General features: G+C 46.1%; 5 protein-coding genes across 5 annotated transcripts; all 5 read left to right on the top strand.

Moving 5' to 3' along the window:
• The first annotated feature begins 19,080 nt into the window (after window positions 1-19,080).
• LOC116989947 (zinc-binding protein A33-like) lies at window positions 19,081-47,811 on the top strand. The gene is made up of 8 exons (XM_033047502.1): window positions 19,081-19,645; window positions 19,736-19,831; window positions 21,114-21,347; window positions 27,274-27,296; window positions 43,254-43,372; window positions 44,504-44,859; window positions 45,835-46,016; window positions 47,736-47,811. The coding sequence occupies exons 1-8, from the start codon at window positions 19,235-19,237 to the stop codon at window positions 47,809-47,811; spliced, it is 1,497 nt and encodes a 498-aa protein (XP_032903393.1). The 5' UTR covers window positions 19,081-19,234.
• Window positions 47,812-48,960: 1,149 nt separating this feature from the next.
• Window positions 48,961-82,911, top strand: LOC116989946 (E3 ubiquitin-protein ligase TRIM39-like). Its single transcript, XM_033047500.1, has 7 exons — window positions 48,961-49,324; window positions 49,415-49,510; window positions 58,200-58,433; window positions 79,084-79,106; window positions 79,205-79,323; window positions 81,413-81,633; window positions 82,753-82,911. The coding sequence occupies exons 1-7, from the start codon at window positions 49,292-49,294 to the stop codon at window positions 82,909-82,911; spliced, it is 885 nt and encodes a 294-aa protein (XP_032903391.1). The 5' UTR covers window positions 48,961-49,291.
• Window positions 82,912-85,703: 2,792 nt separating this feature from the next.
• Window positions 85,704-144,319, top strand: LOC116989864 (E3 ubiquitin-protein ligase TRIM69-like; the record flags this gene model as incomplete). Its single annotated transcript, XM_033047438.1, has 7 exons — window positions 85,704-86,028; window positions 86,114-86,209; window positions 102,467-102,673; window positions 120,916-120,942; window positions 140,338-140,360; window positions 140,453-140,589; window positions 144,273-144,319. Coding segments are annotated over exons 1-7 (570 nt in total), but the record flags the coding sequence as incomplete, so codon positions are not given.
• A 10,590-nt stretch (window positions 144,320-154,909) lies between these two features.
• On the top strand, window positions 154,910-203,960 carry LOC116989945 (golgin subfamily B member 1-like). The gene is made up of 28 exons (XM_033047499.1): window positions 154,910-155,208; window positions 156,862-156,978; window positions 157,751-157,773; window positions 157,873-157,991; window positions 159,114-159,225; window positions 160,445-160,622; window positions 163,519-163,938; window positions 164,029-164,124; window positions 165,004-165,237; window positions 165,636-165,666; window positions 165,886-165,928; window positions 166,007-166,125; window positions 180,020-180,081; window positions 181,856-181,878; window positions 181,977-182,095; window positions 186,548-186,609; window positions 187,877-187,993; window positions 189,772-189,794; window positions 189,893-190,011; window positions 191,161-191,272; window positions 194,046-194,223; window positions 196,260-196,427; window positions 196,518-196,613; window positions 197,094-197,327; window positions 197,979-198,001; window positions 198,099-198,217; window positions 202,888-203,243; window positions 203,952-203,960. The coding sequence occupies exons 1-28, from the start codon at window positions 155,014-155,016 to the stop codon at window positions 203,958-203,960; spliced, it is 3,507 nt and encodes a 1,168-aa protein (XP_032903390.1). The 5' UTR covers window positions 154,910-155,013.
• LOC116989861 (E3 ubiquitin-protein ligase TRIM39-like) lies at window positions 157,760-168,805 on the top strand. Its single transcript, XM_033047430.1, has 3 exons — window positions 157,760-157,991; window positions 159,114-159,667; window positions 168,795-168,805. The coding sequence occupies exons 1-2, from the start codon at window positions 157,781-157,783 to the stop codon at window positions 159,644-159,646; spliced, it is 744 nt and encodes a 247-aa protein (XP_032903321.1). The 5' UTR covers window positions 157,760-157,780; the 3' UTR covers window positions 159,647-159,667; window positions 168,795-168,805.
• Window positions 203,961-245,593: the final 41,633 nt, after the last annotated feature.

The raw sequence follows: 245,593 nt of genomic DNA, 5'->3' as shown, positions 1-245,593 counted from the left end.
ATGAACAGTTGCCTATCCAAAAATCTCTTCACCGCCTGTCTCGTATCAGCCTCCACCACCATCCCTGGCAGCGCGTTGCAGAAACTCACCATCATTGGGGTAGAAAACGCCGCGAAACTGCACAATTCTTCTGCCCGCTCGACATCTTCTGCCCGCTCGACATGGAAACCAGCACCACAATTAACGGATTTTCATCACATGCCTCAGTTGGAATGGTGGAGGCCCTAATGCGTCAATAAAAACAAACTTCTAGTCCAAAGATAGACACAAAATGCTGCAGTAACTCAGCGGGACAGGCAGCATCTCCCGAGAGAGGGAATGGGTGACATTTCGGGTCGAGACCAGTCTTCAGAAACCTCGACCCGAAACGTCACCCATTCCTTCTCTCCAGAATTGCTGCCCGTCCCTCTGAGTTACTCCAGCATTTTGTGTTTATCTTCGGTTTAAACTAGCATCTGCAGTTCCTTCCTAAAAGGTTCTAGTCCAATTGGGTGGCACGGCGGCGTAGCGGTAGAGTTCCCGCCTTACAGCACCAGACACGCGGGTGTGATGCTGACTGCGGCTGCTGTCTGTACGGAGTTGATACGTTCTCAATGTGGCCGCGTGGGTTTTCTCCGGGAGCTGCGGTTTCCGCCCACATTCCAAAGACGTAGAGGTTTGTGGGTTATTTGTCTCTATAATGTCCCTCATGAGTTGGGTACAACTAGTGTATGGATGATCGCAGTGTAAGAAGGAACTGCAGATGCTGGTTTAAACCGAAGATAGACACAAAATGCTGCAGTAACTCAGCGGGCCGGGCAGCATCTCTGGAGAGAAGAAAGGGGTGACGTTTCGGGTCCAGAAGGTCTCGACCCGAAACGTCAGCCGTTCCTTATCTCTGATTTTGGCTGTCCCGCTGAGTTACTTCAGCTTGTTGCGTCTATCTATGGACGATCACTGTTCGGCATGGACTAGGTGGGCCGAAGGGTCTGGTTCCACGCTGTTTCTTTAAAACAACTTAATGGGTCACGCAATATCTGTGGACCTTAAAGAAAGATACAACTGGCACAGATACACAGGGAGAATGGAAAGGGAATTTGACGGGAAGCAGGTTGGGAGGAAGCGCAGTCAACGCAGCATCTCTGGAGTCCGCTGGCTGGGAATGGACTCTGGCCACTCGCCTTTTCCCTGACATGGATTCAGAGAAGCGGAGAAAGGGAAGAGAAGAGTCGGAGCTCAAGCGGTGAAAGTGGGAGCCGGTTAGAAACTGGCTGTGAGGTAGATGAGACATTAAAGTGGGGAACGAGAGCAGGAAGCAGCGCTGATACAGACATGATGTTGCCGAGAGAGAGAGGCGAGGGAGCGGTCTGGCTGCGACTGGAATAAGCAATGCTACACTTATCCTACAGAAAGGAAGGCGGAGCCTGATTCCTGCGGGATTTCACCTGGAACCTGGAATTTCTAACGCACCCATTCTTTGAAACATCCGTTCCAAGGAAAATGTATCTGGTGTTGAAAGTGGAAATGCCGCAGACACGATGTAAACGAGTTAGGTCGACGACCTCTAGGACCCGGGGGAGCCCGGAGCTCAGGACCCGCCGCCCGCGGATGCTGCTGAACCCTCGGGAAGGGCGATTGTTTCAATCTTTATATTTTCACAAAATTAATTTATGTTCCGTTGCCTGACGCGGTTAACGCGTTAAAATTAACAGATCGACAGACAGACAGCTCTGATTTCAGTTGTTGTTTATTTCACTCTTCCAACATTTACATTCCCCCTGGTTTTATTTCCGCGCTCACTGGGGTTTCACGACGCGGAATTTGGGGATTAAATGGGAGCCGTTCGTTCAGCGCTGACCTGTTGACCACCGGGTTTCTGCCCCACAGCCCCTGAACCCCGCTCCTGACGCCGGTCCCGGGACCCGACCCTTTTACACACCCGGAGCGGAACCGGAGCAGATTCTCAGACAATGGTTTTCTTTCCAAGTACTGAAGAAAGGATAAAGTTTCTCCGTGAATTTATTCCCAGTGAAGGTGTGGAGATGGGACTTGGTGTCCGCGTCGTAAAATGAAACTGTCCCGGACTCGTAACTGAGATAAACTCCCACCCTCCCGGGGATGGGACGGGCGGGGAGACGGGATCGAGGAGAGGCGAGTGCTTCAAACACGTCACCCTGCCGCCAGATGCTCCAGAATCCAGTCTTCGGGGTCAGTGGGTCCCGTATCTTCCTCTCCACAGACTCTGCGGCGACTCCCAGACTCCACCACTCACTCCCCGCCACCTCCACCACCCAGTAATGTTTCCCCGATGTGAATCCCTCCGATCCCAGCACACAATTCCGGTATTTAAACCTCTTCTCGGAGTCAGGGAGACTCCTCCAGGTCGCGGTACATCTCACCCTCTTCCGATCCTCAGACACATTCAGCCGCCGATGCGCTGTTTCCACATCCAGGGTGACGGGGACTGGGGGGAGAAGCAGAGAATCAGAGAGTCCCCGGGGGTCGGGGAGAGACTCGGGCTGCGCGGCCCCGGGACCGGGGGAGAAACCGCTCGGCCACATGCACCAGATGGAAAAAAAAAGCTGGAGCAAGTCAGCGGGTCAGGCCGCATCTCCGGAGAAAAGAAATAGGTAACAGACCCTTCTTTAAATTGAGAGTGATAGGGGAGAGGGAAACGAGAGATATAGACTGCGATATAGAGAGATACAGAAAAAATGAATCAAATATATGCAAAAAATAAAGATGATAAAGGAATGAGGCCATTGTTAGTTGTGGGAAAACGAGTTGCAGTCAATGAGACTCAACAATACGACTTTGAAACTTGTACAATGATTGGAGTTGGGGAATGGCGGAGAGAGGGGGAATGCAAGGGTTACTTGATGTTGGAGAAATATATATTCATACCGTTAGGTTGTAGGCTGCCCAGACGAAATATGACGTGCTGTTCCTCCAATTTGTGGGGCATTGGATAAGTTCCCTCGTGGTGGGCGAGTGGGGAAGAACGTGCAGGTGATCCCAGGTAAGCTGGCTAATTGGATCTTAAATCGGCTTGTTGATAGGAGGCAGAGGGCATTGATGCAAGTATACTTTTCTGATTGTGAAGATATTTGTGAACAGCGTTGTTCTGCAGGGATCTGAGCTGAGATCATATATATGCTCTTGAAAAGGAGGCGCAGTCGTCTTTCTTACAGTTTGGCTTTCTTCCCAACCAATTGTTCAAGCGCTTTTGATTGCAACATGCGCCTTAATTTAGTTCAACAAAGAAACTGACAAGTTACTAAAGAACCTTGGTGAAGGTTCTTTAGTAACTTGTCAGTTTCTTTGTTGAACTAAATTAAGGCGCATGTTGCAATCAAAAGCGCTTGAACAATTGGTTGGGAAGAAAGCCAAACTGTAAGAAAGACGACTGCGCCTCCTTTTCAAGGGCATATATATGATCTCAGCTCAGATCATATATATATATACATATATACGACATGACATCGTTTACGGTATATATTAATAACTCCATTTTCTGTGCAACAGGCATGAGAAGGACGACACAACCTTTCACAGGCACAAGGACAACACAAACCTTTCATACACATACTCGTACTGACATGGAAACTAATGGTGCTCCGGGTACTGTGGAAGGCTATCTAAGACCGCCGCATGCTCCGAGTCAGATAGAAAGCAAGCAGAGCATGTGCAGATGTTATTTAATATTGATAAGTGCAGGGTGATACATGAGAGTCAAATAGTGACAGGACATGTGGACACTGAGGCATGTTGATAAACAGAGTGGCCTCGGGGTCTGAGGCCATAGTTCCATGAAAGTTGCAACAACTGCATAAAGTTAGGAAGGCGCATGACTTGAATATGGGGGTGTAAAATTTAAGAGTTGGTACATAATGATGCAACTTTACAAAATGCTGGCCAGCCTCACTTGGTACATTGTGTGTAGGTCGACACACTCTGGGAAAGATGTGTTTGTGCTGGAGAGGGAACTGAGGAGATTTGTTGGGATGTTGCTTGTGTTGGTAGACTTTCGTTATGGGGAGAGGTCCGGCGCAAAATCTCATGTTTTCAGCTGTATGTGTGTAAGTAGCTGATTGTTTTCCACCCAGACAAAGGCCTAGACTGCGGTGAATGTTGGTTTCTCTGACGAATCTAATTCATACGGGATTAACATGATGGAATGTTAATAGCAATGAACCTCGCGATTCCAATGTCACTAATGTCACTGCAACCTAGTCAACAGAAACTCCAGTCACTGACAGGTCCGACAGATCAGACACAAAAAGCTGCACTAACTCAGCGGGACAGGCAGCGTCTCAGGAAAGAAGGAACTGGTGACGTTTCGGGTCAAGACACTTCTTCAGATTGGTTAGGGATAAGGGAAACAAGAGATTCAAACTATGATGTAGAGAGATAAGGAACAATGAATGAAATTTATGCAGTCCTATCCTTTTTCAATATCTCTGGTCAAGTTTACTTTGCTGGTTACCTGGTAGAATTCAAACCCGTATCGTGACATGTTTCTGCGGTGCGGATGGGGTTAAGATGCTTTAGTTCATCTAGCAGTCTGTGTCTTGGTTGTATTGTGCTCCCTGTGTTGGATGTGTTCAGGGATCAGACATCTCCAGCTGACCACTTGACTGTGAAGCTTCCCAACAGGTGAGATTGGTGCTGGAATAAAACTTTAGTTCCCCTTGAGTTCATCATTACGATCAATATTTACATCTATTTACAACTTAAATAAGTCACCCACATAAGAAGTGAGGATTCCAAATATTTTACCTTGGTTAATCACAACACTGGGTTCTCCCAACACTGCGTTCAACCAGAATGGGTGATAGGATCTTTCAGCCAGTAACAATACCTGGGTATCATCACTAATCCTGCAGAAATTAAACAGCCTGTTATAACCTGCGCATCGACATTTTTAGAATATGTTACTTTACAGATTTGTGCAGAGTTTAACTGAAGAGCATGTCCTACCTCATCTTGCGACCAGCTTCCTCCTGAAATAAATAAAGCAGAAATTGACTGAGGGAACAGCAATTCACCCAAGTTATTTAACAGAGTTGCAAATTCCCATTTACTGACCCCCTCACCTATTCACACGCAGAGAACACCACAGTAAGGTAACCAGAGGAGGTATGATAAATGTTAGTGAAAATGATGCTATAACTCAAAGGAGGCAATGTGCAGGAAAGTCTGGACGTGTTGTAAACTTTCTGCTGAATAATGTAATCGGGACATAAGTGAGGGGAGCAGAATTAGGCCATTCGGCCCATCAAGTCTACACCGCCGTTTAATCACGGCGAATCTATCTCTCCCTGCTAACCCCATTCTCCTGCCTTCTCCCCATAACCTTTGACACCCGTACTAATCAAGAATCTATCCATCTCTGCCTTAAAAATATCCACTGACTTGGCCTCTTTGGCAAAGAAATGCCCAGATTCGCCGCCCCCTGACTAAAATTCCTCTACATCTCCGTCCTAAAGGAACGTCCTTTAATTCTGACGCTGTGACATGTAGTCCTAGACCCTCTCGCTAGTGGAAACACGCTCTCCACTTCCACTCTATCCAAGCCTTTCACTATTCAGTAAGTTTCAATGAGCCCCCCCCCCCTATTTTTTGTAAACCCCAGCGAGTACAGGCCCAGTGTCGAAAATCGCTTAGCATATATTAACCCACAAGGAGATGGTAATCATGATTGGTTGGGGGGGGGTCCATTTGTGTTTTGGAGAACTGGAGATACATTTTCCATCCACACCCAATCCTCAAGAATCCGGTGCAGTTCAGCAAACTGAGATATGATGTGAGATTCAAGGCTTTGTGACTGTTCCTGTCGAATTTGGTGAAGATTGCCCGAATCCCCTTTCCATGAAATATATTCGTCCTCACGTTTGCATTAACTCCCACCGGTGGCAGATTGCAAACTTCACGTGGTCCACTCTGTATCGACTAATGCAATCAACCCGACACGCACAAACAAATAGATCAAATAGAACAAGTTGACCCACAACTTAAGGCTGTGCACGCCACACGCAAGAAGAACCGATCCCCAGATCCCGCCTTCAATGGGTTAATTACAGCAGACAATTAAATCGACAAATGCTGGAGTAACTCAGCGGGACAGACAGCATCTCTGGAGAGAAGGAATGGGTGATGTTTCGAGTCGAGACCCTTCTTCAGCCTGAGTTTCTCCAGTATTTTGGTTCTACCTTCGATTTAAACCAGCATCTGCATTTCTTTCCTACACAAATTAAATGGACGTGTTATGTAGATGAGGGCGGAGCCCATCCTCGTCACAGCGAGAACATGGCGGTCTCACGCAGAGAGTACCAGAGCTCAAGGTCGAACCACGGTGGAACAGCGCAACTAACTGCTGCCACGCTACGCTGTAGTGCATTAACCAAAATACAAAACTACACAATACGATCAGAATTGCCACACAGCAAGGCCTCACCCGCACTTGGGAAATCTTCTGCTTCTGTTGCACTTCCATTTCCTGGATGGCTGATTTATTTGTAGTCAGAGATTGTATGGATGATTTAACCTGATCCTGGGAATCAGAGAGAAAGGGGGTTAGACAATAAACATTCAACTACACATTCAAGCAAGTGATCGTAGTCGGTTTTCTTTTACCTTGTAGATTACAACAGCTTCTTTAATCGGTATGAAGCTGTGAGACTTGTGTTCCCGCGTATCTCGAGAAACCAGCTTCAGTTCTTCCTGATCATCCTCGCAGTGAAGTTTACTTTCCTTCTCTTCCGTATTCAGGCTCAGTGTTCGAGCTTTCTCAGACAGTCTAACCAAGGCTCGATTCACCCTGAGGTTGCGGTCTGTAAACTCCTCTCTACATTCCGGGCAAGAGTTTCTCGCATCCCTGTCCCAACTCTGTGTGATACAGGAGCGGCAGAAGCTGTGCCGACACTCCAGTGTCACCGGATCGGCGAAGAAATCCAGGCAGATGGGACAACGCGTCTCCTCAGTCCAACTCTCGACCTGGCGTTCAGAAAGCCATGTTAAACAAAGATCTTATAGCGGAGCAAGATAGGCTACTCCTGCGAAATGCAATGGGCTGACGTGTAGTAGCTATGGAGGGGATCATTAGTAACCTGAGCCTACCTGACACGACCCGACTCGCAGTGTAATCAATGTTGCGGGGCAACAGTTTGTGTGGGTTAGATTCATAAATCTGTCAGTTCATACTTCTTGTCAACAATAACATTTGACTCTGGAAATTGTCTTTTTTAATGTTTTTAAAATCATTTCTTTTTAAATGGTTCACAAGCAGTATTTGAGTTGATTTTGTAGTAACCGGAACCGACCCGACTCGCAGGGTAATTGACATTGCGGGGGAACTTTTTGTGTGTGATATAGGGTTAGATTCATAATCCTGTTAGTTCATAATTCTGTTAATTCTTGTTAAAGAATAAAATGTTTATAAACACAAATACATGAAAATTATATAAATGTATATAATCATATAACACACATAATTATATTTCTTCTGATCCAATTATGAACTTTATTTCAGACTAGACAAGGGACATTAAATAAGAAACATTGTAAATAAGAAACATTGTAAACCTCCCCGCAACTTCACACACACTAGGCCTTATCCCCCCCCCGCCCGGCACTCCCTCGCCTGCCCCCTCACTACAATGTCTCCCCCCCCCTCCTATGCCCCTCTCCACGCTGCCCCGCACTCCCTCTCCCGCTGCCCCGGACCCCACACTCCCTCTCCCGCTGCCCCGGGCCCCACACTCCCTCTCCCCGCTGCCCCGGGCCCCACACTCCCCTCTCCCCGCTGCCCCCGGGCCCCACCACTCCCTCTCCCCGCTGCCCCGGGCCCCCACACTCCCTTTCCCCGCTGCCCCGGGCCCCACACTCCCTCTCCCTCTCCCGGGCCCCACATTCCCTCTCCCCGCTGCCCCGGGCCCAACACTCTCTCTCCCCGCTGCCCCGGGCCCCACACTCTCTCTCCCCGCTGCCCCGGGCCGCGCACTCCCTCTCCCGCTGCCCCGGGCCCCACACTCCCTCTCCCCACTGCCCCGGGCCCCACACTCCCTCTCCCGCTGCCCCGGGCCGCACACCCCCTGTCCCCGCTGCCCCGGGCCCCACACTCCCTCTCCCCACTGCCCCGGGCCCCACACTCCCTCTCCCGCTGCCCCGGGCCCCACACTCCCTCTCCCCCGGGCCCCCCGCTCCTTCTCCCCGCTGCCCCGGGCCCCGCACTCCTTCTCCCCGCTGCGGATCCAATCTTTGGCCGGAAGCAAGATGGCGGCGGCTGGTTGCTAAAATGAGTCATACAATCGCCCATGAATCCGCCCATGAGCGGACAACACGTTTCCGTGAGAGTAACCCATCTTGCTTCGCTATAAATGTGAGGTGTTACACCTTGGCAGGACAAATCAAAATAGGACGTACATGATAAATGGTAGGGAATTGAAGAATACTGTTGAACAGAGGGATCTGGGAATAACCGTGCATAGTTCCTTGAAGGTGGAATCTCATATAGATAGGGTGGTAAAGAAAGCTTTTGGTATGCTAGCCTTTATAAATCAGAGCATTGAGTATAGAAACTGGGATGTAATGTTAAAATTGTACAAGGCATTGGTGAGACCAAATCTGGAGTATGGTGTACAATTTTGGTCGCCCAATTATAGGAAGGATGTCAACAAAATAGAGAGAGTACAGAGGAGATTTACTAGAATGTTGCCTGGGTTCCAACAACTAAGTTACAGAGATAGGTTGAATAAGTTAGGTCTTTATTCTCTGGAGCGCAGAAGGTTAAGGGGGGACTTGATAGAGGTCTTTAAAATGATGAGAGGGATAGACAGAGTTGATGCGATCAAGCTTTTCCCTTTGAGAATAGGGAAGATTCAAACAAGAGGACATGACTTCAGAATTAAGGGACAGAAGTTTAGGGGTAACATGAGGGGGAACTTCTTTACTCAGAGAGTGGTAGCGGTGTGGAATGAGCTTCCAGTGGAAGTGGTGGCGGCAGGTTCGTTGGTATCAATTAAAAGTAAATTAGATAGGCATATGGATGAGAAGGGAATGGAGGGTTATGGTATGAGTGCAGGCAGGTGGGACTAAGGGAAAAAAGTTGTTCGGCACGGACTTGTAGGGCCGAGATGGCCTGTTTCCGTGCTGTAATTGTTATATGGTTATATGGTTAAGATCTTTGGTCCAGACTTTTACCTTGCTTGCCCGCCCCTCCCCTCCCCTCCCCACACTGACCCAGCCCCACGCCCCCTCCCCACACTGACCCAGCCCCACGCCCCCTCCCCACACTGGCCCAGCCCCACGCCCCACTCCCCATCTTGCTTCGCTATAAGATCTTTGGTCTGGAGGAGAAAGGGAGTGGGGTGTGGCCAGCAGTTGAGTGACTAGGAGTCTGATTGGTTGTGATCTTAGTGGGGTGTGGTTAGAATTTGAGTGTCGGTGAGTCTGACTAATCAGGAGCTGAATCAATGTCCAGGAATCTGACTGACAGGGGGTTAGACTATCCTACTTTAACTTTTAAAAAGAAAGATAATTATAACTTGTGTTCTGAAACTTTAAAATGTGTGGGAAATTGTTTAATTTCTTTGAAGTAAGAATGGAATGAATGCGAGTTTATGAAAAAACCGTTTTTTGAATGAATTAAGAAGTTCATATATGAGTTTGGGTTCTTTGTGTGTTAGAAGCCATATGTTATAAGGGGAGGTGTGAATGTCCTTTAAGAAACGAAGCGGGGGAGGTGGATTAGTGCATAAGTACTTTTCTGTAAGGGGTGTTTATTGCCTTCTTTCTTCTTAATTGAAAAGGGGAAAGTTGTTTTTTTGTGTTTGTTTTTTTTCTGATGTTTCTTTTATATTTCTTTTCAGTGAGTTAATTTGGAAACTTGTTACTCGTATGCATTTTAAACTAGGAATTGGAATTTGGAAATAGTAGGGAGAAGCTGAACCCCTGCAATACCACGACTGTCCACTGCGCACGCTACTGTCTAAGGGAAGTCTGAAGAAGGGTTTCGGCCCGAAACGTCGCCTATTTCCTTCGCTCCATAGATGCTGCTGCACCCGCTGAGTTTCTCCAGCATTTTTGTGTACCTACTGTCTAAGGGAATTCCGCTGCTAGTATTCAGCGATGAGGTGGACTGGCCTCAAATACTACAGTGGGGTGAGTGAGAGATTAAACAGACCGGAATGTAAATGGGACCGCAGAGAATGCGTTGAAGACAGTCTGAAGCGGGGCGAAGAAGGACCAGACCTAAAAGGAGACTGGCTGGGGTGTAAAATGATGGTTAAAACTGGTCTTAATGACTTCAGGCCTGTCGCACTGTAGTCATGAAGACCCTTGTGCTGGCCAAGCTGAAAAATTACACAATCCCCCTGCTGGACCCAATGCAGTTTGCACATCGGGCCAATAGATCGGTGGATGATGCAGTCAACCTGGGCCTGCATTTCATCCTACAGCACCTAGACCGCCAGGGGACCTATGCGAGGATCCTGTTTGTTGATTTCAGCTCTGCATTCAACACCATTGTGCCAGAACTACACTCCAAACTTTCCGAGTTGGCTGTGCCTGAACCCCTCTGTCGTTGGTTCACCAGCTTCCTGACAGACAGGAAGCAGCATGTGAGGCTGGGAAAGCACATCTCGGACCCGCAAACACTCAGCATTGGAGCAATGCAAGGCTGCGTACTCTCTCCTCTCCTCCACTCTCTTTACACCAACGACTGCACCTCCACAGACACCTCTGTCAAGCGTCTCAAGTTTGCGGATGACACAACCCTGATTGGACTGATCGAGGATGGGGAGGAATCTGCCTACAGACAGGAAGTGTCACAGCTGACGTCCTTGTGCCATCGCAACAACCTAGAGCGCAATGCTCTTAACAGTGGAATTGATTGTAGACTTTAGTAACAAGACGAGTAACAAGATTGTAGAGCTCACCCCACTCACCATCAACAACACCACAGTCACATCTGTGGAGTATTTTAAGTTCCTGGGAACCATTATCTCCAAGGACCTTAAGTTGGGGGCTACCATCGACTCTGCAGTCAAAAAGGCACAACAGAGGATGTACTTCATACGGCAGCTGAGGAAGCACAATCTGCCACAGGCAATGATGGTCCAAATCTACACGGCCATCGTAGAGTCTGTTCTCACCTTCTCCATCATGGTCTGGTTTGGCTCAGCCACCAAGCACGACACCTGGAGGCTGCAGCGAATCGTCCGATCAGCAGAGAAGATAATTGGCTGCAACCTTCCCTCCACTGATGAACTGTACACTGCAAGGGCCAGGAAGCGAGCGGGTAAGATCATCTCTGACCCCTCTCACCCTGGCCACAAACTCTTTGAATCACCTCCCTCTGGAAGGTGACTCCGGACTGTCAGAGCTGCCACAGCCAGACATAAAAACAGTTTTTATCCACGAGTAGTTGCTCTACTCAACAGCCAAAAATCTGTAGCCTCCCTTTGATCTGGTATTTTGTTGGTTCACATGCTTGATCAATGGTGTTTTATCATTCATGTTTTATTATTATTAATGTTTAGTGTTTTCTGAGTCATTCGTAACTGTCACTGTATGTCGTGTTGTTACATGTGGGCGGAGCACCAAGGCAAATTCCTTGTATGTGAATACTTGGCCAATAAACTTACTTACTTGTAGTACTTGTAAAAATACAGTTAGATATAAGCCAAGTCGAATTAATTGTCAATTGCACAAGGATTGCAAGGAATAGCTGCGATTAGAAACCTTGCACTCAACAACATCACGCAGGTCGGTTCAGAGCCGCTATAGCTCTTGGAATAAAGCTGTTTCTGAGTCTGGAGGTTCGGGCGTAGAAGGCCTTGTAACGTCTGCCGGAGGGAAGTAGTTCAAACAGTCCATTACAAGGGTGTGAGGAGTCTTTATGGATGCTGACGGCCTTCCTGAGGCACCGTGTGTGGTAGATGCCCTCCAAGGCTGGTAGCTGTGTCCCAATGATCCTCTGCGCTCTGTGGACGACGCGCTGAAGAGCTCTCCTCTCCGCCTCCATGCAGCTGAGATACCACACAGAGATGCCATACGTTAATATGCTCTCTGTGGTGCAGCGGTAGAACGTTGTCAGCAGCTGTTGGGGCAGACGAGTCTTTTTTAATGTCCTCAGGAAGAACAGTCGTTGCTGTGCCTTCTTGACCAGCGCAGCGATGTTTGTGGACCATGTGAGGTCCTCTGAAATGTGAGTGCCCAGAAACGTAAAGCTGGACATTCTCTCCACACTTTCCCCGTAGATTGAGATTGGGGCGTATTCTCCATTATGGGACCTCCTGAAGTCAATAATCAGCTCCTTGGTCTTGGAGGTGTTTAGTGACAAGTTGTTACGTGTGCACCAGTCCGCCAGGTTCTGCACCTCCGCTTTGTATTTTGTTTCATCACCGTTGGTGATCAGCCCAATCACTGTTGTGTCGTCTGCAAACTTCACGATGGCGTTGGAGTCGAATGCAAGAACACAGTCGTGAGTGAAGAAGGAGTAGAGCATGGGGCTTAGTACACAGCCCTGTGGTGTGCCGGTGCTCAGGGTGATAGTGGAGGACAAGTGCGGGCCCAGTCTCACTGCCTGCGGTCGCTCCGTGCGATTGTGTGATTGTGCGATTGTGGAAAAATCTGCTCCCCCTTGGGTATTTTTGATGGAAGTTGTGGAAACCTGACCAGTGAATGTGTATTTACACATTGGGCATTATTGAACTTATTTATCTGGGCAATGCAGTTATAGTCATCTATTCCGAATCCAACCTTTCTGTCCTGGGCCTCCTCCATGGCTAGAGTGAGGACCACCGGAAATTAGAGGAGCAGCACCTCATATTACACTTGGGCAGTTTGTACCCCAGCGGTATAAACATTGACTTCTCTAATTTCAGGTAGTCCTTACTGTCTCCTTCCCTTCTCAGCTCTCCCTCAGCCCTCTGGCTCCACCTCTTCCTTTCTTCTTCCCGCCCCCACCCTCACATCAGTCTGAAACAAAGATCCTCTGCTCTAGGATCTTTGGTCTGAAGAAGGGGTTCGGCCCGAAACGTTGCCTTTTTCCTTGGCTCCATAGACGCTGCTGCACCCACCGTGTTTCCCCAGCATTTGTGTCCACCTCATCACATGATGTAGTGTCTTTTACCATCCGCGACTAATAGCCACATTCATTGTCGTGTCCAGACAGCACCATTTCGATAAGCCTTTGCGATTAAAAAAAAAACGATTAAAAAAAAAAACGAACTCAAAGTAAGAGCAATTTGAGTGCAATATTGTTGGGTTATTATTTTGGGGTGACTGAGCGCTCAGAACCAAATGCTCTGGTATCTTTGCTCTGAGCCCGAGCACCAAGTTGTAAGCGGCCGAAGAATCGCATCTCCCCTCCCCCCCCCCCCCCCCCCCCACCTCCCCACTATACCTCCACTCAGTTCGCAATAACCAAACTGATCTCCCGGTGGCGCAACTCCCCCTCCCATTCCGAAACCGACCTTTCTGTCCTGGGCCTCCTCCATGGCCAGAGTGAGTCCCAGCGCATATTGGAGGAGCAGCACCTCATATTTCGCTTGGGTAGTTTACGCCCCAGCGGTATGAACATTGGCTTCTCTAATTTCAGGTAGTCGTTGCTTTCTCCCTCCTTCCCCTCCCATTCCCAGCTCTCCCAGAGCCTATTGGCTCTGCCTCTTCCTTTCTTTTTCGTGTTCCCCCCCCCCCCCCCCCCCCCCACATCAATCTGAAGAAGGGTCCCGACCCGAAACGTCACCTATTCCTTCGTTCCATTGATGCTGCCTTACCCGCTGATTTTCTCCAGCTTTTTTTGTCTACCAATGGGATCCCACCACTGGCCACATCATCCCATCTCCTCCCCTGTTGGCTTTCCGCAGAGACCGCTCCCTCCGCAACTCCCTGGTCAATTTGTCCCTTCCCACCCAAACCACCCCCTCTCTCCTGGCACTTTCTCTTGCAACCGCATGAAATGCTACACTTGTTGCTTTACCTCCCCCTTGACTCTATTCAAGGACCCAAGCCGTCTTTCCAGGTGCGGCAGAGGTTCACCTGCACCTCCTCCAACCTCATCTACTGCATCCACTGCTCTAGGTGTCAGCTGCTCCACATTGGTGAGACTAAGCGTAGGCTTGGCGATCGCTTCGCCCAACACCTCCGCTCTGTTCGCAATAACCAACGTGATCGCCCGGTGGCTCAGCACTTCAACTCCCCCTCCCATTCCCAATCCAACCTTTCTGTCCAATTTATGGCGGGCCTCCTCCATGGCCAGTGTGAGGCCCACCATAAATTAGAGGAGCAGCACCTCATATTTCGCTTGGGCAGTTTTCACCCCAGCGGTATGAAAATTGACTTCTTCAATTTCAGGTAGTCCCTGCTTTCTCCTCCCCTTCCCAGCTCTTCCTCAGCCCACTGTCTCCGCATCTTCCTTTCTTCTTCCCATCCCCCACCCTCACATTAGGTTGGAGACGGGCCTCGACCCCAAACATCGCCTGTTTCCTTCACTCCATAGATGCTGCCTCACCTGCTGCATTTCTCCAGCATTTTTGTCTACCCATTCACACAAGTTCTGTTATCCCACTTTCTTCACCCACTGAACCTGAATTTGGTGGCCTTGCACCCTGCTTGAAATGGTAGGGAAATGGATTTGAATTTGGTGGCCTTGCACTCTGCTTGAAATGGAATTTCAAGGAATAGCCGTGAGTCAACTGCCAGCCCACCAGCCGTGAGTGATTGCCAGCACATCAGGCTTGAGGGACTGAGCTGCCACCCCAAGAATCCATTTGGCCCACAATGTCCATACTAGCCCTCTGGAGACCAGTAGTCCCTGCAGCCAACAACACCCGTACCAGCGCTCCCCCCCCCCCCCCCCCACTGGCCACCAATATTGGATTTGGTGGAGAGGTGGAATATTACGACGGGGGACCAGCCCTCCCGTGTGAACACTTAGTCTAGTATTCATATATACATATACACCGTTTTGTTTTCTCGTTTATAACATTGTTTACTTATTCTGTTGTGCTGCTGCAAGTAAGGATTTCATTGTTCTAACTGCGACGTGAGAGAATAAAACACTCTTGACTCTTGACTTACTCCGCTAATGTGTGGGATAGAACTAGTGTACAGGTGATCGGTGGTCGGCGTAGACTCGGTGGGCCGAAGGGCCTGTTTCCACGCTGTATCTTTAAATAAAACTAAAAACACTAAAACCAGAGGAAGTCTAAAGAAGGGTCTCTACCTGAAACGTCACCCAATTTCTTCTATCCAGAGTTGCTGGCTGCTCCATGGAGTCCGCCCCCCCCCCCCCCTCGCACACACACACACAATTAAAGCATGGAATAGTCTTCACCCTACCATAGTTACCCAACCAGACGCAACTAAATTTAAGGTAGCTCTTTTTTCTCCCAAGGACCCAGTTTTGCTTAAGTCCAAGTCAAGATTCAAGAGTTTTATTGTTATGTGTCCCAGATAGAACAATGAAATTCTTGCTTGCTGCAGCACAACATAATATATAAACATACAGAACAGGAGATAAAAGGTCAGTGTGTTTATATACCATAGACCATATATACACAATAAATAAACAGATAAAATGCAATAGGCTGGCATAAGGAGCTGACAGTTGAATCTTGTATTCAGCATTGTTGCCAATAATGTGTTCTCCTGACCTATTCGACACTTAAAGCAGAGTTTTCTGTTAATTCACTTTGTACTATTCAGTCCTCCATCACCTCCAGTTGAAATTCCGTTTAGAATGTTTATGGAGGACCAGGAAACCAGAAGCAAGAGTTACTCCAAGGAGTTACTCCAGCTCCATGGTCAGGGAGTGATTCTGCGTTTGTTTTCAGCGGTTGCGGCGAGGTAGCGCCAGACAGCAATGGCGGCCAGATCTCCCACAATTCAAAGCGAGCGAGAAAGTGCCCAGCGTCGACCAGTTGCCGTGGCAGTGCGCATGTGCAGGGCGGCCGATTATGTGCTGGCCGTGGTTGTGCGCATGTGCAGGGGAGGATGTACTGGCCGTAGTAGTGCGCATGTGCAAGGCGGCCGGCCGTGCCGGCGGATGATGAGCGAGTGGAGCCCGGCGGCCCCGACATGGATACGGATGGCGGAGACGGAGAGTGACAAAGAGAGAGAGATAGAGAGGGGGGCCCGCCCAGAGTTGAAATGCAGGTGTCCTGCCTTGGCCGGAGGCCCCCTAGATCTCGAGGCCATAGGCTTGAGCCTATAATAATAATAATAATAATAATAATAAATTTTATTTATGGGCGCCTTTCAAGAGTCTCAAGGACACCTTGCAAAAATTTAGCAGGTAGAGGAAAAACATGTAAGGGGAATGAAATAAATAGTAGAGACATGACTAGTACACAAAGTAAAGACAGAATTCAATACAAAACACAATATGAGGCAATTAATGCACAGATGAAAAGGGAGGGGGACGTGGGGCCAAGGATAGGCAGAGGTGAAGAGATGGGTCTTGAGGCGGGACTGGAAGATGGTGAAGGACACGGAATTGCGGATCAGTTGGGGGAGGGAGTTCCAGAGACTGGGAGCTGCCCTGGAGAAGGCTCTGTCCCCAAAACTGCGGACGTTGGACTTGTGGGTGGAGAGGAGACCGGCTGATGTGGATCTGAGGGACCGTGAGGGTTGGTAGGGGGAGAGGAGGTCAGTGAGATAGGGGGGGGGGGCAGATGGTGGAGGGCTTTGTAGGTGAGGATCGGGATTTTGTAGGTGATCCGGTGGGAGATGGGAAGCCAGTGAAATTGTTTGAGGACTGGAGTGATGTGATGCCAGGATTAGGTGTGGGTGATGAGTCGGGCGGCTGCGTTCTGGACCAGTTGTAGTCGGTTGATGTAGGTGGAGCTGATGCCAAGGAGAAGTGAGTTACAATAGTCCAGTCGGGAGGAGATGAAGGCATGGACGAGTGCCTTCTATGAAGCCTAGTGGTAAATCCGGCCCTGGGCTGAGGGGCCTGTTGGCACGCTGTGGACTCTGTCTGAAGAGCAATGCCCTCTCTAGCCACACCCCGAGGAAGTGTCAGCCCGGGTTCAAGTTTGGGAGCAGAGGTTGAACTTACAATCTTCTAACATGCTTGCTCTGCCCAGTGGAAAGGTCAGATGCAATAATATGAAAGGGAGTCTTACAAGCAACGTACATGAGTTCGTACGTGATAGGAGCAGAATTAGGCCATTCACCCCATTAATTCCACTCCGCCATTCATTCATGGCTGATCTATCTCTCCTCCTCAACCCCATTCTCCTGCCTTCTCCCCATAACCCCTGACACCCACGCTGGTCAAGAATCTACCTATCGCCACTTTACAAACGATGTCCATTGACTCGGCCACCACAGCCTTCCGTGGCAACGAATTCCACAGATTCACCAACTTTCTTTGCGGTAGTGCCAGAGTACCAGAGAGCAGTGCTGTGCTGAACTACTATCTACCTCTCTGGTGACCCTCGGACTATCCTTTTTTTTTTGTTTTTGTTTTTTTTTTGTTTATTTTATTAGAAGTTAATACAATACAAAACAATACAGTGGCACCTAATTTTAGGTGCCAACTATGTCATACCGTAATCCATTCTATGTACAACCTTCTAGTTTTATGTTATGAGAAGGAAGTAAGCAAGACAAGAAAAAGAAAACAATATAAAGGGGAAAGAGTGGAAAAATAGATGGTAGAGAGTAGAAAAAATGTGAAGTGTGGATATAAAAAATAAAAATAAAAAAATAAAATAAAAAAGAAAAGGTGGAAAGTAGAAATAGAAGAGAAGGCCCCTTAAAAGAGAATTTTTCAAATCTATATTCGGGGATGTAGATCTATCCACGTCATGAACTGAAATCACCAATCCTTATGGTACCGCTGCATCACATGATTCCAAAAAGTCGATGAAAGGAGACTAACTCCTTAAGAATTGGTCATATTTATCTATTAGTCGGAGTCTCATTTCTTCAAGGCGTGCTATGTCCATCATATTCCTAATCCACATTTTAACAGTTGGTATGGTTGTATTTTTCCAAAATTTAAGTATCAATTTCTTTCCAATTATTAACCCATAATTTTAAAAAAACATTTTGGTCTTTATTTAAATTGGTATCTTCTCCTATTATTCCAAATATAATCCATTCCATTTTGGGTTCTATTCTTGACTTGAAGAGCTTTGTAAATATATCAAATATATCACTCCAAAATTTATTCAACTTTGTACATCCTACAAATGAATGTGTTATATTAGCGTTTTGAAACAAACATTTATCGCATCTGGGAGAGACGTTTGGATAAAATTTATTCAACCTCGTTTTTGAATAATATAGTCTATGTAATAATTTGAATTGAATTAAATTATGTCTTGTATTAACAGAACAGTTATGTGTATTCATCAAATACTTTTCCCATCTATCCTTCGAGATCTTTATCATTAGCTCATGTTCCCAATCTTCCCTTAGTGCTTCTGTTGAGGGTGATTCTCTATATAATATATTATTATAAAAGTATGATATTAATTTTTGTGAATCAGCCTTAATATTCATTGCTTCTTCTCGGACTATCCTTGATCGCTGGCTTTACATTGCGCTCAATGTTATTCACTTATCATGTATGCATAGTGTACATGTATTGTGTACATGCATTGACAGCACGCAACAAAAGCTTTTCATTGTACGCCGGTCCACATGACAATAAACTAAACTGCACTGAACTGAACTGCCGTCTCTCACACAATCCCTCGCAACCAATACTAATCGGATCCTGAGAGATAACTGTTAGACAATCCCAGCCCATTTCCTGACAGTCGTAAATTCACAACACAATGGTAGCCTGAAATACGGCAAAATTGTCTGCAATTTGGTCATTACACGCTGAGAAGCTGTGATACAAAAAATGGGAATAGATAACATTGCATCAATAAATTCGGTAACGTATTGACATTAAGGCGTCGGAAGGAACTGCAGATGTTGGTTTAAACCGAAGATAGACACAAAAAGCTGGAGCAACTCAGCGGGTCAGAAATCGTCTCTGGAGATAGGGAACAGGTGACGTTTCGGGTCGAGGCCCTTCTTCTGACCTGTGAGTTACTCCAGCTCTAAGATCTTTGGTTGGAAGTGGCCAGGACACCTTCACACTGAACACTTGCAAATAGCATTCATTGCCCGGACCGGCAGCGTGAGCAGTGAGCAATCGCGGTACTGCGCGGGGTTCAGCAGCTCGACGTGAATGAAAACAACTTGAACCAGGAAGCAAACTCCTTGATTATGTTCCGGAGTGAAAATGGCTGCGAAATGCCCGGTCGAGAGTTGGACCGAGGAGGTAGTTTGTCCCATCTGCCAGGATTTCTTCACCAATCCGGTGGCGCTGGACTGCGGGCACAACTTCTGCCGCTCCTGTATCACACAGAGTTGGGGCAGCGAGGGGAGAAACTCCTGCCCAGAATGTAGAGAGGAATTTACAGACCGCACCCTCAGGGTGAATCGGGCCTTGGTTAGACTGTCTGTTAAAGCTCGAGCACTGAGCCTGAAACTCAAAGCGAAGAAAAGTAAATTTCAGTGCGAGGAACATCAGGAAGAACTGAAGCTGTTTTGTAAAACGGACAAGAAACTGATCTGTTTGAATTGTGCAACTGCGCGGGAACACAAGTCTCACGGCTTAACGCTGATAGAAGAAGCAATTGAATTCTACATGGTAAAACCAAATCACTTTTGATCACATCATTGTCTAATCTTTTCTGTATTGTCTGACATTTTTATTCTCTGATCTGAAACCCAACCCCAGGAACAGGTGAAATCTTCTTTCGAATCTCTCACAGAAAAGGAATCAGAGATCCAGAAAACGGAGCAGAAACAGAAAGAGAGGATTTCTGGAGTTCGGGTGAGGCTTTGTACTATCGATTTAATGTTTTAGTGTAGATTTAATCCCTGTGAAGTGTGCAATAATTTGGCACCTCTATAGAGCTCAGTAGGCAAGGACCCGAACTCTTGGGAGGGGTTGAGCAGCCAAGGACTTTACTCCATGGAGCGCAGCAGTCTGAAGAATGGTCTGTGGCAGGTGTATAATATCATGAAACGGAATGATACGTTGGATGGTCAGTCTTTTACCATAAGTAGGGTGATCGAGAATGTGAGGGTTAGGTTGTTAGGTGAGAGGGAAAAGATTTAAAACGAGCATGAAGGACAACTTTGGTAGTGGGTACATGGAACGAGCTGCCAGATGAGGTAGTTGAGTCAGGTACCGTCACAACATTTAAAAGATATTCAAACAAATTCGTGGACAGATAAGTTTTAGAAATGTCTTGGCTAAACGTGGACAAGTGGAAATAGCGCAGATGGGGCGTGTTGGTCAGTATCTAACAACCGTTGCTGTATGACTCTATGAATTCTGTCACCCTAAGTGGTTGAGGCTGTCTACTAGTTCTGGTTACCTGGTTCTGTCCACTGAGGGTTAATGGACACATGAAATAGAATAGGTTCAAGAAGGAACTGCAGATGCTGTAAAAATCGAAGGTAGACAAAAGAGCTGGAGAAACTCAGCGGGTGCAGCAGCATCTATGGAGCGAAGGAAATAGTCAATGTTTCGGGCCAAAACCCTTCTTCAGACTGATGTAGAGCGGGAAGAAGAAAGGAAGAGGAGGAGCCAGAGGGCTGATTGAGAGCTAAGAAGGGGGGAAGACAGCAAGGGCTACCGGAAATTGGAGAAGTCAATGTTCACACCGCTGGGGTGTAAACTGCCCAAGCGGATATGAGGTGCTGCTCCTCCAATTTACGGTGGGACTCACTCTGGCCATGGAGGAGGCCCAGGACAGGAAGGTGGGATTCGGAATGGGAGGGGGAGTTGAAGTGCTGAGCCACAGGGAGATCAGGTTGGTTAATGCGGACCGAGCCTAGGCTTGGTCTCACCATAGAATAGAATAGGTTGCAGGGAATTGTACTGGGGAAAGGGGAATGATGTGCTTGTACATTACTTTCACATAATATTTCAGAACTATCATGATGAACTCTTGAATTGCCAAGGTAATGAAAGCTATGGATTATATACATGTAAATGGGATTAGTGTAGATACGTACAGAGCCCAGCATGGACATGTTGGGCCGAATGGCATATTTCTGCACTCAAGAGCGACATAATATATTGATTCTCATCTTTCATCTGACAGGAAGAGTCACACAACCTTCAGTCACTGATCACATCCCAGTTTGCTGAACTGCACCAGATTCTCACTGAGAAAGAGCAGCGTTTACTCGGAGATATGCGGGAAGAAGAGGAGAAGATTGTAAAAACAATGGAGAAAAATCTTCAAGAGATACAAAATAATTTAAATTCCATTCAGCAGGAACTCTCAAAGTTACATGAACAGATAGACCACAAGGACGGTGTGATATTTCTGAAGGTGAGGGGTTACACCACAGTTTGGTGAAGTGAAAGTGCACAGTCACAAAGTGATGGGTTAAATTTCTGAAATAAATGCTGCATTTACCAGTAATTCAGTACTGGGTCAATGTTCCGTCTGTTCCATCTACTCACCACATCCGACAATAATGCCCCAAATTCCAGGAATCCTCGTGCATTTATCCCACTTCAACTTAAATTTACCTGCAATAGTGTCTTCAGGCCACCCTGTGAGTTCCACGTTCTGTTTACTGCATTTCTTGTGGAACTTATTACAGGCCATCATACATTTCAGATTTTATTTTTGGTCTCCCCACAAGTAGTGATAATATTTCCAACCCCCACCCATTTAAATCCGCCACTGAACTTAAAATATTCCATCCTATTATCTCTGACATTTTACAATAATAGACAATAGGTGCAGGAGTAGGCCATTCAGCACTTCGAACCAGCACCGCCATTCAATGTGATCATGGCTGATCATCCCCAATCAGTACCCCTGTTCCTGCCTTCTCCCCATATCCCCTGACTCCGCTATCTTTAAGAGCCCTATCTAGCTCTCTCTTGATAGTATCCAGAGAACCGGCCTCCATCGCCCTCTGAGGCAGAGAATTCCACGGACTCACAACTCTCAGTGTTTACTCGTCTCCATTCTAAATGGCTTATCCCTTATTCTTAAACTGTGGCCCCTGGTTCTGGACTACCCCAACATCGGGAACATGTTTCCTGCCTCTAGCGTGTCCAAACCCTTAATAATCTAAAATGTTTCAATAAGGTCTCCTCTCATCCTTCCAAATTCCAGGGTGTACAAGCCCAGCCGCTGCATTATCTCAACATATGACAGTCCCGCCATAGTGGGAATTAACCTCGTGAACCTATGCTGCACTCCCTCAATAGTAAGAATGTCCTTCCTCAAATTTGGAGACCAAAACTGCACACAATACTCCAGGTGTCATCCCACTTGGGAACCTGTACAACTGCAAAAGGACCTCTTTGCTCCTATAGGGGGGTTGCACGTAAGGTCACCGGGTCATAGGTCTTGGCGCACGGAGCCGCTCAATCCATCTGGAGGACATCGCAGCTTCCGGTATATGTTGTTAATCCACGAAACACGCACTTTCCTACCTGTTAAAAACCGCCAAAATGGCGAATTTTTGCGCTGTAAAAAAGTCGGAGTAACCGTGAGAGACATCTATCCTACTTCAGAATTCCAAAAGTGAAGCGAAATGAATGTAAAGAGAAGCGAGAGCTGAAGGGACAACAGCTAAAATGCTTGACGAATATTTCGCATTTGCTCACTGCAATTCATCAACAGTAAGGCATTATTTGTGTTTTTTCTTGATTGGTATTTAAAAGGTTTCGGAAGTGATAAATCTGGCTGTAAAATGTTAAAATCGCCCATGGTTCAGAAGTGGGTTTTACATGCAAAAAGAAAACGCTTCTGAAGCTAAATTTATAATTAAAACATTCTCCAGACTTACTAGTGGGGTGTGGAAAAGTAAGTTTTCTATCATTATGTTATTGAGATGTATATTTTGGCAAATAATAAAATGTCCTGAACACCCACTCCCTTTCAATAGGATATTGTCAATTTGTTGAGGTTGATTATGTCCAATTAACAGCTAAAAATTATGCCATTCCTTGGCTTGCATCTGAGTAAAATGTAATTCAAAACCCACGTATGGTTTGCGATTCTTTTTAAATGATAAATTTTGCTTCCGAGGTGTTTTCATTTTGTATGTAAAAACCCACTTGAGAACCATGTGCGATTTTAAAATTTTACAGCCAGATTTATCACTTCTGAAACTTTTTAAATGCCAAAGGAATCAAGAAAAAACACAAATAATGCCTTACTGTTGATGAAATGCAGTGAGCAAACACGATAATCCCCAATATTTTCAATTCGATATCAATGTTCGCCAAGCACTCTGGCTGTTGTTGTCCCTTCAGCTCTCGCTTCTAGCTACCATTATTTCTCCTCACTTTTGGAATTCTGAAGTAGGATAAATGTCTCACACGCTTATCCCGATTTCCATACTTATTAACAGCGCAAAAATTGACCATTTCGGCGGGTTTTAACGGGCCCGCTACGCTGGAAACAATGGTAAGTGCCTACCTGCAGTTCATCGCGTATACTCCAGTTGGTGTAGCATAGCAACAGTACGGGTCATGGGTCGTGACCCGACTGCCGTGCAACCTCCCTATACTCAACTCCTCTTGTTATGAAGGCCAACATGCTATTCCCTTTCTTCACTGCCTGTTGTACCTGCATGCTTACTTTCAGTGACTGATTAAGAATTACCCCCAGATCCCGTTGAACTTAGAAACATAGAAATTAGGTGCAGGAGTAGGCCATTCGGCCCTTCGAGCCTGCACCGCCATTCAATATGATCATGGCTGATCATCCAACTCAGTATCCCGTACCTGCCTTCTCTCCATACCCTCTGATCCCCTTAGCCACAAGGGCCACATCTAACTCCCTCTTAAATATAGCCAATGAACTGGCCTCGACTACCCTCTGTGGCAGAGAGTTCCAGAGATTCACCACTCTCTGTGTGAAAAAAGTTCTTCTCATCTCGGTTTTAAAGGATTTCCCCCTTATCCTTAAGCTGTGACCCCTTGTCCTGGACTCCCCCAACATCGGGAGCAATCTTCCTGCATCTAGCCTGTCCAACCCCTTAAGAATTTTATAAGTTTCTATAAGATCCCCTCTCAATCTCCTAAATTCTAGAGAGTATAAACCAAGTCTATCCAGTCTTTCTTCATAAGACAGTCCTGACATCCCAGGAATCAGTCTGGTGAACCTTCTCTGCACTCCCTCTATGGCAATAATGTCCTTCCTCAGATTTGGAGACCAAAACTGTATGCAATACTCCAGGTGTAGTCTCACTTCCCCTTTTCCCAACTTGACGCTATTTAGATAATAATCTGCCTTCCTGTTTTTGCCACCAAAGTGAATAACCTCACATTTATCCACATTAAACTGCATCTGCCATGCATCTGCCCACTTACCCAACCTGTCCAAGTCACCCTGCATCCTCATAGCATCCTTCTCACAATTCACACTGCCACCCTGCTTTGTGTCATCGGCAAATTTGCAAATGTTATTTTGAATCCCTTCATCCAAATCATTAATGTATATTGTAAATAGCTGCGATCCCAGTGTAGCGGCAGATTTGAATATCTTTCAGGTAATTAGCACTCTAGCCACTAAATGGATGAGAATGGTTGAAGGGGGTGTCTTTGAAACGCATGCGAGCTCACTCACAGAGACCTTCAGAACTTCTTCACAGATATGGCTTCAAAACACAGTCTTTTGATGAATAAATGCTTTATTGATGATAGAAAACAGTAAGATACATCCAAGTTTCTTACGACTCGTTACTACAATCTTCATCGAACTCCAGCTTATTACTTTAGACATTAGAAAACTCCTCGCGTCTCCGTAACACTGGAATGATCTTGTTTAGATCTCGCATGGACCCCGCATGGACCCCGCATGATCCTGCATGATGGAAGGGTGCATCCTGCACCTTCCCCATCATCTCTCCAAACTAATCTAAAAACTAAACTTCTGCGCAAGCATCCAAGCTCCAAACACGCCCAAAAACACGTCATAAATCCCACCCACATTATAACGGGCAGTCTAAAATTTAAAGACACATGCCATCATCAATGACATGCAAAACAGACCAAATGACCACTACACCCAGCACCGAGCCTTGCGGTACCCCATTAGTCACTGTCTGCCATTCTGAAAGGTATGCGTTAATCCCTACTCCTTGTTTCCTGTCTGCCAACTAATGTTCTATCCATGTCAGTACCCTACCCCCAATACCATGTGCTCTAATTTTGCCCACTAATCACCTATGTGGGACCTTATCAAATGCTTTCTGGTCCAGGTCCAGGTAGACTACATCCACTGGCTCTCCCTTTTCCATTTTCCTAGTTACATCCTCAAATAATTCCAGAAAATTAGTCAAGCATGATTTCCCCTTCGTGAATCCAAGCTGACTCGGACCGATCCTGTTACTGCTATCCAAATGTGCCGCTATTTCATCTTTTATGATTGACTCCAACATCTTCCCCACCACCGATGTCAGGCTAACTGGTCTATAATTCCCTGTTTTCTCTCTCCCGCCTTTCTTAAAAAGCGGGATAACATTAGCTACCCTCCAATCCACAGGAACATTCTGAATCGATAGAACATTGGAAAATTATCACCAATGCGTCCACAATTTCCAGAGCCACTTCCTTAGGTACCCTGGGATGCAGACCATCCGGCCCTGGGGATTTGTCAGCCTTCAGTCCCATCAGTCTATCCAACACCATTTCCTACCCAATGTGAATTTCCTTCAGTTCCTCCATCACCCTAGGTGTTCTGGCCACTAGTACATCAAAGAGATTGTTTGTGTCTTCCTTAGACAAGACGTATCCAAAGTACCTGTTCAACTCATCTGCCATTTCCTTGTTCCCCATTATAAATTCACCCGTTTCAGTCTGCATTCTACCTTACCTTTGGATCTCATCTTTCCCCCTCCCCCCCCCCCCCCCCCCCCCCCCCCCCGTATTACCTTTCTAGTTATCTTCTGTTGCCCTTTAAATGTTTCCCAATCCTCTTGCTTCCCGCTCATCTTTGCTACATTGTACTTCTTCTCTTTTATTTTTATAGTGTCCCTTGTCAGCCACGGTCGCCCCTTACTCCCTTTGGAATCTTTCTTCCTCCTTGGAATGAACTGATCCTGTACCTTCTGTATTATTCCCAGAAATACCTGCCATTGTTGTTCCACTGTCATCCCTGCTAGGGTATCTTTCCAGTCAACTTTGGCCAGCTCCTCCCTCATGGCTCCATAGTCCCGTTTGTTCAACTGTAATACCGACACTCCAAATTTTCCCTTCTCACTCTCAAATTGTAGATTAAAACTTATCATATTATGGTCAGTATCTCCTAATGGCTCCTTTGCCTCAAGTTCCCTTATCAAATCCGGTTCGTTACACAACATTAAATCCAGAATTGCCTTCTCCCAGGTAGGCTCCAGTACAAGATGCTCTAAGAATCCATCACAGAGGCACTACACAAATTCCCTTTCTTGGGGTCCAGTACCAACCTGATTTTCACAGTCTACCTGCATGTTGAAATCTCCCATAACAATCGTAGCATTACCTTTGCCTCATGCCAATTTTAAGTCCTGATTCATCTTGCGCCCTATATCCAGGCTACTGTTTGGGGGCCTGGAGATAACTCCCATTAGGGTGTTTTTACCTTTACAGTTCCTTAGTTCTATCCATACTGACTATACATCTCCTGATTCTATATCACTTCTCACCAGGGACTGAATTTCATTCCTCGCCAACAGAGCCTCCCCACCCCCTTTGCCCACGTGACTGTCTTTTCGATAGGACGTATACCCTTGAATATTCAGTTCCCAGCCCTGGTCCTCTTGCAGCTATGTCTCTATAATTCCCACAACATCATACTTGCCAGTTTCTAACCTTAAGCTCATCCACTTTACTTCTTATACTTCGTGCATTCATATATATTACTTTTAATCCATTACTCCCCTCACCTTTCACATTGATACCCATTTCACATGGCCTGTGCATTCTGCCCCGTTTTAACTTTTCTTATACTCTCTTTCCCTTATATCTCCATTTTGTCTCCTCCCTGCTCCAGATAAAATCCCACGACCTGCCCAGTCTACTCGTAAGTTGCATACTCGCAGTTATTTTCATCGACATTCCTAATGCTTCCCCCCGTGTTCGATGTCTCTACGACAATATCCACTTTCTGTCTGTGTGACAGCGGCAAAGAGTTGGGAAATGGGAATTATCAGAGGGTTTTTTTGTGGCAATTTGGTGAAATACCCGACGTCGGGATCATGACGATCCATCTCAGTCTATTGAGATTTGTGTTTTATTTATTTCAGGAGGAAGCTGGTCGCAAGAGCAGGTAGGACATGCTTTTGACTAAAACGATGTTTGTTTTTATAGTACAGCTCAAAATAAACAGCTAATGCTCAGTTTATAACCAGCTGTTAAATATTTGCAGGGTTAGTGGTGAAACCAAAACAATGTTGGTGGTAGGTGGCTCGTTGCCCACTGGAAAATATGATCGCACCTTTTTCCACAACATGGCATTGAGAGAAACATCTGATATCATCAACCGAGGTAAAACTAATACCTTTTCCATTGTTCTTTTTTTAAGTCATCTTTATGCAACACTTAATGTGAAGATTAATGGTATTAATGGACTCTGGGGGAAGCATCACAGAGACGGAGAGCGGAGTTTGTTTGCACTTGAACAAATCCTTGCTCCTGGGAGAATGGATTTACTATGCTGGGTGAAATTGAGTAGACTCAGCCAGTGTACTCGAGAGTTCAGGTGTATTAAAGGACAATAGACAATAGGTGCAGGAGTAGGCCGTTTGGCCTTTCGAGCCAGCACCGCCATTCAATGTGATCATGGCTGATAATCCCCAATCAGTACCCCGTTCCTGCCTTCTCCCCATATCCCCTGACTCCGCAATTTTTAAGAACCCTATCTAGCTCTCTCTAGAAAGCATCGATGAAATTCTCTGCCTCCACCGCCCTCTGAGGCAGAGAATTCCACAGACTCACCACTCTCTGTGAGAAAAAGTGTTTCCTCGTCTCCGTTCTAAATGGCTTACCCCTTATTCTGAAACTGTGTGTGGCCCCTGGTTCTGGACTCCCCCAACATTGGGAACATGTTTCCTGCCTCTAGCGTGTCCAAGCCCTTAACAATCTTATATGTTTCAAATCAAGGAGATCGCAGTGAAACACAAAGTCCTTACAGGGCTCAGTTGGCTGGATTCGGGGAGAATGTTTCCCCTGTCTGAGGGGTCTGGAGTCAGCGGAAACCCTCTCAGAATGTGGGCTGGACCATTTAGGACAGAGACAAGGAGACATGACTGCACGCAGAGACTGGGCAACCTTTGGAATTCCCTGCACCCATGGCAGTGAATAATCAGTCATTCACTGCTCTTGGAGCCAGAGGGCCATGGTTGTACATTACAGAGACAGGCCCTTCGACCCATCGCGTCCATGTCCACCTTTTTTCCCAGCCACACAAATCCCATTTGCCCACATTAGAACCGTATTATTCTACACCCTATTTGTTAAATTGCAATGCCTCTTAGATGTGGTGATTACATCTGATTCCACCACCTTCTCTGGCAAAATATTCCAGATATCAAGCACTATCTGTGTGGGGAAGAAAACTCACCACTCAGATCCACTTTACATAGAAACATAGAAATTAGGTGCAGGAGTAGGCCATTCGGCCCTTCGAGCCCGCACCGCCATTCAATATGATCATGGCTGATCATCCAACTCAGTATCCCGTACCTGCCCTCTCTCCATACCCTCTGATCCCCTTAGCCACAAGGACCACATCTAACTCCCTCTTAAATATAGCCAATGAACTGGCCTCGACTACCCTCTGTGGCAGAGAGTTCCAGAGATTCACCACTCTCTGCGTGAAAAAAGTTCTTCTCATCTCGGTTTTAAAGGATTTCCCCCTTATCCTTAAACTGTGACCCCTTGTCCTGGACTTCCCCAACATCGGGAGCAAACTTCCTGCATCTAGCCTGTCCAACCCCTTAAGAATTTTATAAGTTTCTATAAGATCAATCTCCTAAATTCTAGAGAGTATAACCAAGTCTATCCAGTCTTTCTTCATAAGACAGTCCTGACATCCCAGGAATCAGTCTGGTGAACCTTCTCTGCACTCCCTCTATGGCAATAATGTCCTTCCTCAGATTTGGAGACCAAAACTGTATGCAATACTCCAGGTGTGGTCTCACCAAGACCCTGTACAACTGCAGTAGAACCTCCCTGCTCCTATACTCAAATCCTTTTGCTATGAAAGCTAACATACCATTCGCTTTCTTCACTGCCTGCTGCACCTGCATGCCTACTTTCAATGACTGGTGTACCATGACACCCAGGTCTCGCTGCATCTCCCCTTTTCCTAGTCGGCCACCATTTAGATAATAGTCTGCTTTCCTGTTTTTGCCACCAAAATGGATAACCTCACATTTATTCACATTATACTGCATCTGCCAAACATTTGCCCACTCACCCAGCCTATCCAAGTCACCTTGCAGTCTCCTAGCATCCTCCTCACAGCTAACACTGCCCCCCAGCTTAGTGTCATCCGCAAACTTGGAGATATTGCCTTCAATTCCCTCATCCAGATCATTAATATATATTGTAAATAGCTGGGGTCCCAGCACTGAGCATTGCGGTACCCCACTAGTCACTGCCTGCCATTGTGAAAAGGACCCGTTTACTCCTGCTCTTTGCTTCCTGTTTGCCAGCCAGTTCTCTATCCACATCAATACTGAACCCCCAATGCCGTGTGCTTTAAGTTTGTATACTAATCTCTTATGTGGGACCTGATCAAAAGCCTTCTGGAAGTCCAGATACACCACATCCACTGGTTCTCCCCTATCCACGCTACTAGTTACATCCTCGAAAAATTCTATAAGATTCGTCAGACATGATTCACCTTTTGTAAATCCATGCTGACTTTGTCCAATGATTTCACCACTTTCCAAATGTGCTGCTATCCCATCTTTAATAACTGACTCTAGCAGTTTCCCCACCACCGATGTTAGACTAACTGGTCTATAATTCCCCGTTTTCTCTCTCCCTCCCTTCTTAAAAAGTGGGGTTACGTTTGCTACCCGCCAATCCTCAGGAACTACTCCAGAATCTAAAGAGTTTTGAAAGATTATTACTAATGCATTCACTATTTCTGGAGCTACTTCCTTAAGTACTCTGGGATGCAGCCTATCTGGCCCTGGGGATTTATCGGCCTTTAATCCATTCAATTTACCCAACACCACTTCCCGGCTAACCTGGATTTCACTCAATTCCTCCAACTCCTTTGACCCGCGGTCCCCTGCTATTTCCGGCAGATTATTTATGTCTTCCTTAGTGAAGACGGAACCAAAGTAGTTATTCAATTGGTCCGCCATATCCTTGTTCCCCATGATCAACTCACCTGTTTCTGACTGCAAGGGACCTACAGTTGTTTTAACTAATCTCTTTCTTTTCACATATCTATAAAAACGTTTGCTGTCAGTTTTTATGTTCCCTGCCAGTTTTCTTTCATAATCTATTTTTCCTTTCCTAATTAAGCCCTTTGTCCTCCTCTGCTGGTCTCTGAATTTCTCCCAGTCCTCCGGAATGCTGTTTTTCTGGCTAATTTGTACGCATCATCCTTCGCTTTGATACTATCCCTGATTTCCCTTGTTATCCACGGATGCACTACCTTCCCTGATTTATTCTTTTGCCAAACTGGGGTGAACAATTTTTGTAGTTCATCCATGCAGTCTTTAAATGTCTTCCGTTGCATATCCACCGTCAACCCTTTTAGAATTAATTGCCAGTCAATCTTGGCCAATTCACGTCTCATACCCTCAAAGTTACCTTTCTTTAAGTTCAGAACCATTGTTTCTGAATTAACAATGTCACTCTCCATCCTAATGAAGAACTCAACCATATTATGGTCACTCTTGCCCAAGGGGGCACATACAACAAGACTGCTAACTAACCCTTCCTCATTACTCAATACCCAGTCTAAAATAGCCTGCTCTCTCGTTGGTTCCTCTACATGTTGATTTAGATAACTATCCCGCATACATTCCAAGAAATCCTCTTCCTCAGCACCCCTGCCAATTTGATTCACCCAATCTATATGTAGATTGAAGTCACCCATTATAACGGTTTTGCCTTTGTCGCACGCATTTCTAATTTCCTGTTTGATACCATCTCCAACTTCACTACTACTGTTAGGTGGCCTGTACACAACACCCACCAGCGTTTTCTGCCCCTTAGTGTTTCGCAGCTCTACCCATACCGATTCCACATCCTCCAAACTAATGTCCTTCCTTTCCATTGCGTTAATCTCCTCTCTAATCAGCAACGCTACCCCACCTCCTTTTCCTTTCTCTCTATCCCTCCTGAATATTGAATATCCCTGGATGTTCAGCTCCCAGCCTTGGTCACCCTGGAGCCATGTCTCCGTGATCCCAACTATATCATAGTCATTAATAGCTATCTGCACATTCAACTCATCCACCTTATTACGAATGCTCCTTGCATTGAGACACAAAGCCTTCAGGCTTGTTTTTACAACACTCTTACCCCTTATACAATTATGTTGAAAAGTGGCCCTTTTTGATTTTTGCCCTGGTTTTGTCTGCCTGCCACTTTTACTTTTCACCTTGCTACCTATTGCTTCTACCCTCATTTTACACCCCTCTGTCTCTACGCTCACACATTTAAGAAACCCTTTCCCTTTAACTCCATCCTCCACTATCCCATTCGACACCCCACCCCCCTTATTCAGTTTAAAAGCACCCGTGTAGCAGTGGCAAACCTGCCTGCCAGAATGCTGGTCCCACACCTGTTAAGATGCAATCCGTCCCTTTTGTACAGTTCCCCCTTACCCCAAAACAGATCCCAGTGATCTAAGTATCTAAATCCCTGCCCCATGCACCAGTTCCTCAGCCACGCGTTCAGGTCCTGTATCTCCCTGTTCCTGCTCTCGCCAGCACGAGGAACTGGAAGCAAACCGGAGATAACAACCCTGGAGGTCCTGCTTTTCAGCATTTTTCCGAGCTCTCTAAAGTCACGCTGCAGAATATTCATCCCCTTCTTTCCGACATCGTTTGTGCCGACATGCACTACCACGTCCGGATGTTCACCTTCGCCCTTGAGGATTTTCTGCACTCTGTCCGTGACATCCTGGATCCTGGCACCAGGAAGGCAGCACACCATCCTCGCATCCCGTCTGTTGCCGCAGAAACCCCTGTCCGCACCTCTCACAATGGAGTCTCCCACTACAATGGCGTTGCCTGCCTTAGGCCTTTTTGGTTTTGGCTCAACAGCCCTATTCGCATCACATGCCAGTCCGCCGCCCATTTAAAACTCCATCCTCTTGTGTTAAACCCACGCCCTCCAGTTTTCATATCCCAGCATGATCATAAGGTTCCCAAGATCTTTCAGGGGCGGAAATCGCTGTCAAAACATGAGGGGGGGACACAATTTCTTGGTGGGCGCGCACCCACACACACAACGCGAGGCTTCAGAGGCTTCGGCCGTGGGGCCTGTGGACGGTAACATCGGGATCTGACCTGGTTGATGACCGACTCTGAACTCCAGTAACTGCAGCTTCGTCCACCCCGACTCGTGGGGCTTGAATCGGCCCCTTCGCGGGGCCTTTCATCGCCCGGCACGGCTTAAAATCGGCCGGTGGGGTCTTCAACATCGGGAGCCTTGATCGCCTCAACGCAGCAGATTGATTTTAAGCCGCGCCGGGCGATGAAAGGCCCAGCAAACGGGCCGTTATGCCCTTCGAAAGTGTCTGATACCCGCATGAATCTTTCAAAAGCTACAATGTGATAAATAACACTTAACCATATAACCATATAACAATTACAGCACGGAAACAGGCCATCTCGACCCTTCTAGTCCGTGCCGAACACGTATTCTCCCCTAGTCCCATATACCTGCGCTCAGACCATAACCCTCCATTCCTTTCCCGTCCATATAACTATCCAATTTATTTTTAAATGATACCAATGAACCTGCCTCCACCACCTTACCTGGAAGCTCATTCCACACAGCCACCACTCTCTGAGTAAAGAAGTTCCCCCTCATGTTACCCCTAAACTTCTGTCCCTTAATTCTCAAGTCATGTCCCCTTGTTTGAATCTTCCCTACTCTCAGTGGGAAAAGCTTATCCACGTCAACTCTGTCTATCCCTCTCATCATTTTAAAGACCTCTATCAAGTCCCCCCTTAACCTTCTGCGCTCCAAAGAATAAAGCCCTAACTTAAACAAATAAAACTGAAGCAAATAAAGGCAAACAGAAGAACCAACCTTGGAGGGCAGAGAGAGAGAGATGAGAAAAACATACTAAATAATGTGAGTGACCGTGAATGAGGGACTTACCTGCAAGCCAGCCAGGAAACCCGTTTAAATCCGATACCCGTTAAATCTTTCCCATCCACCAATACATCCAATTCGTTCAAATGGTAACTGTACCCACATCAGACAGTTTTAAGAAATTCTCTGTGAATACCTTCAGTAATACTTGAAGGTCAAAACACAATTGGTGACACATCGTGTTAATACGATGTTAATAGAGACATTTTAAAAGCGCTTAACAGTGACACCCCCACGGTCTCGTGGAAAGTGGAGATTTTAATCGTTTTCTTTAACCGAATTTCAAATTCTAGATTACGAAACATGGGTGGGATTATCCCCCACCTCACAGAACATGGGAGGAATGTGCTCCCCCCCCCCTCCAGGATAATGCTGCAGACTTCCTCGATATAGCAAGATATAGCTTCCTCGATATAGTGTAGAAATAGCAGGGGCTATGGCAGAAATATTTCAAATCTCATTAGAAACGGGAATAGTGCCGGAGGATTGGCGTACTGCGCATGTTGTTCCATTGTTTAAAAAGGGGTCTAAGAGTAAACCTAGCAATTATAGACCTGTTAGTTTGACGTCAGTGGTGGGCAAATTAATGGAAAGAATACTTAGAGATAATATATATAAGCATCTGGATAAACAGGGTCTTATTAGGAACAGTCAACATGGATTTGTGCCTGGAAGGTCATGTTTAACTAATCTTCTTGAATTTTTTGAAGATGTTACTCGGCAAATTGATGAGGGTAAAGCAGTGGATGTTGTGTATATGGACTTCAGTAAGGCCTTTGACAAGGTTCCTCATGGAAGGTTGGTTAAGAAGGTTCAATGGTTGGGTATTAATGGTGGAGTAGCAAGATGGATTCAACAGTGGCTGAATGGGAGATGCCAGAGAGTAATGGTGGATGGTTGTTTGTCAGGTTGGAGGCCAGTGACGAGTGGGGTGCCACAGGGATCTGTGTTGGGTCCACTGTTGTTTGTCATGTACATCAATGATCTGGACGATGGTGTGGTAAATTGGATTAGTAAGTATGCAGATGATACTAAGATAGGTGGGGTTGCGGGTAATGAAGTAGAGTTTCAAAGTCTACAGAGAGATTTATGCCAGTTGGAAGAGTGGGCTGAAAGATGGCAGATGGAGTTTAATGCTGATAAGTGTGAGGTGCTACATCTTGGCAGGACAAATCAAAATAGGACGTACATGGTAAATGGTAGGGAATTGAAGAATGTAGGTGAACAGAGGGATCTGGGAATAACTGTGCACAGTTCCCTGAAAGTGGAATCTCATGTAGATAGGGTGGTAAAGAAAGCTTTTGGTGTGCTGGCCTTTATAAATCAGAGCATTGAGTATAGAAGTTGGGATGTAATGTTAAAATTGTACAAGGCAGTGGTGAGGCCAATTCTGGAGTATGGTGTACAATTTTGGTCGCCTAATTATAGGAAGGATGTCAACAAAATAGAGAGAGTACAGAGGAGATTTACTAGAATGTTGCCTGGGTTTCAGCAACTAAGTTACAGAGAAAGGTTGAACAAGTTAGGGCTTTATTCTTTGGAGCGCAGAAGGTTAAGGGGGGACTTGATAGAGGTTTTTAAAATGATGAGAGGGATAGACAGAGTTGACGTGGAGAAGCTTTTCCCACTGAGTGTAGGGAAGATTCAAACAAGGGAACATGACTTGATAATTAAGGGACTGAAGTTTAGGGTAACATGAGGGGGAACTTCTTTACTCAGAGAGTGGTAGCTGTGTGGAATGAGCTTCCAGTGAAGGTGGTGGAGGCAGGTTCGTTTTTATCATTTAAAAATAAATTGGATAGTTATATGGATGGGAAAGGAATGGAGGGTTATGGTCTGAGCGCAGGTATATGGGACTAGGGGAGATTATGTGTTCGGCACGGACTAGAAGGGTCGAGATGGCCTGTTTCCGTGCTGTAATTGTTATATGGTTATATGGTTATATGATATCCATAACATATCCCGTATTCCACAACTTATAGATAATAGGTGCAGGAGTAGGCCATTCGGCCCTTCGATCCAGCACCGCCATGCAATGGGATCATGGCTGATCATCCCCAATCAGTACCTCGTTTCTGCCTTCTCCCCATATCCCCTGACTCCGCTATCTTTAAGAGCCCTATCTAGTTCTCTCTTGAAAGTATCCAGAGAACCGGCCTCCACTGCCCTCTGAGGCAGAGAATTCCGCAGACTCACAACTTTCTGTGAGAAAAAGTGTTTCTTCGTCACCGTTCTAAATGGCTTACCCCTTATTCTTAAACTGTGGCCCCTGGTTCTGGACTCCCCCAACATCGGGAACATGTTACCTGCCTCTCACGTGTCCAAACCCTTAACAATCATATATGTTTAAATAAGAATTCCTCTCATCCTTCTAAACTCCAGAGTGTACAAGCCGAGCCGCTCCATTCTCTGGTCATATGATAGTCCCGCCATCCCGGGAATTAACCTTGTAAACACTCCCTCAATAGCAAGAATGTCCTTCCTCAAATTAGGGGACCAAAACTGCACGCAATACTCCAGGTGTGGTCTCACTAGGGCCCTGTACAACTGCAGAAGGACCTCTTTGCTCCTATACTCGACCCCTCTTGTTATACATGCCATTCGCTTTCTTCACTGCCTGCTGTACCTGCATGCTTACTTTCATAGACTGATGAACAAGTATACCCAGATCACGTTGTACTTCCCCTTTTCCCAACTTGACGCCATTTAGATAGTAATCTGCCGTCCTGTTTTTGATACCAGTGTCGATAACCTCACATTTATCCACATTAAACTTCATCTGCCATGCATCTGCCCACTCCCCCAACCTGTCCAAGTCACTCTGCATTATCATAGCATCCTCCACACAGTTCACACTGCCACCCAGCTTTGTGTCATCTGCAAATTTGCTAATGTTACTTTGAATCTCTTCATCCAAATCATTGATGTATATTGTAAATAGCTGCGGTCCCAGCACCGAGCCTTGCGGTACCCCACTAATCATCGCCTGCCATTTTGAAAGGGACCCGTTAATCCCTACTCTTTGTTTCCTGTCTGCCAACCAATTTTCTATCCATGTGAACACTCTACCCCCAATACCATGTGCCCTAATTTTGCCCACTAACCTATGTGAGACCTTATCAAATGCTTTCTAAAAGTCCAGGTACACTACATCCACTGGCTCTCCCTTGTCCATTTTCCTAGTTACATCTGCATGATTTCCCCTTCGTAAATCCATGCTGACTCAGACCGATCCTGTTACTGCTATCCAAATGTGCCGCTATTTCCTCTTTTATAATTGACTCCAGCAGCTTCCCCACCACCGATGTCAGGCTAACTGGTCTATAATTCCCTGTTTTCTCTCTCCCGCCTTTCTTAAAAAGTGGGATAACATTAGCTACCCTCCAATCCACAGGAACTGACCCTGAATCTGTAGAATATTGGGAAATTATCACCAATGCATCCACGATTTCTAGAGCCACTTCCTTAAGATACAGACCATCAGGCCCTGGGGATTTATCAGCCTTCAGTCCCATCAGTCTACCCAACACCATTTCCTGCCTAATGTGGGTTTCCTTCAGTTCCTGACTAGTCACACCATTCACATCCAAGCCATGAAAGCATAAAATGAACAGCAACAGTGGCTGCACCGATCCCTGCTGCACACCACCCATCACCAGGCCTCCAAGCAGAACAATCATCCTTCCACCGCGAACTTATACCTCAAACCACCAATCCAATTGTGGATCCAATTAACCAACTTGCTTGGATCCCTTTTTCCTTCGCTTTCTGGACCAGACTTACACCCGGAACTTTGTCAACTCGCTCAGTGAAGTTCTCAGTTGCAAAGAACCATCAAATCTACCCTCCTCTAATGAAAGCAAGTAAACAGTAGCAGATTGCCTCGCCCGTCCAGTCCACTCCCGTTCAGTATGATCTCGGCAACTCCGCCCCACATCTCTACATCCTCTTTAACCACCTCTAATTATCACTTATCTTCATTTCGTTCCCGATAATCCGGTCCCGGGGCCGCGCTGCCCGTGTCCATCCTCCCCCCCCCCCCCCCCCCCCCCCCCCCACTCCCGGTGACTCTCTGATTCTCTGCTTCTCCCACCAGTCCCCGTCACCCTGGATGTGGAAACAGCGCATCCGCTGCTCGAGGTGTCTGAGGATCGGAAGAGGGTGAGATGTACCGGGACCCGGAGGAGTCTCCCTGACACCGGGAAGAGGTTTACAGACAGTACGTGTGTGCTAGGATCGGAGGGATTCACATCGGGGAGACATTACTGGGAGGTGGAGGTGGCGGGGAGTCGGGTCTGGAGTCTGGGAGTCGCCGCAGAGTCTGTGGAGAGGAAAGGAGAGGACGACCTGACCCCGGAGACTGGAGTCTGGAGCATCGGGCGGTGGGATGGCGAGTTTCAAGCTTTCACCTCCCCTCCATCCCCTCTCCCCGTCCGTCCCATCCCCGGGAAGGTGGAAATTTATCTCAGTTACGAGTCCGGGACAGTTTCATTTTCCGACGCGGCCACCAAGTCCCATCTCCACACCTTCACTGGGAATAAATTCACGGAGACACTTTATCCTTACTTCTGGACTTGGGATGAAAACCAGTGGCTGAGAATCTGCTCCGGTCGGGGTGTTAAAAGGGTCGGGTCCCGGGACCGGCGTCAGGAGCGGGGCTCAGTGGGTGTGGGGCAGAAACCCGGTGGACAACAGGTCGGCGCTGAACGGCCCCCATTTAATCCCCAAATTCCGTGTCGTGAAACCCCAGTGAGCGCGGAAATAAAACCAGGGGGAATGTAAATGTGGGAAGAGTGAAATAAACAGCAACTGAAATCAGATCTGTCTGTCTGTCGATCCGTTCATTTTAACGCGTTAACCGCGTCCGGCAACGGAACAGAAATTACTTTTGTGAAAATATAAAGATTGAAACAATCTCCCTTCCCGCGGGTTCAGCAGCAGCCGCGGGCGGCGGGTCCTGAGCTCCGGGCTCCCCCGGGTCCTAAAGTCGACTGATTCGAAGAATTAAAAGCGTGTTTGCAACATTTGCTCTCCACACAACAGATTAGTTTTCTTCGGAACGGCTCTTTTGGAAGAATGGGCTCAAACCAAATTCCCGGTTCCAGGTGGGAGCCCGTTGTGCTCAGGCTCTGCCTGCCTCTCTGTAGGATACGTAGAACATTCCTTGTTTCAGTCGCCGCCAGACCCCTCCCTCACCTCTCTCTCAGATAGTTGTCCTTCCACGACCCCTGTGTAAATTCTGTAAAGGTTTGATCTTTTTTACGCACGATTTAAAATACAAGAAGCTAATCGTCCATGAAGTCTGAGGACCACGAGTCGAACCGTAAAACATCCAGTTTTTAAGAAGAAACTGCAGATGCTGGAAAGTGGAAGGTAGACAAAAGTGCTGGAGAAACTCAGCGGGTTCAGCAGCATCTATGGAGCGAAGGAAATAGGGAACGTTTCGGGCCGAGACGTTGCCTATTTCCTTCGCTCCATAGATGCTGCGGCGCCCGCTGAGTTTCTCCAGCACTTTTGTCTACCGTAAAACATCCATGTTCCTCGACAACCCGACCCCCCTCCAACCCCCGGCACTCACCCTCACCAAGTCAAGTCAAGTTTATTCGTCACATACACATACGAGATGTGCCGTGAAATGAAAAGTTGCAATGCTCGCGGACTTTGTGCAAAAAGACAAACAAACAAACTACAAACCGAATGGAACATAATCACATATTCTTTTACATATTAAATATTGTGGGCGAAAGGAAAAAGGGGGGAAAACTGCAATTTAAATAAAAAATTGGTCCAGTAAAGTTAGTCCCTGATGAGATAGGCGTTTACAGTCCTAATGGCCTCTGGGAAGAAACTCCTTCTCAACCTCTCCGTTCTCACAGCATGGCAACGGAGGCGTTTGCCTGAACGTAGCAGCTGGAACAGTCCGTTGCAGGGGTGGAAGGGGTCTGGAGTTGCACCTCTGGAGAAGCGGGCGCAGGTTCTCTGTGGAAAAGTGCATTTGAAAGCTTTCACAGAAGGTTCAAGCTCGGGTCCGGTGTGGAGAGGGGGAATGGGGAGGGGGTATTTCCCATGTGTGCGAGGTTCAAATGGGCACAGATTTGAGAGAGAGAAGCAACAAGTGGAACATGGCTCGGAGTGTAGGATGGAATTACAGAATTTAAACCGAAGATAGACACAACATGTTGGAGTAACTCAGCGGGACAGGCAGCATCTCTGGAGAGATGCTGCACGCAAATAGACGCCTTGGTTGGGAGCCATCTCGGAAGCATTAGCTTCAGACAGACAAAGTAAACCTTTGCAAACTGCAATGAATGTTAGAGGGTCATATAATATCCTTTAAACAATACACGCAAACATAGATTGCCCCGAAGACTGCTGCATGAGAGACAGGTGCACTGTTGTGGAATAAAATAAGGGCTGAGGGAGGTCTCCGTCCATCCTGATCCCTGGCTGTGAACGGAGATGCGGGCGGCGGGTTCCACTACCCAACAGGTGCAACGTCTCCTCAGGTTACACCCGAGGCTTCCTTAGCGCCGGGCCCCGTCCCTGTCTGTCCTGCCTTAGTCTTTCACGTCCATGTTCAGGCCAGTTTAATGTCCAATCTACCCCTCCCTCGTGTGAGATGAGTTGGAAGCGGCCAGGACATCTTCACACAGAACACTTGCAGCCAAATAGCACTCATTGCCCGGGACGGCAGCGGACGCAGCGACACGGTACTGTTGAGTTTCGAGACACAGTCCCTTCGGCCCACCGGGTCCTCGCCGACCAGCGATCCGCGCACATTAACACTATGCTACACCCACTAGGGACATTTTGTACTTTTGCCAAGCCTCTGAAGAGCCCAAGATTTCGGGGAAAACGCACGCAGATCACGGGGAGAACGTACAAACTCTGTACAGACAGCGCCCGTTGTCAGGATCGAACTCGGTTCTCTCCGCTGTAAGGCAGCAACTCTACCGCTGCGCCACAGTGACGGTCACATGACCATGACCATATTCTGCAGATCCACGTCAGTGAATACATTTTGAACCAGGGAGAGCTGCAGATAAAATGGCTGCAAAAGACCCGGTCGAGAGTTGGACCGAGGAGGTCGTTTGTCCCATCTGCCTGGATTTCTTCACCGATCCGGTGTCACTGGAGTGCGGGCACAACTTCTGCCGCTCCTGCATCACACAGAGTTGGGACAGCGAGCGGAGAAACTGCTGCCCGGAATGTAGAGAGGAATTTGCTGACCGCACCTTCAGGGTTAGTTGGGCCTTGGCGAAACTGTCTGAGAAAGCTCGAACACTGAGCCTGAATCTCAAAGCGAAGGAAAGTAAACTTCAGTGCGAGGAACATCAGGAAGAACTGAAGCTGTTTTGTGAAACGGACAAGAAGCTGATCTGTGCGATTTGTGCAGCTGGGCGGGATCACAAGTCTCACAGCTTCATGCCGGTAGATGAAGCTGTTAAAATCTACAAGGTAAAAGCAAACCGATTCTGATCACTTCATTGTGTCGTGTCGTGTTGATTTTCTGACATTTTTATTCTCTGATCTGAAACCTAACCCCAGGCTCAGGTGAAATCTGCCTTCGAATCTCTCACAGAAAAGGAATCAGAGATCCATGAAATGGAGCAAAAACAGACATGGACCATTTCTGTTGTTCAGGTTTGTGCTATCGATTTAATGTTCTTGTGTAGATTTGATCCCTGTGAAGTGTGCAATAATTTGGCACCTCTATAGAGCTCAGTAGTCGAGGGCCAGAACACTTGGGAGAGGTTGAGCAGCCAAGGACTTTACTCCCTGGAGCGCAGCAGTCTGAAGAATAGTCTGTGGCAGGTGTATAATATCATGAAACAAAAGGATACGTTGGATGGCCAGTCTGCTACCCTTAGTAGGGGGATCGAGAATGTGAGGGTATAGGGTTTAGGTGAGAGGGAAAAGATTTAAAACGAACGTGAAGGACATCTTTGATAGCGAGTACATGGAACGAGCTGCCAGAGGAGGTATATAATATAAGAATATAACAATTACAGCACGGAAACAGGCCATCTCGGCCCTACAAGTCCGTGCCGAACAACTTTTTTCCCTTAGTCCCACCTGCCTGCACTCATACCATAACCCTCCATTCCCTTCTCATCCATATGCCTATCCAATTTATTTTTAAATGATACCAACGAACCTGCCTCCACCACTTCCACTGGAAGCTCATTCCACACCGCTACCACTCTCTGAGTAAAGAAGTTCCCCCTCATGTTACCCCTAAACTTCTGTCCCTTAATTCTGAAGTCATGTCCTCTTGTTTGAATCTTCCCTATTCTCAAAGGGAAAAGCTGATCCACATCAACTCTGTCTATCCCTCTCATCATTTTAAAGACCTCTATCAAGTCCCCCCTTAACCTTCTGCGCTCCAGAGAATAAAGACCTAACATTCAACCTTTCTCTGTAACTTAATTGAGTTGAGTCAGGTACCATAACAACAGTTCATAGGTATTTGAACAGATTCGTGGAGAGAGAAGTTTTAGAGCTATCTGGGCCAAATGCGGGCAGGTGGAATTAGCGCAGATGGGACGTGTTTGTCGGTATCTAGCACCCCTTGCTGTATGACTCTATGAAGTCTGTCATTCTAAGTGGTGCTGCTGTCTGCTAGTTCTGGTGACCTGGTTCTGTCCTGTGAGGGTTAATGGACATATACACATAGTTTAGGTTGCAGGGAATTGAAATGGTGAAATGGGAATTATGTGATTGTACATTAGTTTCACAAAATATTTCAGAATTATTGAGAGAAGCTCTTGAATTGCCTCGATAATGAAACCACGAATTAAATACATGTAAATTGGATTAGTGTCGATACATACGAAGCTCGTGGACTTGTTGGGCCGAATGCCATTTTCCTGCACTCAGAGTGACATAATATATTGAATCTTATCTTTCTCTGATAGGAAGAGTCACGCAACCTTCAGTCACAGGTCACATCCCAGTTTGCTGAACTGCACCATATTCTCGTGGAGAAAGAGCAGCGCATACTCGGAGATATCCAGGAAGAAGAGAAGAAAATTGTAAAAGACATGGAGAAAAATCTTCAAGAGATACAAAATAATTTAAATTCCATTCATGAGGAACTGTCAAAGTTACAGTTACAGTTAGACCACAAGGACAGCGTGATATTTCTGAAGGTGAGGGGTTACACTACAGTTTGGCGAAGTGAAAGTGCACAGTCACAAAGTGGTGGGTTAAATTTCTGTAATAAATGATGCATTTACCAGTAATTCAGGACTGGGCCAATGTTCCATCTGTTCCATCTACTCACCACATCCGACAATAATGCCCCAGATTCCAGGAACCCTCATGTATTTATCCCACCAACAAATTTATCTGCAGTATTGTCTTCAGGCCACCCTGTTAGTTCCACGTTCTCTTTACTGCATTTCTTGTGGAATTTATTAAAGGCCATCACGCATTTCAGGTTTTATCTTTCTTTTCCCCACAAGAAGTGATAATATTTCCAATCCCCACCCATTTAAATCCGCCGCTGATATTAAAATATTCCATCCTATTATCTCTGGCATCTTCTCCAGATAAAATCCCACGATCTGCCCGGTCTTACTCATAAGTTGCATACTCGCAGTTATTTTCATCGACATTCCTAATGCTTTCCCCCGTGTTCGATGTCTCTACGACAATATCCACTTTCTGTCTGTGTGACAGTGGCAAAGAGTTGGGAAGTGGGAATTATCAGAGGGTTTTTTGTAGCAATTTGGTGAAATACCCGTCGTCGGGATCATGACGATCCATCTCAGTCCATTGAGATTTGTGTTTTATTTATTTCAGGAGCAAGCTGGTCACAAGAGGAGGTAGGACAAGCTTTTGACTGAAACAATGTATGTTTTTATAGTACAGCTAACAAAAACAGCGAATGCTCAGTTTCTAACCAGCTGTTAAATATTTGCAGGGTTAGTGATGAAGCCAACCCAATGTGTGTGGTAGAAGGTGCGATGCCGATTGAAAAGTTTGATCTCACTTTTTTCCACAACATGGCATTGAGAGAAACATCTGATATCATCAAACGAGGTAAAACTGATACTTCGTACAACTCTGTGTGTGAAGAAAACTGTGTCCTCCAGTATTGATATCCCTGCATGACAATAAGGTTTAGATGATCTAGCCTATACCTTGTTGCGAACATTGGCAGACTTCCTCGCTATCCACATTTCCCATTCTCCACAGACGTACTTTTCACACCTCCTACATTCACATCCAAGCCAGGAAAATATAACATAAACAGCAAAGGTTGCAGCACCGATCTCTGCTGCACACCACCAGTCACAGACATCCACACAGAACATTCTTCTACCGCTACCTTCCACCTCCAACCACCAAGACAATTTTAGAACCATTTTACAACTCACCTTGGATCCCACCTGCTTTTGCTTTCAGGACCAGCCTTATATGCAAAACATTGTCAAGTCCCTCAATAAAGTTCACATATTGTTTTACAATGAGATCACGAGGCCCTGCTGAGTGCCCCCCACCCACCCCCCTGGACAGTCTCCCTCGGATGGTCACGTCACACAGCTTATTTATTTATTTTACTTTTCCTGTAAATCGGTTGGAGCTGCATACTAAATCTCGTTGCACTGACGTGCAATGACAATAAAAGATATTATTATTATTATTATTATTATTATTATTATTATTAGTGTTCTTGGTTGTACAACCGAATCAAATCCAACCTCCTCTAAAGAAAGTAAGGAAACAGTAGCAGTGTCCAAAACAGTGGCCTCGTGCGTCCAGTCCACTCCCACTCAATATGATCACGGCAACTCCACCCCACATCTCTACATCCTCTTTAACCACCTCTAATTACAACTCATACCAGTCTCCTCATCTTCCAATCTGCCTCTCCCTCTCCATCTACTGGCAAGATATTTAAATACCCGCCTTATTTCTCCATCTTCACCCGTAATCTGTCGTTCATCCTTACTTTACGCATTCGTTTTCCTCACGCCCCGAGCCCTCCCGGTCCCGATAACCCGCGTAATTTCCCCTCTCCAGCCCGATTGGGACGCCCCGGGAAAGATATGTTGTCCATCCGATGTGGTTGGGGTGAAACCTCGAGCAAGGTTTCAGTTATCCGCCCGCCTGTGCCCGAGTCTCCCCCCGACCCCCGGGGACTCTCTGCTTCTCTGTTTCTCCCCCCAGTCTCCGTCACCCTGGATGAGGAAACATCGGGTCTGCAGCTCGAGGTGTCTGAGGATCGGAAGAGGGTGAGACTGGCCGAGTACTGCAGGAATCTCCCTGAAACCGAGAAGAGGTTTACATACCTGGAGTGTGTGCTGGGATCGGAGGGATTCACATCAGGGAGATATTACTGGGAGGTGGAGGTGGCGGAGTGTCGTGGTTGGAGTCTGGGGGTCGCCGCAGAGTCTGTGGAGAGGGGTGAAGCGGAACCGCTTACCATGGAGACTGGAGTCTGGAGCATCGGGCGGCAGGGTGACGACTTTGTTGCAGATACCGACCATCCAACCCCTCTCCCCGCCCGTCTCATCCCCGGGAAGGTGGGAATTTATCTCAGTTACGAGTCCGGGACAGTTTCATTTTACAACGCGGACACCAAGTCCCATCTCTACACCTTCAATGGGAATACATTCACGGAGAAACTTTATCCTTACTTCTGGATTTGGGATGAAAACCAGTGGCTGATAATCTGCCCCGGTTCCGCTCCGGGTGTGTAAAAGGGTCGGGTCCCGGGACCAGTGTCAGGAGCGGGGCTCAGGGGCTGTGGGGCAGAAACTCAGTGGACGCCGAATGAACGGCTCCCATTTAATCCCCAAATCCCGCGTCGTGAAACCCCAGTGAGCGCGGAAATAAAACCAGGGGGAATGTAAATGTGGGAAGAGTGAAATAAACAACAACTGAAATCAGAGCTGTCTGTTGATCCGTTTATTTTAACGCGTTTACAGCGTCCGGCAACGGAACAGAAATTACTTTAGTGAAAATATAAAGATTAAAACAATCTCCCTTCCCGCGGGTTCAGCAGCAGCCGCGGGCGGCGGGTCCTGAACTCCGGGCTCCCCCGGGGCCTAAAGTCCGTCGACTCATTGAATTTACAGCGTGTTCAAGAAGGAACTGCAGATGCTGGAAAATCGAAGGCACACAAAAAAAGCTGGAGACACTCAGCGGGTGCAGCAGCACCTATGGAGCGAAGGAAATAGGCAACGTTTCGGGCCGAAACCCTTCTTCAGACTGATGCCACAGCGTCTGAATTAACCGCGTGTTTGCAACATTTGCTCTCCACACAACAGATTAGTTTTCTTCGAATGGATCTTTGGAAGAATGGGTTCAAACCGAATTCCCGGTTCCAGGTGGGAGTCCGTTGTGCTCAGGCTCTGCCTGTCTCTCTGTAGGATACGTAGATCATTCCTTGTCTCAGACCCCTCCCTCACCTCTCTCTCTCAGGTACATCATGTCTGTATCGGTGCTGCTTCCTGCGCTCGTTCACCGCTTTAACGCTTCATCTCCCTCACTGCCAGTTTCCAACCAGCTCCCGCTTTCCTCTGCTCGAGCCCCGACTCTTCCCTTCGCTTTCTCGCCGTTTCAGAGAAAACCGAGTGGCCAAAAACCATTCCAAGCCCGCGGACACCATCGGCTACTTCGTCTATCCACTATCCCTGTTTGTGCATCGAAATGGAATATTCCCTCCAAGATCGAGCGCGTACAGCAACAACCCGCTTACATTTACACAATGTCCTCGCATCTCTTTTAGGAGACCCCAAAGTGCTTTACTGGTGGAATTCTCTTTGAAATGCAGCCAGGAATGGCAACTGAAATGCAGGTGTCAATTTACAGACAGGGACATTCACAAACAGAGTTTAAAAGCAAGCTATACTGTCCAAAGCGATTTGTGTTTATTTCAATTGGAATATTAGAAGCACCAAGCACATCATTCAAATAAACACAATCTTTCTATTCGGTTCTTATGAATGTTACTGGTCGTGTGAATTATCCAACTACAACAGGGTATTAAATGTATCTGTTGTATTAATCTACTGACCTACAATATTGTAAGTGGGTTTGATTTCAATGAACCAACCCCTTTTACATATTTTCCTCTGATTATCTGCCTCTGTTCCTTCCCTTCTTTCACCCAATCCATCAGGTGAAACTTTAATCGCCGCCCTCAGCCCAAGAGAGAGAAATTGTCATGAGTTGTTAATTGTCATATGTAACGGGGCGGAGTAATGAAATTCTTACTTGTCCTTAATCTGAGTTTGCATCTAAATCACTCCTCACAACTTATCCTCCTTAAACTGCGGGACACACTTCTGTTCCTGACTCCAATGTTAGTAAATAATCCTCACTCCTCATTCAAGGAATGTTGCCATTCCATTCCCATTGTCTGTAATCTTCCAGATTTGTAATCAGCATTCCCAACTCCCAACAACGTGGGTTGCAAAATCTCTGACTCAGGCGTTTTTGCCTGAGCCCAGACCTCTGTTGTGTGGGTGGACAAAGCTGTGATAGTCTTGGGATAGGGCTTGGGATGGGTCCGCAGTTGGTCAGGCAGGATCTGCGGAGAGAGGACACGATTCGCAGGTGGGGATGGGTGCGAGGGGGTCTTTCCCATTTGTGCGAGGATCAAATGAGCACAGAATTGAGAGAGAGAGAGAAGCAACAAGTGGAATATGCCTCGGAGTGTAGGAAGAATTGCAGATGCTGGTTTAAACCGAACGTAGACACAAAATGCTGGAGTAACTCAGCGGGACAGGCAGCATCTCTGGAGAGAAGGAATGGGTGACGTTTCGGGTCGAGGCTGTCTGAAGTAGGGTCTCGACCGGAAACGTCACCCATTCCTCCTCTCCAGAGATGCAACCTGTCCCACTGCGTTACTCCAGCATTTAGTGTCTATCGAAGGGGAATACGGCTTTCCAGTTTAGTTTATTGTCACGTGTATCGAGGTACAGTAAAATCCAGTCAGCAGAAAGACAATACATGATTACAATCGAGCCACTTACAGTGGACAGATACTCGATGATGGAATAACGTTTAGTGCAAGGTTAAGCCAGCAAAGTCCCATCAAAGTTAAAGTGAGAAATGTTGAGGTGGGAGTAGAGATTTATGAGTGTGGGGCGATTGTAATATGCGATTGAAGATCTGCATCACACGCAAATAGACGCCTTGGTAGTGCGCCATCTCGGAAATATTAGCATCAGACAGATAAAGTGAACCTTTGCAAACTGTGACCACCAGGAAGGGCTTCCTCCCAACAACCATAAGGCCATTGAACACTGCATAACGCTTACCTCAGCAACTATGAACTGTGTGTCTATGGTTCCATCTCTCCCACCCCTCACCCCCCCCCCCCCCCCCACCCCCACCCTAGTCGTCCTGCTAGTTTTGCTGTTTGTATCGCCTGGTGTAACTTCCTCCACAGCCAACAATGGACCATTGTGGGCTCTTTGGTCATCGGTGCGGCCTGTGATCTGTTCTATGCCTTTCCACACCTCTAGTTTCCCTCTCCCCTGAATCTCAGTCTGAAGAAGGGCCTCGACCCGAAACTCCACCTATTGCTATTCTCCAGAGATGCTGCCTGATATGTCGCTCGTTGGTGCGGACTCGGTGGGCCGAAGGGCCTGTTTTCGCGATGTATCTCAAAGCTAAACTAAGCTAAACTGATCAACAGACAAAGAATCCGGTAGACAAAGCTGCTGGAGATACTCATTGGGTGAGACAGCATCTCTGGATAGAATGAATGGGCGACGGTTCGGATTGAGACCCTTCAGACAGACACAGTGAACCTTTACAACCAGCAATGAATGTTAGAGGGTCATATAATATCCTTTAAACATTACACGCAAACATAGATTGCCCCGAAGACTGCTGCATGAGAGACAGGTGCACTGTTGTGGAATAAAATAAGGGCGGAGGGAGGTCTCCGTCCATCCTGATCCCGGGCTGTGAACGGAGATGCGGGCGGCGGGTTCCACTGCCCAACAGGTGCAACGTCTCCTCAGGTTACACCCGAGGCTTCCTTAGCGCCGGGCCCCGCCCCTTTCTGTCCTGCCTTAGTCTTTCTCGTCCATATTCAGGCCAGTTTAATGTCCAATCTACCCCTCCCTCGTGTGAGATGAGTTGGAAGCGGCCAGGACATCTTCACACTGAACACTTGCAGCCAAATAGCATTCATTGCCCGGGACGGCAGCGGGCGCAGCGACACGGTACTGTAGGGGTTGGGTTTAATTTAGTTGAGAGATACAGCACGCAAACAGGCCCTTCGGCCCACCGGGTCAGCACCGACCAGCGATCCCCGGACATTAACAGTATCCGACATCCACTAGGGCCATTTATTACATTTACCAAGCCAATTTTTTACATTTCCCAAGCCTTGGAGTGCGTGAGGAAACCGAAGATCTCGGAGAAAACTCACGCAGATCACGGGGAGAACGTACAAATTCCGTACAGACAGCGCCCGTAGTCAGGATCGAACCTGGGACTGCATTCGCTGTAAGGCATCAACTCTACCGCTGTGCCACCGTGTGACGGTCAGGTGACCGCCCATATTCAGCAGCTCCACGTCAGTGAAAACCTTTTGAACCAGGAAGTGAAGATAAAATGGCTTCGAAAGACCCGGTCGAGAGTTGGACCGAGGAGGCAGTTTGTCCCATCTGCCTGGATTTCTTCACCGATCCGGTGATACTGGAGTGTGGGCACAACTTCTGCCGCTCCTGTATCACACAGAGTTGGGACAGGGAGGCGAGAAACTCCTGCCCGGAATGTAGAGACGAGTTTACTGACCGCACCCTGAGGGTGAATCGGGCCTTGGTTAGACTGGCTGAGAAAGCTCGAGCACTGAGCCCGAATCTTAAAGAGAAGGAAAGTAAACTTCACTGCGAGAAACATCAGGAAGAACTGAAGCTGTTTTGTGAAACGGACAAGAAGCTGATCTGTTTGAATTGTGCAGCTGCGCAGGAACACAAGTCTCACAGCTTCATGCTGATAGAAGAAGCAATTGAATTCTACAAGGTAAAACCAAATCGATTTTGATCACATCAATGTGTAATATTTTCTTTATTGTCTGACATTTTAATTCTCTGATCTGAAACCCAACCCCAGGAACAGGTGAAATATTCTTTCGAATCTCTCACAGAAAAGAAATCAGAGATCGAGCAAATGGAGCAGGAACAGAAAGAGAGCATTTCTGGAGTTCAGGTGAGGCTTTGTCCTATCGATTTCATTATTTTGTGTAGTAATTGATCCCTGTGATGCCTGTAATAATGGGCACCTCTATAGAGCTCAGTAATCGAGGACCTGAGATCTTGGGTGCGGTTGGGCAGCCAAGGACTTTACTCCCTGGAGCGCAGGAGTCTGAAGAATGATCTATTGCAGGTGTATAATATCACAAAACAAAATGTTAGGGTGAATACTCAGTCTTTTACACTAAGTGGGGCGTCGAGCATGCAAGGGCATAGGTTTAAGGTGAGAGGGAACAGATGTAATACGAACATTAAGGGCAACTTTGATAGTGGGTAAATGGAACGAGCTGCCAGGGGAGGTTGTTGATTCAGGTACCATAACAATATTTAACCATATAACCATATAACCATATAACCATATAACAATTACAGCAGGGAAACAGGCCATCTGGACCCTTCTAGTCCGCGCCGAACACATAATCTCCCCTAGTCCCATATACCTGCGCTCAGACCATAACCCTCCATTCCTTTCCCGTCCATATAACTATCCAATTTATTTTTAAATGATAAAAACGAACCTGCCTCCACCACCTTCACTGGAAGCTCATTCCACACAGCTACCACTCTCTGAGTAAAGAAGTTCCCCCTCATGTTACCCCTAAACTTCAGTCCCTTAATTCTCAAGTCATGTCCTCTTGTTTGAAACTTCCCTACTCTCAGTGGGAAAAGCTTTTCCACGTCAACTCTGTCTATCCCTCTCATCATTTTAAAAACCTCTATCAAATCCCCCCTTAACCTTCGGCGCTCCAAAGAATAAAGCCCTAACTTGTTCAACCTTTCTCTGTAACTTAGTTGCTGAAACCCAGGCAACATTCTAGTAAATCTATTTAAATGATATTTGAACAAATTCGTGGAGAGAAAAATTTAGAACCAAGTGGGCCAAATGCGGACAGGTGGAAATAGCGCAGATGGGGCAATGGACAATAGACAATAGACAAAAGGCAGGAGTAGGCCATTCGGCCCTTCGAGCCAGCACCGCTATTCAATGCGATCTTGGCTGATCAACCCCAATCAGTACCCCGTTCCTGCCTTCTCCCCAGATCCCCTGACTCCGCTATAGGGCGGTTGCACGTAAGGTCGCTGGGTCATAAGGCTCGACGCACGGAGCCGCTCAATCCATCTGGAGGACATCCGTCACTTCCGGTACATGTTATTAATGCTAGAAACGCGTACTTTCCTACCTGTTAAAAACCGCCAAAATGTTGAATTTGTGCGCTGAAAAAAATTGTGGGAGTCGGGGTAAGTGTGAGAGACATGTACACAACTTTAGAATTCTAAAAGAGAAGCGAAATGAAGGTATGGAGAAGCGAGAGCTGAAGGGACAACAGCAGCTAAAGTGCTAGGTAAACATGGGCCGTGCAGATATCGGAACTGAAAATATTGGGAATTATCGCGTTTGCTCACTGCATTTCATCAAGTAAGGCATTGTTTGTGTTTTTTCTTGATTCCTTTGGTATCTAAAAATTCTCAGAAGTGATAAATCTGGCTGTAAAATTTTCTTCAGATGTGTTTTCATTTTGTATGTGAAAACCCACTTGGGAACCATGGGCGATTTAAAAAATTCCAGCCAGATTTATCACTTCTGAAACTTTTTAGATGACAAAAGAATCAAGAAAAAACACAAATAATGCCATAGTTGATGAAATGCAGTGAGCAAACGGCCAATGTTCGTCAAGCACTCTGACTGTTGTTGTCCCTTCAGCTCTCGCTTCTATCTACCGTCATTTCTCCTCACATTTTGGAATTCTGAAGTGTGTTAACTGTCTCTCACGCTTATCCCGATTTCCATAATTATTTACAGCGCAAAAATTGACAATTTCAGCGGGTTTTAACGGGCCCGCTACGCTGGAAACAATGGTAAGTGCCTACCTGCAGTTCATCGCGTGTAATCCACTTGGAGTAGCGTAGCAACAGTACGGGTCATGGGTCGTGACCCGACTGCCGTGAAACCTCCATATCTTTAAGAACCCTATCTAGCTCTCTCTTGAAAGTATCCAGATAACCTGCCTCCACCTGCGGCAGATAATTCCACAGACTCACGACTCTCTGTGTGAAAAAGTTTCCTCATCTCCATTCTAAATGGCTTACCCCTTAATTTTAAATTGTGGCCCCAGGTTTTGGACTCCCCCAACATCGGGAACATGTTTCCTGCCTCAATCATGCCCAAACCCTTTATAATCGTTTACGTTTCAATAAGATACCCTCTCATCCTTCTAAATACTAGAGTATTCAAACCGAGCTGCTCCATTCTCTCAGCATATGACAGTCCCGCCATCCCGGGAATTAACCTTCTAAACCTACGCTGCACTACCTCAATAGCAAGAATGTCCTTCCTCCAATTATTGATTGATTGATTGATTGATTATATTGATTGATTATACCTTTAATAATCCTTTTCAGGAAATTACAGTGCCACGACAGCTTCAAGACAGACATAACACCACACATTTCCTCAAAAGGCTTCCATACTTAACAAGTTAAAATACGTTAAAATACAAGTTAAAATACAATTAATTTAATAAAAAGTGCAGTTATTTATGCGCATTATATAATCTTATAGCAGCTGGTAAACAGGACTTCCTATGTCTCTCAGTTTTGCACATTGGTGCAATCAGCCTCTGACTGAAGATGCTGCTCTTGATCACCTTCAGGGCATGGAGTGGGTGAGTGGGGTTGGTCATTATAGAACCTAGTTTGTTCAGAGTTCTGGCCTCTGCCACCTGCTGGACCGTTCGTTGCTCAGCCCCGACCACTGAGCCGGCCTTCCTGATTAGCTTGTCCAGTCTGTTTTTATCCGCTATACGGGCGCCATCTCCCCAACAGGCCACAGCAAAAAACAGAGCACTGGCCACCACTGAATGGTAGACACTGCACAGTAGGGGTTGGCAGATGTTAAATGACCTCAGCCTCCTTAAAAAATACAGTCGGCTTTGTCCCTTCCTGTACACCGCCTCCATATGACACTTCCAGTTCAGCTCACTGTCAAGCTGCACCCCAAGGTACCTGTGATTAGCGACCACCTCCACCTCAGTGCCCTTAATGGTGATTGGTGTTGCTTGAGTCCTCCTCCTCCCCCTCCTGAAGTCCACAACTATCTCCTTGGTTTTTTTGGTGTTAAGATGGAGGTTATTGTGTGCACTCCACTCCACAAAGTTACTTATTATGTCTCTATACTCCTCCTCATTGCCCCCTTTAATGAGGCCGACAACAGCTGCATACAATACTCCAGGTGTGGTCTCACTAGGGCCCTGTACAACTGAAGAAGGTCCTCTTTGCTCCTATACTTAACTCCTCTTGTTATGAAGGCCAACATGCCATTCGCTTTCTTCATTGCCTGCTGTACCTGCATGCTTACTTTCATTGACTGATGAATAAGGACCCCCGGAACCCGTTGTACTACCCATTTTCCCAACTTGACACCATTTAGATAATAATCTGCCTTCCTGTTTTTGCTACCAAAGTGGATAACCTCACATATATCCACATTAAACTGCATCTGCCATGCATTTGCCCACTCACCCAACCTGTCCAAGTCACCCTACATTCTCATAGCATCCTCCTCACAGTTCACACTGCCACCCAGCATTGTGTTATCTGCAAATTTGCTAATGTTACTTTGAATCCCTTCATCTAAATCAGTGATGTACATTGTAAATAGCTGCAGTCCTAGCACTGTGCCTTGCGGTACCCCACTAGTCACTTCCTGCCATTCTGAAAGGGACCCGTTAATCCCTACTCTTTGTTTCCTGTCTGCCAACCAATTTTCTATCCATGTCAGCACTTTACCCCCAATACCATGTGCCCTAATTTTGCCCACTAATCTCTGTGGGGCCTTATCAAATGCTTTCCGAAAGCCCAGGTACACTACACACACTGGCTCTCCCTTGTCCATTTTCCCAGTTACATCCTGAAAAAAGTCCAGAACATTAGTCAAGCATGACCTCCAATTCGTAAATCCATGCTGACTCGGACCGATCCTGTTACTGCCATCCAATTGTGCCGCTATTTAATCTTTTTTATTTGACTCCAGCATCTTCCCCACCACTGGTCAGGCTAATTGGTCTATAATTCCCTGTTTTCTCTCTCCTTTCTTAAAAAGTGGGATAACATTAGTTCCCCATCCAATCCACAGTAACTGATCTATAGAACATTGGAAAATTATCACCAATGCATCCACGATTTCTAGAGCCACTTCCTTAAGTAGCATGGGATGCAGACCATCAGGCCCTGGGGATTTATCAGCCTTCAATCCCATCAGTCTACCCAACACCATTTCGTGCCTAATGTGGATTTCCTTCAGTTCCTCCACCACCCCAGATCCTCTGACCACTACTATATCAGGAAGATTGTTTGTGTCCGCCATAGTGAAGATGGATCAAAAGTACCTGTTCAACTCATCTGCCTGTTCCTTGTTCCCCATAATAAATTCACCTTTTTCAGGCTTCAAGGGTCCAACTTTGGTCTTAACATTTTTTTTCCACTTCACATACCTAAAGAAGCTTTTACTATCCTCCTTTATATTCTTGGCTAGCTTACCTTCGTACCTCATCTTTTCTCCCCGTATTGTCTTTTTGGTTATCTTCTGTTGCTCTTTAAACATTACCCAATCCTCTTGCTTCCCGCTCATCTTTGCTATGTGTAATACTTCTCTTTTATTTTTATACTGTCCCTGACTTTCCTTGAAAGCCACGGTCGCCCCTTACTCCCCTTGGAATCTTTCTTCCTCTTTGGAATAAACGGCTCCTGCAACTTCTGTATTATTCCCAGAAATACCTGCCATTGTCTTTCCATTTTCATCCCTGCTAGAGTATCTTTCCAGTCAATGTTGGCCAGCTCCTCCCTCATGGCTCCATAGCAGGCCCGTACGAAGCTTTTCAAAAAGGGGGGTGGCATGACAGGATTACAAAAAACTTAATGTGAAATAGTGTGCGTGCAGCGCACATCATGAGCGCGAAGCATGAAGTCCCTCGATGTCAGGTTCCAGGGCCCACATAAGGGGATTTAGATGCTCTGATCCATTCTGAGCCTTGTTTTGGAGCATTTTTGAACCAAATTTAAGACTAATATTTCAGAAATTAACAGGAATCTGAGGTAGATTTTTCACACCTTTGTGCTGGGTGCATATAACGAGCTGCCAGAGGAGGTAGTTAAGGCTGGGACTATCCTAATGTTTTAGAGACATTTGGACACGTACATGGATAGGACAGATTTAAATGGATATGGGCCAAACGCATGTGAGTGGGACTAGTTTAGATGGGACATGTCGGTCGGTGTGGGCAAGTTGGGCTGAAGGGCCTGTTTCCACACTGCATCATTCTATGACTAAAAAGTTAAGAAGAAAAATGCATGTAGATAAGTGGAGCAGATTTGAAAGAGGAGTGAAATGTAAAGGCAGAGAGAGGTTTATGGGTGGAAAGGAACATAGGAAAGGAGGGGGGAGAGTGGGCTTGGGCAGATGGGTGAAGGGAAAATAGTCACAAAGTGCTGGAGTAACTCCGTGGGTCAGGTAGCATCTGCGGATAATATGAATAGGTGACGTTTCACAGAGTGCTGGAGTAACTCAGCGAGTCAGGTAGCATCTGTGGAGAACATGGATAGGTGACATGTCACAGAGTGCTGGAGTAACTCAGTGGGTCAGGCAGCATCTCTGGAGAAAAGGTATAGATTATAGTTCGGGTCAAGACCGTTCTTCAGTAATATTCATGATGTGACATGCATAGACATTCCTGAATGTTACCCAAACCATCGTGAGCTGCTTTGTTACGGTGCTTGCCCTCTCCTATAACACCTCTGCTGCCTTGGGTGATGCAGGACAGGACACAAGCTTTGGGACATGGTGTGAAGCTGTTGTCGTCTGTCCCAGCCTGGTAAAAACCTGGATGGAGTGGATTTGGAGAGGATGTTTCCACTAGTGGGAGAGTCTAGGACCAATGGCCACAGCCTCGGAATTAAAAGACATTCCTTTAGGAAGGAGATGAGTAGGAATTTCTTAAGTCGGAGGGTGGTGAACTGTGGAATTCATTGCCACAGACAGCTGTGGAGGCCAAGTCAATGGACATTTTTCAGGAGGAGATTGATAGATTCTTGATTGATACAGGTGTCAGAGGTAATGGGGAGAAGACAGGAGAATGGGTTTGAGAGGGAACGATAGAGTCATAGCGTGATACAGTGTGGAAACAGGCCCTTCGGCCCAGCATGTCCCATCTGCACTAGTCCCACCTGCCCACGTTTGATCCATATCCCTCCAAACCTGTCCTATCCATGTACCTGTCTGTTTCTTAAATGTTGCGATAGTCACTGCCTCAACTACCTCTTTTGGCAGCTTGTTCCATACACCTACCACCCTTTGTGTGAAAAACATACCCCACAGATTCCTATTAAATCTTTTGCCCTTCTATTCAAATCATGGTTTTATACACCTCTATTAGATCATCCCTCATCCTCCTGTGCTCCATGAAATAGAGTCCCAGCCTACTCAACCTCTCCCTATAGCTCTGGCCCTCTAGTCCTGGCAACATCCTCATAAATCTTCACTGTACCCTTTCCAGTTTGATGACATCTTTCCTATAACATGGTGCCCAGAACTGAACACAATACTCTGAATGCGGCCTCACCAACTTCTTATACAACTGCAACATGACCTCCCAACTTCTATACTCAGCCTGGCCCGCTGAGTTACTCCAGCTTCTGTGAAACATCACAGAACAGGGCAAGATTAGCAAGTTTGCTGATGATACAGAAGTGAGTGGTTTTGCAGATAGTGAAGATGGTTGTGAAAGATTGCAGCAGGATCTGGATCAATTAGCCAGGTGGGCAGAGGAATGGTTGATGGCTGCATGGTTCCTTGAAGGTTGTGTCGCAGGTATATCAGGTGGTCAAAAAGTATTTTGGCACTTTGGCCCTCATCAGTCAAAGTATTGAGTATAGAAATTGAGAGGTCATGTTGCAGTTGTATAAGACGTTGGTGAGACCGCATTTGGAATATTGTGTTCAGTTCTGGGCACCATGTTACAGGAAATGTGTCAAACTGAAAAGAGTACAGAGATCCCCATCCTGGATCAGACCAATCAGGGTTGTGTCATCCGCAAACTTGAGAAGCTTGGCAGAGGTCTCTGTGGAGGTGCAGTCATTGGGTGTGAAGTGGTGATTGGAGTGGGGTGGGTGTAGAAGGGCCCAGTCTTTGCAGACTGAGGTCAGGCTGTGAGTGGGTGTGAAGTGTTGGTTGGGGTGGGAAAGGGTCCACTCTTTTCATACAGGAGTCTTGCCTTAAGTAGGTGTGACGTGGTGAATGGGAAGGAGAGGGTGCAGGGTCCATTCTTTGCAGACTGGGTTCTGGCTGTGTTTGTTGGGGAAGGGATACCAGGGTTACATTTCTGATTTTCAAACCTGCAGTAAAACTCATTCAGGTCGTTCGTCAGCTGACGATTGTCCAAAGAGCGGGGGGCTTTCCTCTTATAGCTGGTGATTTCTTGCATGCCCTTCCAAACTGAAGAAGAGTCATTAGCTGAGAAGTTGCTCCTCAACTTCTCAGAGTACCTTTCCTTGGCAGCTCCCATTCCTCGTCTCAGCTCTTTATCGATTAGGCTATCTTTTGACTCTTTAACGATTAGGCTATTGGCTTGACGCATACTTGCCCCCCCCCCCCCCCATCCCCCCAATCTCAAAATGGAAATGTTACATCTGTATATAATGATCCCATTAAAATGTGTATTTATGTCACAAACTATGGAATTCATATTTTTCAGTATTGTTATCAAGGAAAAGAAAGCAGTTCCAATTGTTTGATATTATTTGATATTGTTTAATATTATTCATATGGAAGAGAAAATATAATAGCGCTAAAACCTACCTTAATCCCAGCGGAGGTGGTATGAGCCCAGCAGGGGTGGAGTGGGCCCAGCGGGGGTCAGCGGGGGTGGTGTGGGGGGAAGATGGCTTGGGGCCCCGGCGGCGGGGGGGGGGGCGAGGGGAGCGGGCTCCGCCGCAGCGGCATCTGGTGTTGGGGTTACAGCCGTTGGGTTCAGATTCAGCCACTCCCGCCCGGGGACGGGAGAACAGAGAACTGGCCTTTTCCAAAGTGAAAACGTTGATTTTATTTTCCAATTTTTAATTTTATCGATTTTTTTTGGATTTTTTTTTGGGTGACTTTTTTCTTAGGGGGGAAAAAGGGGGTGCGGTCGCACCCAACGCACCCCCCCCCCTTCGGACGGCCATGCATAGTCCCCTTTGTTCAACTGTAACACTGATACTTCCGACTTACCCTTCTCCCTCTCAAATTGTAGATTAAAACTTACAATATTATACAATATCTCCTAATGACTTCTTAACCTCAAGTTCCCTTCATCAAATCTGCTTCATTACACAATTAACCAGATTTGATAAGGTCTTGGTTGGTTACATTACTTTCACCAGATATTTCAGAATTATCAAGCCGAGCTCTAAAATTACGAAGGTAATGAAAGCTATGGATTATATACGGGCAAATAGAATTAGTGTAGATACGTACAGAGCCCAGCATGGACATGTTGGTCCGAAGGGACTATTTCTGCACGACTCGAGATTCACTAGCTAAATGTCACCTTCCATGTCATGAAGAAACACAGCAGAGTGACATAATATATTGATTTTAATCTTTCATCTGACAGGAAGAGTCACACAACCTTCAGTCACAGATCACATCCCTGTTTGCTGAACTGCACCAGATATTCACTGAGAAAGAGCAGCGCTTCCTTGGAGATATCCGTGAGGAAGAGAAAAAGATTGTAAAAAGAATGAAGAAAAATCTTCACGAGATTCAAGAGAATTTAAATTCCATTCAAGAGGAACTCTCAAAGTTACAGGAACAGATAGACCACAAGGCCGATGTGATATTTCTTAAGGTGAGGAGTTACACTACAGTTTGGATAAGTGAAAGTGCACAGTCACAAAATGGTGGGTTAAATTTCTGAAATAAATGCTGCATTTACCAGTAATTCAGTACTGGGTCAATGTTCCATCTGTTCCATCTACTCACCACATTCGACAATAATGCCCCAAATTCCCCTCTCTACATCATGGACATTCGGCCTATCCACTGCTGTCAGTTTTCCTGCTCGGCACAAGCCTCTCCCCACCTACTCACAACATCCACCAGCAGTGCCCACAGTTGCCACATCTCTCGTGTTTATCCACCCTTACCCACCTCCCCATGAAATTACCACTCCTGTGGTAGAGGGTTCCATATTATCTTGACTGAATCTCTAGTGGAACTTTTGAAAGACCACCTGATATTTCATCTTCAATTCACTTTCTTATCATGATCTGATACTTCAATGTTTAATCTTGCATTAAATGTTGTACCCTTTATCCTTTATCTCCACACTGTGGACGGCTTGTTTTTACACATGTACAGTTTTTTCTTTGACAGGACAGCATCCAAACAAACGCTTTTCACCGTACCTCAGTACAGGTGATGATAATAAGATCATTAGTTCAGAAGTGATAGGAACAGTATTAGCCCATCAAGTCTACTCCGCCATTCAATCATGACTGATCTACCTGTCCTAACCCCATTCTCCTGCCTTCTCCCCATACCCCTGACACCCGTACTAATCAAGATAATATTAAATTCCGTTAATTTTCCTTTAATTAGCCAAAGAAACTCACGAAGTGTGCAGTCTTTCCTGTAAGTTTGATCCTCAGATCAATGGCAGATTTTTCACTAACACTCCTTACACATTCTTGGTTCTTTGTTCAATCGTGTAATACCCTCAGGCTGTGTCAGCTGGGGTCAGAGTTGGGAAATGGGAATTTTCAGCAGCTCCTAAAGTTCTATGGAATGGTTTCTGTTGTGATGTGAACCACCAGTCCCAATAAATTCAGGAACAAAATCAAGTGTTGGAGCAACTCTGCGGGTTCGGCAACATCTGTGGGGGATTTGGATGGGTGACGTTTCGGGTCGGGACCTTTCTTCAGATTGTTGTTGTGAGGGGCGGGGAGCTGGAAAAGCGATGGAGTTTGACAAAGCCTCATGACTGGCAAAGGATACAGGCGAGGGAGGTTTGACTGGCAGTTGTGTGGACATCGGCTAGAGATGAAAAGTGTAGAAAGGGGGCCAAGTAAGAAAAGAGGAGAGATATGTTGCCAGATGGAGGATTAGAGGAGAAAGGGATCTGGGGGAATGGGTAAGAGAGCGGGTTGGTGTGAAAAGTGGTAGCTCATTAAGCTGGGCACATGGAAGAAATGGGGTAATGGGGAGAGAGATGGTGTAACCTAACATTGGAGATGTCAATGTTCATTCTGCTGTGTTGTAAACTACCCGAGCGGAATATGAGGTGCCGATCCTCCATTTAGCGTGTGACCTCACTCTGTCAATGGAGGAGGCCCAGGACTGGAAGAACAATATCGAAATGAGAAGTGGAGTTGGAATGTTTAGTAACCGGGATGTTCCGCAGACCTGGGTCACTTAGTCTACGCTTGGTCTCGATGATGTACAGGAGGGGGCCGAACCGAAGCGTCACCAATCCACATCCTCGCGAAACGCTGCCTGCTACGCCGTGTTCCAGCACTTTGTGTTTTATATAAGATGGCATTTTGCATTTCTTGTATCTCAATGAATTGAGCTTTGTGTTTTATTTATTTCAGGATGAAGCTGGTCGGGAGAGCAGGTAGGACATGCTCTTGACTGAAACTCTGTGTGGATGTGTAATGTAACACCAATGACATGCTCAATGTATCACCATGTGTTTACTGTTTGCAGTGCGAGTGTTGATACTGAATCGTTGTCAGTGACAGACGCTGCCCCGGCCTTTGAAACCATCTATCGCCCCTTTGTGTTGAGCACAATGATAACAGAAATATCTGATGCCATTAAGCGGAGTGGCTTATCACCTTACGGTAAAGAAATTGAATGATCTGTGTTTTTTTAAACTAACATAATCCTCCTACTCCCCCCCCCCCCCCCCCCCACACACACACACGCACACCTTCCTCCTCCATCCCCCACCCCATCCACCTGCAGCTTCTGGAACCTCCCCCCACCCCCCGACCACCCACCATATTTTCCTGTACCTCACCTGGACTCGTATCAATTTCTCCCCTCCACCACATCCTCCACCACATCCTCCACCACATCCCCCACCACATCCTCCACCACATCCTCCACCACATCCTCCACCACATCCTCCACCACATCATCCACCACATCCTCCACCACATCCTCCACCACATCCTCCATGGACATCCCTACCTCGGGCTTCACGATTCACACCCCTTCCATCCTTATCTCACACCGTGTGTCCTTTCCTCCCTGGCATTCATCCAACAATTGGCCTATCAAAACAATCCTCTCGCTGGTATCCGCCTCTCACTTGTGTTGGGTGGAGATAGAATCCCACCGCTAGGCACAACTTCCCATCTCACCATCATCACTCGTCACTTCCCACCCAAACCACCCTCTCTCCAGCTATTTCTCCCTGCAACCGCAGGAGATGCAACACCTGTCCCTATACCTCCCCCCCTCAGACTCCGTCCAAAGACCCTGACAGTCTTTTCAGATGAGGCAGAGGTTCATTTGCACCTCCTCCAACCTCATCTACTGCATCCACAGGATCAGATGTAGACTCCTGTATATTGTGGGGTACTGATTGTGGATGATCAGCCATTATCATGGCGGTGCTGGATCGAAGGTCCAAATGGCCTACTCCTGCACCTATTGTCTATTGTCTATATGGCGAGACGAAGCGCAGGCTCGGCGATCGATACGCTGAACACCTCCGCTCAGTTCGCCTAAATCTCCTTGATCTCCCGGTTGCTAAACGCTTTAACCCTCCCTCCCATTCTCACACTGATATTTCTGTCCTGGGCCTCATCCATTGTCAGTCTGAGGCCAAGCGCAAATTGGAGGAACAGCATCTCATATTTCATTTGGGCAGCTTACATCCCAGCGGTTTGAATATTGACTTCTCTAACTTTAAGTCACCCTTCCTTTGCACATCCCTCTCCTTCGCAGTTCTCCGAGCAGTTTGACTGTCTCCGATTACATTTTATCTCTGTTTGCATTGTTGTTACATTCTCCCAGCTAACAATCATCTATTCTACATTTCCCTTGATCTCTATCCTCTCCCCTTACTTCGGTCTCGACCCGAAATGCCACCCATTCCTTCTCTCCAGAAATGCTGCCTGTCCCGCTGAGTTACTCCAGATTTCTGTGTCTATCGTTGAAACAAAACCTATCCATGTTCTGCAAAGATGCTGACCCAGCCTCTGTTAATTACTTCAGCACATTCTGTCTCTTTAGTAAACTTGCATCTGCAATTCATTCTGTTACATCAAATGGACATAGATTAATTTCTCCTCATTTATCAGACACATGTGAGTAACGTGTAGATGCTGAGCTTGTGTGGAATTATGGGCTATGGGGGAATTGTCGTTTTATGCAAATGCCGCTGCCGGGAAGATTCACTTTCACACAGGCAGCTGGAGATGGGAGATCCCTGAACACAAGCGACAGCCACACCCCTCCCTCTGTCTCACCGCCTCTCAAGAAAACCCCCACCACCATCTACCACCACGACCAGCAAAATATTGGAATACTTCCGAAATTCTGAAGAAGGGTCCCGAGGTTCTGAATACACCTCCTCATTTGTTAACGACAATCACAATCTCTCGTCCATCCTCACTCTCCGCACTTGTCCACACCCTTTTGAAATCCCCGCCTCAATCCCACGGCGCCTCATCAACCGGGAAAAATCTCCGGGAAAGATGTTGCTAGTCCATCCGATGTTGTTGGGGGGAAGGTCTCCCCGCGGGCCCGGGATCCCGAGCTTCTGAATACATCACCTCATATCTCCCGTCAATCCGAATATCTCGTCCATCGTCACTGTCCGCACTAGTCCCCCACCCGCCTCTTGAAATTCCCGCCCCAATCGTAGCAATGTCACAACATTTTGAGATTTAAAAAATTAAGTCTTTAATTTATCCCATCAGATAAAGCAGGAAAATAAGTTTAATTTGACACCTAATTCACTTTCATATCTTCAGTATTAAAAAATTATGGTCATTTTCATACTCGGAAATTGGCATCTTGTTCCCTATTGCTTTTTCATTGACTTAACACAAAAGTTGTGATCGAGCACATTTAAAAGCCCATAACTTTCTTAAAATTTAAGAGAACTGAAAGAAATTTTCAGTTATCATAGATTGAAGCATTCTGAAACAAATATGAAACAATCTTACTTAGATGACTTGAAATTCAAGCATATAATTAGTTAGTTACCTAATTGTAGCTAATTGCAAAATTCAATTACTAGATCTAAACATCTATCCATTTCTTAAGAATAGATTAACATTTTCAAATAGCCTAAGAGTCCAAATAACATTCACACAAGAATTCACAATATAACATAATTTTAAAATCTCATTGCCATGGGTTTATAGGCCAAATGGAAGGAATTGAATGTTTAATACCTGTAAATTAATGGCCATTTAAATCAGCTTCCTAGTGGGATTTTCTGGAACGGGACCATTTGGAACGTTGAGGGTGCGGCGATTTTAGTCCCCCATATCGGCAGCAAAAACACTGCCGGTTCTTCGGGGGGATAAATCACAGTTTCGCAACTTAAAATGTGAATTAAATGCATCTTAAGAAACACTTTTAGACATAAAAACAAACTACTTTATTTTACCTGTCCCCTACATAAAATCCGTCCCCGTTGTCGGCGTTGGCGGCTTCAGAAGCTGATTTTAAAATCACTCCAGCGATTAAATTGTCGGGCGAATTTTTAAAAAAAACACACAGAACGGCCGTCGGAACCATTCTTAAGCAAAATCTTGCATTCCAACAAAATATGCCAGCACCAGGTCGGAAAAAATACGCGTTTAACCGCCCCCCCCCCCCCCCCTCAAACGTGCCAACATCGCGCACATGGCCAGTGGCAGAATTGCAGCGCCGCTGAAGGTAAGTTTTGTAACATACCTACCAATCGCACGATATCGCCCCTTTCGGTTCCCCAATGGCCATGACATTCACCTCTCCAACCGGGACAAAATCACCGGCAAAGATGTCTGTTGTCCATCTGATGTTGTTGCGGTTAAACCCCGGACAAGGTGTCAGTTGTCCGGCCGCCTGTGCCTGAGGCCGAGCGGCTTCTCCCCCGGTCCCGGGGCCGCGCTGCCCAGATCTCCCCCCGACTCCCGGGGACTCTCTAATTCTCTGCTTCTCCCCCCAAGTTTCCGTCTCCCTGGATGCGGAAACAGCGAATCCACAGCTCGAGGTGGCTGAGGATCGGAAGAGGATGACATGGACCGGGACCGAGAGTAGTCTCCCTGACACCGTGAAGAGGTTTACAGTCCGGGCGTGGGTGCTGGGATTGGAAGGATTCACGTCGGGGAGACATTACTGGGAGGTGGAGGTGGCTGGGAGTCGCAGCTGGAGGCTGGGGATCGCCGCAGAGTCTGTGGAGAGGAAGGGACAGTTCACACCGACCCCGGAGACTGGAGTCTGGAGCATCGAGCGGCGGGGTGACGAGTTTAATGCACCCGCCTCCTCTCCATCCCCTCTCCCTGCCCGTCCCATCCCCGGGAGGGTGGGAGTTTATCTCAGTTACGAGTCCGGGACAGTTTCATTTTACGACGCGGACACCAAGTCCCATCTCCACACCTTCACTGGGAATAAATTCACGGAAAAACTTTATCCTTTGATCGGTACTGTGGATAAAAACTGGCTGAGAATCTGCTCCGGTTCCGCTCCGGGTGTGTAAAAGGGTCGGGTCCCGGGACCGGCGTCAGGAGCGGGGCTCAGGGGCTGTGGGGCAGAAACCCGGTGGACAACAGGTCAGCACTGAACGAAAATTTAATCCGCAAATTCCGCGTCGTGAAACCCCATTGAGCGCGGAAATAAAACCAGGGGGAATGTAAATGTGGAAAGAGTGAAATAAACAGCAACTGAAATCAGAGCTGTCTGTCTGTCGATCCGTTCATTTCAACGCGTTAACCGCGTCCGGCAACGGAACAGAAATTACTTTTGTAAAAATATTAAGATTGAAACAATCTCCCTTCCCGCGGGTTCGGCAGCAGCCGCGGGCGGCGGGTCCCCCGGGGCCTAAAGTCCGCCGACTCATTGAATTTACAGCGTGTTTGCAGGATTTGCTCTCCACACAACAGATTCGTTTTCTTCGAATGGATCTTTGGAAGAATGGGTTATAACCGAATTCCCGGTTCCAGGTGGGAGCCCGTTGTGCTCAGGCTCTGCCTGTCTCTTTGTAGGATACGTAGACCATTCCTAGTTTCAGTCGCCGCCTTGCCCCTCCCACATTTCTCTCTCCGGTACATCATGTCTGTATCGGTGCTGCTTCCTGCTCTCGTTCACCGCTTTAACGCTTCATCTCCCTCACTGCCAGTCTCCAACCAGCTCCCACTTTGCCCTGCTCGATCCCCGACTCTTCCCTTCGCTTTCTCGCCGTCTCGAGTAAACGCGAGTGACCAAAGTCCATTCCAAGACCGCGGACGCCATCGGCTGCTTCGTCTATCCACTACCCCTGTTTGCGCATCGGAAATGGAATATTCCCTCCAAGATCGAGCGCGTACAGCAACAACCCGCTTACATTTACACAATGTCCTCGCATCTCTTTCAGGAGACCACAAAGTGCTTTACTGGTGGAATTCTCTTTGAAGTGCTGCCAGGAATGGCAACTGAAATGCAGGTCAATTTACAGACAGGGACATTCACAAACAGAGTTTAAAAGCAAACTATACTGTCCAAAGCGAGTTGTGTTTATTTCAATTGGAGTATTAGAAGCACCAAGCACATCATTCAAATAAACACAATCTTTCTATTCGGTTCTTATGAATGTTACTGGTCGTGTGAATTATCCAACTACAACAGGGTATTAAATGTATCTGTTGTATTCATCTACTGACCTACAATATTGTAAGTGGGTTTGATTTCAATGAACCAACTCCCTTTACATGTTTTCCTCTGATTATCTGCCTCTGTTTCTTCCCTTCTTTCACCCAATCCATCAGGTGAAACTTTAATCGCCGCCCTCAGCCCAAGAGAGAGAAATTGTCATGAGTTGTTAATTGTCATATCTACCGGTGCGGAGTAATGACATTCTTACTTGTCCTTAATCTGAGTTTGCATCTATATCAGTCCTCACAACATTCCCTCCTTAAACTGCGGGACACACTTCTGTTCCTGACTCCAATGTTAGTAAATAATCCTCGCTCCTCATTCAAGGAATGTTGCCATTCCATCCCCCATGTCCGTAATCTTCCAGATTTGTAATCAGCATTCCCAACTCCCAACAAATTGGGTTGCAAAATCTCTGACTCAGAGTCTTTTGCCTGAGCCCAGACCTCTGTTGTGTGGGTGGACAAAGCTGAGATAGTCAAGTGGGTTTGGGATGGATCCGCAGTAGGTCAGGCAGGATCTGTGGAGAGAGGACATGAGTTCGCATCGAGTCTCTGGTCGAAATTTGCCCTGACCCTGTCAGTCCTGCTGCACATAAAATAATACTGTTATTGATGTTGTTGGGAATATGAGGCACTGTTTCTCCAGTTTGTGTATGGCCTCACTCTGGCAACGGAGAGGGCCCAGGACTGAAAGGTCAACGTGGGAATGGGAAGACGAGTTAAAATGGTTGGCATCCGGCAGCCCTTGGCGGACCGAGTGCAAGTGTTCAGCCAAATGGTCGGCGACTCTGGACATTCACACGAATGTGCACCAGGCGTCACCAGGAATACAGGACGCGGTAGATGAGGTGACCGTGAACCTCTGTCTCATTTGGAAGGACGGCTGTGATCCCTGGATGGAGGTGAGGGGGAAAGTCCTATCAATGCAGTTTGTTCAAGTGTTCAGTTTAGTTTATTGTCACGTGTACCGAGCTACAGGGAAAAGCTCTTGTTGCGTGCGACCCAGTTAGCAGAAAATCAAGTCACATCCAGTGTGTACATACATGACAAGGGAAGAACGTTTAGTGCATGGTAAAGCCGGCAAACTCCGATCAAGTACAGTCCGAGGGTCACCAAAGAGGTAGATAGTAGTTCAGCGCTGCTGTCTGGTTGTGGAAATATGAGTGAGTTGCCTGATAACAGATGGGCAGAAACTGTCCCTGAATTTGTAGGTGTGGAACTTACTAGTGTATTGTACAGTTGTATCAAATCCTATATTTCATACCCTCACGGACCCAGCAAATACGTCAAACGCCTTCGTCACCACCCTGCCCATCCCTGGTGCAATGTTCATGGAGCTGTGTGTCTGCATTCCAATGTCTCTCTAGTCTGCTAAAAATAACACAGGGTGTAACTTTACAATGTGTATAATCTGCCCTGGCCTGTTTACCAACTTGTATCACACTTAACCGAGTTAAATAAATCAGCCTTTAATCCGCCCATTGGCCCAGTTCCATCCCAGATAAATGGATTCACTCTCCAAAATGTCACCATAGATACGTCATCATAGAAACATAGAAACATAGAAAATAGGTGCAAGAGTAGGCCATTCGGCCCTTCGAGCCTGCACCACCATTCAATATGATCATGGCTGATCATCCAACTCAGTATCTTGTTCCTGCCTTCTCTCCATACCCCTTGATCCCTTTAGCCACAAGGGACACATCCAACTCCCTCTTAAATATAGCCAATGAACTGGCCTCAACTACCTTCTGCGAGAGAGAATTCCACAGATTCACCACTCTCTGTGTGAAAAATGTTTTCCTCATCTCGGTCCTAAAAGATTTCCCCTTTATCCTTAAACTGTGACCCCTTGTTCTGGACTTCCCCAACATCGGGAACAATCTTCCTGCATCTAGCCTGTCCAACCCCTTAAGAATTGTGTACGTTTCTATAAGATCCCCCCTCAATCTTCTAAATTCTAGCGAGTACAAACCGAGTCTATCCAGTCTTTCTTCATATGAAAGTCCTGACATCCCAGGAATCAGTCTGGTGAACCTTCTCTGTACTCCCTCTATGGCACGAATGTGTTTCCTCAGATTAGGAGACCAAAACTGTACGCAATACTCCAGGTGTGGTCTCACCAAGACCCTGTACAACTGCAGTAGAACCTCCCTGCTCCTATACTCAAATCCTTTTGCTATGAATGCTAACATACCATTCGCCTTCTTCACTGCCTGCTGCACCTGCATGCCTACTTTTAATGACTGGTGTACCATGACACCCAGGTCTCGTTGCATCTCCCCCTTTCCTAATCGGCCACCATTCAGATAATAATCTGCTTTCTTGTTTTTGCCACCAAAGTGGATAACCTCACATTTATCCACATTATACTGCATCTGCCATGCATTTGCCCACTCACCCAGCCTATCCAAGTCACCTTGCAGCCTCCTAGCATCCTCCTCACAGCTAACACTGCCCCCCAGCTTCGTGTCATCCGCAAACTTGGAGATGTTGCATTCAATTCCCTCGTCCAAATCATTAATATATATCGTAAATAGCTGGGGTCCCAGAACTGAGCCTTGCGGTACCCCACTAGTCACTGCCTGCCATTGTGAAAAGGACCCGTTTACTCCTACTCTTTGCTTCCTGTCTGCCAGCCAGTTCTCTATCCACATCAATACTGAACCCCCAATACCGTGTGCTTTAAGTTTGTATACTAATCTCTTATGTGGGACCTTGTCGAAAGCCTTCTGAAAGTCCAGATATAACACTTATAAGGTTCTCCCTTATCCACTCTACTAGTTACATCCTCGAAAAATTCTATAAGATTCGTCAGACATGATTTACCCTTCATAAATCCATACTGACTTTGTCCAATGATTTCACCACTTTCCAAATGTGCTGCTATCCCATCTTTAATAACTGTTTCTAGCAGTTTCCCCACTACCGACGTTAGACTAACTGGTCTGTAATTCCCCGTTTTCTCTCTCCCTCCCTTTTTAAAAAGTGGTGTTACATTAGCTACCCTCCAATCCTCAGGAACTACTCCAGAATCTAAAGAGTTTTGAAAAATTATCACTAATGCATCCACTATTTCTGGGGCTACTTCCGTAAATACTCTGGGATGCAGCCTATCTGGCCCTGGGGATTTATCGGCCTTTAATCCATTGAATTTACCTAACACCACTTCCCGGCTAACCTGGATTTCACTCAGTTCCTCCATCTCATTTGACCCCCGGTACCCTGCTATTTCCGGCAGATTATTTATGTCTTCCTTAATGAAGACAGAACCAAAGTATTTATTCAATTGGTCTGCCATGTCCTTGTTCCCCATGATCAATTCACCCGTTTCTGACTGCAAGGGACCTACATTTGTTTTAACTAATCTTTTTCTCTTCACATATCTATAAAAGCTTTTGCAGTCAGTTTTTATGTTCCCTGCCAGTTTTCTTTCATAATCTATTTTCCATTTCCTAATTAAGCCCTTTGTCCTCCTCTGCTGGTCTCTGAATTTCTCCCAGTCCTCTGATAGGCTGCTTTTTCTGGCTAATTTGTACGCTTCATCTTTTGTTTTGATACTATCCCTGATTTCCCTTGTTATCCACGGAAACCTTCCCTGATTTATTTTTTTTGCCAAACTGGGATGAACAATTGTTGTAGTTCATCCATGCAGTCTTTAAATGCCTTCCATTGCATATCCACCGTCAACCCATTAAGAATCAATCGCCAGTCTATCTTGGCCAATTCACGTCTCATACCCTCAAAGTTACCTTTCTTTAAGTTCAGAACCATTGTTTCTGAATTAACAATGTCACTCTCCATCCTAATGAAGAACTCAACCATATTATGGTCACTCTTGCCCAAGGGGGCACGTACAACAAGACTGCTAACTAACCCTTCCTCATTACTCAATACCCAGTCTAAAATAGCCTGCTCTCTCGTTGGTTCCTCTACATGTTGATTTAGATAACTATCCCGCATACATTCCAAGAAATCCTCTTCCTCAGCACCCCTGCCAATTTGATTCACCCAATCTATATGTAGATTGAAGTCACCCATTATAACGGTTTTGCCTTTGTCGCACGCATTTCTAATTTCCTGTTTGATACCATCTCCAACTTCACTACTACTGTTAGGTGGCCTGTACACAACACCCACCAGCGTTTTCTGCCCCTTAGTGTTTCGCAGCTCTACCCATACCGATTCCACATCCTCCAAACTAATGTCCTTCCTTTCCATTGCGTTAATCTCCTCTCTAATCAGCAACGCTACCCCACCTCCTTTTCCCTTCTCTCTATCCCTCCTGAATATTGAATATCCCTGGATGTTCAGCTCACAGCCTTGGTCACCCTGGAGCCATGTCTCCGTGATCCCAACTATATCATCGTCATTAATAGCTATCTGCACATTCAACGCATCCACCTTATTACGAATGCTCCTTGCATTGAGACACAAAGCCTTCAGGCTTGTTTTTACAACACTCTTACCCCTTATACAATTATGTTGAAAAGTGGCCCTTTTTGATTTTTGCCCTGGTTTTGTCTGCCTGCCACTTTTACTTTTCACCTTGCTACCTATTGCTTCTACCCTCATTTTACACCCCTCTGTCTCTACGCTCACACATTTAAGAAACCCTTTCCCTTTAACTCCATCCTCCACTATCCCATTCGACACCCCACCCCACTTATTCAGTTTAAAAGCACCCGTGTAGCAGTGGCAAACCTGCCTGCCAGAATGCTGGTCCCACACCTGTTAAGATGCAATCCGTCCCTTTTGTACAGTTCCCCCTTACCCCAAAACATATCCCAGTGATCTAAGAATCTAAATCCCTGCCCCGTGCACCAGTTCCTCAGCCACACGTTCAGGTCCCGTATCTCCCTGTTCCTGCTCTCGCCAGCACGGGGAACTGGAAGCACACCGGAGATAACAACCCTGGAGGTCCTGCTTTTCAGCATTTCTCCGAGCTCTCTAAAGTCACGCTGCAGAATATTCATCCCCTTCTTTCCGACATCGTTTGTGCCGACATGCCACTACCACTTCCGGATGTTCACCTTCGCCCTTGAGGATTTTCTGCACTCTGTCCGTGACATCCTGGATCCTGGCACCAGGAAGGCAGCACACCATCCTCGCATCCCGTCTGTTGCCGCAGAAACCCCTGTCCGTACCTCTCACAATGGAGTCTCCCACTACAATGGCGTTGCCTGCCTTAGGCCTTTTTGGTTTTGGCTCAACAGCCCTATTCGCATCACAAGCCAGTCCGCCGCCCAGTTAAAACTCCATCCTCTTGTGTTAAACCCACGCCCTCCAGTTTTCATATCCCAGCATGATCATAAGGTTCCCAAGACCTTTCAGGGGCGGAAATCGCTGTCAAAACATGAGGGGGGGACACAATTTCTTGGTGGGCGCGCACCCACACACACAACGCGAGGCTTCAGAGGCTTCGGCCGTGGGGCCTGTGGACGGTAACATCGGGAGCTGACCTGGTTGATGACCGACTCTGAACTCCGGTAACTGCAGCTTCGTCCACCCCTACTCGTGGGGCTTGAATCGGCCCCTTCGCGGGGCCTTTCATCGTCCGGCACGGCTTAAAATCGGCCGGTGGGGGCTTCAACATCGGGAGCCTTGATCGCCTCAACGCAGCAGATTGATTTTAAGCCGCGCCGGGCGATGAAAGGCCCAGCAAACGGGCCGTTATGCCCTTCGAAAGTGTCTGATACCCGCATGAATCTTTCAAAAGCTACAATGTGATAAAAACACTTAACCATATAACCATATAACAATTACAGCACGGAAACAGGCCATCTCGACCCTTCTAGTCCGTGCCGAACACATATTCTCCCCTAGTCCCATATACCTGCGCTCAGACCATAACCCTCCATTCCTTTCCCGTCCATATAACTATCCAATTTATTTTTAAATGATAAAAACGAACCTGCCTCCACCACCTTCCCTGGAAGCTCATTCCACACAGCCACCACTCTCTGAGTAAAGAAGTTCCCCCTCATGTTACCCCTAAACTTCTGTCCCTTAATTCTCAAGTCATGTCCCCTTGTTTGAACCTTCCCTACTCTCAGTGGGAAAAGCTTATCCACGTCAACTCTGTCTATCCCTCTCATCATTTTAAAGACCTCTATCAAGTCCCCCCTTAACCTTCTGCGCTCCAAAGAATAAAGCCCTATCTTAAACAAATAAAACTGAAGCAAATAAAGGCAAACAGAAGAACCAACCTTGGAGGGCAGAGAGAGAGAGATGAGAAAAACATACTAAATAATGTGAGTTACCGTGAATGAGGGACTTACCTGCAAGCCAGCCAGGAAACCCGTTTAAATCCGATACCCGTTAAATCTTTCCCATCCACCAATACATCCAATTCGTTCAAATGGTAACTGTACCCGCATCAGACAGTTTTAAGAAATTCTCTGTGAATACCTTCAGTAATACTTGAAGGTCAAAACACAATTGGTGACACATCGTGTTAATACGATGTTAATAGAGACATTATACAAGCGCTTAACAGTGACACCCCCACTGTCTCGTGGAAAGAGGAGATTTTAATCGTTTTTTTAAACCGAATTTCAAATTCTAGATTACAAAACATGGGTGGGATTATCCCCCACCTCACAGAACATGGGAGGAATGTGCCCCCCCCCCCCTCCAGGATAATGCTGCAGACTTCCTCGATATCCATAACATATCCCGTATTCCACAACTTATAGATAATAGGTGCAGGAGGAGGCCATTCGGCCCATCGAGCCAGCACCGCCATGCAATGGGATCATGGCTGATCATCCCCAATCAGTACCTCGTTCCTGCCTTCTCCACATATCCCCTGACCCCTGAGCCCTATCTAGTTCTCTCTTGAAAGTATCCAGAGAACCGGCCTCCACTGCCCTCTGAGGCTGAGAATTCCGCAGACTCACAACTTTCTGTGAGAAAAAGTGTTTCTTCGTCACCATTCTAAATGACTTACTCCTTATTCTTAAACTGTGGCCCCTGGTCCTGGACTCCCCCAACATCGGGAACATGTTACCTGCCTCTCACGTGTCCAAACCCTTAACAATCATATATGTTTAAATAAGAATTCCTCTCATCCTTCTAAACTCCAGAGTGTACAAGCCCAGCCGCTCCATTCTCTGGTCATATGATAGTCCCGCCATCCCGGGAATTAACCTTGTAAACACTCCCTCAATAGCAAGAATGTCCTTCCTCAAATTAGGAGACCAAAACTGCACGCAATACTCCAGGTGTGGTCTCACTAGGGCCCTGTACAACTGCAGAAGGACCTCTTTGCTCCTATACTCGACTCCTCTTGTTATACATGCCATTCGCTTTCTTCACTGCCTGCTGTACCTGCATGCTTACTTTCATAGACTGATGAACAAGTATACCCAGATCACGTTGTACTTCCCCTTTTCCCAACTTGACGCCATTTAGATAGTAATCTGCCTTCCTGTTTTTGATACCAGTGTGGATAACCTCACATTTATCCACATTAAACTTCATCTGCCATGCATCTGCCCACTCCCCCAACCTGTCCAAGTCACTCTGCATTATCATAGCATCCTCCACACAGTTCACACTGCCACCCAGCTTTGTGTCATCTGCAAATTTGCTAATGTTACTTTGAATCTCTTCATCCAAATCATTGATGTATATTGTAAATAGCTGCGGTCCCAGCACCGAGCCTTGCGGTACCCCACTAATCATCGCCTGCCATTTTGAAAGGGACCCGTTAATTCCTACTCTTTGTTTCCTGTCTGCCAACCACTTCTCTATCCATGTCAGCACTCTACCCCCAATACCATGTGCCCTAATTTTGCCCACTAACCTCCTATGTGAGACCTTATCAAATGCTTTCTAAAAGTCCAGGTACACTACATCCACTGGCTCTCCCTTGTCCATTTTCCTAGTTACACCTGCATGATTTCCCCTTCGTAAATCCATGCTGACTCAGACCGATCCTGTTACTGCTATCCAAATGTGCCGCTATTTCCTCTTTTATAATTGACTCCAGCATCTTCCCCACCACCGATGTCAGGCTAACTGGTCTATAATTCCCTGTTTTCTCTCTCCCGCCTTTCTTAAAAAGTGGGATAACATTAGCTACCCTCCAATCCACAGGAACTGACCCTGAATCTGTAGAATATTGGGAAATTATCACCAATGCATCCACGATTTCTAGAGCCACTTCCTTAAGTACCCTGGGATACACACCATCAGGCCCTAGGGATTTACCAGCCTTCAGTCCCATCAGTCTACCCAACACCATTTCCTGCCTAATGTGGGTTTCCTTCAGTTCCTGACTAGTCACACCTCCAACATTCACATCCAAGCCATGAAAGCATAAAATGAACAGCAACAGTGGCTGCACCGATCCCTGCTGCACACCATCCATCACCAGACCTCCAAGCAGAACAATCATCCTTCCACCGCGAACTTATACCTCAAACCACCAATCCAATTGTGGATCCAATTAACCAACTTGCTTGGATCCCTTTTTCCTTCGCTTTCTGGACCAGACTTACACCCGGAACTTTGTCAACTCGCTCAGTGAAGTTCTCAGTTGCAAAGAACCATCAAATCTACCCTCCTCTAATGAAAGCAAGTAAACAGTAGCAGATTGCCTCGCCCGTCCAGTCCACTACCGTTCAGTACGATCTCGGCAACTCCGCCCCACATCTCTACATCCTCTTTAACCACCTCTAATTATCACTTATCTTCATTTCGTTCCCGATAATCCGGTCCCGGGGCCGCGCTGCCCGTGTCCCCCCCCCCCCCCCCCCCCCCCCGTCCCCCCCCCACGACTCCCGGTGACTCTCTGATTATCTGCTTCTCCCACCGGTCCCCGTCACCCTGGATGTGGAAACAGCGCATCCGCTGCTCGAGGTGTCTGAGGATCGGAAGAGGGTGAGATGTACCGGGACACGGAGGAGTCTCCCTGACACCGGGAAGAGGTTTACAGACAGTACGTGTGTGCTAGGATCGGAGGGATTCACATCGGGGAGACATTACTGGGAGGTGGAGGTGGCGGGGAGTCGGGTCTGGAGTCTGGGAGTCGCCGCAGAGTCTGTGGAGAGGAAAGGAGAGGACGACCTGACCCCGGAGACTGGAGTCTGGAGCATCGGGCGGTGGGATGGCGAGTTTCAAGCTTTCACCTCCCCTCCATCCCCTCTCCCCGTCCGTCCCATCCCCGGGAAGGTGGAAATTTATCTCAGTTACGAGTCCGGGACAGTTTCATTTTCCGACGCGGCCACAAAGTCCCATCTCCACACCTTCACTGGGAATAAATTCACGGAGACACTTTATCCTTACTTCTGGACTTGGGATGAAAACCAGTGGCTGAGAATCTGCTCCGGTCGGGGTGTTAAAAGGGTCGGGTCCCGGGACCGGCGTCAGGAGCGGGGCTCAGTGGCTGTGGGGCAGAAACGCGGTGGACAACAGGTCGGCGCTGAACGGCCCCCATTTAATCCCCAAATTCCGTGTCGTGAACCCCCAGTGAGCGCGGAAATAAAACCAGGGGGAATGTAAATGTGGGAAGAGTGAAATAAACAGCAACTGAAATCAGATCTGTCTGTCGATCCGTTCATTTTGACGCGTTAACCGCGTCCGGCAATGGAATAGAAATTACTTTTGTGTAAATATAAAGATTGAAACAACCTCCCTTCCCGCGGGTTCAGCAGCAGCCGCGGGCGGCGGGTCCTGAGCTCCGGGCTCCCCCGGGTCCTAAAGTCGACTGATTCGAAGAATTAAAAGCGTGTTTGCAACATTTGCTCTCCACACAACAGATTAGTTTTCTTCGGAACGGCTCTTTTGGAAGAATGGGCTCAAACCAAATTCCCGGTTCCAGGTGGGAGCCCGTTGTGCTCAGGCTCTGCCTGTCTCTCTGTAGGATACGTAGAACATTCCTTGTTTCAGTCGCCGCCAGACCTCTCCCTCACCTCTCTCTCAGATAGTTGTCCTTCCACGACCCCTGTGTAAATTCTGTAAAGGTTTGATCTTTTTTACGCACGATTTAAAATACAAGAAGCCAATCGTCCATGAAGTCTGAGGAGCACGAGTCGAACCGTAAAACATCCAGTTTTTAAGAAGAAACTGCAGATGCTGGAAAATGGAAGGTAGACAAAAGTGCTGGAGAAACTCAGCGAGTTCAGCAGCATCTATGGAGCGAAGGAAATAGGGAACGTTTCGGGCCGAGACGTTGCCTATTTCCTTCGCTCCAAAGATGCTGCGGCGCCCGCTGAGTTTCTCCAGCACTTTTGTCTACCGTAAAACATCCATGTTCCTCGACAACCCGACCCCCCTCCAACCCCCGGCACTCACCCTCACCAAGTCAAGTCAAGTTTATTCGTCACATACACATACGAGATGCGCAGTGAAATGAAAAGTTGCAATGCTCGCGGACTTTGTGCAAAAAGACAAACAAACAAACTACAAACCGAATGGAACATAATCACATATTCTTTTACATATTAAATATTGTGGGCGAAAGGAAAAAGGGGGGAAAAACTGCAATTTAAATAAAAAATTGGTCCAGTAAAGTTAGTCCCTGATGAGATAGGCGTTTACAGTCCTAATGGCCTCTGGGAAGAAACTCCTTCTCAACCTCTCCGTTCTCACAGCATGGCAACGGAGGCGTTTGCCTGAACGTAGCAGCTGGAACAGTCCGTTGCAGGGGTGGAAGGGGTCTGGAGTTGCACCTCTGGAGAAGCGGGCGCAGGTTCTCTGTGGAAAAGTGCATTTGAAAGCTTTCACAGAAGGTTCAAGCTCGGGTCCGGTGTGGAGAGGGGGAATGGGGGGGGGGGGGGGGGTATTTCCCATGTGTGCGAGGTTCAAATGGGCACAGATTTGAGAGAGAGAAGCAACAAGTGGAACATGGCTCGGAGTGTAGGATGGAATTACAGGATTTAAACCGAAGATAGGCACAACATGTTGGAGTAACTCAGCGGGACAGGCAGCATCTCTGGGGAGATGCTGCACGCAAATAGACGCCTTGGCTGGGAGCCATCTCGGAAGCATTAGCTTCAGACAGACAAAGTAAACCTTTGCAAACTGCAATGAATGTTAGAGGGTCATATAATATCCTTTAAACAATACACGCAAACATAGATTGCCCCGAAGACTGCTGCATGAGAGACAGGTGCACTGTTGTGGAATAAAATAAGGGCGGAGGGAGGTCTCCGTCCATCCTGATCCCGGGCTGTGAACGTAGATGCGGGCGGCGGGTTCCACTGCCCAACAGGTGCAACGTCTCCTCAGGCTACACCCGAGGCTTCCTTAGCGCCGGGCCCCGTCCCTGTCTGTCCTGCCTTAGTCTTTCACGTCCATGTTCAGGCCAGTTTAATATCCAATCTACCCCTCCCTCGTGTGAGATGAGTTGGAAGCGGCCAGGACATCTTCACACGGAACACTTGCAGCCAAATAGCATCCATCTCTCACAGAAAAGGAATCAGAGATCCATGAAATGGAGCAAGAACAGACATGGACCATTTTTGTTGTTCAGGTTTGTGCTATCGATTTAATGTTCTTGTGTAGATTTGATCCCTGTGAAGTGTGCAATAATTTGGCACCTCTATAGAGCTCATTAGTCGAGGGCCAGAACACTTGGGAGAGGTTGAGCAGCCAAGGACTTTACTCCCTGGAGCGCAGCAGTCTGAAGAATAGTCTGTGGCAGGTGTATAATATCATGAAACAAAAGGATACGTTGGATGGCCAGTCTGCTACCCATAGTAGGGGGATCGAGAATGTGAGGGTATAGGGTTTAGGTGAGAGGGAAAAGATTTAAAACGAACGTGAAGGACATCTTTGATAGCGAGTACATGGAACGAGCTGCCAGAGGAGGTATATAATATAAGAATATAACAATTACAGCACGGTAACAGGCCATCTCGGCCCTACAGGTCCGTGCCGAACAACTTTTTTCCCTTAGTCCCACCTGCCTGCACTCATACCATAACCCTCCATTCCCTTCTCATCCATATGCCTATCCAATTTATTTTTAAATGATACCAACGAACCTGCCTCCACCACTTCCACTGGAAGCTCATTCCACACCGCTACCACTCTCTGAGTAAAGAAGTTCCCCCTCATGTTACCCCTAAACTTCTGTCCCTTAATTCTGAAGTCATGTCCTCTTGTTTGAATCTTCCCTATTCTCAAAGGGAAAAGCTGATCCACATCAACTCTGTCTATCCCTCTCATCATTTTAAAGACCTCTATCAAGTCCCCCCTTAACCTTCTGCGCTCCAGAGAATAAAGACCTAACTTATTCAACCTTTCTCTGTAACTTAATTGAGTTGAGCCAGGTACCATAACAACAGTTCATAGGTATTTGAACAGATTCGTGGAGAGAGAAGTTTTAGAGCTATCTGGGCCAAATGCGGGCAGGTGGAATTAGCGCAGATGGGACGTGTTTGTCGGTATCTAGCACCCCTTGCTGTATGACTCTATGAAGTCTGTCATTCTAAGTGGTGCTGCTGTCTGCTAGTTCTGGTGACCTGGTTCTGTCCTGTGAGGGTTAATGGACATATACAAATAGTTTAGGTTGCAGGGAATTGAAATGGTGAAATGGGAATTATGTGATTGTACATTAGTTTCACAAAATATTTCAGAATTATTGAGAGAAGCTCTTGAATTGCCTCGGTAATGAAACCACGAATTAAATACATGTAAATTGGATTAGTGTCGAAGCTCGTGGACATGTTGGGCCGAATGCCATTTTCCTGCACTGAGAGTGACATAATATATTGAATCTTATCTTTCTCTGATAGGAAGAGTCACACAACCTTCAGTCACAGGTCACATTCCAGTTTGCTGAACTGCACCATATTCTCGTGGAGAAAGAGCAGCGCATACTCGGAGATATCCAGGAAGAAGAGAAGAAAATTGTAAAAGACATGGAGAAAAATCTTCAAGAGATACAAGAGAATTTAAATTCCATTCATGAGGAACTCTCAAAGTTACAGTTACAGTTAGACCACAAGGACAGCGTGATATTTCTGAAGGTGAGGGGTTACACTACAGTTTGGCGAAGTGAAAGTGCACAGTCACAAAGTGGTGGGTTAAATTTCTGTAATAAATGATGCATTTACCAGTAATTCAGGACTGGGCCAATGTTCCATCTGTTCCATCTACTCACCACATCCGACAATAATGCCCCAAATTCCAGGAACCCTCATGTATTTATCCCACCAACAAACTTATCTGCAATATTGTCTTCAGGCCACCCTGTTAGTTCCACGTTCACTTTACTGCATTTCTTGTTGAATTTATTAAAGGCCATCACGCATTTCAGGTTTTATCTTTCTTTTCCCCACAAGTAGTGATAATATTTCCAACCCCCACCCATTTAAATCCGCGGCTGATATTAAAATATTCCATCCTATTATCTCTGGCATCTTCTCCAGATAAAAACCCACGACCTGCCCGGTCTTACTCATAAGTTGCATACTCGCAGTTATTTTCATCGACATTCCTAATGCTTTCCCCCGTGTTCGATGTCTCTACGACAATATCCACTTTCTGTCTGTGTGACAGCGGCAAAGAGTTGGGAAATGGGAATTATCAGAGGGTTTTTTGTAGCAATTTGGTGAAATACCCGCCGTCGGGATCATGACGATCCATCTCAGTCCATTGAGTTTTGTGTTTTATTTATTTCAGGAGCAAGCTGGTCACAAGAGGAGGTAGGACAAGCTTTTGACTGAAACAATGTATGTTTTTATAGTACAGCTAAAAAAAACAGTGAATGCTCAGTTTCTAACCAGCTGTTAAATATTTGCAGGGTTAGTGATGAAGCCAACCCAATGTGTGTGGTAAAAGGTGTGATGCCGATTGAAAAGTTTGATCTCACTTTTTTCCACAACATGGCATTGAGAGAAACATCTGATATCATCAAACGAGGTAAAACTGATACTTCGTACAACTCTGTGTGTGAAGAAAACTGCGTCCTCCAGTATTGATATCCCTGCATGACAATAAGGTTTAGATAATAATAATAATAATAATAATATATCTTTTATTGTCATTGCACGTCAGTGCAACGAGATTTAGTGTGCAGCTCCACTGATGTACAAGAAAGGTAAATAAATACAATACATAAATAAACAAGCTGAATTGATTGACGTGACCATCTGAGGGAGACTGTCCAAAGGGGGTGGGTGGGGGGGGGGCACTCATTAGGGCGGGTTCAGAGCCGCTATAGCTCTTGGGATAAAACTGTTCCTGAGTCTGGAGGTTCGGGCGTAGAAGGCCTTGTAACGTCTGCCGGAGGGAAGTAGTTGAAACAGACCGTGGCAGGGGTGTGATGAGTCCTTATGGATGCTGAGGGCCTTCCTGAGGCACCGCGTGTGGTAGATGCCCTCCAAGGCTGGTAGCTCTGTCCCGATGATCCTCTGCGCTCTGTTGACGACGCGCTGAAGAGCTCTCCTCTCCGCCTCCGTGCAGCTGAGATACCACACAGAGATGCCATACGTTAGTATGCTCTCTGTGGTGCAGCGGTAGAACGTTGTCAGCAGCTGTTGGGGCAGACCAGTCTTTTTTAATGTCCTCAGGAAGAACAGTCGTTGCTGTGCCTTCTTGACCAGCGCGGCGGTGTTTGTGGACCATGTGAGGTCTTCTGAAATGTGAGTGCCCAGAAATTTAAAGCTGGACACTCTCTCCACACTTTCCCCATAAATGGAGATTGGGGCGTATTCTCCAGTATGGGACCTCCTGAAGTCAATAATCAGCTCCTTGGTCTTGGAGGTGTTTAGTGCCAAGTTGTTATTGGCGCACCAGTCCGCCAGGTTCTGCACCTCCGCTCTGTATTTTGTTTCATCACCGTTGGTGATCAGCCCAATCACTGTTGTGTCGTCTGCAAACTTCTGGCAGATGATCTAGGCAGATGATCTAGCCTATACCTTGTTGCGAACATTGGCAGACTTCCTCGCTACCCACATTTCCCATTCTCCACAAACGTACTTTTCACACCTCCTACATTTACATCCAAGCCAGGAAAATATAACATAAACAGCAAAGGTTGCAGCACCGATCTCTGCTGCACACCACCAGTCACAGACATCCACACAGAACATCCTTCTACCGCTACCTTCCACCTCCAACCACCAAGACAATTTTAGAACCATTTTACAACTCACCTTGGATCCCACCTACTTTTGCTTTCAGGACCAGCCTTATATGCAAAACATTGTCAAGTCCCTCAATAAAGTTCACATATTGTTTTACAATGAGATCATGAGGCCCTGCTGAGTGCCCCCCACCCACCCACCCTGGACAGTCTCCCTCGGATGGTCACGTCACACAGCTTATTTATTTATTTTACTTTTCCTGTAAATCGGTTGGAGCTGCATACTAAATCTCGTTGCACTGACGTGCAATGACAATAAAATATATTATTATTATTATTATTATTATTATTATTATTATTATTATTATTATTATTATTATTATTATTATTATTATTATTATTATTATTATTATTATTATTAGTGTTCTTGGTTGTACAACCGAATCAAATCCACCCTCCTCTAAAGAAAGTAAGGAAACAGTAGCAGTGTCCAAAACAGTGGCCTCGTGCGTCTAGTCCACTCCCACTCAATATGATCACGGCAACTCCACCCCACATCTCTACATCCTCTTTAACCACCTCTAATTACAACTCACACCAGTCTCCTCATCTTCCAATCTGCCTCTCCCTCTCCATCTACTGGCAAGATATTTAAATACCCGCCTTATTTCTCCATCTTCACCCGTAATCTCTCGTTCATCCTTACTTTACGCATTCGTTATCCTCACGCCCCGAGCCCTCCCGTTCCCGATAACCCGCATAATTTCCCCTCTCCTGCCCGGTTGGGACGCTCCGGGAAAGATATGTTGTCCATCCGATGTGGTTGGGGTGAAACCTCGAGCAAGGTTCCAGTTGTCCGCCCGCCTGTGCCCGAGTCTCCCCCCGACCCCCGGGGACTCTCTGATTCTCTGCTTCTCCCCCCAGTCTCCGTCACCCTGGATGAGGAAACATCGGGTCTGCAGCTCGAGGTGTCTGAGGATCGGAAGAGGGTGAGACTGGCCGAGTACTGCAGGAATCTCCCTGAAACCGAGAAGAGGTTTACATACCTGGAGTGTGTGCTGGGATCGGAGGGATTCACATCGGGGAGATATTACTGGGAAGTGGAGGTGGCGGTGTCGTGGTTGGAGTCTGGGGGTCGCCGCAGAGTCTGTGGAGAGGGGTGAAGCGGAACCGCTTTCCACGGAGACTGGAGTCTGGAGCATCGGGCGGCAGGGTGCCGAGTTTGTAGCAGATACCGACCATCCAACCACTCTCCCCGCCCGTCTCATCCCCTGGACGGTGGGAGTTTATCTAAGTTACGAGTCCGGGACAGTTCTATTTTACAACGCGGACACCAAGTCCCATCTCTACACCTTCACTGGGAATACATTCACGGAGAAACTTTATCCTTACTTCTGGACTTGGGATGAAAACCAATGGCTGATAATCTGCCCCGGTTCCGCTCCGGGTGTGTAAAAGGGTCGGGACCCGGGACCAGTGTCAGGAGCGGGGCTCAGGGGAAGTGGGGCAGAACCCCAGTGGACGCCGAACGAACGGCTCCCATTTCATCCCCAAATTCCGCGTCGTGAAACCCCAGTGAGCGCGGAAATAAAACCAGGGGGAATGTAAATGTGGGAAGAGTGAAATAAACAGCAACTGAAATCAGAGCTGTCTGTCTGTCGATCCGTTCATTTTAACGCGTTAACAGCGTCCGGCAACGGAACAGAAATTACTTTTGTGAAAATATAATGATTAAAACAATCTCCCTTCCCGCGGGTTCAGCAGCAGCCGCGGGCGGCGGGTCCTGAGCTCCGGGCTCCCCCGGGGCCTAAAGTCCGCCGACTCATTGAATTTACAGCGTGTTCAAGAAGGAACTGCAGATGCTGGAAAATCGAAGGCACACAAAAAAGCTGGAGACACTCAGCGGGTGCAGCAGCACCTATGGAGCGAAGGGAATAGGCAACGTTTCGGGCCGAAACCCTTCTTCAGACTGATGCCACAGCGTCTGAATTTACAGCGTGTTTGCAGGATTTGCTCTCCACACAACAGATTAGTTTTCTTCGAATGGATCTTTGGAAGAATGGGTTCAAACCGAATTCCCGATTCCAAGTGGGAGCCCGTTGTACTCAGGCTCTGCCTGTCTCTCTGTAGGATGCGTAGATCATTCCTTGTCTCAGTCGCCGCCAGACCACTCCCTCACCTCTCTCTCAGGTACATCATGTATATATCGGTGCTGCTTCCTGCGCTCGTTCACCGCTTTAACGCTTCATCTCCCTCACTGCCAGTTTCCAACCAGCTCCCACTTTCCTCTGCTCGAGCCCCGACTCTTCCCTTCGCTTTCTCGCCGTTTCAGAGAAAACCGAGTGGCCAAAGACCATTCCAAGCCCGCGGACGCCATCGGCTACTTCGTCTATCCACTATCCCTGTTTGCGCATCGAAATTGAATATTCCCTCCAAGGTCGAGTGCGTAAAGCAACATCCCGCTTACATTTACACAATGTCCTCGCATCTCTTTTAGGAGACCACAAAGTGCTTTACTGGTAGAATTCTCTTTGAAGTGCAGCCAGGAATGGCAACTGAAATGCAGGAGTCAATTTACAGACAGGGACAATATTGTAGGTGGGTTTGATTTCAATGAACCAACCCCTTTTACATATTTTCCTCTGATTATCTGCCTCTGTTTCTTCCCTTCTTTCACCAAATCCATCAGGTGAAACTTTAATCGCCGCCCTCAGCACAAGAGAGAGAAATTGTCATGAGTTGTTAATTGTCATATGTACCGGGGCGGAGTAATGACATTCTTACTTGTCCTTAATCTGAGTTTGCATCTAAATCACTCCTCACAACTTATCCTCCTTAAACTGCGGGACACACTTCTGTTCCTGACTCCAATGTTAGTAAATAATCCTCGCTCCTCATTCAAGGAATGTTGCCATTCCATTCCCAATGTCTGTAATCTTCCAGATTTGTAATCAGCATTCCCAACTCCCAACAACGTGGGTTGCAAAATCTCTGACAGGCGTTTTTGCCTGAGCCCAGACCTCTGTTGTGTGGGTGGACAAAGCTGTGATAGTCTTGGGATAGGGCTTGGGATGGGTCCGCAGTTGGTCAGGCAGGATCTGCGGAGAGAGGACATGATTCGCAGGTGGGGATGGGTGCGAGGGGGTCTTTCCCATTTGTGCGAGGATCAAATGAGCACAGAATTGAGAGAGAGAGAGAGAGAAGCAACATGTGGAATATGCCTCGGAGTGTAGGAAGAATTGCAGATGCTGGTTTAAACCGAACGTAGACACAAAATGCTGGAGTAACTCAGCGGGACAGGCAGCATCTCTGGAGAGAAGGAATGGGTGACGTTTCGGGTCGAGGCTGTCTGAAGTAGGGTCTCGACCCGAAACGTTACCCATTCCTCCTCTCCAGAGATGCAACCTGTCCCGCTGCGTTACTCCAGCATTTAGTGTCTTTCGAAGGGGAATACGGCTTTCCAGTTTAGTTTATTGTCACGTGTATCGAGGTACAGTAAAATCCAGTCAGCAGAAAGACAATACATGATTACAATCGAGCCACTTACAGTGGACAGATACTCGATGATGGAATAACGTTTAGTGCAAGGTTAAGCCAGCAAAGTCCCATCAAAGTTAAAGTGAGAAATGTTGAGGTGGGAGTAGAGATTTAAGAGTGTGGGGCGATTGTAATATGTGATTGTAGATCTGCATCACACGCAAATAGACGCCTTGGTAGTGCGCCATCTCGGAAGCATTAGCATCAGACAGATAAAGTGAACCTTTGCAAACTGTGACCACCAGGAAGGGCTTCCTCCCAACAACCATAAGGCCATTGAACACTGCATAACGCTTATCTCAGCAACTATGAACTTCTACGGGCTGTGTGTCTATGGTTCCATCTCTCCCACCCCTCACCCCCCCCCCCCCACCCTAGTCGTCGTGCTAGTTTTGCTGTTTGTATCGCCTGCTGTAACTTCCTCCACAGCCAACAATGGACCATTGTGGGCTCTTTGGTCATCGGTGCGGCCTGTGATCTGTTCTGTGCCTTTCCACACCTCTAGTTTCCCTCTCCCCTGAATCTCAGTCTGAAGAAGGGCCTCGACCCTAAACTCCACCTATTGCTATTCTCCAGAGATGCTGCCTGATATGTCGCTCGTTGGTGCGGACTCGGTGGGCCGAAGGGCCTGTTTTCGCGATGTATCTCAAAACTAAACTAAACTAAACTGATCAACAGACAAAGAATCCGGTAGACAAAATTGCTGGAGATACACATTGGGTGAGGCAGCATCTCTGGATAGAATGAATGGGCGACGGTTCGGATTGAGACCCTTCAGACAGACAAAGTAAACCTTTACAAAGAGGGTCATATAATATCCTTTAAACAATACACGCAAACATAGATTGCCCCGAAGACTGCTGTTTGAGAGACAGGTGCACTGTTGTGGAATACAATAAGGGCGGAGGGAGGTCTCCGTCTATCCTGATCCCGGGCTGTGAACGGAGATGCGGGCGGCGGGTTCCACTGCCCAACAGGTGCAACGTCTCCTCAGGTTACACCCGAGGCTTCCTTAGCGCCGGGCCCCGTCCCTTTCTGTCCTGCCTTAGTCTTTCTCGTCCATATTCAGGCCAGTTTAATGTCCAATCTACCCCTCCCTCGTGTGAGATGAGGTGGAAGCGGCCAGGACATCTTCACACTGAACACTTGCAGCCAAATAGCAGTCATTCCCCGGGACGGCAGCGGGCGCAGCGACACGGTACTGTAGGGGTTGAGTTTAATTTAGTTTAGAGATACAGCGCGCAAACAGGCCCTTCGGCCCACCGGGTCAGCGCCGACCAGTGATCCCCGGACATTAACACTATCCGACATCCACTAGGGCCATTTATTACATTTACCAAGCCAATTTTTTACATTTCCCAAGCCTTGGAGTGCGTGAGGAAACCGAAGATCTCGGAGAAAACCCACGCAGATCACGGGGAGAACGTACAAATTCGGTACAGACAGCGCCCGTAGTCAGGATTGAACCTGGGGCTGCATTCGCTGTAAGGCAGCAACTCTACCGCTGTGCCACCGTGTGACGGTCAGGTGACCGCCCATATTCAGCAGCTCCACGTCAGTGAAAACCTTTTGAACCAGGAAGTGAAGATAAAATGGCTTCGAAAGACCCGGTCGAGAGTTGGACCGAGGAGGCAGTTTGTCCCATCTGCCTGGATTTCTTCACCGATCCGGTGATACTGGAGTGTGGGCACAACTTCTGCCGCTCCTGTATCACACAGAGTTGGGACAGGGAGGCGAGAAACTCCTGCCCGGAATGTAGAGAGGTGTTTACTGACCGCACCCTGAGGGTGAATCGGGCCTTGGTTAGACTGGCTGAGAAAGCTCGAGCACTGAGCCTGAATCTCAAAGAGAAGGAAAGTAAACTTCACTGCGAGAAACATCAGGAAGAGCTGAAGCTGTTTTGTGAAACGGACAAGAAGCTGATCTGTTTGAATTGTGCAGCTGCGCAGGAACACAAGTCTCACAGCTTCATGCTGATAGAAGAAGCAATTGAATTCTACAAGGTAAAACCAAATCGATTTTGATCAATGTGTAATATTTTCTTTATTGTCTGACATTTTAATTCTCTGATCTGAACCCCAACCCCAGGAACAGGTGAAATATTCTTTCGAATCTCTCACAGAAAAGAAATCAGAGATCGAGCAAATGGAGCAGGAACAGAAAGAGAGCATTTCTGGAGTTCAGGTGAGGCTTTGTCCTATCGATTTCATTATTTTGTGTAGTAATTGATCCCTGTGATGCCTGTAATAATGGGCACCTCTATAGAGCTCAGTAATCGAGGACCTGAGATCTTGGGTGCGGTTGGGCAGCCAAGGACTTTACTCCCTGGAGCGCAGGAGTCTGAAGAATGATCTATTGCAGGTGTATAATATCACAAAACAAAATGTTAGGGTGAATACTCAGTCTTTTACACTAAGTGGGGCGTCGAGCATGCAAGGGCATAGGTTTAAGGTGAGAGGGAACAGATGTAATACGAACATTAAGGGCAACTTTGATAGTGGGTAAATGGAACGAGCTGCCAGGGGAGGTTGTTGATTCAGGTACCATAACAATATTTAACCATATAACCATATAACCATATAACCATATAACAATTACAGCAGGGAAACAGGCCATCTCGACCCTTCTAGTCCGTGCCGAACACATAATCTCCCCTAGTCCCATATACCTGCGCTCAGACCATAACCCTCCATTCCTTTCCCGTCCATATAACTATCCAATTTATTTTTAAATGATAAAAACGAACCTGCCTCCACCACCTTCACTGGAAGCTCATTCCACACAGCTACCACTCTCTGAGTAAAGAAGTTCCCCCTCATGTTACCCCTAAACTTCAGTCCCTTCATTCTCAAGTCATGTCCTCTTGTTTGAATCTTCCCTACTCTCAGTGGGAAAAGCTTTTCCACGTCAACTCTGTCTATCTCTCTCATCATTTTAAAAACCTCTATCAAATCCCCCCTTAACCTTCGGCGCTCCAAAGAATAAAGCCCTAACTTGTTCAACCTTTCTCTGTAACTTAGTTGCTGAAACCCAGGCAACATTCTAGTAAATCTATTTAAATGATATTTGAACAAATTCGTGGAGAGAAAAATTTAGAACCAAGTGGGCCAAATGCGGACAGGTGGAAATAGCGCAGATGGGGCAATGGACAATAGACAATAGACAAAAGGCAGGAGTAGGCCATTCGGCCCTTCGAGCCAGCACCGCTATTCAATGCGATCTTGGCTGATCAGTACCCCGTTCCTGCCTTCTCCCCAGATCCCCTGACTCCGCTATAGGGTGGTTGCACGTAAGGTCGCTGGGTCATAAGGCTCGACGCACGGAGCCGCTCAATCCATCTGGAGGACATCCGTCACTTCCGGTACATGTTATTAATGCTAGAAACGCGTACTTTCCTACCTGTTAAAAACCGCCAAAATGTTGAATTTTTGCGCTGAAAAAAATTGTGGGAGTCGGGGTAAGTGTGAGAGACATTTACACAACTTTAGAATTCTAAAAGAGAAGCGAAATGAAGGTATGGAGAAGCGAGAGCTGAAGGGACAACAGCAGCTAAAGTGCTTGGTAAACATGGGCCGTGCAGATATCGGAACTGAAAATATTGGGAATTATCGCGTTTGCTCACTGCATTTCATCAAGTAAGGCATTGTTTGTGTTTTTTCTTGATTCCTTTGGTATCTAAAAATTCTCAGAAGTGATAAATCTGGCTGTAAAATTTTCTTCAGATGTGTTTTCATTTTGTATGAGAAAACCCACTTGGGAACCATGGGCGATTTAAAAAAATTCCAGCCAGATTTATCACTTCTGAAACTTTTTAGATGACAAAAGAATCAAGAAAAAACACAAATAATGCCTTAGTTGATGAAATGCAGTGAGCAAACGGCCAATGTTCGTCAAGCACTCTGACTGTTGTTGTCCCTTCAGCTCTCGCTTCTATCTACCGTCATTTCTCCTCACTTTTTGGAATTCTGAAGTGTGTTAACTGTCTCTCACGCTTATCCCGATTTCCATAATTATTTACAGCGCAAAAATTGACAATTTCAGCGGGTTTTAACGGGCCCGCTACGCTGGAAACAATGGTAAGTGCCTACCTGCAGTTCATCGCGTGTAATACACTTGGAGTAGCGTAGCAACAGTACGGGTCATGGGTCGTGACCCGACTGCCGTGAAACCTCCATACCTTTAAGAACCCTATCTAGCTCTCTCTTGAAAGTATCCAGATAACCTGCCTCAACCTGCGGCAGATAATTCCACAGAATCACGACTCTCTGTGTGAAAAAGTTTCCTTATCTCCATTCTAAATGGCTTACCCCTTAATTTTAAAGTGTGGCCTCAGGTTTTGGACTCCCCCAACATCGGGAACATGTTTGCTGCCTCAATCATGCCCAAACCCTTTATAATCGTTTACGTTTCAATAAGATACCCTCTCATCCTTCTAAATACTAGAGTATTCAAACCGAGCTGCTCCATTCTCTCAGCATATGACAGTCCCGCCATCCCGGGAATTAACCTTCTAAACCTACGCTGCACTCCCTCAATAGCAAGAATGTCCTTCCTCCAATTAGGGGACCACAACTGCATACAATACTCCAGGTGTGGTCTCACTAGGGCCCTGTACAACTGAAGAAGGTCCTCTTTGCTCCTATACTTAACTCCTCTTGTTATGAAGGCCAACATGCCATTCGCTTTCTTCATTGCCTGCTGTACCTGCATGCTTACTTTCATTGACTGATGAATAAGGACCCCCGGAACCCGTTGTACTACCCATTTTCCCAACTTGACACCATTTAGATAATAATCTGCCTTCCTGGTTTTGCTACCAAAGTGGATAACCTCACATATATCCACATTAAACTGCATCTGCCATGCATTTGCCCACTCACCCAACCTGTCCAAGTCACCCTACATTCTCATAGCATCCTCCTCACAGTTCACACTGCCACCCAGCATTGTGTTATCTGCAAATTTGCTAATGTTACTTTGAATCCCTTCATCTAAATCAGTGATGTACATTGTAAATAGCTGCGGTCCTAGCACTGAGCCTTGCGGTACCCCACTAGTCACTTACTGCCATTCTGAAAGGGACCCGTTAATCCCTACTCTTTGTTTCCTGTCTGCCAACCAATTTTCTATCCATGTCAGCACTCTACCCCCAATACCCTGTGCCCTAATTTTGCCCACTAATCTCTGTGGGGCCTTATCAAATGCTTTCCGAAAGCCCAGGTACACTACACACACTGGCTCTCCCTTGTCCCTTGTCCATTTTCCCAGTTACATCCTGAAAAAAGTCTAGAACATTAGTCAAGCATGATCTCCAATTCGTAAATCCATGCTGACTCGGACCGATCCTGTTACTGCCATCCAATTGTGCCGCTATTTAATCTTTTTTATTTGACTCCAGCAGCTTCCCCACCACTGGTCAGGCTAACTGGTCTATAATTCCCTGTTTTCTCTCTCCTTTCTTAAAAAGTGGGATAACATTTAGTTCCCCATCCAATCCACAGTAACTGATCTATAGAACATTGGAAAATTATCACCAATGCATCCACGATTTCTAGAGCCACTTCCTTAAGTACCCTGGGATGCAGACCATCAGGCCCTGGGGATTTATCAGCCTTCAGTCCCATCAGTCTACCCAACACCATTTCGTGCCTAATGTGGATTTCCTTCAGTTCCTCCACCACCCCAGACCCTCTGGCCACTACTATATCAGGAAGATTGTTTGTGTCCGCCATAGTGAAGATGGATCAAAAGTACCTGTTCAACTCATCTGCCTGTTCCTTGTTCCCCATAATAAATTCACCTTTTTCAGGCTTCAAGGGTCCAACTTTGGTCTTAACAATGTTTTTCCTCTTCACATACCTAAAGAAGCTTTTACTATCCTCCTTTATATTCTTGGCTAGCTTACCTTCGTACCTCATCTTTTCTCCCCGTATTGTCTTTTTGGTTATCTTCTGTTGCTCTTTAAACATTACCCAATCCTCTTGCTTCCCGCTCATCTTTGCTATGTGTAATACTTCTCTTTTATTTTTATACTGTCCCTGACTTTCCTTGAAAGCCACGGTCGCCCCTTACTCCCCTTGGAATCTTTCTTCCTCTTTGGAATAAACGGCTCCTGCAACTTCTGTATTATTCCCAGAAATACCTGCCATTGTTTTTCCATTTTCATCCCAGCTAGAGTATCTTTCCAGTCAATGTTGGCCAGCTCCTCCCTCATGGCTCCATAGCAGGCCCGTACGAAGCTTTTCAAAAAGGGGGGTGGCATGACAGGATTACAAAAAACTTAATGTGAAATAGTGTGCGTGCAGCGCACATCATGAGCGCGAAGCATGAAGTCCCTCGATGTCAGGTTCCAGGGCCCACATAAGGGGATTTAGATGCTCTGATCCATTCTGAGCCTTGTTTTGGAGCATTTTTGAACCAAATTTAAGACTAATAATTCAGAAATTAACAGGAATCTGAGGTAGATTTTTCACACCTTTGTGCTGGGTGCATATAACGAGCTGCCAGAGGAGGTAGTTAAGGCTGGGACTATCCTAATGTTTAAGAGACATTTGGACACGTACATGGATAGGACAGATTTAAATGGATATGGGCCAAACGCATGTGAGTGGGACTAGTTTTGTCAAGTCAAACTGAAATGTAAGAAACTTGCGAGCAGAGAAATGCTACAATTGAAATCACGAGACAGTGATTGAAGTGGGCGGAACCCCAGCCTGCCGAGTTCTGCCTGGGGGTCAAAAGGGCACAGAGCACCAGAAGCCAGTAAAGGAGAGACAAGAAACTTGCGAGCAGTGAATCCAGGAGTAAATCAAAAAGACTGTCCGAAAAGACTGCCGCGAGAGCCAGAAAAGGCAAGCAGGACTGATTTTTCTACAGACCCGATTGGCAGCCGGTAAGGACTGAACTCTAAATGGACTGAGTCGAAGACTGCAGCCCCAGAGACTCTGTTTAACCATTTAAAAGCTGAGAAACCTGTCTGGCTAACGTGTTGATATTGGTGGTGTTTGTTAACCAAGATGACAGGGTGATGATAATGTTTGTTGCCTATGTAAAGTGCATATGTTAAGAGCTAATTTCTAATACTTATATGCTATGTGTGGTGTTAGTTTAAATAATTGCACTTTAAAAAAGATGATAAAATGTGTTAAAAAACAATAAAGATTCATATGACACCAGCTAAAAAATTGGTAACAGTAGTGGGCATTATTTGTATTTTTCATTTAATGAGATGTGAAAATTATTTGAAAAAAAAAATGGCTGCTATGAGTTGGAATGTAAATACATGTAATTTTCTGTTATTTATATTTGGTTACAGTAATGTGTATATTTTTTGCCTTTGTGTCTAAAGGTTTTTCACCTGATAAAGACCAAAACTGATAAAAACTAATCTGCCAAAATAAAAGAAGGAGAAAATAAAAGGTGGAAAAGAAGTGTTTGGTCTGAGTGAATCCAGTTCATCATTTCGGGTAGATAAATCAAATCCCTTTCAAGCGGGGAAACTGCAAAAACATTAGAAGACTTGACAGTGAAAAACCGCTGTGACCAGGAGATCTGGAAACAGTAGAAGACTTAACAGTGAAAAACCGGGCGGGGCCAGGATATCTGGAAACCTGGAAAAAAGACAGTTAAGTCAAGATAAATCATGGCTGATGAAGTTGCTGGAAAGTCAGCTGAGCAGCTCAAGCTGAAGAGGACAACAGCAAAACGGGCATTCTCTCGCCTTGTTAACAGCATCATTAGGAACCATGAAGAAATGTCTGAAGAGGAGCTCAGGAACAATTTCAACAAACTCATGCAGGAGGCCGAAAAAGTAATGGAAGCCAATGACGATGTGGAGGCTGGACTCATTGCAGAGCTGGAGGCGGAGCTGGACGCAGATGAAGAAACTGTGTTAACTGAACAGCAAAATGCCGACCTGGCAAAGACTGCAAAGGAGTGTGAGTCGAAACTAAAAGAGGTCAAAGGGCTCATCCAGGACACTCTATGGGCAAACTTTGGAAATGTTGAATTATCCACCTCACTACAGACAGCAGATGGTGCATGTGAACTTGCTGCTGCCACCGCACCATCAAGTAGCAACCAAGAAGCATATGAATTCATGCTTAACCACCTGCAGAAACTGGTACAGACTGCAAAGGAGACGTACAGTCGGTGGAAACGTTGGGTCCCTCTGGATGAGCAAGAGAGCTTCCAGAAACACCTAAGAACACTCGAGCTTCTCGTCCCCAAGCTGGTTTCCAGGAAGGCTGACTTCATACAGGCAAGGATAAAGAAGGACGCTGAAGGATTAGCACAAGCGGCGAAAGCTTTCAATTATCCTTCACCAGCCATCAGACTGAGGCCCACGGCCCTTCCTAAGTTTACTGGAAACAAGCGTGACTTTTATAGATGGAGGAAGGATTGGGAAGCACTGCAAAAGCAAGGTGAACCCACTGGATCAAATGAGGTGAAGAAGGTTCAATTGCTGGACAGTCTGGAGGACAAAATTACAAGAGACCTCCGCCTCACAAGTTATAACACTGCAGATGATATCTTTCGTGTCCTAGAGAACCGGTTTGGAAATCAAACAGCTATTGCTATTGAGATAGTGGAGGAGCTTCAGGGAATCCCACCTGTCAGAGGACATCAGCCACGTAAAATAGTGGAATTAATTCAAGCTGTGGAAAAGGCGCTTAATGACTTGAGCGATCTCGGAGACACAGGCGCCATTAAAAATCCACTGATGACAAAATCAATTGAAACAAAGCTTCCAGAAACCCTTAAGAAGGAATGGCTGGTTTATGTAGCTGACAGGAGGAATGGTGTGGCACCAGAGAAACGGTTTGACAGTCTCTTGTCATTTCTCAAAGAGCAGGAGAGCATATACGAACAGCTCGAGCAACTGAGGGACGAGGAGCCGAGTAGAAAGGAAACTCGGACTGAACCAAGACATGCCAGAACCAAGTCTACCAAGTCAGAAAATGACCACACAAGTTGTGTAGTCTGTGGTGACATAAAGCATAAAAGGAAGCTGTACTTCTGCAAGCAGTTTCGAGGGCTAAAGCTGACAGAGAAAAGAGCTGCAGTAAAGAAGTTGGGAGCATGCAAAAAGTGTCTTGAAGTTCATGATGATGGTTCATACTGCAAACCTGCATATCTGTGTAAAAATCAAATCTGCAAGGATGAACAGATTCCTGAGCATCATTTTTATCTGTGCCCCAATTATGAGATGAGGAAAAGCAGTGTGGATCAGAGAAGGAGTAAATTTGGTCCAGAGGAAGATAAAAGCAAGAAGAAATATACAGTGGACCAAGAGGAGTTTTTCAGCAAACTTCCACCAGAGTTGGCAAAACAATGCCGAGATGTGTTCTCGAACACTGCATCAAGAGCCTTCAACACTGCAAGGCATCAGCCAAGCCTCCTAAAGGAAGGTGGACTGCAAGAGCATCCAGTGATTATGATGCTTCTGGAGGTTATAGCAAATGCTGGACAAAAGGTTGGGACATTAATTGACTTGGCTTCAGATACCAACTATATAACTCACAAGGCTGCGAGTAGACTGAACCTTAGGAGTGAAGACATCACGCTTATCGTCCATGGAGTTGGGGGGATGAAGGTCCACGTAGAGACGATGCGCTACCTTCTAAAGATCCGAGTGAAGACTCCCAAGGGCACACTCAAGTCGCACCAGTTAGTTTGTTATGGATTGGACAGCATTGCAGATGTTCACAAACATGTGACACCACAGCAGCTGCAAAAGTTCTTTCCAGACGTCCCACTTGAGGAACTTGTGAGACCAAAAGAGATACATTTGCTCATAAGCCATAGAGAAGGTCAGCTAGCGCCTCAGAGGATTAGAACTGTTGGAGATCTCATTCTGTGGGATGGACCACTGGGAAAGACGGTTGGAGGTTGTCATCCCGAGCTGTTTGAGAAGCTTACCATGTCAGCCCACATGTCCAAAACACACTTCGCAAGATCAATGAGAGCAGCTGCTTTAAAGTATGAGGAGCTCACTGCCCCAGTCCCTGAGGAGCTTTCACCAAACGGACAGGTCGCCGTCAAAGTTCAGAAGTCACGCACATCAACCGCCAATCGGGACTTCTTGGATTGGTGGAAGTGGGATAGCATTGGAGCAGCATGCGAGCCAAAGTGCGGGGGTTGCCGCTGTGGAAACTGCCAGCCAGGCGGAAAAGAAATGACTCTTGCTGAAGAGAGAGAGCTCGAAGTGGTAAGGGAAGGCCTCACCTACGTAACAGGAGACCGTCACAGTAAAGACCCACATTGGCATGCTAGCTATCCTTGGTTGGAAGACCCAGCTTCTCTACCAAATAATAAAAGGACAGTGGAAGCCACATTTCTCAGGACGGAGAGGCAGCTATCCAGAGAACCTGAATGGAAAAGTGCCTACACAGCTCAGGTGCACGACATGGTGGACCGAAAGGCTGCAATCAAATTGTCCGAAGACATGATTGCAAACTGGAAGGGACCAGTGTGGTATGTGAGTCACCTTATTGCTCCAAACCCCCACTCTGTCACAACCCCAGTGAGACTAGTGTGGAACAGCAGCCAAAAGTGCAATGGTGTCAGCTTAAATGATTTGCTGATGAAAGGTCCAGACGTCCTCAACCAAATTCGCGCCGTCCTCCTCAGATTCAGAGGCGGAATCTATGCTGCTCTGGGAGACATAAAGAAGATGTATAACTCAGTCTGGTTGGAGGACCGTGAAGTACACTTACACAGATTCCTCTGGCGAGATTCCGAGGACGAGGAGCTGGGAGAGTATGCTATCACAAGAGTGAACATCGGAGACAAACCTGCGGGGTGCATTGCACAGTTGGCAATGCGTGAGACTGCTAATCTTCCTTCTTTTACCCACCTCAAGGATGAGCAGCAAGTACTCCAGAAAGACAGCTATGTTGACGACATCCTCACATCTCACAACAGCCTTGACCAGTTGAGAATCATCACAGCAAATGTGGAACGAATCCTAAAAGCTGGTGGGTTTGAGCTCAAGCCTTGGGTTCTGTCTGGCCAAAGTGGGAGGAAGGAGGACAATGATGCTTTAAAGAAAAGCAAAACAAAAAGCATGATCCTGCCAAACCAAATGCATGGTGATGATAACAAGGCACTTGGTCTGGGCTACATTGTTGAAGAGGACATGCTCCACGTTATGGTGGGAATCAATTTCTCCAAGAGAAAGAAAAAGATGCGGCTTGGTCAAAGCCTTCTACAAGAGCAAATCAAAACTCAGACGCCAAATCCCCTAACAAGAAGAGAGCTTCTCAGCCAGGTAGCAGGGCTATATGACCCCATCGGCATAGTGGCTCCTGTTAAGCAAAAGGGAGCGATTCTAGTACGCAGAGCTTTCCAAGAAGCAAAAGAGGGAAGCTGTTCGGTCAGAGACACATGGGACATGGCACTCTCAGATGGACTCAGGGAGGATGCAATTAAGCTCTTTGAAGAGTACGAACAACTTGGAAAAGTCAAGTTCGTCAGGGCACTGACTCCCTCTTGCTCCGCAACTGAACCCTTGGGAATCACCTTTTCTGACGGAAGTGAGCACACCTACGGGGCAGTGATGTACCTGAGATGGGATTCAGACCATGGCCCAATTGTCAGACTTGTGGAATCCAAGGCCAAGTTAACTCCCTTGGACCACAGAGGAGACGCTGTTAAAGCAGAGATGTGCGGAGCAGTGTTCGCCTCACGCTTAAAGAAGTATTTTGAGCTACACAGTCAAATTCAAGTGGCGAAGTGGTATCATCTTGTGGATAGCCAAACAATCCTTGGTGCAATACAGCGAGAAAGCTACGGATTTCAGACATTCTTCGCCAATCGGATTGGAGAGATTCAAACAGGCACCAACATTCAGGACTGGCGGTGGATTCCTGGCCCACAAAACATCGCTGATGTAATCACCAGAGGTGCCAGCCCTCAAGACCTTGATCAGTATTCGGAGTGGCAAAATGGACCGAAGTTCCTGGTATTGCCTGTGAGTGAGTGGCCAATAAAATCAGCTAAAGAACTGGCTGCCACTGCCAGAGGGAACATCAACAAGTTACAGAAGAAAGCTTTTGTTGCAGCACTATCAAGAGCCAAAGTAGAGAACCAAGAACCGGAACCAACAAGCCCAAAGAGACCACCTGCAGGGTCAGCTATTCAGAACCTTGTTGATGTCAAGCGGTTCAGCATTCTAACTCGACTGATCAAGACAGTTGCATGGATTTGGAGAGCAGCGAAGAGGTTTCTTGGCAAGAACAAAGCTCTAAACAATCCAAAGTGGGAGGCCATCTCTTTGACAGGAGTCATTACAGTAAGAGAACGAGAAAATGCTCTAAAAGACATTTTTTGTGCTGCGCAATTGGGCACAACTTTCCCAAGCACCACAACAGATCGACTGGTAGCCTATAAAGACCAAGATTCTGGGCTGATGGTTTGTGGTGGCAGAGTGCAGAGCTTTGAAGAGGATAAAGTTGCTGTTCCCATCCTACCCGTTGATGCCTGGGTGTCCATGCTGCTAGCTCGGGAGGCTCACAGGGAGAGTCATGACGGAGTGGCTGGGACCTTGCTTAAAATGAGAAGAAAGGCTTGGGTCATAAAAGGAAGGAGAATTGCTCAAAAAGTCGTTGATCACTGCATAATCTGCAAGAAAGCAAAAGCAAAGAAATGTCAACAAGTAATGAGTGATCTGCCGCCTGAAAGAACTGAACCTGCTGCTCCTTTTGAGTTTACAACAGTAGACCTCTTTGGACCCTACCACGTACACGATGACGTCAAGAAGAGGGTAAAACTCAAAGTCTGGGGAGTTGTCTTCTGCTGTATGGCCAGCAGAGCCATCCACACAGAGTTAGTCAACACCTTATCAAGTGAAGGGTTTCTGATGGCTTATCAAAGATTCACAGCAATCCGTGGGCACCCCAAGAAGATCTGGTCAGATCCAGGCACTAATTTTATTGGCGCAAAACCAGTCTTAGAGGAACTATATAGGTTTTTGGACAACCTGGACAGAGCAGCTTTGGAGGAGAACGCAGCTAAAAATGGAACAGAGTGGATGTGGAAAATCCATCCTGCTGATTCTCCACACAGAAATGGCGCTGCGGAAGCTGCTGTGCGTGTTGTGAAGAGAGCGCTCCAAAATTTTGGAAAAGAATCGTCACTCAGTTATAGTGAGTTTCAGACAGCTCTTTACATAGCAGCCAACCTGTCAAATGAACGTCCAATCGACGCCAGGATACAAAGCCGGGAAGACTGCGTTCAGTACATCACACCAAATACTCTTCTGCTTGGCCGAGCATCTCAGTGCGGAGACATCAAGACTTTTGACTTTTCCAGCTACCCCTACAAAAGACTTAGAGAAATGCAGTCGGAGGTGAACAAGTTTTGGAAGAGCTGGAGCCAACTCGCTGGTCCTAACTTGTTTATAAGGAGCAAGTGGCACACCACTCAGAGAAATGTCACTGCCGGAGACATTGTCTGGTTAAGTGACCAAAATGCACTGAGGGGGCAATTCAAGCTGGGCAGAGTCGTCAGCTCCAATCCAGACCGCAAAGGCATCGTGAGAGACGTTAATGTACGGATCTTTCCAAGCTACTCCATTCCTCTGACAAAAGCTTTGAAAGGAAGGGCAAGGCATTCCACTCAGGGGAAGGAGAGGATCCAAGCCACGATAGTTCACAGGGATGTTAGGCGGCTGGTTGTCTTACTTCCAGTAGAAGGACAAGACAAAAATGCATCAGGTGACTAAGTTCAAACCCCCATTCAAAGTTTGACTTTAAAGCGTCGATCTCCCAAGTGGTTCCATTGGAAGATCGAGTGGGAGGTGTCAAGTCAAACTGAAATGTAAGAAACTTGCGAGCAGAGAAATGCTACAATTGAAATCACGAGACAGTGATTGAAGTGGGCGGAACCCCAGCCTGCCGAGTTCTGCCTGGGGGTCAAAAGGGCACAGAGCACCAGAAGCCAGTAAAGGAGAGACAAGAAACTTGCGAGCAGTGAATCCAGGAGTAAATCAAAAAGACTGTCCGAAAAGACTGCCGCGAGAGCCAGAAAAGGCAAGCAGGACTGATTTTTCTACAGACCCGATTGGCAGCCGGTAAGGACTGAACTCTAAATGGACTGAGTCGAAGACTGCAGCCCCAGAGACTCTGTTTAACCATTTAAAAGCTGAGAAACTTGTCTGGCTAACGTGTTGATATTGGTGGTGTTTGTTAACCAAGATGACAGGGTGATGATAATGTTTGTTGCCTATGTAAAGTGCATATGTTAAGAGCTAATTTCTAATACTTATATGCTATGTGTGGTGTTAGTTTAAATAATTGCACTTTAAAAAAGATGATAAAATGTGTTAAAAAACAATAAAGATTCATATGACACCAGCTAAAAAATTGGTAACAGTAGTGGGCATTATTTGTATTTTTCATTTAATGAGATGTGAAAATTATTTAAAAAACAAAATGGCTGCTATGAGTTGGAATGTAAATACATGTAATTTTCTGTTATTTATATTTGGTTACAGTAATGTGTATATTTTTTGCCTTTGTGTCTAAAGGTTTTTCACCTGATAAAGACCAAAACTGATAAAAACTAATCTGCCAAAATAAAAGAAGGAGAAAATAAAAGGTGGAAAAGAAGTGTTTGGTCTGAGTGAATCCAGTTCATCATTTCGGGTAGATAAATCAAATCCCTTTCAAGCGGGGAAACTGCAAAAACATTAGAAGACTTGACAAGTTTAGATGGGACATGTCGGTCGGTGTGGGCAAGTTGGGCTGAAGGGCCTGTTTCCACACTGCATCATTCTATGACTAAAAAGTTAAGAAGAAAAATGCATGTAGATAAGTGGAGCAGATTTGAAAGAGGAGTGAAATGTAAAGGCAGAGAGAGGTTTATGGGTGGAAAGGAACATAGGAAAGGAGGGGGGAGAGTGAGCTTGGGCAGATGGGTGAAGGGAAAATAGTCGCAAAGTGCTGGAGTAACTCCGTGGGTCAGGTAGCATCTGCGGATAATATGAATAGGTGACGTTTCACAGAGTGCTGGAGTAACTCAGCGAGTCAGGTAGCATCTGTGGAGAACATGGATAGGTGACATGTCACAGAGTGCTGGAGTAACTCAGTGGGTCAGGCAGCATCTCTGGAGAAAAGGTATAGATTATAGCTCGGGTCAAGACCGTTCTTCAGTAATATTCATGATGTGACATGCATAGACATTCCTGAATGTTACCCAAACCATCGTGAGCTGCTTTGTTACGGTGCTTGCCTTCTCCTATAACATCTCTGCTGCCTTGGGTGATGCAGGACAGGACACATGCTTTGGGACACGGTGTGAAGCTGTTGTCGTCTGTCCCAGCCTGGTAAAAACCTGGATGGAGTGGATTTGGAGAGGGTGTTTCCACTAGTGGGCGAGTCTAGGACCAATGGCCACAGCCTCGGAATTAAAAGACATTCCTTTAGGAAGGAGATGAGTAGGAATTTCTTAAGTCGGAGGGTGGTGAACTGTGGAATTCATTGCCACAGACAGCTGTGGAGGCCAAGTCAATGGACATTTTTCAGGAGGAGATTGATAGATTCTTGATTGATACGGGTGTCAGAGGTAATGGGGAGAATACAGGAGAATGGGTTTGAGAGGGAAAGATAGAGTCATAGAGTGATACAGTGTGGAAACAGGCCCTTCGGCCCAGCATGTCCCATCTGCACTAGACCCACCTGCCCACGTTTGATCCATATCCCTCCAAACCTGTCCTATCCATGTACCTGTCTGTTTCTTAAATGTTGCGATAGTCACTGCCTCAACTACCCCTTTTGGCAGCTTGTTCCATACACCTACCACCCTTTGTGTGAAAAACATACCCCACAGATTCCTATTAAATCTTTTGCCCTTCACCTTAAACCTATGTTCTCTGCTCCTCGATTCACTTACTCTGGGCAAAAGACTCAACCATATCTATTCAAATCATGATTTTATACACCTCTACTAGATCATCCCTCATCCTCCTGTGTTCCATGAAATAGAGTCCCAGCCTATTCAACCTCTCCCTATAGCTCTGGCCCTCTAATCCTGGCAACATCCTCGTAAATCTTCATTGTACCCTTTCCAGTTTGATGACATCTTTCCTATAACATGGTGCCCAGAACTGAACACAATACTCTGAATGCGGCCTCACCAACTTCTTATGCAACTGCAACATGACCTCCCAACTTCTATACTCAGCCTGGCCCGCTGAGTTACTCCAGCTTCTGTGAAATATCACAGAACAGGGCAAGATTAGCAAGTTTGCTGATGATACAGAAGTGAGTGGTTTTGCAGATAGTGAAGATGGTTGTGAAAGATTGCAGCAGGATCTGGATCAATTAGCCAGGTAGGCAGAGGAATGGTTGATGGCTGCATGGTTCCTTGAAGGTCGTGTCGCAGGTATATCAGGTGGTCAAAAAGTATTTTGGCACTTTGGCCATCATCAGTCAGAGTATTGAGTATAGAAATTGAGAGGTCATGTTGCAGCTGTATAAGACGTTGGTGAGACCGTATTTGGAATATTGTGTTCAGTTCACCATGTTACAGGAAATGTGTCAAACTGAAAAGAGTACAGAGATCCCCATCATGGATCAGACCAATCAGGTTTGTGTCAGCCGCAAACTTGAGAAGCTTGACAGAGGTGTCTGTGGAGGTGCAGTCATTGGGTGTGAAGTGGTGATTGTAGTGGGGTGGGTGTAGAAGGGCCCAGTCTTTGCAGACTGAGGTCAGGATGTGAGTGGGTGTGAAGTGTTGGTGGGGTGGGAAAGGGTCCACTCTTTTCATACTGGAGTCTTGCCTTAAGTAGGTGTGACGTGGTGAATGGGAAGGAGAGGGTGCAGGGTCCATTCTTTGCAGACTGGGGTCAGGCTGTGTTTGTTGGGGAAGGGGTACCAGTGTTACATTTCTGATTTGCAAACCTGCAGTAAAACTCATTCAGGTCGTTCGTCAGCTGACGATTGTCCAAAGAGCGGGGGGCTTTCCTCTTATAGCTGGTGATTTCTTGCATGCCCTTCCAAACTGAAGAAGTGTCATTAGCTGAGAAGTTGCTCCTCAACTTCTCAGAGTACCTTTCCTTGGCAGCTCCCATTCCTCGTCTCAGCTATCTATCGATTAGGCTATCTTTTGACTCTTTAACGATTAGGCTATCGGCTTGACGCATACTTGCCCCCCCCCCCCCCCCCCCCCCCCCCGCCCCCCGATCTCAAAATGGAAATGTTACATCTGTATATAATGATCCCATTAAATGTGTATTTATGTCACAAACTATGGAATTCATATTTTTCAGTATTGTTATCAAGGAAAAGAAAGCAGTTCCAATTGTTTGATATTATTTGATATTGTTTAATATTATTCATATGGAGGAGAAAATATAATAACTCTAAAACCTACCTTAATCTCACTCAAGATAATCCCCCTTTGCCTCTCCCCTCCCTAATCTCTCTCTCCTCTCCCTTCCCCTCTCTCTCTCTCTCCCCCTCCCCCCTCTCACATCCCCCCTCTTTCTTGTAGGGTGGGGGGCAAAGATGAAGGTGGCGCGGGCCCAGCGGGTGGGGGGAAGAAGGTGGCGTGGGCCCAGTGGGGGTGGCGGGGGCCCAGCGAGTGTCAGTGGGGGTGGCGTGGGCCCAGCGGGGGTGAGCAGGGGGTGGCGTGGACCCAGCAGGTGTGGCGTGGGCCCAGCATGGGTGGCGTGGGCCCAGCGGTGGTCAGCGGGGGTGGTGTGGGGGGAAGATGGCTTGGGGCCCCGGCGGCGGGGGAGGGGGGGGCGAGGGGAGCGGGCTCCGCCGCAGCGGCATCTGGTGTTGGGGTTACAGCCGTTGGGTTCAGATTCAGCCACTCCCGCCCGGGGACGGGAGAATAGAGAACTGGCCTTTTCCAAAGTGGAAACGTTGATTTTTTTCCCCAATTTTTAATTTTATCGATATTTTTTGGATTTTTTTTGGGTGACTTTTTTCTTAGGGGGAAAAAAAGGGGGTGCGGTCGCACCCAACGCACCCCCCCCCCCCCACCCCCTTCGGACGGCCATGCATAGTCCCATTTGTTCAACTGTAACACTGACACTTCCGACTTACCCTTCTCCCTCTCAAATTGTAGATTAAAACTTACAATATTATACACTATCTCCTAATGACTTCTTAACCTCAAGTTCCCTTCATCAAATCTGCTTCATTACACAATTAATCAGATTTGATAAGGTTTTGGTTGGTTCCATTACTTTCACCAGGTATTTCAGAATTATCAAGCCGAGCTCTAAAATTACGAAGGTAATGAAAGCTATGGATTATATATGGGCAAATAGAATTAGTGTAGATACGTACAGAGCCCAGCATGGACATGTTGGTCCGAAGGGACTATTTCTGCACGACTCGAGATTCACTAGCTAAATGTCACCTTCCATGTCATGAAGAAACACAGCAGAGTGACATAATATATTGATTTTAATCTTTCATCTGACAGGAAGAGTCACACAACCTTCAGTCACAGATCACATCCCTGTTTGCTGAACTGCACCAGATATTTACTGAGAAAGAGCAGCGCTTCCTTGGAGATATCCGTGAGGAAGAGAAAAAGATTGTAAAAAGAATGAAGAAAAATCTTCACGAGATTCAAGAGAATTTAAATTCCATTCAAGAGGAACTCTCAAAGTTACAGGAACAGATAGACCACAAGGCCGATGTGATATTTCTTAAGGTGAGGAGTTACACTACAGTTTGGATAAGTGAAAGTGCACAGTCACAAAATGGTGGGTTAAATTTCTGAAATAAATGCTGCATTTACCAGTAATTCAGTACTGGGTCAATGTTCCATCTGTTCCATCTACTCACCACATCCGACAATAATGCCCCAAATTCCCCTCTCTACATCATGGACATTCGGCCCATCCACTGCTGTCAGTTTCCCTGCTCCGCACAAGTCTCTCCCCACCTACTCACAACATCCACCAGCAGTGCCCACAGTTGCCACATCTCTCGTGTTTATCCACCTTTATCCACCTCCCCATGAAATTACCACTCCTGTGGTAGAGGGTTCCATATTATCTTGACTGAATCTCCAGTGGAACTTTTGAAAGACCACCTGATATTTCATCTTCAATTCACTTTCTTATCATGATCTGATACTTCAATGTTTAATCTTGCATTAAATGTTGTACCCTTTATCCTTTATCTCCACACTGTGGATGGCTTGTTTTTACACATGTACAGTTTTTTCTTTGACAGGACAGCATCCAAACAAACGCTTTTCACCGTACCTCAGTACATGTGATGATAATAAGATCATTAGTTCAGAAGTGATAGGAACAGTATTAGCCCATCAAGTCTACTCCGCCATTCAATCATGACTGATCTACCTGTCCTAACCCCATTCTCCTGCCTTCTCCCCATACCCCTGACACCCGTACTAATCAAGATAATATTAAATTCCGTTAATTTTCCTTTAAATAGCCAAAGAAACTCACAAAGTGTGCAGTCTTTCCTGTAAGTTTGATCCTCAGATCAATGGCAGATTTTTCACTAACACTCCTTACACATTCTTGGTTCTTTGTTCAATCGTGTAATACCCTCAGGCTGTGTCAGCTGGGGTCAGAGTTGGGAAATGGGAATTTTCAGCAGCTCCTAAAGTTCTATGGAATGGTTTCTGTTGTGATGTGAACCACCAGTCCCAATAAATTCAGGAACAAAATCAAGTGTTGGAGCAACTCTGCGGGTTCGGCAACATCTGTGGGGGATTTGGATGGGTGACGTTTCGGGTCGGGACCTTTCTTCAGATTGTTGTTGTGAGGGGCGGGGAGCTGGAAAAGCGATGGAGTTTGACAAAGCCTCATGACTGGCAAAGGATACAGGCGAGGGAGGTTTGACTGGCAGTTGTGTGGACATCGGCTAGAGATGAAAAGTGTAGAAAGGGGGCCAAGTAAGAAAAGAGGAGAGATATGTTGCCAGATGGAGGATTAGAGGAGAAAGGGATCTGGGGGAATGGGTAAGAGAGCGGGTTGGTGTGAAAAGTGGAAGCTCATTAAGCTGGGCACATGGAAGAAATGGGGCAATGGGGAGAGAGATGGTGTAACCTAACATTGGAGATGTCAATGTTCATTCTGCTGTGTTGTAAACTACCCGAGCGGAATATGAGGTGCCGATCCTCCATTTAGCGTGTGACCTCACTCTGTCAATGGAGGAGGCCCAGGACTGGAAGAACAATATGGAAATGAGAAGTGGTGTTGGAATGTTTAGTAACCGGGATGTTCCGCAGACCTGGGTCACTTAGTCTACGCTTGGTCTCGATGATGTACAGGAGGGGGCCGAACCGAAGCGTCACCAATCCACATCCTCGTGAAACGCTGCCTGCTACGCCGTGTTCCAGTACTTTGTGTTTTATATAAGATGGCATTTTGCATTTCTTGTATCTCAATGAATTGAGCTTTGTGTTTTATTTATTTCAGGATGAAGCTGGTCGGGAGAGCAGGTAGGACATGCTCTTGACTGAAACTGTGTGTGGATGTGTAATGTAACACCAATGACATGCTCAATGTATCACCATGTGTTTACTGTTTGCAGTGCGAGTGTTGATACTGAATCGTTGTCAGTGACAGACGCTGCCCCGGCCTTTGAAACGATCTATCGCCCCTTTGTGTTGAGCACAATGATAACAGAAATATCTGATGCCATTAAGCGGAGTGGCTTATCACCTTACGGTAAAGAAATTGAATGATCTGTGTTTTTTTAAACTAACATAATCCTCCTACTCCCCCCCCCCCACCCCCCCCCCCCCCCCACACACACACGCACACCTTCCTCCTCCATCCCCCACCCCATCCACCTGCAGCTTCTGGAACCTCCCCCCACCCCCCGACCACCCACCATATTTTCCTGTACCTCACCTGGACTCGTATCAATTTCTCCCCTCCACCACATCCTCCACCACATCCTCCACCACATCCTCCACCACATCCTCCACCACATCCTCCACCACATCCTCCACCACATCCTCCACCACATCATCCACCACATCCTCCACCACATCCTCCATGGACATCCCTACCTCGGGCTTCACGATTCACACCCCTTCCATCCTTATCTCACACCGTGTGTCCTTTCCTCCCTGGCATTCATCCAACAATTGGCCTATCAAAACAATCCTCTCGCTGGTATCCGCCTCTCACTTGTGTTGGGTGGAGATAGAATCCCACCGCTAGGCACAACTTCCCATCTCACCATCATCACTCGTCACTTCCCACCCAAACCACCCTCTCTCCAGCTATTTCTCCCTGCAACCGCAGGAGATGCAACACCTGTCCCTATACCTCCCCCCCTCAGACTCCGTCCAAAGACCCTGACAGTCTTTTCAGATGAGGCAGAGGTTCATTTGCACCTCCTCCAACCTCATCTACTGCATTCACAGGATCAGATGTAGACTCCTGTATATTGTGGGGTACTGATTGTGGATGATCAGCCATTATCATGGCGGTGCTGGGTCGAAGGGCCGAATGGCCTACTCCTGCACCTATTGTCTATTGTCTATATGGCGAGACGAAGCGCAGGCTCGGCGATCGATACGCTGAACACCTCCGCTCAGTCCGCCTAAATCTCCTTGATCTCCCGGTTGCTAAACGCTTTAACCCTCCCTCCCATTCTCACACTGATATTTCTGTCCTGGGCCTCATCCATTGTCAGTCTGAGGCCAAGCGCAAATTGGAGGAACAGCATCTCATATTTCATTTGGGCAGCTTACATCCCAGCGGTTTGAATATTGACTTCTCTAACTTTAAGTCACCCTTCCTTTGCACATCCCTCTCCTTCGCAGTTCTCCGAGCAGTTTGACTGTCTCCGATTACATTTTATCTCTGTTTGCATTGTTGTTACATTCTCCCAGCTAACAATCATCTATTCTACATTTCCCTTGATCTCTATCCTCTCCCCTTACTTCGCTCTCGACCCGAAATGCCACCCATTCCTTCTCTCCAGAAATGCTGCCTGTCCCGCTGAGTTACTCCAGATTTCTGTGTCTATCGTTGAAACAAAACCTATCCATGTTCTGCAAAGATGCTGACCCAGCCTCTGTTAATTACTTCAGCACATTCTGTCTCTTTAGTAAACTTGCATCTGCAATTCATTCTGTTACATCAAACGGACATAGATTAATTTCTCCTCATTTATCAGACACATGTGAGTAACGTGTAGATGCTGAGCTTGTGTGGAATTATGGGCTGAGGGGGAATTGTCGTTTTATTCCAGTAGCAAACGCAGCTGCCGGGAAGATTCACTTTCACACAGGCAGCTGGAGATGGGAGATCCCTGAACACAAGCGACAGCCACACCCCTCCCTCTGTCTCACCGCCTCTCAAGAAAACCCCCACCACCATCTACCACCATGACCAGCAAAATATCGGAATACTTCCGAAATTCTGAAGAAGTGTCCCGAGGTTCTGAATACACCTCCTCATTTGTTAACGACAATCACAATCTCTCGTCCATCCTCACTCTCCGCGCTTGTCCACTCCCTTTTGAAATTCCCGCCCCAATCCCACGGCGCCGCTACATCGGTTCCCCAATGCCCATGAAATTCCCCTCATCAACCGGGAAATATCACCGGGAAAGATGTTGCTAGTCCATCCGATGTTGTTGGGGGGAAGGTCTTCCCGCAGCCCCGGGATCCCGAGCTTCTGAATACATCACTTCATATCTCCCGCCAATCCGAATATCTCGTCCATCGTCACTGTCCGCACTAGTCCCCACCCGCCTCTTGAAATTCCCGCCCCAATCGTAGCAATGTTACAAAATTTTGAGATTTTTTAAATCAAGTCTTTAATTTATCCCATCAGATAAAGCATAAAAATAAGTTTAGTTTGACACCTAATTCACTTTCATATCTTCAGTATTAAAAAGGTTATGGCCATTTACATACTCGGAAATTGGCATCTTGTTCCCTATTGCTTTTTCATTGACTTAACACAAAAGCTGTGATCGAGGACAGCCAAAAGCCCATAACTTTCTTAAAATTTAAGAGAACTGAAAGAAATTTTCAGTTATCATAGATTGAAGCATTCTGAAACAAATATGAAACAATCTTACTTAGATGACTTGAAATTAAAGCATATAATTAGTTAGTTACCTAATTGTAGCTAATTGCAAAATTCAATTACTAGATCTAAACATCTATCCATTTCTTAAGAATAGATTAACATTTTTAAATAGCCTAAGTGTCCAAATAACATTCACACAAGAATTCACAAAATAACATAATTTTTAAATCTCATTGCCATGGGTTTATAGGCCAAATGGAAGGAATTTAATGTTTAATACCTGTAAATTAATGGCCATTTAAATCAGCTTGCGAGTGGGATTTTCTGGAACGGGACCATTTGGAACGTTGAGGGTGCGCTGATTTTAGTCCCCCATATCGGCAGCAAAAACACTGCCGGTTCATCGGGGGGAAAAATCACCGTTTCGCAACTTAAAATATGAATTAAATGCATCTTAGGAAACACTTTTATACATAAAAATAAACTACTTTATTTTACCTGTCCCCTAAATAAAATCCGTCCCCGTTGTCGGCGTTGACGGCTTCAGAAGCTGATTTTAAAATCACGCCAGCGATTAACTTGTCGGGCGAATTTTTTTTTAAAAACATACAGAACGGCCGTCGGAACGATTCTTAAGCAAAATCTTACACTCCAACAAAATATGCCAGAACTTGGTCGGGAAAAAACCGCGTTTTAACCCCGCCCCCCACCCCCCTCTCCCCCTCAAACGCGCCAAAATCGCGCACACGGCCAGTGGCAGAATTGCAGCGCCGCTGAAGGTAAGTATTGTAACATACCTACCAATCGCACGATATCGCCCCTTCCGGTTCCCCAATGGCCACGAAATTCACCTCTCCAACCGGGAGAAAATCTCCGGCAAAGATGTCTGTTGTCCATCCGATGTTGTTGCGGTGAAACCCCGGACAAGGTGTCAGTTGTCCGCCCGCCTGTACCTGAGGCCGAGCGGCTTCTCCCCGGACCCGGGGCCGCGCTGCCCAGGTCTCAACCCGACCCCCGGGGACTCTCTGATTCTCTGCTTCTTCCCCCAGTCTCCGTCACCCTGGATGTGGAAACAGCGCATCCGTGTCTCGAGGTGTCTGAGGATCGGAAGAGGGTGAGAGGAACCGGGACCGTGAGGAGTCTCCCTGACACCGTGAAGAGGTTTACAGTCCGGGGGTGTGTGCTGGGATCGGAAGGAATCACGTCGGGGAGACATTACTGGGAGGTGGAGGTGGCTGGGAGTCGGAGCTGGAGGCTGGGGGTCGCCGCAGAGTCTGTCGAGAGGAAGGGACAGTTCACACCGACCCCGGAGACTGGAGTCTGGAGCATCGAGCGGCGGGGTGACGAGTTTGATGCATCCGCCTCCCCTCCATCCCCTCTCCCTGCCCGTCCCATCCCCGGGAGGGTGGGAGTTTATCTCAGTTACGAGTCCGGGACAGTTTCATTTTACGACGCGGACACCAACTCCCATCTCCACACCTTCACTCGGAATAAATTCACGGAAAAACTTTATCCTTTGATCGGTACTGTGGATAAAAACTGGCTGAGAATCTGCTCCGGTTCCGCTCCGGGTGTGTAAAAGGGTCGGGTCCCGGGACCGGCGTCAGCAGCGGGGCTCAGGGGCTGTGGGGCAGAAACCCGGTGGACACAGGTCAGCACTGAACGAAAATTTAATCCGCAAATTCCGCGTCGTGAAACCCCATTGAGCGCGGAAATAAAATCAGGGGGAATGTAAATGTGGAAAGAGTGAAATAAACAGCAACTGAAATCAGAGCTGTCTGTCTGTCGATCCGTTCATTTCAACGCGTTAACCGCGTCCGGCAACGGAACAGAAATTACTTTTGTAAAAATATTAAGATTGAAACAATCTCCCTTCCCGCGGGTTCAGCAGCAGCCGCGGGCGGCGGGTCCCCCGGGGCCTAAAGTCCGCCGACTCATTGAATTTACAGCGTGTTTGCAGGATTTGCTCTCCACACAACAGATTCGTTTTCTTCGAATGGATCTTTGGAAGAATGGGTTATAACCGAATTCCCGGTTCCAGGTGGGAGCCCGTTGTGCTCAGGCTCTGCCTGTCTCTTTGTAGGATACGTAGACCATTCATAGTTTCATTCGCCGCCTTGCCCCTCCCACATTTCTCTCTGCGGTACAGCTTCGGTGCTGCTTCCTGCGCTCGTTCACCGCTTTAACGCTTCATCTCCCTCACTGCCAGTCTCCAACCAGCTCCCGCTTTCCTCTGCTCGATCCCCGACTCTTCCCTTCGCTTTCTCGCCGTCTCGAGTAAACGCGAGTGACCAAAGTCCATTCCAAGACCGCGGACGCCATCGGCTACTTCGTCTATCCACTACCCCTGTTTGCGCATCGGAAATGGAATATTCCCTCCAAGATCGAGCGCGTACAGCAACAACCCGCTTACATTTACACAATGTCCTCGCATCTCTTTTAGGAGACCACAAAGTGCTTTACTGGTGGAATTCTCTTTGAAGTGCAGCCAGGAATGGCAACTGAAATGCAGGAGTCAATTTACAAACAGGGACATTCACAAACAGAGTTTAAAAGCAAACTATACTGTCCAAAGCGAGTTGTGTTTATTTCAATTGGAGTATTAGAAGCACCAAGCACATCATTCAAATAAACACAATCTTTCTATTCGGTTCTTATGAATGTTACTGGTCGTGTGAATTATCCAACTACAACAGGGTATTAAATGTATCTGTTGTATTAATCTACTGACCTACAATATTGTAAGTGGGTTTGATTTCAATGAACCAACTCCCTTTACATGTTTTCCTCTGATTATCTGCCTCTGTTTCTTCCCTTCTTTCACCCAATCCATCAGGTGAAACTTTAATCGCCGCCCTCAGCCCAAGAGAGAGAAATTGTCATGAGTTGTTAATTGTCATATGTACCGGGGCGGAGTAATGACATTCTTACTTGTCCTTAATCTGAGTTTGCATCTATATCACTCCTCACAACCTTCCCTCCTTAAACTGCGGGACACACTTCTGTTCCTGACTCCAATGTTAGTAAATAATCCTCGCTCCTCATTCAAGGAATGTTGCCATTCCATCCCCCATGTCCGTAATCTTCCAGGTTTGTAATCAGCATTCCCAACTCCCAACAAAGTGGGTTGCAAAATCTCTGACTCAGAGTCTTTTGCCTGAGCCCAGACCTCTGTTGTGTGGGTGGACAAAGCTGAGATAGTCAAGTGGGTTTGGGATGGATCCGCAGTTGGTCAGGCAGGATCTGTGGAGAGAGGACATGAGTTCGCATCGAGTCTCAGGTCGAAATTTGCCCTGACCCTGTCAGTCCTGCTGCACATAAATACATTACTGTTATTGATGTTGTTGGGAATATGAGGCACTGTTCCTCCAGTTTGTGTATGGCCTCACTCTGGCAACGGAGAGGGCCCAGGACTGAAAGGTCAACGTGGGAATGGGAAGACGAGTTAAAATGGTTGGCATCCGGCAGCCCTTGGCGGACCGAGTGCAAGTGTTCAGCCAAATGGTCGGCGACTCTGGACTTTCACACGAATGTGCACCAGGCGTTACCAGGAATACAGGACGCGGTAGATGAGGTGACCGTGAACCTCTGTCTCATTTGGAAGGACGGCTGTGATCCCTGGATGGAGGTGAGGGGGAAAGTCCTATCAATGCAGTTTGTTCAAGTGTTCAGTTTAGTTTATTGTCACGTGTACCGAGCTACAGTGAAAAGCTCTTGTTGCGTGCGATCCAGTTAGCGGAAAATCACTGCCCTGCCCATCCCTGGTGCAATGTGCATGGAGCTGTATGTTATCATTCAAATGTCTCTCTAGTCTGCTAAAAATAACACAGGGTGTAACTTTATAATGTGTATAATCTGCCCTGGCCTGTTTACCAACTTGAATCACACTTAACCGAGTTAAATAAATCAGCCTTTAATCCGCCCATTGGCCCAGTTCCATCCCAGATAAATGGATTCACTCTCCAAAATGTCACCATAGATACGTCATCATAGAAACATAGAAACATAGAAAATAGGTGCACGGGTAGGCCGTTCGGCCCTTCGAGCCTGCACCGCCATTCAATAAGATCATGGCTGATCATCCAAATCAGTATCCTGTACCTGCCTTCTCTCCATACCCCCTGATCCATTTAGCCACAAAGGCCACATCTAACTCCCTCTTAAATATAGCCAATGATCTGGCCTCAACATCCTTCAGAGAATTCCACAGATTCACCACTCTTTGTGTAGAAAAATATTTTCTCATCTCGACACTAAAAGATTTCCCCCTTACCCTTAAACTGTGACCGCTTGTTCTGGACTTCCCCAACATCGGGAATAATCTTCCTGCATCTAGCCTGTCCAACCCCTTAAGAATTTTGTAAGTTTCCATAAGATCCCCCCTTAACCTTCGAAATTCTAGCGAGTACAAGCCGAGTCTATCCTGTCTTTCTTCATATGAAAGTCCTGCCATCCCAGGAATCAGTCAGGAGAACCTTCTTTGTACTCCCTCTATGGCAAGAATGTATTTCCTCGGATTAGGAAACCAAAACTGTACGCAATACTCCAGGTGTGGTCTCACAAAGACCCTGTACAACTGCAGTAGAACCTCCCTGCTCTTATACTCAAATCATTTTGCTATGAATGCTAACATACCATTCGCTTTCTTCACTGCCTGCTGCATCTGCATGTCTACTTTCAATGACTGGTGTACCACGACACCCAGGTCGCGTTGCATCTCCCCCTTTCCTAATCGGCCACCATTCAGATAATAGTCTACTTTCCTGTTTTTTGCCACCAAAGTGGATAACCTCACATTTATCCATATTATGCTGCATCTGCCATGCATTTGCCCATTCACCCAACATATCCAAGTCACCTCGCAGCCTCCTAGAATCCTCCTCACATCTAATACTGCCCCCCAGCTTCGTGTCGTCCGCAAACTTGGAGATGTTGCATTCAATTCCCTCATCCAGATCATTAATATATATTGTAAATAGCTGGGGTCCCAGCACTGAGCCTTGCGGTACCCCACTAGTCACTGCCTGCCATTCTGAAAAGGACCCGTTTACCCCTACTTTTAGCTTCCTGTCTGCCAGCCAGTTCTCTATCCACATCAATACTAAACCCCCAATACCGTGTGCTTTAAGTTTGCATAGTAATCTCTTGTGTGGGACCTTGTCGAAAGTCTTCTGAAAGTCCAGATATAACACATCCACTGGTTCTCCCTTATCTGCTCTACTAGTTACATCCTCGAAAAATGCTATAAGATTCGTTAGACATGATTTACCCTTCATAAATCCATGCGGACTTTGTCCAATGAATTCACCACTTTCCAAATGTGCTGCAATCGCATATTTAATAACTGACTCTAGCAGTTTCCCCACTACCAATGTTAGTCTAACTGGTCTGTAATTCCCCGTTTTGTCTCTCCCTCCCTTTTTAAAAAGTGGGATTACATTAGCTACCCTCCAATCCTCATGAACTACTCCAGAATCTAAAGAGTTTTGAAAAATTATCACTAATGCATCCACTATTTCTGGGGCTACTTCCTTAAGTACTCTGGGATGCAATTTATCTGGCCCTGGGGATTTATCGGCCTTTAATCCATTCAATTTACCAAACACCACTTCCCGGCTAACCTGGATTTCACTCAGTTCCTCCATCTCATTTGACTCCCGGTCCCCTGCTATTTCCGGCAGATTATTTATGTCTTCCTTAGTGAAGACAGAACCAAAGTAGTTATTCAATTTATCTGCCATGTTCTTGTTCCCCATGATCAATTCGCCTGTTTCTGACTGCAAGGGACCTACATTTGTTTTAAACCAATCACATTGAATGGCGGTGCTGGCTCCATGGGCCGAATGGCCTAATCCTGCATCTATTTTCTAAAAGTCTCTGTAACCATGTCACCTACATACACATCCAAATCGTTTACATTAAAAAATGGTCAACATTTGAGCCAGCACCGAGCCCTGCGGCAAACCATCTGCCGTGTGTCTCCGTTCTGAGCAGCAACCCTCTACGGAATCCGACCTTCAGGCGAATGATGTATCCCATTGGCTTGTTGAAAGCGTGAAAACACGCACCTCCAGATTCAGGGACAGTTTCTTACCAGCTGTCACCAGGCACCTGAATCATCCTACCACAACCAGAGAGCAGTGCTGAACTACTATCTACCTCATTGGTAGATCTACATCGCACAACAGTCTGTATTTACTGTATTTACGGTGGGGAAAATATTTAAAATTGTGTCCCTGGATTGTGCCACTGATTACAATCAAGTCAAACTCCAGTACAATAGATAGGGGAAAAGGACAGTTCCACTGGGCAGCGTATAGTTCTCAGCATTGCTGCGTCACAACCCGCTAACATTTATACAATGTCCTCGCATCTCTTTTCGGAGACCACAGAGTGCTTTACCTGCGTAAATCACATTGAAGTGCAGCCAGTAATGGCAACGGGAATCCAGAACCTCGTCAATGAAGGCCCAGAGTACAACATCAGGACATAGTCACAAAAACGTGGAGTAACTCAGCGGGCCAGGCAGCATCGCTGGACAGAAGGAGTGAGTGACGTTTCGGGTCGAGGCCCTTCTTCAGACCGAGAGTCAGGGGAAAGGGAAGCGAGATATATAGACGGTGATATAATGAGATGTAGTCAAAAATGTGAAAGAGTCCGAATAAGGGTCTCGACCCGAAACGTCAGCGATTCCTTCTCTCCTGAGACGCTGCCTGTCCTGCTGAGATACTCCAGCATTTTGTAACTGTCTTCGATTTAAACCAGCATCTGCAGTTCCTTCCTACTTCATCAGGAGGTTATGTTGAATCGGTATAAAACACAGGTTTGGACCCAACTGGTGCATCAAGCCTATTTGTGGTCACCAAACTTAATGAATGAAGCGAGGATCATCTGGGGGGCGCATGAGATATTTACTGGAATGGTTTCACAACTCTCTGTGAGAAAAAGTGTTTCCTCGTCTCTGTTCTAAATGGCTTACCCCTTATTCTTAAACTGTGTGGCCCCTGGTTCTGGACTACCCCAACATCGGGAACGCGTTACCTGCCTCTAGCGTGTCCAACCCCATAACAATCATATATGTTTAAATAAGATATCCTCTCATTCTTCTAAACTCCAGAGTATACAAGCCCAGCTGCTCCATTCTCTCAGCATATGACAGTCCCGCCATCCCGGGAATTAACCTTGTAAACCTACGCTGCACACCCTCAATAGCAAGAATGTCCTTCCTCAAATTAGGGGACCAAAACTGCACACAATACTCCAGGTGTGGTCTCACTAGGGCCCCGTACAACTGCAGAAGGACCTCTTTGCTTCTATATTCGACTCCTCTTGTTATAAAGGCCAACATGCCATTCGCTTTCTTCACTGCCTGCTGTACCTGCATGCTTACTTTCATAGACTGATGAACAAGGATCCCCAGATCACGTTGTACTTCCCCTTTTCCCAACTTGACGCCATTTAGATAGTAATCTGCCTTCCTGTTTTTGATACCAGTGTGGATAACCTCACATTTATCCACATTAAACTTCATCTGCCATGCATCTGCCCACTCCCCCAACCTGTCCAAGTCACTCTGCATTCTCATAGCATCCTCCTCACAGTTCACACTGCCACCCAGCTTTGTGTCATCTGCAAATTTGCTAATATTACTTTGAAACTCTTCATCCAAATCATTGATGTACATTGTAAATAGCTGCGGTCCCAGCACCGAGCCTTGCGGTACCCCACTAATCACTGCCTGCCATTCTGAAAGGGACCCGTTAATCCCTACTCTTTGTTTCCTGTCTGCCAACCAATTTTCTATCCCTGTGAACACTCTACCCCCAATACGATGTGCCCACATTTTGCCCCATGATCTCCCATGTGGGACCTTATCAAACGCTTTCTAAACGTCCAGGTACACTACATCCACTGGCTCTCTCTTTTCCATTTTCCTAGTTACATCTGCATAATTTCCCCTTCGTAAATCCATGCTGACTCAGACCGATCCTGTTACTGCTATCCAAATGTGCCGCAATTTCATCTTTTATAATTGACTCCAGCAACTTCCCCACCACCGATGTCAGGCTAACTGGTCTATAATTCCCTGTTTTCTCTCTCACGCCTTTCTTAAAAAGTGGGATAACATTAGCTACCCTCCAATCCACAGGAACTGACCCTGAATCTGTAGAATATTGGGAAATTATCACCAATGCATCCACGATTTCTAGAGCCACTTCCTTAAGTAGCCTGGGATACAGACCATCAGGCCCTGGGGATTTATCAGCCTTCAGTCCCATCAGTCTACCCAACACCATTTCCTGCCTAATGTGGGTTTCCTTCAGTTCCTGACTAGTCACACCTCCAACATTCACATCCAAGCCATGAAAGCATAAAATGAACAGCAACGGTGGCTGCACCGATCCCTGCTGCACACCACCCATCACCAGGCCTCCAAGCAGAACAATCATCCTTCCACCGCGAACTTATACCTCAAACCACCAATCCAATTGTGGATCCAATTAACCAACTTGCTTGGATCCCTTTTTCCTTCGCTTTCTGGACCAGACTTACACCCGGAACTTTGTCAACTCGCTCAGTGAAGTTCTCAGTTGCAAAGAACCATCAAATCTACCCTCCTCTAATGAAAGCAAGTAAACAGTAGCAGATTGCCTCGCCCGTCCAGTCCACTACCGTTCAGTAGGATCTCGGCAACTCCGCCCCACATCTCTACATCCTCTTTAACCACCTCTAATTATCACTTATCTTCATTTCGTTCCCGATAATCCGGTCCCGGGGCCGCGCTGCCCGTGTCCCCCCCCCCCCCCCCCCCCCCCCCCCCCTCCCCCCGTCCCCCCCCCCCCCCCCCCCCCCCCCACGACTCCCGGTGACTCTCTGATTATCTGCTTCTCCCACCGGTCCCCGTCACCCTGGATGTGGAAACAGCGCATCCGCTGCTCGAGGTGTCTGAGGATCGGAAGAGGGTGAGATGTACCGGGACCCGGAGGAGTCTCCCTGACACCGGGAAGAGGTTTACAGACAGTACGTGTGTGCTAGGATCGGAGGGATTCACATCGGGGAGACATTACTGGGAGGTGGAGGTGGCGGGGAGTCGGGTCTGGAGTCTGGGAGTCGCCGCAGAGTCTGTGGAGAGGAAAGGAGAGGACGACCTGACCCCGGAGACTGGAGTCTGGAGCATCGGGCGGTGGGATCGCGAGTTTCAAGCTTTCACCTCCCCTCCATCCCCTCTCCCCGTCCGTCCCATCCCCGGGAAGGTGGAAATTTATCTCAGTTACGAGTTTCATTTTCCGACGCGGCCACAAAGTCCCATCTCCACACCTTCACTGGGAATAAATTCACGGAGACACTTTATCCTTACTTCTGGACTTGGGATGAAAACCAGTGGCTGAGAATCTGCTCCGGTCGGGGTGTTAAAAGGGTCGGGTCCCGGGACCGGCGTCAGGAGCGGGGCTCAGTGGCTGTGGGGCAGAAACCCGGTGGACAACAGGTCGGCGCTGAACGGCCCCCATTTAATCCCCAAATTCCGTGTCGTGAAACAAACCCCAGTGAGCGCGGAAATAAAACCAGGGGGAATGTAAATGTGGGAAGAGTGAAATAAACAGCAACTGAAATCAGATCTGTCTGTCTGTCGATCCGTTCATTTTAACGCGTTAACCGCGTCCGGCAACGGAACAGAAATTACTTTTGTGTAAATATAAAGATTGAAACAATCTCCCTTCCCGCGGGTTCAGCAGCAGCCGCGGGCGGCGGGTCCTGAGCTCCGGGCTCCCCCGGGTCCTAAAGTCGACTGATTCGAAGAATTAAAAGCGTGTTTGCAACATTTGCTCTCCACACAACAGATTAGTTTTCTTCGGAACGGCTCTTTTGGAAGAATGGGTTCAAACCAAATTCCCGGTTCCAGGTGGGAGCCCGTTGTGCTCAGGCTCTGCCTGTCTCTCTGTAGGATACGTAGAACATTCCTTGTTTCAGTCGCCGCCAGACCCCTCCCTCACCTCTCTCTCAGATAGTTGTCCTTCCACGACCCCTGTGTAAATTCTGTAAAGGTTTGATCTTTTTTACGCACGATTTAAAATACAAGAAGCTAATCGTCCATAAAGTCTGAGGACCACGAGTCGAACCGTAAAGCATCCAGTTTCTAAGAAGAAACTGCAGATGCTGGAAAATGGAAGGTAGACAAAAGTGCTGGAGAAACTCAGCGGGTTCAGCAGCATCTTTGGAGCGAAGGAAATAGGGAACGTTTCGGGCCGATTCGTTGCCTATTTCCTTCGCTCCATAGATGCTGCGGCGCCCGCTGAGTTTCTCCAGCACTTTTGTCTACCGTAAAACATCCATGTTCCTCGACAACCCAACCCCCGGCACTCACCCTCACCAAGTCAAGTCAAGTTTATTCGTCACATACACATACGAGATGTGCAGTGAAATTAAAAGTTGCAATGCTCGCGGACTTTGTGCAAAAAGACAAACAAACAAACTACAAACCGAATGGAACATAATCACATATTCTTTTACATATTAAATATTGTGGGCGAAAGGAAAAAAGGGGAAAAACTGCAATTTAAATAAAAAATTGGTCCAGTAAAGTTAGTCCCTGATGAGATAGGCGTTTACAGTCCTAATGGCCTCTGGGAAGAAACTCCTTCTCAACCTCTCCGTTCTCAAATCATGGCAACGGAGGCGTTTGCCTGAACGTAGCAGCTGGAACAGTCCGTTGCAGGTGTGGAAGGGGTCTGGAGTTGCACCTCTGGAGAAGCGGGCGCAGGTTCTCTGTGGAGAAGTGCATTTGAAAGTTTTCACAGAGGGTTCAAGCTCGGGTCCGGTGTGGAGAGGGGGAATGGGGGGGGGGGGGGTATTTCCCATGTGTGCGAGGTTCAAATGGGCACAGATTTGAGAGAGAGAAGCAACAAGTGGAATATGGCTCGGAGTGTAGGATGGAATTACAGAATTTAAACCGAAGATAGGCACAACATGTTGGAATAACTCAGCGGGACAGGCAGCATCTCTGGAGAGATGCCGCACGCAAATAGACGCCTTGGTTGGGAGCCATCTCGGAAGCATTAGCTTCAGACAGACAAAGTAAACCTTTACATACTGCAATGAATGTTAGAGGGTCATATAATATCCTTTAAACAATACACGCAAACATAGATTGCCCCGAAGACTGCTGCATGAGAGACAGGTGCACTGTTGTGGAATAAAATAAGGGCGGAGGGAGGTCTCCGTCCATCCTGATCCCGGGCTGTGAACGGAGATGCGGGCGGCGGGTTCCACTGCCCAACAGGTGCAACGTCTCCTCAGGTTACACCCGAGGCTTCCTTAGCGCCGGGCCCCGTCCCTGTCTGTCCTGCCTTAGTCTTTCACGTCCATGTTCAGGCCAGTTTAATGTCCAATCTACCCCTCCCTCGTGTGAGATGAGTTGGAAGCGGCCAGGACATCTTCACACAGAACACTTGCAGCCAAATAGCACTCATTGCCCGGGACGGCAGCGGGCGCAGCGACACGGTACTGTTGAGTTTCGAGACACAGCCCCTTCGGCCCACCGGGTCCACGCCGACCAGCGATCCGCGCACATTAACACTATGCTACACCCACTAGGGACATTTTGTACTTTTGCCAAGCCTCGGAAGAGCCCAAGATTTCGGGGAAAACGCACGCAGATCACGGGGAGAACGTACAAACTCTGTACAGACAGCGCCCGTTGTCAGGATCGAACTCGGTTCTCTCCGCTGTAAGGCAGCAACTCTACCGCTGCGCCACAGTGACGGTCACATGACCATGACCATATTCTGCAGATCCACGTCAGTGAATACATTTTGAACCAGGGAGAGCTGCAGATAAAATGGCTGCAAAAGACCCGGTCGAGAATTGGACCGAGGAGGTAGTTTGTCCCATCTGCCTGGATTTCTTCACCGATCCGGTGTCACTGGAGTGTGGGCACAACTTCTGCCGCTCCTGTATCACACAGAGTTGGGACAGCGAGCGGAGAAACTGCTGCCCGGAATGTAGAGAGGAATTTGCTGACCGCACCCTCAGGGTTAGTTGGGCTTTGGCGAAACTGTCTGAGAAAGCTCGAACACTGAGCCTGAATCTCAAAGCGAAGGAAAGTAAACTTCAGTGCGAGGAACATCAGGAAGAACTGAAGCTGTTTTGTGAAACGGACAAGAAGCTGATCTGTGCGATTTGTGCAGCTGGGCGGGATCACAAGTCTCACAGCTTCATGCCGGTAGATGAAGCTGTTAAAATCTACAAGGTAAAAGCAAACCGATTCTGATCACTTCATTGTGTCTAGTGTCGTGTCGTGTTGATTTTCTGACATTTTTATTCTCTGATCTGAAACCCAACCCCAGGGTCAGGTGAAATCTGCCTTCGAATCTCTCACAGAAAAGGAATCAGAGATCCATGAAATGGAGCAAAAACAGACATGGACAATTTCTGTTGTTCAGGTTTGTGCTATCGATTTAATGTTCTTGTGTAGATTTGATCCCTGTGAAGTGTGCAATAATTTGGCACCTCTATAGAGCTTATTAGTCGAGGGCCAGAACACTTGGGAGAGGTTGAGCAGCCAAGGACTTTACTCCCTGGAGCGCAACAGTCTGAAGAATAGTCTGTGGCAGGATACATTGGATGGCCAGTCTGCTACCCTTAGTAGGGGGGTCGAGAATGTGAGGGTATAGGTTTTAGGTGAGAGGGAAAAGATTTAAAACGAACGTGAAGGACATCTTTGATAGCGAGTGCATGGAACGAGCTGCCAGATGAGTATTTATAATATAAGAATATAACAATTACAGCACGCAAACAGGCCATCTCGGCCCTACAAGTCCGTGCCGAACAACTTTTTTCCCTTAGTCCCACCTGCATGCACTCATACCATAACCCTCCATTCCCTTCTCATCCATATGCCTATCCAATTTATTTTTAAATGATACCAACGAACCTGCCTCCACCACTTCCACTGGAAGCTCATTCCACACCGCTACCATTCTCTGAGTAAAGAAGTTCCCCCTCATGTTACCCATAAACTTCTGTCCCTTAATTCTGAAGTCATGTCCTCTTGTTTGAATCTTCCCTATTCTCAAAGGGAAAAGCTGATCCACATCAACTCTGTCTATCCCTCTCATCATTTTAAAGACCTCTATCAAGTCCCCACTTAACCTTCTGCGCTCCAGAGAATAAAGACCTAACTTATTCAACCTTTCTCTGTAACTTAATTGAGTTGAGTCAGGTACCATAACAACAGTTCATAGGTATTTGAACAGATTCGTGTAGAGAGAAGTTTTAGAGCTATCTGGGCCAAATGCGGGCAGGTGGAATTAGCGTAGATGGGACGTGTTTGTCGGTATCTAGCACCCCTTGCTGTATGACTCTATGAAGTCTGTCATTCTAAGTGGTGCTGCTTTCTGCTAGTTCTGGTGACCTGGTTCTGTCCTGTGAGGGTTAATGGACATATACAAATAGTTTAGGTTGCAGGGAATTGAAATGGTGAAATGGGAATTATGTGATTGTACATTAGTTTCACAAAATATTTCAGAATTATTGAGAGAAGCTCTTGAATTGCCTCGGTAATGAAACCACGAAATAAATACATGTAAATTGGATTAGTGTCGAAGCTCGTGGACATGTTGGGCCGAATGCCATTTTCCTGCACTCAGAGTGACATAATATATTGAATCTTATCTTTCTCTGATAGGAAGAGTCACGCAACCTTCAGTCACAGGTCACATTCCAGTTTGCTGAACTGCACCATATTCTCGTGGAGAAAGAGCAGCGCATACTCGGAGATATCCAGGAAGAAGAGAAGAAAATTGTAAAAGACATGGAGAAAAATCTTCAAGAGATACAAAATAATTTAAATTCCATTCATGAGGAACTCTCAAAGTTACAGTTACAGTTAGACCACAAGGACAGCGTGATATTTCTGAAGGTGAGGGGTTACACTACAGTTTGGCGAAGTGAAAGTGCACAGTCACAAAGTGGTGGGTTAAATTTCTGTAATAAATGATGCATTTACCAGTAATTCAGGACTGGGCCAATGTTCCATCTGTTCCATCTACTCACCACATCCGACAATAATGCCCCAAATTCCAGGAACCCTCATGTATTTATCCCACCAGCAAATATATCTGCAATATTGTCTTCAGGCCACCCTGTTAGTTCCACGTTCTCTTTACTGCATTTCTTGTGGAATTTATTAAAGGCCATCACGCATTTCAGGTTTTATCTTTCTTTTCCCCACAAGTAGTGATAATATTTCCAACCCCCACCCATTTAAATCCGCCGCTGATATTAAAATATTCCATCCTATTATTAGCAATGTTACAAAATTTTGAGATTTTAAAAATCAAGTCTGTCATTTATCCCATCAGATAAAGCATAAAAATAAGTTTAATTTGACACCTAATTCACTTTCATATCTCAAGTATTTAAAAAGTTATGGCCATTTTCATACTCGGAAATGAGCATCTTGTTCCCTATTGATTTTCTATGGACATAACAAAAAAGTTGTGATCGTGAACAGTCAAAAGCCCATAACTTTCTTAAAAATTAAGAGAACTGAATGAAATTTTCAGTTATCATAGATTGAAGCATTCTGAAACAAATATAAAATAATCTTACTTGGATGACCTGAAATTAAAGCATATAATTAGTTAGTTACCTAATTGTAGCTAATTTCAGACTTCAATTACTAGATCTAAACATCTATCCATTTCTTAATAAATGATTAACATTTTTAAATAGCCTAAATGTCCAAATAATATTCACAAATAATTCACAATAAAACATGATTTTTAAATCTCATTTACATTAATTTATAGGCCAAATGGAAGGAATTCAGTGTTTAATTGCTGTAAATAAATGCCCATTTAAATCAGCTTTCCAGTGGGTTCCTGTGGAACGCGCTGGTTTAGAACGTTCACATTGCGGTAGATTTGTGCCCTCAAATGCCCAGAAAAATACTGCGCGATATAATGGGCCCAAAATGAGCTACTCGCAATATTAAACTTTGTATAACGGGATCTTTAGAAGCCCTTTTTAATGTAAAAATATACAACCTTCCTTCAGCTGTCTGCTTTATGAGACCCTGCGGTTGCTGGCGGTCGCGGGTTTAGAGATTGATTTTTAAACTACTATAACTATTATTCAAGGCCTTTAAACCTAATAATAGCTTTTGCGACGGGGTCTTCCAGCGATTTTTCGTTAATAATTAACTAGGCTGAACATCTTCGATTTGAACAGCCTAGAGAAAATCGCGTTTTAAACCTGCCCCCTCTAAACGGCGCCAAAATCGCGCACACCCGTAGCGGCAGATTTTCAAAGACGCTTCAGGTAGGCTTTGCAACATACCTACTATTATCTTTGGCATCTTCTCCAGATAAAATCCCACGACCTGCCCGGTCTTACTCATAAGTTGCATACCTCGCAGTTACTTTCATCCACATTCCTAATGCTTTCCCCCGTGTTCGATGTCTCTACGCCAATATCCACTTTCTGTCTGTGTGACAGCGGCAAAGAGTTGGGAAGTGGGAATTATCAGAGGGTTTTTTGTAGCAATTTGGTGAAATACCCGCCGTCGGGATCATGACGATCCATCTCAGTCCATTGAGATTTGTGTTTTATTTATTTCAGGAGCAAGCTGGTCACAAGAGGAGGTAGGACATGCTTTTGACTGAAACAATGTATGCTTTTATAGTACAGCTAAAAAAAACAGCGAATGCTCAGTTTCTAACCAGCTGTTAAATATTTGCAGGGTTAGTGCTGAAGCCAACCCAATGTGTGTGGTAGAAGGTGCGATGCCGATTGACAAGTTTGATCTCACTTTTTTCTACAACATGGCATTGAGAGAAACATCTGATATCATCAAACGAGGTAAAACTGATACTTCGTACAACTCTGTGTGTAAAGAAAACTGCGTCCTCCAGTATTGATATCCCTGCATGACAATAAGGTTTCGATGATCTAGCCTACACCTTGTTGCGAACATTGGCAGACTTCCTCGCTACCCACATTTCCCATTCTCCACAGACGTACCTTTCACACCTCCTACATTCACATCCAAGCCAGGAAAATATAACATAAACAGCAAAGGTTGCAGCACCGATCTCTGCTGCACACCACCAGTCACAGACATCCACACAGAACATTCTTCTACCGCTACCTTCCACCTCCAACCACCAAGACAATTTTAGAACCATTTTACAACTCACCTTGGATCCCACCTGCTTTTGCTTTCAGGACCAGCCTTATATGCAAAACATTGTCAAGTCCCTCAATAAAGTTCACATATTGTTTTACAATGAGATCACGAGGCCCTGCTGAGTGCCCCCCACCCACCCCCCTGGACAGTCTCCCTCGGATGGTCACGTCACACAGCTTATTTATTTATTTTACTTTTCCTGTAAATCGGTTGGAGCTGCATACTAAATCTCGTTGCACTGACGTGCAATGACAATAAAAGATATTATTATTATTATTATTATTATTATTATTATTATTATTATTATTATTATTATTATTATTATTATTATTATTATTATTATTATTATTAGTGTTCTTGGTTGTACAACCAAATCAAATCCACCCTCCTCTAAAGAAAGTAAGGAAACAGTAGCAGTGTCCAAAACAGTGGCCTCGTGCGTCCAGTCCACTCCCACTCAATATGATCACGGCAACTCCACCCCACATCTCTACATCCTCTTTAACCACCTCTAATTACAACTCACACCAGTCTCCTCATCTTCCAATCTGCCTCTCCCTCTCCATCTACTGGCAAGATATTTAAATACCCGCCTTATTTCTCCATCTTCACCCGTAATCTCTCGTTCATCCTCACTTTACGCATTCGTTTTCCTCATGCCCCGAGCCCTCCCGGTCCCGATAACCCGCGTAATTTCCCCTCTCCAGCCCGATTGGGACGCCCCGGGAAAGATATGTTGTCCATCCGATGTGGTTGGGGTGAAACCTCGAGCAAGGTTTCAGTTATCCGCCCGCCTGTGCCCGAGTCTCCCCCCGACCCCCGGGGACTCTCTGATTCTCTGCTTCTCCCCCCAGTCTCCGTCACCCTGGATGAGGAAACATCGGGTCTGCAGCTCGAGGTGTCTGAGGATCGGAAGAGGGTGAGACTGGCCGAGTACTGCAGGAATCTCCCTGAAACCGAGAAGAGGTTTACATACCTGGAGTGTGTGCTGGGATCGGAGGGATTCACATCAGGGAGATATTACTGGGAGGTGGAGGTGGCGGAGTGTCGTGGTTGGAGTCTGGGGGTCGCCGCAGAGTCTGTGGAGAGGGGTGAAGCGGAACCGCTTACCATGGAGACTGGAGTCTGGAGCATCGGGCGGCAGGGTGACGACTTTGTTGCAGATACCGACCATCCAACCCCTCTCCCCGCCCGTCTCATCCCCGGGAAGGTGGGAATTTATCTCAGTTACGAGTCCGGGACAGTTTCATTTTACAACGCGGACACCAAGTCCCATCTCTACACCTTCAATGGGAATACATTCACGGAGAAACTTTATCCTTACTTCTGGATTTGGGATGAAAACCAGTGGCTGATAATCTGCCTCGGTTCCGCTCCGGGTGTGTAAAAGGGTCGGGTCCCGGGACCAGTGTCAGGAGCGGGGCTCAGGGGAAGTGGGGCAGAAACCCAGTGGACGCCGAACGAACGGCTCCCATTTAATCCCCAAATTCCGCGTCGTGAAACCCCAGTGAGCGCGGAAATAAAACCAGGGGGAATGTAAATGTGGGGAGAGTGAAATAAACAACAACTGAAATCAGAGCTGTCTGTTGATCCGTTTATTTTAACGCGTTAACAGCGTCCGGCAACGGAACAGAAATTACTTTTGTGAAAATATAATGATTAAAACAACCTCCCTTCCCGCGGGTTCAGCAGCAGCCGCGGGCGGCGGGTCCTGAGCTCCGGGCTCCCCCGGGGCCTAAAGTCCGCCGACTCATTGAATTTACAGCGTGTTCAAGAAGGAACTGCAGATGCTGGAAAATCGAAGGCACACAAAAAAAGCTGGAGACACTCAGCGGGTGCAGCAGCACCTATGGAGCGAAGGAAATAGGCAACGTTTCGGGCCGAAACCCTTCTTCAGACTGATGCCACAGCGTCTGAATTAACCGCGTGTTTGCAGGATTTGCTCTCCACGCAACAGATTAGTTTTCTTCGAATGGATCTTTGGAAGAATGGGTTCAAACCGAATTCCCGGTTCCAGGTGGGAGCCCGTTGTGCTCAGGCTCTGCCTGTCTCTCTGTAGGATACGTAGATCATTCCTTGTCCCAGACCCCTCCCTCACCTCTCTCTCTCAGGTACATCATGTCTGTATCGGTGCAGCTTCCTGCGCTCGTTCACCGTTTTAACGCTTCATCTCCCTCACTGCCAGTTTCCAACCAGCTCCCGCTTTCCTCTGCTCGAGCCCCGACTCTTCCCTTCGCTCTCTCGCCGTTTCAGAGAAAACCGAGTGGCCAAAGTCCATTCCAAGCCCGCGGACGCCATCGGCTACTTCGTCTATCCACGACCCCTGTTTGCGCATCGAAATGGAATATTCCCTCCAAGATCGAGCGCGTACAGCAACAACCCGCTTACATTTACACAATGTCCTCGCATCTCTGTTAGGAGACCACAAAGTGCTTTACTGGTGGAATTCTCTTTGAAGTGCAGCCAGGAATGGCAACTGAAATGCAGGAGTCAATTTACAGACAGGGACATTCACAAACAGAGTTTAAAAGCAAACTATACTGTCCAAAGCGATTTGTGTTTATTTCAATTGGAGTATTAGAAGCACCAAGCACATCATTCAAATAAATACAATCTTTCTATTCGGTTCTTATGGATGTTACTGGTCGTGTGAATTATCCAAATACAACAGGGTATTAAATGTATCTGTTGTATTAATCTACTGACCTACAATATTGTAAGTGGGTTTGATTTCAATGAACCAACCCCTTTTACATATTTTCCTCTGATTATCTGCCTCTGTTTCTTCCCTTCTTTCACCCAATCCATCAGGTGAAACTTTAATCGCCGCCCTCAGCCCAACAGAGAGAAATTGTCATGAGTTGTTAATTGTCATATGTAACGGGGCGGAGTAATGAAATTCTTACTTGTCCTTAATCTGAGTTTGCATCTAAATCACTCCTCACAATTTATCCTCCTTAAACTGCGGGACACACTTCTGTTCCTGGCTCCAATGTTAGTAAATAATCCTCACTCCTCATTCAAGGAATGTTGCCATTCCATTCCCAATGTCTGTAATCTTCCAGATTTGTAATCAGCATTCCCAACTCCCAACAACGTGGGTTGCAAAATCTCTGACTCAGGCGTTTTTGCCTGAGCCCAGACCTCTGTTGTGTGGGTGGACAAAGCTGTGATAGTCTTGGGATAGGGCTTGGGATGGGTCCGCAGTTGGTCAGGCAGGATCTGCGGAGAGAGGACATGATTCGCAGGTGGGGATGGGTGCGAGGGGGTCTTTCCCATTTGTGCGAGGATCAAATGAGCACAGAATTGAGAGAGAGAGAGAGAAGCAACAAGTGGAATATGCCTCGGAGTGTAGGAAGAATTGCAGATGCTGGTTTAAACCGAACGTAGACACAAAATGCTGGAGTAACTCAGCGGGACAGGCAGCATCTCTGGAGAGAAGGAATGGGTGACGTTTCGGGTCGAGGCTGTCTGAAGTAGGGTCTCGACCCGAAACGTTACCCATTCCTCCTCTCCAGAGATGCAACCTGTCCCACTGCGTTACTCCAGCATTTAGTGTCTATCGAAGGGGAATACGGCTTTCCAGTTTAGTTTATTGTCACGTGTATCGAGGTACAGTAAAATCCAGTCAGCAGAAAGACAATACATGATTACAATCGAGCCACTTACATTGGACAGATACTCGATGATGGAATAACGTTTAGTGCAAGGTTAAGCCAGCAAAGTCCCATCAAAGTTAAAGTGAGAAATGTTGAGGTGGGAGTAGAGATTTATGAGTGTGGGGCGATTGTAATATGTGATTGTAGATCTGCATCACACGCAAATAGACGCCTTGGTTGGGCGCCATCTCGGAAGTATTAGCATCAGACAGATAAAGTGAACCTTTGCAAACTGTGACCACCAGGAAGGGCTTCCTCCCAACAACCATAAGGCCATTGAACACTGCATAACGCTTACCTCAGCAACTATGAACTTCTACGGGCTGTGTGTCTATGGTTCCATATCCCCCCTCCCCCCCCCCCCCATAGTCGTCGTGCTAGTTTTGCTGTTTGTATCGCCTGCTGTCACTTCCTCCACAGCCAACAATGGACCATTGTGGGCTCTTTGGTCATCGGTGCGGCCTGTGATCTGTTCTATGCCTTTCCACACCTCTAGTTTCCCTCTCCCCTGAATCTCAGTCTGAAGAAGGGCCTCGACCCGAAACTCCACCTATTGCTATTTTCCAGAGATGCTACCTGATATGTCGCTCGTTGGTGCGGACTCAGTGGGCCGAAGGGCCTGTTTTCGCGATGTATCTCAAAGCTAAACTAAACTAAACTGATCAACAGACAAAGAATCCGGTAGACAAAGCTGCTGGAGATACTCATTGGGTGAGACAGCATCTCTGGATAGAATGAATGGGCGACGGTTCGGATTGAGACCCTTCAGACAGACACAGTGAACCTTTACAAACTGCTATGAATTTTAGAGGGTCATTTAAGACCCTTTAAACAATACACGCAAACATAGATTGCCCCGAAGACTGCTGCTTGAGAGACAGGTGCACTGTTGTGGAATAAAATAAGGGCGGAGGGAGGTCTCCGTCCATCCTGATCCCGGGCTGTGAACGGAGATGCGGGCGGCGGGTTCCACTGCCCAACAGGTGCAACGTCTCCTCAGGTGACACCCGAGGCTTCCTTAGCGCCGGGCCCCGTCCCTTTCTGTCCTACCTTAGTCTTTCTCGTCCATATTCAGGCCAGTTTAATGTCCAATCTACCCCTCCCTCGTGTGAGGTGAGTTGGAAGCGGCCAGGACATCTTCACACTGAACACTTGCAGCCAAATAGCATTCATTGCCCGGGACGGCAGCGGGCGCAGCGACACGGTACTGTAGGGGTTGAGTTTAATTTAGTTTAGAGATACAGCGCGCAAACAGGCCCTTCGGCCCACCGGGTCAGCGCCGACCAGCGATCCCCGGACATTAACACTATCCGACATCCACTAGGGCCATTTATTACATTTACCAAGCCAATTTTTTACATTTCTCATGCCTTGGAGTGCGTGAGGAAACCGAAGATCTCGGAGAAAACCCACGCAGATCACGGGGAGAACGTACAAATTCCGTACAGACAGCACCCGTAGTCAGGATCGAACCTGGGGCTGCATTCGCTGTAAGGCATCAACTCTACCGCTGTGCCACCGTGTGACGGTCAGGTGACCGCCCATATTCAGCAGCTCCACGTCAGTGAAAACCTTTTGAACCAGGAAGTGAAGATAAAATGGCTTCGAAAGACCCGGTCGAGAGTTGGACCGAGGAGGCAGTTTGTCCCATCTGCCTGGATTTCTTCACCGATCCGGTGATACTGGAGTGTGGGCACAACTTCTGCCGCTCCTGTATCACACAGAGTTGGGACAGGGAGGCGAGAAACTCCTGCCCGGAATGTAGAGACGAGTTTACTGACCGCACCCTGAGGGTGAATCGGGCCTTGGTTAGACTGGCTGAGAAAGCTCGAGCACTGAGCCCGAATCTTAAAGAGAAGGAAAGTAAACTTCACTGCGAGAAACATCAGGAAGAACTGAAGCTGTTTTGTGAAACGGACAAGAAACTGATCTGTTTGAATTGTGCAGCTGCGCAGGAACACAAGTCTCACAGCTTCATGCTGATAGAAGAAGCAATTGAATTCTACAAGGTAAAACCAAATCGATTTTGATCACATCAATGTGTAATATTTTCTTTATTGTCTGACATTTTAATTCTCTGATCTGAAACCCAACCCCAGGAACAGGTGAAATATTCTTTCGAATCTCTCACAGAAAAGAAATCAGAGATCGAGCAAATGGAGCAGGAACAGAAAGAGAGCATTTCTGGAGTTCAGGTGAGGCTTTGTCCTATCGATTTCATTATTTTGTGTAGTAATTGATCCCTGTGATGCCTGTAATAATGGGCACCTCTATAGAGCTCAGTAATCGAGGACCTGAGATCTTGGGTGCGGTTGGGCAGCCAAGGACTTTACTCCCTGGAGCGCAGGTGTCTGAAGAATGATCTATTGCAGGTGTATAATATCACAAAACAAAATGTTAGGGTGAATACTCAGTCTTTTACACTAAGTGGGGCGTCGAGCATGCAAGGGCATAGGTTTAAGGTGAGAGGGAACAGATGTAATACGAACATTAAGGGCAACTTTGATAGTGGGTAAATGGAACGAGCTGCCAGGGGAGGTTGTTGATTCAGGTACCATAACAATATTTAACCATATAACCATATAACCATATAACCATATAACAATTACAGCAGGGAAACAGGCCATCTCGACCCTTCTAGTCCGTGCCGAACACATAATCTCCCCTAGTCCCACATACCTGCGCTCAGACCATAACCCTCCATTCCTTTCCCGTCCATATAACTATCCAATTTATTTTTAAATGATAAAAACGAACCTGCCTCCACCACCTTCACTGGAAGCTCATTCCACACAGCTACCACTCTCTGAGTAAAGAAGTTCCCCCTCATGTTACCCCTAAACTTCAGTCCCTTAATTCTCAAGTCATGTCCTCTTGTTTGAAACTTCCCTACTCTCAGTGGGAAAAGCTTTTCCACGTCAACTCTGTCTATCCCTCTCATCATTTTAAAAACCTCTATCAAATCCCCCCTTAACCTTCGGCGCTCCAAAGAATAAAGCCCTAACTTGTTCAACCTTTCTCTGTAACTTAGTTGCTGAAACCCAGGCAACATTCTAGTAAATCTATTTAAATGATATTTGAACAAATTCGTGGAGAGAAAAATTTAGAACCAAGTGGGCCAAATGCGGACAGGTGGAAATAGCGCAGATGGGGCAATGGACAATAGACAATAGACAAAAGGCAGGAGTAGGCCATTCGGCCCTTCGAGCCAGCACCGCTATTCAATGCGATCTTGGCTGATCAGTACCCCGTTCCTGCCTTCTCCCCAGATCCGCTGACTCCGCTATAGGGCGGTTGCACGTAAGGTCGCTGGGTCATAAGGCTCGACGCACGGAGCCGCTCAATCCATCTGGAGGACATCCGTCACTTCCGGTACATGTTATTAATGCTAGAAACGCGTACTTTCCTACCTGTTAAAAACCGCCAAAATGTTGAATTTTTGCGCTGAAAAAAATTGTGGGAGTCGGGGTAAGTGTGAGAGACATGTACACAACTTTAGAATTCTAAAAGAGAAGCGAAATGAAGGTATGGAGAAGCGAGAGCTGAAGGGACAACAGCAGCTAAAGTGCTTGGTAAACATGGGCCGTGCAGATATCGGAACTGAAAATATTGGGAATTATCGCGTTTGCTCACTGCATTTCATCAAGTAAGGCATTGTTTGTGTTTTTTCTTGATTCCTTTGGTATCTAAAAATTCTCAGAAGTGATCAATCTGGCTGTAAAATTTTCTTCAGATGTGTTTTCATTTTGTATGTGAAAACCCACTTGGGAACCATGGGCGATTTAAAAAATTCCAGCCAGATTTATCACTTCTGAAACTTTTTAGATGACAAAAGAATCAAGAAAAAACACAAATAATGCCATAGTTGATGAAATGCAGTGAGCAAACGGCCAATGTTCGTCAAGCACTCTGACTGTTGTTGTCCCTTCAGCTCTCGCTTCTATCTACCGTCATTTCTCCTCACATTTTGGAATTCTGAAGTGTGTTAACTGTCTCTCACGCTTATCCCGATTTCCATAATTATTTACAGCGCAAAAATTGACAATTTCAGCGGGTTTTAACGGGCCCGCTACGCTGGAAACAATGGTAAGTGCCTACCTGCAGTTCATCGCGTGTAATCCACTTGGAGTAGCGTAGCAACAGTACGGGTCATGGGTCGTGACCCGACTGCCGTGAAACCTCCATATCTTTAAGAACGCTATCTAGCTCTCTCTTGAAAGTATCCAGATAACCTGCCTCCACCTGCGGCAGATAATTCCACAGACTCACGACTCTCTGTGTGAAAAAGTTTCCTCATCTCCATTCTAAATGGCTTACCCCTTAATTTTAAATTGTGGCCCCAGGTTTTGGACTCCCCCAACATCGGGAACATGTTTCCTGCCTCAATCATGCCCAAACCCTTTATAATCGTTTACGTTTCAATAAGATACCCTCTCATCCTTCTAAATACTAGAGTATTCAAACCGAGCTGCTCCATTCTCTCAGCATATGACAGTCCCGCCATCCCGGGAATTAACCTTCTAAACCTACGCTGCACTCCCTCAATAGCAAGAATGTCCTTCCTCCAATTATTGATTGATTGATTGATTGATTATATTGATTGATTATACCTTTAATAATCCTTTTCAGGAAATTACAGTGCCACGACAGCTTCAAGACAGACATAACACCACACATTTCCTCAAAAGGCTTCCATACTTAACAAGTTAAAATACGTTAAAATACAAGTTAAAATACAATTAATTTAATAAAAAGTGCAGTTATTTATGCGCATTATATAATCTTATAGCAGCTGGTAAACAGGACTTCCTATGTCTCTCAGTTTTGCAAATTGGTGCAATCAGCCTCTGACTGAAGATGCTGCTCTTGATCACCTTCAGGGCATGGAGTGGGTGAGTGGGGTTGGTCATTATAGAACCTAGTTTGTTCAGAGTTCTGGCCTCTGCCACCTGCTGGACCGTTCGTTGCTCAGTCCCGACCACTGAGCCGGCCTTCCTGATTAGCTTGTCCAGTCTGTTTTTATCCGCTATACGGGCGCCATCTCCCCAACAGGCCACAGCAATAAACAGAGCACTGGCCACCACTGAATGGTAGACACTGCACAGTAGGGGTTGGCAGATGTTAAATGACCTCAGCCTCCTTAAAAAATACAGTCGGCTTTGTCCCTTCCTGTACACCGCCTCCATATGACACTTCCAGTTCAGCTCACTGTCAAGCTGCACCCCAAGGTACCTGTGATTAGCGACCACCTCCACCTCAGTGCCCTTAATGGCGATTGGTGTTGCTTGAGTCCTCCTCCTCCCCCTCCTGAAGTCCACAACTATCTCCTTGGTTTTTTTGGTGTTAAGATGGAGGTTATTGTGTGCACTCCACTCCACAAAGTTACTTATTATGTCTCTATACTCCTCCTCATTGCCCCCTTTAATGAGGCCGACACAGCTGCATACAATACTCCAGGTGTGGTCTCACTAGGGCCCTGTACAACGGAAGAAGGTCCTCTTTGCTCCTATACTTAACTCCTCTTGTTATGAAGGCCAACATGCCATTCGCTTTCTTCACTGCCTGCTGTACCTGCATGCTTACTTTCATTGACTGATGAATAAGGACCCCCGGAACCCGTTGTACTACCCATTTTCCCAACTTGACACCATTTAGATAATAATCTGCCTTCCTGTTTTTGCTACCAAAGTGGATAACCTCACATATATCCACATTAAACTGCATCTGCCATGCATTTGCCCACTCACCCAACCTGTCCAAGTCACCCTACATTCTCATAGCATCCTCCTCACAGTTCACACTGCCACCCAGCATTGTGTTATCTGCAAATTTGCTAATGTTACTTTGAATCCCTTCATCTAAGTCAGTGATGTACATTGTAAATAGCTGCAGTCCTAGCACTGTGCCTTGCGGTACCCCACTAGTCACTTCCTGCCATTCTGAAAGGGACCCGTTAATCCCTACTCTTTGTTTCCTGTCTGCCAACCAATTTTCTATCCATGTCAGCACTCTACCCCCAATACCCTGTGCCCTAATTTTGCCCACTAATCTCTGTGGGGCCTTATCAAATGCTTTCCGAAAGCCCAGGTACACTACACACACTGGCTCTCCCTTGTCCATTTTCCCAATTACATCCTGAAAAAAGTCTAGAACATTAGTCAAGCATGATCTCCAATTCGTAAATCCATGCTGACTCGGACCGATCCTGTTACTGCCATCCAATTGTGCCGCTATTTAATATTTTTTATTTGACTCCAGCATCTTCCCCACCACTGGTCAGGCTAACTGGTCTATAATTCCCTGTTTTCTCTCTCCTTTCTTAAAAAGTGGGATAACATTAGTTCCCCATCCAATCCACAGTAACTGATCTATAGAACATTGGGAAATTATCACCAATGCATCCACGATTTCTAGAGCCACTTCCTTAAGTACCCTGGGATGCAGACCATCAGGCCCTGGGGATTTATCAGCCTTCAGTCCCATCAGTCTACCCAACACCATTTCGTGCCTAATGTGGATTTCCTTCAGTTCCTCCACCACCCCAGACCCTCTGGCCACTACTATATCAGGAAGATTGTTTGTGTCCGCCATAGTGAAGATGGATCAAAAGTACCTGTTCAACTCATCTGCCTGTTCCTTGTTCCCCATAATAAATTCACCTTTTTCAGGCTTCAAGGGTCCAACTTTGGTCTTAACAATTTTTTTCCTCTTCACATACCTAAAGAAGCTTTTACTATCCTCCTTTATATTCTTGGCTAGCTTACCTTCGTACCTCATCTTTTCTCCCCGTATTGTCTTTTTGGTTATCTTCTGTTGCTCTTTAAACATTACCCAATCCTCTTGCTTCCCGCTCATCTTTGCTATGTGTAATACTTCTCTTTTATTTTTATACTGTCCCTGACTTTCCTTGAAAGCCACGGTCGCCCCTTACTCCCCTTGGAATCTTTTTTCCTCTTTGGAATAAACGGCTCCTGCAACTTCTGTATTATTCCCAGAAATACCTGCCATTGTTTTTCCATTTTCATCCCTGCTAGAGTATCTTTCCAGTCAATTTTGGCCAATCCTCCCTCATGGCTCCATAGCAGGCCCGTACGAAGCTTTTCAAAAAGGGGGGTGGCATGACAGGATTACAAAAAACTTAATGTGAAATAGTGTGCGCGCAGCGCACATCATGAGCGCGAAGCATGAAGTCCCTCGATGTCAGGGTCCAGGGCCCACTTAAGGGCCCTGGAAGCTCAGGGGATTTAGATGCTCTGATCCATTCTGAGCCTTGTTTTGGAGCATTTTTGAACCAAATTTAAGACTAATATTTCAGAAATTAACAGGAATCTGAGGTAGATTTTTCACACCTTTGTGCTGGGTGCATATAACGAGCTGCCAGAGGAGGTAGTTAAGGCTGGGACTATCCTAATGTTTAAGAGACATTTGGACACGTACATGGATAGGACAGATTTAAATGGATATGGGCCAAACGCATGTGAGTGGGACTAGTTTAGATGGGACATGTCGGTCGGTGTGGGCAAGTAGGGCTGAAGGGCCTGTTTCCACACTGCATCATTCTATGACTAAAAAGTTAAGAAGAAAAATGCATGTAGATAAGTGGAGCAGATTTGAAAGAGGAGTGAAATGTAAAGGCAGAGAGAGGTTTATGGGTGGAAAGGAACATAGGAAAGGAGGGGGGAGAGTGGGCTTGGGCAGATGGGTGAAGGGAAAATAGTCACAAAGTGCTGTAGTAACTCCGTGGGTCAGGTAGCATCTGCGGATAATATGAATAGGTGACGTTTCACAGTGCTGGAGTAACTCAGCGAGTCAGGTAGCATCTGTGGAGAACATGGATAGGTGACATGTCACAGAGTGCTGGAGTAACTCAGTGGGTCAGGCAGCATCTCTGGAGAAAAGGTATAGATTATAGCTCGGGTCAAGACCGTTCTTCAGTAATATTCATGATGTGACATGCATAGACATTCCTGAATGTTACCCAAACCATCGTGAGCTGCTTTGTTACGGTGCTTGCCTTCTCCTATAACATCTCTGCTGCCTTGGGTGATGCAGGACAGGACACAAGCTTTGGGACACGGTGTGAAGCTGTTGTCGTCTGTCCCAGCCTGGTTAAAAACCTGGATGGAGTGGATTTGGAGAGGATGTTTCCACTAGTGGGAGAGTCTAGGACCAATGGCCACAGCCTCGGAATTAAAAGACATTCCTTTAGGAAGGAGATGAGTAGGAATTTCTTAAGTCGGAGGGTGGTGAACTGTGGAATTCATTGCCACAGACAGCTGTGGAGGCCAAGTCAATGGACATTTTTCAGGAGGAGATTGATAGATTCTTGATTGATACGGGTGTCAGAGGTAATGGGGAGAAGACAGGAGAATGGGTTTGAGAGGGAAAGATAGAGTCATAGAGTGATACAGTGTGGAAACAGGCCCTTCGGCCCAGCATGTCCCATCTGCACTAGTCCCACCTGCCCACGTTTGATCCATATCCCTCCAAACCTGTCCTATCCATGTACCTGTCTGTTTCTTAAATGTTGCGATAGTCACTGCCTCAACTACCTCTTTTGGCAGCTTGTTCCATACACCTACCACCCTTTGTGTGAAAAACATACCCCACAGATTCCTATTAATTTTTTTGCCCTTCACCTTAAACTTATGTTCTCTGCTCCTCGATTCACTTACTCTGGGCAAAAGACTCAACCATATCTATTCAAATCATAATTTTATACACCTCTATTAGACCATCCCTCATCCTCCTGTGCTCCATGAAATAGAGTCCCAGCCTACTCAACCTCTCCCTATAGCTCTGGCCCTCTAGTCCTGGCAACATCCTCATAAATCTTCACTGTACCCTTTCCAGTTTGATGACATCTTTCCTATAACATGGTGCCCAGAACTGAACACAATACTCTGAATGCGGCCTCACCAACTTCTTATGCAACTGCAACATGACCTCCCAACTTCTATACTCAGCCTGGCCCGCTGAGTTACTCCAGCTTCTGTGAAATATCACAGAACAGGGCAAGATTAGTAAGTTTGCTGATGATACAGAAGTGAGTGGTTTTGCAGATAGTGAAGATGGTTGTGTAAGATTGCAGCAGGATCTGGATCAATTAGCCAGGTGGGCAGAGGAATGGTTGATGGCTGCATGGTTCCTTGAAGGTCGTGTCGCAGGTATATCAGGTGGTCAAAAGTATTTTGGCACTTTGGCCCTCATCAGTCAGAGTATTGAGTATAGAAATTGAGAGGTCATGTTGCAGCTGTATAAGACGTTGGTGAGACCGTATTTGGAATATTGTGTTCAGTTCTGGGCACCATGTTACAGGAAATGTGTCAAACTGAAAAGAGTACAGAGATCCCCATCCTGGATCAGACCAATCAGGGTTGTGTCATCCGCAAACTTGAGAAGCTTAACAGAGGTGTCTGTGGAGGTGCAGTCATTGGGTGTGAAGTGGTGATTGTAGTGGGGTGGGTGTAGAAGGGCCCAGTCTTTGCAGACTGAGGTCAGGCTGTGAGTGGGTGTGAAGTGTTGGTTGGGGTGGGAAAGGGTCCACTCTTTTCATACTGGAGTCTTGCCTTAAGTAGGTGTGACGTGGTGAATGGGAAGGAGAGGGTGCCGGGTCCATTCTTTGCAGACTGGGGTCTGGCTGTGTTTGTTGGGGAGGGGGTACCAGTGTTACATTTCTGATTTTCAAACCTGCAGTAAAACTCATTCAGGTCGTTCGTCAGCTGACGATTGTCCAAAGAGCGCGGGGCTTTCCTCTTATAGCTGGTGATTTCTTGCATGCCCTTCCAAACTGAAGAAGAGTCATTAGCTGAGAAGTTGCTCCTCAACTTCTCAGAGTACCTTTCCTTGGCAGCTCCCATTCCTCGTCTCAGCTCTTTATCGATCATGCTATCTTTTGACTCTTTAACGATTAGGCTATCGGCTTGACGCATACTTGCCCCCCCCCCCCCCCCCCCCCATCCCCCCAATCTCAAAATGGAAATGTTACAACTGTATATAATGATCCCATTAAAATGTGTATTTATGTCACAAAGTATGGAATTCATATTTTTCAGTATTGTTATCAAGGAAAAGAAAGCAGTTCCAATTGTTTGATATTATTTGATATTGTTTAATATTATTCATATGGAGGAGAAAATATAATAGCTCTAAAACCTACCTTAATCTCACTCAAGATAATCCCCCTTTGCCTCTCCCCTCCCTAATCTCTCTCTCCTCTCCCTTCCCCTCTCTCTCTCTCTCCCCCTCCCCCCTCTCACATCCCCCCTCTTTCTTGTAGGGTGGGGAGCAAAGATGAAGGTGGCGCGGGCCCAGCGGGTGGGGGGAAGAAGGTGGCGTGGGCCCAGTGGGAGTGGCGAGGACCCAGCGAGTGTCAGTGGGGGTGGCGTGGGCCCAGCGGGGGTGAGCAGGGGGTGGCGTGGACCCAGCAGGGGTGGCGTGGGCCCAGCATGGGTGGCGTGGGCCCAGCAGCTGTGGCGTGGGCCCAGCGGGGGTCAGCGGGGGTGGCTTGGACCAAGCGGGGTTGGCGTGGGCCCAGCGGGGGTCAGCGAGGGTGGCGTGGATCCAGCAGGGGTGGCATGGGCCCAGCGGGGTTGGCATGAGACCAGCGGGGGTGGCATGAGCCCAGCGGTAGTGGCATGAGCCCAGCGGGGGTGGCGTGGGCCCAGCCGAGGTCAGCGGGGGTGGCGTGGGCCCAGAGGGGGTGGCATGAGCCCAGCAGGGGTGGAGTGGGCCCAGCGGGGGTCAGCGGGAGTGGTGTGGGGGGAAGATGGCTTGGGGCCCCGGCGGCGGGGGGGGGGCGAGGGGAGCGGGCTCCGCCGCAGCGGCATCTGGTGTTGGGGTTACAGCCGTTGGGTTCAGATTCAGCCACTCCCGCCCGGGGACGGGAGAACAGAGAACTGGCCTTTTCCAAAGTGGAAACGTTGATTTCTTTTCCCAATTTTTAATTTTATCGATTTTTTTGGGGTTTATTTGGGTGACTTTTTTCTTAGGGGGAAAAAAATGGGGTGCGGTCGCACCCAACGCACCCCCCCCCCCCCCCCCTTCGGACGGCCATGCATAGTCCCCTTTGTTCAACTGTAACACTGACACTTCCGACTTACCCTTTTCCCTCTCAAATTGTAGATTAAAACTTACAATATTATACACTATCTCCTAATTACTTCTTAACCCCAAGTTCCCTTTATCAAACCCGGTGCATTACACAATCAACCAGATTTGATAAGGCCTTGGTTGGTTACATTACTTTCACCAGATATTTCAGAATTATCAAGACGAGCTCTAAAATTACGAAGGTAATGAAAGCTATGGATTACATACGGGCAAATAGAATTAGTGTAGAAACGTACAGAGCCCAGCATGGACATGTTGCTACGAAGGGACTATTTCTGCACGACTCGAGATTCACTAGCTAAATGTCACCTTCCATGTCATGAAGAAACATAGCAGAGTGACATAATATATTGATTTTAATCTTATATCTGACAGGAAGAGTCACACAACCTTCAGTCACAGATCACATCCCAGTTTGCTGAACTGCACCAGATATTCACTGAGAAAGAGCAGCGCTTCCTTGGAGATATCCGTGAGGAAGAGAAAAAGATTGTAAAAAGAATGAAGAAAAATCTTCACGAGATTCAAGAGAATTTAAATTCCATTCAAGAGGAACTCTCAAAGTTACAGGAACAGATCGACCACAAGGCAGATGTGATATTTCTTAAGGTGAGGAGTTACACTACAGTTTGGATAAGTGAAAGTGCACAGACACAAAATGGTGGGTTAAATTTCTGAAATAAATGCTGCATTTACCAGTAATTCATTACTGGGTCAATGTTCCATCTGTTCCATCTACTCACCACATCCGACAATAATGCCCCAAATTCCCCTCTCTACATCATGGACATTCGGCCCATCCACTGCTGTCAGTTTTCCTGCTCCGCACAAGTCTCTCCCCACCTACTCACAACATCCACCAGCAGTGCCCACAGTTGCCACATCTCTCGTGTTTATCCACCTTTATCCACCTCCCCATGAAATTACCTCTCCTATGGTAGAGGGTTCTATATTATCTTGACTGAATCTCTAGTGGAACTTTTGAAAGACCACCTGATATTTCATCTTCAATTCACTTTCTTATCATGATCTGATACTTCAATGTTTAATCTTGCATTAAATGTTGTACCCTTTATCCTTTATCTCCACACTGTGGATGGCTTGTTTTTACACATGTACAGTTTTTTCTTTGACAGGACAGCATCCAAACAAACGCTTATCACCGTACCTCAGTACATGTGATGATAATAAGATCATTAGTTCAGAAGTGATAGGAACAGTATTAGCCCATCAAGTCTACTCCGCCATTCAATCATGACTGATCTACCTGTCCTAACCCCATTCTCCTGCCTTCTCCCCATACCCCTGACACCCGTACTAATCAAGATAATATTAAATTCCGTTAATTTTCCTTTAATTAGCCAAAGAAACTCACGAAGTGTGCAGTCTTTCCTGTAAGTTTGATCCTCAGATCAATGGCAGATTTTTCACTAACACTCCTTACACATTCTTGGTTCTTTGTTCAATCGTGTAATACCCTCAGGCTGTGTCAGCTGGGGTCAGAGTTGGGAAATGGGAATTTTCAGCAGCTCCTAAAGTTCTATGGAATGGTTTCTGTTGTGATGTGAACCACCAGTCCCAATAAATTCAGGAACAAAATCAAGTGTTGGAGCAACTCTGCGGGTTCGGCAACATCTGTGGGGGATTTGGATGGGTGACGTTTCGGGTCGGGACCTTTCTTCAGATTGTTGTTGTGAGGGGCGGGGAGCTGGAAAAGCGATGGAGTTTGACAAAGCCTCATGACTGGCAAAGGATACAGGCGAGGGAGGTTTGACTGGCAGTTGTGTGGACATCGGCTAGAGATGAAAAGTGTAGAAAGGGGGCCAAGTAAGAAAAGAGGAGAGATATGTTGCCAGATGGAGGATTAGAGGAGAAAGGGATCTGGGGGAATGGGTAAGAGAGCGGGTTGGTGTGAAAAGTGGAAGCTCATTAAGCTGGGCACATGGAAGAAATGGGGTAATGGGGAGAGAGATGGTGTAACCTAACATTGGAGATGTCAATGTTCATTCTGCTGTGTTGTAAACTACCCGAGCGGAATATGAGGTGCCGATCCTCCATTTAGCGTGTGACCTCACTCTGTCAATGGAGGAGGCCCAGGACTGGAAGAACAATATGGAAATGAGAAGTGGTGTTGGAATGTTTAGTAACCGGGATGTTCCGCAGACCTGGGTCACTTAGTCTACGCTTGGTCTCGATGATGTACAGGAGGGGGCCGAACCGAAGCGTCACCAATCCACATCCTCGTGAAACGCTGCCTGCTACGCCGTGTTCCAGCACTTTGTGTTTTATATAAGATGGCATTTTGCATTTCTTGTATCTCAATGAATTGAGCTTTGTGTTTTATTTATTTCAGGATGAAGCTGGTCGGGAGAGCAGGTAGGACATGCTCTTGACTGAAACTCTGTGTGGATGTGTAATGTAACACCAATGACATGCTCAATGTATCACCATGTGTTTACTGTTTGCAGTGCGAGTGTTGATACTGAATCGTTGTCAGTGACAGATGCTGCCCCGGCCTTTGAAACGATCTATCGCCCCTTTGTGTTGAGCACAATGATAACAGAAATATCTGATGCCATTAAGCGGAGTGGCTTATCACCTTACGGTAAAGAAATTGAATGATCTGTGTTTTTTTAAACTAACATAATCCTCCTACTCTCCCCCCCCCCCCACCCCCCCCCCCCCCCCCCCCCCCCCCCCCCCCCCCCCCCCCCCCCCCCCCCCCCCCCACACACACACACGCACACCTTCCTCCTCCATCCCCCACCCCATCCACCTGCAGCTTCTGGACCCTCCCCCCACCCCCCGACCACCCACCATATTTTCCTGTACCTCACCTGGACTCGTATCAATTTCTCCCCTCCACCACATCCTCCACCACATCCTCCACCACATCCTCCACCACATCCTCCACCACATCCTCCACCACATCCTCCACCACATCCTCCACCACATCATCCACCACATCCTCCACCACATCCTCCATGGACATCCCTACCTCGGGCTTCACGATTCACACCCCTTCCATCCTTATCTCACACCGTGTGTCCATATAACAATTACAGCACGGAAACAGGCCATCTCGACCCCTCTAGTCCGTGCCGAACACATAGTCTCCCCTAGTCCCATATACCTGCGCTCAGACCATAACCCTCCATTCCTTTCCCATCCATATAACTATCCAATTTATTTTTAAATGATAAAAACGAACCTGCCTCCACCACCTTCACTGGAAGCTCATTCCACACAGCTACCACTCTCTGCGTAAAGAAGTTGAGAGTGGTAGCTGTGTCTTCCCACACCCCTGTCCTTTCCTCCCTGGCATTCATCCAACAATTGGCCTATCAAAACAATCCTCTCGCTGGTATCCGCCTCTCACTTGTGTTGGGTGGAGATAGAATCCCACCGCTAGGCACAACTTCCCATCTCACCATCATCACTCGTCACTTCCCACCCAAACCACCCTCTCTCCAGCTATTTCTCCCTGCAACCGCAGGAGATGCAACACCTGTCCCTATACCTCCCCCCCTCAGACTCCGTCCAAAGACCCTGACAGTCTTTTCAGATGAGGCAGAGGTTCATTTGCACCTCCTCCAACCTCATCTACTGCATCCACAGGATCAGATGTAGACTCCTGTATATTGTGGGGTACTGATTGTGGATGATCAGCCATTATCATGGCGGTGCTGGGTCGAAGGGCCGAATGGCCTACTCCTGCACCTATTGTCTATTGTCTATATGGCGAGACGAAGCGCAGGCTCGGCGATCGATACGCTGAACACCTCCGCTCAGTCCGCCTAAATCTCCTTGATCTCCCGGTTGCTAAACGCTTTAACCCTCCCTCCCATTCTCACACTGATATTTCTGTCCTGGGCCTCATCCATTGTCAGTCTGAGGCCAAGCGCAAATTGGAGGAACAGCATCTCATATTTCATTTGGGCAGCTTACATCCCAGCGGTTTGAATATTGACTTCTCTAACTTTAAGTCACCCTTCCTTTGCACATCCCTCTCCTTCGCAGTTCTCCGAGCAGTTTGACTGTCTCCGATTACATGTTATCTCTGTTTGCATTGTTGTTACATTCTCCCAGCTAACAATCATCTATTCTACATTTCCCTTGATCTCTATCCTCTCCCCTTACTTCGCTCTCGACCCGAAATGCCACCCATTCCTTCTCTCCAGAAATGCTGCCTGTCCCGCTGAGTTACTCCAGATTTCTGTGTCTATCGTTGAAACAAAACCTATCCATGTTCTGCAAAGATGCTGACCCAGCCTCTGTTAATTACTTCAGCACATTCTGTCTCTTTAGTAAACTTGCATCTGCAATTCATTCTGTTACATCAAACGGACATAGATTAATTTCTCCTCATTTATCAGACACATGTGAGTAACGTGTAGATGCTGAGCTTGTGTGGAATTATGGGCTGAGGGGGAATTGTCGTTTTATTCCAGTAGCAAACGCAGCTGCCGGGAAGATTCACTTTCACACAGGCAGCTGGAGATGGGAGATCCCTGAACACAAGCGACAGCCACACCCCTCCCTCTGTCTCACCGCCTCTCAAGAAAACCCCCACCACCATCTACCACCATGACCAGCAAAATATCGGAATACTTCCGAAATTCTGAAGAAGTGTCCCGAGGTTCTGAATACACCTCCTCATTTGTTAACGACAATCACAATCTCTCGTCCATCCTCACTCTCCGCGCTTGTCCACTCCCTTTTGAAATTCCCGCCCCAATCCCACGGCGCCGCTACATCGGTTCCCCAATGCCCATGAAATTCCCCTCATCAACCGGGAAATATCACCGGGAAAGATGTTGCTAGTCCATCCGATGTTGTTGGGGGGAAGGTCTTCCCGCAGCCCCGGGATCCCGAGCTTCTGAATACATCACTTCATATCTCCCGCCAATCCGAATATCTCGTCCATCGTCACTGTCCGCACTAGTCCCCACCCGCCTCTTGAAATTCCCGCCCCAATCGTAGCAATGTTACAAAATTTTGAGATTTTTTAAATCAAGTCTTTAATTTATCCCATCAGATAAAGCATAAAAATAAGTTTAGTTTGACACCTAATTCACTTTCATATCTTCAGTATTAAAAAGGTTATGGCCATTTACATACTCGGAAATTGGCATCTTGTTCCCTATTGCTTTTTCATTGACTTAACACAAAAGCTGTGATCGAGGACAGCCAAAAGCCCATAACTTTCTTAAAATTTAAGAGAACTGAAAGAAATTTTCCGTTATCATAGATTGAAGCATTCTGAAACAAATATGAAACAATCTTACTTAGATGACTTGAAATTAAAGCATATAATTAGTTAGTTACCTAATTGTAGCTAATTGCAAAATTCAATTACTAGATCTAAACATCTATCCATTTCTTAAGAATAGATTAACATTTTTAAATAGCCTAAGTGTCCAAATAACATTCACACAAGAATTCACAAAATAACATAATTTTTAAATCTCATTGCCATGGGTTTATAGGCCAAATGGAAGGAATTTAATGTTTAATACCTGTAAATTAATGGCCATTTAAATCAGCTTGCGAGTGGGATTTTCTGGAACGGGACCATTTGGAACGTTGAGGGTGCGCTGATTTTAGTCCCCCATATCGGCAGCAAAAACACTGCCGGTTCATCGGGGGGAAAAATCACCGTTTCGCAACTTAAAATATGAATTAAATGCATCTTAGGAAACACTTTTATACATAAAAATAAACTACTTTATTTTACCTGTCCCCTAAATAAAATCCGTCCCCGTTGTCGGCGTTGACGGCTTCAGAAGCTGATTTTAAAATCACGCCAGCGATTAACTTGTCGGGCGAATTTTTTTTTTAAAACATACAGAACGGCCGTCGGAACGATTCTTAAGCAAAATCTTGCACTCCAACAAAATATGCCAGAACTTGGTCGGGAAAAAACCGCGTTTTAACCCCGCCCCCCACCCCCCTCCCCCCCTCAAACGCGCCAAAATCGCGCACACGGCCAGTGGCAGAATTGCAGCGCCGCTGAAGGTAAGTATTGTAACATACCTACCAATCGCACGATATCGCCCCTTCCGGTTCCCCAATGGCCACGAAATTCACCTCTCCAACCGGGAGAAAATCTCCGGCAAAGATGTCTGTTGTCCATCCGATGTTGTTGCGGTGAAACCCCGGACAAGGTGTCAGTTGTCCGCCCGCCTGTACCTGAGGCCGAGCGGCTTCTCCCCGGACCCGGGGCCGCGCTGCCCAGGTCTCAACCCGACCCCCGGGGACTCTCTGATTCTCTGCTTCTACCCCCAGTCTCCGTCACCCTGGATGTGGAAACAGCGCATCCGTGTCTCGAGGTGTCTGAGGATCGGAAGAGGGTGAGAGGAACCGGGACCGTGAGGAGTCTCCCTGACACCGTGAAGAGGTTTACAGTCCGGGGGTGTGTGCTGGGATCGGAAGGAATCACGTCGGGGAGACATTACTGGGAGGTGGAGGTGGCTGGGAGTCGGAGCTGGAGGCTGGGGGTCGCCGCAGAGTCTGTCGAGAGGAAGGGACAGTTCACACCGACCCCGGAGACTGGAGTCTGGAGCATCGAGCGGCGGGGTGACGAGTTTGATGCATCCGCCTCCCCTCCATCCCCTCTCCCTGCCCGTCCCATCCCCGGGAGGGTGGGAGTTTATCTCAGTTACGAGTCCGGGACAGTTTCATTTTACGACGCGGACACCAACTCCCATCTCCACACCTTCACTCGGAATAAATTCACGGAAAAACTTTATCCTTTGATCGGTACTGTGGATAAAAACTGGCTGAGAATCTGCTCCGGTTCCGCTCCGGGTGTGTAAAAGGGTCGGGTCCCGGGACCGGCGTCAGCAGCGGGGCTCAGGGGCTGTGGGGCAGAAACCCGGTGGACACAGGTCAGCACTGAACGAAAATTTAATCCGCAAATTCCGCGTCGTGAAACCCCATTGAGCGCGGAAATAAAACCAGGGGGAATGTAAATGTGGAAAGAGTGAAATAAACAGCAACTGAAATCAGAGCTGTCTGTCTGTCGATCCGTTCATTTCAACGCGTTAACCGCGTCCGGTAACGGAACAGAAATTACTTTTGTAAAAATATTAAGATTGAAACAATCTCCCTTCCCGCGGGTTCAGCAGCAGCCGCGGGCGGCGGGTTCCCCGGGGCCTAAAGTCCGCCGACTCATTGAATTTACAGCGTGTTTGCAGGATTTGCTCTCCACACAACAGATTCGTTTTCTTCGAATGGATCTTTGGAAGAATGGGTTATAACCGAATTCCCGGTTCCAGGTGGGAGCCCGTTGTGCTCAGGCTCTGCCTGTCTCTTTGTAGGATACGTAGACCATTCATAGTTTCATTCGCCGCCTTGCCCCTCCCACATTTCTCTCTGCGGTACAGCTTCGGTGCTGCTTCCTGCGCTCGTTCACCGCTTTAACGCTTCATCTCCCTCACTGCCAGTCTCCAACCAGCTCCCGCTTTCCTCTGCTCGATCCCCGACTCTTCCCTTCGCTTTCTCGCCGTCTCGAGTAAACGCGAGTGACCAAAGTCCATTCCAAGTCATCGGCTACTTCGTCTTTCCACGACCCCTGTTTGCGCATCGAAATGGAATATTAACTCCAAGATCGAGTGCGTACAGCAACATCCCGCTTACATTTACACAATGTCCTCGCATCTCTTTTAGGAGACCACAAAGTGCTTTACTGGTGGAATTCTCTTTGAAGTGCAGCCAGGAATGGCAACTGAAATGCAGGAGTCAATTTACAGACAGGGACATTCACAAACAGAGTTTAAAAGCAAACTATACTGTCCAAAGCGAGTTGTGTTTATTTCAATTGGAGTATTAGAAGCATCAAGCACATCATTCAAATAAACACAATCTTTCTATTCGGTTCTTATGAATGTTACTGGTCGTGTGAATTATCCAACTACAACAGGGTATTAAATGTATCTGTTGTATTAATCTACTGACCTACAATATTGTAAGTGGGTTTGATTTCAATGAACCAACTCCCTTTACATGTTTTCCTCTGATTATCTGCCTCTGTTTCTTCCCTTCTTTCACCCAATCCATCAGGTGAAACTTTAATCGCCGCCCTCAGCCCAAGAGAGAGAAATTGTCATGAGTTGTTAATTGTCATATGTACCGGGGCGGAGTAATGACATTCTTACTTGTCCTTAATCTGAGTTTGCATCTATATCACTCCTCACAACCTTCCCTCCTTAAACTGCGGGACACACTTCTGTTCCTGACTCCAATGTTAGTAAATAATCCTCGCTCCTCATTCAAGGAATGTTGCCATTCCATCCCCCATGTCCGTAATCTTCCAGATTTGTAATCAGCATTCCCAACTCCCAACAAAGTGGGTTGCAAAATCTCTGACTCAGAGTCTTTTGCCTGAGCCCAGACCTCTGTTGTGTGGGTGGACAAAGCTGAGATAGTCAAGTGGGTTTGGGATGGATCCGCAGTTGGTCAGGCAGGATCTGTGGAGAGAGGACATGAGTTCGCATCGAGTCTCAGGTCGAAATTTGCCCTGACGCTGTCAGTCCTGCTGCACATAAATACATTACTGTTATTGATGTTGTTGGGAATATGAGGCACTGTTCCGTCAGTTTGTGTATGGCCTCACTCTGGCAACGGAGAGGGCCCAGGACTGAAAGGTCAACGTGGGAATGGGAAGACGAGTTAAAATGGTTGGCATCCGGCAGCCCTTGGCGGACCGAGTGCAAGTGTTCAGCCAAATGGTCGGCGACTCTGGACTTTCACACGAATGTGCACCAGGCGTTACCAGGAATACAGGACGCGGTAGATGAGGTGACCGTGAACCTCTGTCTCATTTGGAAGGACGGCTGTGATCCCTGGATGGAGGTGAGGGGGAAAGTCCTATCAATGCAGTTTGTTCAAGTGTTCAGTTTAGTTTATTGTCACGTGTACCGAGCTACAGTGAAAAGCTCTTGTTACGTGCGATCCAGTTAGCGGAAAATCACTGCCCTGCCCATCCCTGGTGCAATGTTCATGGAGCTGTATGTTATCATTCAAATGTCTCTCTAGTCTGCTAAAAATAACACAGGGTGTAACTTTATAATGTGTATAATCTGCCCTGGCCTGTTTACCAACTTGAATCACACTTAACCGAGTTAAATAAATCAGCCTTTAATCCGCCCATTGGCCCAGTTCCATCCCAGATAAATGGATTCACTCTCCAAAATGTCACCATAGATACGTCATCATAGAAACATAGAAACATAGAAAATAGGTGCACGGGTAGGCCGTTCGGCCCTTCGAGCCTGCACCGCCATTCAATAAGATCATGGCTGATCATCCAAATCAGTATCCTGTACCTGCCTTCTCTCCATACCCCCTGATCCATTTAGCCACAAAGGTCACATCTAACTCCCTCTTAAATATAGCCAATGATCTGGCCTCAACAACCTTCAGAGAATTCCACAGATTCACCACTCTTTGTGTAGAAAAATATTTTCTCATCTCGACACTAAAAGATTTCCCCCTTACCCTTAAACTGTGACCGCTTGTTCTGGACTTCCCCAACATCGGGAATAATCTTCCTGCATCTAGCCTGTCCAACCCCTTAAGAATTTTGTAAGTTTCCATAAGATCCCCCCTTAACCTTCGAAATTCTAGCGAGTACAAGCCGAGTCTATCCTGTCTTTCTTCATATGAAAGTCCTGCCATCCCAGGAATCAGTCAGGAGAACCTTCTTTGTACTCCCTCTATGGCAAGAATGTATTTCCTCAGATTAGGAAACCAAAACTGTACGCAATACTCCAGGTGTGGTCTCACAAAGACCCTGTACAACTGCAGTAGAACCTCCCTGCTCTTATACTCAAATCATTTTGCTATGAATGCTAACATACCATTCGCTTTCTTCACTGCCTGCTGCATCTGCATGTCTACTTTCAATGACTGGTGTACCACGACACCCAGGTCTCGTTGCATCTCCCCCTTTCCTAATCGGCCACCATTCAGATAATAGTCTACTTTCCTGTTTTTTGCCACCAAAGTGGATAACCTCACATTTATCCACATTATGCTGCATCTGCCATGCATTTGCCCATTCACCCAGCATATCCAAGTCACCTCGCAGCCTCCTAGAATCCTCCTCACATCTAATACTGCCCCCCAGCTTCGTGTCGTCCGCAAACTTGGAGATGTTGCATTCAATTCCCTCATCCAGATCATTAATATATATTGTAAATAGCTGGGGTCCCAGCACTGAGCCTTGCGGTACCCCACTAGTCACTGCCTGCCATTCTGAAAAGGACCCGTTTACCCCTACTTTTAGCTTCCTGTCTGCCAGCCAGTTCTCTATCCACATCAATACTAAACCCCCAATACCGTGTGCTTTAAGTTTGCATAGTAATCTCTTGTGTGGGACCTTGTCGAAAGTCTTCTGAAAGTCCAGATATAACACATCCACTGGTTCTCCCTTATCTGCTCTACTAGTTACATCCTCGAAAAATGCTATAAGATTCGTTAGACATGATTTACCCTTCATAAATCCATGCGGACTTTGTCCAATGAATTCACCACTTTCCAAATGTGCTGCAATCGCATATTTAATAACTGACTCTAGCAGTTTCCCCACTACCAATGTTAGTCTAACTGGTCTGTAATTCCCCGTTTTGTCTCTCCCTCCCTTTTTAAAAAGTGGGATTACATTAGCTACCCTCCAATCCTCATGAACTACTCCAGAATCTAAAGAGTTTTGAAAAATTATCACTAATGCATCCACTATTTCTGGGGCTACTTCCTTAAGTACTCTGGGATGCAATTTATCTGGCCCTGGGGATTTATCGGCCTTTAATCCATTCAATTTACCAAACACCACTTCCCGGCTAACCTGGATTTCACTCAGTTCCTCCATCTCATTTGACTCCCGGTCCCCTGCTATTTCCGGCAGATTATTTATGTCTTCCTTAGTGAAGACAGAACCAAAGTAGTTATTCAATTTATCTGCCATGTTCTTGTTCCCCATGATCAATTCGCCTGTTTCTGACTGCAAGGGACCTACATTTGTTTTAACCAATCACATTGAATGGCGGTGCTGGCTCCATGGGCCGAATGGCCTAATCCTGCATCTATTTTCTAAAAGTCTCTGTAACCATGTCACCTACATACACATCCAAATCGTTTACATTAAAAAATGGTCAACATTTGAGCCAGCACCGAGCCCTGCGGCAAACCATCTGCCGTGTGTCTCCGTTCTGAGCAGCAACCCTCTACGGAATCCGACCTTCAGGCGAATGATGTATCCCATTGGCTTGTTGAAAGCGTGAAAACACGCACCTCCAGATTCAGGGACAGTTTCTTACCAGCTGTCACCAGGCACCTGAATCATCCTACCACAACCAGAGAGCAGTGCTGAACTACTATCTACCTCATTGGTAGATCTACATCGCACAACAGTCTGTATTTACTGTATTTACGGTGGGGAAAATATTTAAAATTGTGTCCCTGGATTGTGCCACTGATTACAATCAAGTCAAACTCCAGTACAATAGATAGGGGAAAAGGACAGTTCCACTGGGCAGCGTATAGTTCTCAGCATTGCTGCGTCACAACCCGCTAACATTTATACAATGTCCTCGCATCTCTTTTCGGAGACCACAGAGTGCTTTACCTGCGTAAATCACATTGAAGTGCAGCCAGTAATGGCAACGGGAATCCAGAACCTCGTCAATGAAGGCCCAGAGTACAACATCAGGACATAGTCACAAAAACGTGGAGTAACTCAGCGGGCCAGGCAGCATCGCTGGACAGAAGGAGTGAGTGACGTTTCGGGTCGAGGCCCTTCTTCAGACCGAGAGTCAGGGGAAAGGGAAGCGAGATATATAGACGGTGATATAATGAGATGTAGTCAAAAATGTGAAAGAGTCCGAATAAGGGTCTCGACCCGAAACGTCAGCGATTCCTTCTCTCCTGAGACGCTGCCTGTCCTGCTGAGATACTCCAGCATTTTGTAACTGTCTTCGATTTAAACCAGCATCTGCAGTTCCTTCCTACTTCATCAGGAGGTTATGTTGAATCGGTATAAAACACAGGTTTGGACCCAACTGGTGCATCAAGCCTATTTGTGGTCACCAAACTTAATGAATGAAGCGAGGATCATCTGGGGGGCGCATGAGATATTTACTGGAATGGTTTCACAACTCTCTGTGAGAAAAAGTGTTTCCTCGTCTCTGTTCTAAATGGCTTACCCCTTATTCTTAAACTGTGTGGCCCCTGGTTCTGGACTACCCCAACATCGGGAACGCGTTACCTGCCTCTAGCGTGTCCAACCCCATAACAATCATATATGTTTAAATAAGATATCCTCTCATTCTTCTAAACTCCAGAGTATACAAGCCCAGCTGCTCCATTCTCTCAGCATATGACAGTCCCGCCATCCCGGGAATTAACCTTGTAAACCTACGCTGCACACCCTCAATAGCAAGAATGTCCTTCCTCAAATTAGGGGACCAAAACTGCACACAATACTCCAGGTGTGGTCTCACTAGGGCCCCGTACAACTGCAGAAGGACCTCTTTGCTTCTATATTCGACTCCTCTTGTTATAAAGGCCAACATGCCATTCGCTTTCTTCACTGCCTGCTGTACCTGCATGCTTACTTTCATAGACTGATGAACAAGGATCCCCAGATCACGTTGTACTTCCCCTTTTCCCAACTTGACGCCATTTAGATAGTAATCTGCCTTCCTGTTTTTGATACCAGTGTGGATAACCTCACATTTATCCACATTAAACTTCATCTGCCATGCATCTGCCCACTCCCCCAACCTGTCCAAGTCACTCTGCATTCTCATAGCATCCTCCTCACAGTTCACACTGCCACCCAGCTTTGTGTCATCTGCAAATTTGCTAATATTACTTTGAAACTCTTCATCCAAATCATTGATGTACATTGTAAATAGCTGCGGTCCCAGCACCGAGCCTTGCGGTACCCCACTAATCACTGCCTGCCATTCTGAAAGGGACCCGTTAATCCCTACTCTTTGTTTCCTGTCTGCCAACCAATTTTCTATCCCTGTGAACACTCTACCCCCAATACGATGTGCCCAAATTTTGCCCCATGATCTCCCATGTGGGACCTTATCAAACGCTTTCTAAAAGTCCAGGTACACTACATCCACTGGCTCTCTCTTTTCCATTTTCCTAGTTACATCTGCATGATTTCCCCTTCGTAAATCCATGCTGACTCAGACCGATCCTGTTACTGCTATCCAAATGTGCCGCAATTTCATCTTTTATAATTGACTCCAGCAACTTCCCCACCACCGATGTCAGGCTAACTGGTCTATAATTCCCTGTTTTCTCTCTCACGCCTTTTTTAAAAAGTGGGATAACATTAGCTACCCTCCAATCCACAGGAACTGACCCTGAATCTGTAGAATATTGGGAAATTATCACCAATGCATCCACGATTTCTAGAGCCACTTCCTTAAGTACCCTGGGATACAGACCATCAGGCCCTGGGGATTTATCAGCCTTCAGTCCCATCAGTCTACCCAACACCATTTCCTGCCTAATGTGGGTTTCCTTCAGTTCCTGACTAGTCACACCTCCAACATTCACATCCAAGCCATGAAAGCATAAAATGAACAGCAACAGTGGCTGCACCGATCCCTGCTGCACACCACCCATCACCAGACCTCCAAGCAGAACAATCATCCTTCCACCGCGAACTTCTACCTCAAACCACCAATCCAATTGTGGATCCAATTAACCAACTTGCTTGGATCCCTTTTTCCTTCGCTTTCTGGACCAGACTTACACCCGGAACTTTGTCAACTACCTCAGTGAAGTCCTCAATTGCAAAGAACCATCAAATCTACCCTCCTCTAATGAAAGCAAGTAAACAGTAGCAGATTGCCTCGCCCGTCCAGTCCACTCCCGTTCAGTATGATCTCGGCAACTCCGCCCCACATCTCTACATCCTCTTTAACCACCTCTAATTATCACTTATCTTCATTTCGTTCCCGATAATACGGTCCCGGGGCCGCGCTGCCCGTGTCCCCCCCCCCCCCCCCCCCCCCCCCCCCCCCGACTCCCGGTGACTCTCTGATTATCTGCTTCTCCCACCAGTCCCCGTCACCCTGGATGTGGAAACAGCGCATCCGCTGCTCGAGGTGTCTGAGGATCGGAAGAGGGTGAGATGTACCGGGACCCGGAGGAGTCTCCCTGACACCGGGAAGAGGTTTACAGACAGTACGTGTGTGCTAGGATCGGAGGGATTCACATCGGGGAGACATTACTGGGAGGTGGAGGTGGCGGGGAGTCGGGTCTGGAGTCTGGGAGTCGCCGCAGAGTCTGTGGAGAGGAAAGGAGAGGACGACCTGCCCCCGGAGACTGGAGTCTGGAGCATCGGGCGGTGGGATGGCGAGTTTCAAGCTTTCACCTCCCCTCCATCCCCTCTCCCCGTCCGTCCCATCCCCGGGAAGGTGGAAATTTATCTCAGTTACGAGTCCGGGACAGTTTCATTTTCCGACGCGGCCACAAAGTCCCATCTCCACACCTTCACTGGGAATAAATTCACGGAGACACTTTATCCTTACTTCTGGACTTGGGATGAAAACCAGTGGCTGAGAATCTGCTCCGGTCGGGGTGTTAAAATGGTCAGGTCCCGGGTCCGGCGTCAGGAGCGGGGCTCAGGGGCTGTGGGGCAGAAACCCGGTGGACAACAGGTCGGCGCTGAACGGCCCCAATTTAATCCCCAAATTCCGTGTCGTGAAACCCCAGTGAGCGCGGAAATAAACCCAGGGGGAATGTAAATGTGGGAAGAGTGAAATAAACAGCAACTGAAATCAGATCTGTCTGTCGATCCGTTCATTTTAACGCGTTAACCGCGTCCGGCAACGGAACAGAAATTACTTTTGTGTAAATATAAAGATTGAAACAATCTCCCTTCCCGCGGGTTCAGCAGCAGCCGCGGGCGGCGGGTCCTGAGCTCCGGGCTCCCCCGGGTCCTAAAGTCGACTGATTCGAAGAATTAAAAGCGTGTTTGCAACATTTGCTCTCCACACAACAGATTAGTTTTCTTCGGAACGGCTCTTTTGGAAGAATGGGCTCAAACCAAATTCCCGGATCCAGGTGGGAGCCCGTTGTGCTCAGGCTCTGCCCGCCTCTCTGTAGGATACGTAGAACATTCCTTGTCTCAGTCGCCGCCAGACCTCTCCCTCACCTCTCTCTCAGATAGTTGTCCTTCCACGACCCCTGTGTAAATTCTGTAAAGGTTTGATCTTTTTTACGCACGATTTAAAATACAAGAAGCTAATCGTCCATGAAGTCTGAGGACCACGAGTCGAACCGTAAAACATCCAGTTTCTAAGAAGAAACTGCAGATGCTGGAAAGTGGAAGGTAGACAAAAGTGCTGGAGAAACTCAGCGAGTTCAGCAGCATCTATGGAGCGAAGGAAATAGGGAACGTTTCGGTCCGAGACGTTGTCTATTTCCTTCGCTCCATAGATGCTGCGGCGCCCGCTGAGTTTCTCCAGCACTTTTGTCTACCGTAAAACATCCATGTTCCTCGACAACCCAACCCCCGGCACTCACCCTCACCAAGTCAAGTCAAGTTTATTCGTCACATACACAAACGAGATGTGCCGTGAAATGAAAAGTTGCAATGCTCGCGGACTTTGTGCAAAAAGACAAACAAACAAACTACAAACCGAATGGAACATAATCACATATTCTTTTACATATTAAATATTGTGGGCGAAAGGAAAAAGGGGGGAAAAACTGCAATTTAAATTAAAAATTGGTCCAGTAAAGTTAGTCCCTGATGAGATAGGCGTTTACAGTCCTAATGGCCTCTGGGAAGAAACCCCTTCTCAACCTCTCCGTTCTCACAGCATGGCAACGGAGGCGTTTGCCTGAACGTAGCAGCTGGAACAGTCCGTTGCAGGGGTGGAAGGGGTCTGGAGTTGCACCTCTGGAGAAGCGGGTGCAGGTTCTCTGTGGAAAAGTGCATTTGAAAGCTTTCACAGAAGGTTCAAGCTCGGGTCCGGTGTGGAGAGGGTGAATGGGGAGGGGGTATTTCCCATGTGTGCGAGGTTCAAATGGGCACAGATTTGAGAGAGAGAAGCAACAGGTGGAACATGGCTCGGAGTGTAGGATGGAATTACAGGATTTAAACCGAAGATAGACACAACATGTTGGAGTAACTCAGCGGGACAGGCAGCATCTCTGGAGAGATGCTGCACGCAAATAGACGCCTTGGTTGGGAGCCATCTCGGAAGCATTAGCTTCAGACAGACAAAGTAAACCTTTACATACTGCAATGAATGTTAGAGGCTCATATAATATCCTTTAAACAAGACAACGCAAAGATAGATTGCCCCGAAGACTGCTGCATGAGAGACAGGTGCACTGTTGTGGAATAAAATAAGGGCGGAGGGAGGTCTCCGTCCATCCTGATCCCGGGCTGTGAACGGAGATGCGGGCGGCGGGTTCCACTGCCCAACAGGTGCAACGTCTCCTCAGGTTACACCCGAGGCTTCCTTAGCGCCGGGCCCCGTCCCTGTCTGTCCTGCCTTAGTCTTTCACGTCCATGTTCAGGCCAGTTTAATGTCCAATCTACCCCTCCCTCGTGTGAGATGAGTTGGAAGCGGCCAGGACATCTTCACACGGAACACTTGCAGCCAGATAGCACTCATTGCCCGGGACGGCAGCGGGCGCAGCGACACGGTACTGTTGAGTTTCGAGACACAGTCCCTTCGGCCCACCGGGTCCTCGCCGACCAGCGATCCGCGCACATTAACACTATGCTACACCCACTAGGGACATTTTGTTCTTTTGCCAAGCCTCTGAAGAGCCCAAGATTTCGGAGAAACCCCACGCAGGTCACGGGGAGAACGTACAAACTCTGTACAGACAGCGCCCGTTGTCAGGATCGAACTCGGTTCTCTCCGCTGTAAGGCAGCAACTCTACCGCTGCGCCACAGTGACGGTCACATGACCATGACCATATTCTGCAGATCCACGTCAGTGAATACATTTTGAACCAGGGAGAGCTGCAGATAAAATGGCTGCAAAAGACCCGGTCGAGAATTGGACCGAGGAGGTAGTTTGTTCCATCTGCCTGGATTTCTTCACCGATCCGGTGTCACTGGAGTGCGGGCACAACTTCTGCCGCTCCTGCATCACACAGAGTTGGGACAGCGAGCGGAGAAACTCCTGCCCGGAATGTAGAGAGGAATTTGCTGACCGCACCCTCAGGGTTAGTTGGGCCTTGGCGAAACTGTCTGAGAAAGCTCGAACACTGAGCCTGAATCTCAAAGCGAAGGAAAGTAAACTTCAGTGCGAAGAGCATCAGGAAGAACTGAAGCTGTTTTGTGAAACGGACAAGAAGCTGATCTGTGCGATTTGTGCAGCTGGGCGGGATCACAAGTCTCACAGCTTCATGCCGGTAGATGAAGCTGTTAAAATCTACAAGGTAAAAGCAAACCGATTCTGATCACTTCATTGTGTCTAGTGTCGTGTCGTGTTGATTTTCTGACATTTTTATTCTCTGATCTGAAACCCAACCCCAGGGTCAGGTGAAATCTGCCTTCGAATCTCTCACAGAAAAGGAATCAGAGATCCATGAAATGGAGCAAAAACAGACATGGACAATTTCTGTTGTTCAGGTTTGTGCTATCGATTTAATGTTCTTGTGTAGATTTGATCCCTGTGAAGTGTGCAATAATTTGGCACCTCTATAGAGCTTATTAGTCGAGGGCCAGAACACTTGGGAGAGGTTGAGCAGCCAAGGACTTTACTCCCTGGAGCGCAACAGTCTGAAGAATAGTCTGTGGCAGGATACATTGGATGGCCAGTCTGCTACCCTTAGTAGGGGGGTCGAGAATGTGAGGGTATAGGTTTTAGGTGAGAGGGAAAAGATTTAAAACGAACGTGAAGGACATCTTTGATAGCGAGTGCATGGAACGAGCTGCCAGATGAGTATTTATAATATAAGAATATAACAATTACAGCACGCAAACAGGCCATCTCGGCCCTACAAGTCCGTGCCGAACAACTTTTTTCCCTTAGTCCCACCTGCATGCACTCATACCATAACCCTCCATTCCCTTCTCATCCATATGCCTATCCAATTTATTTTTAAATGATACCAACGAACCTGCCTCCACCACTTCCACTGGAAGCTCATTCCACACCGCTACCATTCTCTGAGTAAAGAAGTTCCCCCTCATGTTACCCATAAACTTCTGTCCCTTAATTCTGAAGTCATGTCCTCTTGTTTGAATCTTCCCTATTCTCAAAGGGAAAAGCTGATCCACATCAACTCTGTCTATCCCTCTCATCATTTTAAAGACCTCTATCAAGTCCCCACTTAACCTTCTGCGCTCCAGAGAATAAAGACCTAACTTATTCAACCTTTCTCTGTAACTTAATTGAGTTGAGTCAGGTACCATAACAACAGTTCATAGGTATTTGAACAGATTCGTGGAGAGAGAAGTTTTAGAGCTATCTGGGCCAAATGCGGGCAGGTGGAATTAGCGTAGATGGGACGTGTTTGTCGGTATCTAGCACCCCTTGCTGTATGACTCTATGAAGTCTGTCATTCTAAGTGGTGCTGCTTTCTGCTAGTTCTGGTGACCTGGTTCTGTCCTGTGAGGGTTAATGGACATATACAAATAGTTTAGGTTGCAGGGAATTGAAATGGTGAAATGGGAATTATGTGATTGTACATTAGTTTCACAAAATATTTCAGAATTATTGAGAGAAGCTCTTGAATTGCCTCGATAATGAAACCACGAATTAAATACATGTAAATTGGATTAGTGTCGAAGCTCGTGGACATGTTGGGCCGAATGCCATTTTCCTGCACTCAGAGTGACATAATATATTGAATCTTATCTTTCTCTGATAGGAAGAGTCACGCAATCTCCAGTCACAGGTCACATTCCAGTTTGCTGAACTGCACCATATTCTCGTGGAGAAAGAGCAGCGCATACTCGGAGATATCCAGGAAGAAGAGAAGAAAATTGTAAAAGACATGGAGAAAAATCTTCAAGAGATACAAGAGAATTTAAATTCCATTCATGAGGAACTGTCAAAGTTACAGTTACAGATAGACCACAAGGACAGCGTGATATTTCTGAAGGTGAGGGGTTACACTACAGTTTGGCGAAGTGAAAGTGCACAGTCACAAAGTGGTGGGTTAAATTTCTGTAATAAATGATGCATTTACCAGTAATTCAGGACTGGGCCAATGTTCCATCTGTTCCATCTACTCACCACATCCGACAATAATGCCCCAAATTCCAGGAACCCTCATGTATTTATCCCACCAACAAACTTATCTGCAATATTGTCTTCAGGCCACCCTGTTAGTTCCACGTTCTCTTTACTGCATTTCTTGTGGAATTTATTAAAGGCCATCACGCATTTCAGGTTTTATCTTCCTTTTCCCCACAAGTAGTGATAATATTTCCAACCCCCACCCATTTAAATCCGCGGCTGATATTAAAATATTCCATCCTATTATCTCTGGCATCTTCTCCAGATAAAATCCCACGACCTGCCCGGTCTTACTCATAAGTTGCATACTCGCAGTTATTTTCATCGACATTCCTAATGCTTTCCCCCGTGTTCGATGTCTCTACGACAATATCCACTTTCTGTCTGTGTGACAGCGGCAAAGAGTTGGGAAATGGGAATTATCAGAGGGTTTTTTGTAGCAATTTGGTGAAATACCCGCCGTCGGGATCATGACGATCCATCTCAGTCTATTGAGATTTGTGTTTTATTTATTTCAGGAGCAAGCTGGTCACAAGAGGAGGTAGGGCATGCTTTTGACTGAAACAATGTATGTTTTTATAGTACAGCTAAAAAAAAACAGCGAATGCTCAGTTTCTAACCAGCTGTTACATATTTGCAGGGTTAGTAATGAAGCCAACCCAATGTGTGTGGTAGAAGGTGTGATGCCGATTGAAAAGTTTGATCTCACTTTTTTCCACAACATGGCATTGAGAGAAACATCTGATATCATCAAACGAGGTAAAACTGATACTTCATACAGTCTGTGTGTGAAGAAAACTGCGTCCTCCAGTATTGATATCCCTGCATGACAATAAGGTTTCGATGATCTCGCCTATACCTTGTTGCGAACATTGGCAGACTTCCTTGCTATCCACATTTCCCATTCCCCACAAACGTACTTTTCACACCTCCTGCATTCACATCCAAGCCAGGAAAATATAACATAAACAGCAAAGGTTGCAGCACCGATCTCTGCTGCACACCACCAGTCACAGACATCCACACAGAACATTCTTCTACCGCTACCTTCCACCTCCAACCACCAAGACAATTTTAGAACCATTTTACAACTCACCTTGGATCCCACCTGCTTTTGCTTTCAGGACCAGCCTTATATGCAAAACATTGTCAAGTCCCTCAATAAAGTTCACATATTGTTTTACAATGAGATCATGAGGCCCTGCTGAGTGCCCCCCACCCACCCACCCCTGGACAGTCTCCCTCGGATGGTCACGTCACACAGCTTATTTATTTATTTTACTTTTCCTGTAAATCGGTTGGAGCTGCATACTAAATCTCGTTGCACTGACGTGCAATGACAATAAAAGATATTATTATTATTATTATTATTATTATTAGTGTTCTTGGTTGTACAACCGAATCAAATCCACCCTCCTCTAAAGAAAGTAAGGAAACAGTAGCAGTGTCCAAATCAGTGGCCTCGTGCGTCTAGTCCACTCCCACTCAATATGATCACGGCAACACCACCCCACATCTCTACATCCTCTTTAACCATCTCTAATTACAACTCACACCAGTCTCCTCATCTTCCAATCTGCCTCTCCCTCTCCATCTACTGGCAAGATATTTAAATACCCGCCTTCTTTCTCCATCTTCACCCGTAATCTCTCGTTCATCCTCACTTTACGCATTCGTTATCCTCACGCCCCGAGCCCTCCCGGTCCCGATAACCCGTGTAATTTCCCCTCTCCAGCCCGATTGGGACGCCCCGGGAAAGATATGTTGTCCATCCGATGTGGTTGGGGTGAAACCTCGAGCAAGGTTTCAGTTATCCGCCCGCCTGTGCCCGAGTCTCCCCCGACCCCCGGGGACTCTCTGATTCTCTGTTTCTCCCCCCAGTCTCCGTCACCCTGGATGAGGAAACATCGGGTCTGCAGCTCGAGGTGTCTGAGGATCGGAAGAGGGTGAGACTGGCCGAGTACTGCAGGAATCTCCCTGAAACCGAGAAGAGGTTTACATACCTGGAGTGTGTGCTGGGATCGGAGGGATTCACATCAGGGAGATATTACTGGGAGGTGGAGGTGGCGGAGTGTCGTGGCTGGAGTCTGGGGGTCGCCGCAGAGTCTGTGGACAGGGGTGAAGCGGAACCGCTTTCCACGGAGACTGGAGTCTGGAGCATCGGGCGGCAGGGTGACGACTTTGTTGCAGATACCGACCATCCAACCCCTCTCCCCGCCCGTCTCATCCCCGGGAAGGTGGGAATTTATCTCAGTTACGAGTCCGGGACAGTTTCATTTTACAACGCGGACACCAAGTCCCATCTCTACACCTTCACTGGGAATACATTCACGGAGAAACTTTATCCTTACTTCTGGATTTGGGATGAAAACCAGTGGCTGATAATCTGCCTCGGTTCCGCTCCGGGTGTGTAAAAGGGTCGGGTCCCGGGACCAGTGTCAGGAGCGGGGCTCAGGGGCTGTGGGGCAGAAACCCAGTGGACGCCGAACGAACGGCTCCCATTTAATCCCCAAATTCCGCGTCGTGAAACCCCAGTGAGCGCGGAAATAAAACCAGGGGGAATGTAAATGTGGGAAGAGTGAAATAAACAGCAACTGAAATCAGAGCTGTCTGTTGATCCGTTTATTTTAACGCGTTAACCGCGTCCGGCAACGGAACAGAAATTACTTTAGTGAAAATATAAAGTTTAAAACAATCTCCCTTCCCGCGGGTTCAGCAGCAGCCGCGGGCGGCGGGTCCTGAGCTCCGGGCTCCCCTGGGGCCTAAAGACCGCCGACTCATTGAATTTACAGCGTGTTCAAGAAGGAACTGCAGATGATGGAAAATCGAAGGCACACAAAAAAAGCTGGAGACACTCAGCGGGTGCAGCAGCACCTATGGAGCGAAGGAAATAGGCAACGTTTCGGGCCGAAACCCTTCTTCAGACTGATGCCACAGCGTCTGAATTAACCGCGTGTTTGCAGGATTTGCTCTCCACACAACAGATTAGTTTTCTTCGAATGGATCTTTGGAAGAATGGGTTCAAACCGAATTCCCGGTTCCAGGTGGGAGCCCGTTGTGCTCAGGCTCTGCCTGTCTCTCTGTAGGATACGTAGATCATTCCTTGTCTCAGACCCCTCCCTCACCTCTCTCTCTCGGGTACATCATGTCTGTATCGGTGCTGCTTCCTGCGCTCGTTCACCGCTTTAACGCTTCATCTCCCTCACTGCCAGTTTCCAACCAGCTCCCACTTTCCTCTGCTCGAGCCCCGACTCTTCCCTTCGCTTTCTCGCCGTTTCAGAGAAAACCGAGTGGCCAAAGTCCATTCCAAGCCCGCGGACGCCATCGGCTGCTTCGTCTGTCCACGACCCCTGTTTGCGCATCGAAATGGATGATTCCCTCCAAGATCGAGTGCGTACAGCAACAACCCGCTTACATTTACACAATGTCCTCGCATCTCTTTTAGGAGGCCACAAAGTGCTTTACTGGTGGAATTCTCTTTGAAATGCAGCCAGGAATGGCAACTGAAATGCAGGAGTCAATTTACAGACAGGGACATTCACAAACAGAGTTTAAAAGTAAGCTATACTGTCCAAAGCGATTTGTGTTTATTTCAATTGGAATATTAGAAGCACCAAGCACATCATTCAAATAAACACAATCTTTCTATTCGGTTCTTATGAATGTTACTGGTCGTGTGAATTATCCAACTACAACAGGGTATTAAATGTATCTGTTGTATTAATCTACTGACCTACAATATTGTAAGTGGGTTTGATTTCAATGAACCAACCCCTTTTACATATTTTCCTCTGATTATCTGCCTCTGTTTCTTCCCTTCTTTCACCCAATCCATCAGGTGAAACTTTAATCGCCGCCCTCAGCCCAAGAGAGAGAAATTGTCATGAGTTGTTAATTGTCATATGTACCGGGGCGGAGTAATGACATTCTTACTTGTCCTTAATCTGAGTTTGCATCTAAATCACTCCTCACAACTTATCTTCCTTAAACTGCGGGACACACTTCTGTTCCTGACTCCAATGTTAGTAAATAATCCTCACTCCTCATTCAAGGAATGTTGCCATTCCATTCCCAATGTCTGTAATCTTCCAGATTTGTAATCAGCATTCCCAACTCCCAACAACGTGGGCTGCAAAATCTCTGACTCAGGCGTTTTTGCCTGAGACCAGACCTCTGTTGTGTGGGTGAACAAAGCTGTGATAGTCTTGGGATAGGGCTTGGGATGGGTCCGCAGTTGGTCAGGCAGGATCTGCGGAGAGAGGACATGATTCGCAGGTGGGGATGGGTGCGAGGGGGTCTTTCCCATTTGTGCGAGGATCAAATGAGCACAGAATTGAGAGAGAGAGAGAGAGAAGCAACAAGTGGAATATGCCTCGGAGTGTAGGAAGAATTGCAGATGCTGGTTTAAACCGAACGTAGACACAAAATGCTGGAGTAACTCAGCGGGACAGGCAGCATCTCTGGAGAGAAGGAATGGGTGACGTTTCGGGTCGAGGCTGCCTGAAGTAGGGTCTCGACCCGAAACGTCACCAATTCCTCCTCTCCAGAGATGCAACCTGTCCCGCTGCGTTACTCCAGCATTTAGTGTCTATCGAAGGGGAATACGGCTTTCCAGTTTAGTTTATTGTCACGTGTATCGAGGTACAGTAAAATCCAGTCAGCAGAAAGACAATACATGATTACAATCGAGCCACTTACAATGGACAGATACTCGATGATGGAATAACGTTTAGTGCAAGGTTAAGCCAGCAAAGTCCCATCAAAGTTAAAGTGAGAAATGTTGAGGTGGGAGTAGAGGTTTAAGAGTGTGGGGCGATTGTAATATGTGATTGTAGATCTGCATCACACGCAAATAGACGCCTTGGTAGTGCGCCATCTCGGAAGCATTAGCATCAGACAGATAAAGTGAACCTTTGCAAACTGTGACCACCAGGAAGGGCTTCCTCCCAACAACCATAAGGCCATTGAACACTGCATAACGCTTACCTCAGCAACTATGAACTTCTACGGGCTGTGTGTCTATGGTTCCATCTCCCACCCCTCACCCCCCCCCCCCCCCACCCTAGTCGTCCCGCTAGTTTTGCTGTTTGTATCGCCTGGTGTAACTTCCTCCACAGCCAACAATGGACCATTGTGGGCTCTTTGGTCATCGGTGCGGCCTGTGATCTGTTCTATGCCTTTCCACACCTCTAGTTTCCCTCTCCCCTGAATCTCAGTCTGAAGAAGGGCCTCGACCCGAAACTCCACCTATTGCTTTTCTCCAGAGATGCTGCCTGATATGTCGCTCGTTGGTGCGGACTCGGTGGGCCGAAGGGCCTGTTTTCGCGATGTATCTCAAAGCTAAACTAAGCTAAACTGATCAACAGACAAAGAATCCGGTAGACAAAACTGTTGGAGATACTCATTGGGTGAGACAGCATCTCTGGATAGAATGAATGGGCGACGGTTCGGATTGAGACCCTTCAGACAGACAAAGTGAACCTTTACAACCAGCAATGAATGTTAGAGGGTCATATAATATCCTTTAAACATTACACGCAAACATAGATTGCCCCGAAGACTGCTGCATGAGAGACAGGTGCACTGTTGTGGAATAAAATAAGGGCGGAGGGAGGTCTCCGTCCATCCTGATCCCGGGCTGTGAACGGAGATGCGGGCGGCGGGTTCCACTGCCCAACAGGTGCAACGTCTCCTCAGGTTACACCCGAGGCTTCCTTAGCGCCGGGCCCCGTCCCTTTCTGTCCTGCCTTAGTCTTTCTCGTCCATATTCAGGCCAGTTTAATGTCCAATCTACCCCTCCCTCGTGTGAGATGAGCTGGAAGCGGCCAGGACATCTTCACACTGAACACTTGCAGCCAAATAGCATTCATTGCCCGGGACGGCAGCGGGCGCAGCGACACGGTACTGTAGGGGTTGAATTTAATTTAGTTGAGAGATACAGCACGCAAACAGGCCCTTCGGCCCACCGGGTCAGCGCCGACCAGGGATCCCCGGACATTAACACTATCCGACATCCACTAGGGCCATTTATTACATTTACCAAGCCAATTTTTTACATTTCCCAAGGCTTGGAGTGCGTGAGGAAACCGAAGATCTCGGAGAAAACCCACGCAGATCACGGGGAGAACGTACAAATTCCGTACAGACAGCACCCGTAGTCAGGATCGAACCTGGGGCTGCATTCGCTGTAAGGCAGCAACTCTACCGCTGTGCCACCGTGTGACGGTCACGTGACCGCCCATATTCAGCAGCTCCACGTCAGTGAAAACCTTTTGAACCAGGAAGTGGAGATAAAATGGCTTCGAAAGACCAGGTCGAGAGTTGGACCGAGGAGGCAGTTTGTCCCATCTGCCTGGATTTCTTCACCGATCCGGTGATACTGGAGTGCGGGCACAACTTCTGCCGCTCCTGTATCACACAGAGTTGGGACAGGGAGGCGAAAAACTCCTGCCCGGAATGTAGAGAGGTGTTTACTGACCGCACCCTGAGGGTGAATCGGGCCTTGGTTAGACTGGCTGAGAAAGCTCGAGCACTGAGCCCGAATCTTAAAGAGAAGGAAAGTAAACTTCACTGCGAGAAACATCAGGAAGAACTGAAGCTGTTTTGTGAAACGGACAAGAAGCTGATCTGTTTGATTTGTGCAGCTGGGCGGGAACACAAGACTCACAGCTTCATGCCGGTCGATGAAGCAATTGAAATCTACAAGGTAAAACCAAATCAACTTTGATCACATCATTGGGTAATCTTTTCTTTATTGTCTGACATTTTCATTTTCTGATCTGAAACCCAACCCCAGGAACAGGTGAAATCTTCTTTCGAATCTCTCACAGAAAAGAAATCAGAGATCGAGCTAATTGAGCATAAACAGAAAGAGAGCATTTCTGGAGTACAGGTGAGGCTTTGTACTATCGATTTCATTATTTTGTGTAGATTTGATCCCTGTGAAGCCTGTAATAATGGGCACCTCTATAGAGCTCAGTAGTCGAGGACACGAGATCTTGGGAGCGGTTGGGCAGCCAAGGACTTTACTCCCTGGAGTCTGAAGAATGATCTATTGCAGGTGTTTAATTTCATGAAACGAAATGTCAGGGTGAATACTCAGTCTTTTACACTAAGTGGGGCGTCGAGCATGCGAGGGCATAGCTTTAAGGTGAGAGGGTACAGATTTAATACGAAAATTAAGGGCAACTTTGATAGTGGGTATATGGAACGAGCTGCCAGGAGAGGTTGTTGATTCAGGTATCATAACAACATTTGAAAGATATTTGAACAAATTCGTGGAGAGAAATTTTTAGAACCAGGTGACCAAATGCGGACAAGTGGAAACAGCGCAGATGGGACGTGTTGGTCGGTATCTAACGCCCCTTGCTGTACGACCTTATGAAGACTGTCATTCTGAGTGTTGCTGCTGTCTGCTAGTTCTGGATACCTGGTTCTGTCCAGTGAGGGTTAATGGACACATGAAATGGAATAGGTTGCAGGGAATTGTACCGGGGAAATGGGAATGATGTGCTTGTACATTACTTTCACCAAATATTTCAGAATTATCAAGACGAACCCTTGAATTGCCAAGCTAATGAAAGCTACGGATTAAATACAGGTAAATGGGATTAATGTAGATACGTACAGAGCCCAGCATAGACATGTTGGACCGAATGGCATATTTCTGCACTTCAGGACTCAACATTAATTGGTCAAATATCACCTTCCATTTCACGAGCAAACACAGCAGAGTGACACAATATATTGATTCTCTTCTGTCATCTGATAGGAAGAGTCACACAACCTTCAGTCACAGACCACATCCCAGTTTGCTGAACTGCACCAGATTCTCACTGAGAAAGAGCAGCGGTTACTCGGAGATATCCGGGAAGAAGAGGCGAAGATTGTAAAAAAAATGGAAAAAAATCTTCAAAAGATTCAAGAGAATTTAAATTCCATCCAGGAGGAACTCTCAAAGTTACAGGAACAGATAGACCACAAGGACGGCGTGATAGTTCTGAAGGTGAGGGGTTACACTACAGTTTGGCGAACTGAAAGTGCACAGTCACAAAGTGGTGGGTTCAATTTCAGATATAAATGCTGCATTGACCAGTACTGGATCAATGTTCCGTCTGTTCCATCTACTCACCACATCCGACAATAATGCCCCAAATTCCAGGAATCCTCACGTACTTATCCCACTTCAACTTAAATGTATCTGCAATATTGTCTTCAGGCCACCCTGTGATTTACACGTTCCGTTTACTGCATTTCTTGTGGAATTTATTAAAGGCCATCACACATTCCATGCTATATTTTTCTTTTCCTCACAAGTCGTGATAATATTTCCAACCCCCACCCATTTAAATTCAGCACTGATCTTAAAATATTCCATCCCATTATCTCTGACATCTTCTCCAGATAAAATCCCATGACCTGCCCGGTCTTACTCGTAAGTTGCATACTCGCAGTTATTTTCATCGATATTCCTAATGCTTTCCCCCGTGTTCGATGTCTCTACGACAATATCCACTTTCTGTCTGTGTGACATTGGCAAAGAGTTGGGAAATGGGAATGATCATGGGGGAGTTTCCAGCAATTTGGTGAAATAACCGCCGTCGGGATCATGATCCATCTCAGTCTATTGAGATTTGTGTTTTATTTATTTCAGGAGGAAGCTGGTCGCAAGAGGAGGTAGGACATGCTTTTGACTGAAACAATGTATGTTTTTATAGTACAGCTCAAAAAAACAGCGAATGCTCAGTTTCTAACCAGCTGTTAAACATTTGCAGGGTTCGTGATGAAACCTACACGATGGGTGTGGTAGATGGTGCGTTACCGATTGAAAAGTTTGATCTCACTTTTTTCCACAACATCGCATTGAGAGAAACATCTGATATCATCAAACGAGGTAAAACTGATACCTCTTACAACTGTGTGAAGAAAACTGCGTCCTCCAGTATTGATATCCCTGCCTGACAATAATGTTTCGATGATCTAGCCTATATCTTGTTGCAATCTTTGGCAGACTTCATCGCGATCCACATTTCACATTCTCCACTTTTCACACCTCCTACATTCACATCCAAGCCAGGAAAATATAAAATAAACAGCAAAGGTTGCAGCACCGATCTCTGCTGCACACCACCAGTCACAGACCTCCAAGTAGAACATCCTTCTACCGCTACTTTCCACCTCCAACCACCAAGCCAATTTTGGATCCATTTTACTAACTCGTCTTGGATGCCAACTGTCTTAGATTTCTGGCCCAGCCTTACATATGGACCAATGTCAAGTCCCTCAGTGAAGTTCATATTTTGGTTCACAATGAGATCAGTGTGTTCTTGGTTGAACACTTTGATTAGGTCCCGCACGGGGGACTGGTGACTAAAATTAAAGCACATGCTATTGGGGGTAGGGTGTTGACATGGATAGAAAACTGGTTGGCAGACAGCAAGCAAAGAGTCAAGTCAAGTCAAGTCAATTTTATTTCTATAGCACATTTAAAAACAACTCTCGTTGACTATCAGTGCAGGTACTAACGTGCTACATACAGTGGTACATAGATCTAACAATACATACATAGATACACACATACAGTGCTCCCTCAGAGGACCTCACGAAACGCTTGTGAGTAGAAATAGGATGTAAGTCTAGACTTAAAGGAGTCGATGGAGGGGGCAGTTCTGATGAGAAGAAGGATGCTGTTCCACAGTCTAGGAGCTGCAACTGCAGTCAGTAGCCCAAAGTCGGCCGACCTGAGGGACCTGGAGGTAGAATGGTGGGTTAGCAGATTTTTGATATGGGTGGGGGCAAGCCCGTTAAGGGCTTTGTATACATATAGGAGGAGCTTGAAGTTGATTCTGTATCATTCTGGGAGCCAGTGGAGAGAGGCCAGGATCGGGGTGATGTGGTCCCTTTTACGGGTACCCGTCAGAATTCGCGCTGCGGCTTTTTGGACCAATTGCAGGCGGGACAGGGATGATTGGCTGATGCCAGTGTACTGGGAGTAGCAGTAAACAAGGCAGAGGGAGATAAATACGTGGATGACCTCTTCCAGGTCGTGAACGGGTCCGTGTCAGAATGGCAGGCAGTGGTGAGTGGAGTGCCGCAAGGCTCGGTGTTGGGGCCGCAACCGTTTAGCAAATATATTAATGATTTGGAAGAGGGAATTAGGAGGAACACTAGCAAGGTTGCGGGTGACACAAAGCTGGGTGGCAGTGTGAACTGTGAAGAGGGTGTTAGGAGGTTGCAGGGTGACCTGGACAGGTTGACTGTGTGTGCAGATGCGTGGCAGATGCAGTATAATATAGATAAATGTGAGGTTATCCACTTTGGCGGCAAAAACAAGGGGGCAGATTACTATCTCCATGAGGTTAGGTTTGTTAAGTGGGAGGTACAGCGAGACCTGGGTGTCCTTGTACACCGGTCACTGAAAGTTGCCGTGCAGGTACAGCAGGCAGTGAAGAAAGTGAATGGAACGTTGGCCTTCATAACAAGAGGATTTCAGTATAGGAGTAAAGAGGTTCTTCTTCAGTTGTATAGGGCTCTGGAAAGACCACGTCTGGGGTATTGTGTACAGTTTTGGTCTCCTAATTTTAGGAAGGACATCCTTGTGATTGTGGAAGTGCAGCGTAGGTTCACGAGATTGATCCATGGGATGGCGTGACTGTCATATGAGGAAAGATTGAAAAGACTAGGCTTGTATTCACTGGAGTTTAGAAGGATGAGGGGGTATCTTATAGAAACATATAAAATTATAAAAGGACTTGCCAAGCTAGATGCAGGAACATTTTTCCCAATGTTGGGCGAGTTCAGAACCAGGGGCCACAGTCTTGGAATAAAGGGGAGGCCATTTAAGACTGAGGTGCGAAAAAACGTTTTCACCCAGAGTTGTGAATTTTTGGAATTCCCTGCCCCAGAGGGCAGTGGAGGCCAAATCACTGGATGGATCATAGTGTTCTTGGTTGTACAGACGCATCAAATCCACCCTCCTCTATAGAAAGTAAGGAAATAGAAGCAAATTGCCTCGCCCGTCCAGTCCACTCCCGTTCAGTATGATCACGGCAACTCCATCCCACATCTCTACATCCTCTTTAACCACCTCTAATTACCACTCACATCCGTCTCCTCATCTTCCAATCTGCCTCTCCCTCGCCATCTACTGGCAAAACATGTGAATACCCGTCTTATTTCTCCATCTCCACCCGCAATATTTCGTTCATCCTCACTTTCCGCATTCGTTTTCCCCGTCCTCATGGACCACCCTCTCCCGTTCCCGATACCCCGCGGAATATCCCCTCTCCTGCCTGGTGAAAATCGCTGCGAAAGATGTCTGTTGTCCACCCGATGTTGTTGCGGTTAAAACACGGGCAATGTTTCAGTTGTCCGCCCGACTATGTCTGAGGCCGAGCGGCTTCTCCCCCGGTCCCGGGGCCGCGCTGCCCGAGTCTCCCCCCCCCCCCCCCCCCCCCCCCCCCCCCCCCCGACCCCCGACGACTCTCTGATTCTCTGCTTCTCCCCCCAGTCTCCGTCACCCTGGATGTGGAAACAGCGTATCCGCTGCTCGAGGTGTCTGAGGATCGGAAGAGGGTGAGATGGACCGGGACCCGGAGGAGTCTCCCTGACACCGGGAAGAGTTTTACAGTGTATGTGTGTGTGCTGGGATCGGAGGGATTCACATCGGGGAGACATTACTGGGAGGTGGAGGTGGAGGTGGCGGGGAGTCGGGGCTGGAGTCTGGGAGTCGCCGCAGTGTCTGTGGAGAGGAAGGAACAGTTCACACTGAGCCCGGAGACTCGAGTCTGGAGCATCTGGCAGCAAGCTGATGAATTTGATGCACTCACCTCCCATCCATGCCCTCTCCCCGCCCGTCTCATCCCCGGGAGGGTGGGAATTTATCTCAGTTACGAGTCCGGCACAGTTTCATTTTACGACGCGGACACCAAGTCCCATCTCTACACCTTCACTGGGAATAAATTCACGGAGAAACTTTATCCTTACTTCGCGACTTGGGTTGAAAACCAGTGGCTGAGAATCTGCTCCGGTTCCGCTCCAGGTGTGTAAAAGGGTCGGGTCCCGGGACCGGCGTCAGGAGCGGGGCTCAGGGGCTGAGGGGCAGAAACCCGGTGGACAACAGGTCTGCGCTGAACGGCTGTCCGTCGATCCGTTCATTTTAACGCGTTAACCGCATCCGGCAACGGAACAGAAATTACATTTGTGAAAATATAAAGATTAAAACTATGTAAGATATAAAGGGGAGAAAAGATGAGGTACGAAGGTAAGCTAGCCAAGAATATAAAGGAGGATAGTAAAAGCTTCTTTAGGAATGTGAAGAGAAAAAAAAAAATTAAGACCAAAGTTGGACCCTTGAAGACTTAAAAAGGCGAATTTATTATGGGGAACAAGGAAATGGCAGATGAGTTGAACAGGTACTTTGGATCTGTCTTCATTAAGGAGGACACAAACAATCTTCCTTGTCATTCCCAGTTTGGCAAAAGAATAAATCAGGGAAGGTAGTGCATCCGTGGATAACAGGGGAAATCAGGGATAGTATCAAAGCGAAGGATGATGCGTACAAATTAGCCAGAAAAAGCAGCATACCAGAGGATTGGGAGAAATTCAGAGACCAGCAGAGGAGGACAAAGGGCTTAATTAGGAAAGGAAAAATAGATTATGAAAGAAAACTGGCAGGGAACATAAAAACTGACTGCAAAAGTTTTTATAGATATGTGAAAAGAAAGAGATTAGTTAAAACAAATGTAGGTCCCTTACAGTCAGAAACAGGTGAGTTGATCATGGGAAACAAGAATATAGCGGACCAATTGAATAACTACTTTGGTTCCGTCTTCACTGAGGAAGACATAAATAATCTGCCGGTAATAGCAGGGGACCGCGGGTCAAAGGAGTTGGAGGAACTGAGTGAAATCCAGGTTAGTCGGGAAGTGGTGTTGGGTAAATTGAATGGATTAAAGGCCGATAAATCCCCAGGGCCAGATAGGCTGCATCCCAGAGTACTTAACGAAGTAGCTTCAGAAATAGTGGATGCATTAGTAATAATCTTTCAAAACTCTTTAGATTCTGGAGTAGTTCCTGAGGACTGGCGGGTAGCAAACGTAACCCCACTTTTTAAGAAGGGAGGGAGAGAGAAAACGGGGAATTACAGACCAGTTAGTCTAACGTCGGTAGTGGGGAAACTGCTAGAGTCAGTTATTAAAGATGGGATTGCAGCACATTTGGAAAGTGGTGAAATCATTGGACAAAGTCAGCATGGATTTACGAAAGGTAAATCATGTCTGACGAATCTTATAGAATTTTTCGAGGATGTAACTAGTAGCGTGGATAGGGGAGAACCAGTGGATGTGGTGTATCTGGACTTCCACAAGGCTTTCGACAAGGTCCCACATAAGAGATTAGTATACAAACTTAAAGCACACGGCATTGGGGGTTCAGTATTGACGTGGATAGAGAACTGGATGGCAAACAGGAAGCAAAGAGTAGGAGTAAACGGGTCCATTTCACAATGGCGGGCAGGGACTAGTGGGGTACCGCAAGGCTCAGTGCTGGGACCCCAGCTATTTACAATATATATTAATGATCTGGATGAGGGAATTGAAGGCAATATCTCCAAGTTTGCGGATGACACTAAGCTGGGGGGGCAGTGTTAGCTGTGAGGAGGATGCTAGGAGACTGCAAGGTGACTTGGATAGGCTGGGTGAGTGGGCAAATGTTTGGCAGATGCAGTATAATGTGGATAAATGTGAGGTTATCCATTTTGGTGGCAAAAACAGGAAAGCAGACTATTATCTAAATGGTGGCCGATTAGGAAAAGGGGAGATGCAGCGAGACCTGGGTGTCATGGTACACCAGTCATTGAAAGTAGGCATGCAGGTGCAGCAGGCAGTGTAGAAAGCGAATGGTATGTTAGCTTTCATAGCAAAAGGATTTGAGTATAGGAGCAGGGAGGTTCTACTGCAGTTGTACAGGGTCTTGGTGAGACCACACCTGGAGTATTGCGTACAGTTTTGGTCTCCAAATCTGAAGAAGGACATTATTGCCATAGAGGGAGTGCAGAGAAGGTTCACCAGACTGATTCCTGGGATGTCAGGACTGTCTTATGCAGAAAGACTGGATAGACTTGGTTTATACTCTCTAGAATTTATGAGATTGAGAGGGGATCTTATAGAAACTTACAAAATTATTAAGGGGTTGGACAGGCTAGATGCAGAAAGATTGTTCCCGATGTTGGGGAAGTCCAGGACAAGGGGTCACAGCTTAAGGATAAGGGGGAAATCCTTTAAAACCGAGATGAGAAGAACTTTTTTCACACAGAGAGTGGTGAATCTTTGGAACTCTCTGCCACAGAGGGTAGTTGAGGCCAGTTCATTGGCTATATTTGAGAGGGAGTTAGATGTGGCCCTTGTGGCTAAGGGGATCAGAGGGTATGGAGAGAAGGCAGGTACGGGATACTGAGTTGGATGATCAGCCATGATCATATTGAATGGCGGTGCAAGCTCGAAGGGCCGAATGGCCTACTCCTGCACCTAATTTCTATGTTTCTATGTTTCTGTGTTTCCTGATGGAGTAATGGCCAGAGGATCTGGGGTGACAGAGGAACTGAAGGAGATTCGCATTCAGCAGGAAATGGTGTTGGGTAGACTGATGGGACTGAAGACTGATAAATCCCCAGGGCCTGATGGTCTGCATCCCAGGGTACTTAAGGAAGTGGCTCTAGAAATCGTGGAAGCATTGGTGATCATTTCCCAATGTTCGGAAAATTCAGGATCAGTTCCTGTGGATTGGAGGGCAGCTAATGTTGTCCCACATTTTAAGACAGACGGGAGAGAGAAAACAAGGAATTATAGACCCGTTAGCCTGACATCGGTGGTGGGGAAGTTGCTGGAGTCAATTATAAAAGTTGAAATAGTGGCACATTTGGATAGCAGTAACAGGATAGGTCCGAGTCAGCATGGATTTACGATGGGGAAATCATGCTTGACGAATCATCTGGAATTTTTGAGGATGGTACCAGGATATTGGACAAAGGAGAGACAGTGGATGTAGTGTATCTGGACTTTCAGAAAGCATTTGATAAGGTCCCACATAGGAGATCAGTGGGCAAACTTAGAGCACATGTTAGAGTGCTGACATGGGTGGAAAATTGCTTGGCAGACAGGAAACAAAGGGTAGGAATTAACGGGTTCCTTCCAGAATGGCAAGCAGTCGCCAGTGGGGTACTGCAAGGCTCGGTGCTAGGACCGCTGCTATTTACAATCTACACTAGACTAAGTGGGGCCCGTTGGGTCCCATGTTGACACGGGAGGGCTGGTCCCCCAACGCAATATTCCACCTCTCCACCAATTCCAATATTGCTGGCCTGTGGGAGGGGGGGGGGGGGCTTCTGGAGCGCTACTTTGGGTGTTGTGGGCCGAAGGGACTAGTATGGACTAGTATGGACTGTGGATAGCTCAGAAACTGCCAGAAATTCTACCCAAAACAGGTGAGAGACTCCGTGAGAGAGAAGGGGGGAGGGTGGAGAATCAATTTTAGACATTTTTCATCTTTTTCTGCAGATCACAGCAATGAAGGAGGAAAGTCTATCCTGGCCTGGATCTCACAGGGAGACAATGAAGGGAGGGAGAAAAATACTGGGGTGAGGTTTAATACTTGCAGGGGGGATACTTACTGATGAGCCGAAGGGACTCCTGGGCTAGTATATGCCTGATGGGCCGAAGGGGCTCTTTAAAAAAATTTGAGTGATATCTCAGTGAAAGGCACTTGTTCTGGACTTTTCCTGCCCTGGCATGGGCGTTTTGGGTAAAAGGGCATGGTTTCTCGGCTAAGAGGGTTGTGGAATTCTCTGCCACAGAGGCCGGTGGCCGGTTCTCTGGATGAGAAAGTGAGAGTTAGATAGAGGTCTTATCGTTAGCGGAGTCATGGGGATATGGGGAGAAGTCAGGAACGGGGTATTGATTGTGGATGATCAGCCATGATCACATTGAATGGCGGTGCTGGCTCGAAGGGCCGAATGGCCTACTCCTGCACATATTGTTTACTGAAACAATCGCCCTTCCCGCGGTTCAGCAGCAGCCGCGGGCGGCGGGTCCTCCTGAGCTCCGGGCTCCATTCCAAGCCCGCGGACGCCATCGGCTACTTCGTCTATCCACTACCCCTGTTTGCGCATCGGAAATTGAATATTCCTTCCAAGATCGAGTGCGTACAGCAACATCCCGCTTACATTTACACAATGTCCTCGCATCTCTTTTAGGAGACCACAAAGTGCTTTATTTACGCAAATCTCTTTAAAGTGCAGTCACGAACTGCAACAGAAATGCAGGAGTCAATTTGCTGACAAGGACATTCACAAACAGATTTTAAAACTAAACTCTAAATTCCAAACAGTTTTTGGTTTATTTCATTTAAGCACTGTGTTTCTCCAGCATTTGTGTCTACCTCCGAGCTGTCTAAATGTTTGCGCGGCGCAAGGTCCCCACCTGCTGGTAAAACCCGATACTGCGGAATCGGCCGATATATGAACCCATTGCCCGCGGGGATGGTGAATCTGGGACAGAGAGAATGAACAGATTGCGATGCTGGAGGCCAGCATCGACGTGGGAGCAGCGGCGGTGACTGAGACACAATCCGGCATGACGAGAGAAACGAACAGGAGAGACCTCAAGAGCTACCTGGTTGTCTAACTTGAGTAATACATTGTGCTATTATTTACATTGTTTTATCATCAACTTCACGAGTTAATACAATACTGTTCTTAATAAACAAAACGTAACCTTCTTAGTAAGGAATTAATGTAAGTCGGTGATCAATGTATCAGGGTGTAGATGTCGCTGCAAGACCAGCATTTATTGCACATCACTAATTGCCCTCTGAGTAGATCACTCGGACAATTCCAAGGACATTTGATCTTCAACCACTTTGAACGAGTTGGATCTTAAACAAAATAAGAGTGTTGCGGTGATTGTATTTCAACAGTTTATTTATTTCTAGCATTTGTGGTGATAAACTGTATTTACGGTGGGGGGGAAATATTTAAAATTGTGTCCCTGGATTGTGCCACTGATTACAATCAAGTCAAACTCCAGTACAATAGATAGGGAAAAGGAACAGTTCCACTGGGCAGCGTATAGTTCTCAGTATTGCAGCGTCACAACCCGCTAACATTTATACAATGTCCTCGCATCTTTTTTCGGAGACCACAGAGTGCTTTACCTGCGTAAATCACATTGAAGTGCAGCCAGTAATGGCAACGGGAATCCAGAACCTCATCAATCAAGGCCCAGAGTACAACATCAGGACATAGTCACAAATGCTGGAGTAACTCAGCGGGATCAGGGCAACGGAACAGAAATTACTTTTGTGAAAATATAAAGACTGAAACAATCTCCCTTCCCGCGGGTTCAGCAGCAGCCGCGGGCGGCGGGTCCTGAGCTCCGGGTCGACTCATTGTATTTACATCGTGTTTGCAGCATTTGCTCTCCACACAGATTTGTTTTCTTCGGAACGGATCTTTGGAAGAATGGGTTCAAACCAAATTCCCGGTCCCAGGTGGGAGCCCGTTGTGCTCAGGCTCTGCCTGTCTCTCTGTAGGATATGTAGATCATTCCTTGTTTCAGTCGCCGCCAGACCTCTCCCTCACCTCTCTCTCAGATAGTTGTCCTTCCACTACCCCTGTGTAAATTCTGTAAAGGTTTGATCTTTTTTACGCATGATTTAAAATACAAGAAGCCAAACGTCCATCAAGTCTGAGGATCACGAGTCGAACCGTAAAACATCCAGTTTTTAAGAAGGAACGGCAGATGCTGGAAAATGGAAGGTAGACAAAAGTGCTGGAGAAACTCAGCTGGTTCAGCAGCATCTATGGAGCGAAGGAAATAGGGAACGTTTCGCTTCATAGATGCTGTTGGAACCGCTGAGTTTCTCCAGCACTCTTGTCTACCGTAAAACATCCATGTTCCTCCACAACCCACCTCCTCCAACCACGGCACTCACCCTCATCACCCACCCCCACCTGTCTCCAGTCCCAAACTGGTTTAGGTTCATCATTGTCACGTGTACAACGGTTTTGATTTGCAACTATCCAGTCAAATTAGATAATACCAAAGATAAATGCAATCAAGTCAAACTCCAGTACAATAGATAGGGTAAAGGGACAGTTCCACTGTGCAATGTATAGTTTTCAGCATTGCAGCGTCACAACTCGCTAACATTTATACAATGTCCTCGCATCTCTTTTCGGAGATCACAGAGTGCTTTACCTGCGTAAATCACACAATGGACACACGGAGAACCCTGTCCAAGGTCAACCCGTGGAAAGCAGTCGGACCCGACCACATCCCAGGACGTGCGCTCAAGGAATGTGCGGATGAGTTAGCAGATGTGCTAACAGACATCTTCAACACCTCCCTTAGTCAAGCCATTGTCCCCACATGCCTCAAAACTTCCACAATAATCCTAATAGCAAAGAAATCAGTTGGGGCCTGCCTAAATGACTACCGCCCTGTCGCCCTGACCACCATAGTAATGAAGTGCTTTGAACGCCTGGTGAAACCTCATATTACTGCCAGCCTCCCCTCATCGTTAGACCCCCTCCAGTTCGCCTATCGCCCCAACCGTTCTACAGAAGATGCCATCTCTACCACGCTGCACACAGTACTCAATCATCTGGAAAACAAAAATACCTACGCCAGAATCCTGTACATAGACTTCACCTCAGCCTTTAACACCATCATCCCACCGAGACTTGTGGAGAAACTAACCCTGCTGGGCCTCAACACCACCCTGTGTCACTGGATCTTGGACTTTCTGACAGAGAGACCGCAGTCAGTCCGTGTTGGCAAGAACACCTCAGGCTCGATCACGCTGAGCACCGGCTCCCCTCAAGGCTGTGTGCTCTGCCCGCTGTTGTTCACACTGCTCACACATGACTGTGCTGCTAGATTCAGGGACAATAAGATCATAAAATTCGCGGATGACACCACAGTGGTGGGACTCATCAGCGGAGAGGATGAAACAATGTACAGGGAGGAAGTGAAACAACTAGTGGACTGGTGCGGCAACAACAATTTAGCATTAAATGTCGACAAAACAAAGGAGATGATTGTCGACTTCAGGAGGTCGCAGCCAAAACACACACCCCTCAACATCAGTGGCACCATGGTGGAGAGAGTGGAGAGCATAAAGTTCCTCGGAGTGCAAATTACAGACAGTCTCACCTGGTCAGTGACTGCACACCCTGAGGAAACTCAAACAGGCCTCAATCCCCACCAACATCCTCAGGACTATCTACAGGGGCACGGTGGAGTCTGTACTCACGTACTGCATAAACACGTGGTACTCTAACTGTAACTGCTCAGACAGGAAGTCTCTGCAGAGGGTAGTGAGGGGAGCAGAGAGGATCATTGATGTCTCCCTACCCTCGGTACAAGAACTGTACCAGAGCCGTTGTCTGAAAAAAAGCTCTGAGAATAGCTAAGGACAAACTGCACCCCCTCCACACACATCTGGGTCTCCTGCCATCAGGCAAGAGATACCGTGGCATCAAAGCCCGGACTACCAGACTGCTAAACAACTTCCTGCCACAGGCTGTGAGGCTGCTAAACAGTCACTCTGTACTCACAGTCACCTGATTCTACGGCTTTGCACGGACACTTTCATAACTGGCACTGGCCACTCAAATTAGCTGCCCTGGACATATTAATGACTGTTTATACTGTATTTTAATGTTGCTATTGTTACCTGCTTTTAACTATTTATACTGTTTCATCAGGGGCTGGATTGTTTTTACTGTTATTATGTATGAAATGTTTACGTTGTGCGATGCTCCGGTATTCCCTGGGAAACGTCTTCTCATTTTGCACTGTACAACTGCTGCTTTGCAAGATGACAAGAAAGGTTGATTGATTGAAGTGCAGCCAGTAATGGCAACGGGAATCCAGAACTTCATGAATGAAGGCACAGAGTACAACATCAGGACATAGTCACAAAAAGCTGGAGTAACTCAGCGGGCCAGGCAGCATCTCTCGACAGAAGGAATGGGTGACGTTTCGGGTCGAGACCCTTCTTCAGACCGAGAGTCAGGGGAAAGGGAAGCGAGAGATATCGATGATGATATAATGAGATCTAGAAAAAAATGTGTGAAAGAGTTCGAAGAAAGGTCTCGACCGGAAACGTCACCCATTCCTTCTCTCCAGAGACGCTGCCTGTCCTGCTGAGATACTCCAGCATTTTGTAACTGTCTTCGATTTAAACCAGCATCTGCAGTTCCTTCCTACATCATCAGGAGGTTATGTTGAATCGGTATAAAATACAGGTTTGGACCCAACTGGTGCATCAAGCCTATTTCTGGTCACCAAACTTAATGAATGAAGCGAGGATCATCGGGAGGGCGCAGGAGATATTCACTGGAATGGTTTCAAGGATGAGGAGATTCGGGTCGAGGGTGAGGCCGGAGAAGCGGGTGCAGGTTCTCTGTGGAGAAGGGAATTTCAAAGCTTTCACAGAGGGTTCAAGCTCGGGTCCGGTGTGGAGAGGGGGAATGGGGGGGAGGGGGTCGGGGTCATTCCCATGTGAGCGAGGTTCAAATGGGCACAGATTTGAGAGAGAGAAGCAACAAGTGGAATATGGCTCAGAGTGTAGGAAGAATTGCAGATGCTGGTTTAAACCGAAGATAGACACAAATTGCTGGAGTAACTCAGCGGGACAGGCAGCATCTCTGGAGAGAGGAAATGAGTAACGTTTCTGGTCGAGACGGTCTCCAGCATTTTGTGCCTATCGGGAAATACGGCTTTTGCGGTTAGTTTATTGTCACGTGTTTCGTAGGTACAGTGAAATACTGTTGTTGCGCGCTACCCAGTCAGCAGAAAGACAATACATGATTACAGTGGACAGATACTCGATGATGGAATAACGTTTAGTCCAAGGTTAAACCAGCAAAGTCCGATCATAGTTAAAGTGAGAAATGTTGAGGAGGGAGTAGAGATTTAAGAGTGTGGGGCGATTGTAATATGTGATTGTAGATCTGTGTCGCACGCAAATAGACGCCTTGGTTGGGCGCCATCTCGGAAGCATTAGCGGCAAGAATGACCTGCAGGGGCGGGAGGAAATGCTGCCAATTGGGCTTTCGAATCTGAGTGTTCCGTGTTCCACACTCACTGATTCCACGGTGGCGCAGCGGTAGAGTTGCTGCCTTGCAGCGCCAGAGACCCGGGTTCAATCCCGACTACGGGTGCTGTCTGTACGGAGTTTGTACGTTCTCCCGGAGACCGCGTGGGTTTTCTCCGAAATCTTCGGTTTCCTCCCACATTCTAAATACGTACAGGTATGTAGGTTAATTGGCTTGGCGGATGTGGACATTTGTTCCTTGTGTGTACAGGATAGTGTTAATGTGCGGGGATCGCTGGTCGGTGCGGACTCGGTGGGCCGAAGGGCCTGGTTTCGCGATGTATCTAGAAAGTAAACTAAACTAAAATAAACTGATCAGCAGACAAAATGAACCTTTGCAAACTGAAATGAATGTTAGAGGGTCATATAATATCCATTAAACAATACACGCAAACATAGATTGCCCCGAAGACTGCTGCATGAGAGACAGGTGCACTGTTGTGGAATAAAATAAGTGCGGAGGGAGGTCTCCGTCCATCCTGATCCCGGGCTGTGAACGGAGATGCGGGCGGCGGGTTCCACTGCCCAACAGGTGCAACGTCTCCTCAGGTTACACCAGAGGCTTCCTTAGCGCCGGGACCCGCCCCTTTCTGTCCTGCCTTAGTCTTTCTCGTCCATATTCAGGCCAGTTTAATGTCCAATCTACTCCTCCCTCGTGTGAGATGAGTTGGAAGCGGCCAGGACATCTTCACACTGAACACTTGCAGCCAAATAGCACTAATTGCCCGGGACGGCAGCGGGCGCAGCGACACGGTACTGCAGGGGTTGGGTTTAATGTAGTTTAGAGATACAGCGCGCAAACAGGCCCTTCGGCCCACCGGGTCCGCGCCGACCAGCGATCCCCGGACATTAACCATATCCTACACCAACTAGGGACATTTTTTACATTTACCAAGCCTTGGAGTGTGTGAGGAAACCGATGATCTCGGAGAAAACCCACGGGGAGAACGTACAAACTCCGTACAGGCAGCACCAGTAGTCAGGATCGAACCCGCGTCTCTGGCGCCACCGTGTGACGGTCACGTGACCTTTCACGTCATTCAGCAGATCCACGTCAGTGAATTCATTTTGAACCAGGAAGTGGAGGATTAAAATGGCTTCGAAACACCAGGTCGAGCGTTGGACCGAGGAGGTAGTTTGTCCCATCTGCCTGGATTTCTTCACCAATCCGGTTATATTGGAGTGTGGGCACAACTTCTGCCGGTCCTGTATCACACAGAGTTGGGACATGGAGGCGAAAAACTCCTGCCCGGAATGTAGAGAGGAGTTTGCTGACCGCACCTTCAGGGTGAATCGGGCCTTGGCGAGAATGTCTGAGAAAGCTCGAACACTGAGCCTGAATCTCAAAGAGAAGGAAAGTAAACATCACTGCGAGAAACATCAGGAAGAGCTGAAGCTGTTTTGTGAAAATGACAAGCAACTGATCTGTGTGTTTTGTGCAACTGTGCGGGAACACAGGAATCACAGTTTCATGCCGGTAGATGAAGCAATTGAATTCTACAAGGTAAAACCAAATCATATTTGATCACATCATTGTGTAATCTTTTCTTTATTGTCTGACATTTCTCTTGTCTGATCTGAAACCCAACCCCAGGATCACGTGAAATATTCTTTCAAATCTCTCACAGAAAAGGAATCAGAGATCGAGCTGATGGAGCAGCAACAGAAAGAGAGCATTTCTGGAGTTCAGGTGAGGCTTTGTACTATCGATTTCATTATTTTGTGCAGTTTTGATCCCTGTTATGACTGTAATAATGGGCACCTCTATAGAGCTCAGTGGTCGAGGACCCGAGATCTTGGGAGCGGTTGGGCAGCCAAGGACTTTACTCCCTGGCGTCTGAAGAATGATCTATTGCAGGTGTATAATTTCATGAAACGAAATGTCAGGGTGAATACTCAGTCTTTTACATTAAGTGGGGCGTCGAGCATGCGAGGGCATAGGTTTAAGGTGAGAGGGTACAGATTTAATATGAACATTAAGGGAAACTTTGATAGTGGTTATATGGAACGAGCTGCCAGGAGAGGATGTTGATTCAGGAATCATAACAACATTTGAAAGATATTTGAACAAATTCGTGAAGAGAAATTTTTAGAACCAGGTGACCAAAGACGGACAAGTGGAAACTGCGCAGATGGGACGTGTTGGTGGGTATCCAACACCCCTTGCTATATGACCCTATGAAGACTGTTATTCTGAGTGGTGATGCTGTCTGCTAGTTCTGGGGACCTGGTTCTGTCCACTGAGGGTTAATGGACACATGAAATGGAATAGGTTGCAGGGAATTGTACTGGGGAAATGGGAATGATGTGCTTGTACATTAATTTCACCAAATATTTCAGAATTATCAAGACCTTTTCTCAATTCTCAATCAAGAATTGCCAAGGTAATGGAAGCTACGGATTAAATACATGTAAATGGGATTAGTATAGATACATAAAGAGCCCAGCATGGACATGTTGGGCCGAATGGCATATTTCTGCACTTCAGGACTCAATATTAATTGGTCAAATGTCACCTTCCATTTCACGAGCAAACACAGCAGACAGACATAATATATTGATTCTCATCTTTCATCTGATAGGAAGAGTCACGCAACCTTCAGTCACAGACCACATCCCAGTTTGCTGAACTGCACCAGATTCTCACTGAGAAAGAGCAGTGGTTACTCGGAGATATCCGGGAAGAAGAGGCGAAGATTGTAAAAAAAATGGAAAAAAATCTTCAAAAGATTCAAGAGAATTTAAATTCCATTCAGGAGGAACTCTCAAAGTTACAGGAACAGATAGACCACAAGGACGGCGTGATATTTCTGAAGGTGAGGGGTTACACTACAGTTTGGCGAATTGGAAGTGCACAGTGGTGGGTTAAATTTCTGAAATAAATGCTGCATTTACCAGTAATTCAGTACTGGGTCAATGTTCCATCTGTTCCATCCACTCACCACATCCGACAATAATGCTCCAAATTCCAGGAATCCTCATGCATTTATCCCACGTCAACTTAAACGTATCTGCAATATTGTCTTCAGGCCACCCTGTGATTTACACGTTCCGTTTACTGCACTTCTTGTGGAATTTATTAAAGGCCATCACACATTCCAGGCTTTATTTTTCTTTTCCCCACAAGTCGTGATAATATTTCCAACCCCCACCCATTTAAATCCAGCAGTGACCTTAAAATATTCCATCCCATTATCTCTGACATTTTCTCCAGATAAAATCCCTTGACCTGCCCGGTCTTACTCGTAAGTTGCATACTCCCAGTTATTTTCATCGATATTCCTAATGCTTTGCCCCGTGTTCGATGTCTCTACGACAATATCCACTTTCAATCTTTGTGACAGCGGCAAATAGTTGGGAAATGGGAATGATCATGAGGGAGATTCCTGCAATTTGGTGAAATACCCGCCGTCGGGATCATGGTCCATCTCAGTCTATTGAGATTTGTGTTTTATTTATTTCAGGAAGAAGCTGGTCGCAAGAGGAGGTAGGACATGCTTTTGACTGAAATTATGCACGTTTTTATAGTACAGCTCGAATAAACAGCTGATGCCCAGTTTCCAACCAGGTGTTAAACATTTGCAGGGTTCGTGATGAAACCTACACGATGGGTGTGGTAGAAGGTGCGTTACCCATTGAAAAGTTTGATCTCACTTTTTTCCACAACATGGCATTGAGAGAAACATCTGATATCATCAAACGAGGTAAAACTGATACCTCTTACAAATGTTTGTCTGACGAAAACTGCGTCCTCCAGTATTGATATCCCTGCATGATAATAAGGTTTCGATGATCTAGCCTATACCTTGTTGCACACTTTGGCAGACTTCCTCGCTACCCACATTTCCCATTTTCCATAAACGTACTTTTCACACCTCCTACATTCACATCCAAGCCAGGAAAATATAACATAAACAGCAAAGGTTGCAGCACCGATCTCTGCTGCACACCGCCAGTCACAGACCTCCAAGTAGAACATCCTTCTACCGCTACCTTCCACCTCCAACCACCAAGCCAATTTTGGAACCATTTCACAACTCGTCTTGGATCCCACCTGCTTTTGCTTTCTGGACCAGCCTTACATGCAAAACATTGTCAGGTCGCTCAGTGAAGTACATATATTGGTTCACAATGAGATCAGAGTATTCCTGGATGTACAGACGCAACAAATCCACTCTCCAGTAAAGAAAGCAAGTAAACAGTAGCAAATTGTCTCGCCCCTCCAGTCCACTCCCGCTCAATATGTTCACGGCAACTCCACCCCACATCTCTACATCCTTTTTAACAACCTCTGATTATCACTCACATCCATCTCCTCATCTACCAATCTGTCTCTCCCTCGCCATCTACTGGCAAGATGGCGAGTACCCGCCTTATTTCTCCATCTCCACCCGCAATCACTCGTTCATCCTCACTTTACGCATTCGTTTTCCCCGTCCGCACGCCCCCGCCCCCTCCCGTTCCCGATAACCCGCGGAATTTCCCCTCTTGCCCCGATTAGAATCCCCGGCAAAAATGTATGTTGTCCACCCGATGTTGTTGCGTTGAAATCCCGGGCACGGTTTCAGTTGCCGCCCGCTTTGGCATGAGGCCGGATGGCTTCTCCCCGGTCCCGGGGCCGCGCTCCCCGAGTCTCCCCCCGACCTCCCGGGGACTCTCTGATTCACTGCTTCTCCCCCCAGTCTCCGTCACCCTGGATGTGGAAACAGCGAATCCGTGGCTCGAGGTGTCTGAGGATCGGAACAGCGTGAGATGTACCGAGGCCGAGAGGAGTCTCCCTGACACCGGGAAGAGGTTTACATACTGGCCGTGTGTGCTGGGATCGGAGGGATTCACATCGGGGAGACATTACTGGGAGGTGGAGGTGGAGGTGGCGGGTAGTCAGTGGTGGAGTCTGGGAGTCGCTGCAGAGTCTGTGAATAGGAATGGAGTTGACGACCTGACCCCGGAGACTGGAGTCTGGAGCATCGGGCGGCGGGATGACGAGTTTGATGCATTCACCTCCCCTCCATCCCCTCTCCCCGCCCGTCCCATCCCCGGGAAGGTGGGAGTTTATCTCAGTTACGAGTCCGGGACAGTTTCGTTTTACGACGCGGACACCAAGTCCCATCTCCACACCTTCACTGGGAATAAATTCACGGAGAAACTTTATCCTTTGTTCGAGACTTATGAAACCCAGTGGATGAGAATCTGCTCCGGTTCCGCTCCGGGTGTGTAAAAGGGTCGGGTCCCAGGACCGGCGTCAGGAGCGGGTCTCAGGGGCTGTGGGGCAGAAACCCGGTGGACAACAGGTCGGCGCTGAACGGCCCCCATTTAATCCCCTAATTCCGTGTCGTGAAACCCCAGTGAGCGCGGAAATAAAACCAGGGGGAATGTAAATGTGGGAAGAGTGAAATAAACAGCAACTGAAATCAGATCTGTCTGTCGATCCGTTCATTGTAACGCGTTAACCGCGTCCGGCAATGGAATAGAAATTACTTTTGTGTAAATATAAAGATTGAAACAATCTCCCTTCCCGCGGGTTCAGCAGCAGCCGCGGGCGGCGGGTCCTGAGCTCCGGGCTCCCCCGGGTTCTAAAGTCGACTGATTCGAATAATTAAAAGCGTGTTTGCAACATTTGCTCTCCACACAACAGATTAGTTTTCTTCGGTACGGCTCTTTTGGAAGAATGGGCCCAAACCAAATTCCCGGTTCCAGGTGGGAGCCCGTTGTACTCAGGCTCTGCCTGCCTCTCTGTAGGATACGTAGAACATTCCTTGTTTCAGTCGCCGCCAGACCTCTCCCTCACCTCTCTCTCAGATAGTTGTCCTTCCACGACCCCTGTGTAAATTCTGTAAAGGTTTGATATTTTTTACGCACGATTTAAAATACAAGAAGCCACTCGTCCATGAAGTCTGAGGACCACGAGTCGAACCGTAAAACATCCAGTTTCTAAGAAGAAACTGCAGATGCTGGAAAGTGGAAGGTAGACAAAAGTGCTGGAGAAACTCAGCGGGTTCAGCAGCATCTATGGAGCGAAGGAAATAGGGAACGTTTCGGGCCGAGACGTTGCCTATTTCCTTCGCTCCATAGATGCTGCGGCGCCCGCTGAGTTTCTCCAGCACTTTTGTCTACCGTAAAACATCCATGTTCCCCGACAACCCGACCCCCCTCCAACCCCCGGCACTCACCCTAACCAAGTCAAGTCAAGTTTATTCGTCACATACACATACGAGATGTGCAGTGAAATGAAAAGTTGCAATGCTCGCGGACTTTGTGCAAAAAGACAAACAAACAAACTACAAACCGAATGGAACATAATCACATATTCTTTTACATATTAAATATTGTGGGCGAAAGGAAAAAGGGAGAAAAAACTGCAATTTAAATAAAAAATTGGTCCAGTAAAGTTAGTCCCTGATGAGATAGGCGTTTACAGTCCTAATGGCCTCTGGGGAGAAACTCCTTCTCAACCTCTCCGTTCTCACAGCATGGCAACGGAGGCGTTTGCCTGAACGTAACAGCTGGAACAGTCCGTTGCAGGGGTGGAAGGGGTCTGGAGTTGCACCTCTGGAGAAGCGGGCGCAGGTTCTCTGTGGAAAAGTGCATTTGAAAGCTTTCACAGAAGGTTCATGTCCGGGTCCGGTGTGGAGAGGGTGAATGGGGGGGGTATTTCCCATGTGTGCGAGGTTCAAATGGGCACAGATTTGAGAGAGAGAAGAAACAAGTGGAATATGGCTCGGAGTGTAGGATGGAATTACAGAATTTAAACCGAAGATAGGCACAACATGTTGGAGTAACTCAGCGGGACGCACGCAAATAGACGCCTTGGTTGGGAGCCATCTCGGAAGCATCAGCTTCAGACAGACAAAGTAAACCTTTGCAAACTGCAATGAATGTTAGAGGGTCATATAATATCCTTTAAACAATACACGCAAACATAGATTGCCCCGAAGACTGCTGCATGAGAGACAGGTGCACTGTTGTGGAATAAAATAAGGGCGGAGGGAGGTCTCCGTCCATCCTGATCCCGGGCTGTGAACGTAGATGCGGGCGGCGGGTTCCACTGCCCAACAGGTGCAACGTCTCCTCAGGTTACACCCGAGGCTTCCTTAGCGCCGGGCCCCGTCCCTGTCTGTCCTGCCTTAGTCTTTCACGTCCATGTTCAGGCCAGTTTAATGTCCAATCTACCCCTCCCTCGTGTGAGATGAGTTGGAAGCGGCCAGGACATCTTCACACGGAACACTTGCAGCCAGATAGCACTCATTGCCCGGGACGGCAGCGGGCGCAGCGACACGGTACTGTTGAGTTTCGAGACACAGTCCCTTCGGCCCACCGGGTCCTCGCCGACCAGCGATCCGCGCACATTAACACTATGCTACACCCACTAGGGACATTTTGTTCTTTTGCCAAGCCTCTGAAGAGCCCAAGATTTCGGAGAAACCCCACGCAGGTCACGGGGAGAACGTACAAACTCTGTACAGACAGCGCCCGTTGTCAGGATCGAACTCGGTTCTCTCCGCTGTAAGGCAGCAACTCTACCGCTGCGCCACAGTGACGGTCACATGACCATGACCATTTTCTGCAGATCCACGTCAGTGAATACATTTTGAACCAGGGAGAGCTGCAGATAAAATGGCTGCAAAAGACCCGGTCGAGAATTGGACCGAGGAGGTAGTTTGTTCCATCTGCCTGGATTTCTTCACCGATCCGGTGTCACTGGAGTGCGGGCACAACTTCTGCCGCTCCTGCATCACACAGAGTTGGGACAGCGAGCGGAGAAACTGCTGCCCGGAATGTAGAGAGGAATTTGCTGACCGCACCCTCAGGGTTAGTTGGGCCTTGGCGAAACTGTCTGAGAAAGCTCGAACACTGAGCCTGAATCTCAAAGCGAAGGAAAGTAAACTTCAGTGCGAGGAGCATCAGGAAGAACTGAAGCTGTTTTGTGAAACGGACAAGAAGCTGATCTGTGCGATTTGTGCAGCTGGGCGGGATCACAAGTCTCACAGCTTCATGCCGGTAGATGAAGCTGTTAAAATCTACAAGGTAAAAGCAAACCGATTCTGATCACTTCATTGTGTCTAGTGTCGTGTCGTGTTGATTTTCTGACATTTTTATTCTCTGATCTGAAACCTAACCCCAGGCTCAGGTGAAATCTGCCTTCGAATCTCTCACAGAAAAGGAATCAGAGATCCATGAAATGGAGCAAAAACAGACATGGACCATTTCTGTTGTTCAGGTTTGTGCTATCGATTTAATGTTCTTGTGTAGATTTGATCCCTGTGAAGTGTGCAATAATTTGGCACCTCTATAGAGCTCAGTAGTCGAGGGCCAGAACACTTGGGAGAGGTTGAGCAGCCAAGGACTTTACTCCCTGGAGCACAGCAGTCTGAAGAATAGTCTGTGGCAGGTGTATAATATCATGAAACAAAAGGATACGTTGGATGGCCAGTCTGCTACCCTTAGTAGGGGGATCGAGAATGTGAGGGTATAGGGTTTAGGTGAGAGGGAAAAGATTTAAAACGAACGTGAAGGACATCTTTGATAGCGAGTACATGGAACGAGCTGCCAGAGGAGGTATATAATATAAGAATATAACAATTACAGCACGGAAACAGGCCATCTCGGCCCTACAAGTCCGTGCCGAACAACTTTTTTCCCTTAGTCCCACCTGCCTGCACTCATACCATAACCCTCCATTCCCTTCTCATCCATATGCCTATCCAATTTATTTTTAAATGATACCAACGAACCTGCCTCCACCACTTCCACTGGAAGCTCATTCCACACCGCTACCACTCTCTGAGTAAAGAAGTTCCCCCTCATGTTACCCCTAAACTTCTGTCCCTTAATTCTGAAGTCATGTCCTCTTGTTTGAATCTTCCCTATTCTCAAAGGGAAAAGCTGATCCACATCAATTCTGTCTATCCCTCTCATCATTTTAAAGACCTCTATCAAGTCCCCCCTTAACCTTCTGCGCTCCAGAGAATAAAGACCTAACTTATTCAACCTTTCTCTGTAACTTAATTGAGTTGAGTCAGGTACCATAACAACAGTTCATAGGTATTTGAACAGATTCGTGGAGAGAGAAGTTTTAGAGCTATCTGGGCCAAATGCGGGCAGGTGGAATTAGCGCAGATGGGACGTGTTTGTCGGTATCTAGCACCCCTTGCTGTATGACTCTATGAAGTCTGTCATTCTAAGTGGTGCTGCTGTCTGCTAGTTCTGGTGACCTGGTTCTGTCCTGTGAGGGTTAATGGACATATACACATAGTTTAGGTTGCAGGGAATTGAAATGGTGAAATGGGAATTATGTGATTGTACATTAGTTTCACAAAATATTTCAGAATTATTGAGAGAAGCTCTTGAATTGCCTCGGTAATGAAACCACGAATTAAATACATGTAAATTGGATTAGTGTCGAAGCTCGTGGACATGTTGGGCCGAATGCCATTTTCCTGCACTCAGAGTGACATAATATATTGAATCTTATCTTTCTCTGATAGGAAGAGTCACGCAACCTTCAGTCACAGGTCACATTCCAGTTTGCTGAACTGCACCATATTCTCGTGGAGAAAGAGCAGCGCATACTCGGAGATATCCAGGAAGAAGAGAAGAAAATTGTAAAAGACATGGAGAAAAATCTTCAAGAGATACAAAATAATTTAAATTCCATTCATGAGGAACTCTCAAAGTTACAGTTACAGTTAGACCACAAGGACAGCGTGATATTTCTGAAGGTGAGGGGTTACACTACAGTTTGGCGAAGTGAAAGTGCACAGTCACAAAGTGGTGGGTTAAATTTCTGTAATAAATGATGCATTTACCAGTAATTCAGGACTGGGCCAATGTTCCATCTGTTCCATCTACTCACCACATCCGACAATAATGCCCCAGATTCCAGGAACCCTCATGTATTTATCCCACCAGCAAATTTATCTGCAATATTGTCTTCAGGCCACCCTGTTAGTTCCACGTTCTCTTTACTGCATTTCTTGTGGAATTTATTAAAGGCCATCACGCATTTCAGGTTTTATCTTTCTTTTCCCCACAAGTAGTGATAATATTTCCAACCCCCACCCATTTAAATCCGCCGCTGATATTAAAATATTCCATCCTATTATTAGCAATGTTACAAAATTTTGAGATTTTAAAAATCAAGTCTGTAATTTATCCCATCAGATAAAGCATAAAAATAAGTTTAATTTGACACCTAATTCACTTTCATATCTCGTATTTAAAGTTTTATGGCCATTTTCATACTCGGAAATGAGCATCTTGTTCCCTATTGATTTTCTATGGACATAACAAAAAAGTTGTGATCGTGAACAGTCAAAAGCCCATAACTTTCTTAAAAATTAAGAGAACTGAATGAAATTTTCAGTTATCATAGATTGAAGCATTCTGAAACAAATATAAAATAATCTTACTTGGATGACCTGAAATTAAAGCATATAATTAGTTAGTTACCTAATTGTAGCTAATTTCAGACTTCAATTACTAGATCTAAACATCTATCCATTTCTTAATAAATGATTAACATTTTTAAATAGCCTAAATGTCCAAATAATATTCACAAATAATTCACAATAAAACATGATTTTTAAATCTCATTTACATTAATTTATAGGCCAAATGGAAGGAATTCAGTGTTTAATTGCTGTAAATAAATGCCCATTTAAATCAGCTTTCCAGTGGGTTCCTGTGGAACGCGCTGGTTTAGAACGTTCACATTGCGGTAGATTTGTGCCCTCAAATGCCCAGAAAAATACTGCGCGATATAATGGGCCCAAAATGAGCTACTCGCAATATTAAACTTTGTATAACGGGATCTTTAGAAGCCCTTTTTAATGTAAAAATATACAACCTTCCTTCAGCTGTCTGCTTTATGAGACCCTGCGGTTGCTGGCGGTCGCGGGTTTAGAGATTGATTTTTAAACTGATATAACTATTATTCAAGGCCTTTAAACCTAATAATAGCTTTTGCGACGGGGTCTTCCAGCGATTTTTCGTTAATAATTAACTAGGCTGAACATCTTCGATTTGAACAGCCTAGAGAAAATCGCGTTTTAAACCTGCCCCCTCTAAACGGCGCCAAAATCGCGCACACCCGTAGCGGCAGATTTTCAAAGACGCTTCAGGCTTCAGATAAAATCCCACGACCTGCCCGGTCTTACTCATAAGTTGCATACTCGCAGTTACTTTCATCCACATTCCTAATGCTTTCCCCCGTGTTCGATGTCTCTACGACAATATCCACTTTCTGTCTGTGTGACAGCGGCAAAGAGTTGGGAAGTGGGAATTATCAGAGGGTTTTTTGTAGCAATTTGGTGAAATACCCGCCGTCGGGATCATGACGATCCATCTCAGTCCATTGAGATTTGTGTTTTATTTATTTCAGGAGCAAGCTGGTCACAAGAGGAGGTAGGACATGCTTTTGACTGAAACAATGTATGCTTTTATAGTACAGCTAAAAAAAACAGCGAATGCTCAGTTTCTAACCAGCTGTTAAATATTTGCAGGGTTAGTGCTGAAGCCAACCCAATGTGTGTGGTAGAAGGTGCGATGCCGATTGACAAGTTTGATCTCACTTTTTTCTACAACATGGCATTGAGAGAAACATCTGATATCATCAAACGAGGTAAAACTGATACTTCGTACAACTCTGTGTGTAAAGAAAACTGCGTCCTCCAGTATTGATATCCCTGCATGACAATAAGGTTTCGATGATCTAGCCTACACCTTGTTGCGAACATTGGCAGACTTCCTCGCTACCCACATTTCCCATTCTCCACAGACGTACTTTTCACACCTCCTACATTCACATCCAAGCCAGGAAAATATAACATAAACAGCAAAGGTTGCAGCACCGATCTCTGCTGCACACCACCAGTCACAGACATCCACACAGAACATCCTTCTACCGCTACCTTCCACCTCCAACCACCAAGACAATTTTAGAACCATTTTACAACTCACCTTGGATCCCACCTGCTTTTGCTTTCAGGACCAGCCTTATATGCAAAACATTGTCAAGTCCCTCAATAAAGTTCACATATTGTTTTACAATGAGATCACGAGGCCCTGCTGAGTGCCCCCCACCCACCCCCCTGGACAGTCTCCCTCGGATGGTCACGTCACACAGCTTATTTATTTATTTTACTTTTCCTGTAAATCGGTTGGAGCTGCATACTAAATCTCGTTGCACTGACGTGCAATGACAATAAAAGATATTATTATTATTATTATTATTATTATTATTATTATTATTATTATTATTATTATTAGTGTTCTTGGTTGTACAACCGAATCAAATCCACCCTCCTCTAAAGAAAGTAAGGAAACAGTAGCAGTGTTCAAAACAGTGGCCTCGTGCGTCCAGTCCACTCCCGTTCAATATGATCACGGCAACACCACCCCACATCTCTACATCCTCTTTAACCACCTCTAATTACCACTCACACCAGTCTCCTCATCTTCCAATCTGCCTCTCCCTCTTCATCTACTGGCAAGATATTTAAATACCCGCCTTATTTCTCCATCTTCACCCGTAATCTCTCGTTCATCCTCACTTTACGCATTCGTTTTCCTCACGCCCCGAGCCCTCCCGGTCCCGATAACCCGCGTAATTTCCCCTCTCCAGCCCGATTGGGACGCCCCGGGAAAGATATGTTGTCCATCCGATGTGGTTGGGGTGAAACCTCGAGCAAGGTTTCAGTTATCCGCCCGCCTGTGCCCGAGTCTCCCCCCGACCCCCCGGGACTGTCTGATTCTCTGCTTCTCCCCCCAGTCTCCGTCACCCTGGATGAGGAAACATCGGGTCTGCAGCTCGAGGTGTCTGAGGATCGGAAGAGGGTGAGACTGGCCGAGTACTGCAGGAATCTCCCTGAAACCGAGAAGAGGTTTACATACCTGGAGTGTGTGCTGGGATCGGAGGGATTCACATCGGGGAGATATTACTGGGAGGTGGAGGTGGCGGAGTGTCGTGCTTGGAGTCTGGGGGTCGCCGCAGAGTCTGTGGAGAGGGGTGAAGCGGAACCGCTTTCCACGGAGACTGGAGTCTGGAGCATCGGGCGGCAGGGTGACGACTTTGTTGCAGATACCGACGATCCAACCCCTCTCCCCGCCCGTCTCATCCCCGGGAAGGTGGGAATTTATCTCAGTTACGAGTCCGGGACAGTTTCATTTTACAACGCGGACACCAAGTCCCATCTCTACACCTTCACTGGGAATACATTCACGGAGAAACTTTATCCTTACTTCTGGACTTGGGATGAAAACCAGTGGCTGATAATCTGCCCCGGTTCCGCTCCGGGTGTGTAAAAGGGTCGGGTCCCGGGACCAGTGTCAGGAGCGGGGCTCAGGGGCTGTGGGGCAGAAACCCAGTGGACGCCGAACGAACGGCTCCCATTTAATCCCCAAATTCCGCGTCGTGAAACCCCAGTGAGCGCGGAAATAAAACCAGGGTGAATGTAAATGTGGGAAGAGTGAAATAAACAACAACTGAAATCAGAGCTGTCTGTTGATCCGTTTATTTTAACGCGTTAACAGCGTCCGGCAACGGAACAGAAATTACTTTTGTGAAAATATAAAGATTAAAACAATCTCCCTTCCCGCGGGTTCAGCAGCAGCCGCGGGCGGCGGGTCCTGAGCTCCGGGCTCCCCCGGGGCCTAAAGTCCGCCGACTCGTTGAATTTACAGCGTGTTCAAGAAGGAACTGCAGATGCTGGAAAATCGAAGGCACACAAAAAAAGCTGGAGACACTCAGCGGGTGCAGCAGCACCTATGGAGCGAAGGAAATAGGCAAAGTTTCGGGCCGAAACCCTTCTTCAGACTGATGCCACAGCGTCTGAATTAACCGCGTGTTTGCAGGATTTGCTCTCCACACAACAGATTAGTTTTCTTCGAATGGATCTTTGGAAACATAGAAACATAGAAATTAGGTGCAGGAGTAGGCCATTCGGCCCTTCGAGCCTGCACCGCCATTCAATATGATCATGGCTGATCATCCAACTCAGTATCCCGTACCTGCCTTCTCTCCATACCCTCTGATCCCCTTAGCCACAAGGGCCACATCTAACTCCCTCTTAAATATAGCCAATGAACTGGCCTCGACTACCCTCTGTGGCAGGGAGTTCCAGAGATTCACCACTCTCTGTGTGAAAAAAGTTCTTCTCATCTCGGTTTTAAAGGATTTCCCCCTTATCCTTAAGCTGTGACCCCTTGTCCTGGACTTCCCCAACATCGGGAGCAATCTTCCTGCATCTAGCCTGTCCAACCCCTTAAGAATTTTGTAAGTTTCTATAAGATCCCCTCTCAATCTCCTAAATTCTTGAGAGTATAAACCAAGTCTATCCAGTCTTTCTTCATAAGACAGTCCTGACATCCCAGGAATCAGTCTGGTGAACCTTCTCTGCACTCCCTCTATGGCAATAATGTCCTTCCTCAGATTTGGAGACCAAAACTGTACGCAATACTCCAGGTGTGGTCTCATCAAGACCCTGTACAACTGCAGTAGAACCTCCCTGCTCCTATACTCAAATCCTTTTGCTATGAAAGCTAACATACCATTCGCTTTCTTCACTGCCTGCTGCACCTGCATGCCCACTTTCAATGACTGGTGTACCATGACACCCAGGTCTCGCTGCATCTCCCCTTTTCCTAGTCGGCCACCATTTAGATAATAGTCTGCTTTCATGTTTTTGCCACCAAAATGGATAACCTCACATTTATCCACATTATACTGCATCTGCCAAACATTTGTCCACTCACCCAGCCTATCCAAGTCACCTTGCAGTCTCCTAGCATCCTCCTCACAGCTAACACTGCCCCCCAGCTTAGTGTCATCCGCAAACTTGGAGATATTGCCTTCAATTCCCTCATCCAGATCATTAATATATATTTTAAATAGCTGGGGTCCCAGCACTGAGCCTTGCGGTACCCCACTAGTCACTGCCTGCCATTGTGAAAAGGACCCGTTTACTCCTACTCTTTGCTTCCTGTTTGCCAGCCAGTTCTCTATCCACATCAATACTGAACCCCCAATGCCGTGTGCTTTAAGTTTGTAAACTAATCTCTTATGTGGGACCTTGTCGAAAGCCTTCTGGAAGTCCAGATACACCACATCCACTGGTTCTCCCCTATCCACGCTACTAGTTACATCCTCGAAAAATTCTATAAGATTCGTCAGACATGATTTACCTTTTGTAAATCCATGCTGACTTTGTCCAATGATTTCACCACTTTCCAAATGTGCTGCTATCCCATCTTTAATAACTGACTCTAGCAGTTTCCCCACTACCGATGTTAGACTAACTGGTCTGTAATTCCCCGTTTTCTCTCTCCCTCCCTTCTTAAAAAGTGGGGTTACGTTTGCTACCCGCCAATCCTCAGGAACTACTCCAGAATCTAAAGAGTTTTGAAAGATTATTACTAATGCATCCACTATTTCTGGAGCTACTTCCTTAAGTATGGGCTCAAACCGAATTCCCGGTTCCAGGTGGGATCCCGTTGTGCTCAGGCTCTGCCTGTCTCTCTGTAGGATACGTATATCATTCGTTGTTTCTCTCGCCGCCAGACCCCTCCCTCACCTCTCTCTCAGGTACATCATGTCTGTATCGGTGCTGCTTCCTGCGCTCGTTCACCGCTTTAACGCTTCATCTCCCTCACTGCCAGTTTCCAACCAGCTCCCACTTTCCTCTGCTCGAGCCCCGACTCTTCCCTTCGCTTTCTCGCCGTTTCAGAGAAAACCGAGTGGCCAAAGTCCATTCCAAGCCCGCGGACGCCATCGGCTGCTTCGTCTGTCCACGACCCCTGTTTGCGCATCGAAATGGAATATTCCCTCCAAGATCGAGTGCGTACAGCAACAACCCGCTTACATTTACACAATGTCCTCGCATCTCTTTTAGGAGACCACAAAGTGCTTTACTAGTGGAATTCTCTTTGAAATGCAGCCAGGAATGACAACGAAATGCAGGAGTCAATTTACAGACAGGGACATTCACAAACAGAGTTTAAAAGCAAACTATACTGTCCAAAGCGATTTGTGTTTATTTCAATTGGAGTATTAGAAGCACCAAGCACATCATTCAAATAAACACAATCTTTCTATTCGGTTCTTATGAATGTTACTGGCCGTGTGAATTATTTCATCATCGAGTATCTGTCCACTCGATGTGGCTCGATTATAATCATGTATTGTCTTTCTGCTGACTGGATTTTACTGTACCTCGATGCACGTGACAATAAACTAAACTGAAAAGCCGTATTCCCCTTCGATAGACACTAAATGCTGGAGTAACGCAGCGGGACAGGTTGCATCTCTGGAGAGGAGGAATGGGCGACGTTTCGGGTCGAGGCTGTCTGAAATAGGGTCTCGACCCGAAACGCCTGGTGTCATTTCCTCCACAGCCACTAAACTAAACTAAACTGATCGGCAGACAAAGAATCTGGAAGACAAAACTGCTGCAGATACTCTAGTCTGAAGAAGGGTTTCGGCCCGAAACGTCGCCTATTTCCTTCGCTCCATAGATGCTGCTGCACCCGCTGAGCTTCCCCAGCAATTTTGTGTACCTGCTCGAGATACTCATTGGGTGAGGCAGCATCTCTGGATAGAATGAATGAGCGACGTTTCGGGTCGAGCCCCTTCTTCAGACAGACAAAGTAAACCTTTGGAAACTGCAATACATTTTAGAGGGTCATATAATATCGTTTAAACAATACACGCACAGATTGTCCCGAAGACTGCTGCATGAGAGACAGGTGCACTGTTGTGGTATAAAATAAGGTCGGAGGGAGGTCTCCGTCTCCTCCATGGCCAGAGTGAGCCAGAGCCCCCCCCCCCCCCATCATTCTGAAGAAGGCTTTCGGTCCGAAACGTTGCATATTTCCTTCGCTCCATAGATGCTGCTGCACCCGCTGAGTTTCCCCAGCACTTTTGTGTACCTTCGATTTTCCAGCATCTGCAGTTCCTTCTTAAACACTCCGTCCATCCTGATCCCGGGCTGTGAACGGAGATGCGGGCGGCGGGTTCCACTGCCCAACAGGTGCAACGTCTCCTCAGGTTACACCCGAGGCTTCCTTAGCGTCGGGCCCCGTCCCTTTCTGTCCTGCCTTAGTCTTTCTCGTCCATATTCAGGCCAGTTTAATGTCCAATCCACCCCTTCCTCGTGTGAGATGAGTTGGAAGCGGCCAGGACATCTTCACACTGAACACTTGCAGCCAAATAGCACTCATTGCCCGGGACGGCAGCGGGCGCAGCGACACGGTACAGTAGGGGTTGAGTTTAATTTAGCTTAGAGATACAGCGCGCAAACAGGCCCTTCGGCCCACCAGCGATCCACAGACATTAACACTATCCTCCACCCACTAGGGACATTTTATACTTTTGCCAAGCCTCGGAAGAACCCAAGATTTCGAAGAAAACCCACGCAGATCACGGGAGAATGTACAAACTCTATACAGACAGCGCCCGTAATCAGGATCGAACAGTTCTCCGGCGCTGCATTCGCTGTAAGGCAGCAACTCTACCGCTGCGGCACCGTGTGACGGTCAGGTGACTGCACATATTCTGCAGCATTTTGAAACAGGAAGAGGAGCCAAAAAACACCACATAGAAGAAGAAGAACAGGAAGAGGCGGATTTAAAATGGCTTCGAAAGACCTAGTGGAGAGTTGGACCGAGGAGGTAGTTTGTCCCATCTGCCTGGATTTCTTCACCGATCCGGTGATACTGGAGTGTGGGCACAACTTCTGCCGCTCCTGCATCACACGGATTTGGGACAGGGAGGCGAGAAACTCCTGCCCGGAATGTAGAGACGAGTTTGTGGACCGCACCCTCAGGGTGAATCGGGCCTTGGTTAGACTGTCTGAGAAAGCTCGAGCACTGAGCCTGAATCAGACAGAGAAGGAAAGTAAACTTCACTGCGAGGAACATCAGGAAGAACTGAAGCTGTTTTGTGAAACGGACAAGAAACTCATTTGTGTGATTTGTGCAGCTGGGCGGGAACACAAGACTCACAGCTTCATGCTGATAGAAGAAGCAATTGAATTCTACAAGGTAAAACCAAATCAACTTTGATCACTTCATTGTCTAATCTTTTCTTTACTGTCTGACATTTTCATTTTCTGATCTGAAACCCAACCCCAGGAACAGGTGAAATCTTCTTTCGAATCTCTCACAGAAAAGAAATCAGAGATCGAGCAAATGGAGCAGGAACAGAAAGAGAGCATTTCTGGACTTCAGGTGAGGCTTTGTACTATCGGTTTAATGTTTTTGGGTAGATTTCATTCCTGTGATGCCTGTAATAATGGGAACCTCTATAGAGCTCAGTAGTCGAGGACACGAGATCTTGGGAGCCTGGGGATTCAGGTACCAAAACAATATTTAAAAGGTATTTGTACAATTTTGTGGAGAGAACATTTTAGAACTATCTGTGCCAAATGCGGAGAGGTGGAAATATCGCAGAGTCTTGGTATCTAACACTATTTCAGAATTATCAAGATGAGCTCATGAATTGCCAAGGTAATGAAAGCTATGGATTAAATAGATGTAAATGGGATTATTAATGTAGATACGTACAGAGCCCAGCATCGACTAGTTGGGCCGAATGGCATATTTCTGCACTCCAAAACTCGACATTGATTGGCCAAATGCCACCTTCCATGTCACGAGGAAACACAGCAGAGTGACATAATATATTGATTCTCATCTTTCATCTGACAGAAACAGTCACACAACCTTCAGTCACAGACCACATCCCAGTTTGCTGAACTGCACCAGATTCTCACTGAGAAAGAGCAGCGCTTACTCGGAGATATCCGGGAAGAAGAGGAGAAGATTGTAAAAATAATGGTGAAAAATCTTCAAGAGATTCAAGTGAATTTAAATTCCATTCAGGAGGAACTCTCAAAGTTACAGGAACAGATGGACCACAAGGACGGTGTGATATTTCTGAAGGTGAGGGGTTACACTACAGTTTGGTGAAGTGAAAATGCAACAGTCACAAAGTGGTGGGTTAATTTTCTGAAATAAATGCTGCATTTACCAGTAATTCAGTACTGGGTCAATGTTCCATCTGTTCCATCTACTCTCCACATCCGACAATAATGCCCCAAATTCTCACGTATTTATCCCACTTCAACATAAATCAATCTACAGTATTGTCTTCAGGCCACCCTGTGAGTTCCAAGTTCTGTTTGCTGCATTTCTTGTGGAATTTATTAAAGACCATCACACATTCCAGACTATATTTTTCTTTTCCCCACGAATAGGGATAATATTTCCAACCCCCACCCATTTAAATCCACCGCTGACTTTAAAATATTCCATCGTATTATCTCTGATATTCTCCGGATAAAATCCCACAACCTGCCTGGTCTTAATCGTAAGTTGCATACTCGCAGTTATTTTCATCCACATTCCTACTGCTTACTGCCGTGTTCGATGTCTCTACGACAATATCCACTTTCAATCTGTGTGACAGCGGCAAGCAGTTGGGAAATGGGAATTATCACGGGGGGGGGGGGGGGATTCCAGCAATTTGGTGAAATACCCGGGATCATGACGATCCATCTCAGTCTATTGAGGTTTGTGTTTTATTTATTTCAGGAGGAAGCTGGTCGCAAGAGGAGGTAGGACGTGCTTTTGACTGAAACTCTGCATGTTTTTATAGTACAGCTCATAAAGTTAGTAATGCTCAATTTCTGACCAGCTGTTAAATATTTGCAGGTTTACTGATGAAACCAAACCAATGTCGGTGGTAGATGGTGCGTTACCGATTGAAAAGTTTGATCTCACTTTTTTCCACAACATGGCATTGAGAGAAACATCTGATATCATCAAACGAGGTAAAGCTGATACCTATTAACAACTCTTTGTGTGAAGAACACCTCGTCCTCCAGTATTGATATCCCTGCATGACAATAAGGGTTCGATGATCTAACCTATACCTTGTTGCGAACATTGGCAGACTTCCTCGCTACCCACATTTCCCATTCTCCACAGATGTACTTTTCACACCTCCTACATTCACATCCATGCAAGGAAAATATAAACTAAACAGCAAAGGTTGCAGCACCGATCTCTGCTGCACACCACCAGTCACAGACCTCCAAGCAGAAAAATCATCCTTCTACCGCTACCTACCAACTCCAACCACCAAGACACCATTTTACAAACTCGTCTTGGATCCCACCTGTCTTTGCTTTCTGGACCAGCCTTACATGCAAAACATTGTCAAGTCCCCCAGTGAAGTTCACACATTGTTTCACAATGAGATCAGAATGTTCTTGGTTGTAGAGACACATCAATTCCACCCTCCTCTAAAGAAAGTAAGGAAACAGTAACAGATGGCCTCATGCGTCCAGTCCACTCCCGTTCAATATAATAATAATAATAATAAATTTTATTTAATGGGCGCCTTTCAGACATCTCAAGGACACCTTACATAGGTTAATAGAAATAAAAACATATAATCAGAATAAAATAAATAATAAAGACATCACAGAGACACAAATTAAAAACAGAATTCATTCCAAAAACAGAAAATCAAAAACACAATGTGAAGGGAGAGCAGCGGCAGCCAAAGCGCGCCAGCGTTCACTCTCCCTTCATGGCAGCCATCTTGGACACAGACTTACAGGATTACATTAGACAAAAAAATCATCCCCCCACAGTGGATACCACTGTGGAGGAAGGCACAATGTCCAGTCCCCATCCCCAGTCCACCCCAAAGTCAGGCCTATTGAGGCCACCGCAATTGCCTCTACGGAGGCCCGATGTTCCTGGCCGGTGGTCTTGCCCCGGCGTCGGGAGAGTCCTCTCGGCGGCTGGGCCACCTGGAACGGCCGCTTCCTAGCTTGAGACCGCGGCTTCCGGAGCCGACAAGGCCGCGCCGGTTTGGAGCTCCTAGGCTCCCGATGTTAAAGTCGGCGCTGCCCGCTCCGCTCCGCAGACCCGCAGCCCGGAGATGTTGCTCTCGCCGGTCCAGCTCACCAGAGCTCCAGCGCGTCGCTCCACGCGGCGACCCAGGCAAGGCATCGCCCGCTCCACTCCGCTCCGCGATAGCGCTCCAACGCTATGCCGCCACCGAGGCCGAGCTGCTGGGCGGTGCCCGCCGGGAAACGGCACTCCAAGCCCGCTGGTGGGCCACGAGGACGGGTCAACGGGCAGCCCGGAGAAAAAGCTGCCACACCGACCAGGTAGGGACCTAGAAATAAAGTTGAGACCTACCCCCCACATTAAAAAGTCCATATCCCCTACAAACGAAAAACAGGACTCACTAAAAACTATAAAAAAAACGAGTTAAAACGGACGGCTGCTGGCTAGCAGCCGTTCACCAAGATGGCTCCTCCTCCTCTGATCACGGCAACCCCACCCCACATCTCTACATCCTCTTTAACCACCTCATCTTCCAATCTGCCTCTCCCTCGCCATATACTGGCAAGATATTTAAATACTCGCCTTTTTTATAGACAATGAACAATAGACAATAGGTGCAGGAGGAGGCCATTAGGTTCTTCGAGCCAGCACCGCCATTCAATGTGATCATGGCTGATCATCCACAATCAGTACCCCGTTCCTGCCTCCTCCCCATATCCCCCGACTCCGCTATTTTGAAGAGCGCTATCTAGCTCTCTCTTGAAAGCAACCAGTGAACCTGCCTCCAGGCAGAGAATTCCACAGGCTCACCACTCTCTGTGAGAAAAAGTGTTTCCTCGTCTCCGTTCTAAATGGCTTACTCCTTATTCTTAAACTGTGGCCAGTGGCGGACTGGCCAGGGTGTCAGCTTGCCCGACAGCAAGTGGGCCCCTGATGAAGTGATGGCAAGTGGGCCCCTGTTAAATTATAGCATTGTAGTTGTGGGTGGGCCCCCTTTGTCTCCTGGCAACCAATATTTTTAGACCCAGTCCGCCACTGACTGTGGCTCCTGGTTCTGGTCTCCCCCAACATCGGGAACAAGTTTCCTGCCTCCAATGTGTCCAAGCCCTTAACAATCTGATATGTTTCAGTCCCGCCATCCCGGGAATTAACCTTGTAAACCTATGCTGCACTCCCTCAATAGCAAGAATGTCCTTCCTCAAATTAGGGGACCAAAACTGCACACAATACTCCAGGTGTGGTCTCACTAGGGCTCTGTACAACTGCAGAAGGACCTCTTTGCTCCTGTACTCAACTCCTCTTGTTATAAAGGCCAACATGCCATTCGCTTTCTTCACTGCCTGCTGTACCTGCATGCTTACTTTCATGGACTGATGTACAAGGACCCCCAGATCCCGTTGTACGTCCCCATGTCCCAACTTGACGCCATTTAAATAGTAATCTGCCTTCCTGTTTTTGCTACCAAATTAGATAACCTCACATTTATCCGCATTAAACCTCATCTGCCATGCATCTGCCCACTCCCCCAACCTGTCCAAGTCACCCTGCATTCTCATAGCATCCTCCTCACAGTTCACATTACCACCCAGATTTGTGTCATCTGCAAATTTCATAATGTTACTTTGAATCCCTTCATCCAAATCATTGATGTATATTGTAAATAGCTGCGGTCCCAGCACGGAGCCTTGCGGTACCCCACTAGTCACTTCCTGCCATTCTGAAAGGGACCCGTTAATCCCTACTCTTCGTTTCCTGTCTGCCAACCACTTCTCTATCCATGTCAGCACTCAACCCCCAATACCATGTGCCCTAATTTTGCCCACTAATCTCCTATGTGGGACCTTATCAAATGCTTTCTGAAAGTCCAGGTACACTACATCCACTGGCTCTCCCTTGTCCATTTTCCTAGTTATATCTTCAAAAATTAGTCAAGCATGATTTCCCCTTCGTAAATCCATGCTGACCCGGACCAATCCTGTTACTGCTATCCAAATGTGCTGCTATGTCATCTTTTATAATTGACTCCAGCATCTTCCCCACCACAGATGTCAGGCTATCTGGTCTATAGTTCCCTGTTTTCTCTCTCCCGCCTTTCATAAAAAGTGGGATAACATTATCTATCCTGCAATCCGCAGGAACTGATCCTGAGTCTATAGAACATTGGAAAATTATCACCAATGCATCCACGATTCCTAGAGCCACTTCCTTAGGTACCCTGGGATGCAGACCATCAGGCCCTGGGGATTTATCAGCCTTCAGTCCCATCAGTCTATCCAACACCATTTCCTGCCTAATGTGGATTTCCTTCAGTTCCACCGCTACTACAGATCCTCTGGCCACTAGTACATCAGGGAGATTGTTTGTGTCCTCCTTAGTGAAGATGGATCCAAAGTACCTATTCAACTCATTTGCCATTTCATTGCTCCCCATAATAAATTCACCTTTTTCGGTCTTCAAGGGTCCAACTTTGGTCTTAACTATTTTTTTCCTCTTCACATACCTAAAGAAGCTTTTACAATCCTGCTTTATATTTCTCCATCTCCACCCGCAATCCCTCGTACACCCTCACGTTATGCATTAGTTTTCCCCGTCCGCACGCCCCCGCCCCCTCCCGTTTCCGAGAACCAGCGGAATTTCCCCTCTTGCCCTGTTGAGAATCTCCTGGACATAGAAACATAGAAACATAGAAATTAGGTGCAGGAGTATGCCATTCGGCTCTTCGAGCCTGCACCGCCATTCAATATGATCATGGCTGATCATCCAACTCAGTATCCCGTACCTGCCTTCTCTCCATACCCTCTGATTCCCTTAGCCACAAGGGCCACATCTAACTCCCTCTTAAATATAGCCAATGAACTGGCCTCGACTACCCTCTGTGGCAGGGAGTTCCAGAGATTCACCACTCTCTGAGTGAAAAAAGTTCTTCTCATCTCGGTTTTAAAGGATTCCCCCCTTATCCTTAAGCTGTGACCCCTTGTCCTGGACTTCCCCAACATCGGGAGCAATCTTCCTGCATCTAGCCTGTCCAACCCCTTAAGAATTTTGTAAGTTTCTATAAGATCCCCTCTCAATCTCCTAAATTCTAGAGAGTATAATCCAAGTCTATCCAGTCTTTCTTCATAAGACAGTCCTGACATCCCAGGAATCAGTCTGGTGAACCTTCTCTGCACTCCCTCTATGGCAATAATGTCCTTCCTCAGATTTGGAGACCAAAACTGTACGCAATACTCCAGGTGTGGTCTCACCAAGACCCTGTACAACTGCAGTAGAACCTCCCTGCTCCTATACTCAAATCCTTTTGCTATGAAAGCTAACATACCATTCGCTTTCTTCACTGCCTGCTGCACCTGCATGCCCACTTTCAATGACTGGTGTACCATGACACCCAGGTCTCGCTGCATCTCCCCTTTTCCTAGTCGGCCACCATTTAGATAATAGTCTGCTTTCCTGTTTTTGCCACCAAAATGGATAACCTCACATTTATCCACATTATACTGCATCTGCCAAACATTTGTCTGTTGTCCATCCGATGTTGTTGCGATGAAACCCCGGGCAAGGTTTCAGTTGTCCGCCCTACTGTGCCCGAGTCTCCCCCCGACCCCCCGGGGACCCTCTGATTCTCTGCTTCTCCCCCCAGTCTCCGTCACCCTGGATGTGGAAACAGCGCATGCGCGGCTCGAGCTGTCTGACGATCGGAAGAGGGTGAGACTGACCCGGACCCAGAGGAGTCTCCCTGATACCGGGAAGAGGTTTACATACTGGGAGTGTGTGCTGGGATTGGAGGGATTCACATCGGGGAGACATTACTGGGAGGTGGAGGTGGCAGGGAATCGGCGCTGGAGTCTGGGAGTCGCCGCAGAGTCTGTGGAGAGGAAGAGACAGGTCACACAGGCCCCGGAGACTGGAGTCTGGAGCATCGGGCTGTGGGATGACGAGCTTGATGCAGATACCGAACCTCCATCCCCTCTCCCCGCCCATCCCATTCCTGGGAGGGTGGGAGTTTATCTCAGTTATGAGTCCAGGACAGTTTCATTTTACGACGCGGACACCAAGTCCCATCTCCACACCTTCACTGGGAATAAATTCACGGAGAAACTTTATCCTTACATCGGGATTTGGCATAAAAATCATTGGCTGAGTATCTGCTCCGGTTCCGCTCTGGGTGTGTAAACGGTTCGGGTCCAGGGACCGGCGTCAGGAGCGGGGCTCAGGGGCTGTGGGGCAGAAACCCGGTGGACAACAGGTCAGCGCTGAACGAACGGCTCCCATTTAATCCCCAAATTCCGCGTCATGAAACAAACCCCAGTGAGCGCAGAAATAAAACCAGGGGGAATGTAAATGTGGGAAGAGTGAAATAAACAGCAACTGAAATCAGAGCTGTCTGTCTGTCGATCCGTTCATGTTAACGCGTTAACCGCGTCCGGCAACGGAACAGAAATTACTTTTGTGAAAATATAAAGGTTGAAACAATCTCCCTTCCCGCGGGTTCAGCAGCAGCCGCGGGCGGCGGGTCCTGAGCTCCAGGCTCCCCCGGGTTCTAAAGTCCGCTGGCTCATTGTATTTACAGCGTGTTTGCAGCATTTGATCTCCACACAACAGATTCGTTTTCTTCGAATGGATCTTTGGAAGAATGGGTTCAAGCTGAATTCCCGGTTCCAGGTGGGAGCCCGTTGTGCTCAGGCTCTGCCTGTCTCTCTGTAGGATATGTAGATCATTCCTTGTTTCAGTCGCCGCCAGACCCCTCCCTCACCTCTCTCTCAGGTACATCATGTCTGTATCGGTGCTGCTTCCTGCTCTCGTTCACCGCTTTAACGCTTCATCTCCCTCACTGCCAGTTTCCAACCAGCTCCCACTTTCCTCTGCTCGAGCCCCGACTCTTCCCTTCGCTTTCTCGCCATCTATGTCACCGATTCATGAAAACGTGAGTGACCAAAGTCCATTCCAAGCCCGCGCATGCCTTCGGCTACTTTGTCTATCCACTACCACTGTGTAAATACTGTAAAGGCTTGTTCTTTTTTACGCACAATTTAAAATACAAGAAGTAGCGATGTTACAAAACTTACCTTCAGCGGCGCTGCAGTTCTGCCACTGGCTGTGTGCGCGACTTTGGCTCCTTTGAAGTAGGGGGGGCGGGATTAAAATCCAGTTTTGTACCACCTGTTGGAGAGGGTTTTCCTCGGGCTGCTAGCTGCTGAAGAAAAATCGATCGGACTTCCGTTCCCGTTTTTTTTTAAATCGCGAAACAATTTAATAATTAGATTAAAATAAAATGCGACTTCTAACGTCCTCAATGCCTACGACATAACGGATCGCTAGAACGGGACAAAACAAGGGGCAAGTCGTCCATTTTACATAAAATCTTGCTTCTTGGAATAGCTCTAATCTAATTTTACGTTGCGAAAATTTTATTTGGGCACCATACGAACCGGCAGTGTTTTTCCTGCCGATATGGGGTTCAAATTTGGATGGTGAACTGCCGACCGTTGTCGGTTCTCAGGCAAACAGGAACGCCATAGGCGGAGAAGTGTCTTTTCAGCTTCTTGATTACCATCTCAGACGCGAGGGAGGTCAGTTGGTCTAGTTCAAACCAGTTAGAAAAGGAATCGACCAGAACGAGATAGTGCTTTCCGCACCATTCGAAAATGTCTGCCGCCAGCGATGTCCAGGGCAGCGCTGGTGGCGGTTGTTGCAGAAGGGGCTGCCGCTGCTGATGAGGCACATGGTTGTTGCAAGTGGTGCAGGAGGCTATGCAGTCCCGAATGTACTCGGCCATCCCCGGCCAGTAGAACAGACCACGAGCGCGTGCCCGTGTGGAATCGGCCCCTGGGTGACCGCTGTCTGCTTCTTTGAAGTATTCATCTCGCAGTGACGAGGCTATCACCACCTTGTGACCCTTAACCACAACACCATCCTGTACCACCAGTTCATCACGTACCAGGAAGTACAGCTGTACCTCTGTAGGCGTGTCGGATTATTCGTCAGGCCAGCCTGTTTTGATGATGGAGGAGAGGGTTTGAAGCGTATCGTCAGTGGCAGTGTGCGCGGCCAGGGTGCGCAGTTGCTCACTGGAGATGAGGTCGACACCGAGGACCATGAAATCCTCCTGTTGTTCGCAAGATGCCTGAGGTGCATGAGAGAGAGTGTCAGCGACATGCATGTCCTTACCCTTCTTGTAGGTAATGGAGAAGTCGTACCGCTGCAGCTGCAGCATCATGCGCTGCAAGCGAGCTGGCGCGGCATGGAGGGGCTTGTTCACGATTGTCACCAGCGGTTGGTGGCCTGTCTCGACCATGAATGTGTTGCCAAGGATGAAGTCGTGGAATTTGGCGCAGGCAAAGACGACAGCCAGCAGTTCCTTTTCGATTTGCGCGTAGTGCTGCTCCGTGTCGGTCATGGTGCGAGAGGCATACGCGGCAGGTAGTAGGGTGACATCGGCAGATGGTTGCATGCAGGCTGCGCCGAGCCCAAATCTCGAGGCATCGCAGGTAATCGTCACCGGACGTTTCAGGTCGATGCACTGGTCAGTTTGGATTTTAAAACATCAAAGGCAACCTGATGTTGCGGGAACCATGACCAGTGTCCTTTTTGGTATCTTTCTGAGATCTGTGACCTGCCCTCAAATCACATTTTGGATAGGGCAAGGTTTTTCTCTCGTCGTCAGCTCCCTGGCGAACGAGTAGACTCGTTTATCTCTGACTTGATGTATTTAGCCCAGCGTAGCCGATTTCAACTTTTGTCGGTCGATCAGCTGACTGATCAGTTAACGAGGGACATTTTAGTGAATGGCATGAGCGATTTAAAGCTCAGATCAGAGCTTCTGAGACGGCCAGATTTGACACTTGAGGAAGCTGTGCACGCATGCAGAACTGCCGAATTCATCGACCCCATAGACAGTTCGCAGGAAACAAAAACCATCAATCGGACAGGCCTCACTAGGCAGCGAACAAACACAGATAACAGGCGATTTACGACCCAAGCTAGCCAGGCGGTTCACAGCGGTCCACAGCAGAGATGTCCCAACTGCAATTACTTACACAACAGACAATCAGCCTGCCCCGCCCGCGGGAAAGCATGCAATTACTGCAAAAAGTTAAATCACTTTGCTTCAGTTGTCGAGCGGCAATTCGGGCTTGAGGGAGGAATTCGCCCAGCTCCAATTCTAACCTCAATTTTTTGAAACGAGATAGCAACAGTATCACTCCCCAATTCCAGCTCGAAACCGCCCCTGATTACAGCCCATTTAACTCACAAGATGATTCAACTGCTTACTCTTTACAGCATGCTGCTGCCAAGAACTCAGATCCGACCGTGACGATATCTGTAAACAATGTAGACTTTGGCGCGAAATTAGATACGGGGGCGAAAGTAAACACTATGTCAATCAACCTCTTCAACAAGATTAGAGCTAACGAGCCTCTCATCAAGGACAAATCCACTTTACATGCTTTTGGAGGGGAGATATTAGTTCCTCTGGGCAAAACCAACTTGAAATGTGTTTTTTTTAAACCAGGAGGGATTTGACCTTCTATGTCTTGAACTTTAATTCAGTTATTCTGCTTGGCAATCGTGCCTGTCAGCAGCTGGGGCTGATTTCCTTTGACAAAACTCTCCACAAGCTGCATATTTCGTTTGACCCGCTGAGTGAATGTCCTGATCTTTTGACAACAACCCAGGCACGTTGCCTGTGACCTACAAGATTATTACTGACCCCAATGTGACGCCCGTCATCCGAGCCCCACACCGATTGTCATTTGCCATGACTGACAGGGTTCATTCTATGCTGAAGGACATGGCCTCCAAAGGCGTAATTGAAGCAGTCAGCGACCTCACCGCCTGGGTCTCGACCATAATTGCCACAGTCAAGAAGGGAAAGAACAAAATCCGCCTGTGCATCAATCCGAAAGACCTGAACACTGCCATTAAGCGCCCACACCATCCCACTTCAGACACCATGTAAACAGGCACCAGAGACCGTGTATGATTTAAACACATCTTTAATGAGCACTAAAACTTAACAGCGTTGAAGACAACAGGTTGTCAGTGCATCCTAGCTGCTCGAACTGGCAGTGCCGGGAACGAGTGTTAGTATAAGTGTTATAGTGGGGTGGACTCAGTGATGCTGGCTTATGTGTGATTGGCTCACATGCATCATCAATCTACAGTGAGGCAAACAATTGGGCTGCAGCCACCTGACAACCAAAATTCATTTCGTGAACACAAACTTTTTTTAAAAGGCGAGGCAAACAATTGGGCTGCAGGGGGACTACGTGAAGAAGGCCGTCCAGGCGCACGCGCGTCAAACTTCAAAGCAGCGGTGTGAAATCACAGATAATCTACTCCGAAGCATAATAGTAAGCTACGTGATACAAACTTAACTTACCTTTGATCTTATTAGGGTGGGAGCGGAGGGCACGTAGTCCCTCGACGTAACTCCTCATAAAATAAAGATCAAACTTCAAACTGGTAAGTTCTCGTTTAATTTTACTATTTTACTTCGGAGTCACGTGAGTGACTACGTGAAGATTTTAAAGCTTCTGTGACTTCAGGCCGTAGATTGGGTTCCGGCGTATCACTGCATTTTGCTTGACTCTATGAGTGAAAAACAGTCAATAACATGCAAACCATCATACTTGTTTAATTAATTAATGGTTTATTTTATGGTAAAACATTATGTGCCCCATTTTAATCTCTAGAGACATTTAATACTGAATTCAAAATAGTACCACCAAATACACCAGGGTCTGCAATTTCTTTGTGATAATACTTGTGCAACATCCTTTCATTTTCCCAACCTGCGGCCGCAAGGATATGGTCTATTGGAATGTCCAAATCCTTGGCCGCCAATGTTGCCGCCGCCCTGGTGGAATGAGGTTTAAATTTGTCAGTATCAATTCCTGCATCCAATAGCACCTTCTTCAGCCATCTTGAAATTGTTTGTGTTGTCACTTTTTTGTGTGGCTTTATGGCTGATGAATAATCCAGTTTCTACACCTGTAAGATGTTTGCTGGTCTCAATGTAGTATTTTAAACATGTAACTACACAAAGTCTTTGATCTGCAGGACAACCTGAAAATCAATTTACACCCAAGACTCCTGGTCTGCTCTGTTTTAGCAGGTCATAGACATAGAATGTAATTTCCTCTGTTTTCATTCCCATTCTGTCTATCCTTAACTTGTGTAATGTTTGTACTCTTTGAGCTGATAATAAAGCCATTAACATAACTGCTTTTATCGTAATTTTGTCTAACGACAAATTTGAGATGGGATCCCAATCCCTAAGTAGCATTAACGATGCCCTTCATGTATCTACAAGTCAAAGGATGTGATCCTAGAACTTGATGTTCCGATGGTCTCGATAAGTATGCAGACAAAGCATTCCTTGCTGTGTTGATCACACTATAGCTTAAATTATCATCAAAATGTAATTTTGACAAATATCTACAACATCTGAAGCGTCTGCAGTGTGGTAAGAAAATTGTGTTGAAGAAACTGTTCCCATTTCTTAATGTAAGAAAATGTACTGCTTCTAGGTACTTTTTAGAATCTGCAAATCAATAAATCAACACGATCATGTGAAGGATGAAATTCACCAGTTACAGGGTGCACAAGTAGGTTTTCTTGTCTAAAGACATCCATAATGGGTTCAGTCACCATTTTTAACCCTAATGGATACCATGTTTGTGTGGGCCAATCTGGAACCACCAACAATCCTGAAGCATAATCTTGTTTGATCTTCTGTAGACACCTATTGATGGGACAAAAGGGAGGAAATGCATACAAAACATTCCACCCCAATTTAACGTAAACTCATCTATTGTTTTCACAATTTTTTGGAAAATATCAAGATTTAACATCCATTCTGTGTTGTCATTGAAATTTCTTCACCTAGTATCTGCAATTATGTTGAACTTACCTTGTAGGTAACTTGCAGAAAGCCAATATCTTTCTCAATGAACCAGTGTCGAATCATGTTTCCCAATCTGTCACATGCTTCTGACTTGATTCCACCCATGTGATTGACATGTGCCACTGCCGTAGTGTTGTCAATCTGAACCTGTACATGCAAATGTTGTACCTTTCGGCAAAGGGCTTTCAACCCATGCAATACACTTAGTAATTCAAGATCATTTATGCCATGTGTCTCGAGCAAAGGTTCTTCCTCTGCATTCCATCTATCTCCACAGCTTGAGATGGCATCCGCAGCTCCCCATTCCAGCGCACTTGCATCTGTTTGTAAAATGGTATCTGGTGATTCAATCAGAATTTTCCTGCAAGAGTAATCCACATTTTTAACCCACCATTTTATATCCTCAATTGCTGTGTTAGTTAGTTGTATAGGCCTATCGTAACGTCCAGCATGTCTTCCCAATACTGATATCTTTGCTCACTGCAGCTGTCTGATAATGCAGTGGTCCAAACTGAACAGCTGGAAATGAAGCAATTGATGGTTGATGAAGCAAATTAGATTTTCTACTTGCCTGATTGATGGTTGTTTGCCTGCAATTAACTCCTTACAACCCTTAATCACTGCACAAAAGAGTTAAGACTTGTGAGGTCCAAAATAAGACCAACTCGTGAGCACCGGGCTCGAACGCCACTCACGGAGTTTGGCTGTCGATTGAGTGCAGCTGCAGGGAGGGACTGCGCTGGTCCGGAGGTTGGGAGAGAGAGAGAGGAGACACTGAGTAGTAATAGTAGGGAGATATTGTATTGGGGTATCGGCCGACGGCCTGTATAGGTCCGGTAAACGGTGCTCTGGCAATATTCCCTGCTTACAAAATGACAGGCGAGAGTGGGTCTAGTGGTATGGAGGCCAGTGGAGGAGAGGATAATGAAGGAAATGTTGAGAAGGAGTGGGAAACCGTGGGAACGCGGGGTAGCCCCAGGAAGAGCAGCCGTAAAAGAAGGAAAAGCAATATTGGTGGATCGGAGAGTGAAGACAAGGAACCAGAAAAGGAAATTTCGTTAAATGTAGTGGTGAGGTTTGAAGGAGAAGGAGGAGTAAAGAAGATAGAGCCAATGAAGCTGACAAAAATAATCAGGGCCCAGGTTGGGGAAGTAAAGTATGCAAGAGTGCTGGAAGATGGAAACATGCTAATAGGGAGCAACAGTGAGGCTCAAGTTGAAAAGGCAATGAAAATGAACAAGATTGACAAAATCAAAATAATCAAAGTAGTGAGAGTGGGAGAACGGAGGAGGGCAGGGTGTAAAGGGGTTATCTATGGAATCCCTCCCAAAGTCAATATGAGTGAACTGGTTCAGGAACTCAGAAAGAAATGTGAATTAATTATGAATGCCAAAAGAATGACCAAAGGAGCAAAGAAAGAGGAAACTGAGTCAGTCCTGCTTGAATTCAAGACAGAATCCCTTCCAAAAGTGGTCCATTTTGGATTCATGCGATATAGTGTAAGAGAGTACATACCCAAACCAATGAGGTGCTTCAAATGTCAGAAATTTGGGCATATAGCTAAAATGTGCAAGGGGGCGAGGAAATGCGCAAGGTGTAGTGGGGACCATGAATATGGTCAGTGTGGAGAGGGGGTCAAACCAAAGTGCTGTAATTGTGGAGGAGAGCATAGTGTGGCTTACTGGGGCTGAGGTGATGAAACGTGAAGCTGAAGTACAAAACATAAGAGTGAAGGAAAAGGTCTCCTATGCAGAGGCAGCAAAAAAGGCTGACCCTACAAAACAGATGAATGAAAGAAGGATCAGGAGGGAGCAAGATATGGGCATAATGGAAACAATAAAAGAAAAAGAAAAGAGTATATGGAAAGAAAAGAAAAACCTGGTTATATTTATAGCAGGAGTAATAAATGCGACAGCAGAAGTAAAATCCAAAACAGAAAGGATCCAAATCATTGTAAAGGCTGCAGTCCACCACTTGGGCATGGCAGGATTGAAGTGGGAGGAAATACATGATGGTCTCAGTATCCAGGCGAGCCAAGAGTCAACATGTGTGGGTTAATAATATTAATGTTAATCCTACAATGGAATGCAAGAAGCTTGTTAGCCAATGGGCAAGACTTTAAGCAATTCATAGACAGTAGGAAGGAAAAACCAGATGTCGTATGTATCCAGGAAACCTGGTTGAAACCAAGTTTAGATTTTGTTCTATATGATTATGTTGCAGTGAGATGTGATAGGGGAAATGGGGGAGGAGGGGGTTGTGCCACTTTCATTAAAAAAGGGATACCATACAAGGTATTAGGAATTGGGCAGGAACAGGAATATGTGGTAATAGAAGTGTGGTCTGAGAGGAGGAAAATAGTGGTAATAAATTACTATAATCCATGTAAGCGATTAGAGGTCAATAAGTTACAGGAAGTAGAAGGCCAGAGCAAATCTAATGTTATTTGGTGTGGGGACTTTAACGCACATAATACATTATGGGGCAGTGGAAAGTCAGATAATAATGGACAGGTAATTGAGGAATTATTAAATGATGGTAATCTAGTATGTCTAAATGATGGAAAGGAGATCAGGGTAGATGTTAGGACAGGGAAGGAGTCTGTGTTGGACCTTACACTTGTTTCTAATAGGATTGCTGCTAAATGTAACTGGGAAGTTTATGAAAAGGGTACCATAGGAAGTGATCATCATCCTGTGCTATGCAAAATAAATATTACTTTAACTATGAGTAAAGAAAACAGAAGTGGACGATGGGTGTTTGGAAAGGCTAATTGGGAGAAATTTAAGGAGGAAAGTGATAGATATGTAAAACCGATACAAGAAGAGACAGATATAGAAAACTTTGAGAATAAATTGTCAGAAGGTATCAGAAGAGCAGCATTAGTTTCCATACCTAAAAGTAAAGGAAGATCAAAAAGGAAAGCTGTGCCATGGTGGGACAATAAATGTAAAGAGGTGGTGGTGAATAGAAACAGAGCATTCAGATTATTAAAAAGAACTCATAACTACCAACACATGATTAATTACAAACAGGCTCAGGCAATTGTAAGAAGGACTATAAGACAAACCAAAAGAGCATATTGGAGGCAGTATTGTGATTCAATTGGAAACACAACACAGGTAGGGGAGATATGGGGGATGCTTAAAAAAATGGAAGGTGATAAAAGGGAGTGGAGTTATCCTATCCTAACAAATGGAGATCAAACTGTAGTCTCAAATAAAGACAAAGCAGAACTAATGGTTAACACTTTTAGTAGGGTTCACAGCTCCCACAACTTATCAGATGAAGGAAGAAGAGGTAGGGAAAGAACAAGAGAGGAAAATGTTGAGGCCTTACAAAGGAAAGGTATCACAGAGGACAAGTACAATATTCCATTTAATTTGGGGGAGCTAAAGAGAGCTCTGGCCAAGTGTAAGAACTCAGCCCCAGGGAAGGATGATATTTGCTACATAATGATAAAGCATCTAAGTGAGGAGGGACTCCAAAAGAACTATATAACAAGGGGTGGGAAGAAGGGCGAATACCGGAGAGGTGGAAGGAAGCAATCATTGTGCCTATTAGGAAACCAGGGAAAGATGCAAGTAATCCAGTAAATTATAGACCTATAGCTTTAACAGCACACATGTGTAAACTGATGGAAAGAATGGTAAATGAAAGATTAATGCATCTAATGGAAGAAAACGGTATAGTGGCTAATTATCAGAGTGGCTTTAGAAAAGGGAGAGGTACTAATGATCCAGTTCTGTGCTTGGAAGATGATATAAGGAAAGCACAAGTTAAAAAAGAATCTGTAGTTACTGTATTTTTTGATGTAGAGAAGGCTTATGATATGTTGTGGAGAGAAGGTCTTCTAATAAAGCTGCATTTAATGGGAGTAGGAGGAAATATTTTTAACTGGATAATGGATTTTCTTAACGGTAGAAGTATCCAAGTTAAAATAGGGTCAGACATCTCTAGTAAATGTGTAGTCGAGAATGGAACTCCCCAAGGAAGTGCGATAAGCCCGATCCTATTCTCAATCATGATCAATGATATATTTGCAAACATTCAACCAGAGATGGGGCGATCGCTCTTTGCAGATGATGGCAGCCTATGGAGAAAGGGGCAGAATATAGATTTTATCGTGAGAAAAATGCAGCAAGGGATAGCCCAGGTGGAAGAGTGGGCAGGGAAATGGGGTTTTAAATTCTCTATAGAGAAGACAAAGACAATGGTTTTCACAAGGAAGGAAATTAAAGAGGATGTCCAGTTAAAACTATACGGCAACAATTTGGAAAGAGTAAAAGATTTCCGTTTCCTGCGAGTCCATTTTGACTCCAGATTAACATGGAGGGTCCACATTACAAAAATAATTGGAAAATGCAAAAAAGCCATCAATGTAATGAGATGCTTAGCAGGTTTAGAGTGGGGAGCAGATATATTATCTCTTAAACATATCTATGTATCACTGATCAGATCCAGACTAGAGTATGGCAGTATAGCTTATGGATCAGCATCTAAGTCAGTGTTGTCCGAGTTGGACAAAGTCCAAGCGGAAGCTCTAAGAATCTGTATAGGAGGTGTGCGGACGTCACCTGTATGTGCACTACAGGTGGAAACTGGGGAGATGCCGTTGAGACTGCGCCGCAGACAACTAATGGCTAATTACTGGCTAAGCCTTAAGGGTCATGGAGAGAACCACCCAACAAAACAGGTAGTACAGGAGTGCTGGGAGAGAGGAGTGGCTCAGTCTGGAAGCTTCGGCTGGGCTGGAGGAGGTGTGGCAAGGGACATGGAAGTAGAGGACAAAGAGTTCTGCCCTGCAGTATTGTGGCCATCTGTCCCAATATGGTTACTGAACATCCCAAAAGTTGATCTGGAGATATGGGAGGCAAAAAGGAGGGAAAAAAATTCGGACCTAAAAACAGAATACCATAACCATATATATAATAGATACAGGGAACACCTCTTAATCTTCACAGATGGATCAAAGGACCCAGTAGCTGAAACAACAGGGGCAGCTGTGGTAGTGCAAGGGATGAATGTTGGGATTTGCAAAAGAACAAATAACTATTTGGCAGTGTATACAGTGGAACTGTACGCTATTTTGATGGCAGTTCGGTGGATAGAACAGGTGCAACCATGCAAAGTATTAATATGTAGCGACTCATTGTCTGCAATCCAGAGTATTGGGTCTGGTGCATCCCATAGGCGGCCTGACCTAGTGTATGAAATTCTACTACTATTAAGCCAAGTAACAAGGAAGGGCAGTGACGTGACTTTGTTGTGGGTCCCAGCACACATTGGTGTGCTAGGAAATGAAAAAGTGGATAAATTAGCAAAAGAGGCCGTTAAAAAAGAGAACATAGAGGTAAACTTACAATTATCCAAATCTGAAGGAAAACACATTGTGTGGAAGAAAATAAATCAGGAATGGCAACAATACTGGGAACAGGAGACAAAGGGGAGACACCTCTATTCGCTACAAAATAGAGTGGGCATTACAGCAAGAAGAGGGGGGAACAGGAGAGAACAGGTAGTATTAGCAAGATTGAGGATAGGACACACTCACCTGAACAGCACATTAAAAATGTTGGGAAAACACCCTACTGGGCTGTGTGAGGAATGCCATCAGCCGGAAACAGTTCAGCATGCTCTAGTTGCATGTAGAAGATATGAAACAGAAAGAAGAGTTTTGATCAGTGAAATGAAGAAAATTGGAATTACAGATATATCAGAAAAGAACATTCTAGAGTATGGAGGGGAAGGAAAAGGAGTAAAGGTGTTGTTTAATTTCTTGAGGGCCTCTGGCCTTATAACAAGGATATAATGTAAAGACATGAGGACTGTGGAGTGAAGCCAGAAGGTGGCAGCAATGCAACATTGTGGATGCCGGCTGCCGTAAAACTCCAAAGAAGAAGAAGAAGTAGGTCCAAAATAAATGCTGGGAGAGAGGGGTGGCTCAGTCTGGAAGCTTCGGCTGGGTTGGAGGAGGTGTGGCAAGGGACATGGGAGTAGAGGACAAAGAGTTCTGCCCTGCAGTATTGTGGCCATCTGTGCCAATATGGTAACTGAACATCCCAAAAGTTGATCTGGAGATATGGGAGGCAAAAAGGAGGAGAAAAAATTCAGACCTAAAGACAGAATATCATAGCCATATAAATAATAGATACAGGGAACACCTCTTGATTTTCACAGATGGATCAAAGGACCCAGTAGCTGAAACAACAGGGGCGGCTGTGGTAGTCCAGGGGATGAATGTTGAGCTTTACAAAAGAACAAATAACTATTTGACAGTATATACCGTGGAACTGTACGCTATTTTGATGGCAGTTCGGTGGATGGAACAGGTGCAACCATGCAAAGTATTAATATGTAGCGACTCATTATCTGCAATCCAGAGTATTGTGTCTGGTGCATCCCATAGGCGGCCTGACTTAGTTTATGAAATCCTGCTACTATTAAGCCAAGTGACAAGGAGGGGCAGTGACGTGACTTTGTTGTGGGTCCCAGCACACATTGGTGTTCTAGGGAATGAAAAGGTGGATAAATTAGCAAAGGAGGCTGTAAAAAAAAGAAACATAGAGGTAAACTTACAACTATCCAAATCTGAAGGAAAACACATTATGTGGAAGAAAATAAATCAGGAATGGCAACAATACTGGGAACAGGAGACAAAGGGGAGACACTTCTATTCGCTACAAAACAGAGTGGGCATTACAGCAAGAAGAGGGGGAACAGGAGGGAACAGGTAGTATTAACAAGATTGAGGATAGGACACACTCACCTGAATAGCACATTAAAAATATTGGGAAAACACCCTACTGGGCTGTGTGAGGAATGCCATCAGCCAGAAACAGTTCAGCATGCTCTAGTTGCATGTAGGAGATATGAGACAGAAAGAGGATTTATGATCATTGAAATGAGGAAAATTGGATTGACAGAAATATCAGTAAAGAACATTCTAGAGTGTGGAGGGAAAGGAAAAGGAATAAAGTTGTTGTTTGATTTCTTGAGGGCCTCTGGCCTTATAAAGAGGATCTAATATAAACATAGAAACATAGAAATTAGGTGCAGGAGTAGGCCATTCGGCCCTTCGAGCCTGCACCGCCATTCAATATGATCATGGCTGATCATCCAACTCAGTATCCCGTACCTGCCTTCTCTCCATACCATCTGATCCCCTTAGCCACAAGGGCCACATCTAACTCCCTCTTAAATATAGCCAATGAACTGGCCTCGACTACCCTCTGTGGCAGAGAGTTCCAGAGATTCACCACTCTCTGTGTGAAAAAAGTTCTTCTCATCTCGGTTTTAAAGGATTTCCCCCTTATCCTTAAGCTGTGACCCCTTGTCCTGGACTTCCCCAACATCGGGAGCAATCTTCCTGCACTCTGCACTCCCTCTATGGCAATAATGTCCTTCCTCAGATTTGGAGACCAAAACTGTACGCAATACTCCAGGTGTGGTCTCACCAAGACCCTGTACAACTGCAGTAGAACCTCCCTGCTCCTATACTCAAATCCTTTTGCTATGAAAGCTAACATACCATTCGCTTTCTTCACTGCCTGCTGCACCTGCATGCCTACTTTCAATGACTGGTGTACCATGACACCCAGGTCTCGCTGCATCTCCCCTTTTCCTAGTCGGCCACCATTTAGATAATAGTCTGCTTTCCTGTTTTTGCCACCAAAATGGATAACCTCACATTTATCCACATTATACTGCATCTGCCAAACATTTGCCCACTCACCCAGCCTATCCAAGTCACCTTGCAGTCTCCTAGCATCCTCCTCACAGCTAACACTGCCCCCCAGCTTAGTGTCATCCGCAAACTTGGAGATATTGCCTTCAATTCCCTCATCCAGATCATTAATATATATTGTAAATAGCTGGGGTCCCAGCACTGAGCCTTGCGGTACCCCACTAGTCACTGCCTGCCATTGTGAAAAGGACCCGTTTACTCCTACTCTTTGCTTCCTGTTTGCCAGCCAGTTCTCTATCCACATCAATACTGAACCCCCAATGCCATGTGCTTTAAGTTTGTAAACTAATCTCTTATGTGGGACCTTGTCGAAAGCCTTCAGGAAGTCCAGATACACCACATCCACTGGTTCTCCCCTATCCACGCTACTAGTTACATCCTCGAAAAATTCTATAAGATTCGTCAGACATGATTTACCTTTTGTAAATCCATGCTGACTTTGTCCAATGATTTCACCACTTTCCAAATGTGCTGCTATCCCATCTTTAATAACTGACTCTAGCAGTTTCCCCACTACCGATGTTAGACGTAAAGACATGAGTACTGTGGAATGAAGCCAGAAGGTGGCAGCAATGCAAGATTGCGGATGCCGGCTGCCGTAAAACTCCAAAGAAGAAGAAGTAGGTCCAAAATGATTCTAGTACCCCCATCCTTTTTTGTTCTAGAGAAAATACTAGATACAAACTGATGGTTTTGATAAGTTGTTTTCTCTATTACCCCTTTTTTTACTCAAAATCTCAATTTCTATTTGAATTCTTCTCATCTCTTCTTTAGAGAAGGAATATATTCTTTTTGGAGTATTGTGTAGGGGGATTTTCATTCTGGTAAAATTCAATTCTTAACTCCATAATACTGCACAGTATATATGCATCAGATGTTATTAGTTTCCATTCTTTAAAAAAAAATTGTAACCTACCCCCAACTTGTAAGTAGGATACATCTGATATGTTTCTTTCAGAACCAGAGCCACCTACCTCAGAGTTTACTGGTGTCACTTTTTGTACATTGCCCCTTGTGGAAATACCATGACCTCCACGTCCTGGGGTTGTATGTCCATATCTTGTATGTGAGTATGGGCGACTTGTTCCTTCACCAGTTCCCCTTCGGTATGGATATTGCCTTCTAGCTGTGCTGCCAAACATCGGTGGTTTCATCATCCCGATGGTTTTTGATTCTTCGTTGAGAACCTTTAGTTTTTTGGCAAGCTCTTCTCCAAAGAGTAAATTTGGCAATTGTATATTAGATGGTTTACAGAGCCCTGCAAACTTAGGATGTATGTTAGGTCTTATCACAGTTTTACAAATACAGTTTATTTCAAAATGTGCATTACACATCATTCCCATTACATCCTGTTGTGCCATTGTCACATTTCCTTCTTCCAGATCTTTGGCAAAGGCCGTAATACTTGACCCAATCAATCTTAATACCTGCTGTAATCTCATTTCTTGAGCTCTTACTGCAATGCCCATATACTTCCACACTTCTTTGTTAACAGCTGGCATTCCTAGCAGAGCAGAGTTCTGCGGGATTTCATATTGTTCATAACTTCATCCATTGTTGCATCTTCTGATTGATGGGAAAGCAGGTAATTTATACTCTCTGCTATTTCCTCTGGAAGAGGTTGTCCCTTGTGTCTGGGACTATAGAACTTTTGGGCCAGCACTGGCATTTTTCTTTTTTGCATTGGGTTCTGGCCCTCAACTGGTTCATTATCAGAGTATTCTGGATATTCCTCCTCATAATGGGTTTCACCTGGATATTCATCATCAGGTATTTCATGCGATGGCTCTATTATAGGCCAACGCTTTTTTGTCCCTCTTTGGGGTACATCAAGCTCTTCATTTGAGCTGTATATTGGCAGCCCACTTTTGGGTGCTGCTCCATATTCTGGGTCTCCTGTAGACCAACGCCTGTATTGTCTTTCAGACATTTCTAGTGCTGCCTCCCTGTCAGGTCAGCCCATATATTCATCTTGATCATCAGGCATTTCGGTCGCTGGCTCAAATCTGGGCCAATGTTTCCCAGAACCTCTCGTGGGTGTTCCATGCGGTTGCTCTTTAAGCCCGCGTCTTTTATACTCCTTCTGGAGTTTGTTTTACCCATGAGGAATTCCAGTTTATAAATTCTATAGTTCAGACTCCTCAGAGTAGGTATGTTGCAAAGCCTACCTGAAGCGTCGCTGAAAATCTGTCGCTGCGGGTGTGCGCGATTTTGGCACCGTTTAGAGGGGGGCGGGTTTAAAACGCGATTTTCTCTAGGCTGTTCAAATCGAAGATGTTCAGCCTTGTTAATTATTAACGAAAAATCGCTGGAAGACCCCGTCGCAAAAGCTATTATTAGTTTTAAAGGCCTTGGATAATAGTTATAGTAGTTTAAAGATCAATCTCTAAACCCGCGACCACCGGCAGCTGTCAGGGTCCCATAGAGCAAACCACAGAAGGTATGTAGCTTATTTTTACATTAAAAAGGGCTTCTTAAGATCCCTTTATACAAAGTTTAATATTGCGAGTAGCTCATTTTGGCCCCATTATATCCCGCAGTATTTCTCTGTGCATTTGAGGGCACAAATCTACCGCAATGTGAACGTTCTAAACCAGCGCATTCACAGGATCCCACTAGAAAGCTGATTTAAAATGGACTTTAATTTACAGCAATTGAACACTAAATTCCTTCCATTTGGCCTATAAATTAATGTAAATGAGATTTAAAAAACATGTTTTATTGGGAATTATTTATGAATATTATTTGCACACTTAGGCTATTTAAAAATGTTAATCATTTATTAAGAAATGGATAGATGTTTAGATCTAGTAATTTAAGTTTGAAATTAGCTACAGTTGGGTAACTAACTAATTATATGCTTTAATTTCAGGTCATCCAAGTAAGATTATTTTATATTTGTTTCAGAATGGTTCAATCTATGATAACTGAAAATTTCATTCAGTTCTCTTAATTTTTAAGAAAGTTATGGGGTTTTGACTGTCCACGATCACAGCTTTTTTGTTATGTCCATAGAAAATCAATAGGGAACAAGATGCTAATTTCCGAGTATGAAAATGGCCATAACTTTTTAAATACATGAGATATGAAAGTGAATTATGTGTCAAATTAAACTTCTTTTTATGCTTTATCTGATGGGATAAATTACAGACTTGATTTTTTAAATCTCAAAATTTTGTAACATTGCTACTCAGAGTCTTCCAGGCCTGTTATTTATTTATGGCCTTGCTCCCTATGGGAGTGTCAACAGGACTTTTTCTCCCATGTAAAATAGTTATTTCTTTACAATCGACTTTGTAGTCGGGCGCCCGCTACTCTCAGACACTTTGTCTTATTGAGTACTTACTGCGGTGCGCTTACTATTCTTCCTCCCACCTTTCTCCATACATAAGACTTGCCTGTGTCTCTGCACGCAGTCTCAGGAGAAAAGCAGCCTGAAGGTCAAAGTAGAAAATACTTACGTTCAGGTTTGCTTTCACTCACCGCTTCGAGGTTCCACACCTCCTACCGCGGTCGCAGGGCACTGCGTCTGACGAGATGACGCACGTGCGCCTGGACGGCCTTCTTCACGTAGTCACTCACGCGACTCCGAAGTAAAATCAGAGCTGTCTGTCTGTCGATCCGTTCATTTTTACGCGTTAACCGCGTCCGGCAACGGAACAGAAATTACTTTTGTGAAAATATAAAGATTGAAACAATCTCCCTTCCCGCACACACAACAGGTTTGTTTTCTTCGGAACGGATCTTTGGAAGAATGGGCTCAAACCAAATTCCCGGTTCCAGGTGGGAGCCCGTTGTGCTCAGGCTCTGCCTGTCTCTCTGTTGGAAACGTAGATCATTCCTTGTCTCAGTTGCCGCCAGACCCCTCCCTCACCTCTCTCCTAAGTTCAAGTTCAAGTGATAGGACAATGAAATTCTTGCTTTGCTTCAGCACAACATAATATTGTAGGCATTGACTACAAAACACATGAATAAGTCAACTGTTAAATTGCAAATAAACAGATAATGGGTTATTAATGTTCAGAGTTTTGTCCGAGCCAGGTTTAATAGCCTGATGGCTGTGGGGAAGTAGCTATTCCTGAACCTGGTTGTTGCAGTCTTCAGGCTCCTGTACCTTCTACCTGAAGGTAACAGGGAGATGAGTGTGTGGCCAGGATGGTGTGGGTCTTTGATGATGTTAATAATAATAATAATAATACATTTTATTTATGGGCGCCTTTCAAGAGTCTCAAGGACACCTTACAAAAATTGAGCATGTAGAGGAAAAACATGTAAGGGGAATGAATTAAATAGTAGAGACATGACTAGTACACAAAGTAAAGACAGAATTCAATACAAAACACAGTATGAGGCAATTAATGCACAGATGAAAAGGGACGGGGACGTGCGGCTAAGGATAGGCAGAGGTGAAGAGATGGGTCTTGAGGCGGGACTGGAAGATGGTGAGGGACACGGAATTGCGGATCAGTTGGGGGAGGGAGTTCCAGAGCCTGGGAGCTGCCCTGGAGAAGGCTCTGTCCCCAAAACTGCGGAGGTTGGACTTGTGGATGGAGAGGAGACCGGCTGATGTGGATCTGAGGGACCATGAGGGTTGGTAGGGGGAGAGGAGGTCAGTGAGATATGGGGGGGGGCAGATGGTGGAGGGCTTTGTAGGTGAGGACCAGGATTTTGTAGGTGATCTGGTGGGAGATGGGAAGCCAGTGAAATTTTTTGAGGACTGGAGTGATGTGATGCCAGGATTTGGTGTGGGTGATGAGTCGGGCGGCTGCGTTCTGGACCAGTTGGAGTCGGTTGATGTAGGTGGAGCTGATGCCAAGGAGAAGTGAGTTGCAATAATCCAGTCGGGAGGAGATGAAGGCATGGATGAGTCTTTCAGCAGCAGGCGGTGTGAGAGAGGGTCTGAGTTTGGCGATGTTGCGGAGATGAAAGAAGGAGGTTTTAATGACATGGCGGATGTGAGGCTCAAGGGAGAGGGTGGAATCAAAGATCACGCCAAGGTTGCGGGCCTGGGGAGATGGGGAGACAGTGGTGCCGTCGATGTTGAGAGTGGGGTTATTGATTTTGCTGAGTGTGGCTTTGGAGCCTATGTGGAGGAATTCTGTCTTATCGCTGTTGAGTTTGAGGAAATTATGTTGCATCCAGGTTTTTATAGCTGACAAACAGGAGTTGATATGGGAGAGGCAGCGACTCCCAGATAGTTGTCCTTCCACTACCCCTGTGAAAATTCTGTAAGGGCTTGACCTTTTTTACGCATGATTGAAAATACAAGAAGCCAATCGTTCATCAAGTCTGAGGATCACGAGTCGAAGCGCAAAACATCCAGTTTTTTAAGAAGGAACTGCAGATGCTGGAAAATCGAAGGTAGGCAAAAGTGCTGGAGAAACTCAGCGGGTGCAGCAGCATCTATGGAGCGAAGGAAACAGGGAACGTTTCGGGACTGGGGTTGCGTGTATTTCCCATGTGAGCGATGTTCAAATGGGCACAGATTTGTGAGAGAGAAGCAACAAGTGGAATATGACCGGAGTGTAGGAAGGAATTACAGATGCTGGTTTAAACCGAAGATAGACACAAAATGCTGGAGTCACTCAGCGGGACAAGCAGCATCTCTGGAGAGAAGGAATGGGTGACGTTTCGGGTAGAGACGGTCTCCAGCATTTTGTGCCTATTGCCTTCACTTTCAGGCTGCTTTTCTCCGGGGACTGCGTGCAGAGACAGGCAAGTTCTAAAATTATGGAGAAAGTTGGGAGGAATACGGGAAAACGCACCGCAGTAAGCACTCGCGAAGATAGGGTGTCTGAAAGTAGCGGGCGTCCCAGTAAAAAATCGGTAGATAAACCGAGTGCTTCAATACCGGGAGAAAAAAAGTCCCGTTGAAACTCCTTCTGGGAGCAAAGCCAAAGAGAAAACAAATCGGCTGATAGACTCGGATGAGTCAGAATGCAGAGAGAGACAGACTCTCTCAACTGGAATTCCTCGTGGGTAAAATGATTTATAAAGGCAAACTCCAGAAGGAGAATAGACGTGGGCTTAAAGAGCAACCGCATGGAACACCCAGAAGAGGTTCTGGGAAACGTTGGCCCAGATTTGAGCCAGCGACCGAAATGCCTGATGATAAAGATGAATATATGGGCTGACCTGACAGGGAGGCAGCACCAGAAATGTCTGAAAGACAATACAGGCGTTGGTCTACAGGTGACCCAGAAGAGGTTCTGGGAAACGTTATCAATAAATATGAAATCCCGCAAAACTGTGCTCTGCTAGGAGTGCCAGCTGTTAACAAAGAAGTGTGGAAGTATAAGGGCATTACAGTAAGAGCTCAAGAAATGAGATTACAGCGGGTATTAAGATTGATTGGGTCAAGTATTACAGCATTCGCCAAAGATCTGGAAGAAGGAAATGTGGCAATGGCACAACAGGATGTAATGGGAATGATGTGTAATGCACATTTTGAAATAAACTGTATTCGTAAAACTGCGATAAGACCTACCATACATCCTAAGTTTGCAGGGCTCTGTAAACCATCTAATATACAATTGCCAAATTTACTCTTTGGCAAAAAACTAAAGGTTCTCAACGAAGAATCAAAAACCATCGGGATGATGAAACCACCGATGTTTGGCAGCACAGCTAGAAGGCAATATCCATACCGAAGGGGAACTGGTGATGGAACAAGTTGTGCGTACTCACATACAAGATATGGACATACAACCCCAGGACGTGGAGGACATGGTATTTCCACAAGGGGCAAGGTACAAAAAGTGAGACCAGTAAACCCTGAGGTAGGTGGCTCTGGTTCAGGAAGAAACATATCAGATGTATCCTACTTACAAGTTGGGGGTAGGTTACAATTCGTTTTAAAAGAATGGAAACTAATAACATCTGATGCATATATAACCATATAACATATAACCATATAACCATATAACAATTCCAGCACGGAAACAGGCCATCTCGACCTTCCTAGTCCGTGCCGAACACATAATCTCCCCTAGTCCCATATACCTGCGCTCAGACCATAACCCTCCATTCCTTTCCCATCCATATAACTACCCAATTTATTTTTAAATGATAAAAACGAACCTGCCTCCACCACCTTCACTGGAAGCTCATTCCACACAGCTACCACTCTCTGAGTAAAGAAGTTCCCCCTCATGTTACCCCTAAACTTCAGTCCCTTAATTCTCAAGTCATGTCCCCTTGTTTGAATCTTCCCTACTCTCAGTGGGAAAAGCTTTTCCACGTCAACTCTGTCTATCCCTCTCATCATTTTAAAAACCTCTATCAAGTCCCCCCTTAACCTTCTGCGCTCCAAAGAATAAAGCCCTAACTTGTTCAACCTTTCTCTGTAACTTAGTTGCTGAAACCCAGGCAACATTCTAGTAAATCTCCTCTGTACTCTCTCTATTTTGTTGACATCCTTCCTATAATTAGGCGACCAAAATTGTACACCATACTCCAGAATTGGCCTCACCAATGCCTTGTACAATTTTAACATTACATCCCAACTTCTATACTCAATGCTCTGATTTATAAAGGCCAGCACACCAAAAGCTTTCTTTACCACCCTATCTACATATATACAGTGCAGTATTATGGGGTTTCGAATTGAATTTTACCAGTATGAAAATCCCCCTACACAACATACTCCAAAAAGAATATATTCCTTCTCCAAAGAGGAGATGAGAAGAATTCAAGTAGAAATTGAGATTTTGAGTTAAAAAAGGGGTAATAGAGAAAACAACTTATCAAAACCATCAGTTTGTATCTAGTATTTTCTCTAGAACAAAAAAGGATGGGGGTACTAGAATCATTTTGGACCTCACGTCTCAACTCCTTTGTACAGTATAAACATTTCAAAATGGAGACTTTTACTAATGCTTTGCAATTAATTTCAACAGAATGCTAAAAGGCAAGCATAGATCTCCAAGATGCATATTATTCTGTTGCGGTGCATGTGCAACATCGCAGATATTTGAAATTTGTCTGGATGTCTCAGAATGGCAGTTTAAAGCATTACCAAATGGGCTGGCATCAGCCCCCAGATTGTTTACAAAACTGCTGAAGCCAATTTTAGCATTGCTAAGAGCTCAAGGGCATTTGAAAATGGCTTATTTGGATGACATTTTAATTGTGGGAGATATAGAAGCCATGGCAACAGCTTCAGTTTTAAAAGTAAAACTCACATTTAAAAGAATGGGATTTGTCATTCACTCTGAGAAATCCAGACTGATACCTAATAAGATAATTGATTACTTGGGGTTCACTATTAATTCACACCACATGATAATGAGCTTACCCAATGAAAAGAAGCTGCTATTGATTGAGGGTTGTAAAGAACTGATTGCAGGCAAACAACCATCAATCAGGCAAGTGGCTAGTCTGCTGGGCAAGTTAATTGCTTCATTTCTAGCTGCCCAGCTGGGGCCACTCCACTATCAGCAATTGCAGAGAGCTAAAATTGCAGCATTAAAAAGACATGCTGGACATTTTGATAGACCAATGCAATTACAGAGAACAGCAATTGAGGATATAGAATGGTGGATTAAAAATGTGGATTGTTCCAACAGGAAAATAATGATTGAATCACCAGCTACCATTTTACAAACAGATGCAAGTACACTGGGATGGGGTGCTGTGGATGTCAACTCAAGCTGTGGAGGTAGATGGAATGCAGAGGAAGAACCTTTGCTCGAGACACATGGCATTAATTATCTTGAATTACTTGGTGTATTGCATGGCTTGAAAGCTCTTTGCAGGAAAGTAGAAAATTTGCATGTACAAGTTCAGATTGACAATACTACGGCAGTAGCATATATCATATAGTCTGCTGGGCAAGATCATATGGGTGGAATCAAATCAGAAGCATGTGACAGATTGGCAAACAGGATTTGGCACTGGTGCATTGAGAAAGATATTTGGCTTTCTGCAGTTTACCTCCCGGGTAAATTCAACATAATTGCAGATACCAGATCAAGAAATTTCAATGATAACACAGAATGGATGTTAAATCGTGACGTTTTCCAAAAAATAGTTTAAAAATTTGGGAAACCAGAAATTGTCTTGTTTGCATCCAGATTGAATCACCAGTTACCTCAATATGTTTATTGGGAGCCAGATCCAGGTGCGACAGGGGTAGATGTGTTTACGTAAATTGGGGTGGAATGTTTTTGTATGCATTTCCTCCCTTTTGCCTGGTCAGTAGGTGTCAACAGAAGATCAAACAAGATTATGCCTCAGGAATGTTGGTGGTTCCAGATTGGCCCACACAAACATGGTATCCATTGGTGTTAAAAATGGTGACTGAACCCATTATGCATGTATTTAGACAAGAAAACCTACTTGTGCACCTTGTAACTGGCGAATTTCATCCTTTACATGATCGTATTGATTTGCAGATTCTAAAGAGACCATATGTTGGAAGAGGACTATCAGATCGCTCTATGGATGTAATTACAGGATCATGAAGGGATAGTACCCAGAAGCAGTACATTTCTTACATTAAGAAATGGGAACAGTTTTGTTCAACACAAAATATTTCTTACGAAACTGCAGACACTTCAGATGTTGTAGAAATTTTGTCAAAATTACATTTTGATGATAACTTAAGCTATAGTGTGATCAATACAGCAAGGAGTGCTTTGTCGGCATACTTATCGAAACCATCGGAACGTGAAGTTCTAGGATCACAATCTTTGATTTGTAGATACATGAAGGGCATCTTTAATGCTAAACCTCCCAGACCGAGATATACGGAAATCTGGAATGTGAGGGATGTACTATCACTACTTAGGGACTGGGATCCCATCTCAAATTTGTCATTAGACAAAATTACGATGAAAGTAGTCATGTTAATGGCTTTGGTCTCAGCTCAAAGAGTACAAACATTACACAAGTTAAGGATAGACAGAATGGGAATGAAATCAGAGGAAATTACATTCTATGTCTATGACTTGCTAAAATAGAGCAGACCAGGAGTTTCGGGGTGTAAATGGGTTTTTTCAGCATATTCTGCAGATCAAAGACGTTGTGTAGTTACATATTTAAAATACTACATTGAAACGACCAAACATCTGAGACGTGTAGAATCTGCATTATTCATCAGCCATAAAAAGCCACACAAAAAAGTGACAACACAAACAATTTCAAAGATGGCTGAAGAAGGTGCTATTGGATGCAGGAATTGATACTGACAAATTTAAACCTCATTCCACCAGGGCAGCAGCAACATTGGCGGCCAAGGATTTGGACATTCCAATAGACCATATCCTCGCGGCCGCGGGAGGGGCAAGCGAAAGGATGTTTCACAAGTATTATCACAAAGAAATTGCAGACCCTGGTGTATTTGGTGGTACTGTTTTGAATTCAGTATTAGATGTCCCTAGTGAATGAAATGGGACACATAATGTTTATCATAAAATAAACCATTAATTAATTAAACAAGTATGATGGTTTGCATGTTATTGAATGTTTTTCACTCATAGAGTCAAGCAAAATGCAGTGATACGCCGGAACCCAATCTACGGCCTGAAATCACAGAAGCTTTAAAATCTTCACGTAGTCACTCACGTGACTCCGAAGTAAAATAGTAAAATTAAACGAGAACTTACCAGTTTGAAGTTTGATCTTTATTTTATGAGGTGTTACGTCGAGGGACTACGTGCCCTCCGCTCCCACCCGAATAAGATCAAAGGTAAGTTAAGTTTATATCACGTAGCTTACTATTATGCTTCGGAGTAGATCATCTGTGATTTCACACCGCTGCTTTGAAGTTTGACGCGCATGCGCCTGGACGGCCTTCTTCACGTAGTCCCTCGACGTAACTCCTCATAAAATAAAGATCAAACTTCAAACTGGTAAGTTCTCGTTTAATCTTACTATTAATGTTCAGAGTTTTGTCCGAGCCAGGTTTAATAGCCTGATGGCTATGGGGAAGTAGCTATTCCTGAACCTGGTTGTTGCAGTCTTCAGGCTCCTGTAACTTCTACCTGAAGGTAGCAGGGAGATGAGTGTGTGGCCAGGATGGTGTGGGTCTTTGATGATGTTGCCAGCCTTTTTGAGGCAGCGACTCCCAGATAGTTGTCCTTCCACTACCCCAGTGAAAATTCTGTAAAGGCTTGATCTTTTTTACGCATGATTTAAAATACAAGAAGCCAATCGTCCATCAAGTCTGAGGATCACGAGTCGAAGAGCAAAACATCCAGTTTTTTAAGAAGGAACTGCAGATGCTGGAAAATCGAAGGTAGGCAAAAGTGCTGGAGAAACTCAGCGGGTGCAGCAGCATCTATGGAGCGAAGGAAATAGGGAACGTTTCGGGTATTTCCCATGTGAGCGATGTTCAAATGGGCACAGATTTGTGAGAGAGAAGCAACAAGTGGAATATGACCGGAGTGTAGGAAGGAATTACAGATGCTGGTTTAAACCGAAGATAGACACAAAATGCTGGAGTCACTCAGCGGGACAAGCAGCATCTCTGGAGAGAAGGAATGGGTGACGTTTCGGGTAGAGACGGTCTCCAGCATTTTGTGCCTATTGCCTTCACTTTCAGGCTGCTTTTCTCCGGGGACTGCGTGCAGAGACAGGCAAGTTCTAAAATTATGGAGAAAGTTGGGAGGAATACGGGAAAACGCACCGCAGTAAGCACTCGCGAAGATAGGGTGTCTGAAAGTAGCGGGCGGCCCAGTAAAAAATCGGTAGATAAACCGAGTACTTCAATACCGGGAGAAAAAAAGTCCCGTTGAAACTCCTTCTGGGAGCAAAGCAAAAAAGAAAACAAATCGGCTGATAGACTCGGATGAGTCAGAACCAGAGAGAGACAGACTCTCTCAACTGGAATTCCTCGTGGGTAAAATGATTTATAAAGGCAAACTCCAGAAGGAGAAAAGACGCGGGCTTAAATAGCAACCGCATGGAACACCCAGAAGAGGTTTTGGGAAACGTTGGCCCAGATTTGAACCAGCGACCGAAATGCCTGATGATAAAGATGAATATATGGGCTGACCTGACAGGGAGGCAGCACTGGAAATGTCTGAAAGACAATACAGGCGTTGGTCTACAGGTGACCCAGAAGAGGTTCTGGGAAACGTTATCAATAAATATGAAATCCCGCAGAAGTGTGCTCTGCTAGGAGTGCCAGCTGTTAACAAATAAGTGTGGAAGTAAATGGGCATTACAGTAAGAGCTCAAGAAATGGGATTACAGCGGGTATTAAGATTGATTGGGTCAAGTATTACGGCATTCGCCAAAGATCTGGAAGAAGGAAATGTGACAATGGCACAACAGGATGTAATGGGAATGATGTGTAATGCACATTTTGAAATAAACTGTATTCGTAAAACTGCGATAAGACCCACCATACATCCTAAGTTTGCAGGGCTCTGTAAACCATCTAATATACAATTGCCAAATTTACTCTTTGGCAAAAAAGTAAAGGTTCTCAACGAAGAATCAAAAACCATCGGGATGATGAAACCACCGATGTTTGGCAGCACAGCTAGAAGGCAATATCCATACCGAAGGGGAACTGGTGATGGAACAAGTTGTGCGTACTCACATACAAGATATGGACATACAACCCCAGGACGTGGAGGTCATGGTATTTCCACAAGGGGCAAGGTACAAAAAGTGAGACCAGTAAACCCTGAGGTAGGTGGCTCTGGTTCAGGAAGAAACATATCAGATGTATCCTACTTACAAGTTGGGAGTAGGTTACAATTAGTTTTAAAAGAATGGAAACTAATAACATCTGATGCATATATACTGTGCAGTATTGGGTTTAGAATTGAATTTTACCAGAATGAAAATCCCCCTACACAACATACTCCAAAAAGAATATATTCCTTCTCGAATGAGGAGATGAGAAGAATTCAAATAGAAATTGAGATTTTGAGTAAAAAAGGGGTAATAGAGAAAACAACTTATCAAAACCATCAGTTTGTATCTAGTATTTTCTCTAGAACAAAAAAGGATGGGGGTACTAGAATCATTTTGGACCTCATAAGCCTCAACTCCTTTGTACAGTATAAGCATTTCAAAATGGAGACTTTTACTAATGCTTTGCAATTAATTTCAACAGAATGCTATATGGCAAGCATAGATCTCCAAGATGCATATTATTCTGTTGCGGTGCATGTGCAACATCGCAGATATTTGAAATTTGTCTGGATGTCTCAAATTTGGCAGTTTAAAACATCAGCCCCCAGATTGTTTACAAAACTGCTGAAGCCAATTTTAGCATTGCTAAGAGCTCAAGGGCATTTGAAAATGGCTTATAGAAACATAGAAGCTAGGTGCAGGAGTAGGCCACTCGGCCCTTCGAGCCTGCACCGCCATTCAATATGATCATGGCTGATCATCCAACTCAGTATCCCGTACCTGCCTTCTCTCCATACACTCTGATCCCCTTAGCCACAAGGGCCACATCTAACTCCCTCTTAAATATAGCCAATGAACTGGCCTCGACTACCCTCTGTGGCAGGGAGTTCCAAAGATTCACCACTCTCTGTGTGAAAAAAGTTCTTCTCATCTCGGTTTTAAAGGATTTCCCCCTTATCCTTAAGCTGTGACCCCTTGTCCTGGACTTCCCCAACATCGGGAGCAATCTTCCTGCATCTAGCCTGTCCAACCCCTTAAGTATGTTGTAAGTTTCTATAAGATCCCCTCTCAATCTCCTAAATTCTAGAGAGTATAAACCAAGTCTATCCAGTCTTTCTTCATAAGACAGTCCTGACATCCCAGGAATCAGTCTGGTGAACCTTCTCTGCACTCCCTCTATGGCAATAATGTCCTTCCTCAGATTTGGAGACCAAAACTGTACGCAATACTCCAGGTGTGGTCTCACCAAGACCCTGTACAACTGCAGTAGAACCTCCCTGCTCCTATACTCAAATCCTTTTGCTATGAAAGCTAACATACCATTCGCTTTCTTCACTGCCTGCTGCACCTGCATGCCCACTTTCAATGACTGGTGTACCATGACACCTAGGTCTCGCTGCATCTCCCCTTTTCCTAGTCGGCCACCATTTAGATAATAGTCTGCTTTCCTGTTTTTGCCACCAAAATGGATAACCTCACATTCATCCACATTATACTGCATCTGCCAAACATTTGCCCACTCACCCAGCCTATCCAAGTCACCTTGCAGTCTCCTAGCATCCTCCTCACAGCTAACACTGCCCCCCAGCTTAGTGTCATCCGCAAACTTGGAGATATTGCCTTCAATTCCCTCATCCAGATCATTAATATATATTGTAAATAGCTGGGGTCCAAGCACTGAGCCTTGTGGTACCCAACTAGTCACTGCCTGCCATTGTGAAAAGGACCCGTTTACTCCTACTCTTTGCTTCCTGTTTGCCAGCCAGTTCTCTATCCACATCAATACTGAACCCCCAATGCCATGTGCTTTAAGTTTGTAAACTAATCTCTTATGTGGGACCTTGTCGAACGCCTTCTGGAAGTCCAGATACACCACATCCACTGGTTCTCCCCTATCCACGCTACTAGTTACATCCTCGAAAAATTCTATAAGATTCGTCAGACATGATTTACCTTTTGTAAATCCATGCTGACTTTGTCCAATGATTTCACCACTTTCCAAATGTGCTGCTATCCCATCTTTAATAACTGACTCTAGCAGTTTCCCCACTACCGATGTTAGACTAACTGGTCTGTAATTCCCCGTTTTCTCTCTCCCTCCCTTCTTAAAAAGTGGGGTTACGTTTGCTACCCGCCAATCCTCAGGAACTACTCCAGAATCTAAAGAGTTTTGAAAGATTATTACTAATGCATCCACTATTTCTGGAGCTACTTCCTTAAGTACTCTGGGATGCAGCCTATCTGGCCCTGGGGATTTATCGGCCTTTAATCCATTTAATTTACCCAACACCACTTCCCGGCTAACCTGGAATTCACTCAATTCCTCCAACTCCTTTGACCCGCGGTCCCCTGCTATTTCCGGCAGATTATTTATGTCTTCCTTAGTGAAGACGGAACCAAAGTAGTTATTCAATTGGTCCGCCATATCCTTGTTCCCCATGATCAACTCACCTGTTTCTGACTGCAAGGGACCTACATTTGTTTTAACTAATCTCTTTCTTTTCACATATCTATAAAAACTTTTGCAGTCAGTTTTTATGTTCCCTGCCAGTTTTCTTTCATAATCTATTTTTCCTTTCCTAATTAAGCCCTTTGTCCTCCATTGCTGGTCTCTGAATTTCTCCCAGTCCTCCGGTATGCTGCTTTTTCTGGCTAATTTGTACGCATCATCCTTCGCTTTGATACTATCCCTGATTTCCCTTGTTATCCACGGATGCACTACCTTCCCTGATTTATTCTTTTGCCAAACCGGGATGAACAATTTTTGTAGTTCATCCATGCAGTCTTTAAATGTCTTCCATTGCATATCCACCGTCAACCCTTTTAGAATTAATTGTCAGTCAATCTTGGCCAATTCACGTCTCATACCCTCAAAGTTACCTTTCTTTAAGTTCAGAACCATTGTTTCTGAATTAACAATGTCACTCTCCATCCTAATGAAGAACTCAACCATATTATGGTCACTCTTGCCCAAGGGGGCACGTACAACAAGACTGCTAACTAACCCTTCCTCATTACTCAATACCCAGTCTAAAATAGCCTGCTCTCTCGTTGGTTCCTCTACATGTTGATTTAGATAACTATCCCGCATACATTCCAAGAAATCCTCTTCCTCAGCACCCCTGCCAATTTGATTCACCCAATCTATATGTAGATTGAAGTCACCCATTATAACGGTTTTGCCTTTGTCGCACGCATTTCTAATTTCCTGTTTGATACCATCTCCAACTTCACTACTACTGTTAGGTGGCCTGTACACAACACCCACCAGTGTTTTCTGCCCCTTATTGTTTGGCAGCTCTACCCATACCGATTCCACATCCTGCAAACTAATGTCCTTCCTTTCCATTGCGTTAATCTCCTCTCTAATCAGCAACGCTACCTCACCTCCTTTTCCTTTCTCTCTATCCCTCCTGAATATTGAATATCCCTGGATGTTCAACTCCCAGCCTTGGTCACCCTGGAGCCATGTCTCCGTGATCCCAACTATATCATAGTCATTAATAGCTATCTGCACATTCAACTCATCCACCTTATTACGAATGCTCCTTGCATTGAGACACAAAGCCTTCAGGCTTGTTTTTACAACACTCTTACCCCTTATACAATTTTGTTGAAAAGTGGCCCTTTTTGATTTTTGCCCTGGATTTTCCGGCCTGCCACTTTTACTTTTCACCTTGCTACCTATTGCTTCTACCCTCATTTTACACCCCTCTGTCTCTACGCTCACACATTTAAGAACCCCTTTCCCTTTAACTCCATCCTCCACTAGCCCATTCGACACCCCACCCCCCTTATTCAGTTTAAAACCACCTGTGTAGCAGTGGCAAACCTGCCTGCCAGAATGCTGGTCCCACACCTGTTAAGATGCAATCCGTCCCTTTTGTACAGTTCCCCCTTACCCCAAAACAGATCCCAGTGATCTAAGAATCTAAATCCCTGCCCCGTGCACCAGTTCCTCAGCCACACGTTCAGGTCCCGTATCTCCCTGTTCCTGCTCTCGCCAGCACGAGGAACTGGAAGCAAACCGGAGATAACAACCCTGGAGGTCCTGCTTTTCAGCATTTTTCCGAGCTCTCTAAAGTCACGCTGCAGAATATTCATCCCCTTCTTTCCGACATTGTTTGTGCCGACATGCACTACCACTTCCGGATGTTCACCTTCGCCCTTGAGGATTTTCTGCACTCTGTCCGTGACATCCTGGATCCTGGCACCAGGAAGGCAGCACACCATCCTCGCATCCCGTCTGTTGCCGCAGAAACCCCTGTCCGTACCTCTCACAATGGAGTCTCCCACTACAATGGCGTTGCCTGCCTTAGGCCTTTTTGGTTTGGGCTCAACAGCCCTATTCGCATCACAAGCCAGTCCTTCGCCCAGTGTAAACACCTCTTCTGTCCCGACAGCTTCTAAGTGGGTGAACCTGTTCACAAGAGGTACAACACCCGGGGACGTTGGCATTCCATGCTTCCCTCCCGTTCTCACTGCCTCCCTCATTATTTGGATGACATTTTAATTGTGGGAGATATAGAAGCCATGGCAACAGCTTCAGTTTTAAAAGTAAAACTCACATTTAAAAGAATGGGATTTGTCATTCACTCTAATAAATCCAGACTGATACCTAATAAGATAATTGATTACTTGGGGTTCACTATTAATTCACACCACATGACAGTGAGCTTACCCAAGGAAAAGAAGCTGCTATTGATTGAGGGTTGTAAGGAACTGATTGCAGGCAAACAACCATCAATCAGGCAAGTGACTAGTCTGCTGGGCAAGTTAATTGCTTCATTTCCAGCTGCCCAGCTGGGGCCACTGCACTATCAGCAATTGCAGAGAGCTAAAATTGCAGCATTAAAAAGACATGCTGGACATTTTGATAGACCAATGCAATTACCGAGAACAGCAATTGAGGATATAGAATGGTGGATTAAAAATGTGGATTGTTCCTACAGGAAAATGATGATTGAATCACCAGCTACCATTTTACAAACAGATGCAAGTGCACTGGGATGGGGGTGCTGTGGATGTCAACTCAAGCTGTGGAGGTAGATGGAATGCAGAGGAAGAACCTTTGCTCGAGACACATGGCATTAATTATCTTGAATTACTTGGTGTATTGCATGGCTTGAAAGCTCTTTGCAGGAAAGTAGAAAATTTGCATGTACAAGTTCAGATTGACAATACTACGGCAGTAGCATATATCAATCATATGGGTGGAATCAAGTCAGAAGCATGTGACGGATTGGCAAACAGGATTTGGCACTGGTGCATTGAGAAAGATATTTGGCTTTCTGCAGTTTACCTCCCGGGTAAATTCAACATAATTGCAGATACCAGATCAAGAAATTTCAATGAAAACACAGAATGGATGTTAAATCGTGACGTTTTCCAAAAAATAGTTTAAAAATTTGGGAAACCAGAAATTGACTTGTTTGCATCCAGATTAAATCACCAGTCACCTCAATATGTTTCTTGGGAGCCAGATCCAGGTGCGACAGGGGTAGATGCGTTTACGCTAAATTGAGGTGGAATGTTTTTGTATGCATTTCCTCCCTTTTGTCTGGTCAGTAGGTGTCTACAGAAGATCAAACAAGATTATGCCTCAGGATTGTTGGTGGTTCCAGACTGGCCCACACAAACATGGTATCCATTGGTGTTAAAAAATGGTGACTGAACCCATTATGCATGTATTTAGACAATAAAACCTACTTGTGCACCCTGTAACTGGCGAATTTCATCCTTTACATGATCGTATTGATTTGCAGATTCTAAAGAGACCATATGTTGGAAGAGGACTATCAGATCGCTCTATGGATGTAATTACAGGATCATGGAGGGATAGTACCCAGAAGCAGTACATTTCTTACATTAAGAAATGGGAACAGTTTTGTTCAACACAAAATATTTCTTACGAAACTGCAGACACTTCAGATGTTGTAGAATTTTTGTCAAAATTACATTTTGATGATAACTTAAGCTATAGTGCGATCAATACAGCAAGGAGTGCTTTGTCGGCATACTTATCAAAACCATCGGAACGTGAAGTTCTAGGATCACAATCTTTGATTTGCAGACACATGAAGGGCATCTTTAATGCTAAACCTCCCAGACCGAGATATACAGAAATCTGGAATGTGAGGGATGTACTATCACTACTTAGGGACTGGGATCCCATCTCAAATTTGTCGTTAGACAAAATTACGATGAAAGTAGTCATGTTAATGGCTTTGGTCTCAGCTCAAAGAGTACAAGCATTACACAAGTTAAGGATAGACAGAATGGGAATGAAATCAGAGGAAATTACATTCTATGTATATGACCTGCTAAAATAGAGCAGACCAGGAGTTTCGGGGTGTAAATGGGTTTTTTCAGCTTATCCTGCAGATCAAAGGCTTTGTGTAGTTACATATTTAAAATACTACATTGAAACGACCAAACATCTGAGATGTGTAGAAACTGGATTATTCATCAGCCATAAAAAGCCACACAAAAAAGTGACAACACAAACAATTTCAAGATGGCTGAAGAAGGTGCTATTGGATGCAGGAATTGATACTGACAAATTAAAACCTCATTCCACCAGGGCAGCGGCAACATCGGCGGCCAAGGATTTGGACATTCCAATAGACCATATCCTTGCGGCCGCGGGAGGGGCAAGTGAAAGGATGTGTCACAAGTATTATCACAAAGAAATTGCAGACCCTGGTGTATTTGGTGGTACTGTTTTGAATTCAGTATTAGATGTCCCTAGTGAATGAAATGGGACACATAATGTTTATCATAAAATAAACCGTTAATTAATTAAACAAGTATGATGGTTTGCATGTTATTGACTGTTTTTCACTCATAGAGTCAAGCAAAATGCAGTGATACGCCGGAACCCAATCTACGGCCTGAAGTCACAGAAGCTTTAAAATCTTCACGTAGTCACTCACGTGACTCCGAAGTAAAATAGTAAAATTAAACGAGAACTTACCAGTTTGAAGTTTGATCTTTATTTTATGAGGAGTTACGTCGAGGGACTACGTGCCCTCCGCTCCCACCTGAATAAGATCAAAGGTAAGTTAAGTTTATATCACGTAGCTTACTATTATGCTTCGGAGTAGATCATCTGTGATTTCACACGGCTGGTTTGAAGTTTGACGCGCATGCGCCTGGACGGCCTTCTTCACGTAGTCCCTCGACGTAACTCCTCATAAAATAAAGATCAAACTTCAAACTGGTAAGTTCTCGTTTAATCTTACTATTAATGTTCAGAGTTTTGTCCGAGCCAGGTTTAATAGCCTGATGGCTATGGGGAAGTAGCTATTCCTGAACCTGGTTGTTGCAGTCTTCAGGCTCCTGTACCTTCTACCTGAAGGTAGCAGGGAGATGAGTGTGTGGCCAGGATGGTGTGGGTCTTTGATGATGTTGCCAGCCTTTTTGAGGCAGCGACTCCCAGATAGTTGTCCTTCCACTACCCCTGTGAAAATTCTGTAAAGGCTTGACCTTTTTTACGCATGATTTAAAATACAAGAAGCCAATCGTCCATCAAGTCTGAGGATCACGAGTCGAAGAGCAAAACATCCAGTTTTTTAAGAAGGAACTGCAGATGCTAGAAAATCGAAGGTAGACAAAAGTGCTGGAGAAACTCAGCGGGTGCAGCAGCATCTATGGAGCGAAGGAAATAGGCAACGTTTCGGGACTGGGGTTGGGGGTGTTTCCCATGTGTGCAAAGTTCAAATGGGCACAGATTTGTGAGAGAGAAGCAACAAGTGGAATATGACCGGAGTGTAGGAAGGAATTGCAGATGCTGGTTTAAACCGAAGATAGACACAAAATGCTGGAGTCACTCAGCGGGACAGGCAGCATCTCTGGAGAGAAGGAATAGGTGACGTTTCGGGTAGAGATGGTCTCCAGCATTTTGTGCCTATCTAAGGGAAATAAGGCTTTCCAGTTTAGTTTATTGTCACGTGTTTCGAGGTACAGTGAAATACATTTGTCGCGCGCTATCCAGTCAGCAGAAAGACAATACATGATTACAATCGAGCCACTTAGTGGACAGATACTCGATGATGGAATAACGTTTAGTACAAGGTTTAACCAGCAAAATCCGATCATAGTTAAAGGGAGAAATGTTGAGGTGGGAGTACAGATTTAAGAGTGTGGGGCGATTGTAATATGTGATTGTAGATCTGCATCGCACGCAAATAGACGCCTTGGTTGGACGCCATCTCGGAAGCATTAGCGGCAAGAATGACCTGCAGGGGCGGGAGCAAATGCTTTCAATTGGGCTTTCATCTACAAAGCCAACCTCCGTATCTATAATCAGGAATTGAAAGGGGCAAGGCAGTCCTTTTTCTCAGAGGTTATCAACAAAAATAATAATTCCCGCACCCTGTTTGCCGTTGTCGATAGACTGACAAACCCCTCATCATCAGTCCCTCCTGAGCTCCTGTCCAGCAAGTCGTGCAATGACTTTGCAGATTTCTTCACCGATAAAATTCTGAAGATAAGACAAACAATGTCTAGCTCCACCTCAGGGAACATGGCTTTGTCACCTATGCCTCCAGATTCACTAATGAATCTACAACATTTTAAACTTTTAGATTGTGCATCTCTGACTGAAACTGTTCAACAGCTAAAGTCCACGACCTGCTGTCTTGATCTGCTGCCCACAAGCTTCTTTAAAAATATTTTTAACAGTGTTGCACCAGAAGTACTGAACATAGTAAACACTTCCCTTCAATCGGGGCATTTTCCCGAAGCCTTAAAAACAGCAGTGATCAAGCCCCTATTGAAGAAGCCTAATTTGGATGCCTCAGCTATGAGCAACTACAGGCCCATATCTAATTTAGCATTTTTGGCAAAGATTATTGAAAGGGTAGTTTACCAACAAATTTACTGCTTTATTACCCAAAACAATATTTTTAATGTTTTCCAGTCGGGATTTCGGCCACATCACAGCACCGAGACTGCACTCACTAAGGTCCTAAACGACATACATCTAAACAGTGATGCATCAAAAGCTTCAGTTTTGGTACTCCTAGATCTCAGTGCTGCTTTTGATACGGTGGACCACAACATACTGCTTGACAGACTGGAGAAGTGGGTGGGAATCTCTGGTTCTGTGCTGGACTGGTTCAAATCTTACTTGAAAGATCGGGATTATTTTGTTTCCCTTGGGAATTTTGAATCAGAACGTACAAAACTCACATGCGGGGTTCCTCAGGGCTCCATTCTTGGACCCATTTTGTTCAACATTTATATGCTCCCCCTAGCTCAGATCATAGAGCATTTTAACATATCCTACCACACTTATGCCGATGACACACAATTATATATCGCAGTGTCACCACATGACCATAGTCCCCTACACTCACTGAGCCAGTGTGTCAAATATATCAATGAGTGGATGAACCAGAACTTCCTCCAGCTCAATGCAAATAAGACAGAAATTATTGTCTTTGGTCCCAAAAAAACAAGGCTAGAGGTGAGTGCTCAACTCGACTCAATTGCACTGAAAACCACAGACAAAGCCAGAAACCTTGGTGTAAAGGGTGTCATATGTGGAGTGTATTATCCGGCCAGAATGCGTATTACTTTCATGGGAATGTCAAAAACATTCATTAACTCGGTAGAATCTCTTAAATACGCTCAAGAAATCGTGGCCAAGGCAGCAACAATTGAAGATTGATCACCAAGGCGTCATGAACAAATTAATTTGCTTATTCCCCCAACAAGAATATCACAAGAAAAGTGAAATAAGTGAACAACACCAATCTTTAAAAATTATTACACGCAACAGATTTTCCACGAGACGTGTCTAGACATTATTATCTCCCCTTGAACATTGCGGAATCTAACTCAAGGACACTCTGTGCTCAAACGAGGAAAGACTGATAACATGGGAGTGACGATCTGCTGAGCTCAGAGCGAAAAACATCACATGGCTTATATAGTTTTACAAAATATTGAGAATTAATAATAATTAATAATTAACAATACTAATATAGAAATAGCAATTGAAACTGATAAAAATGTGTTGCCTGCTTTATAACGCTGACAACAGTAATCACATATGTTCCGCAGCTCGAGTGGGGAGGGGAGGAGACTCAGGCACCTGGCATAATTCCAGGAGCCTGACTCCGGTTAACCCTTTCAGCGAACAGCTCACTTTTAACAATACTAAAACCAATTGCAAATAGTTAAGAGATAAAGAGTGAGGAATATATGTAACTGAATACATGATTAGATTTGATAAGTCGGAATGAAACATATATATATACTGCAACTGGGTGAAATAGAACTGATTTGGAAACGGTACCGACCCCCTAGGGTTTGGGTAATAAAGGCAGCGGGGCTAACCTTATAACATCTACGCCGGAAGCGATATCGATGTCGTACCCCACAGACGAGTGGGCCACTCACTACGGTGTCCGAAACTCAGACACCGTAAATTTATTTGATATACTTTTTTTTTTAATCACAATATGTCACATCTATGTGTTTTTTTTTTCAAGGACAATCGCAGAGGGGAACTACCAAGGAAGTCTATAATATAAATGCTCCCAAAATAACCAGAGTCCTGAGGTATGAATGCACCATAATAAATAAGGTCATCAAAATAGGTAAAAATGTATGACGACAATCAAAAAAAAATGGGAGGAATCACACTATGTAGTTGGAATATAAGGGGTATTAATGAACCTATTAAAAGGGGCAAGATACTAGCTCAGTTGAAATCATACAACATGGACATTTCGTTTCTACAGGAAACGCATCTTAAACATCAAGATCAGACGAGACTGAGGGCGAACTGGATAGGCCAAACATTTCACTCTTCATTCACTTCCAAATCTAGAGGTACTGCTATCATTATTCGTAAAGGAATTCCATTTAAATCAAATAATACTATTTCAGATAAGGAAGGGAGATACCTTATAGTAGCAGGAGAGATCAATAATACGCCAATTACGCTGGTAAACATATATGCGCCCAATTTTGAGTTTTTCAAAAAATTGGACTCAGACATTACAAATTTTATATGGGATTATAAATCCTATAGAATACAAAGAACACACCTTAATAAACGAAAAGATTGGGGGGGGTCTAGCGCTCCCTAACTTTATGTATTATAATTGGGCAGTAAATATTAAAAATATGATTCACCTGCTGGACAATTCTGCCCAGCAGGCGGACTGGATTGTAATGGAAAAAGGGGACTGCTCCCCGAGTAATATAGGAGCGATTATCCTCTCACCAATAAATTTGAATAATAAAAATTATAATAAAAACCCAATTATACATAGCACAATTAGAACATGGAAACAAATAAAACAGAATCTAAAATTAAGAAACCTATCTCTCTCAATACCAATAGTCAATAACCCATCGTTTAAACCATCAATCATAGACAAATCATTTATACAATGGGAAAGAATGGGAATCAAAACGCTCAAAGATCTGTATGAATTGGGAAAATTACTATCATTTCAACAACTACAACTGAAATATAATTTGAAAAATAACCAATATTTTAAATATCTTCAAATTCGTGATTATCTGAAAAAATACACAAAAGACTATCATAATATGCCTTCCGACTTACTGGATGAAGCAATGAAGACAAAGGCGTAATCAGCTAATCTAATATCGTACTTATATAATATCATTTTAAACATAGAAATACCCACAACAGATGGAAGAGATTAGAAGAGACTGGGAACAAGAATTAGCTATAAAAATTTCAAAAGAGAGCTGGGATAATCATTTACTACAGGTGCATAAATGCTCGATCAATGTACGACATACGCTTATCCAATTCAAAACATTACATAGACTATATTATTCAAAAACTAAATTAAATAAAATCTTTCCTAATGTTTCACCAATCTGTGATAAATGTCTGTGTCAAGAAGCTACCATAGTGCATTCTTTTGTTTTTTGTACAAAAATCCAAAAATTCTGGTATGGAATATTTGATATTTTTTCAAAATTAATTAAAATAAAACTGGTACCAAAACCAGAATGGATCATTTTTGGAATATCGGAAGGTATCCCTGAATTAAACGTGTATCAGAAGAATTTATTCAATTACGGGCTAATAATGGGAAAAAAGCTCATACTTAAATTCTGGAAAAATGCGCCCACACCAACAATAAAAATGTGGACATCAAATATGTTTGAAACATTACATCTGGAAGAGATGAGATTCCTCTTAGCAGGTAAAGCAGACCAATTCCAAAAGACGTGGTCTACGTTTATGGACCTATTACAAGCATGAGGTACAATAGTAATTTTAAAAATAAATAAATAAATAAATGGTATCAGGACCTGGCAATGGGAGGTGAAACAACAAAAACAGACTTAGTTGTAGTCCCCTTTCTGCGGAGTTTAATGTTATAATAGAGCGATTGTCCCTACTTTCTCTTTCTTTTTTTTCTAGGGTCTACTTTCTTACTTTACTTCCTTCTCTAACTTCTTTTCTAAGGGGCTTTCTTTTCCCAACACTCTCTTGCACTTCACGACTCTTGCGCACTTTCTTTACTTTCCTTACTTCTATCTTTTTCTTAAAGCTCAAAAAAATGAAGCGGTACAAAAAATGTATTAAGATATATGTGTTGTGTATTATTGTAATTTACCGTACTTCTAATAAAAATAATTTAAAAAAACAAAAAAAAAAAACAAAAGATCGGGATTATTTTGTTTCCCTTGGTAATTTTGAATCAGAACGTACAAAACTCACATGCAGGGTTCCTCAGGGCTCCATTATTGGACCCATTCAACATTTATATGCTCCCCCTAGCTCAGATCATAGAGCATTTTAACATATCCTACCACACTTATGCCGATGACACACAACTATATATCGCAGTGTCACCACATGACCATAGTCCCCTACACTCACTGAGCCAGTGTGTCAAATATATCAATGAGTGGATGAACCAGAACTTCCTCCAGCTCAATGCAAATAAGACAGAAATTATTGTCTATGGTCCCAAAAAAACAAGGCTAGAGGTGAGTGCTCAACTCGACTCAATTGCACTGAAAACCACAGACAAAGCCAGAAACCTTGGTGTAGTTATGGACTCGGATTTGAATTTTAACAGCCATATAAAGACCATTACCAGATCTGCCTATTACCATCTAAAAAATATTGCAAGAATCAAGGGATTTCTGTCCAAAGAAGACACCGAAAAACTTGTTCATGCATATATTTTTAGTAGGTTAGATTATTGCAATGGCATCTTTACAGGTCTCAATAAAAAATCAATGAAACAACTGCAGCTTATCCAAAATGCCGCTGCCATAGTCTTGACCAACACCAAGAAAATGGACCACATTACACCTGTCCTTAAATCTTTGCACTGGCTCCCTGTGTGTAAGAGGATAGATTTTAAAATTCTGTTACTGACCTACGGAGGAGGAGCCATCCGTCCGTCTTAAATTCGTTTTTTTTTTAGTTTTTAGTGAGTCCTGTTTTTTTGTTTGTAGGGGATATGGTCTTTTAATGTGGGGGGGTAGGTGTTACTTTATTTATAGGTCCCTACCTGGTCGGTGTGGCAGCCTTTTTTTCCGGGCTGCCCGTCGACCCGTCGTCGTGGCCTACCAGCGGGCTTGGAGCGCCGTTTCTTGGCGGGAACCACCCAGCACCTCGGCCTGCGTGGCGGCACTGCATTGGAGCGCTGGAGCACTGCGGAGCGGAGCGGAGCGGGCGATGCCTTGCCTGGGTCGCCGCGCTGGAGCTCTGGCGAGCTGGACCGCCGTGAGCAACATCTCCAGGCTGCGGGTTTGCGGAGCGTAGAGGCGGCAAGGCGGCAGTGACGAGAGCGGGGCGCCGACTTTTTCATCTGGAGCCTAGGAGCTCCAAACCGGCGCGGCCTTGTCGGCTTCGGCAGCCGCGGGCTCCAACCAAGAAGCGGCCGTTCCAAGTGGCCCAGCCGCCGAAAGGACTCTCCCGACGCCGGGGCAAGACCACCCGGTGAGAACGGCCAGGGACATCGGGCCTCCGTAGAGGCAATTGCGGTGGCCCCAATAGGCCTGACTTTGGGGTGAACATGGGGTGGGGACTGGACATTGTGCCTTCCACTGTGGGGGGATGATTTTTTTTTGTCTAACTAGTCTTGTAGGTCTGTGTCCAAGATGGCTGCCGTGAAGGGAGAGTGGACGCTGGCACGAATTGGTTGCCGCTGCTCTCTCTTCACACTGTGTTTTTGATTTTCTGTTTTTGGATTGAATTCTGTTTTTAATTTGTGTCATTGTGATGTCTTTAATTACTTGTTTTACTCCGATTATATGTCTTTATTCCGATTACTATGTAAGGTGTCCTTGAGATTTTGTATGAAAGGCGCCCATTAAATATAAAATTTATTATTATTATTATTACAAGGCACTGAATGGTCTAGGTCCAAAATACATCTCTGACCTACTTGTTGTATATGAGGCGCCTAGACTCCTCAGGTCTTCAGGGACAGGTTTACTCTGTGTTCCCAGGGTCAGAACTAAAAAGGCTGAAGCAGCATTGGGTTTTTATGCTCCACACCTGTGGAACAAGCTCCCTGAATACCTGAGGTGGGCACAGACTGTACGCGCATTTAAATCGGGCCTAAAAACACTGTTGTTTACTATAGCTTGTCCATAACCCGACATGCAGGTAATCTTAACCGTCCAATTTTAACCCTTTTATGTGCTTTTTAAAATCGTTTTATTGTTTCATTGACGTTGTTTTATTATTCATACATTTGTCGTATTGCATATTTTGCAATTTTTAATTATTGACTATTTTATTTTTTCTTTCCTGTAAAGCACCTTGAATTGCTGTTTGCACGAATGGTGCTATACAAATAACTTTGCCTTTGCCTTTGCCTTGCCTTTCAAATCTGAACGTTCCGTGTTCCACTCTCACTGATTCCACGGTGGCGCAGCGGTAGAGTTGCTGCCTTGCAGCGCTTGCAGCGCCAGAGACCCGGGTTCGATCCCGACGACGGGTGCCGTCTGCACGTTCAACCCCGTGAACGCGTGGTTTTTTTCCCGAGATCTTCGGTTTCCTCCCACACTCTAAAGACGTAAAGCTATGTAGGTTGTTCAAAAGGGAACTGCAGATGCTGGAATATCGAAGGTACACAAAATTGCTGGGGAAACTCAGCGGGTGCAGCAGCATCTATGGAGCGAAGGAAATAGGCGACGTTTCGGGCCGAAACCCTTCTTCAGCTATGTAGGTTAATTGGCTTGGTGCATGTGTAACATTGTCCCCAGTGTGTGCAGGATAGTGTTAATGTGGGGGGGATCCCTGGTTGGTGCAGACTCGGTGAACCGAGGGGCCTGTTTTCTAAACTATCTCTACACTAAATTAAACTGATCAGCAGACAAAGAATCCGGAAGACAAAACTGCTGGAGATGCTCATTGGGTGAGGCAGCATCTCTGGATAGAATGAATGAGCGACGTTTCGGGTCGAGACCCTTCTTCAGACAGACAAAGTAAACCTTTGCAAACTGCAATGAATTTTAGATGGTCATATAATATCCTTTAAACCAGTGGTTCCCAACCTTTTTTTTAACTCTTGGCCCCCTTGGGGTCTTTTAATTTTTCTGTGCCCCCCCCCCCCACCCCCCCGGACATTATTAGCCGGAAAAAAGTACTTCAATATTATACCTTCCGTAAAAATATCAGTGTCTATTAATTGCACATATATTTGCACATATATTCTCTTTTATTCTATTCCACAAACATCAAAAATATTTCAACTACATAGATTTAAATTTACTAGAACTGAAATTTAAGAGGCAACAGGTAGCTCTGTGGCCCCCTTCACTGAACCTGTGCCCCCCTAAATCCCAGTTTTTTTCTGTGGCCCCCCCAGAAATTTGCCATGGTATGGCTCCAGGTTGGGAATTACTGCTTTAAACAATGCACGCAAACATAGATTGCCCCGAAGACTGCTGCATGAGAGACCGGTGCACTGTTGTGGAATAAAATAAGGGCAGAGGGAGGTCTCCGTCCACCCTGATCCCGGGCTGTGAACGGAGATGTGGGTGGCGGGTTCCACTGCCCAACAGGTGCAACGCCTGTGTTCAAGAAGGAACTGCAGATGCTGGAAGATCGAAGGTACACAAAAA

Source organism: Amblyraja radiata, chromosome 30 (assembly GCF_010909765.2).
Source record: "Amblyraja radiata isolate CabotCenter1 chromosome 30, sAmbRad1.1.pri, whole genome shotgun sequence".
Taxonomy (NCBI): domain Eukaryota; kingdom Metazoa; phylum Chordata; class Chondrichthyes; order Rajiformes; family Rajidae; genus Amblyraja; species Amblyraja radiata.
The sequence above is the reverse complement of the archived record's forward strand: the minus strand, read 5'-3'. Positions and strand labels throughout refer to the sequence as shown.

Bases quoted from the DNA above. Each gene is read 5' to 3' on its own strand.
- LOC116989947 (XM_033047502.1), top strand. From the start codon at position 19,235: ATGGCTGCGAAATGCCCGGTCGAGAGTTGGACCGAGGAGGTAGTTTGT. The intron at 43,373-44,503 runs GTAAAACTGATA...TTCTCCCCCCAG, and splicing joins ATCTGATATCATCAAACGAG to TCTCCGTCACCCTGGATGAG. The intron at 46,017-47,735 runs GTACAGCAACAA...CTTCCTCCACAG, and splicing joins TTCCCTCCAAGATCGAGCGC to CCAACAATGGACCATTGTGG.
- LOC116989946 (XM_033047500.1), top strand. From the start codon at position 49,292: ATGCTGATAGAAGAAGCAATTGAATTCTACAAG. The intron at 49,511-58,199 runs GTGAGGCTTTGT...TTCATCTGACAG, and splicing joins AGAGCATTTCTGGAGTTCAG to GAAGAGTCACACAACCTTCA. The intron at 79,107-79,204 runs GTAGGACAAGCT...AAATATTTGCAG, and splicing joins CAAGCTGGTCACAAGAGGAG to GGTTAGTGATGAAGCCAACC.
- LOC116989945 (XM_033047499.1), top strand. From the start codon at position 155,014: ATGGCTGCAAAAGACCCGGTCGAGAATTGGACCGAGGAGGTAGTTTGT. The intron at 191,273-194,045 runs GTTTACATACCT...CCTCACTGCCAG, and splicing joins CTCCCTGAAACCGAGAAGAG to TTTCCAACCAGCTCCCACTT. The intron at 196,614-197,093 runs GTGAGGCTTTGT...TTCATCTGACAG, and splicing joins AGAGCATTTCTGGACTTCAG to AAACAGTCACACAACCTTCA.
- LOC116989861 (XM_033047430.1), top strand. From the start codon at position 157,781: ATGCTTTTGACTGAAACAATGTATGTTTTTATAGTACAGCTAAAAAAA. The intron at 157,992-159,113 runs GTAAAACTGATA...TTCTCCCCCCAG, and splicing joins ATCTGATATCATCAAACGAG to TCTCCGTCACCCTGGATGAG.